This window comes from Peromyscus leucopus, chromosome 13 (assembly GCF_004664715.2).
Source record: "Peromyscus leucopus breed LL Stock chromosome 13, UCI_PerLeu_2.1, whole genome shotgun sequence".
In the NCBI taxonomy this organism is placed as follows: Eukaryota; Metazoa; Chordata; class Mammalia; order Rodentia; family Cricetidae; genus Peromyscus; species Peromyscus leucopus.
Window position 1 is genome coordinate 47,002,464 of NC_051074.1, and position 288,358 is coordinate 47,290,821.

Genomic DNA, 288,358 nt, shown 5'->3' on the forward strand with positions numbered 1-288,358 from the left:
CAATAAACTTCTGCTCACTATATCTTTAAAAAAAAGGGGGGGCTATCTGATGAAGAGCACACATTTACTAGACCACATTTTATTTATATGTACAAAACACATTAAAATAGAATGCGGGCATTTCCATTTAAATTGAGCACGATTCTAAATTAATATGGACAATGAAATTTTCTCTCAGTGTTGCTTGTTTGGTTCCCTTTGTAGTACTTTTGAAAGTTTTGTATCTTTTTTTTTTTTTTAAGATTTATTTATTATGTATACAGTGTTCTGCCTGCATGTATGCCTTCAGGCCAGAAGAGGGCGCCAGATCTCATTACGGATGGTGTGAGCCACCTTGTGGTTGCTGGGAATTGAACTCAGGACCTCTGGAAAGGCAGCCAGTGCTCTTAACTCCTGTAAAGTTTTATATCTTTATGGTTTACATCTTTTAAAAAATTCCTAGGAGAGGTGGAGAGATGGGGGTCAATTACTTATCAGTTAGAGTGCTGGCTGCTCTTCCAAAGGACCTGGGTTCAATTCCCAGCACCCACATGGTGGCTCATACCTGTTTCATACAAGTTTCAGGGGATCCAATTAACTCTTCTGGTCTCAGAGGCAGGCAAACACCTTATACATAAAATAAAGAATTTCAGCCAATATTATTTAACACTATATTATTTTGATAAACTCAATCATTACTGCCTGAAAAACACTAAAACAAAGGCTAAGTTGTAATGGGATGCTGAAGTGCCATGCTGTGACATTCCCCCATGCAGTGCGGAATTACCCATGAAGTATTCATTTATTCCTTTCAGGATTATTAATGACTAATCAGTTTAATAACTATTTAGTCATTAATGACTAACGCATTTTACACACTGTGGAGCAGACTATGCCTCAGATACATAATGGGCATTTATTATTTGGGGGCAGGGAGGGCCTGAAGCCTCTCTGGACTGGAGAATGAAACTCAACTCACTCATGAGAACATGTCATCAGGTATACCATAGAAGTATCAGGCAGGCATATGAGCACCTAGCCACCACTCAGAAGAGGGCTCTCTCTCTCCCTTCTTTATCAAGCTGGCACTTTATAGTACTGATCAATGCTCCCTCTCAGTTTTTTCTCTAGTCTAAGGTCTCAGCTCACATGCACACTGCCTCCTGTTTCTGTCTATGAAAATCACAATAACCAAGAAGTTTACTAGATTCATAACACTGTGGTGGTTTGAATGTAGTTGACCCCCATAATCTCACAGGGAGTGGCACTATTAGGAGGTGTGGCTTTGTTGGAATGGGTGTGGCCTTGTTGGAGAAGTGTGTCACCGTGGGAGCAGACTTTGAGGTTTCCTATTCTCTGGCCAGTGTCATAGCTGACTTCCTATGGCCTGCAACATGTAGCCAGCACCATATCTGCCTGCATACTGCCATGTTCTCCACCATGATGATAATGGACTGAACCTCTGAAACTAAGTGAGCCACCCCAATTAAATGTTTTCTTTGTAAGAGTTGTCATGGTATCTCTCCACAGCAATAAAAACCCTAAGACAGACACCATCTAGTATGAAACCTTTTTATTGGACAGTCCTCAAACAAGTTTACTTTGGTCATAAAGCAGAAATGTGTGCATCAGTAATGGTCATGACATTAAGGAGACTTGACCAAACAACATGGAGGTTATAAGAGAAAAATGGTTGGCTGGCATTTTATTTGAAAACGAAAGCAAGTACATTGAGAGCCTAGAGGTTCATGGCTTTGTATCCAGTTCAACACGAGGTGAAAAGAAATGTTAGTACATACAAAACTGAGTCAGGTAAGGCTCCTGATTAATAGAATGAATGGAAAAAAATAAATAAAAATGAAGGATATGACTGCTCCTAGGGATGATGGAGGGGAAGGTTTATTGAAGATAAAAGGGAGAGGACAAGCCAGAGACAGAAACATCTGGGAGGGTCTAGAGTAAACATGACCCTGAGCCAAGTGAAAAGGAGGAGGGGAAAGAGAAGAGCCAGGTAACCAAAATGGCTGGATTACATAGGGAAGGGCAGCTGGGGAAAGGGCAGCCCAGCTTCTGGGCTGGAGAAGTTGAGGGCAGCAGATGGGGTATGCCAGCCATCCCCAGTAACAGGCAGGGACGGAGGGATGCTGAGAAAACCTGACTGCCAAGTCCACTTTGATGGTAAATGGGTACCTGAGTTGGCCATTTATCCCAGATTTGAGACCTAACATAGAGCAGACAGGATCAAGCTATTAATAAGGAGCCTTGGGTGGAATTGCAATGAGGTGTCTTCCCCAGGGACTTGTCCTTCTACCTTAGTTGGTGACCTTCCTTCTCGGGAGACACACAAGTGCCATGGGAGACCCTTGGAATTAAGCATCCAAGGTTAACCTTTCTCTGCTTAAAGTTCACAGAGAGGAATTAACAGTGACAGATAAATTGATCCAGTTCATACAATAAAATCTTGTGTATTCAAATACTTCACAGATGTAAACAACGTGTACTGTGATGCTATTCTGAGGAGACACAAAGTTTAACCAAACATGGTATTTTTGTCTCTGCCCTGAAAATAACAAAGCTCTTTGTTCATCTATATGCACATGTCTTTCTATAACAATAACTGTCAATTCTCAACCTGTAATATCTAAAAGTAATGAATGTAGCAAATATAATTATCAGAATTAAAACTTAGAAATCTGATGTATAAAAACAGGCATAGAATTTTCAAAATCATCAACTTATTCATATCACTACATAAATTAATATAGTCTTGACCAAAACCAGTTTTATGGTATGCAATTTAGGTGTTCTGTGGTTCACTCAACTTGTATAGATGCAAAACACAGCCCCAAATAATGTATCTTAGAATCACAGCTTTGTGGATGTCTTCCCCAGTGAATTTGCCTACCCCTGAGAACATCAAGCATGGAAAATTGTGGAAACCCACCCAAAATGGAAAGGAAAAACAACTTGAAACTAAAGTGGCATGAAGTAAAATCTTCACCGGTTATTTTGTTCAAAGGGGAAGTTCTATGTAGTAATATAGCTTTTCTGATATTGCCGGACAGGAAAGAGCTGCTCACACAGCACCATGTAGAATACAAGCCATGTTGATGGAAAGTGGCAGACAAACCATGTCCTGTGGCACAGACAAGAATGTGTCATCCACGGGTAGGCCCCAGGTGGAGCGCTGTGAGAAAGAGGAGGGTTTATATGAGCGAGAATTGTTGAAACCAAGGTTGGATAAAGCACAGGGACAAATAACCAAACGAATGGAAACACATGAACTATGAACCAAAGGCTGAGGGGCCCCCAACTGGATCAGGCCCTCTGAATAGGTGAGACAGTCGATTGGCTTGATCTGTTTGGGAGGCATCTAGGCAGTGGTACCAGGTCCTGGGCTCGTTGCATGAGTTAGCTGTTTGAAACCTGGGACTTATGCAGGGACGCTTGGCTCAATCTGGGAGGAGGACCTGCCTGGACTGAGTCTATCAGGTCGATCCCAGTCCTCGGGGGAGACCTTGATCTGGAGGAGGTGGGAATGAGGGGTGGGCTGGGGGGAAGGGAAGGGGGGCAAGAAGAAAGAGAACAAGGGAATCTGTGGCTATTATGTAGAACTGAATAGTATTGTAAAAGAAAAAAAAAAAGGAGGAAAAAAAAATGTGTCACCCAGAAGCTGCCATGCCTGGGTTACATTTCGCCATAGAGCTTGGATTTCTCAGCAGCATCTCACCCAGCTTCTTCAGTGTCCCTTGCAACTGCTCTTGCATCCAAGGGACAAAGAGCAGTCTCTGAAATGTGGCTAACGCTTGAAGTTCCCACATACGGTGCTTGGAGATGAAGCGTGGAAAAGGCACATCTGAGCTCCTACATGTTAACGAGACCCATGCAGAGGGATGCTAGTGGAAGAAGCATTTATGGAGTATGGGGGAGCTCTCTCTTCTGCACCCGGTGATGCCTTCCCAGGGAGCATCACATCTAAATGGTATTCCTGAGGAGGTGACAACCACGGGATTCTGTGGGACTGGAACTGCCAGGTGACTTCCCTGAGACAAAGTGGCAAGTCCATAGCAGAGAAACTGATCAAGTTCTGTGAGGAAAAACTCGAAATATACCTGCCAAGCCTTGCTGCCCATCAGCTAAAGGCCACCTGATTGTGTGTGGACATTCCTGGAAACGCAAATTCAATAGCACATTTTCTCTAATTATGTTGTTGTCAATTCTGACTTGTTGCAGAAAAATGGCACTTCAATTAGAAGAAACTGGATTCTTTAAAAATTGATTTTAAATAGTCACGAATAAAGAGCTATCACCTCACCAGAGGAAAAAAAATCAAATATTCAACACAACATTTAGATATAATCTTTATAAAATCCCACCTCCAAATGGGCATTTGCTTCTGCTCAAGACAGAGTATTAGGAACCAGACTGATCCTTCCACCTCAAAACAACAGGAGACCCCGGCAAACCACAGGAGTGAGCTTATATGATGACAGTGACTGTCACCCAGGAAAGGACAGGATCCTTGGAAGGTGGGAAGTGCAGTCGTGTGTCCCCAGCTACACTTCAGAGAGGAAAGGCATTACAGAGGAACTCTTTGTACTTCCTGGGCACAGAGACAGAGCTGGGCGATCAGACAGCTCAAGTTCACAGGAGAGAGACCTAGAGAGATGGCCAGAGGTCGGCTGGGCACCCGACTTGGCTATTCAGAGCTCAGATCATCTAAGAAGTGCCCAGCTTTAGACCGCTGTGACAAATATCTGAGAAAAACGATTTCGAAAGAGGAAAGGTTTTATGCATCTGAGATCTGCCAACATGTCCTCATTCTCTAGATTGCCTCTGTACTCTTGTCCTCCCTTTTTTCAGTGCCGGGAACCAAACCCACAAACCCAGGCTTTGCCCACGCTAGGTAGGCAAGCGTTCTGCCAGCCAGTCACATCCCCAGCCTGTTTAAAGACGTAACAGTTGAGCGGGGGTCACTGCTTCCTAAGATCCACTAGCTCCATTGCTTTGGGTCTTAGACAACAAGACAGACCCTCATGGCAGCAAGAGTGTGGCAAACGCTGCCCAGGTCATGCTGGCCAGGAAGCAGAATGCAACAGAGGAAGGGCCCAGGGACAAGAGACCCTTCAAAGGCATGCCCCAGGGAACTCCTTCCTCCAGCCAGGCTCTCCACCTCCAAAGTTCCCACCACCTCCCAAAGCAGTACCACCAGCAAGAGACCCACCTTTCAACACATGAACCTATAGGGTCAATCTATATTCAAATCACAGGACTGAAGAAACTAGTCGAAGGCAGATTTTAAAAAATCTGAAATGGCAGCAGGTGCTTCATGTCTGCAGATTCCACATTTGAGTGTTCAACCCATTACAGATCACACATTTTAAAATGTATTTGCACTAAATACACACAGGGTTTTTTTTTTTCCTACCACTGTTTACTACAAGGAAACAACCATTTACACAGCAGTCACTTTGCCTCAGGCAGCCTTAGTCCTCTCCCAGTGAGCACGATTCGGCCCTGCAGGCTGCTACCTGTTCGGGGTAGAGGTCTTGGAAACAACCTCAGAGGTTACCAAGGGACAACTGTAGATGCTCCTTAAATGCACAGGCCTTATTCTGGCTTCATACCAGTCAGTTCTAAGAACGGGAGAAGGGGAGAAAGCATTTTAGTATGGTAACAGCAATAAAGGGCAATAAATGATCCTGCTGCCCACAAATCAACACCTTGAAGGTAGTAGGGCTACTCCCATCACAACACACTCCCTCATTTTCACAGCTTTGGAGCTTCTTTTTCAATGCTATAGAGACAGCAAATACATAAATTATGTAGTACTTTAGAGCTTTAAAAAAAAACTTCAGGACAACTTCCTTGAAAAAGGCTACATTTTTTAAAACAACAGTTAAACTAGCACCTGGAGTTTACACCTCAACATGAACACGGAAATTTGTGAGAACAAAATGTTAAAGAGTAAGGACTGGGCCCAAGTAGATATGGGGAAATGTAGCTAGAGTTTTCCTGCCTTGCCCACAGTCAGGACAAATCTTTGTCACCCGCCAGTCCCACAGCTGCTCAGACCCAACCAAGTAAAAACAGAGACTTATTTTGCTTACAAACTGTATGGCCATGGCAGGCTTCTTGATAACTGTTCTTATAGCTTAAATTAATCCATTTCCATAAATCTATACCTTGCCATGTAGCTCGTGGCTTACCAGCATCTTCACATGCTGCTTGTCATGGTGGCAGCTGGCAGTGACTCCTTCCGCCTTCCTGTTCTTTCTTTTCTCCTCTCTGTTAGTTCCACCTATACTTCCTGCCTAGCCACTGGCCAATCAGTGTTTTATTTATAGACCAATCAGAGCAATTTGGTATACAAACCATCTCACAGCAATGGGGGACTGGGGAACGGGCTCTTTTTGCCCCATGGTCTACTATGGTTTCCTTTGCTCTGAAACTCCAATGTGCAGATCCCAGAATCAAGTGCTTTAGTGCCCTCTAGTGGCCACTGTCCACCCCTGCAACCTCATTTTGTTGCAGATTCCCTCGTCCTCCAGTTCTCTGAGCAGGAACAGCTTTTATAGCAACTCAACTTTGCAGACAAAGCTCTAAAGGTGAGTACTATCAAGTTGAATTTTCCACCATTATGTTGGAAAGCAGCGAAAGGCAATCAGGAAGACAAGACACCACAGTAACATTACTGTCATGTATTTATTTACAGACTAACAAATCAAGAATATTGATTTACATACATAGGGAAAGGTGGGGAGTCTTTCAGTAGGCGACAACTCTGAAGACAGTTCCTGGGAAGTAACAGTTAGCATGAACTAACATTTGGCATGCTTTGGTCTGCGGCTTGTCAGTTCCTTTCACTTGGGTCCCCATCTCACCATGCAGCTTCCATTTTAGCCTAAGGCACCAGCAAAGAACCTTCTCTTCTGTGTATAAGCCTGTGTCTGAGCCTTTCTTTTGTGAATGTACAATGGTCACAGTAATTGGTGACCAAAGGGTCAGTTCTCCCTGAATTTCACTGTTTTGTTTTTGGTTTTGTTTTTAGGTAATAGACCCTAGCTAATATAACCATTTTTTCTATTTGTATTGTTTTTCAAGCAATACATTATTTAAAGTCATAGGCCATTTTCTGTTGCTATAACTGGAATAATACAGACTGAGCATTTTATAAAGAATAAAAGTTTACTCACCTCACAGTTCCTAGGACTAGGAGATTCAGACAGGGGCCGCCTCTGGTGAAGGACTTCATGCTGTTTAGAACTCTGCAGAGTTCTGGGGTGGCACAGGATACCACGTGGTGGAGGAGAGCATAAAAAGGGCAAACCCAAACTGGCATTTATAAGAGTTATTCCAGGATACTTCATTAATCTATTAATGGATCGACCCATTCATGAGACCTAATGTGCCTCTGAGACCTAATGACCTCTTAAATCCTCTCCCATCTCATTTCTTAATATCTCACAGTGGGGACTAAATCCAAAGTGAGTTTTGATGAATCATTCAAACCACAATACTTAACATTTCTTGTTGTTGTACTGGTTCATGTATGGGGGTATGCATGTACATGCACACACGTGTGTGTCTGTGTGTGTGCGTCACAGTGCACATGTGGAAGTGAGAAAACAAGTCCGTTCCCTCCTTCCTTCCACCATGTAAGTCCCAGGATCAACCATCTCATCAGTCCAAGAAATTGACATTTATAAAAATTTGAACATCTTAATTGCTCACTACAAACCTGATTGGATTTAAAGAATATGATTACAAAGTATTCTGAAGAAGATAAATATTCATATGCTCCAGTGTGCACATACATGTCCATTCTATACAATTTGCCTTATCTTTTAAATGAGCATGTCTTATAGCTGTCGGGACTATAAACCATGATCTCCCTCTCGTGATTCTGCAACCTAAGAGGTAAGTCAAAGAGAAAACAAGCAGGGAGAATATGGAGGCAAAGCCCCAGGCTGTTCCCATACCAGGAGGACAGCTGAACAGAGTGAGGGGAAGAAACCTAAACTCTGCAAGCAGAGACAGGTCAGGAAGTCACCAGATTCAAGCCCCCTGATAAATGAAACATAATGCCTGCAAGCTAGTACAAGTTTATACATAAATACAATGTTATATTCGCCACTTCTACAGAAAATGCTTTACAGTTTTTCCCAGATCGACTATCAGCCTGGTCCAGTTACTTTTCCTCTACAAACTTGGGTTTGAATGCTCTGGGATTTGTGAATTGGCATCAGACAGAAGCTCACTGCCTGGGAAGGAGAGAAAGGCTCCTTGAAGAGCCTGGGTGGGGGGTGTTAACATACCAGCTAAGGCCTCAGAAGGCAAGCAAGGACATTTCTGATCAGGTTCATTTGCAAACTCTTTTGAAGCTAACAGCTTTAAATGTCAGTCATTTCCCTGTCTGGAAATCTCCAAGGGGTCTGAGAGCAGAACTTCCACAGCTCTGCTTTGAGTCAGGCAAGGCAAATGACTGTGTCAAACGTTTTCAGTTTAAAACCATTTCATGACTTCCTGGTGGGTGGGTGGCCTCTTCTATTCCAAATATCACATGAAGCTCTTCACAGAGCTTACTATGGAAAGAAGAAATCTACACAAAGGAAGAACATTCAGCACACATAGACAAGCAAAGCCTAAACACACTGTCCCATAATCCCTTGAGCAAGTCCCCCAGTCCTGGCCTCCGTTGGTACAGTACACGACTGTGTCTCATTTCTCTGATGTAGGATAGGAAATGGACACCATGTGCCCTATGTGGTTTACACGGAAGCAGCATGGTATTCAGGAACTGCACAAGCCCCTCCTCATTACAGTGAGCGGTCAGCATTTCTAGGACACAATTCTGAAGTACATGAGAGGTTAGCCTAACTTGCAACTGCCACGCTGCCAAGGCCTGTGAGGTCCTATTTGTTGGGGAATATTATTTTAAGGTGTGTTACTTTTGTTTATGTTGCATTTGTTGAACTCTGTAAAGCTGTGTTACTGTGCCTGTCTAAAGCACCTGATGGTCTAATAAAGTGCTGAATGGCCAATAGCGAGGCAGGAGAAAGGATAGGAGGGGCTGGCAGGCAGAGAGAAGAAATGGAAGGAGAAATCTGGGACCCCAACTGTGAGCAGCACTGATGGGTTCAGCTCCAGCCAGTACAGTATTTGCCTTCAAGTTCATGGGAGAAGGTAATGAATGACAGAGCCCCACCTACCCACACAATGTCAGATCCTGTATAGAAAAGGGATTCCCTTCATTGAGTGCTCTATCAAGAAAACTGAAAAAGGAAGAATGGGAAGGCACATACGGCCATGCGCATTAGTGATCGAAGTGCAAAACTGAAATTCTCCCATTGGAAATAGAAGGGGAACAGAATAAAGAGAAAGAAGAAAAGTAGTAACATAGGCAGGCGAGGATTTCCTCTCACTTTGTTAGCTTCTTCGGACAGATCCAAAACACAGTAGAGTAAGTAAATTCCAGTTTATTGTAGGTCCTCTTTATTTACAGTACAAGTCTCTAAAAGGCTAGGGTAGTTATCTTTAAATAACATGTCAATCATATAAAACAGCTGGAACAAAGTTAGAGAAATATATACATTTCAATACATTAAGTACTTTTAATATTGAGTTTTTCATATTAAATCAGGAGGCTACTGTGATTTACAATGTTATTTCTTCTAGTTTAAAACCTGTTGAAAGACATTATGTACATTTTTTTACAAAACTGACAAAGCAGCATTAACAAAACTGCTCGTGCTTGTAATTTTCATTTTTTTTCTATAATACACTGAACCCATTACAAAAAACAATCCAAAAAAAAAAAAAAAGGCATTGCACTAGATGTTTTGAATACTGCAGAAGTCACATTGAGAGCATGAATGTCCTGGTCAGGCTTCCTCAGGCTCACTGGCAACGGTTTTCACACCGGAAACTCGGCTAACTTTCTGCAGGCTGGTAACTCTCCCTGGCATTTCCAAGAAGCCCACTGCTAGTGGCTAATGTGCCAGGAAACCCCAGCCACAAAGCTGTCGCCCACACCGATGCCGGTATGAATGACCCTATTATTTAGACAGAGGCCAAAGCTAGAAATCCACTGCCCAGACACTCCGTAGGAAAGCTTGAGAAGAGAAAGTACTCAGTAGACTACAAAAGGGCTCACCATGGCTGAGCTCTCCTTTCTCCCCTCAGGCAGATAGGAAAATTAAGTCTTCTGTTTTTTAAACAAAATTTTATGTCATCAAAAAGCTTCATATTTATAAATAGGATTCATAAAGAAAGCAACATGTTGACATAATTCTCTCATGTTACTATCAGTTACTTTGGAATTCATATTCTGAGCATGAGATTTCTTCCTTATTCACAGTTTTTCAACATTAATATTCTTTAGGCCATGAAAGGGAGTTTAAGAGGACAAGAGCCATTCAATTCAAAGCATTGGAAATATTATATATACAAACATATACACGGTAGTGGCTAAATGCAAGCAGCCAGGAGTCACACTTGGACCTTGTAAACAGTTCACTTGTGCGTTTCCCCTTCACTAACACCAGCTTGACATTAATTTTAAAAGGACAAGTTGAGCTTTCAAAGCAATAACTCTTGTTTCAGAAAGTTTAGTTACTAAAATACCAGAGGCAACAATACTTTAAAAAGCAAAATTGCTTTTCAAGTCAGGGGCAAGAGAGAATGGCCATACCATGTTACCGTCAGGGGTTACTGCCCTGGAACTCAGCTATGAGCACTGTTCTGAAACCAACAAGGAAAACAGAAACAACCCACACACAGCAGGGAAAGGCATCACTCTAGTCCCACAGGAAGTGAGGAGGCCATACATGTAAGTTAAGTGCTGTTTGGCACATTACACAGAAGTTTTAAACAAGCTCCTTAAAATGTTCTAAGGAAGGCTTGAAAGCTAATGGTTGTAGGCTCCAATCACCCGCAGAAGAGAGAATGGTAAAGTCTCAAACACAGTTAAAAACTGTAAGGTAAGCTGGAGAATACAGAGTATGACAGGATTCCCAGTTTGAGTCAAATTCCTAATAAAGCAAGCACTAATCTGTTTAACTGGCAATTAACAGAATAAATCAGAATTTTCCTAAATGTTTCAGAAATTATACGAACAAACATAAAGTTACTACACAGGAAACATAAAATGAACTAAGCAAGTCTGTAAGTGCCTTCTCAGGGAAAAAGTGTCAAATGTGATGTCAGGCAGTCACAGTCTACCTGACAGTCACCATCTATTAGATAGTCACAATCCATTAGACAGTCACAGTCTACCAGACAGCCACAGTCTACCAGACAGCCACAGTCTACCAGACAGCCACAGTCTACCAGACAGCCACAGTCTACCAGACAGCCACAGTCTACCAGACAGTCACAGTCTACCAGACAGTCACAGTCTACCAGACAGTCACAGTCTACCAGACAGCCACAGTCTACCAGACAGCCACAGTCTACCAGACAGCCACAGTCTACCAGACAGCCACAGTCTACCAGACAGTCACAGTCTACCAGACAGTCACAGTCTACCAGACAGCCACAATCTACCAGACAGCCACAATCTATTAGATAGTCACAATCCATTAGACAGTCACAGTCTACCAGACAGCCACAATCTACCAGACAGTCACAGTCTACCAGACAGTCACAGTCTACCAGACAGCCACAATCTACCAGACAGCCACAATCTACCAGACAGTCACAGTCTACCAGTCACAGTCTACCAGACAGTCACAGTTTACCAGACAGCCACAATCTACCAGACAGTCACAGTCTACCAGACAGTCACAGTCTACCAGACAGTCACAGTCTACCAGACAGCCACAATCTATCAGACAGCCACAATCTACCAGACAGTCACAGTCTACCAGTCACAGTCTACCAGACAGCCACAATCTATCAGATAGTCACAATCTATTAGTCACAATTTTCCAGACAGTCTACTAGTCACAGTCTACCTGACAGTCACCATCTATTAGATAGTCACAATCCATTAGACAGTCAGTCTACCAGACAGCCACAATCTACCAGACAGCCACAGTCTACCAGACAGCCACAGTCTACCAGACAGCCACAGTCTACCAGATAGTCAGTCTACCAGATAGTCACAGTCTACCAGTCACAGTCTATCAAACAGTCATAGTCTAGCAGACAGAGCTTTACTCTTCAAGCAACTGAGTTAGTAAATATGACAACTCAATTTCTTATCCTATATACTCATCTCTAACCACAGTCCCTTGGAAAGAAGCTGTATTTAGCTTGTACAATTTCCTGGCTTACAGGCAGCCAATTTCAAGTAACAGAAGCAAAGCACAATCCATGGAGCTTTTACCCTGCAGTTATAGATAGTCACAGAACTGAAAGGCTTTTGTGTTCAGTGGTATATCAACATATAGTTTGGGTCTCTTCCTCAGATATGCTTTCCTTCATGGTCTATTTCAAATCATATGCATGATTTCAGCAATTCAGATCCAACCCTGTCCAGTGGTCTGGCACCATCAGGAAATACTTGTCCATTGCTTCACAAAATCTAGTCCTATATAACTCTGGAGAGACCACAGTTGGCATTTTACCTGAGACAATGAAAGACAAAAAGGAGAAATAAAGCTGTTTAAATGTGTATGCATATAAAAGAAAATCAATTGGACAACTGACTTAACCAGCCACAAACTGCTATATGCCGAAGCACTCTGAGGGTAGAGGCAGGGCATATGTTATGATATCTGCCATGGGTGGAGTCTTTTTGAGACATGAATTCTTCTCTTGAGGTAAGAGATATCTAAACTTGGGAATGAACTAGAGAATCTAGAAGATAGCAAATGTTAATTAAAGACAATCTTTTATTCAGAATCACTGGCTTTTTAAAAACTTACTTGGAAAAACTCTGGCATAAACCTATTTCTCTACTTACATACTTCTTCATATTAAAGTCATTTTCAAAAATTAGAGACAACCACATTGTTTTTTGTTTTGTTCTGTGTATAGAGAGTGGGGGTCTTGTGTACCCAAAGCTAGCCTTGAACTCATGATGTTCCTACCTTAGACTCCTAAAAACTGGAATATTTCTATTTCTACGCCCATGATACCTGGCTGCCATGCTTTAATGTCTTAAATATCCAAGGATATATGAGAACAGTTTAAAAAGCAAACAAAGCAACATTTGTCTCACCTTGTCCTCCTAAAATTCCTGTTGACTTCACAACCATCTCGAGCTTTTTGTCCCAAGTAAATGTTCGAATATAATCTAGGGGTGGGAAGAGGGCAACGTGAGCAGAAAAGCCGGAACAGCAGCAATGCCTGCTACTGTCTCTCTGACTCCTTTCCAAGTGCTGTTCAAAGGACATGGCTCCGGTTAATTCTTACAGCCATGACACAGTGCCTCCTTTGAAAGAGATTCTTATTACCTCTTAATTTATATATTTTTAGAAATGAAGAAACTGAATAGAATAGACTAGAATGAAAACTTGTTTGTTAACTTTGAAATCATAAATAAAAGCTTCCAAAAGTATTCAGTAATTATACTACTAAACCAGTTCAACAGACTCTCTGAAATTTTACTCTAGTCTTAATCGTGAGCTATAAACGGGGTACAATTATTGACTTACCTATGATTCCAACTACCAGCTCATTGCTAGTGTCATCTCGACCAACCAGCAAAGAATAGTCTATAATGAGGTGGCTCGAAAGGAAATGGGCGTCACTATGGATGGAGGTTCTCAGCACAGATTTGGAATGGGAACGAATATACAGAGGGTTGTCACGAACCATCTTTAGGAGGTTTTCATCCAGCAGAACTACATCACAACTCTCTTTTCCAGTGTCAGTTTTTACATTTCGATTCCTAAGTGAACCTTTTAAATCAAAAACCTAGCAAGACAAAAATTCTTTATTATTTATGTGCAAAAAAATGGTTAATTAGTGCAACTAAAAGGCAAAAAGATTCCTTGTAGTTACTATCATAATATACACTTCTAAATTTTATTTCAAAATTTAACTTTTCTAACTTAAATCATAAATATACAGTGATGTAATTATATAATACAAAAAGTACATGGTATATGATACATTAAATTTATGATGATACAATTATATCAGATAAAACAATACACTAGTACGCAATTAAGACAGTTCAGAAATATGTCAATTTAACCAATTTTAAAATATATTAACAAGTTTCAGATCGTCCAACAGTATGAAAGAAGACACAAGCCGTCTTAGAAAACTTGTGAAACATTAAAACTTTATACAATCATTTAAGGCAATGTACAAGTGAGAGCATAAATTTCAGACTATCTGGAGGGTAGGAATGTCAAAGAACTCGATGAATGGAACCGGTCCATCCTAGACTGTGTTCCACAGACCAGTGCTAGCCAGTCACTAGTCCTGACTCATGAAGATGTTATAGCTAGTGCCAGAATGTAAAGGCATTAAGCATACAGTGCAGCTCAGCCTCTGTTCTCATACAAAGACATTCTCAGTGAGAAACTATTACACTGAATTACATGTAAGGACGAGGTTTGTGTCTTCACACTAGAAACAGGTCAAGGAGCCGCACTTCAGAAAGCACTAGGAAGGAAGTCTAGTGCCTGGTTAGCCGCAGCACGTAGCAATACCATTCTCACAACATCTAGACCAACAGGAAGTCTAAAAGCAGCCAAGCGACTGACAGGTGCTCAACCTCTCTAGGACTCAGCTAATTTGATTTTAAAGTTAAGAGGTGAGAGAACATTTGCTTTCTTAGTCCACCAGCTACCTGATTCTAAAATATCAGATATATTAAATTTTAGGATAAGTTGCACACCAATTTTTCTTTCTTCAAAAAATAAGTTCAATGTGCACTATTGACTAACATGTTACTCAGATTTTCTATATTCAAGAACCAAAGTACAAAGGGTTGTCAGAGTGGAAAGCTTCACACAGTCCAGTGTCCTCACCTGCGCCATTTTTCTCCCATAGAAAAGATTTTCCATGACAAGGAGATCTAACTTCTTCTCAGTGTTGTTTTGAGAGTTCTTATAACCAATTCTGTAAACTCCAAGAATTTTGGCCAAAGCAGTGGGCCTCTAATCAAAAAGAGATCAAAATAAACTATTACCAAAATAAGATTACTTCTAAGTCATAGAATATCTAATTTGTCTATCGCCAAGGATGACTTTCTACTGCTATACCAGGAATAGGTACTTGAAATTCTTCAATGTCAGAGCTGCAGTTGAATATAACACATGCCAGTAACAAACGTAGATCCTTAAATTGTACAACAGCATACACAGCCCATCACAGCTGCTAAAATTCAAAAGCTTCAGCATCGTATGGACATTAGTTCCCCCTAATAATCTGCAATCAATTATTACTTGACAACAACAACCAAAAAAACCCTCTGCAATTCCTTCATAAAATTCACAATCACTGCTCAATGACAAGTGGGCAAACATGAGCCCCTGGTTTCCTTGCTAGCTAAGGGAAGCACTTCCTCACTTCAACCCAATTGTTATTTTTGTCTCAACAAAAATATGTTATTAAATGGACACCTAATAGTCTCTATTTTACACTAACTTATATATGTATGTAGGTATGTATACACCAGCTGAGGATATAAAAAGCCCAATGACCTGTGACTACAAACCAAGACTTAGGATCTCTACCTTCTGTTGAACAGCATTTGTGATATAATTGAAGTAGTGTGGTGCAAAGTCAAGGAAAGACTGGACTTCCAGACGAGGCATTTGCTTCAAAATGAATCTATCATCTACAAGGAAGAAATTCCACATTTATTCATCACAATACATATTGTCTGCTATAAAAAGAAAGTCAAATCATTCCAGAGAACCCAAATCAACTGTTTATTTTCTGTTTCAAGGCATTTTTTTTTTAACCACCATGAAAATTCTGATCAGAAAGCAATTCTCAAGTAATTAAAATGTTAGGAGACCTGAGAATTATCTGGACAAGAACACCTATTTCTCAAATTTAAATTCACAGCATAAGTTCATTCATTTACTTTTCAGAGCTCTGAAAGAAATTGTTATTAACTCCACTGCTACTTCACTAACTCTTGCAAGTTATTCAAGTTTTTATCAAGCCACAAATGTACACTTTCTGAAATGATTTCATGTTCAGTGGGTATTATGCTATTAGGTAAGCCTGTGTATGAAAGCACTTTGTTATTCCGAACAAACATTTCTCCTGTTACTTTTCTATCCTCAGCTCTGCAGCACCCAATTGAGTTTCCAGCAGTTGTTCTGCTGTGGTTTGAATCTGAAATACTCCCCCGTCAGGCCCGTGTTTTCACGCTTGTTCAGTCTGGTGGTGACACTACTATGGGAGGTGTGACACATTCAGGAAGTGGGTCCTAGCAGGTAAGAGAGAAGGACGAGTTTCACTCCACGCCAGCCTCACTTTCCGCTTCCTGTCTGTGATGATGTGAATGGCTACAGGCCACCACATGCTCCCAACTGCCAACCACTCAGAAGCTGAAACATGAGCCGAAATAAATCTATTAAGCTGTTTCTGTCAGGTATTTTGATCCCGGAGATATAAAAGTAACTAATATAATTTCTATATACATTTGGAAAACGCAGAACTAGAAAGAGTTCAGTAAGCATTTGACCCATGTCTAAGCCTATATAGTCTTTAAAGCTTTTATTTTATTTTTTTGAACAAAGCTCATATGAACTCACGAACTTCAGACCAACAGCCAAGGAACCTACATGGGACCAGACTAGGCCCTCTGCATATGGGAGACAGTTGTGAGGCTTGGTCTGTTTGAGGGGCCCCTGGCAGTGGGATCAGGATCTATCCCTGATCAGGATCTATCCCTGATGCATGAACTGGCTTTCGGGAGCCCATTCCCTATGGTGAGACGCCTTGCTCATTCTTGATGCAGAGGGGAGGGGCTTGGTCCTGCCTCAACTGAATGTACCAGGCTTTGCTGACTCCCCATGGGAGCCCTTATTCTTCTGGAGGAGGGGATGGGGGGAGAGCAGGAGGAGGGATAAGAGGACAATCTGTGATTGGGATGTAAAATGAATTTAAAAAATTTGTCAAATAATAAAAGGGAAAAAAAAAGAAATAAAAAGCCAGGCGTGGTGGTCCACACCTTTAATCCCAGCACTCGGGAGGCAGAGGCAGATGGCTCTCTGTGAAATCAAGGCCAGCCTGGTCTACAAAATGAGTTCCAGGATAGCTCCAAAGCTACACAGAGAAACCCTGTCTTGAAAAACCAAATAAATAAATAAATAAATGGAAAAATAAATTAGTAAGATTTTATTACTCTTCTCAGGAGCAGAAAGAAACTAGAGCACTTTGTTTGCCAACAGCTAAACATAGTGCCCACGTCAAGTGCTCCATGAACTTCTCAAGGGAAAGAACAGCAAGCGTTCTGCACCAGTGAGTAAAAAGAATTACCTTCTGTGGCGTAGAAAGCAGCTCCTGACTTGCCTCCCCGGGCCTGCCAGGGTGACGAGTGAGAGAGCGAGCGGATGAAATCTTCTTCACTGCTGCCCAGAACCACTTCACGCATCTTATGGAACTCTCCCGCGTAGTATAGGCGACAGTAAAACTTGGCATTTGCATCTGAAAATTCTACAACGAGAAGTTGGAAAGGGTGGAGAGAGGGGGAAAATGGTATATAAACGCAAAATCTCTTCCCTCTCCAAGTACCAAATGCAACGATTTAGGTTTCTCCATGATGGAATCTTTCATAATCAAGTAAAAATGTGGTCAATCACAATTGTGCTACGGTGAGCTTCACAGTATCAGGGAACACCATCTGACCACTCTTACTTATCTTCGAATAACTCAAATATAAGACTGCTCTACTTTTACACTGGCTACTGTGTTTTCTTCACTGAACTTCTAAAGCAATTTTAACTATCATCTGTTATGAGCATATGGCCATCTGGCACTGAGGACTGAAGTCAGGGCCAAAACCATGCTGGGTGAGCATGTCATCCCCAGCCCCAAATAAACACCTTAATGTTTGTCAAGCTCTGTGCCTCTCAATTACACAGTAAGGAAATATTTAAATTTTAAAAATTAAAGAATAATTTATAAATACATTATAATTTAACTAAATTAGAAAATAAATAGTACAGATTTTATAAATTGAATTATAGGTTAAATAAAACTCATGCCAATACCTAACGCTCATTTAAAAAAAAAAAAACAGCACTTTTATCTAAAATGAAGTTACACATCTTATGTAACTTAGAGAAAATGTTATTGCATACTTACGAAGTTCCACATGAGGATTTGTGAGTTGTTTCTTCTGAGTATCTCCTCCATCTACCTCATCTAAAAGGTTTAATATCATTAGTCAAAGCAAAGCATTAGTTAGTTCATTTTGTCCTTTTTCCCAATACAGCAACTAAAGTTAGCAAATTAATAATACGAATATCCTAATCAAATCACTATAAAGCATGCATTAGACAGACAAATCGTGTAAATGACTACAAAAAATGCATGCTCTTTTCTGGGATTTCAGTATTTCAGGTCAGATCACTTTTCTTACACGTAAGTGACTTCTGTGACAGCAATACAGTAAGAAGAGATTTCCCATGGCTTTTCTATCCATGCTTATGACACATTTTCTCTAGGTGCATCTATAAAAAATGCTCCTTCAATATATTAAAGTCCTAGTAGAATTTTGTTTGTTTTTTTTTTCTTTTGGCATTTGACTCATCTTTCTGGCCAGCTCCATTGGGTTCACTATAGATGAGGAACATATCCTAATATCTAGAAGAACCAACCATCCCCTGAGTTTCACATTTCAAAACCATTTGTTAGGCATCATATCCCTTCATAGTCTTCCAAGGAACACATTATAGACATCTACAGTCCAGCAGTAACATACAGAATATTAAACAGATTTTTTTATAGACGATTAAACAGCAAAAAAATTTTATTAGTTGCTATTTTTTTGTTTTGTTTTGCGTAGTTTTGAAGTAGGATGACCGAAACTGGCCATGAACTCACAATTCTCTTGCCTTAGCCTCCTGGGTGCTGGGATTATAGCTGTATACCACCGAGCCGATCTGCAGTTCTGATTGTTTTTCTTTGTTTATATACAATATATGTTGATCATAGTCTTCCCCCTCCCAATTCCCCCAAGATTCTCCACTCTTCCCTTCCCACCCAACTTCATGCCCTCATGTTCTTCCCCTCTTTTTCAAAAAGAAAAAAAAAAGGACAAAAACCAAAAACTGAAAGTCAAAACAAAAATCTAGTAAGACAAAAAGTACTAAAACAGAACATGCACATATACAAAAACAAAACACAACAAAATCTGTAATCTGCTTTGTGCTGGTCAATTGCTCCTGGGCATGCGGCCTGCCCTGCAGTGTGGCTGATAAACCCAGTGACACTCCATTGGCAAGAACTGACTTTCCTTCCCCAGCAGGAATCAACTACTAGCAGTTTCTTGATTAGGAGTAGGACTTTTCAAACCAGAGAAGAATCCCTGTATTAAGGAACTTACAAGTCACCAGACAGTTTCTCTAAAGATCCAAACAGTCAATATTTCACTAAGTCACAACTATTCAACTCTCAATTAAATGTGAAGCAATGAGACAACAGGAAGCGGATGCATGTGCCCCTGTTCCAATAAAATGTTACTTTTAAGCAGGTAGCTGAGTCCATCAAATTTGCCATATTCAAACATAATTAGGTAATAGAGTTTTTAACTATCAAAATGAAGGTGCACACAAATAGCCACAATCTAACAGGAACTTGGAAAGAAAGCAAACATCTGGAGGGGGTAATAGGGTAATGAAAAGCTGAGTACATATTATGAATTATGTTTACATGTGTATTTCCATTGAGCCCTTAAAAGACTGCTTTTGCTTCTTTATTGGTATGGACACTAAGGCTTTCTGGTTCTAATACATAAGAAAAAACATTGCAGACATCTGAAGCCAGATGGACTCTTTAAGTATCATGCTGTTTCTGGTCTATTACACTAAAGAGTTAAAATAGAAAGAATGCCCTGGCTTCAGCAAAGAATTGTTTACTTAAACCTATTAAAAAACATAAAAAACTGAAGAAAGTAAATTAAAGCTTAAAATAAGCACATGTGGTCCACTTAACATACCTTGAGGTTCCAGGCCTTGGCCCTCCGTCCCCTCTTTCCCGGTCTGTCCGACCTGGTAGTAAGCACTGTCGGCCCCACGTAAGGTCTCCCTCTTCTGAGAAGAGAGATCAGGGCTCTTCCCTGACGTTCCTCTGAAGAAGGACAACATTCCTGAAGCCTTTTTAGCTTAAAAATAAAAGGTAACATATTAATTTAGGTGCAGATCACTAAAGCTGGAAAACAAGTTTCCAACCTTTGGTTGGCAGTAATCATTGTATGAAGCTAATGGTCTGCGTTATGCAGATCTCTCATGTACAGATTTTAATTTCACATGCTGCTGCTGTTTGTAAGTCAATGAGCACCCTCATCAGAAACAAGACAAACTTCCAGCTAGCTGAAGGTCAAATGTGAGAAATTCTCCAGAAAGATGTGCAAAACTTTTCAAAGCAGTCATATTTTAAGCAGTAGAATGAATTACCACAGCATTCTTAAAATATTGCAGTAGAGTTAAAAAACTTAAAACAATTTCATAAGCTAAAAGAATTCAGAGTTAAAGGTAACACTTTTGTATCTTTTGTGTTCTATATTGTTTTAAGATTTATTTATTCGTGTTTTATGCATATGGGCATTTCTCCAACCAAGTGCATGAATGCCTGCAGAAGCCAGAATCCCCTGGAAATGGAGCAACAGAAGGTCATTAACCATTATGTAGGTGCTGGAAATCAAACCCAGATTCTCTGGAAGATCAGCCTGCACTCAACCCTGGGCCAGCTGCCCAGTCCCTGTACTCTGATTTTTACCGTTTTGTTCACAGCATCTCTCAGAGAAAAAAAAAAATACCATATACCACAGGGGACTTGAAAGACAGCAAAGCAGCTAAGAGCCTCCTACTCTCTAGCGGAGGACCTCGGGTCTGTCCCCGACGTCCACATCAGACAGCTCTAACTGCCTGTAACACAGCTACAGGTCTGACCCCTTCTTCTGACTCAGTGGCCACCTCTACTCAAATGCACACACTGCTATACACACACACACACACACACAATTTAAAAGAAAGCAGGTGCGGAGAGATGACTCAGCACTTAAAAGCACACATGGCTCTTCTAGTAGGACTGTGTTTGATCCTCAGCACCCATGTCGGGCAGCTATAAGCTGCCTATAACTAACTCCAGCTCCAGAGATCTGACAACCTCTTCTGTCCTCCAAGGAGACACACACTGCATACAGATACACAGACATGTGCAAGAAAAAAAAAAAGACAGAAATAAAATATTTTTTTTATTTTATTTTATCTGCATTGGTGTTTTATCAGGTTCCCTCGAAGGGGAATAACAGACAGTTTTAAGCTGCCATGTGGGGGCTGAGAACTGAACCCAGGTCCACTGGAAGAGCATTCTCTGGAAGAACAATCAGTGCTCTCAACCACAAAGCCATTCCTCCAGCCCCGAAAAATAAAATCTTTTTTTTTTTTTTTTTTGGTTTTTCGAGACAGGGTTTCTCTGTGCAGTTTTGCGCCTTTCCTGGAACTCACTTGGTAGCCCAGGCTGGCCTCGAACTCACAGAGATCCACCTGCCTCTGCCTCCCGAGTGCTGGGATTAAAGGCGTGCGCCACCACCGCCCGGCAAAATAAAATCTTAAGAAAACTAACATACATAAATTTTTTAAAAAGTATACTCTTGCTTTTTTGTTTATAGCTTTGAGTTTCATTCATCATATTAATATGTATAATTCTAATAATCTATCACTTACAAAATCCATAGAGTATGAATCATAAAAGTGTGGTGATATATTGTATATGCTCTAACAAATAAAGTTTGTCTGGAGATCAGAGGGCAGAGCCAGCCACAGAGTTAGCCATAGAGGTTAGGCAGTGGTGGCATATACCTTTAATCCTAGCACTCAGGAGGCAGAGGCAGATGAATCTCTGTGACTTCAAGGCCACCCTGGATTATACTGAATTACACACTGGATTAATCCAGTCTAAAAGAGAAACAGAGCCTGCCAGTAATGGCTCACACCTTTAACCCAGTATTGGGAGTCACATGCCTTTAGTCCCAGCACTAGGGAGGTTGAGACAGGACATGATATGGCTGAGCAGAGAAAGGAATATAAGGCTGGTGGAGACAGGACTCAGGGGCTTTCATTCTGAGGATCTATGGGGACAGGATCTTCCTCTTTCAGCTGAGGAGTTGGCGAAGTGAGAAGTGGCTGTGGCTTGTTTCCTCTGATCTTTCAGCATTTACCCCAATATCTGGCTCCGGGTTTTTATAATAAGACCAATTAGGATTCGTGCTACATAAAAGTTCTTAATATCCACTGGTGCGTGTCTTTGCTAACAGAACAGCAATTTTTGTGAGGATAGCCATGTATAGAGAGCCAAAAATGGACGATGACTTGTATAAACACACCAGGACACTGCTGCTCTTACTTCTTCAGTCTTCTGTAGAGTTAGAGGTGGCTGGAACTAAGACTGGGTCCTGAGGAGTAAGACTGAAGGGCACAGACACACTTGTAATAAAGAGAACAGATACGCCCTACATCACTCTTCTCTCTGCCTCAACACAAATTTAGAATACTGTGTCCTTAAAAAAAACGAGAGTTGGAGATTTAGCTCAGTGGTAGAGTGCTTGCCTAGCAAGCGTAAAGCTCTGGGTTCGGTCCTCAGCTCCAGAAAAAAAAAAAAAAGAAAATGAAAAAAATAAAAAATTTCCTCTATTGCCAAAATAACATTGAGCAGATCAACATCAGCAGCTATCTGCTTCCAGGAATGTCAGTCATTTGTTAAGCCTTCACCGTCAGTTGAGTTTTCCAGTTCTACCAACCCAAAGCATCAGCAGACACTGAACATGAGCCACAGCCAAGTCCCAGCTCTACTTCCATCTAGCCCTGAGCAAGTGAATTAGTTTAAACCACAGCTTCCTTCCTAAAAATATGGATGCACCAGATAATTCTTATGGGAGTATGGTTAAGTTTAAAGGAGACAATACCAAAAAAGCTGTCAGTATGCCAATAGTAACATAAAATTTAAAAATGTTGCTATTATTTCATAGGTTGCATATTTTAAGCTGAAAGCTTAAGAAAGACAGATCCTTCTGCACAAAGGGCTTCTACAACTTTTAAATTCAGTAAATTGAATCTGCATTTCAAGTAAGACTCAAAGAAGAAGCAAAACATCTATAAAAGAGGGTATTCTTAAAAATGTTTATTTCTCAAAGACCAATTCTTACTAGATGGCATTTCTTATCAATTTTATTTTCTTCCACAAATCATATATAGAACAATTCTAGAAATGTCTGCATTGGCGGCTGGTGAGATGGCTCAGTGGTAATGGCCCGAGAACCTGAGTAGGATTGCTGAGACTCATAGTGGAAGGATCAGACTGACTCACAAACTGTCCTCTGGTCCCCACACTCATGCTAACACACACACAATAATAATAATAATAATAATAATAATAATAATAATAATAATAATAACAACTATAATAAAAACTTAAGTCTTACTTGGCTGAGGCTCTCCGTCTACTATACGGTTCGTCTGTCCTCCACTGATTTCAGGTAATCTAATTGGGCTGCTACTCTTCGGTCTGTTATCTAAAGCACTACCATGAAAACAAAGAAGAAAAATTTTTGAAGATATTCAGCTAGAAAAAAGCAAGTATCCTAATTCCTAAATTAATATATTTCTTATCTAACACCACCCACAATACCAGAAGTCTGATTTATAATTTTAATAAACACAAGTTACAAAAACTCTTGAAATATCTACTAGGTTTAAAAAAAATAAAATACTAGAACTAGAAAAGTATATAAAAATGTGCAAAACAATAGACTTTTGTAAAATTTTCCCAAACACTGTTAGGACTATAAATCAATTACAGAAAAACATCCATTTCATTTTTCTTACTTTAGTCACAAAGATAATTCAAACTAAATTTGATTAAGTCAGTAAAACAGGAGAATTTATTTCAGTAAGGATAAGCCTATGCCAATCTCCGTCTAAAACACAGAACATGCTAAGTGGATTGATTTGAGTATTTATTTTCTAAATATTAGGTTCTTTAGTACTATGGAAACTTTACAAACACTTAAAATTTTAAAGCCAAGCAGTAGCACAACTAACTTTACAGGTTACAGGTTTTGTTTTGTTTTTAAATAAAACAGCTGCTTCTTTCTATCATTAAAACAAATGCAAGTTTTAATCTGTAACACACAGTGACACATCACAGCAAATGTCAGAAACTACATCCTAAGGGCTATGTAAGGTCTTTACAAGACTTGAATTCTGTTGCTCCAAGGTTAGCTGAAATGAATTATGTAAATCCTAGAAGAGTCTGTGCTAATATCTGCTGTCATAGAACCAAAGTCCAAGGATATAGAAAAGGATGACACAGCTCCATTTAAAAAGATTGTACTCGATCATTAGTCACCTATTTGTTGGAAGCCCTTCTTCAGCACTGTTCCACAGAGTTGCTTTGGACAATTCCTCTAAGGCATTTCGGTATTCTTTACAACTTGGGGCAGAAATAGGTTGAAAAATGTTAAACATTAAGCTCTTCTTTAACAATAAATCCTAAGTTTTCAAATAAGTTTTGCATTAGAAAAGCATAATCATGGTAAGTGTCCATAACTAAACAAATACACTAGGAATAACAAAAGTGATCAAGCCTTATGAAGAAGATTAATGTCTTCACAAAGAATTAACTCACCAACTCATCAACTCCATCCACTAATCTTAACAATGACCCAAAGCATTGTTAAGGGCTAGGATGTAGCACAGCGGGGGAGCTCTTGCTCTAAAGGCCCTGGGTTCAATGGCCATCAGCAATCCCCACACAACCTCCCCCAAAAAAGCCTAGCTACAACTATCTGGATCAAACGAACAGAAGTTAAAAGAAGAAACACTCAGACTTAGTACAACAGAGAGTAACAAAATGTGAAGTGACTTTCTATCTAAAGGAGCTACACTTTTTTTTAAACAACATTCCAAAAGTTTAAAAACCTGATTCTTGGATTAGTAACCTGGTATGCATTACCGTTCTAAAAGATTAAAAAATGAACTCAGAATACTTGCTTCCTAATATGATGAAGAATGGTTATATTTTTGTGCCTTTGATATCTAGTGATAGCCTGTGATTAATCAATAAGGTAAGAAGCAAGTATTATCTTCATAATGCTAAAGCACAAAGAAAAAAATCATTATATAGACTCATATAAAGTGAAAAAAATGCTCATTATTGAAAGTAAACTCTAAATTCCATGAAGGTAGAAGCACATACAACTATAGTTTACTCTGATATATCCAATATCTGTATACCACATTTTGTTTATAACCAAATATTTTTCAATAAATGGGACACTTTGTAATCAATATACAAAAAGAATTTTTTTATTTTTATACTTTAAAAGGAAAATTTTCGTTAAGCACCTCAGATGCTATTTAAATTAAATGCACTCACTGCCAATAAAATTTTATGAATGGAATTCTGAGGTTTTTAGATATTAGATATAAGTATTTTAAAGGTGCAATGCTTCTTTAAGATAAACAGTAACTCTTTAAGTTACACATTCAAACATGTCTTTGGAACAAGGAGCGGGAATAGTATTCTCTAGGCAGAGAGATTTCAGCCAGTATGTGTGTGGAGTAGGATGGAAATAATATTCAGATATTGGAAAATGGGTATGTTTCACTGTTATGTTAACAACTAAACCACAGTAAGAGTTACCAGGGGTATAAATTAGACAGTGTGGTCAGAATATTCAGGGGTTAATAAATACCATGCCAAGTCACATTAGTTACTAAGTACTTGCTTAGAAGCCATGCCATATCCCATTATTTGATTAAAGATTTTCAAATACAAAAAAACCCCATGACTAAAGAACATATATTTTTGTTTGTATTTAATCATTTTTCTTTATTCTATTAGAAAGAGCCCCTAGATAGGGTAATTAATAGACAAGACTTAAAAACACAGAGCTGTAACTACAGGAAAAGCTTATAATACCTGAGTGCAAAAGCAATGATGGAGCTGGGTTCTTTCTCACAGACAGCAATGGGCACCCGTTCATGTTCATACATTAAATAGTGTTTATCTGGATCACTGCTCAATAGGGTAGAATATAATTACAAGTCAAATATAAAATCAATTAACACAGTACAACCAAATCTCAGGACAATTTTAAGGTAACTATAGATTGAGCAATATAAACATAATTCAGAAAGCCAAAATGCATGGAAATGCTGAGAAACTGAATCAACTAAACAACAGAAAGTACATAACAACAAAGTATATAAACCAACTGGAAAGCTGTCAGAACTAGGTTTGGGGCTGGAGAGACGACGCAGCAGTTAAGAGCACTAGGACCAGGGCTTAAGTCCTAGCACCAGCATGGCAGCTTTGCAATTGTCTGTTCCTCCAGTCTTCCAGAGGGAATCCAATGCCCTCCTCTGGCCTCTCCAGGCACCAGGCACACACATGATGCACAGACATACATGCAGGCAAAACACCCATACACATAAAATAAAAAATAAATAGGTTTCAAATAGGGTTCTAGAATAGTTACTCCAAAGCTTTACCTACTGCTGAGATTTTGGTCATACTAGTCTAAAAAAGAATATGCAATACATAATCTAAATACAGTGTTCTATTCTACCCCTCAGAGAAGCCTCCTAAGAGTTATGTAGAAATAGTGCTTTTAGTTCCACAGCAACAACGTAACAAAGTCACTCTACTGTTACCACATGGAAACCAAGTGTTATACTAACTCTACTTCATCCCAAATTCTGCTCCCCTAACTTCTGCTCTAACTCCACTGGGAACCATTAGGTAGAGTGACTGACTTTACTTAGATGCCATTTACCGACTATCCAACGTAGTAGAAAATAATAGTGAGAAAAACTTCCCTTTAAGTGTTTTCCGTGTGTGTGCAGGATTAACAATACACTGGTGAGAACAAAGCAGGCATGCACGTTTGTAGTGGGGGGCGGGTAAAGAAACAATTCTGCAAATACATACAATCACTCTCTGTGGTAAGTGCAGTAAGAGAACTGTTATGAGGAATGTTTAGCTCCTGTTCCCCAAATCCTAGGTTGAAATTCTAGCCCCTGTGTAGTGGTATTAGGAGAAAGTGCCTTTAGATCAGGAGTGAAGACACCATACACATGGTTAGTATCCTTGCCAAGAGGGACAAGTGAGCTCTCTCCACCATGAGAGGGAGGCCTGGACAAGAAACCCTCATCAGAATCTACCCTGTAACACAAGTTCGATCCCCTAGCCTCCAGAACTGTAAGAAATACATTTGTATTATTTCTAAGCACACCAAGATATGGCAATGCATTACAGCAGCCTACATGAAGCCAAGAATCCTGACACACAGAGGCCTCATTTGGTTAGTACTAGGGCACAGAAGGGGCATCCAGTAAAACTGTCTTCAGAAAAGAACGGACTTCCCGACTGAGAAAGAGGGGAAGAACTCAAAGGCTGTAAGAGGCATAGGCCATTGTTCCAAATGGCACTGAAGAAACAGACATTCAGGCCTCAAGGTGACGAGAAAATTAGCCTTTTATACAAGACGATCATGTGATGAATCCTACACTGTCTGAGCCTCTCTACTTGTCTCTTCTCCAAGACCATGAGCTCCTAAGAGCAATGCTCTCCACCTGGGGGCAAGGGAACAGGCACCAAATAAGAATTCAGCTACTACTGAATAAAAGCCAAGTAAATGCTCCTATTTTGAATGAACTTGTACCAGCATATCAAAGTGGCATTTGATGGCCATACAGATCAACCAGTAGAAAAACAAGCTTTTACAGCCATCATGCATTCCTTTCCAGTCTGAGTAAGTACAACATTGAAAAGAAAGAAAGAAAACATACATGCTCATTTTGCTTCTTATCAGTATCCTGTTAAAAAGCCAGATATGACCACACATGCTTGTGACCTCTACTGCTAAGGGAGACAGAGACAAGAGGATCACTAGAGGTGGCTGGCCATCAGCTAGCGCTGGCTTCAATGAAAGATCCTGTATACACACACAGGTATTTACTTGCATATACATGCGCACACACACACACACACACACACACACACACACACACACACACCTCACATACTGCACACATACACACATAAGCGAAAATTTAAAATAAATTCTTAAAAAGATCAATAAAGATCAATAGATGTAACAGTATATCTTTACATAAATGTATATATGCTGTGTGTCCATTTTTATAACTAGTGCCTTTACACACTAAGCAACATTAGTTAACATTTCTTCTTCCACTGTCTACTGTATAATGATAAAACATTATGAAAATTACATGCCAAAAGCCATCTCTTTTACTAGGATGATGTGAAATTTAGAATTAAGAAACACATTTGCAGATAAACTGACCTAAATACATAGGGAATAAGTAGAGAGAGCCAGTTGGTTTTGAAATACTTACAAAGGAAATGGAATGGGATTATAGCTGTTTCCTGGAAGCAAATTAGCAAAGATGGCTTTCATGGTTGACTTTTCCTTCACCTGGCTGTCTGTGGATCCCAGCAAATGCCCATCAAATACATCTAGGATGAAAAATATTCTACTTATACATTAACATTCTGGACGAATAAAAAGTAGAAGTGTCTGTTTTATTTCTTTTTCTCTTGAGAATATAGACAGACATACTGAGCATCACAGATATAAACTATGGTTTTCATTTTCTGGCTTAAGAAAGTGGCTCTTAGAAAATGAAATGGCAACAGTGAAATGTACTCAGCATGACTCCAAGGGACATGTTTGGTTCCTTACATTTGAAACTGAGATCATCCTGTCTGTATCAGGGGTCTCTTACTGCCACAGGACCCATAAGGGAACTACTTACTGTCTGACCATGCCTGAGCTGTCACAGTGCTGTTACTCCAACTCGGGAATACCCACTCTGGCTACGACACCTGAGCTTAGCAGCAATGGTAAAGGTGAGCCAAAGTTTAAAATTAAGCAAATACTGCTTAACAAAAAACAAGAAAAGAGAGATGCAAGGCATGGGTTTTGTTATAATGTAAATATCTGCTGAAAAAAAATGGCAAAAATATCCTTCACCTTTCAAAGCAGTATTTATACACCTCAAGGAAGAGGCCCCCCAAAGGCAGGTAACCATGAGTAGTACTGTTTTCCTAGGACATTTACAAACACCAGGTGACACAAAGGGATGCGTGTCAAGAAGTGCAGCTAATGGAAGGAAGGGCATGATGACAGGCTGTATTTAAAAAGATACTTTAAGATAATGTGTTATTTTTATGTGCATGAGTGTTTTGCCTGCATGTGTATATGTGCACCATATGTTTGACGGGTGTCCAAGGAGGTGTCAGAAGAGGGTGTCAAATTCCCTGAAACTGAAATTACAAACAGTTGTGAGCTGCCATGTGGGTGCTGGGAACTGAACCCGGGTCCTCTGGAAGAGCAGCAGGTACTCTTAATCACTGAGCCATCTCTCCAGCTCCTTAAAAAAGAACTTTAAACATACACAAAATAAAAAATTCTAAAGGATAGGAAAGCTTTATATCAAAGAATTAGCCTTTTCTCTTTCAGAAACACATAAAAGCAGGAAAGCATCTCAGTCTTAGATTCAATGAAGTAGGGTAAAAAGTGGCCCGAACCTTACCTTCAGAGCCACTGGCTGTATCGAGGTCAGAGGGCCCTCCCATTGACTGCTCGGCCAGGGCCTCAGGAGGAGTGGGCAACTGGAGATGGGTAGAGCTTGTGGAGCTCTGGCTGGACAGGGTTGTCAAGAAGCGATCCTCTAAAGAAACACAGAATCTTCAATGAGTTATTTAAAATAAGAAGTCCATTTCACCTAATACTCAACTTAATAATACTTTTTAAATGCCAAATCATATTTCTACTTCTTAAAACATGGAATTTCACCTTTTCAAAAATTATCTGGGTCATGTAATTCATGTCATAAAAATTGACATAAAAATCCAGAAAGACATGATTTGACCACAATCAAATCTTGGTGACAAAACTATATCAATGAATTCTGACCTCTATCTGATACAATATCCTTTCCTTTATGCTACATTATCTACTTACATATTACTTGCTTAACAGAGAATGGAATTAAAACGCTGTGGGGAAAATTACATGCTTATTCTGAGAGAGAGAAAAAAACACTGTTATAATTATTATAGAAAAAGGTAAAAAACAGTAAGTTCTATTCAACAGACAGCCTATGTAAATTTCCCTACAGTGCAAGATGACACTACGTCACTGAAGAAAGAAAAATTTAGAAAACAACTTAAGGACATAATATATAGGTTAATCATGCTAAGAGAATCCTTGTACTAGAATAAGGAGGCTGAGCAACATAAGCATAAGAGAAATCAATGTCAGATTTCATTCTTTTTCTTCTACTGGCAGCCCTCACTACATTGCATACATTTCTACAACCTAATTTATGTATATAACACACTGTATGACACTCAGACCACTAAGAATTATAAATGTTCTATAAGAAGGAGGAAAATGACTATGGACACGTGTATTCGAAAATAATGCTCACATCAGCAGTTAAAAGCAACTTACAGAGTAAAATCTCTTTAAATGCAAGAGCAAGAGGTCACCACACTGAAGACCAACCTTTTTCTCCATTGTGAAGTCCTGGAGAAATATTCCTTGGAGATGTGTCCATTGCACTTATCTAAAGAGAAAAAAATACGCTACTCTTAAGGGTGCATTAAAAAAATTAATTACACTTTAAAAGAAGTCGAGTCCAGTGAATATTGAAAATTTTGAACTCATGATATGTTTCCACTAAAATATTACCTCTTGAGAATTTAAAGTAGCTCTTGCTATTTTAATTAATTAAGCCTGAATATATTCCTAAATGTGCATTTATTGGTTCACTTAGAAATAACACTGTGACAGCAGGGTGGCAGCGGCACACACCTTTAATCCCAGCACTCAGGAGGCAGAGGCAGGCGGATCTCTTTGAGTTCGAGGCCAGCCTGGACTACAGAGTGAGTTCCAGGACAGGCTCCAAATACTACACAGAGAAACCCCGTCTGGGAAAAGAAAAAGAAAAAGAAAAAGAAAAAGAAAAGAGAGAGAGAGAGAGAGAGAGAAAGAACACTATTATATATAAACATAAATATAAAAACTCATTGAAGAATAAAGCTATTTTCCAAAATTTAAAAAAAAAAAAAAACACTAATGAAGAGTATCACTGCTTTACATTTTCAGAAATATCTTAGATGTATGACTAACAAGAAGACAGCTAGATTCTGTATTTGCTATACTGAGATGTATTGATACAACGCCAGTCCCGGCTTTACACAGATTGTGGTTTATAAAGGGAAAACATGCAGGCATGGACCCATTACTTTGAGAATATTGCTCTAAATAGTAGCTCACACCTTGGCATGGACACATCTAGGAATGCTTAGGTTTCTCTAGTAAGCCTACTCATTTCTTACTATCCATCCACTGAATCTTCTTATGTCCTATTACCCATGGACAACATTTAGTAGGACTACAAGCCCCACAGGGAATTTAGCTAAAAGTCATTTCATATATCAGTTATGACTACCATATCAGAGAGATCTTTCTGTGTAATTTACATAAAATAACCCACCACTACTAACTACTCCATCACCAAACTCTATTTTCCTTAGGGTTTTCTACAACTAAATCCTCCTGGGTTCATGTGTTTTCTATCAGTCTCCTTTTAATCAGGCAAATGTTTCATAAGATAGTAACTATGGCCTTTGTTCACACATGAATGTCATACAACCTAGAAAAACATCTAAACAAAAATAAGTACTCAAAACTATTTATCAAAAGGCAGTACAACAGTATTTCAAATCAATTTCCAACTTTCCAAAAGCTGATCACCTCCTGAGTGGTAGTGAATTTCTTTCTTTTTAAGAATTTTGTTGTTGTTGTTTGTTTGTTTTATTTTGTTTTTCAAGAAAGGCTTTCTCTGTATAACAGTTCCGGCTGTCCTGGAACTCGCTTTGTAGACCAGGCTGGCCTCGAACTCACTGAGATTCGCCTGTCTCTGACTCCCAAATGCTGGGATTAAAGGCGTGCACTGCCACCGCCCGGCTCCTTAAGATTTTTATGTGCATAGGTGTTTTTGCCTTCATATATGTTGGTGTGAGGATGTCAGATCCTCTTGAACCAGAGTTACAGACAGCTGTGAGCTGCCATGTGGGTGCTGGGAATTGAACTTGGGTCCTCTGGGAGAGCAGTTAGTGCTCTTAACCACTGAGCCATTATTCTTATCTAAATATTAAGAGGAAATACAATTCCTAAACAACTGTTTAACAGGCAAAAAGAAATAGCCGTTCTATTTTCTAAAATGACTTAAATCACGTGGATCCATCATTCCATGAAAACACTCCTCTACAACAGTCTGCATGATATGAAAAGGGACCCCCACCCCCACCCCTAAGACCCTGTGATGTCAGGAAACAAGGCCATTACACTAGCATCACTTCGTGCGATATCTGAGCAACATGACAGGCAGAATTCTAAAGGGCCCAGAAATGTTCAGCCCTGGTACATACACCCTTATCCCAATTACTCCAACACACAAAAAATCTGAGCACTGCTGTGAAGGGATTTTGCAAATGTAACAGTGCCAAGTCGGGTGATCACAAATGAAGAGAAACCCAGATTTAAGTCCAGTAAGTACATAAATCTTAAAGCTGTAAGTCAGAGATAAAGGAAGTGATCTGAAGCACAAGTGGAACTGGACCAGTGTTGAAGACTCTGAAGATGGAGCAGACCACAGGGCAGAGAATGCAAGCATCAATAGCCACCAACAGAAGGTCAGTCAGTCACTCTAGGAACTGGGTCCTGTCAACAACCTGAAGGAGCTTGGAAGAAGATGCTGGTCCTCAAAAACAAGAGAAACTCTGGCCAGGCCCTTGATTTTAGCTCTGTGGGGTTCTGAATAAAGAACCCAATCATACATGCCACTATAAAATAGTAAGTCCACATTTTTGAACACTAAGTCTGTGGTCCTTGGTTTTCAGCAAAAAAAAGCAATCAGTTGGGAACAGAGTCATCCAGGGCAGACACCTTAAGAGGAGCTTCTCAACCGGGCGGTGGTGGCGCACGCCTTTAATCCCAGCACTCAGCAGGCAGAGCCAGGCGGATCTCTGTGAGTTCGAGGCCAGCCTGGGCTACCAAGTGAGCTCCAGGAAAGGCGCAAAGCTACACAGAGAAACCCTGTCTCGAAAAACCAAAAAAAAAAGGGGGAGCTTCTCCTTCAAGCACAGAGATCAAACACCCAAAACTACACAGTAAGAAAAATGGGGCTTGAGAGAAGGCTCAGCAGTTAAGGGCAACTGCTGCTCTTCCACAAGACTGAAGTCTGCTTAGCAGCACCCACATGGCAGCTCACAACCATCTATAACTCCAATTCCAGGGGATCCGATGCTCTCTTCTTGCTCTGTGGGCTCTAGGCACACATGAGGTGCATACACATACATGCAGGCAAAATACTCAGGCACATAAAGTAAAAGTAAACAATTTTTTTTTTTTTTTTTTTTTTTAAGGAAGGAAAAGGAAAAATGAGAACTCTGTTATACACTCTGAGAACCTACAGGTTTCCTCTGTAATATTCTCAATGGTATATCGGGGCAGTAGCCTTTTGACAAATACTTCAAACAAATTAATCCTAACACATGATTTTAATTGAGGTTAGAATATAAAAGTAATCCAGATCCTTTCCCCTGAAAACATTATGCATTAAACTCCCTCTCCTCGTGTTAGAAATGGAGCTAACCATAGCTTTATCAGTGAGACAGTAAAGACAGTGCTACACTTGCTTACCTTGCTTTCCTCTCCTTGTCTCAGTCTCCCAGGACTAGGAGGAACCGAAGGCCTCTTTCTACCTTTTTCCTGCTGGAAAAGGTCCTGCAACCTAAGGTCATAGGCAAAAAGGACATGGTTTTGTTTCCAGTACCTTAAATTATACTTACACACTTTTTCTTGTAATAGACTGTAAAGCTGTATGTAGCCATTACTGAATTCTTATGATAGCCAATCATGTTTCATGGCACAATGATCCAATTCAATCTCACTCAGCAGCACACACATTTGTAACAGCAAATGGGGCTGTTTCCTCTTTAGTTTTTTGTTTGTTTATTTTTATCTTAACAAACTATGTAAAGTCTACAATATGTTTTAAAGGATGAAGAGAACAAAAGCCAAAAAAGTCTTTATAACTAAGAAAATAAACATCTATAATTAATAAAGATCTTTAGATTTAAACTACTGTGACTGGGAACTTGGCAGAGTGGTAAGGCCAGAGCCAGGAAACGACGTCTGAGAACCCCACAGACACACTTGGCAGCAGTGCCAAGGAGACCCGCCACAGACACACCTGCTGTTCCACGCTTGCAGCACCTCACAGAGACTTTGCTTCTTGGCAATGAGCGACTCAAAGATGGACTGGAGTTGCTGAGGGGTATCCACAGAGGAGGACAGGAGTCTGGCTTGCATCTTCTCAGTCCAGTTCTTGAACTCACCCTCCTCCATCTGGAAGGCAGCAGGTCCAAGTTCAGTAAGCTGAGACACCACAGAGACAAAGGGATTTCTAGGGAGTCAGCAACTTCTGAGTTTCTATAACAGAAACAAATTACCTCTTTTTGTGCAAAGATATCTTCCATTTTTTCTTCTCTTGTTTTGCTAAATGTATCCGTTTTCAAGGATGCAAGTCTTTCATCAACAGCTAGGTATACCTGTGAAACTCTAAAAATGGGGAGAGTATCACATGTTAGAGGCCCTGAAATCAAACCACCTCACAGAAATGAGTGGAAAGGGTATTTTATATAAAACTATAGCTAAAACGAGATATCTTATCAAAAATCACATGGAAATTTGCAAAGTAAAACAAGGCCTCAAAGAGTTTACTTCAAAATTTTAAGTTGTTAGTTATGTTTTGGAGATATTTTCCTGTATTATTTGAACTTTTCCTTCTCACACTGAGCACACACTATATATAATTAGAAAAGCAAAGTTACTCATATTTCAAAGGAGAGTTAAATGAGTAAACCTGATAACTAAATCAGCAATGGGTTACAAACATGACAGTAAGCAAACATGGATGACCAAAGACACTGAACCTACTTCTGAAAAAAGTCCTTGAGGTCCTGGAGAAGGGACACTTTCAATGGGGCTTGACGCTTGATGAATATTTTTGGTAGTGGAACACATACCTCAAGAAGCCGAATAGGAGAGTAGCTGAGGGAAAAAAACAGGAACAGGAGAAAATGAAAAATATTTTAGTAATTTATACAGAGCATATACATAAATATTCACATCATCAATTAAATTCTAATGAGCATAAGAGAAAAATAAAGTTTTCTATAAAACCAAGTTTCATAAAGACAAAAAAAAAAATAATAGTAACTTTCAACCACCAGAAATCTCTTCCCCAATATTGAGAGGATTTTGTTCTATCCTTGCACTATAACGTCATTATTTATCCCCTCTGCTAGGCCATCTGCTCTAAAACCAGCAATGACTTTAACGGGAACTTTCTCTGTAGATCTGAAGAGACTTACTCAAGGTTTATCACCTTCCAGCTCTTAGGGTTCCTCATGAGTCTTCACTTCCTTTCTACCCAAGGCAGTGACTAGTAAATGCTACATCCAACTTATACCCTGTGTTTATGATTCAAAGCCCTTGCTTTAAAAAGGAAATAAATTCTAATTAATAAATATTTCATGAATATATTGTGTCCGAGATGCTGTTATAAGTACCAAGAAAATAGCACCAAAATTCTTGCCCTCTTAACTCTAGAATAATGAGATGTCGGTAACAAACAAAATGTAAATATGTAAGATATTTTTCTCAGAGCACTACAGAAAAAAATAATCTACTAAGAATGAAGGTCAAATGGGACTAGAGAGCTACGGGAAGTAAGGAAACACAGGGGAGTGTCTGAGGAACACAAGCTGAGAGAAGGAAGGGTAAGGACAAGGCTCCCAGGCAGGCTTCTACGTGACAGAGCAGAGGACAGCCCTGAGCCAGTGAGACCTCAGCAGAGCAACTGGGAGCAGCAGGAGCGGAGAACACTTGCTCTGGGCAACCAAAGGATCCTGCCTTCTACTCGGCAAAGCACGCCATGTGCAATGTTAGAGCAGAGCTGTGACCAGCTGATTTTCCTTTAATAGGATCACTTTTGACTGCTGCCCTGAGCTGGGAGCAGGCTACAGGAACAAGACTGAGGGAATCTGCCCAGCACCACTGCAATAACTTCTGCTAAAACAAAAGAGGCTTAGCCACAGTGGCAGTGCTGAGGGTGGCAAAGTGTTTAAAGTCTTAGAAAGTTCTGACAGCAGAGCCTGAAGGCATTCTCACATTTGATACCGCAATGGTTTACTCCTTGAACTTTAGCTTTGCTGGAATTTTAGTTTGGTCAGAAGTATCTTAGGATCTTCATGGTAAATAATATCCTGGTAAAAATTCTCAGACTTTCAGATGCCAAAACAATAGTCAAGAGTGAATCAGGAAACAGAATATCAAGCAGTGTTTAAACTGTGATTCCCACCATTTGTCAGCTCTATGGGTAAAATATACAAGATTATTATCCTTGCTCTTAGAGTACAGCCCTTTCCATTTGCAGGGTTAGAGACAAGGCCAAATTCAATCCAATAGTGGAACTGTTCCATCTATAAGGAATGTGATAATGTAAAGATCCCTCTGCCTTCTCACCTGAAAGATGCCACCATCTGGTTATAAGAGAAATACTGGTGATAATCATGGTGGATAGAGTGACCACACGGCTCAGCATTGGCTCTGCGTGTGTACTGGTGCCCATAAAACCGAAGTTCAAGGTACTTTGCAAATGACATAGACCAGGATTCATTTGAAAGAGCAACAACTGGTGTTACCTGTTCAGAAAAAAAAAATATTATTATTATATAATTAATAATAATAAATTACATAATGAAAATCTCTTTTTTTTTTTTGTTTAAAGATTTATTTATTATGTATACAGCATGTATGACTGCAGGCCAGAAGAGGGCACCAGATCCTATTACAGATGGTTGTGAGCCACCATGTGGTTGCTGGGAATTGAACTCAGGACCTCTGGAAGAGCAGTCAGTGCTCTTAACCTCTGAGCCATCTCTCCAGCCCCGAAAATCTCATTTTTGAAAGATGTATTTTCTATTTTCCAAGACAAACAACATATTCTAAATGAGTGAGGGAGGGGTGAGGGGGGGGAACGACACGACAAAATATTCAAAATAAATTTGAGCTGGGATGATGAGGGAGGATAGCTCTAATAATCCATCAATGGCCATGGGGTATGGCCACACACTTAACTAGCCCCACTGACAGACATTTGAGATAGATAGGTCTTCCTTATTTGCATGATGCTCTGCTGAACATCCTTATAAACACACTCAGAAATAGACATAATTATTCCTTTAGAATAAATCAGTAAAGGTGGGCAATAACGGATCAAAGGGCAATGGTCTTTTTGCCAAACTTCCTTCCAAATCAGGTACATTCATTTACACACTTTGAACAACAGTACTGAGAATACCAATTACCTCACTTTCCTACCAATCCTACAAATTATTCATCTTTGAAATGTCATTTCTTTTTGTTTAAGAAGGCATTTTACTTATTTCATTTATATTTGGCTTCATTTATGCTTCAACTAAGTTAATGAATAAAATTTATTTGCATATTTACTCGCTATTTGTATTAAATTGCTTTGTCATGCTCTTTGCCCATTTTTTCTATTACTGTGGCTTACAAAATGTAACATTAAATTTTTCCTATACTAGAAGCTTTTCTTCTGTGTGTATATTAATAAAAACTTTTCCTTTCTAGCATAACCCCATAAAACTAAAAAAAAAACCACAACAACAAAAACTTAGATGCATTTTACAAGGGTTGCCTAAAACCACCAGAAAATACAGATAGTTATATTACAATTCATAACAGTAGCAAACTGTTATGAAGTAGCAGCAAAAGTAATTTTATGGATGGAAGTCACCACAACATGAGGAACTGTATTAGAGAGTTGCAGCATTAGGAAGGTTAAGAACCACGAATCTACCAGCATTTTAGACCAGGACCTAAAGGTCTATGGATCTGAGATTGAGGCTGGGACCTAGCTTAATGGTAAAGCACTTGCCTAGCATGTATAGCCTGATCTCCACTAATAGATGCAAGAAAGTATGGAAGACTTGATCATTACTAGGAATCACTGCAGGCCAGTAGGCTCCCAGCTCATAAAGTAAACTAATGTCACCATTCTCAAGTGCTACACTAACAGACACACTACTATTTTACCTACAGTTCTCATAAATGTTTTCTAAGCACACTCCAAAATACATCAAGCTAATAATGAAGGCAATTTGGATATATATTTGCTACAATTTCAATGAATAGTATATATTTAAAATGTTATAGGGCCTGAAGAGATGGCTCAGCAGTTAAGAGGACTGGCTGCTCTTCCAGGGAATCCAGGTTTGATCCCACACAGTGTCTCACAACCATTGTAACTACAGTTTTCGATCTTCTTGAGAACTATGCACATATATGATAGACAAACATGCATGCAGGCAAACACGGATGCATATAAAACAAAAGTAAATTAAAACAACAACCAACATACACACACAATTACAACTGGGGCTGGAGAGAACACTTGCAGCTCTTGGAGAGGACCCAGGTTCAACTCCCACATTAGCACATTAGGTGGCTAACAACCATCTATAAGTCCACTTCTAGGGGATCTGAAGCTCTCATTTAGCCTAGTCCGGTACTTGCACACACAGTGCACATACATCAAGTTGTGCACACACATACACACATAAAATTAAAAATAAATCTTAAACCTAAACCTATGCCGCTTCTCCAAAATGGATTGAACCCATTTAATAAAAAACAAGCCAAAAAAAAAAAAAATTACAATACTGACATCAAATAATTCCCCCAGAGTTTGAAAAGACGGTTCAAAGAAATTAAATACACTTCCAAGTCATTTTCTAAGATTATACATAAAGCCAGTATAGGCCATTGTCAACAAAGCCTCATCTAAATTTTTTTAGAAGAGTTGTTAATATAGGCTCAGATTTGCTAGGGAAATAGCCTAATACACTGTAGTTACTGCTTTGCAAGTCTGTCTCCTTCTCTACAAGTCATACCTTATTCTCTTGCTATTCCTAAGGTGCAGCAGTATCTAGAACACAGATGGAATTAAGTATATGCAGAATTAACAAACAACTGAAAATTATTAAAATATAATTACTGGAAAGGCATACATATATCATTATTTAATTATATATATTCTTTTTCTGTTTGTTTTTGTTTGGGAGGTGTTTGTTTGTTTGTTTTTCCGAGACAGGGTTCTCTGTATAGCCCTGGCTATCCTGAAACTAGCTCTGTGTACCAGGCTGGCCTTGAACTCAAAGATCCACCTGCCTCTGTCTCCAAAGTGCTGGGATTAAAGGTGTGTGCCACTACCACCTGGCTAATGACATACATACTTTAAGTGAAGTTTTATAAACTATTAGGTTAAACATACAGCACAAGAAGGGATATAAATCAGATTGTAATGACAAATAACAAAGTTCAAAATACTATTAATTATATATCCCCCAAAGCACTATACAAATGGAAGTGTCACATGAAATATTCCATACTTGTTTGCAGATTCTGCACCAGGAATATGTGAGAATTGTATGTTGATATCCAGGCACTGGAGAATCCAGCTCCTTCAGGATTATCTGCACACAGCCTTGGCCATGAACAAAGCGTCGAATGTGATGCACCATGGGGGTATCACAGAACATGCTAGGACACTGGTAAGACGACCTGCGATAAATGAGAGAATCCTTCACATACTAAGCAGGAAACAGAGAGCCACACATAGCAAGCACTGAATAATCAGAGCCTTGACCAAGGAAGTGACACACTACCTCTAAGTAATGATCAACAGTGGACAATCTGAACAGGACACATGGAGCTCTGACCTGCAGCTGAACATTATGTCTTAGACTGAAGCATAGTACAGTTTCTATTTGTCGAACACCTTCTACTGTCCAATTTCTAACAACAGTCAAATCCAGACATTTCTAAGGACTATACTCCCTATGGGTGAGGCTGGTAACATTAAATTACTTGAGCAGTGCTGTGTACCTTAACTGGCAACAAAACTCAAACTGATGTTGAGCTGGTCCCAAGCCTTCCCTGCTTTTCACTAGACTCACTGTAGAAGTACACATACCAAAAAAGTCTTGGCGTGGCACAGTAGCTGGACAGGCAAAGATACAAAAACTACCTGAGACAAGAGCTCCCAGCTGAGTCACTGTAAGATATGCTCTGGCATGTGGTGTAAAAGTGAGAACCATCAACAACACTTGATTTCAACTCACACGTTTTAGTTTTAAATTATGGGCTTAAAAAATGAGTAATAATTAATCCCAACACTTGGGAGACAGAGGCAGGCAGATCTCAAGGTTTCAGGCCAGCCTAGTCTACATAGTGAGTTCCAGGACAACCAGGACTATAGAGACCTTGTCTCAATTAAACAAACAAGCAAATCAAAGCATAATAAATCATAAGGAATAAATAAGCTTTTACCTGAAACAGTATCTTTCTAAAAATATTCCCAGTGTGAGATCATTCTTTCCATAAAATTCCATTGTTACAATCCTAAAAGAAGAGATCATTTCTTAGAAGAAATATGTCAACATTACCACCAAGACCATATTCTAATTATTAACTATGCTCATAATGAAGTAACAAGGCAAATCACACATGTTGTTGCTATAGAACAGGTTTTACTTTTCATCCTGTCAAACAAGTATAGACAAGCCACACTATAGCATCTTTTCCACTCCCAATCCATTAGTATCTTAAGCAGTCATTTCATGAGAATGCATAAACTGTAAAAATCAACTGAATAAAACTGATTTGCATTAGGAAGGCAAAATCACCTTTCAGTCATAATCCCCGTCAACATGAGGGGGATGGCAGTGTCCATCTGCCCTCTAGTTCCTATCTTCACTGGATATGGAGAAGAACAGCTCTCATTCTTGACAAGAAGCCAACTCCTAACTCACAACTGCCCAAAATTAGACTTTGCATGTATGCTTGTTGAAACCAGTATCCCATTCCAGAATTACCTAAGGAGTCCATTAAATTCTAAGAAAAAAGTCCTATGGGCTTTCAAAAAGTCAGGCTTAAAGCTGTCCTGGAACTATACAAGTTTCTAGAAAAATCTTTCCATTGGAAGTAAGTTTTATCATGAAAGCAGAGCTATCAAAAGCAAAAAAGCTGTGGATGTGCACATACAGAGGAGTGGAGGACAGGCCTCTGGGATGCCTGTGACCATGTCTGCTGCTTTGGGAAGACCCTCCACTGTGTGGCACCATTCCCTGCCCGCATTGCAGAGAAAGGCAGGGAAGCAGAGCACTGACACTTGTCAGCCTTCTCTGCTCTCTTCTCCTGACTTAATTCGATCAGTTACTTCAAGCTGCAGCTGCTATGTCCTTCTCTGCCATGCAGGTCAGTAGCCTTACACTGTGCGCCAAGTAAACCCTTTCTCCTTTAAGTTGCTTTTAACAGAGAATTTTTTAACACAGAAACAACAACAAAAAACAAGTACGTAAAGTTTTTGTGACTATCTGGAAACATTACAACATTATAAAATGTATTTGTCTCTATAAATTTACTTCCAAAAAGAGTGTACTAAAGAGACAAAAGGCTGGTATGCAGTATAGCTCAGTAACAAAACCACAAACAGTAAGATAAAAGGCTGACTGTTTCTATGAAATTTATGCAAAAAGAAAACTCGCCTAAATTGCACATGGTATAATCAAAATGCAGCTTTTCATTTTTTATAAACCAGTTTTTGTGGGTCAACTTTTTAACTTTTGTAATGTAAAAATTCCTCTTTTTCTCTCTCAGACTTTTTTCACTCTGACTTAACATGAACAAAGAAATTTCAGTTACTTCTTAGGTTTAAACATTCTATTGATTCGTATGTGAGCGTCAATGCGCCATGTATCTAAAAGCAGGCGTTGTTTTTACGCTGTGGGAGCCGGGTTCCCGGTACAACAGTGAGGGAGCCGCGTCCTACCAGGGGCTGACACAGGCACTGGGGGCGTTGCTGGATTGGGCAGAGGAGCTGCTGAAGAGTACACAGAGCCTCTGGTGGTTCGCAGGGTTCAGACAGTCCACCTGCAGGACGAGGAACAGAGGAGGAGCACATGAGTCGGAACACAGCGCCTGCCCGTTCACTGACACAGAACACGTCCTACTGTTAGTAAAGCCTCCTGTCACCACTACTGGGTGACTGTGAGGATTTAAAACTACAACAGACTAAATATAACAACAGCTGGGTTTTGACCAAAGACAATTTCAAAACTCTATGGTAAACGTGAAAGCATAAAATAACTGGGCTGGGCTGGAACTGTAACATCAGTGAGGCCTCAATCAATCCCAACACTGTGTTTGAAAGAGGAAGAGGACTAAAAAGCTTGTTTCTTAACCTAAACGCTGCAGTTTTTTTGAAATTGTATTATATTTTAGAAGAACAAATTCACTAAAATATATTTCTATGGAACAATATGACCTGACAGATGGATATGGCATCAATCAAGGGTGCCTAGAACTCAAAATCCTAAGGTATGTGTTTACCTCTGCTTTTTCCTGTCTTTAAATACCGACCTGTTCTCTGTTAAAATTCAAGGAGTAGAGGCCCATAAGTATAGTTCCTCCTTCTTAGATGCCACCTACCAACAAACTAGGTAGTCTGTAAAACTAAACAGTCACTTAGACCATGGTGGCACATGGCAATCCCAGGACCTGGGAGGCAGAGTCAAGAGATCAGAAGTTTAACTAACGTCTTCCTCAACTGGATCTGGGGTTTGTTCACATTTACATACATGCAAATCAACATATACATACACACACATAAATACACACAGTGATTTGTTTTCATTAAAATGAGATATGTTATAAAAATATATTAATATAACTTGCTTTTCTTTGAGGACATGCTAACATATAACCATAGTGCTTTATTCTAATACAGCAAAAGTTTAAAGTTGCATTAAAAAAAATCATTTGTTCAAAACCCATCCTTTGATAAGGGTTGAATATGAATGATGCCCCTGGCCAAGTATCCTGTATTTAAGGTTTGTTCCTCAAGTGGAAAGCTATGTTGGACATGCTAGAAACTAGAAGGTAGGTCCTCCATGGAGGAAATAGGTCACTGGAGGTGTGTCCTTGAAGGCTGTGTATCATCCCAGGTCCTTCTATTTCTCTCTGCTTCCCGTCTGTTGTGAAGTGAATAACCTCTGCCATGTACTCTAGCGATATGAATAAAAGAGTCAAGAGTATGGACCAAAACCTATGAAATCACAAGCTAAAATAAACCCCCTCAAACTGTTTAGTGCCAGGTATTTGTCACATCTGCAAAACATAATGTAATCCTTTTAACTACAAAAAAAAATGGATATATTTACATATATTACAACAAGCAAGCAACCTCACACAGACGTACTTAATTCATTCTGCAGGAATAGAGAAGTTGGAATCCTGAGTCAAGGGTAACAAACTTGCATTTAAAGTAGGAGAGACCTCCTTATCACTTTCTATACATTTAGACAAAGCATTCAAAAGTTCTTGAATCTCATTAGCCATGGTTCTTTTTGTGGGTCTCAAAAACAATTGTTTAGCACCACCACTTAGCACTTCCTTGACTATCAGTGAAACTAGATATCTTTTTATTACAGAATTGCATTACATCTAATGATAGATTTCTTCACTAGTTTCACTGTTAGTAATGTATCTATCCACAAGTAAATCTTCTTTAAATAGCTTTAATTTCTAATTAAACAAAAAAAGAGCATAGTTAAATGACAATATAAAATTTTTACTGTTAAATACACAATACACACACACACTTTCTTAAAACAGGTCTATTTTCAATAATAAATTTCCATCTCTCACAATGACTATCAATCAAAACAACAGTGCTAGCTGTGGTGGTACAGAGCTATAATTATAGCACTACAGAGGTACAGGCGAGAGGGCTGTGAACTCAAAGTCAGCCAGGACCACATAACCAGACCTGTGAATATCAGCTTTAGCTGCCACCTTGACACAATTTACAATCAACTGGGAAGAAGAGTCTCAAGGAAGGATTATATACACTGGGTTGGAATGACGGCACATCTGAGTGATTGTCCTAAGTTAAAATGTGGGAAGACCCAGTCCACTGTGGGTGGCACCATTTCCTAGCAAAAGGTCCTAAACTGTTAAGAATGGAGTAACAGAACTGAGCACAACAAGCAAGCAGCATATATGCATTTCTTTCTCTTTGTTCTTGACTGTGGTTGTGCTATCAGAAGTTGCTTCAAGTCCCTGCTGCCTTGACTTCACCTTACTTATGGGCTGTAACCTGGAATTACAAGCTAAATAAACTCTTCCATAAGCTGCCTTTTTTTTTCGGGTATTTTATCACAGCAACAACAACAAAAAATGAAACTAAAGACCTATCTTAGAACGCTGAAAAGTCAAGAGCTGCATCACACATAAGCAATACAGATAGAATTGCCTACTTTCCCTTAACTCAGGCCCTTCCTACTTTACTACAAGTGCATACTGAAATCAAAAATCCCAGTCTTATTACCTTATGAATCCACTTTTGTACTTCGTACATAAATGTCATCAGACTCAAGAAGAAAAAAAAAACAAACGAGTAAATACTTAATAAACATATGCAATTTATTATACTGATTTTTCAAATCTTGCTTCAGTAATTTTTCAACACATAAAAAATTCTAAACTTACACAAACACTCCAGAGTGACATCTTACCTTCGTTGACCATAAGGCATCACTTGGAATCAACCCCCTCTCTTCATCACATTCCGTTTTGTTTCCCGATTTGCCACTTAAAGTACACGATGCATCTTTTGAATGGACAAAAGGGTCCAAATGTTTTGACTGAATTCTTCCTCCTCTAGCGCGATAATCAGCCAGCATTCTACCCAAGCTCTGGCTGTCACCCAGATGTTCAGCAATCCGGGTGCTCACTAGCTCATGTGAGGGTAAAACTTGAATAGACTTGGCCTGAACACTGCCATTCATGCCCTGAAGTCCAGAGAGATCTCTGAGCAGCTGTTTCTTCCTCCTCATCTCCATTTCCTTCACCTCTTTATTGAGGAGAGGAGACCAGTAAATCTGCTCTGGAAAATAATCCCGAGTTGAGCACCTCATCCCCTTTTCAGTTAAAAGGAAGGGTTCCCGGAACGTAATAACTGGAGAGATGCAGAGGATCACATCTTTTAATTCCTGTTTAAATGTGAGAGAGTAAGTCTTTCGTGTATCTTCTGAGGAGGTGACTTCCTCAGTAACGTACATTCCAGTGTCGTCCTGTAGAGGGTCTCTGAAGGCTCTCATCTGGCTCTTGGGATCCTGCTGCTCCTCTGTTTGCTGCAATGGCTCTGGCTCTTCATTTCCTACAGCATCCTGTTGATCCATATGAAGAGGCAACAACGATTCAGGTACCAACGCAAAGAGAGCACACGGAATACCTGCTGGGCACGTGGGTGTCGTATAATCTTGATGCTTCAAAGAGGCAACCGCCTGGGTAACACTTTTACTGTCCGGCTCACCCTTCTCAAGCACAGTCCTTGATTCCAACAAAGTGCTATCATCAGAAGACAGAGAGTCAGGAGGGCACTCTGGGTCCTGGGGCAGAGAGCTGCCACCGAACTGCTCCTGAGACCCTCCCTCATCCCCACGTCCCTCAGTCAGAGAATGGAATGAAGGGCTTTGCATTAATGTTGGAGGCATAGCAAATTCATCCATGAGAAAGGAGATCTCTAGTTGAGAATGATAAGCTACACAGATCATAAATATCAGGATCTCCTTAACTCGAGCCAGCTCATAATCGGAGCCTCCTCTGAGCTTGATTGTACACCCTAGGTGCTGTGGGCAGCCTTCAAAAAACATCAGTGTTTTGGTTTGTTCTACAAATAAACAAACAAAATTCAGAGACTTAGATGACAGTCTAGAGGACCAGACAGAATTTATTACCAACAAAAAAAGAAAATCCTTACAGGAATTAAGACCACATTGGACTACTCTCTCTTAACCAATGCTAACAGATAATAACACTTGCTGAGTGAACAACACTATATTTAGCTAGGAGTTGATTCATTTCTTGAAATCCCCAAGTGAATGTATGCTTAAGATGACTCACCATTAGGTAACTGAAATATCTGCATATAAAATTTGTGGCAAGTGCCCAGGTGTGGTTTAGTGAGCAGCTGGTCCATGGACACCACTAAATCACCTTGGGTCATTCGACTGATTCGTTCTAAAACTTGCTACAACACAGAAAAAAATTGTATTACAGAATTAGCTATGAGTAAAAACTCTTAATAGATTTAACCTTAAAAAGTACATGAAGTATTAAAACAAAAGAATGCTGACAATCAATTTCCTTAATTTTAACAATTACATGACAATTTTTTTATTCTACATTAGGCCAAATTTACTTGCTAAATAATCAAAAACAAACCATGCTCATGGTAATATCACCAAAAGACGAGCATGGCATGGTGGTACACTTGTATAACCCAGCACTTGGGAGGCAGAGGCAGGAGGACCAGTGCACATTTGAGGTCATTCTGATTTAATTACTGAGTTCCAGACCTGCTAGAGGTACAACCTGAGACCTTACCTTCTCTTTTATTCTTAATTTTATTATCTTTTTTTAAAAGAGCATTTGGACAGCCATATCTTAGTACAAGAGTCTATGGGCAAACAAGCAAATACAAAAATCAGCTTCCATAAAAGCAGCCTCCATTTTGCAGAGGGAAGTGAAGCACCAATAAGCACTTGCTGATGGGCTAACGTCCATTCCACCTTTGGTCTCATAAAGACCTAAGAGATCAGTTACAGGGTCACTTTCTTCCAGTGTGAGTCCACAATCTCAATAATGAAGGAGCTACCACACCTGATTCCCCCTTTCAATGTAAGCAGTACATCAAATAAAAGGATTGCTATATACCTACCATACATGCATATTAACTTAAAAGCCATGATTTTTTTGAGTGAATAAATATGGAAAGCACTCACTGACTTTACATTAATGACCAGAGTAATGCCATGTTCTAGTAACATGTCCTGAGCGATCCGAGACACTGTTTTCTCAACTAGAACCAATGTGGGTCGAACATCAACTATCCGTTGAACATAATTCTTCAAGAATTCTCTTTCCTAAGTAGATAAAACAGAAATACAAAACCTAGTACAATTCAAGATTTAGACATACTAAAATATCATGATAATCTGACTGTTGATATCAATTTCCAATCTATAATTTCTGATTCACAAATAAGTGTGTAACAAATTCAAATACAACAAAGAATTTTAGTCATAATTCTAAACTATTCATTATACTTAAAAGTTTTAGGACAAGCTTCATCCTCCAATAAATTTTATTTTGAAATAAATTTTGATAATCTATAATTTGCTGAAAATGTAGCTCTGTGGGAGAGTACATGCCTAACACACTCAGGGTCCTGGGGTCCAACCCTAGCAACATGTAAAGCACATGTGTATTGTGTGAATAATAAGCACTAAGAACCCAGTAAGATAAATCTCCAAAGATTTTAAACTAGACTTTTAAGCAGCAAAAAGCCTTTTCCTATACCTGTCATGATAAAAGCAATTTCTAACTTGATATGATTATGGACTTTCTTCTTCAGTCTGTAACAGGCAAACATCTCTTTTCTAGATGTCAGAACTAATAACCCTCAGACAAATGCTACCTCACCTATTTCCTAATATCATAGTCTATTTCAAACAAGTACAACTCAAGTTCTAAAACATAATGCTTAATATAATACCACCACAATAGCTGGGCGAGGTAGTGCACACCTTTAATCCCAGCACTGGGGAGGCAGAGGCATGTGGATCTCTGAGTCTGAGGCAGCAAGGACTGTTACACCGAGAAACCCTGTCTGAAAAACCAAAAAAGAAAAAGAAATTTCACCATAATAAAAGTGTCATTTCAAAACAAATAGTCGGAGGTAATATTACAAATCCTTAAGTGTTTCCTAAGGTTCTGGTCCCCACATAGGAGACAACTGAAAGTGAGCATGTTTCCACTTCTACTCCATGTGCCCAAAGCATTTCTTCAGCAATCTGTATAACCATTCCCAGCCACCTCAGCATATGAGATTTCTATCAAAATAAACTCCGCTGTTATGAGGGGCATTTCTTCTCTTTCTCTGTTTTACTTATAGAAAGTATACATTTTTGCTTAGCATGCTGGCATACACCTTAAGCCTAGAACTCCAGACTCTAGAGTCTGAGATGACCCTAGGATATGCAGAAAGACTATTTCAAAACAAACAAAGATACTACAATTGTACATTCTCAAATTCTTCCTTTATTAGTAAAATGTTTATTTTCTGAAATACATTAATTCCCAATCTGCTTACTAAAATTTTTGGGTTTGGTTTTTGGTTTTTGGTTTTTGTTTGTTTGTTTTTTCAAGACAAGGTTTGCGCCTTTCCTGGAACTCACTCGGTAGCCCAGGCTGGCCTCCAACTCAAAAAGATCCGCCTGCCTCTGCCTCCTGAGTACTGGGATTAAAGGTGTGCGCCACCACCACCCGGCTATGCTTATTAAAATTTAATTCAAGAACATTTGAAATAATTTTGTTTGTAAAACTCCAATAAAATCGATAGCATTAAGTGCCTATATAAAAAATTTGGAAAAATCTCATACTAGCAACTTAACAGCACACCTGAAAGCTCTAGAACAAAAAGAAGTAATCACCACACCCAAGAGGAATAGATGGCAAGAAATAATCAAACTGAGAGCTAAAATCAATAAAAGAGAAACAAAGAGTTGCTTCTTTGAGAAAAATCAGTAAGATAGTTATTCAAACTAACTAAAAGATGGAGAGAGAATATCCAAGTTAACAAAATCCAAACCACCCAGGCTGCTGCTAATTCAAAGGGTTGCTCTCCTCAAACTCACAACAGGGCCCCATTGCTAAGGATAACATCCACACACCTCATTGTTCATGAAGAGGTCGAGCTGGTACCTAGATGGAGCCTTCACCCCCTATATTCTAGTCTCTGGTGCGAGAAGGTACTCTGTAGGCTACTGAAAGAGAAACATGGAGACCAACCCAGCCACAAAACCTCTGACCTCTAATCTGTCCTACCTGCAAAATGTGCTAGGGCAATGGTGGCACCAAACTTGTGGGATTGGCAAGCAATGTCAATCCACAGATCCAGAGAGGTCAGTGTCAGGCATGGGTTCCCTCTCGTGGAATGGCCCTTAAGTTATCATCTACTTAATGGCCAATATCCACTTATAAGTTTAAAAGTGAATATATACCATATTTATCTTTTTGGGTCTGGGTTATCTCACAGGGGGACTGGGGAGGGTGGGGATGAGAGGAGAGAGTAAAGGGAGACAGCTAGGAGGCATGGGGGGGAGGGGGTCCTAATGATATTCTGCTATACTCATAGGTAAGTGCCATATCCAGTCATCATTAGAGAGGCTCCTCCAGCAGCCAATGGGAACAGATGCAGAGACCCACAGCTAGACATAATTTGGAGAGAGTCTAAATGGGAGATCTCCATCAAATCCCTCCCCTCAGAACTCAGGGAATCCCTCGGAAGAAGAAGCAGAAAGACTGTAAGAGCCAGAGGGGATGGAGGACACCAGGAGAACAAGGCCCTCTGAATCAACCAAGCAAGGCTCATATGATGAATTCACAGAGACTGAAGCAGCAAGCACAGGGCCTGCACAGGTCTGCACCAGGTCCTCTGAGTATCTATTACAGCTATTAGCTTATTATTTTTATGGGATGCCTGAGTGTGAGAACAAATAGGTCTCTAACTCTTGTGCCTGCTCTTGGGACTCTTTTCCTCTTGTTGGGTTGCCATGTCCAACCTCAATATAATAGGTTTTGCTTCATTTTATTATATTTTATTTTTTGTATTATATTCATGTTTGGTTGATATCTCTTAGAAGACTGTTTCTTTCTAATGAGAGACAGAAAGAGAGCAGATCTGAAAGGGAGGTAGAGAGGAACTGGGAAGAGCAGAGGTATATAATCAGGATATATTGTATGACAAAATAATTTATTTTCATTAAAAGGAAAAAAATTGGTTTCTTAACAGAGAGCTTAGACACCCCAGGGAGATAGTACAGCATGTGCTCCTTTAACACTCTGGAACTTTGGAAATGAGTGAAGGAGATTTGGGTGAGCTACTTCCTAAAGTCTAATAAAAACCTGCCATGTACAACTAACTTTTGAAATGTAACAAGTTTTTTCAAATTAAGGGGTGGCAAGAAACACAAAAGGTAAACATCCATCCCATCAAATGATTTCTTCCAGAAATTCTTACCTGAAGCACAATAGGATCAATGCAAGTAAACTTAGTTTCTTCTCTATAGAGATACTCAATGGAACACTTCAACAGAAGGATTTTGGGGTTTTTAATACAAGAATTCATCTAAAAAAAAAAAAAGTTTGTTAAAGGTTTGCACTTTATAGACTTAATCATAATTTTAAATTCATATTGCTCATAAGTCCTACTAATTAGCATTATCAAACTCTAATTAATTACTTTTGGGTTATTCGCTTAATTTTTTCAAAGCAAGTTCTTCAAAATCAACTTGTTCTTACCTATTCCTCTTTACTCTTATGTTTTTGTTTACTATACACTAAAACATTTAATATCATGTTTTTGTTTTTTAATTTCTCATGCTGTAAGAAGAAATAACATGCCCTAGGTGGTGATGGGTATATAAACAGACTATTTTGCACACTCTAGATCAGCAGCTTTGAAAGTGTATTTCAGTCTTTCTAAACTTCAAAAGTAGAATAGGAAAAAAAGAATTTAATGGCACTTGAACATTATTCTAATAAATTCCTCAGCAATCTTAAATTGGTAAGCTGACCTGGATAATGTGAAGTTAAAAAAGAAAACATTAGATTATTTTCAAAGCAAAATTCATGCCACCACTCCAACCATGCAACTAAAACACAAGCAGAACAGCCTGGGTCCTGCCGTCAAGCTTTCAGTCTCACCAAACTCCACGGGCCACACTGGCAAACGGTTCTGAGGACAGTAACTAACTGGGCAAATAGAGCCAGGCTCTAAAATTAAAGACTGTCTGAATGTGATCGGTGAGGCAAACCAATAATTCATGGATATATTTCTACCTCTCCTACATGATTGTCTTCAACTCCTGAAAGACATCACATATTTAGTCTTTTCTTTCCCCCCTTTTAGTTTTTCAAGACAGGGTTTCTCTGTGTAGTTTTGACAGTTTTGCAACTCGCTCTGTAGATCAGGCTGGCCTCAAACTCAAGAGATCCATCTACCCTTGCCTCCTGACTGTTGGGATTAAAGGCATGTGCCACCACCACCCAGCTAACATGCTTACTCTTAACTCAATAAACATCACTAATTTTGGTTTGACATTCTGTCTTAAAAGAGTAATATACTGATTTATAAGATTATATATGTAAACACCAATGATTTTTGGACCATGTCTAAGAAATAATATTGAATATCAGCATATTATTTATAAGTGATCATTAACAATTTTCTAAAGACTAAATGTCTTCTAGTCAGCACTCCATACCAATAATTTCCACATCCTGGATTTGACCTACTATGGATAGAAAATATCTGCAAGACTGGGGTGGGGGGGAAGCTGACTGTGTGTCCTAAGCATGCACAAAGTATCTTTTTCTATCATTATAATTTATTAGGGACTAAACACTACAGCAGAACAACTATTTACACAACATTTACACTGTAGTAGCCATTGTAAGTCATCTAGAGATGATTTGAAGTCTATAGGAAAAGTATTCAATAGCTTATATAAAGAGCTCAAGCACCACAGATTTCAGCATTCCCTTGAGAGCCTGCACCAACACCCTGCAACAACTCAGAGACAGTGCATTAATCTGTCCTTAGAAAAGAGTAAACACTGGACTGCAGTTCAGCCATCGACGTTCTCAGCCTAGACGGTCGTCTCAACGCTTCCAGAAGTACTCAATGTCTCCTATGATGAGGCCAAGGTAGCCTAGTTTTAGAATGTTTCCTTGATGTTCATGAAGCAGAGCAAGATCTGAGAACGCTGCTATAGTTCCTCAAATTGTAAAGACCAGAGCGGTGAAGACATGGCTCAGCAGTTAAGAGCACTTGGTGTACAATTCCCAGCACCCATGGCTGCTCACAACCATCTGTAATTCCAGTTCCAGGGGGTCCAAAGCCCTCTTCTGACTTCCATGGACACCAGGTACACACATGGTGCACAGGCATACATGGGAGCAAAACACACAGAAAATAAATCAGTAAAAACGTGCTTTAATGTGACGACCAGCGGATGACACTGAAATATCCCTAGTGCCCACTTGCAATGCAAGACTATCCTTCCCCTCACTCATCTACCCTTTCCAACTCCCTCAAACCGACTGAGTGAGAAAGTTTAAGGGTCCACATAGTGGGGAGCCCAGAAAATCCTGATAGACACTGTACTTTGAGACTCAAAGACCCTCAGAAGCTCAAGCCCTTGGTGGAACACACAGAGCCTGCCTGCTTCCTTCAGTCTTGTCTGACATTGCAGCATTTCACACTCCTGCATCTAGAGATTCCCAAATATTCAATATCCAACCTAACCTCCTATCTTGTGCTAGTGCTCGAAAGATGCTTTGGAGCTGAGGGTAGAGGTATAATGGGTGAGAAGCATAAGAAAATAATGATGACAATTCTGCAGGAAGACCAGTTGTAGAAAACTAAACCATTTGAAGGAATGCAGTCTTTCAGAAAAACCCTGCCTGGAGGCAGGGTCTAGGGAGACATGATACCAGTATCCTGCCCTCTGTTGGTCTGGAACCTGACTTTCCCTCTGCAGCCTTCTGTCTTGTGAATTCCCATATTCAAATTCCAACTCATCAGCTCTGGGAGATCTTCCTGAAACCTCCAAACTTTCACCTCTATGAAACATGTGGCTTAGGACCCCTTCAACATCTCCTTGACTTCCATAGTTAAGAAATTCCAACATATGAGCTTAACACATAGCCATGGTCTGCTGAGTTTCACTGTTGAACTGAAGTTCATTACCTTTTTATGTGCAATGTTCTTGGTACAAACAAAGCCATTGACAACCACGGAATCAAATTTCTTTCCACCTGGGATCTAATAAAACAAGAAAACAATAAAAACCAGTGGTGTACCCTCAGACTTCATCAGATGACTATTATTTATTATGTCTTTACATCATTGAACTGTTAACATAATGAACATAATTAAGTATGGGCAAAAAGGTGCAGAATATAGTTCATCGCATGATTAGCTAGCTCATCATGACTGTTTGTTTTCCCACCCTCTACTCTCCAACATCATAGATGCTACTCTAAAGTACTTAATGACTAAATAAGCTGGTATCTACGGCACTAGTTTAACATTAAATATTACAAGTAAAACATATATTCAGAACTTAGTATTATCTAACGAAAGCAATTACCCACTGCTTTTCCTCATGACAGTGACAGTAGTCTATGAGAGCAGACTTTCTCATAAATGACTTTCCGCCGGGCGGTGGTGGCGCATGCCTTTAATCCCAGCACTCGGGAGGCAGAGGCAGGCGGATCTCTGTGAGTTCGAGGCCAACCTGGGCTACCAAGTGAGTTCCAGGAAAGGCGCAAAGCTACACAGAGAAACCTTGTCTCGAAAAAAAAAAAAAAAAAAAAAAAAAAAAAATGACTTTAATCCCAGCACTTGGGAGGCAGAGGCAGGCGGATCTCTGTGAGTTCGAGGCCAGCCTGGGCTACCAAGTGAGTTCCAGGAAAAGCGCAAAGCTACACAGAGAAACCCTGTCTCGAAAAACCAAAAAAAAAAAAAAAAAGAAGCATTAAGAAAGGAAGAAACTGCCGGGCGGTGGTGGCGCACGCCTTTAATCCTAGCACTCGGGAGGCAGAGCCAGGCGGATCTCTGTGAGTTCAAGGCCAGCCTGGGCTACCAAGTGAGCTCCAGGAAAGGCGCAAAGCTACACAGAGAAACCCTGTCTCGGAAAACCAAAAAAAAAAAAACAAACAAACAAACAAGAAAGGAAGAAACTATATTTACTTTGATCCTCACCACACACCCAACTCTCTCTTTCCATGCACCTCTCACTTCCTGGGAGTGGCTACCAAGAGCTCTACTTGTATTGTTAACAGAGCAGACAGCCTCATGGTAATGGCTCCTTTCAGATCACCATTAAGAGATAAATGACTATTAGGCCTGCGCCATCAGTTCCTAGCATCAGCAAACATTAGCAGAGTGTACCTTCTTGATGTGGACAAACTGGCGGATATCCATGTCATCATCCTGGTGCTTGACATCAGGTCGGACTGTCTGAACAACCTGGCAAACCAGTGACACAATGATGTCCCTCCAAGATGATGACAATGACTCATTATGAAGCAACTGCTGGAGTAGTGCCATCATGTGGTTATGATTAGCTGAACTACAAAACGTTACAAAAACAAGTTTGCACAGTTAGTACTAAGGACACAAGAAGCACTCTACAAAGACATAGACATTCCAATTATGGCTCACAGGTAAGATCTTCCATGTCAATTTTATTCTTTCAACATATCTTCACCATAATGATTCTGTACACAAATAAAATCTGTGAATATCTTCCAACTAACAAAGCACCTACAAACTGCTGAATTAAAATTTTAACACATAAATTAAAATGGAAACAATCAGTTTAGGACTCTGTTTTATGAGCTACTTCCTCAGAAGTCAGAATACACTTTATATTAGTATTTTCCACTTTATAGGGAAAAAGAATGAAAAATAGAAATCTAGTGCCTTACAGCAGCCTTTCCATGGCTTGCTTCTCCTCATTCTCCTCCCGCAAGAGCTCCAGGTTGTTATGATGCCAGCCCAAAGGGGTGAAAGGCAACTCTTTGGATTTTTCCTCTACTCGTCGATTAAATAAGGATTCTAAACACAAAATAAGAAGTTAGTACTTCACTGTCATGTTTTACATCATCAACCCATACACTTAGAAAATAAGAGTATCTTAAGTTGGCCAATATAAATTATTGCTATAAAATGGCAAAGACCTGTAATCAACACACACTTAAAATATTAATAAAATATGTGATCATACATACATACATACATACATCAAAACACTAAAATACAGAAACAAGGCTTGAAGTACAGCACTTCTCTAGCACATGGAAGACCCTGCTTGGTAAGCAGAACCCAGACACAACTGGCATCAGCCAAAATCTGAGCACAGCTATGAAAAGCAACTTGAAGGAACAAGGACTCTCAGCCAAGAGTATCAACATAAATTCTGAAAGACAAACAGAATGGTGTTTTTCCATCCTGTTTGTTTTAGAGAGTCAATAAGAATGCAGATTCTGCACATAAAATCATAACCTGAAAACCACATTCAACTGCAATCTGAAGGTGACAATGACAGAGAAAAACTCTCATGGACCCCCCCCCACCCCAGATGACAGTATCCTCCACTGTACTTTACAATACAGGCTATAAAACAAAATTAACTAAAAAAATACATCATGAAGAAATTATACTAAATAAAACACAGTAAATAATTTATATAAGACTTTGAAAAGTCTTTGAATTTTTAAAGAGTGAAATGATTGGGGATGATGGTACACAACTTTAATCCCAGAACTCAGAAAGCAAACAAGGGCAGATCTCTATGATCTTGAGGCCAGCTTCGTCTACATTGCTTTGGGGTCTGGGAAGATGGTTCCTAAGTTAAGAGCATTTGCTGCTCTTCCAGAAGACTAGAGTTCAGTTCCCTGAATCCATATTAGGCAGCTCACAACCATCTGTAACTCCAGCTCTGGGGGTTCTAACACCCCACATTTCCGCAGGTGCCTGCACTCACATGCACATAAACACATGTAGACACACACACTTATATGTGACTTTTTTTTTTTTTGGTTTTTCGAGACAGGGTTTCTCTGTGTAGCTTTGGTGCCTGTCCTGGATCTCACTCTGTAGACCAGGCTGGCCTCTCGAACTCACAGAGATCCACCAGTCTCTGCCTCCCGAGTGCTGGGATTAAAGGTGTGAGCCACCACCGCCCAGCTTTTCAGGAACTTTTTTTTTTTTTTTTGGTTACATGACTTAAAAAAATAAAAATAGTAACTTTTAAAACGACAAAATGGATTACAAAAAGTTTAAAAAAATGTTTTACAAAACATGTGTTCATTAAATAACCATTGAATAGTATGACTGAACAAATAGAAAGACAGACAGGAAATTCTAATGCTTTCTCTTTTAAAGCAAACCAACTTCTATAAAGCATGTGTCATGGAACATGAGGCACAAGGCTGGCACTTTTCACTTACATGAAGAGCCAGTCTATAAATTTCTAGTTGAACCAGATGTGAGGAGGTGCATTTAGACAGACGGTCAAGCCCGATCAGCTGCCACCAGCCTCCCTTGTTCCAAACAGCCCGACTTCTCTCTTTTTCTAAAAGCCCAGGAACTAAGAAGACCAAGACCAGAGAAGGATCCTTTTCTTGCCCCACTTCTCTCTTTTTCTAAAACCCCAGGAACTGAGAAGACAAGACCAGAGAAGGGTCCTTTTCTCCCTTTGTCTTTTCCCCACGGGAGTTACAGGTAAAGGTAGGAGAGGTTTGTATTCATCTACTCTTCTTTAGTCCCAATGAAACTGATCAATAGATTTAGTGCTTTATTCTGTTTGCCTACTTCTCTTCCCAACTCCACAGGGTGAACATGAAATTCAAGTGATAAGCTCACTTGTGAGCTCTTTGGCAAAGAGGCAATCCTTGACAATATGTATATCAATATTTACTATTAAGATAATGCCTTCAAAAATATGAAATGCAAACTCTATTCAAAAATTTAAACAATCGGGCTAGAGAGATGGCTCAGTGGTTAAGAACACTGACTGCTCTTCCAGAGGACCCAGGTTCAATTCCTAGCACCCATATGGCAACTCACAACTGTCATAACTCCTGTTCCAGGGGATCTGATGCCCTCATACAGACATACCTGCAGGCAAAACACCAATGTACATAAAAAAAAAAAAAAAGAAAAGAAAAGAGTTTGGATGCTTCCCTTCCTTTAAAAAAAAAAACTAAACAATCATTTTTAAATTAAAGGTCCCCTTCTCAAACCAAGACCAAATTTATATTCTTGACTTCTAACGTACTCAAAAGTCATTCTACACATTTAAAATCATGTTCCTATGATAGTAATTAAATATATTTTCAGCGCTTTCTGTTAATCAATGTCCTAAATCCTCAAGCACATCATCATGAAACAGACATTGTTTGTAAAATTACCTTTGATGAAGGCATCACTTATTGAGAGCTGCTGTCCTCCAGCGTCAGAAACCAAATACTCTGCAAACCAGGAAGAGAAGAGAGAAGAGGAAGGAACATATGACTTCAATATGCCAGCATAATTATGCAGCAAAACACCCACACAGAAGTGTAAATTACTCCTACGAAACTCATCACTGCCCAGCAAACATAAGAAATATTTTCACTAAAATGCCTCTTTACACATGTTCTATATATTTTATAGTAAACTATTTTCAGTAACTTAAATTGACAACAGAACCATTAAACCATTTGCCTTGGTTCAAACGTCAGACATTTTAACAGATTTTTTCCAAATGATGTTTAGTTGCCAAAACAGAACTAATTTAGAAAACTGCTTCCTTGTTGAAACTTGTAAATTGGGGTAACCTAAATCTGCATTCCTGAGTCACGGTCACTCAAAAGAGCTGCAGAATGAACTCTCCTTCCTTTAGAAAACATAAATAAAAAAGCAAAGACTTAGTGATTAGCATAAGCCTTAAAATATTTTACCACTTTCCTCATGTATTACTGCATTATTTAACAAATAATGATGATCTATATACAAAATACTTTATAAGAAGAAGCCACCGAAGAAAACAGTACAAATTTTTTAAACTTCAGGATATATGCAACAAAATAAATTCATATGGCAGAGAATAAAGACATCATTCAAGGAATTTTTGTTGATGCATTTTAAAATCAGGTTTTTTTTTAAATTTCTAGCTTACTACCAAATGTTTGCCAGAAGATAACTGATGAATACACTCTGAATGCTTTCAAAGCATTATAATTCTAGACACCTTACAAGTGAAACTCTGCAAATGAACTGTCCTTTAAACACACTCAGAGTTCTTTCCACTATGCAAATTAAACCACAATGCTTAACTACTTTAATGTGAATATTCTCCACAAAATGTGTTCTGAGTTCATTTCCATGCTAATACATTCACCCTTTCAGACAGGAAGCAGAGAAAATGTTTTATTTAGAAAACTGAAGTGCAGGGGCTGGAAAGATGGCTCATCGGTTAAGAGCACTAGCTGTTCTTCCAGAGAACCGGGGTTCTGTCCCCATCACCCACATGGTGGCTCACAACTCTCAGTAACTTCCAGTTTCCTGCTGACATACATGCAGGAAAAACATCAATGTACATAAAATAAAAATAAATAATTTTTAAAAAAAAAAGGCCAGGTGGTGGTGGCGCACACCTTTAATCCCAGCACTCAGGAGGCAGAGCCAGGCGGATCTTTGTGAGGCCAGCCTGGTCTACAGAGCGAGATCCAGGAAAGGCGCAAAGCGACACAGAGAAACCCTGTCTCGAAAAACCAAAATAAATAAATAATTTTTAAAAAAGAAAGAAAACTGAAGTGCATCATGCAATACAATCAGGTATGTAGATATGATTTATTTCTATACTTTATTCCTGTCAGAAATAACCAATGCCAAATCCTGTTAGTTCAACTAATGCATTGTTCTTTAAAATCCTACTTCTCATACTAAAACTTAAGATATCAAATTCCAGAAATCATGGTTTACTCCTCACATTGTGGAAATTTTTAAATCCATAAAAAGTCCTGTATACTGTCCACCTGGATTCAGTAATTTTTAAGACTTGTCCTATCTGTTTTCTCTATATATCTGCACATGCTTTAAAGTTACCCTGGGGCCAGAGAAACGGCTCAGGGGTTAAGAACATCTGCTGTTTTTCCAGAGAACCTGGGTTCGATCCCCAGCACCGACATGACGGCTCACAACTGTCTGTAATTCCAGTTTCACAGCACACTACACCCCCACTCACACATACATGTAAATAGAAAATTTTAAATGTAAGTTATCCCAATTAGTTCAAGTAGCACACAACACTTTTCAAATAGCATTATCAGTATGTCTCTCTTTAAACAAGGGCTCTCTTCTCTATAGCCACCCCATCATTTACATACTTACGAAAACATACAATACTGTAACAATCACAGAACTGACCCATACTCAAATTCACCTATTCTCACAGTGTCTTTCATAGATATACCCTTGGAAACTGGATCCTATCAAGTTCACACATGGAATCTGCCTGCCATGCCTCCTCCTTCTCTTCTTATCTAGAAGACATCTCCTACCTTCTTTGCATGATGAGAATAAATTTTGAAAGAACCAGGCAAATGTCCTATATGATGTCCCACATTCTAGATCTGATCCAGTGTTTCTCTGTGGTATGTTTCACTTGCTCCTCAATCCCATGTTTTCTATGCATAGGAAGTCCACTCAAAGGGCTTACAAAGCCATAGCTTTTACCTGTGTCAAGCTCTAGTTACTAATTTTCTAAGAACGGTTCAGAATCCTGCTTACAACACAAAGTAAGATATATTTCAATAATACAAATCTTCAAAAAAATGAAAAATTACTAAACCAGAAATCTGGACACTAAGTGTTGAAGATTTTGAGGCTTTCTTACATGATATAAAATTCAAGAGCAATGTTTTTTAGTATGGATATTTCAGTAGTTTTAAAAATCCAAATTTCTTCAGCCATTAAGAAATAAAGGGCTAGGCTGGAGAGATGGCTCAGTGGTTAAGAGCACTCACTGGCTATTCTTCCTGAGGTCTTGAGTTCAAATCCCCCAACCATACATTGGGTCATAATCATCTAAAATGGGATCTGATGCCCTCTTCTGGCTTGCGGACATACATGCAGATAAAGCATTCATATGCATAAAATACATAAATACATGAATGAATGAATGAATGAAGGAAGGAAGGAAGGAAGGAAAGAAGGAAAGAAAGAAAGAGAGAGAGAGAGAGAGAGAGAGAGGAAGGAAGGAAGGAAGGAAGGAAGGAAGGAAGGAAGGAAGGAAGGAAGGAAGGAAGGAAGAAAGAAAGAAAGAAAGAAAGGTTAATCCACAAGAAAAGAACTAGTAAGGACTGGCTTCCACCTCATGAAAAGATAAAGCCAGCCATCCTTGCCCACATATGCAAAGGAACAGTTCATTCACAAACCTCTAAGTTACTCTGGCAATCTTTACTTGTTAGCAATCAGTGTTCAACTTAAGTACCACAGAGCAAAATGTTTCCTCATATTTCAGCTTTGTAAGACAAACAGGAATTCTCACTAGTACAATAAAGGCTAGAGAGAGGGAACTGTGAAAGCAAGTACAGGTATTAGAAGCTCTTAAGTCCTCAAATTGCAAACTAAGACTACCAAGGTTGCAAACAACCAATCAGATCCACCTAATAATTATCCTCTTTCTGGTGGTAGACCCTCTTCTTTAATAATCTCACTGAATGAGCTAAAGGATAACTCTCACAACTTTAAAATTCTATAGCTACACTTACATTTCAGATTTGGAGCTAAAAGAAAGCCTGAAGGACATTAAATCTACCTAATCTCTCACCAGATGTCAGTATCTGTCTATAACTCTGACAGGTGGACATTCAGACCCAACTTAAACACCTCCAAAGCCATGTGGCAAAAGCTCACTACTCCTGACTATTGAACCTGACTCTTCCACATACATCTTTCCTCTCAGATACTCTTCAGATACATTAGGGACAATGGCATTAAGCCTTCATTTCTCCATTTTAAATAGTTCAACTCCCCTTAGTCTTAACACAACAAAGATTTCAACTACTATAAGACCCTGCCAAGCCAGCTCTATTCATCCATCAGGACAGACCCCAGAACTTACACTGGACCACACCGCCAGTCATTTCAGTGCTGCTAATGAAATACATTGCATTAGGACAGGAAGGGAGAGGACTTTTGCTACATGAATAAATCTTCAGATAATTCAAGTGTATAATCATCTCTTCTCATGCCCATTTCCTGAATAAACCAATCCTGGCCATTTGATGTACACTGTATAAAACCTTGGTCCTGATCACATGAATCACTCAAGTGGCATTCTCCAGAGCATTCACAGTAAACATGTTATGTGTGACTACACTGTTTTATTTGGAATGTACCGCATTTCATCTTAAGGTCAGTCTGCCGCTTCACAAAACTCTACAATTCCAACTCTGCGATTTAGTGTCAGCCATGCCTCTAGATTTGTTTGTTTGTTTGTTTGTTTCTTCAAGACAGGGTTCCTCTATGTAACAGTCCTGGCTGTCTTAGAACTCGCTTTGTAGCCCAGGCTGGCCTCGAACTCACTGAGATCCAGCTGCTTCTGCCTCCCAAGTGCTGGGATTAAAGGTACATACCACTCCCATCTGGCTTCATGCCTTCTATATTTAAAGAAATGTTTATTTTCTCAGGTGGCAGAGGCAGGTGGATCTCTGTGAGTTCGAGGCTAGCCTAGACTACAGAGTGAGATCCAGGAAAGGCACAAAGCTACACAGAGAAACCCTGTCTCAAAAAACAAAACAAAACAAAAAAAAATAAATGTGGATTTGAAATACACAAAAAATGTAGACCCCAAAAAGTTGATCACACTCTGCCCCAATATGATGAATAATTCAATACTTTTACATTTGTGTGTGTGCATGTGCCTGTGCGTGTGTGTGTGTGTGTGTGTGTGTGTGTGTGTGTGTGTGTGTACCTGTCACAGTGCGTATCTCCAGATCAGAGGACAATTTGAGGAAATCGATTGTCTCCATGCACCATGTGGGGCCCAGAGACTGAACTTGAGTCCTCAGGCATGGCAGGAAATGCCTTTACTCACTGAGCTAGCTCACTGGCCCATAACCAACACTTTCTTAGAACTATTTTTAGAAAATACAATCAAAATATGTTATATGCATATATGAAAATATCACAATGAAACTCATTATTCTAGACAGTTACTACACAGTTATAAAAACTACTGAACAGAAGCTGAAGAGTTGGCTCAGTGGTTAAGAGCACTGGCTGCTCTTTCAAAGAACCTAGGTTCAATTCTCAGCACCCACACGGTGGTTCACAAACATCTCTAACTCTAATTCCAGGAAATCCACTAGCTTCTTCTGGCTTCTGTGGGCACCAGGCACACACATGGTGCACATACACGCATGCAGGCAAAACACCAATATACAAAAAAAATGAAAATGAAAAACGTTTATAAAGTATTGAACAGAAACTGAAGAGATAACTCAGTCTGCAAAGTGCTAGCCACACAAGCATGAGAGTGTGACCAAGCTGGGTCTGGATCCCAAGCGCTCGTGTAAAAGTTTGAATGCAGCAGCACATACCTGTAATGCCAGTACTGAGGAAGTAGAGGCAGGAGGATCCCTAGGGCCTATCGGCCAGGCAGTCTAACCAAATCAGTGAGTTCCAGGTTCACCTTGTCTCAGAAACTAAGCTGAAGAGCAATACTGAGGATGACACCTAATGCTGGCATCTGGCCTCCCCCACACATACACATACACATACATACAAGACCTCATATAAACATATGCCCCAAGCCCTCACACACCAAGTGCTGAACAAACTGACTATGGACGTGACAAGCCCTATAACAAAACCTGGGAGCATCTTCTTCCTGCTGGTATCAAATTGACAATGATCATTTCAATATTTTGTGCAATCATTCAAGCAAGCGACACAACTATATGTCAATATTAATAAGAGCACTACTGAACTCCTACACTTACCAAACACACTATGCTTTGCATGTTTCCATACAAAAATAAAGGTCACAGTGGGCAGAACAGTAGGCGTCAGAGGCCACGGAGTAGAGAATGGGGAAGTATTGGTCTAGGGTAGGAAGTTTCAGTTAGGTAGGGGAACTGAAATCTACTTTATAGCAAGATGCCTGCAATTTAATAATGTATAGTAGATGTTTCAAAATTATTAAGAAAGTAAATTTTGAAGGTCCTTGTCATAAAAAAAATGGTTGGTTACTGAGATGTCAGATGTTAACTGGTTTTATTGACTCATTCCTTCATATACATATATCATTGCATCACTTTGTACCATCTAACTAACACAAATATACTTTATGAATATGTGAAAAATCACAATGAAACCTATTATCCTATACTAGTAATCTGCACTAGTGAGTGCTGAACAATCTTGACTATGAGTAAGCAAAGCCCTATAGGATAACTTAGGATATCCTCTAATATTGGTGTCAAATTGATAATAGTCATTTTAGCATTTTAAACAAGCGACAGACTGTTATAAAGCTAATCTGGACTCCATAGCCTGAGTTGTCCTAAATTGGGGGGTGGGGCAGGGAGGGACACATGCCTACGCCATAACAAACATGTGGAAGCCAGAAGGCAACTTCCGTGAATTGGTTCTTGTTTTCCATCATGCGGGTGCCAGGGATGGAACCCAGGTCATCAGGCTTAGTGACAAGCACCTTTACCCGCTGAGCCATCTCCCAGATCACCACAGCACAGCCTATGCTTTTAACAAATACATATGACCATTGACTTCAACTACCTCTTTTACATATTTCATTGTTGTCTAGGTCAATCAAATGCTTTATCAACATCAAAGAAAACATACGATACTCCTCTAACCTACCTCTAGCCTTATCACCATTAAGGTGAAGATAGCTATCCAGGGCAGGTACCAAGTCAACATAAATCCTTTTCAAATACCACAGTATACTTTACTTACTAAACATCTTACAATTTGGTATCTTCCAAAGTCATATCAAGAAACCATTAAAAAAAAAAAAAAAAGTCATGCCATCTAGCAATAGAGTCAGCTAGACACTTACTCTGTAGGAGTCTTCAAAGACAGTAGACTCTAGCTCCATGACCATGGACAACTAAACTGTTACCAAGCGGGCAGTCTGCCTACATCTGGCCAGGACTAACCATGCACGCTCAGTTTCTTTCCTCCCTTATCTATGTATCATTCCTAATAAGATTAATTTTGACAGAGAAATGCAGCTACTTCTCTAACAACTTGGCTGGTTTTTTTACTTTCTATGACAACTGGACTCTGTTCTCAGATATCCTTGACCTTTCCTCCAACTTTTGGTACAATGTGGATTTTTGCAATTCTGTCAATTTTCTTAACAAGTACCTAACCTTCTTTCAGATTTATCACAACAGCTGCTGCTCACAACTTTTACAAGTTTTTAAATGATTTAAAACCAGACAGTTTTTTCAGCTGCAGGTGTTTCTCTTTTTATTCTCCAGAGTTACACTGAGGTTGGCAAAAATGTCACTTTTGAAGCCTCTAATTCTGTTCCTCACCCCATATGCGGAGTCAGATTTCCTAAAGGAAATGTGTGCTGGCTCAGCAGTACACCCTTTGCCAGTAGGAATCCTATGATGAGAGGTTACCTTTTCCAAAATTTTCAAGACATCCTTAAACTCACCAGCAAACAGAAAGTGTACTTTACTTTCAGCAAAGTAAACTCTGCTTTCAGCAAAACGGAACAGCTAACATGCATGTTCAGAGGGCAGATGTCCCGTCATGACACAGTCTACTGCTGACCCACATCTCTATTAAAAGCCTAACCTCGTGTAACTGCAGTGTGCACTGGATTCTCACAAGGGTCAGATCTGTCACCCGCCCTTCACACTCATCCAAATGTTCTCCATCATGTTTGAAACTTCTACACTGAGGATGATCCCCATCACCATGTGGACTTTATATTCACCTACGGTCAAATCTCCTTTCTCTCACTCTCTCAGTACCTTATTTTCTAAATAAGAATCACTTTTAATTATCATAGTTACCTTAATTGACATTTTATCACATCTTTACATTGACAATTATGGAGAAATTTGTTGAGGAAATGTAAATGTTTCAAATTGTGAAATAAACCTTTAGATTCTATATATTCCTTATGTTATTTTTAGGTTCAAAGTAAAGGAGTAGCAAAGAATTAGGCAAGCATTTCAGAAGCAATTCAGTATTAGAGAGTTAAATGTTCAAAATTCAAACACTGGGTAAAACCATGGAATTAAATGCTTTATTTATAATAAAGATGTTTTGGTTATTAGTATAATGAACTCCCATAATTACTTATTTTATTTTCTTTGAAAAATAATGGTCCATTAGTCTTATACTTGAAATAAGCTTCTAGTTGCATCTAATAATATACAGCTCACCCTCCATTTTTTTTTTTTTTTTTTTTTTTTTTTTTTGGTTTTTCAAGACAGGGTTTCTCTGTGTAGCTTTGCGCCTTTCCTGGCGCTCACTTGGTAGCCCAGGCTGGCCTCGAACTCACAGAGATCCGCCTGCCTCTGCCTCCCGAGTGCTGGGATTAAAGGCGTGCGCCACCACCGCCCGGCTACCCTCCATTTTAAAGGAGCAATCCATCCATGCTGCGATGTTACACATTAGAAATGGTTCACTGCATTTTTCCTTTAACACCATGCTTTTGTTTTTTGGATTTTTTATAATGTGGCCATTAGTATCTTTGAGTTCACAAACTAAAGCATCAAGTAAGACAGCTAAAACTACAAAGGAATTCATTTTTTACTAGAGAAGAAACTTTAAAATAAATGTAACAGAAATGAATGAATAACTTCCCCCATCTACGCTCAGGCATCTGAACAGTCTTGAGAAACCGAGGCTGTAGAATAGCACAAGCAAAGAGGCTCGGTGATGTTAAATGAAGAAAAGACAAAAAGAATAGGGCAGAACGTCCATGTTATCAATGCAAAGAATTGCCACCTTGGAAGTTGCACATTACGGGAAGAACAGTCAGATATAGTTCCTTTTAAAGACTACACACTTGAAACTGGGCGTGGTAGTGCAAAGGGAGAAAATAAGAAATAAAAAGAATCAACCAAAAAAGGTGTGGGGAGGGGTAAGGGGTGGGGAGTGGGAGGGTGGGAGATCAGAACAGTGGAACAAAGCCCACTCCAGATCCCCTCAGTCCTGGGGGACAGAGGAAGGCAGAGGACAGGCTGTAAGGAGACCCTAGGGCCCAGCTCTTTGGCCTGCTTGGAATCCAGGTGGTGACTACCTCCTACCTTTTTGGTCAGCAGGGTGAGGGGGCACATGTGGGTACTTGGAGGGCTTCTTGATATGGAAGTTCACGTTGTCCAGCTCCACGTTCAGGCTGATGGAAGCGGCTGAGTCACTGTCCACTGTGGACTGGAAACTGCTGACTGAGGTGCGCTTGCTAGGGCTGGCAGAATCTTTTAGTGTTGGGAAGGGGAAAGAAATATAGGGAGAGGGGAGTAAAAATGGGTTTTATCAGGGCATTGGAGGAAAGGAAAAAACTTTTAATACACAAGCCCAATGTGCAATACCAAAATGGATACAGTATTTTCATGTACTTGTGGGTAGACTTCATAAAATTGAAGCATGTTAAATTTCAAATGAATTTTTAAAAGAGGAAATATATTGGAGGTTCTGCACAGAGAAAGTCTGATACCACAGTGAAGAGACAAGAAAGCTGCCTGCTGCGACATTAGCTCAAGAGTTATTTTAAAGCTGCTGCAACTAGAGACCGTGGCAACATCCAGGAATGTCAGCTGACTCACAGGCTGGCTTACGAAAATACTGTATCTAAGTGAGGATCACTACTGTCAAATGTTGACATCCAGTGGGAACCATAAATCATAAACAGGACAGTCATTTCATCATACCAGCATGGCAATGAGCCATAAAGACTGCAACATTAGAAAGTCAAACTTACTAGCCAAATTGTCGTCACCTTCTTCGGCAATCTGTTCCGTGTCGCTATCATCAAACTTTATGTCTTTAAACCAGGATGGTTCAGAGTGTCCTTCCACAGAGTTCACTGAGTCGCTGTCTGGAGAAGGTGTTTCAGAAAATTCCGTACTCTGAAAGAGCCAAAGCAAACCGAGCAACTGACCCTGAGTGACACTACCAGCATATGGCAGAGAGGTTGGGGCCTATATTTCTATAACTTTAACAATTCAATAAGTTCACATAAAAACAGCTAAGTAACAACAAAGAGGGTGCAAAGCAGTATCATATTGATCATCACACTCTTAAATGATAATTTTCACTAACTGCAAAGCTTAAGTAGCACTTTACAAATGAATATTTCTTTGATATGTATTTGGCAGGGTTTCACTTCATCCTTTAGTTCTGAGTGAAGATAGCATAATGTAGTCTAACCCTGGCAACTCGAGAACCCCCTAGAAAAACAACCCAATTTTAACAAATTATACCACACCACTCTATGGTGCTATTTGTCATTTCTAACTATGGGGCTTCTGGTTTCAGCTTACAAATCTTAGTCCGAAAGCTTCTTAGAGTTTCATCACATGGACAGATGCTTGTGTGTGTGTCTAAGTATATGTATGTTTGTGTGTGTGTGTGTGTGTGTGTGTGTGTATGTGTACTCTTTTACACAAACCAAAAATTAAAGAATTTTACCTTTTTTTTAAAAAGTTTTCTATAGCCAGATGGTGGTGGTACAGGCCTCTGGTCCTAGCACTCAAGAGGTAGAGGCAGGCAAATCTCTGAGTTCGAGGCCTGCTTGGTCTAGAGTGAGTTCCAAGAAAGCCAGGGCTACATAGTAGCCTGTCTTAATAAACAAACAAAGCAACCAAACAAAAAAATTATCTATAAATAATTTTCATTCTTATAAAATAAATTTTAGCATTTGGTCATTAGTGTACAATTTGTATACAAAGAGTCAAGCCGGGCGGTAGTGGAGCAAGCCTTTAATCCCAGCACTCGGGAGGCAGAGGCAGGTGGATCTCTGTGAGTTCGAGGCCAGCCTGGGCTACCAAGTGAGTTCTAAGAAAGGCGCAAAGCTACACAGAGAAACCCTGTCTCAAAAAACAAACAAGCAAAAAAAGTCAAAACCTTTGATATCAAATTTTCAAATCATATTATTATATATACTTAATTCCCTCTTAGTTCTAAAAATACAGAGAGTAAAACTGAAAAACATTAAAATTAAATGACAAGTAACTAGGTAGCAGAAGCCAAGCCTGAGCAAAGCCACAGCACACTAACAGTGCTTGATCCTGGAAGGTGGCTACTCAGTGGTAAGCACCTCCCTAGCACTGAGTCTGACAAGTATTAGTAACAGAGTCTTTAGGCGATTCAACTTTTTATTCCTACTGATAAAAACACAACTTCAAAACAAGCTACTACATTCTTATCAGCAGTAGCACTACCAAATTACCTGCAGTGGTCTATACAGCGCATACTCATCCCTGAAAAGCTGGTCATGATGACTGACACAATCCAACCAACGTCCGTCAACCATTGCTTGTCCAATTGCTATAGCTTGTGCCCTAAATCGAGACCAAGAAAACTGAAATTTTAAAAGGTCATACAGAGTAATGCATGTTGGGCACATGATAAAGCATCTCTCTCTCTCTCTCTCTTTTTCTTCATTTTCATTTCTAATCAAAGAGAAACTGTCAAATGGTCTGTAGATAAGGGGTAAGAAAGAACTAATTGAGACAAATGAAATTCCTCTAGGTACCAAAGCAAAGGAGAGCCTAGGGGTAAGGTAGCCCTAGAAACAAGCTTAAGCATGTGCTGAGTACACAATGCACTCACACCTATCCTTAACAAAGTAAAAAAGACTGAGAATGACATGGTTCCTACACGCAATCAGCTTACAGTCTCTATGAAAAGACAACACAAATATCATAGGTATGAATATATGAATGAAATGGATACAACACATTACAGTATATGACATTGGACACTTACAAAGCACTTAGCCAACACTATTTTGTCAATACCCACAGCTTATATACAACACTAAATCATTCCCCTGCATTGGAATTAAGAGGTCCAAGTCTCAAAGAGACTGAAAATTTTGACTAAAGACACAAGAGTTACAGCCAAATTAGGAAACAGAGGTTCCCAGTTTACAGCTACTTCTTTCTTGTTCCTTCTCAGTGAGAGGAGACTTATCTGAGCAAGTATCAAACACTAAGAGATAGCTTCACTTGAAAGGTGTAGTGGTTTGAATGAGAATGTTCCTGTGGTGATTTGAATAGGTATGGCCCCCACAGACCCATGTGAATGTCTGGCCCGCAGGGAGTGGTACTATTAGGAGGTGTAGCCTTGGTGGAGGAAGTGTGTCACTGTGGAGGCAGGCTTAGAGGGCTCATGTGTTCAAGCTACGGTACACAATCTCCTCCAGCTGCCTGCCAATCAAGATGTAGAACTCTCAGCTCCTTCTCCCTGCATGCTACCATGCTTCTTGCCATGATAATGGACTACACCTTGGAAAGCATAAGCCAGCCCCAATTAAATGTTTTTCTTTATGAGTTGCCATGATCACGGTGTCTCTTCGCAGCAACAGAACAATGACTGAGACAGTCCCATGTTACACTTGGTTCCCAGTTGGTGGTGGTGTTTGGTAAAACTCAGGAGATGAAGCTTTGCTGGAGGAATTACATTAATGGAGGCCACCTTTCAGGGTGAAAACCTCTCATCCTTCTACTGGGGTTCAAGATGTGACTCAGCATGCCACTCCTGTCACCATGCCTGCTGCCTGTTAGAATGCTACTATTGCTGGCCCAGTTGGGGTTTGGTTTTGTTTTGTTTTTGTTTTTGTCAACTGAAACAAGCTAGAGCCATTTGAAAAGAAAGAACCTTAATTGGGGAAATGCCCCCACTAGAGTGGCCTGTAGTCAAGCCTCTGGAGCACTTTTTTGATTAATGACTGATGTGGAAAGCCCCAGCACACTGCAGGTGGTCCCACCCCTTGGAGGTGGTAGTAGATGTGTAATAAAGGAGGCTGAGAAAGCCTCAGGGGCAGGCCAGGAAGCAGCATTCCTCCAAGGCTGCTGCTTTGGTTCCTGCCTCTGCACCCTGCCTTGAGTTCCTGCCCTGACTTCACTCGGTGATGGAGTGTGATCTGAGAGCTGTATGCTGGAAACAATCCCCTTCTCCCCAATTGCTTTTGGTCATGGTGCTATGCTTCGTTTTTAATTATTTCTTTCATTTTCTTGAGATTATATCATTTCTCCCTCCTCTTTCCTCCTCCAAGCCCTCCCATACACCCTCCTTGCTCTCTTCCAAATTCAAGACCGCCTTTTAAATTAATTGTTGTTACATATATGTATGGTGTTTTAACATAACACTAGAAACCCTAACTAAGATATCATCATTATGTACTCTAACCCTCTGTAACTTTAAGCCAAAATAAATTCTTTCTTCTGTAAATTTCCTTGGACTAGTATCATATCACAGCAACAGAAAGGTAGCTAACACAAAAAAAGCAGCAGATCCTGTCTGCCATTTGTTTTACATGTGATCTGTGAGACATATTAAGTCCCTCCAGACATAAGTTGTATGCTCAATTCTCAACCCAGGTTGCAATGTCTAGATTACAGAATAGACTCTAGCTTCATTTTCCCATCTGCATTGCTAGGGATCCACTTGAAGAATTACTGCATGCTCAGGGTGTTTGGTTCTGTGCATTTGTGTGCACAGGGGTGCTCACGTGGTGAAGGGAGTACTTAGAAGACAGAAACCAGCATGGAGTCTCTGTCTCAACTAATCACCTATCTTTTGAGATGGGTCTCTCACAGAACTTGGACTTCATCAATTCCACTTAGACCAGCTCACCAGCTGAACCTCTGGCCTCTGCCTCCCGCAGTGCACTGCTGCACCCAGTTTTTCCCATGGGGCTTTTCACCATGTTAGTCCTCCTTTTATAGCGTGCCTGTTCGGGAAGTCCAACTCAGGTCTTCAGACTTGGGAACAAGTGCCTTTACCCAAAGATTCATCTCACCAGCTGCCAGTCCTTGTTTTTAGTATGGTAAATTGTGACCCCAATCAGGTTGCCTGCAAACATTCTCATCAGATGCAGGAAGTTGAAGAGCTTGTTCCTCAAACCATCAGATCCCTAAAACAACACCCTAACTCACAAAAAGATACCCTTACATCTTCAAATATGCATCCTAATCATTAATAAAAATAAACTAATGAGTAATTTCAAAACATTTTAAAATTATAATACCTCGTAGCGATGTGTCCATTTCTGATTAGCCAGTTGACTAATTCCTTTCCTACGATGCAGTTGGGATGTGTTCTCAACCAGTAACGGTGATCCTGAAATTCCATCCCGCTGCTGTGATGGCAGATTTTTTTCCACAGATCCTTTAACTGAACACTGTCCTGGAATCACATCAAAAGCAATTAGTCATCCCCTAAAAGGGATGCAGGATAACCATTCAGATGCTTTCCTATGGTTCTGAAATCTCAAAAGGAATCTCAGTTTGGATTTCTTCACAGTAGCTAAGTGTGATAAGTTATTCAACATAAATGGCACATACATGGAAACAGCTTGAATTTGACTCATTAATTCCAAGAATAATTTTTTTCTCTTCAAAATGAAATATCCCAAGTGCTCCTTCTTTTTCACTAAGTGGCACATATTGCACGTCTCTTAGTTAAGTCAAGATAGACAAAGATGCTACTCAATTACACTAACCTCCACTCTATAGATTCTAGGAATCCTCCCATTATTCTCAACTGCACAGTAAATGCTTCTCAAGAAGTCTTTGTTGAATAATTTCCTACACAAGAAAACTTTGAATGAAGTTCATCAGCTGCAAGTTCAAAGCTAAACTTGAAAGGACAGATGTTGGAACAAGGTCTAAAAATGGAGTCAGGTGAGAATTCTGAGTGCTTGTGGGAAAATGCCAAGAAAACAAGTCTTGGGACCTTAGTTTTCTTTTTTTTTTTTTTTTTTTTTTTTTGGTTTTTCGAGACAGGGTTTCTCTGCGTAGCTTTGCGCCTTTCCTGGAGCTCACTTGGTAGCCCAGGCTGGCCTCGAACTCACAGAGATCCGCCTGGCTCTGCCTCCCGAGTGCTGGGATTAAAGGCGTGCGCCACCACCGCCCGGCCAACCTTAGTTTTCTTAAAACAGAATTGTTCTTGGAATGTGCTTTCATGCTTCTCCCAGGTGTAGGAGATAGAAGTGAGTTTACTTCAGACTATTCATTACAATTGGCTGTTGTTATTTATTTATATTCCTCTATGGAAAACCATGTTTTTGCCACATGAGGCTTGTCCTCTACATGTGGCTTGTCCTCAACATGAGGCTTGTCCTTCACATGTGGCTTACATTTGCTTGTTTATTTATTTACTTATTGGTTTTTTTTCGAGACAGGGTTTCGCTGTGTAGCTTTGCGCCTTTCCTGGAACTCACTCTGTAGCCCAGGCTGGCCTCAAACTCACAGAGATCCACCTGCCTCTGCCTCCCAAGTGCTGGGATTAAAGGCGTGGGCCACCACCGCCCAGCTGTAGCTTACATTTGTGATTGTACACTTTACTCATGTGACTCCTCTTAACCCTCAGAGTATAAATTGTCTGATGCTCTGGATAAAGTTGGCTATTACATGAGACTTCAGTCTGCCTCATTATCAGCTCCATTCTCCCAGGTCTACCGCCAACTTGAGAGGTAAAGAGGTGGCACTGGGAACAGGGACCTGAACTTGACTATGAGGTAAGAGGTCAGAGACCCTCACAGAGGGAGATGAGTGAGAATAATGGGGCAGAAACCAGGGAAGGTTTCTCTAGAAGGAAAGACAGCACTGGACAGTCCTTGAATATGATCTCGAGAGGCAAGAAAAGAACTGCAGCTATTTGAATCCAGACTAAAAACCATTTGTGCATCATGTAGATCCTTCGCCTTCTTTAAACTTACTCATTTTCCCCACTAAATTATCTCCTACAGGCATTATAGCACAAGAGGCTAAACCTTTGGAATGGATTTATTTATACCATAAGAGTCATAAAATACTAACTGCTTACCTTACTCTTCTTCCTTCCAATAATAAATCAGGGGAGAACCCAATGTCAGCAAGTACATGGATTTGACCCTTGCTGTATTATATTACCCTTAACTAACAATCAGTTTTTAAGAGCATTACAGAACTCCATGGATTTTCAACTTTCACTTGCAGATTACTATGGAGGATAGGAAATCATTATCCAGATGGTAAGCTATGGGATTTTCTTATACAAACTAAATGTGGTTACAAAATATGCCCAACATTCTCCCAGTCCAGAAGCAGATACTTATTTTATTGATGGTTCATCTAAAGGTATAGGAGATTCATGGTACAGATAGTCATTCATCTATTAATACTTTTTTACTTCTTTGACATCAGCCCAACAGGTGGAACTGACTGCTCTGATTCACCTAGCACAGTTAATTCATAAACCTTAAATATCATTTCAGGTTCCTGCTGTGGGATGGTCTGTAGGTCAAACTGCTCTGATTGGTCAACAAGTAAAACACTGATTGGTCAGTGGCCAGGCAGGAAGTAGGTGGGGCAAGGAGAGAGGAGAGTTCTGAGAAGTGGGAGGCTGAGGCAGAGAGACATTGCCAGCCGCCGCCATGACCAGCAGCATGTGAAGACATGGTAAGCCACCAGCCACGTGGCAAGGTATAGATTTATGGAAATGGATTAATTTAAGCTATAAAAACAGTAAGCAAGAAGCCTGCCATTATAAAAAAAGAAAAGGAGAAATGTGGTGGTATTCTAATTGTACTGAAATGTGATTTTAATTGTATGTTAATAAATAAAGTTGCCCAGGGGTCAGAGCTATTAGAGCCATAGACAGAGTGTAGCAGTGGTGGCGCATGCCTTTAATCCCATAGATCTCTGTGTGTTCAGGGATACAGCCAGCATTGGAGACATATGCCTTTAAGACCTGGGGGGCTATACATACAGTGACGAGGCAGTCACGTGTTTGTGTTTATAACCAATGAGAATGCAGAACAAAAGACTATGAAAAGACTTACACACAGGAAATAGCTCTCTTTCGGGAAGCTAGGAGCTCACAGGAGGAAGGGTAAGATTTTAGCTCTGAGCTCTGACCTCTTGGCTTTCTCTTTTACATTGGTTCTGTGTTTCTTATTTAATAAGATGGTTGGTTACATCTACAGATTCCGTTTTTGTTGTAGGATTATTTCCAGCAATAGAAACTGCTTTAACTTTGTGTTCACATTCTGTTATGCTTCCATTTCAATAAGAACTTCAACTTCTGGTTAATACCCATATACATTCATTGTTCATTTCTCATACGCATAATCTAACCTCCCTGCTCTTGCTGCAGAAGGAAATGGGCAGCTGATACATTAACCTGCCCTATTTCTATTTCTCAAGAAGAAAACTGGGAAGGGGTATACATCTGTCATTGCAGATGGATACACTGAAACTTCATGGATTCCTCTCCAGTTCCTCTGCCGGGTCATCAAGGATGCCAGTGGAAGGCAAGGAGCCAGTGGAAGTCACCAGAAAGATACAGCAGACTTGCAGTTAACGGGCAAAAGAAGATCTCGACCATATCATCAGAGGTCAAGTCTGCCCATGTGGGTCCAAATTAAGGCCCTAAGCATCATGGGAGAAGAACACAGAGCCCTATGTCACTTAACAGTCTCCTTCTGGTGAAGGTTTCTGCTTTGACCTGTGTGCATCTGCAGTGAGTGTCTCTGAACACATTACGTTCCTCATCCTCCTTTGCCACAACTCATAGATGAAGTTGATGGATCCAGAGGGATTAGATAGATTCAGCTCCTGTTATCTTTACTAATGACTCCATGCTTATTCTTGGACCTTGGGACCATCATAGACTCCTTCATTCAACTGAAGACAGGATTGCATTTAATTTTTCTTTGGGATTTAAATCACTTCCTATTTGCATAGGACATCATAATATTTGCATTCCTATTAAAAGGCAAATAAGAACTTATGTTCTACAAAGACCCAGAACTACTAATTATATGGGTCTCTTTTCAAGCTATTCTCTAGATTTTTCTGATCAATATAATAATGTAACCAATAGTACTGGACATAGCTTGGATCCCTGTTCTTGGTGGCAGAGTATTACACACATGCTAGATTTATCTACAACATCTCAAATCAGAACCATTCTAAATATCCTACTATTCAAAATTAAAAAGAGGCAGATGTCAGAACACTGACTGGCCAGAGGCTAGGCAGGAAGTATAGGTGGGACTAACAGGAGAAAAGAAAGAACAGGAAGGCAGAAAGAGTCACTGTCAGCCGCTGCCAGGACAAGCAGCATGTGAAGATGCCGGTAAGCCACGAGCCATGTGGCAAGTTTACTTGGTTGAGTCTGAGCAGCTGTGGGACTGGCAGGTGACAAAGATTTGTCCTGACCGTGGGCAAGGCAGGAAAACTCTAGCTACATACCTTTTTTTTTTTAAAGAACATCCCACTTAGCTCAAGTTTGCCTCAAATTCAAGATCCTCCTGCCTTGCCTTCCCAATACAGGTTTACAGGCATGCATTCCAAGCCCAGCTGACTGTATGTGTTTCTTTAAGAGATAAAAAGTCATCAATCTTTATGCTCAAAACTACCAAACAACAGGTTAGATACTGGACTAGTACCAGAAGAATTTTACGTTCATCCTCAGCCGTCTCTGTCCTAACATAGGTTCGGTTAGCCTGGGGACTGACAGATGTCTCATATGAAGGAACCATAGGAGAACCAGATCGATCCAGTGACAGATTAGTAATGCTGGCTGATCTAGAAATAAAACAAAAAGTGAAATCACAATTTTAAGTTCACCTGCAAACAGAGTTAAATGTAGTTCATACTTACATGTTTAGGTGCCGTTCCTAGAGGCACAATAAAAGTAGTTACAACGGCTATGCAGACTATCACTGAAGAAAAGTAGGAAAGGACACCAAAAACTATTGTTTGAATAAAACATTTTGAACGGTTATAAATACTATAGAAAAACAATTATACAGCTAGGATATTAGTATTTCAAAGGAAACACAAACTCTGCTTATAAAAAATACTGCAAATTCATTTTTCTAACTAAGAAAAATAAGAAACAACAACTATACACAATGACTTTGCATAGCTGTGTTAAAAGAACTATGGCCTGCATGCCAAATCCAGCCTGCCCCTGTTTTTATCTAGCCCAGGAATTAGAAGAATCGGTTTTATAGTTGAACATCCTGCAATGAATCTGATGATAGGAACACTAATCATGAACTTGAATGGTATGCCTCAAGAAAGAATTATTTTACTTCTCATTAGTAGGCCTGTATTTAAAATACTGTGTTCAATTAGTATTATATGAGCCAAGTAATGGTGGTGCATGCCTTTAACCCCAGCACTTGGGAGGCAGAAGCAGGAGGATCTCTGACTTCAAGGTCAGCCTGGTCTACAAAGTGTGTTCCATGACAGCCAGGGCTTCTCAGAGAAATCTTGTCCTGAAAACCAAAATACATATATTTATACAGCTATTTCTTCAGAAAAAAAGTAATAGGAAATGTGTTTCCTCTTGTTATGTAAGTATTCTCATATATATCTTTAACTTTGCCTCTGTGCAGTTATCATATGACTTATAAGTAGACTATCAATAACACCAAGCTTTTATTTATTTTTAATTTAATTCAAAGTTTAGTTATCATCTACAAGAAAGAAAATGAACTCTAACTTCAGCTTCCACAGAAAGGATGAAAAGAAACTTGACTTGACACTACATAACTCATTTCTGGGTAATCTAGACATTTCCTCACTTATCCCTCACACATTTTTGAAGTGGGTACTACTAGCTTCATTTTACAGGTTAGGAAGAAAAAAATTCAAGAACCGGGAGCTAGTGGGATGGATCAGTAGGTAGAGGTTTTTGCCACCAAACCTGATGACCCAAATTCAAGCGTTGGAACCCGCCGGGTAGAATGAGAATCTCCGTGTATCCTGTGGCAGGTGCACACACAGGCACGCGCGCATACACACACACACACACACACACACACACACACACACACAGAATAATAAATATATACATGGTAACATTTGGGGGGGGGGGTTGTTTGAGTTTTTCAAGACAGAGTTTCTCTGTTTGCCCTAGCTGTCCTGGAACTTGCTTTGTAAATCAGACTGGTCTCGAACTCAGAGATCTGCCTCCCCAGTGCTAGAATTAAAGGTATGCACCACCACTGCCCAGCTAAATGTAAAGCAATCTTTAATTCAAGAATGAGGTATAAAGAAACTTATCTAAAGTCTATATATATATATATATAAAGAAACTTATCTAAAGAGGTGACATTCAAATCATAGGTCTCAAAAGAAAATTCATCCTCTGTGCAGTATAAACACAAAAATATTTTAAAATAAGAAATCATTCACAGATTTAGCAGCGAGTCAGTTAATAATTATCAATTACTCACTTCCTGACATTTTCTTTCAGGAAAACTGTCACTATATCTTATTCAGTTATTTAAGTCTATTCCTCAGTGTGTGCATTCATCATGCTGCCTGATTCTCTAACGTTGCAGTAATTCCTGAATGTACTCTAATATAGTGGCATCAAGAACAAAAGAAAATTAGTTATTTCTGCTGTCAAAAGCACTAGTAAATATGCTGTGGCAAAGATGCTGACTAACTTTATTGTGACAGCATATACAGACTCAACTCTACCTGTCCTGAAGACCTTCATCAATGTTCGCATCCACCCAGAGCCCAGGGAGACACACAGAGCAGCAATGCTGTGACTGCACTGCCGACGAGGACAGCAACATATCTTACCTTTAAAACCTGCCTCTGCTCTATATTCCTCAGCTGCATTTCCCATCCCCAGTTCTTCCTTTTCTCTCTCTGATGACAAACAACCCACTGTGATGGTCTATTCTGGTCCCCAGGGTTGTTCTCAGTCTGATTCTCAATTTTAACACATCCTACCTAACACACCTGCTGTAGCTCCTCCCTCGCTCAACACCTTTTTTCACTTGCTGGCTTGTCTCTCACCTCACTAGCCTCTCCATCTCAGTCTCTCTTCAGTTCCTCTTCACTTCCACAATCTCAGGACTTGGTTCCATTTCCCCTCCTCTCGCTGTCCCGATGGGCTATATCATTGCTTTAAACCATTCACACGATGACAACACTAAGATTTCTATCTCTAGCCAGCACTTCTCCTCTAAACCCTTCTGTCTATTTGACATCTCTTTGGATAGCTATATCTAGATGGCATATCAAATTAAACAGGTCTAAAATCAAACTGTTAACATGCTCCCACCCTCCACTGAATTTCAATAAATGGCAATACTACACTTAAACTGCTCAGGTAAAAAAAAACCTTAGTCGTCTTAGATGTCCTTTCTGGTTTAGCCTACTACATTCTACTGACCAAAAACTCCTATTATACAGACCACCAAAACACACCTAGAGTGTGTCCTTCTCTCGACTGCTCATGTCCCCTTGCCCCACTTCTCCAGCTTGGACTGCTGATACTGTACCAGCTTCTACTCTTATGCCCTCCAATGGACTCACTAGAGAGAGGCCAGACTCCTTTTAAAACATAATAAATCAGAACATTAACAAGAGAAAAATTTTATAGAGTAAAATGTCACCTAATAATTATAGAAAGAGTGATTGAATTAGGAAAAAAATACCACCATTTTATAACCTTAGAACAATAGTCAGAAAGCTAAAACTACTGACTGAAACAATACAACCTCAAGGTATCCCTACGGATCTCTTCTAAATGACAAAGGAAAACCAGTAACTAAAGACAGAATCTTAGCAAAAACATAAGTCACTGCAACCAATGAGATAAATGAAACCATATCCATTCATTCTAGTAGGACAGAATGAAAGGACACAAAGCTTTATAGGATTCCTATCAAGGAAGGAAGGGAGAGAGAGAGGGAAGGAGAGAGGGAGGAAGGGAGGGAGGAAGGGAGGATAAAAATTACACCCTAAATCCAACCCAAGAAGCATTTGGCAAGTACAGGTCAATGGACATTCTACTAAACAATTGGCTTTCTCTTTACAAATCTAATATCAGGAAAATAAAGGAATTATTACATAGTAAAGCAGATCAAAAGAAATGACAATTAAAAGTAATGAATCAATCTAGACTAGCTCCCATCTTCTTTAATTATATCATGATCTCATATAGGATCATGTAACTGAATGTTGGGGTCCTGAAAAATCTGGCAAACATGAAAGATTTCTGAATGTGCAACAACCAAAAATTAATTCAAAATAAAACCTATAATGAATAAATCTTTTTATTCATCTTTTTAAAAAGAGAGTTCTTTAAAACACATCCAGGGCCGGGCAGTGGCGGCGCACGCCTTTAATCCCAGCACCCAGGAGGCAGAGGCAGGCGGATCTCTGTGAGTTCGAGGCCAGCCTGGGCTACCAAGTGAATCCCAGGAAAGGTGCAAAGCTACACAGAGAAACCCTGTCTCGAAAAAACAAAAACAAAAACAAAAACAAAAACAAAACAAAAAAAAAAAACCACATCCAGAGTCTGTGCAATCTTGATCGAGAGCAAAGCAAGTTATATTGCAGATGCTAACTCTAAAGATTGTAAAGGACAGCAAAACAATTTTTAAAAAAAATAGCAGTGAATACACTGTTATATTAAAGAAAACAAAAAGTGGAGAACTGACACTACCTGAGCTCAAGGCTTCTAACTATAAAACTACATTCATCAAGATTGTAAGACACTGGTAAACAAAAAGACAAACACGTCAATAAAACACAACAGAGTTCAAGAACAGACCCTCAAAATATATATAGTCAAATGACCTCTAACAAAGGAACAAAGGCAAAAAAAAAAAAAAAAAAAAAAAAAAAGCAAAGATGATTTTTTTCATTAGAAGATACTGGATCAAATGGATAAACACATACAAAAAGAAATATAAACAACATTATGCCAGTCACAAATAAATAAATAAAATAAATGAATGAATGAATGAATGAATAAAATGGATCACAAACCGAAATGTAAAATGCAAGACTACAAAACATACAGAAGATAATACAGGAACAAAGCTAGTTGACCTGGGATACAGTGATAGCTACTTAGATATAACACCAAAGGCACACTAGAATTAAAATTAAGTACCTATGCTCCATAACAACGTCAAAAAAATGAAAAGAGAAGCCATCATGAAAGAATATTTGCAAATGACACATTTTATAAAGAGTTTGTTTGTTTTTGTTTTTCGAGACAGGGTTTCTCTATGTCTGGCTGTCCTAGAACTCACTCTGTAGACCAGGCTGGCCTGGAACTCACAGAAACCTGCCTGCCTCTGCCTGGTACTGGTATTAAAAGCATGCACCACCACCACCACCTAACTAATAAAGAATTCTGATTCAAAATATATATAATATTAATTATATATATATAAACTTCTTTATATAAAATTCTATACATATAAACTCAACAGTGAAAGAAATGACCAATGTGATCATGAAATGGACTCCTCTACAAAGAAGATACATGCATGGTAAGTAAACAAATGAAAAGATGTTCAATTCATATCAGGAAATGGCAACTTTAAACAATGAGACACCACTACACACCTATTACAAGACACTGGCAACATCAATGCTGAAAATGGTTTGGAACAAGAGGAACTCTCGTGCACTGTCTGTGGAAATGCAAAATGGCAATACCAGTTTTGGAAGACAATTTGGTGATCCCTTACAAAATTAATCATCTTCTTTCTATATGATCCCACAATCATGCTTCTTGGTATTTACCCAAATCAACTTAAAACTACACAGAGCTGAGTATGGTGGTGTACAACTTTAATCTCAGCACTCAGTATGCATGAACAGGTGGAAATCTGTAAGTCCCAGGGAGAAACATAATGAGGTTCATTTCACAAATAAATAGATAAACAAATAAATAAATAAATGAATAAATAAATAAATAAATATTGCACACAGATGTTCACAGCCTTCTATATAACTGCCAAAACATGGAATCCACCAAGATACCTTTCAGAAGGTGTAGTCATATAAACTACAGCACATCTAGAAACTGGAATATTGCTTAGCAACAAAGAAAACTATGTAGTAAGCCATGAAAAATTACTGAGGAAACTTATATGTGTTTATATAAGTTTACACTTATATGTGTGCTGGGGGATGTCTTCCTGTATACTGTGAATATATATTGTTCCCATTGGTTAATAAATAAGCTGCTTTGGCCTATGGCAAGGCAGCTCAGAGGCAGGCAGGAAATTCAAGGAGAGAGACAGGAAAGAGAAAGGCAGAGTCTGGAGAAATGCCAACCTGCCGCCCAAGGAGCAACATGCCAGCAGACTGGTAAAGCCACAGAACACATGGCAAAACACAGATTAATAGGAATAGGTTAATTTAAGATATAAGAGCTAGCTAGCAAACAGCCTGCCACAGGCCATACAGTTTGTAAATAATATTGAGCCTCTGAATGATTATTTTATAAGCGGCTACGGGACTGTGGGGCTAGGCGGGACAGGAAAAAACTTTCGACTATATAAGTACACATTACTAACTGAAAGAAATCATTATTTGTATATATACATGATGTATGATTCCAAGTTTCTGCTCAATTTTGCTATGAAGCTAGAACTGCTATTAAAAAAAAAAACAAAAAAGAATTCTCAGCTGGGTATAAGCAGTTCATGCCTACAATCCCAGCACTCAGAGAGCTGAGCTAGGACTGTGATTAGGAACCAGCCTGGGCTACACAGGGAATCTGAGGCCAGCAAGATCCTGTCTCAAACATAAAAAACATTTTTCAAACCTATTAACTGAAAAATTAGAAAATGATGGACTACCTCCTGGAAGTCTAATTCCAGACGGGTTCCGTGACCTGGGGTGGATGTGTGAAGTCAGCACAGTGAAGCAAACCAGGACCACCTGTTTCAAAACTACTTGATTCATAGCCCTAATGTGAGAAACATAAGCCGTGTTGCAAGCACCAAAGGAAGTTTTCTAATTAGGCACACCTACAGGTAGAACAATGTACCCAGTTGGAAGATTTTGCGGCTAGTGTCATACAGAGTGAAAGAGAGCTTTGCCTCTAGCAGTTAATATTTAAATCTACGTTCTCACAATGAACTGATCAGTCAAGGCTGAATCAATTTATTCTTCATTCTGTGCTACTCTATCCCCTATGGGGGATATACCAGGTTTTCTCCTATTATCCTGTAAACCGTGCAACTTAAAAGCTTACCCTTAGTAGTTGGCACTGCTTATCTCCTTTTCTCATCTTCTTTTCCTGTCAATTTCCTACAGTACTGGCACAGCTATTAGAAGTGAGGGCACTGTGGATTTCTATGATACTGCTTCACTCCCTGCTCCTAGACTGTTCCCAGTAATTCCTGATAGTATCTATTTATTAGCATTTCTCCTAGACTCTTCTATTAAAATCATTCTCTCCAGAACAGTTATGAAAATTTGTAATACTATCTTAAACTACTTTAACTCTTTCAGGCTAGTCACAGGGTGCTGAGGGATGTCTTTATGTATGCTGTGAATATGTGTTGCTATGATTGGTTAATAAAGAAGCTGCTCTCGCCGGGTGGTGGTGGCACACGCCTTTAATTCCAGCACTCAGGAGGCAGAGCCAGGTGGATCTCTGTGAGTTCGAGGCCAGCCTGGGCTACCAAGTGAGTTCCAGGAAAGGCGCAAAGCTACACAGAGAAACCCTGTCTCGAAAAACAAAAACAAAAACAAAAAGAAGCTGCTCTAACCTATGGCGAATCAGGTTGTAGCCAGGCAGGAAATCCAAGAGAGAGACAGGAAGAAGAAAAGAGAGGCAAGAGAGATGCCAGCCTGCTGCCAAGGAACAACATGCCAGCACACCAGGAAGCCACAGAACACATGACAAAACATAGATGAATAGAAATGGGTTCATTTAAGATAGAAGAGCTGGCTAGCAAAAGGCCTGCCATAGCTCATACAGTTTGTAAATAATATTAAGCCTCTGAGTGAATATTTTATAAGCAGCTGCAGGGCTGCAGGACTGCAGGGCCGGGAGGGACCAGAGAAACCTTCCAACTACAACAGGGTGCATTGGAAAGGCAACATCCTGTTCTAAAAAGCCTGAATTATGGTCATACTTGAAACATCAAAGGCTTTACAGGCTGAATCAAACCCTCTATTTATTTTTAACATCGCCTCTGGCTCACCCAGAGGAGAGTCATCAGGGGGAAGTTTTCCTTTTGTAATAGCTATTTTATCCATAGCTCTGAGAAAGTAAAACTACAAACAGCCATCAATATGATTTGTATAAAGAAAGCAAGGAGAGCAGGTAGCACATATGTTCCTGGGGTCATGCTCAGAATTATGCAGCGAACTATCCATCAGTCTTGCCAATATGGATCAGATTCTCCAGGGCCTTGCCACAAAGAGAATTTGTCAATGCTATTCTCAGGCCTTGTCCTCCAAAAACATCACATGACTCCCAGCAATTACTCTTGGTTTCTTTAAAAGTGTGTATTATATAAAATGTATCAAAATAAATAAAATGTATGTCTTAATGGATATTTTAATGTCTTATGGACATTTGTTTCCCTGTTCTTGAAAGTCTTTTACAATTTTCAAATTTTACAAAGCATTTAAAAATTGTTTTAATTCCCATAGCCCCTCATCTGAGACCAGATCAAAAGGCCCTGGCCAATCATTCGTCCTGACACACTCTACTGCAGCACACAGCCCTCCTACACTCCTACCAGCTGTGCTCCCTCTTGAGCATCTGTCACTCCGCTTTCTTGACGCACCCCTGCACAGAAGGTCTACATGCCTCACTTTCTCATCCTTCAGGCCATCATAGTAAACGAGAAGACAGAAAACAGGTTCCACTATCTGAACTCACCAGAGAATAGCTGGAAGAGGAACTACCAAGCAAAGAAAGGGTTGCCTAACAGAGCTCTGATGCCATCTTTACATTTGTTCTCATTACTAGGGACAAAAACAGAAACCAGAGTAGCTTTTATTGGCGATTTACCTGTTTCGAGCAGGAGATTTCCCTGCATCCTCTTGAACAGATACAAGTCTCGTTGAAAGAGCACTATTTGAGGAGTCTGGATGAATCAAACTATAAAGAAAATGAAAATACTGGGATCATTTGGGGCTGCAATCAGGTGCTTCAAATTTTAAAGCAAATTAAGTATTTTTCCCTACAACAATGAGATTATACACAGTTCATTTTTGTCCTTACTTTATTTGAGGCAAAAAAAAAAAAGTGCAGTTTTGCTGGACAGTGGTGGCACACACCATTAACCCAGCACTCAGGATGCAGAGGCGGCCGTTCTGGTCTACAGAGCGAGTTCCAGGAAAGCCAGGGCTACACAGAGAAGTCCTGTCTCAAAAAACAAACAAACAAACAAAAGTACACAGTTTCACCTCTAGTATCAAAAATTGATAATGTTTTAAATGTACTGAATGTCAATAAAACCCCAAATCTGGTTGAACAGGGGATTTATAAAACTCATTTACACACCATACATAGAAGACGAAAAGTGATTTGTGTAAAAAATCTGTGTTCCAAAATTCTATTCTCAGTCCCCACAACTCCTAAGAAGAGCAGCAAAGAGTCAGACGAACCAAGGTCCAAGTACAGGGCCTATCTTAACTAGGTGTGTGGGCTCAGATTCACTCCTCAACCTTTCAGAACTTCAGCACCCACATCCGTCAAAAAAAGAAAGTCTTTCCTATGATGTGATGACAAAAGGAGAATGGAGCACAAAATTGTTAACAAAGAGTCGAAAACTCAAGTAGTACTACTCCATTTCTGAAGTCCAACTTCTGTCTCTCACGATGTGTTACTAAATCATACTTGCCAATTCTGAGATCACATAACTGGACCACACACAAATAATAAGTATTGCTAACCATAAATAATATAAAGAATACATAGCTTTTTTATTGTTTTAATAAATATAATCAATTAAGTTTATAAAATGTATATTAAGATATAGTATGACCCATCAAACAACTTACAGAGAAGACTCAATTACCGCTATTTTGAAGAGTCTGTGTTCCCCTACCCAGTACCCATCTTTCCCTAATCCTAGTGAAACCATTATTAAAAATTATATGATTATCGCTGTTATGATTAGTCTTAACTGTCACCACTGAAACGCTCCCCAGACATGTCTGTGAAGGATTATCTAGACTCGGTTAATTGAGGTGGAAAGACCCACTGTAAATGTGGGCAGTAGCACCTCATACACTGGGGTCCCATTCTGAATAACGGGAAATGGAACTGAGCACAGGCATTCACAGCTGTCTCTTGACTGTGGACACGAGGTGACTAGCCACCTTCCCCTCTTGCTGCCATACCTCCTCTGCCGTGGTGGACCGTATTCCCTGAAATTGTAAGCCAAAATAAGCCCTTTCTTCTAGAAGTTGCTTCTGTTAGGGATTTTGTTACAGTCATGAGACAAGTAACTAATAATTACAGCATTTGTATCCTGGGCATTTATCTTCATTTACATATTTCTGAACAATATATAATTAGAATCTTAGTGCTTATATGATTTGTGACTTTCTTTTCTACTATGTCCCTGGGCTCACATATGCTGAATGTAGTTGTAATTCATTTCTTTTTAAATATGCAATAGACTAATTCTTCTCTTTGTTAAGAAGTAACTAAGAAAATTACTCATCAGAACAATGTTAGTTAAACTGGGTGTGGTGGCACATGCCTTTTATCCCAGCACTTGGGAGACAGAGGCAGGTGTGGATCTCTGAGTTGGAGGCCAGCCTAGTCTAGAGAGTGAGTTACAGGACAGCCAGGGCTACACAGAGAAACCCTGTCTTAGTCTCAAAAACCAGAACAAAACAAAAAAAGAAAAAAGTTAGTTAAAACTCTAAGCTCGTTGACATGGAAAAACTGGGACTCGTGTGTAAAAAGATTATTCTCCTAAAGAAAGTAAGTGATGAACCTTGGATTCCAGTGTGAATAATTCTAGGTAACTTCCAAGGAAGTTTGTTTATCTACAATCAGCCAACAAAGCATTTCCAGATATAAACACGGCAAATATTCCTTCAGAAGAAGAAAAAAAAAAAACTAGCTGAATTTGAAAACAAATTCAGATCTTAGGAGTGCTCTCCTTTCTCTAAGAAGACTACATTAGGAATTATTAGTATCAATGACTTCTGTTGCCTAATCAACAAATACTGCAAAGATCATGCACGTCATGCATTCTGTTCTTGGTTTTAATAGTAAAACAGTAAATATGACCAGGTATAAAAATTCTCCTCTCGTGAACTTATATTTGAATGTTAATATAATCACTATCCATAAGTAAACATCTATGATCCTTCTGTACATGAACTGGAAAAAATAGCAAATTTGGAGATAACAAAAAGAAATAAATGTTAATGAAAAATACAAAGGACTAAGCTTTTCTCAAGTTTAAATCAAATTATATTCAAGTGACAGTACCTTTGCCAGGCTAAATCATCCTCTAAAAATATGTTACGACTGGCTTTTCTACTCCCAACAGGTGTCCGAGGTTCACTTGGATCGAGTATAGACACAGAGCAAGTTGAATCTGAAAGAGCATTCAAGTCTTCCCCAATGGAATTACTGTCTGTAGAATGAGCATAACTTAAGGCTATTTTTCTACAGTATGTGCATGCTCGGAGGTCGCCTAGGAGGAAAAGTAATAAGGAAAGGTAATATTTTACTTAATAAAATATTTTAAATCTTTGTGTTAATAGGTACTTTAATAAAAGGAAGTGTCTTCAAGTAAAGACTACCAAAAAGACATTTCAAATAAGTGAAACACTTGGCTGGGTCTGCTATATATGTTACATTTATTATTACAGTAAATTTATCCAAGCATCCCAATTACTTCAAGTATCTATAACAGGTAAGAAAATTTGACCCAATAATAATAACAGAAAATCATGGCTATTAGAATATTTTTTCAAAATTGTATTCATACAATGAGGAATCTATCAGAGGTAGGACTTTCAAAGAGAAACGATTTCAATATAGTAAATAACAAGAACAACAGAAACAACTTATTGTCTCTAGGCTCCTTATCATGAAGCCCTGAAGACTAGTCTCCACAATAGAGCACACCTTTTTAACTAAAAAAACTCTTGAGAATCTCATAGGTGAGTACTGCAGTTATATCATTTCCACTCTTCCCTCTCTTCACTTCAGCTCATCCTATTTCCCCCAACCCCTTCTCCAATTCATGAGCTCTTCTGTAATTATTGTTATACACACAAGCATGCAAGCACACACCCGCACACACAAAAATACAGCCTGATGTATTGGTATGTGTTAAGGGTTGACTGCTTGGGGCTGGATAACCTATCAGGGGCCAGTCCCTAAGAAGACTGATTGTCCCTCTCAGCAGCCATGTAGCTCTTCATCTAGGCAGAGAGTCTTGGAAGACTTCCTCCATCTACTAGTGCACACTTTTTAAAACTAATGGAAAATGGTCTTACATACAATGTGATATTTAGGATTAAAACTAGAAGAAATATTCATAGTGAGACAGAACTGAAATGTTCTAGCTAAGAGTATGGTTTGGTGATAAGAGTGCTTGCCTAGAATGCATGAGGCCCTGAGTTCAATCCATAGCACTATAGAAATAGTTCCTAGGAGGACAAACAGCGTTTCTTAATACTTTTAAACCTTTTTAGGATATAGTCCTGTCCCAAAATACTTCACTTCTTCTGTTTTTATAAAACACTGTTTGGTGTGATCCCATAACAATTTGGTGTACTAAGAGGCAAAATACACCAAGTACCACATGATATTTCAGTTAACAACAGACCACACCATACAACAGTGGTTTTGTAAGATTGCCTGGTCCAACAGTGATTATAATGTTATAGGGTAGCATATTATTCACATTTTTGCTGAGGCCGATTTAAATAAACTTACTGATCTGTAAGTCATGATACTCTAAAGCACATAATCTAAATAGCATTTGATGGTAAACAACCAGGTCACTGGTTTCTATCTTTTTTTTTTAACTCAATCAGAAAAATCGTTTTAATATAAGTACCACCTCACACGCAAGCTGGTTGATGGAGAGATGGATGAGGCTGGGGACGCCTCCTTTGTAATGTGATGCTGTAAAGTCCCATCACCTTCCCACCAAGCCAACGCATCATAATACCCACGAGTGGCAGAACAGCTTGAATTTAATATACAGAAAGTCCAATCAAACAATAAGTGGATGGAACTATATAAAGAAACCATTTTCTGGGAGGCTGGCTCCATTCTCTGGGATTCAGCTCTCTGACACATGAAATACGCATCAATTTTCACCAACTAATGCAGCTGCCGAATCGCCACATGAAATATTTGTTTGCTTCAGAAGTGGCGAAAGGGACCTTTCCCTCCTACATTAACTGGCTATCAATGCAAAATTGCAAATCTCATTTTCTTAGATTTGCATCCAGTGGCTCCCAGTGGCCCAGCAAGGTGCCTTGCAATGGCTGCCAAGCGGAAGCGTGGTCCAGCCTCCATCCGGGACCTTACCACTCTCAGTAGCACCTCATCATCTTCTTTGAACAACTAGATGGTCACAAGGATTAGCATTGTAGGAGGCTAAGAATCTCTACTTTTAGCAGTCATTGTAGAGAAATGGTCATATCTTGGGGCGTGCTGACTCACTCTGAGTGTCCGTGACATTGGTGGTCCAAGTCCTTCCTTTGAAGTTGTACAGAGCAAATGCTTCATTCATTGGATTCCTCCCACCAGCATAGCTCTCTGCACACTGCCTTCCACCCCTATCTTCCAGACAGTTATGGAGTGATTATAAACACAAATATCAATAGTGGTTTCTATCTTTACTATGTTATATTTTTGATCACTTTTTTCTACTTACCAAAGTAAGAGTTTACTGTGTTTTGGGGAGCCATGTTGGTGTTTGGAAGACTAAGTTGGGAGGACTACACAAACACAGCCTGGCAACACGGTGGCACCATCTTAACCAAAAGGAAAGCTGCACAGAGTGGCACAAACCTTGTGTCCAGAGGCAGGGTAATAAGGCCTTCTGGTAGGTGGAGACAAGAGGATAAGACTTTCAGAACTACCAGGGCTCTATGGTACTGGGGCTCAAAAACCAGAAGGAAGGGGCACATCTGGTGGACATTCTTTAGTGAATGAAGTCATTTGTGGTCTGGCTTGGCTCTGTTTCTTGACTTGATAATTTTAGTTCCAATAATGAGGAGACCATTCTCTACCATTACAGAATTTATAGTTCACTGGAGGCAACTTACTATCTAGCTAATCCTAAGTATAATCTATGATGTTCACACAAGAACAAAAATTCCTAAGGATACATGTCTCAGACATTAGCTACACTAAGTAGCAAGACAAACAGCTGTTCACTAAATAGCATGTTATTTAATAATTATACTTCAATCATATTTTATCATTAATATTAAAAATCTGAAGTGACACAAAAAATATTTCTAATAGTTCAATGTACTATGTTTTACCATAAATCACTACCAAGTTTACTAAACTACTTTTATTGTCTCATTTTAAAATAACTATTATAATTCTATTTTATCAGTCGGGTGGTGGTGGCGCAAGCCTTTAATCACAGCACTCGGGAGGCAAAGGCAGACAGATCTCTGTGAGTTCGAGGCCAGCCTGGGCTACAGAGTAAGTTCCGGGAAAGGCTCCAAAGCTACACCCTGTCTCAAAAAATAAAAAGATAATAATAATAATTATTATTATTATTATTTTATTAAATTATGTATGTATAGTAATCAAAATAAAATGTCACTAGTTTACTAATTTCTAAAATTACACTTTAGCGGATGAAATTTATATAAAACTCAATAAAGACAAATATACCTACTTCAAACAGGACTCAGTAAACAGTAACAAAATAAAGTGTACTTCAGTCTAGGATAACTAAGAGTGCTATGATAATCACTACTACTGACCAAAACTTAACTGCATTAAGGAAGTGAAATTATTCTTTGCAGAAAGACCTTCAATTTTTACCACATCAAAGACTAGGTTAGACTATAAATGATAAACTACCTTAGCCAGTCAACCATTGAAACTAAAATTATCAAATCAAGAACAGAGCCAAGCCTCAAGCCTAACCACAAAAGCTTTCACTCTGTGAAGAATGTTCATTAATCAGCAAAGGATGAACACATGCCTAGAATTGTTTAATGGCAAAGATTGATGAGATATATCCCTGCCATTACAGTTCACTGAAGACAACTGACATATATGTAATTTAAAAACTGCATGATAAATGCAGGTATTACTGCTATTGCCACCAATAATTGCAGCTTAATTCTCACTGATTCTGTATAAAATTCACTGATTTTCCTGTGGTGATATTTTGTTTTACTCATTAACAAATAAATTTGCCTGAAGATCAGAGGACAGAGCCAGCCACTAGAAACATAGAAGCCAGGCAGTGGTGGCACACACCTTTAATCCTAGTACTTCCAGAGGCAGAGGCAGAGATCCATCTGGATCTCTGTGAGTTCAAGGCTACACTGGGTACATGAGATTGATTTAGTCTAGGAGAGAAACAGAACCAGGCAGTGGTGGCACACACCTTTAATCCCAGTATTTGAGAAGCATTCAATTTGAGGATTCTGTGGAGACAGAATCTCACCTCCCTTTTGGCCTAAGGATTCGGCAGTGGTAAGAAGTTTCTCTTGAGACTTGTTTCCTCTAATTTCAGCTTTCATCCTCATATCTAGCTCTGTGTTTTTATTATAAGACCATTTAGGATTTGTGCAATATTTTCCTTCTATTTTTTTGAGACAATGTCTCACTGTATAGACAGGTTGGCTTTGATTTATTTATTTATTTATTTATTATGTATATAGTATTCTGTCTGCATGTATCCCTATCCACCAGAAGAGGGCATCGGATCTCATTATAGATGGTTATGAGCTACCATGTAGTTCCTAAGAATTGAACTCAGGACCTCTGGAAGAGCAACCAGTGCTCTTAACTTCTGAGCCATCTCTCCAGCCCCACCAGGTTGGCTTTGAACTCAGAGAGATCCACCTATCTCTGCCTCTTGAGTGCTGGGCTTAAAGACATGTACCACCACCAGGCCAATTCATTGATTTTTCTATCAATATTCTAGGTATTTTACATTTATTCAGAGTCTTAGCCTATAATTGTGTACAACATATATTTTTTACTTATAAGGACTAATCTTAAGGTTCAATTTGAATAAACAAACTTTTGTTCAAACACTAGTAGCTCATGTGGTTTTGTTGTTTTTCCGGTGTTATTGACACTTACAGTTGACTTTAATCTGATAGCAGACAACCATGTATAGTATGAATCTCATCCTAATCAACTGAGGCTTCAAGTACAAAGACTGAAGTTTCCAACAGCAAAAGGAATTCTGTCTCAGCACTGGAAGATGGAAATCCTAGTTTCCACCCTGCTGACTAACCCAGTTAACTTCAGACTTACCAGCTGCACAAGGACTTGAGCCAATTCCTTGAGTCACCACACCCATTGGTTCCACTTCTCCAGAGAAACCTAACTATACTGATTCAGTGCAAGAATAGACACAGGATCTTAGGGATAAGTTTTATGAATTGGCTCTAAAGTTTCTGAAATTGGTTCTCTAATTAGATTCAATTTAAAAGCATTAATAGGGCTGGAGAGATGACTTGGTGGTTAAGAGCTTTTGTTGCTCTTGAGGAGGACCCAGGTTCAATTCCCAGCACCATTTATGGCTCCAATTCCAGGAGATCCAATGCCCACTTCTGACTTCTGTGAACACTAGACATACCCATAGTGCACATATATCATACTTACAGGCAAAACACTCATGCACATAAATAAATAAATAAATAAATAAATAAATAAATAAATAAATAAATAAATAAGCAAATAAATAAATCTTTAACAATTAAAGAAAAATAAAAACATTAGTGAGTATTTCCAATAGTAAAACGAACACTGAGGGAAATGTTAGAGCAATAAAGACTTGCAAGACAGTAACTCTAGATCTTCTTAATTGAATACTGACAGTGCCCAGGTTAATACTCGACAAAACTCCTGTTAAAATAACAAGTATAAGATTCATTGCTCCTAAATGTACAACACAAAGTAGGAAAAGGGGTGAGCCTAAGGATTCAAATTCCCAGCTCATGAACTGTACAAATTGGCAGTAAGAACAGAGTTAAGAGAAGAGAACTGCTTATGAAGACAGACATAAAAAATAAGGAAGATTGGGCTGGACAGTGGTTAAAGAGTACTGACTGCTCCTCCAGAGAACCAGGGTTTGTTTCCTACCACCCACATGGCAGCTCTCAACTGTCCATGACTCCAGTTCCAGGAGATCCAACATCCTCACACAGACATACATGAAGGCAAAATACCAATCCATATAAAATTTTTAAAAAATAAGAAAAATAAGGAAGATCTTTACAGGAACTGGTATAACCTGAGAAACATATTAAGAGTGTTCTTTTGAGTTGGGGATACAACTCAGTAGCACAGTGATTATTTAACATGCAAAAGACTCTGGGTTTGATAGCACCATAAACAAACAAACAAATAAGTAAATAAAATTTTAAACTGCCAGGGTGGCGATGCTTCTCTGTATACCCAGCACTTGAACAGCTAACAAAGGAAGACTGTAAGGTTAAGACTAGTAAAACAAAACCAACAGTCCTACCTTCCATTCCCAAATCACTACATAAATCCACTCATCGTGGTTCAATGTCCTTGATCTTTCTCCATTACTACAATTTCACTACATTCCAATTAAATAATATGACTAAAATACAATCTGCCAAAGTACACTATGATGTAAGTCAAGGGCAACCTTTACTTTGTGAATAAAAACTCTATAAAAATATAAATTTAAAATCGATTTATCTTATCTAAAAATCTCTAATGCTGCTATAGATTTTTATGTATCTATGTTTTTACTAGTTACTTATGAATACTCTCACCTCTTCCACTATTCAAATATAATTCTTAAAATCAAAGCTCTTTCTTTGTCTCTCTTTCTCACTATTATACCCTGCTACCATAGATATAAAACCCAAAAACTAAAAATGGCTTAACATTGGCCTTTTCATAATTTGACTTTTAACTAGGATACTGCTGAGGAAATACACTTACCTGTATAGCCCATAAACTTGCCCGGGATTTCCTGGTTACAACAACGACTGCAGAAAATCTGCCCACACAATCTGCAGTGGTGTCTGCGCCTAAAGGTGGTAAACTTCTCACTGCAATCGTAGCACTCTTTACACTGGCTATCTGGCATCCAGTACTGCTTCAGGTCACTGTCCTACAACAAGAATGTGTGACAGCTTCTTGAAAATAATGAGTATGGAGTTGTAATGACAAAGGAAATCTTAGAAGGTGTCTTTTGCAGATGACAAGCTAGTTCTAAAATTCAGATGGAATGCAAAAGGGTTAAAATGACCAAGACAATCTCGAAGAAAAAAATTGACGTACTTGGCCGGGCAGTGGTGGCGCACGCCTTTAATCCCAGCACTTGGGAGGCAGAGACAGGCGGATCTCTGTGAGTTCGAGGCCAGCCTGGGCTACCAAGTGAGTTCCAGGAAAGGTGCAAAGCTACAGAGAAACCCTGTCTTGAAAACCAAAAAAAAAAAAAAAAAAAAAAAATGACGTACTTATATCACCTGCTATCAGAACTTATTCTAAAGCTACAATAACTCTAGACAGAGTATTAGTACAAGACATGAAAAAAAAAAAATGGAACCATAGTACAGGAAAAAGTGGCAAGCTTGCCCAGTGTATGAATTGTGTGAGTTATAATAACCACTGAAGGAAGGAAGGAAGGGTTTTCTGAAAACAATGTACTAGGTCCAACCAGACATCTAGGGGGACAAAAGGAAACTTGAACCCTATTTCTGAACAAAAATAATAAAGCTTGCTGACAAAACCACAGGTGAGCATATGTACTAACCTTGGTCTAAAAAGCAAACACTGAAAATATAAAAAGGACAAAAAAGAAGAAACAGACGACACTAAAAAAATTAAGAATTCATGTGTAGAACTCTGGTGTTCAGAATCAGAAGTAATGACCCTCATTTAAGTGACATGATGCCATTGTCAGTGAGTATGGTATGATCTCCATAAGTGCTTAATAAAATTCTCCCAAGGCCGCTACAGTACCTGGCTTTTCCCTTCCATGATTTCTTTGAGGCGCTTCAATACTGTGCTGAGGCTTCGAAGCTGAACAGCTGTACGTGGGTCATGACCTCCAAAGGCTGGTTCTGCTTTCCTTCTTGAGTCTGATTCAGATTTTTTAAAAAAATAATAATTTATCTAAGTTTCTAGTAACCATAGCAAACATTGTGTCTGTGTATGTTTGTGTGTGATATAATACAAATCATCCCCTATTGTTAGCAAGCATGTGTTGTCCCAGCCAATAATACTGATTGAGAATTAAAACTGATATTTATCGAGAGTAATAAGTCGTTTCAAATATGTCTTATTATACACAAACCACTATTTTACATGTAGTTAAGTACTAAGAACTATCTGAAATGATTAATGGTTTTGAAGGTTGAAATGGAAGCATCACTTACATGCCCAGAATTCATTAATGATTTCTTGCACACTTTTTTCCCAACCAAATATGTAACAAACACCTGGCAGACATTGAGCAGAAGGAAAAGTAATCCCAGAGAGTTAATTTAACTTGGTCTAAAAGTCAAAAAGGTAAGCAATAGGACCAAACTGATCTGTTCCATAGCAGATCATCACAAAGTTTTATAGACCAGTCCTCCAAAGATCCCAGCAGGCTTTATAGGACAACAAAATATGACCAATGTCCAAGCAAATTAAAACTGCCAAAGCTTCAACCCAACTCTCCCCCAACTCACACCAACATCTGCACCCACCACCTTCTCAACCTTGCAATTCCACACTCCAAGGGATCACTTACATTTGAAATAATAATATGAAACCAAATCTACTGATAATAAAAGAAGCTCAAATTCTAGCTTTGTGACCAGAATGGAGTATAATTACCGTAGCTGCACCTATTATTTTCTTATTTTAGACAAAAAAAAGTCACAAATGAAGTTTCTATCTATTCTACAAGAGTTTCAAACTCTCGGGAAAATGAAAGTGGCTTGACAAAAAAGATGAACTTCCTTATTAGCTTAAGCACACTAACCTAACAACCTGTGGAGTCCCCCCAACTTACATAATTCCTCCCTATCTCAGTTTTATTTCCCAAGGTTTCAGTTACCCTCAATCATATAGTCTGAAAATATTAACATGTCTTAGCTCAGCAGAAACAGATTACATTCAGATGACTTTACTATATTGTTACAATTGTGCTAGTTTACATTACTATTATTAATCTCTCGGTCTAATTTATAGTTTCAATGCATAGTGAAAAAAAGTCATATATTATGGCTTTGAAAGTGCCTATGGCCCTAAGCATCTACTTGGGGATCTAAAAGGTATGCCCTACAGGGAAGGTAAATTACTATAAAATGGACAATATCCCATCCTGAATCTATCTTATCATTTGCTAGTTTTCTACTAGATTTTTTGGGGGGAGCAGGAGAGGGAGATAGGGATTGCAAAGAACAAGAGGTTGCTGTATAAATCCAAATGCACCAAGAATTTAAGGCAGTTTAATCACTAAAATAACACCTCATCTAAACTGTATCTACCTTAATTGCAGCATAGATCTCAGATGTACTGTTTACAAACATGTATTACAACAACTAAATGTGTTTTGGGTCTCAAACAACAATTAAAAACCTCTCCATGATTATAAATTCTAAAAGGAGACACAAAGCTGTAAGAATCATAATGGTGGTGCTCCCTGGCACAGCCAGTGAGGTGTGAAGTCCTTTGCATTTAGCTGCTTGGAAGAGAAAAGACTATCAATATCCTCATCTGGGAAAGAGTAAGCAGGGAGACCCTGCTTGACCTCGGAGAAAGAAAAGATCCTTGCCCTTAGACAAACACCAATAGCTGCTGCATCTGTAAAATGGATTCTAGCAAATCAAGTAACTTCCCTAAGACAGGAGAACTACCAAACTGTAGAATTAGACATGGAGTGAGGGAAAAGCATATTGGACTAAGCAGTCCCAAGCTTCTGAAGTTCAAGGGCCTCCAAGGTAAAATGCAAGAAGCAAGTGGACTTGATGGACACTAAGGAATGTGAAAACCACAGTGAAGGAGGCCATCCAAGCTCTGCCTATGGACAAACAGTTCAAATTTATCATAACAGAAGCAAATTGTGGTAAGCTACAACTCTACAACCCCTGCAAGACTACAAGAATTCTAGTCCAACTCCTCAATTTCACAAGTGAAGAAATTCAGAGACTGTTCCTTGGCCCATTTTGGCTTGGCATTATGTGAAAACTAAATGCTGAGTTCAACAAGAAGGAAATAAATGAAAGCTTTCAGACAATAATGTTTCAATTCAGCATAGAATCTGATCAGAAAAGCGTCCTCAAATAGAGCACAGTGTTGCCATGGGTCAGCAGGTTTTGTTGCTGTAACTTGTTTCTGCTTCTTCCCCTAAGATAGGGTCTCACCATGGAGCCTGCGCTGGCTGGCTGGCTGGCTGGCTTTGAATTTCCAATCCTCCTGCCTCATCCTCCTAAGCCATGGGTCAGATTTAAGGGGATTTTAATAAGGTTAAGGGTAAACTTGGGTGATCTGGAATGAAAAGAAAACCCTCTGCCTCCATCTCCCAACCCTTCCTTTCAAAATGATGTAAGTTGGGCAGCGGTGGCTGCCCTAGGAAACCTGTGGACGTGACACAGCCAGCTTTGTTCTAGCCCTTCAGCAAAAGCTCCTCTTCTATTTCTGCTTCCCCCACCTTCCAGTCTCAACAGGAAATAAAACATCCTTCTGCCAACCACTACTACACAACTATTGTTTGCCCAAGCACCTCATGGAAGTCAGTGCCCGACAGGACAGACAGGGGTTTAGGGACACTTGATTCCCAATACTACAGCCTCTCCTCTCCAGGGAATCACTGCCATTGCCCTTCTTCCATCACCTCCAATTAAGCCAACTACTTCACTGAGCTTAACAATCTAACAGAAATAAAGCATAAACCACCGCTAGCCCCAACAGAGACAGATTCCCAGCCCACACCCATCAGAAGAGCATGAAAATGAATGAGGTGACTACATGGTGGAACAAGATGGAAAACAGGCAGGCAAGAGAAGCAGTGTATCCACACTGACAGTGTGCACCCCGACAAAGACAGGCCAAGAGCAATCGGCAGCCCACCAGTGGGGTTTGACAGTGTTCTGCGGCCAGTGGCATGCACGTTACATCCCAAGAATAGGTGCAGAATCCACCTGTAAAGCTGGAACTAACCTGTGTTCTCCTGGGGATGTGGCAAAGTGTTCTCCGCTGAAACCCAAGCAAGCAATTAATCAAAATTCAGTCAGGACATCAGTGCTTGCATAATCAAAGTTTAATGACATGATGAAGAATGTTTCAGGTTGCAAACTTCTTTTATTACCTAAGTAAGTTTTAGTTATTCTAAAGAATACTTGACTACTCCAAGTAACAGGAAAACTGTCAGTATCTGACCTAGAAACACATGATGAAAATACACACACAGAGGATAAGACAGCTAGCTGCTTTACCTAACACTGAAGAGCGCCGCTGAAGCTCCTCATTGAGCTGCTTTTTATAAGGGACAGGCGACCTCACAGACTGTGTCCTTGAAGGGATCTGAGGGCTGGACCAACTTGCACTCGGAGACTGCTGCTCTCCTTGGCCCCCTTCTCCTCTCTCTGTGACAAAGGAAATTTGGTATTACTTGAAAAGCTAAGGCTCAGAGTTCAACAAGGAGAAGATGACAGATAGCTGAGGGCATACTGCTCTTGAAACCTTTGTTCAGTTCCCAACTCCCGTCAGGCAGCTCATCACCACAGTCCCCTTCTTACCTCCTCAGGCTCTCAGATGTATACACAAAACCCAAGCATAAAAATAAAAATAAATCTTTTTAATTTTTAAATAAAGGTCAAAAACCAGAATGAAATTACATTCCAATCATACCTTTCATACACATGAACTATATGGTCTGCTTTACATTTGATATTTTGTGAACATACTAAAAGAAACAGAATACAAGCCTCACACAAAACCTTGGCCTTTTTGATAAGTTTATGGGAGAGATCATTCTGTATTGCTCAAACAGTGCCCAGCTTAGTAGCTGTTTCTTAAACCTTCCTAAATAAATAAAGACTATTTATTGTCTTACAACAACTAAATGTAAAATGTTATCTTGGATGGAATCTATTACACAGAATCTAAAGAAATCTGAATACATGCAGTAGCTAACAAAATATACCAACAGCGCTTCATTAATTATAACAAATTACCATGCTAATGTTAAGTATCAATACTAGAAGAAACAGTATGGGGCATATAGAAACACAAATATCTTCTCAATTTTTCCATAAATCTAAACCTATTCCTAAAAAGTAAAGTTTACTTTTTAAAATAGAAACATCACTATCTTTAAAAATGTGTTAAAAGATTTTACAGCCCGTTAAATAAAACTGTTAATAAAATTCAGGTCGTACTACTAAAATTTCTACTGAAGACCAGGTGTGGTAGCACATACCTTTACTCTTAGCACTCGGGAAGTAGAGGCAGGCAGATCTCTGTGAGTTTGAGGCCAGCCTGGTCTAGAGACGTATCTCAAAAAAAAAGTTAAGTGGGAAAAAAAAAAATTCTACTGAGTGAAACTATCAAACCCCACCAAATTCCTTAAAATGGGGATTGTCTTCAAACACAGTGGTCTTCAACCTTCACTGCTTAATACAGTTCCTCTTGTTGTGGTGACCACCTATCATAAAATTATTTTGTTGCTACTTCATTACTGTAATTGTGCTAATGTCATGAATCATAACATAAATATTTGATATGTAGGATATCTGATATTAGAACCCAAAAAGGGGTTGCAACCCACAGATTAAGAACTGCTGTCTAAGACACTTAAACAAAGACAAATGAATCAGGCATGATAACTCAGGCCTGTAATCCTAGCTCTCAGGACCAAGGCTAGCCAGAGCTACATAGTGAGTTTCAGCTAGCATGAGCTAAAAACTGGACCCTTGTCGCAACAGAAAAAAAAAAAAAAAAATGGGGGCAAATTAAGGGCAATATATGGCTATTTTTTTTTTTTATTCTTCCTGGTATAAAATAAATAATATACTATTCAAGAACTCATTTTTAAATTAATTGTTCATTTGCCATCATTTACAACTTAATCCAATGAGTGTTAAATCTCAACAGGCTTACTGACAGCTTCTAATTTGTTAAACATATAAACCATGCACTGCTTCTTAATAGTATTGCCTTAATTAAAATCTTTTTGTTATTAACACCTTCCTCAAAATAAGTTTCATTCTGTAAAGTTATAACGCTAAAGCATATTAACAGAAAAAAAAAATGTGGAAAAACTGTTTTCCCTTTAAAAAGGACCTCCTTCAGCCAGGTGGCGGTGGCGCATACCTTTAGTCCCAGCACTTGGGAGACAAGAGGCAGGTGGATCTCTGTGAGTTCGAGGCCAGCCTGATCTACAGAGAGAGTTCCAGGACAGGTTCCAAAGCTACACAGAGAAACTCTGTCTCAAAAAACCAAAAAGAAGCCTTCACCATTTTAAATTCAATTCACACAAATAATTAATCAGATGACAATGAAATGCCACCTTTTCCTTCTGGAGCCTTAGTGACCTGTAGTTCAAGCTACCACCTTGTTAATATTTCACTTCTTGTAACAGCACAACACTGAAAGCAGAGAATCAAAACCACATTTTCTGATTTGTAGAACTAAACCTTACCTTTGTTAAAACGGAAAAGATTTACAAAAGAGCTATATGCTGACTTGAAGGGGGGCTCATCCTGGTCCGGAGTCAAAGGTTTAAAGTGAGTGAGGTGAGAAGGACTAGTGGGGGAGCGAGGCAAATCATTAGCAGAGTCCAGTGTCGGGGACCTCTTATCATCTGTGGCCATTTCATGAGTCTAGAACGAAGGAGGGAAAAACATGAGAGAAGGTCCTTAGACGCCGTCCGAAGAACGAATATCCACATAGCCCAACGGTGTTAAAATTCATGTCAACAAACACCAAAGAGTAATAAAATCTATTTCCACATATCCAAACTCAGGCTTAAAAACACTGCAGTCTAGATGAAAACAGACTCCACACTTAAAACTATGGCTATACGGCCAACCTAATTTCAAAGATTACCATTCTAATTATTTTTACAATTAAAGTTAATTAAAACTTTGCAGGTAAGGCATAAATGTAAGCAGACAAAAAATTTTCCCATCATTTATATCATACGTGTGTATGTGTGTATATAAGGTTTGTTGGGGAAAAAACAATACTTAATAGCCTTTTAAAGTTATAGGGGAAACTGACTTTATATAACATAAACTACTCAGCCTTATTTTACTTACGTATCTCAAGAAAAAAAAATCAGTCATCATTTATGACATCTCTACGGAAATCTGAGCAATTAGTTCTGGCGGTGCCTGTGACAAGTATTCGATCAAAAAGCTGTCCGTTCCGCCCTCTTAGGCACATGAACTTGGGATTCCCACATCTCCCCCACTTTAGGCCTAAACTCCAAAGATAGTAAGGTAATGACCTTCCTAAAGGTATTTTTGTCTCTAAATAACCAAAAAACCATAATTGGCCAAAGCAGTTAAGATTAGATTAATCACCAAATGAAAGTCACAGAAAGGCACTGAGCTGGTCCGTCCCCCGTGTCCCGCCCGCCCGCCCCACCCCCACCCCACCCCACCCACCCACCCCACCCCACCACCCACCCCCCACCCTCCCACCCCCCACCCTCCCCACCCCCCCACCCCCGCTTTTAGATTTAAAGACAAGTATCCTCTGGTGCGTTAGCCATTGGGATGCTACAGTTTGTAATCTATACCGTACAAAGACAGACATCACACACCACACTTCTAAAAAGGTTTTCCCCTTCAAAATCCTATCTATCAGTTCATTTTATTTTCTCAATACTCTGGAAGTCACATAAGTTAGCCTTATTACTGTGTTTAACAGCTGCAGCAACTAAGGTACACCAAACCTAAAGCAATTTTCTTTGGGTGGATCAGAGACGGTTAGTAATAGACCTGTGACTATACGCCAAGTCCTGCCACAAAATTCTCAACAGTCTGCTATTGATCAAAAGTATTTTTGTAGCTCTTCACACTTCCAATTCTAGCTGTGTCCTCTTAACATTCAAGATTTCCCCAGATTATTAATATTACTGATTAGTAAATTAAAGCAGAAATGAAACCACTAGTTTGGCTGAGACTGTGGTAACAAGCACTTATTGGAAGGGATGGGGGAGAAAGGAGTAGAGAATCGCAATGGAGTAGGGAAAAGAAGAGGAAGGGAAAAGAGGGAGGCCAGGGAAGGAGGACCTCCAATATCATGTTCCACTGGGGAGATGACACGAGGTACTGTCTTAGTTAGGGTTAGTATTGCTATGATGACACCATGACCAAAGTAACTTGGGGCAGAAAAGTTCCACACCATTGTTCACCATCAAAGGTGGTCAGCAGGGCAGAGACCAGGAGGCAGGAACTGATGCAGAGGCCATGAGGAAGAACTGTTTACTTGTGAGCGCACCAAGGCTTGCTCAGGCTGCTTTCTTATAGAAATCAGGACCACCAGCCCAGGAATGGCACCACCCACAATGGGCTGGCCCTTCCCCATCAATCACTAAAAAATGCCCAAAGGTCCATCTTATGGAAACATTTTCTCAACTGAGGTTCTCTCCTTTCAGAAGACTCTAGCCAGTGTCAAGCTGACATAAGAGCAGCCAATACAACTATCATAACAATTGATGCTCCACCATAAAGGGTTAAGATGGTGACTGATCAAATAAAAACTCAAGGTTTGGTTTGGTTTTGTCTTAAAGACCACCAGAGAGAAGGATGTGATGGCACTAAAAACCCTCGTGTTTCTAAACACAGCCTATTCCAATTCCTCTAAAGTACCAACACAAGCACGTCGAGCAATCTGCCGAAGGAGTCTTAGAATTACTTCTAAAAGTTGTCTATAGCCACAACTTTCATTAAGCCTTGGAAATAGGAAGGTAAAAATTAGCATGAAAGCACAGGGCCAAGAGCCATCTCTAAAACATAAATACAATCACATAGGATTAATCTTAATAATTACATGCCACTAGCATGCAAAAAAATTACAACTCTGATTTTTAGCAGCATAATAACTGTTTTATATGCTGTAGAGAATGGCTTTCTGCATACATAATTAGAAATATTAACCTACTTATCCAACGACTTCTGCAGTGTCACCCACTACTCGCCTCTTTTTTTTAACTGCAAGGAGACCATGGAATATGCAGACTTGCTACACAGAATCTTGGAGAAGCAAATCAGTAAACGCATCCACTATTGAAGTGTAGGAAATAACTTGATGCACCAGCTCATACGAAAGCTTCAGGTGAAAATCCAAGTGTCAGCCTAGTCAAACGTTACCCATTAACGCAGGACAGCTGAATACGAATGATGGTCGCTCCCATCAAGAAAAGGTTTTTGTTCATTTTTGACCCGTGCACAACAGAAACACTAAAGGAAAACCACTGCGTGATCCCTGTAACTTTTCCAGAAAAGGAAGAAAGAGGGAGAGAGAGGGAAAAAAAAAAAAAAAAAAGACTCAGGAAATTGTTTTTCAAAAAAAGGCCTGAACTTTGTCTTTGTCACAAGTCTGAACCTAAGAGGAAAAAAAAAAAACAACTGAGTCCCTCCCTCCTTCCCTCCCTCCCTCTTCCTGAGGAGTGAGAGGAAAAGTAGGAGTACAGGAGAGGCAGAAAGATTCAAATAAAAGGGAAACAAGACGGGGTGATTTGCTAGGCGCCGACCTCTTCTGTCAATATCGTACCAACACAAGATGCACCGAATGAATCGACCTTTATCATTCACCACATAACACACGAGAGACACAGCAATAACCTGCTTTGTACAGAATCTGCACCTTCCCTGGATGTCTTAAGAACCTGAATAGGACAGACGACCCTAAATTCCTAAGGGCATCTATGAAAAGTTTCATTTCCATCCTTCCTTGGGAAAGGGGGATCGACTGCTGGGCTGGGAAACCAAGTCTCTTCCTCAAAAAAACACAAAGTTGAAGCGAAAGAACCTCAAAGGTCAGAAACGAGCGTTCAAGCTGATGGACACACGCCAAGTTTGGAATGGTTTCTGTGGGTCAGAACTTTCTTTTCCCAGCCTGGGGCTGCACCCCCCGGAGACTGAGCTCAGCGGCTCCGAGGGAAAAGAAGACGGTCCACCTCCGAAACAAGTTCGGGCACTAGGGAAACAGAGGAGCAAGAGAACTCCCGGTGTGCCAAGGAAGCCTCTGCAGGAGGTGGCCCGGCCAGCTCCCACCCTGCCCCACCACCCAGGGCCAGCAGGCATTCAGGAGCCAGCCGGTTCCCTGTCAGGTCTCCCGCGCTCCCTGGGCGAGCCTCGGCCGCGGAGCCTCGCTCGGGCCCTCGCCATCCCTCCCGCCCTGCTCGGCGACCCACGCCGGCCTTCCTCCCACTGCGGGGGCCCCGCCGGCCCACGCCACGCTCCCTCCCTTACCTTCGCCTCCCGCCCGGGCCCCGCCGGCCTCCCGCCACCCCGGCCTCCGCTTCACCCCGCTCGGCCCGAAGCCGCCGCCAGGAGCAGCGCCCGCGTTCCCGGGCGGCGGGCGGTTGCTCCAAGACGCCAAGGGCTTTGCGCGGTAGCTGCGGCTTCTCGCTTCCGCCCACCGCCGCCAGGCTCCGCCCGATTCCCCCCTCCCAGCCAATCAGAAACCTGCTCGGAGGTCCGGCTCCGCCCACTTCTCCCCGCCCTCCGGGCCTTCCGATCAGATGTTCAGGCAGAAGGAATCCAACCCGGAGAGTATCGTCCTAGACGCCCTCCCCAGCCTCGGTGGACTTAAGGCTGCTTCAGCCTTCCCGAAGGAAGCGCGAGGACGACGGTGCACGTGAGCATCACGCGTGCGGGTCACAGGGTGACGCGCGGGGCACCCGACGTCAGCCGGACCGCCGTTACCGTAAGTGTTCAACACTGTGAGCACTCGCAATGAGGGACCGTTCCCCCCACCCGCGAGTTCCCTTGGACCAGCGCTCACCTGAGCAGCCCAGAGCGAAGAGCGGGATGGATGCATGGCTTTCAGGATGCTTTTTCGGGACTCCGCTAAAAGCAGCCCTGTGACTTCGGACAAATTGCTTTTTTCTCTAGGCCTCAGATCTCTGGTGGGCAAAGGCCGGTTAAATTAAAGGCAGCATTCACTCCATGGTTTTTTGTTTGTTTGTGTGTTGTTGTTGTTGTTGTTGTTTTGAAGGTTAGGTAAAAACAGTGCATGTAAAGTAGTCGGCACAGAGCCTGACCCAAGTCATGTTGACGCTATAGTTTTTTGTTAATTCGGGTTTGTGTGGCAGATAAAGTTATCAAGCCCCGACTTGCTCAGCGTGGTATGAACATGACCCGTTATTTTTGTCCTGCCCCCAAAGGGCTGTGCAATTAAAAGTAGAAAACAAGCTAAAACCTGCTCATGTTTTCAGTGAGGGATTAGCAGGGGAGCTTTGAAAGGACTCTGGAGGGTGGTGTCATTTGACTTGGATTCTGTGGATCCTGTTCCTCAAGAATTGTGGCACATCCCACCCAGCTTTCCCCAGTTGTTCTTTTCAGCGCTGGAAAGTACCACCAACCCCTGAAGCTAGGGGCTGCTGCAACTCCGGGTCCCTAGCCTTCTTCACTGGGCCCCAGATTGTTGTCCTCAGCGCCCTCCCGCCGCGTTTGACATTCCTTACAGCTTTGCCTAGCCACTCCCGGGCTGTCATTTTCCCCTGAGAGTTTCATCTATACCATGAGCTACCATGGGTGCATCCCTTAACCTAATCAACTCCACCACACATCTACCTGCAACCACACCTGTCTGGGCCTGCCTCCTCCCTTCATAGATCATGTCTTTTTCTTTCTCAGCTTAATCTGTCCAGCCTTGTATCCCTGGGGGCTTGCAGTGTCTCATCAACCAAATCTTTTCCAATAACTTCCACCTTGGCCCGTGAACATGCTCACGCATTTTCCTTTAATAAAAAAAATTTTTTTTAAACTTTTTTAAATGAGTCCACCAGATGCTTATATCTCACAAACCTACAATAAATTATAAAATAGACCAAAAGAACACCATAGATAATCCAGCTGGCAGGATAGCAAGATATAAAAGAAACTCCAAGTCTCCTAAACAAACACTGTTTCAAGGTGTGTGTGTGTGTGTGTGTGTGTGTGTGTGTGTGTGTGTGTGTGTGTTCATTCTGTACAGGTGACCAGGAAGGCCAGAGGAGTCAGGTTCCTCTGAAGTTGGAGTTATAGGAGGTAGTGAGCCCCCAAATGTGGGTGCTAGGAATCAAACTTGGGTCCTTTGTAAAAAGCAGTAACATCAAGCCATCTCTCCAGCTCATCAACTAACATTTTCTGAGTCATTAATTGGACCAGCAATTCATATGCTGGGTAGGTACTCCACCAAAAATAAAGCTGTGACCATAATACAGTCTGTGTTCCCCATTAACATGCACTTTAATTTCTGTGGAAATTTTGATTTCTCTTTTGGGAAAGAAGCCAGTTGGGTTCTTGCCTCATACTAGACATCAAAAAAAAAATTCTTGCTGAGCTGGAATATAGTATATACCCACATGCTTCTATATGTTGTAATTACTTACACTTTACTGAAAATTCCTAGCTTTTCCTTCTCTTTATATCAATTATTATCGATATTGACTTTTCTTTTTCTTCCAGTAGTGCCCTAATTCAGCACTGTCACTGTTCAGTTTAATCAAGTTGCCCCTGATTTGGCCAGTGGGAGCCCCTCATGAAAACTCCTGGGTATATTTGACATGACTCTGAGTATTTGCTTTCCATTTTGTATTTTCCCCTCTTACCTCGACTGCCCACCCCCAGCCACCACCTTTCCGCTCTCTTTTTCTTTCTAAGATTAACCTTTTTAAAACTCTACACATGAGATCTTGCGCGGGGGGGGGGGGGGGGGGGGGGGGGGGGGGGGGGGGGGGGGGGGGGTTCTGATGTGTTTCACTTAATATAGTGTCCTCCAGGTTAGGTTTGCTGCCACAAATGACATTTCCTTCTTTTTTAATTTGTATTTATTGTATGTTCAAAGTCGTGTGGGCAGGGTACATACACTCATGGAGGCCACAGCCACAGCTCAGTCTCAGACGTTGTTTCTCAGTTGCCATATGCTTTGTTTTTGAGACAGGGTCTCCCAGTGGCCTGGAGCTCCCCAAGTTGATGATGATAGCTGGCTAGAAAGCCCCAGGGACCTGCCTGTCTTCATGTCCCAGCACTGGGACTGTGAGCATGCACTACCACACCTGTGTTTGGGGGTTTCTTTTTGTTTGTTTGGTTGTTTGGTTGGTTGGTTGGTTGGTTGGTTGGTTGGTTGGTTGGTTGGTTGGTTTGGGTTTGGTTTTTTTGAGACAGGGTTTCTCTGTGTAGTTTTGGTACCTGTCCTGGAACTAGCTCTGTAGACCAGGCTGGCCTCGAACTCACAGAGATCCACCTGCCTCTGCCTTCCAAGTGCTGAGATTAAAGGCATGTGCCACTACCGCCCAGCTACACACCTGTGTTCTTTATGTGTGTTCTGGGAATCAACTCAGGGCCTAAACTATCACTCCAACCTATTCTCTCTCTCTCTCCCTCTCTCTCTCTCTCTCAAGATGAATAGTAGTATGTTATACAAATATGCCACATTTTTCTTTACCCATTCTTTCAGTGATGAGTACTTGGGTTAGTTATGCCTCCTGACTGCCATGGGTCATTTTAAAATGAAAATAGGGGTACATGTGCCTGTCTCTCCAACACGCTCATCTCATTTCTTTTGTATGTATACACTAAAGTGAAATCACTGAATCATGTGGCATTTCTATTTTTTGAGGAACTTGAATATTGTTTTCCATAATGGCTGCCCCAATGTCTATTCTCACCAACAATATGCATGAATGGCCTTTTCTCCATTCCCTGTCAAAACTTGTTATGATAATAGCCGCTCAGATAGATGTTAGGCTATGATATCTCTGTGTGGTTTTAATTTACATTTTTTCTGATTGCTAGTGATTTTTATCTTTTTTTATATGTCTGTCTTAGTTACAGTTCTTATTGCTGTGAAGAGACACGATGCCTACAATAACTCATAAATAAAAACATTTAATTGAGGTGGCTTGCTTACCATTTCAGAGGTTCAGTTTATTATCATCAGGATGGGGAGCATGGCAGCATGCAAGCAGATGTGGTGCTGGAGCTGAGAGTGCTACATCTTGACTCAGAGGCAACAGGAAGTTTACTGGCTCACTGAGCAGTATTCCAAGCATAGGAGACCTCAAAGCCCACCCCCACAGTGACACACTTCCTCCAACAAGGCCACGCCTCCTCATAGTGCCACTGCCTTTGGGGGCCATTTTACTTCAAACCACCACAATGTCTCGGGAGTGCTTGCTTTTTCCTGCCCTTTTTCCAGTTTATAACTTTGTTAGGGTTTTTCACTATTGAGTTCCTTGAACACATTGGATAATGGCAGCTTACCAGATGTATGGTTTGTAAATATTCTCTGCCATTCCATAGGTGTCTCTTCAGTGTTGTTTTTCTAGCTTTTCAGAGCATTTTATTTTTATATAATCCTATTTGTCTGTTTTGCTTTTCTTGCCTAAATTTCTGGGTTATACACAATAAAAATAAAAACCACTGCCCAGACCAATGTCATGAGGCTTTCTGCTTGGGTTTTCTTCTACGAATTTGCATTTTCAGGTCTTACATTTAGATATTGTCTTAGGGGTTTTGTTTGTTTGTTTTGGTTTTTTTGGAGTTTTTTGCTTTTGTTTTTTATTGCTGTGAGGAAAACTTAACCACAGCAACTCTTATAAAGAAAACATTTAGTTGGGGTGGCTCACTTGCAGTTTCAGAGGTTCAGTCCATTATCATCATGATGGGGAGCATGGCAACTTGCAGGTGGATGTGGTGATGGAGTAGTAGCTGAGACTGCTACATCTTGCAGGCAACACTGAGCAAAGCTTAAGCAAAATACTTCAAAGCCTGCCTCCACAGTGACACACTTCCTCCAAAAAGGCCATCCCTACTTCAACAAAGCCACACCTCCAATAGTGCCACCCTCTTTGGGGGCCATTTTCTTTAAAACTGCCACAAATATTTAATCCAGTTGATTTTTAATACAGTGTGAAATATGGATTCATTCTTGTACAAGTGGGTATTCAGTTTTTCCCATAAGATTCATAGAACAGACTATCCTTTCCCTAGAGTTTTCCAAATAATAAGTTTATCACAAGTGGATTTATTTCTGCTCCCCTTGTTCCATGGGTCTACATGTCTGTTTTTAATACTGAGATCATGCTGTTTTGATTACCATAGCTTTGCACTATGCTTTGAAGTCAGTGGTGTGTGATGTGTACAGCTTCTTTTTACTCAAGATTACTTTGGCAATTTAGGGTCTTTTGGGTTTTGTATTTTATTTATTTATTGTTTGTTTGTTTTTAGTTTTGGGGGGTTTTGTTGTTGTTGTTGTTTTGAGACAGAGTTTCACTGTGTAGCCTTGGCTGTTTTGGAACTCACTCTGTAGCCCAGGCTGCCCTGGAACTGACAGAGATCCTCCTGACTCTGCCTCCAGAGCATTGGGATTAAAGGAGTGTGCCAGCACCACCCAGCAAGAATTTTTCAAGAGACAGCGTTGGATCTGCTGGTTGTTTTACATAATACATATTTACTGCATCACCTTTTCCAATGCACACACAGAGAATGCCCTTCTAGATGAAGTCAAACACTGTCTCTGTTTATTTCTTCAGTTTTTTAATCTGTTTTATAATTTACAGTATCACCTTTGTAAAGTTAATTTGTATCTAAGCATTTTAATTTTTTTTTCTTTTTGTTTTTTTTGAGACAGGGTTTCTCTGTGTAGTCTTTGCTGTCCTGGAACTTGATTTGTAGACCAGGCTGGACTTGAACTCATGTAGATAGATCCTCCTGCCTTTGCCTCTAAGTGCTGAGCTAAAGGTGTGTGCCACACCACACCCGGCTAGCATGTTAACTTAGCTATTACAAATAAGATTGTTCTCTTGATCTCTTTTGAGGAGTTTATCATTGGTGAATAAAAATGCTATTGACTTTTGTCGTTGGTTGTAGGCATCCAAGGCTACTGAATTTCACTGCTCCTAACAAGCTTTTGATCCCATCTTTAAGATTTTCCATATCTAAAATAATATCACCTACCAACAGGGCATTTTGATTTCTCCCTCCCTCAGCTGGATACCTATTTGCTTATGCCTTTCCTGATTGCTGTACTCTAAGTGTGTTGAGAAGGGACAAGAGTAGCCATCCTTGTCTGATTGTGCACAAGGCTTTCAATTTCCACATTTAACTGTGATGTTAGCCACTGACCTGTGGGGTACAGTCCTTCTTGACATGCTGAAGGCACACATTTATTTTCTGGCTCAGCGGACTCATTTCCAACATTACCTGTCCAGTGCCTATGTTAATATTCTGATCCCACCCCTTGGCACCACCCTGTGTCCTGACAAAAGGAAAAATTCTGCTCTCGCTCTCTCTCTCTTTCTCTCTCTCTCTCTCTCTCTCTCTCTCTCTCTCTCTCTCTCTCTCTCCTCTTCCATTTCCCTTCCACGAGGTGTGCACCCTCGAACCCCCTCTCTCTCTTTCTCTTTCTCCCTCTCCTGTCTTTTCCTATCTTTTGCTATTATAATAAACTCTCCACGTGGATGTGGTGTCTGGGTTGCGAATGTCCACCCGCTGCCCTGGCACCATGCCCACATGAAGTGGGTCGCCCGCCAGTCCGTCGCTGCATCTGCCCAGCATGCTAGCCTGGTTTCCCGGCACACTCGGGATACCCCCAGGGCCCCCCCTCCACCCCCTATGTAATAAATCATAACACCTATAACCAATCAATTGTCTAAGAAATTCTGCTTCCCTTTAGTAGATAATGCAAAGACTATTTGGATTTTTGGTTTTGTTTGTTTGGTTTTGTTTTTGTCTTATTGTAAGACTCACTTCTAGATAGAATATAATGAAATTACCACTCTTTGATACTGTATGTGAAAATATAAATAGGTATATGCTTCCAGAAAAATGATTTGATGCATCTAACAAGCACCTTAAAAATGTTTATAGTCCTTGATCCAATACTTCCAGTTCCACTAATCTAGCATAAAGAAATGATACAAGCATTTTTAACAAGCAAGATAAAGATGTGCTTTAAACTGTTATTGATACAATAAGGAAATTAAACATTAAACCCACACGAGTGACTCCAAAGTAACAGAATCATCCACTCTGCTCGGGACAAATGACCTGCAAGTGTGCCAAATGATGGAAAAGTGTGGAGTCACGAAAGGTGTGTTCTAGCCAGGTATAGTAGGTCACACCTGTACCCCAACACTTGGGGTGTGGAGACAAGAAGGTCAGGAGTTCTAGGCCAGCCTCAGCTACATAGCAAATTCAATGTTAGCCTGGACTACATGAGACGATCTTTATTAAAAGTGTTTTCTTCACAATCATCTTTCTTGTCTCCCTTCCAATATCTCTCGTTCATAATTCAGTCTCCTGCATCATGGCTCCTATCATAATCCATTTGGAGTCATCCTACTAAAGCTGTATCCATGAGGTCCTCCTAGTTGTCAAGTTATTTCCAGGCTCTATCTTTTTCTTATCTTTCTTAGTTCTTCTTTTTTGAAAACTTTCTGGGCTATTGGCTACCATCATATTAGACTCTGAGATCTCCTACCCTAGTTCCCCTTCCTCTGTGTGGTGGGAGGTTCTTATCTTCCACCTGACCCTTAAAGATTTAAGTATGCCTCAGGGTTCTTTGGAGGCTTTTCTTCTGACTGAACTGCTGGATGAGCTCATACATTGTCTTCTGTGCTGGTAACACAGGTTCAGATCCCCTGCCCAGCCGGCTGTCTCTTCTGAGCTCCAGATGGCCTGTGGCTAGCTGCCTCCTGCACATCCCCATTTTCCTGTCCCACAGCCTTTCACATTCAATAATCCTGGAGCTTCACTCATTCTCTTGGCTATCCAATCCATGACCATATCCCTTCCTTGTTGAAGTGTTCTGTCACCCAAACCCCAAGTACAACAGTAGTCACCTTTGCTGTTCTCTTGCCCATAACCTTCATGGATAAGTAGTTGTGGTCATTTGAATGTCATTGGCCCCCATAATCTCATATGGAGGGGCACTATTAGGAGGTGTGGCTTTGTTGGAGTGGGTGTGGCCTTGTTGGAGGAAGTGTGTCATGGTGGGGGCAAGCTTTGAGATGTCCTATGCTCGGGATACCGCCCAGTGTGTCAATCAGTTTCCTGTTCCCTGCAAGCCAAGTTGTAGCCAGCACACCGCTAAGCTCCCTGCCATGATGATAATGGCCTGAACCTCTGAAACTCTAAGCGAGTCACCCACCCCAATTAAATGTTTTCCTTATAAGAGTTGCTGTGGTCTCTTCACAGATGTAAAAACCCTAAGACAGAAGTGATCAAGTCCTGTTACTGTAAGGATTTTGTCCTTAATTATGTCACCAGCCTGTGACGGCGTCCCAGCCTAAAAAGCGGGCATGCCCTCTCTGTGTCCTCTCTTTCCACACTCTCTCCTTCTATATTCCCCCCTCTGCACGTCTCTCTCCCCCTCTCTCTCTCTTTCTCTCTCTCTGTCTCTCTCTCCCCCCCAATAAAGCTCTAGAAAGGTAACTATGGCTCATGACTCTTTTCCTCACTGATACATCCAGCATTCTCTTCCATCAGCATTACCGCTGTGGCCAGCCATGAGCACCATGGCTTAACCCACATTTGGTGCCGTTCAGACTCCGATAGACCACCGAGGACCTGCTGTGACCGCTGCTGCCTGCCGCCTCCTCCCCCATCCAGTGAGACTGTGAGACCGTGCACGCACATCCCTCGCCTCCGCCTCTCCTGGACCCCCACACAGCTACCACTACTGCTACCACCATGATTCTTCCCCACAGTGAGTCCGCCGTTCTCGCGGCTGTAGTCTGAGCCATATTGTTTGCGACAGACACCCCGGGGGTTGTCCTCGGGCTGTGCTGGCAACAGCAGGCACATTTTCGCTCCTGACGAGGGGGTCAATGCCGTCTCGGGTCCATCGTGGACCAACTGCAGCACAGCTGCAGCCCTCACCATCCCTTGATGAAGAGGATCGGTGACTTGAGCTGATTCATAGATCCTTCTTCACTCTCGGGGACGCCCGAGATTGGAGTCTGATCCTGGTTTGTTATTTTAATTTTTTATTTTTCTCTCGGCTACAGCCATGGGACAAAGGGGAGGATACATTTACCACCTACATTGGCGGATAGGGGTGGGTACCCATAAATCTGGCCACATAACAGTGTCCTGGGAACTTCTGCCAACAAATAGGCAAAAGCCATAGAACAAAGAGGCGGGTACCGGTAAATCTGACCGCATAACAGCTTCGTGGTACTGATAATTCTGGGCGCATAACAGTGTCTGGGGAACTTCTGCCAGCTAACGGGCAAATAAAAGAGTTACTTTATCCCCAAGTTTTCTGCTAAAGCTCTAAACCCTTCTCCCTCCCAACTTCTGAATCTGCCACGTGCAAACCTTTTCTGTCTGACCTCCACCCGCAGCGGGCAGGCTCAAATGGGCAGGATTGGGCAGCTTCTACTGCTGCTCGTCCTAACTCACCTTAACTCCACCCACTCATTCTCAAACTGCCTTGAGAGACACAGACAGGTCTGGTAGCGGCTAAGATCCATACAAATACGTTTACAGTAGTCAGGATGGCTCTTAAGCTAAAAATCAGCTTATAGCCTCAGACAAGTCTTCCAAAGGATCCGTTATAGTCTGCCCCCTGGCAGATCTTCTAAAAGCTGTCCTTAAGCCAACAATCATCAGGAAAAAAAAAATCTCAGGACACGGAGTAAAATCCGTCTCTTGTTCCCCATACCTCCCCGACTAAAACTTAAGCATCTGGAGAGCAAGGCTCCTGACCCCACAGGCAAAAGAGTCATCTGTGGCATTTAAGGTGTGCCAGGGAGGAGATAAAAGCCCGAAAACAAAATTGTCAAGTGCTGGCACTCGCTGACTCCGGAAAGCCGTTGGATCCCTGTTTTAAGCGAGGAAAAGGCCCCAGGCCAGCGAATGCCCTGCCAGGCCATCAACAGCCTTGTTAAAAGTGCCACCTACAAAGACAACTGACTGCCCCCAGGCGCCAAGATGCATGGGTACATCAAGCTAAGACCTCCAGCAGACCTAGGCTTGGCTACAGACATGGCAGGGAACCCAGAACACAGCAGGGAAGTGATCCATTTCTTTCCTTCTGAACACCAAAACCACTGACTCAGTCCTGGGAGTTTTGGGATGTCACCTCTCCTTTCTCTATTGTCGGGTACAGAGGACAGCCTTACCCACCTCACAAGATTTAACTGCACTTTTAGAGTTACTTAATGAAAAAGATTTCCAGCTAAGATAAGAGCTCATTGTCTCACTCCAGATCCACTGCCTGTGTTTCTCACATGCATATAGACAGGGCCCTGATCTTTGCCTTGTCCCTAATTCCAAAAAAAAAAAAAGTTCTCATGCACCACAAGCTTTTCTCTTCCTAGTTCCCTGTTCTAACTCACTGTTCAGCTAATGGTACAGGACCACCACAGAACCGGAGTCCAGAGATCATCAAGTAAGAAACTGTAACAGCTAAAGTTATTTACATCCCCAGACCCAAAAGCATCTGGGTGCTACAAAAAGACTGTAATGTAAACATCTATTACTGTGAGATGCTTTTAACAATTGATCACTGGTCTCCTGGATGCTGAACTAGTAAAGGAAACAGGTGCTTTAAAATAATCTGTCTCTGATAAAACTTAACATGTTTCAAAATCCATCTGGACAGGCCAGATCTACCTCAGATAAATGCCAACATAAAATAATAATGATTCTTTTCTCTTTAAGCTTTTTTCTGTGTCACCAGCATCTTGTCAGACAGAAGGTTCCCAGCCACAGCCAAGAGGGATGCATATCTCCAGAGCAAATGGATGACAGACAGCATCCCACAAGGCCTGTCTACCTCGGAAGACTCCCCTTCTCCATTCCCCTAAGAGCCAACCGACGTCCAAAAATCAGCTGGAAGCAGTTTTTGAGAGGAATGACGCCCCTATTCCCATCTATCTGCTTTCTTTTATAATAAGCGCAAGTCTGGGACGTCCCAGCCTAAAAAGCGGGCGTGCCCTCTATGCGTTCTCTCCTTTTTCGCACTCTCTCCTTCCATATTCCCCACTCCGCGTGGTCTTCTCTCTCTCTCTCTCTCTCTCTCTCTCTCTCTCTCTCTCTCTCACCCAATAAAGCTCTAGAAAGGTAACTATGGCTCATGACTCTTCCGTCACTGATACATCCAGCACTCTCCTCCATCGGCATGGCCGCCATGGGTGGAGGCCAGCCACGAGCGACACCACTTAACCAAACGTTACTTCCCTTCATTTTGTTTATTTGCACTTGCTTATTTTGCATATGTACGTATGAATATCTACTTTGGAAGGAAAGGCCTTCTGAACCATCTTGCCAGCCCATTACCTTGTTTTTGTTTGTTTGTTTTCAGATGACCAAAATGAAAATATAGTAGCCTTGGAATTTTATGGGAATCCCATCATCTGGATGAGTGTCTCATAGCCAAACAGATGCTAAGAGACATTTTTGACCCAGGTTTCCATTGATGTTTACAGCAGTGTTTTTGCACCAGACAGCATATAAATATTTAGATTTTTTTAATTGAGTAAATGAAAACAAACAATAGCAAGTCACGCTAATGGAAATGCAGTGAGCTAAGTGAATATAAGCAGTGAACTTCATATTCACATTTTGAGCGGTAATGTAATTTCAGCCAAACATCAGTTGTTAAATCTAATTGTCACTGATAATGGTGAGGTCCTGTTTTGTGATGTCAGAGCAAGGCAGTAGGGTCAGAGCACTTGTCCTGTGAGCCTTTTGAACTGTTCCATCTCCAGAACCTACAGCTTTCAAAAAAATTGTCCTCTGACTTCCACATCCCTGTTGTGGCTTGGACATTCCCACATTCACATATTACACACAAATAATTATCGTTAAAAATGTTTTGTAATTTTCTTCCCGTCATTTTTGCCTATAAGCTTATTATTTTATGATTCTATAAGGGCTTCAGCATGAGAAAATGTATGGTTTTACACATATATTTATTTGTGGGTAGGGTATTGTTTGTTCTTGATTTTGAAATGGGGTCTGACTGACTTGGACCTCATTAGGTAGACAAGGCTTTCCTGGACCTTGTGGCAATCCTGTTTCTGTTTCCTGAGTTAGGGAATACAAATATGCACCACTGAATCTGGTTATTTTGTAATACTTTACTGGAAGTCCATTCTAGGCATCTACAAATATTCTCCTTCAGTGATATATCAGTTCATGCACTGTAGCCCTTGGAAACATGCTTTCAGATGGTGACATGTTCATAAGTGCCATATTTCCTATCTCAGTGTCTTAGAGACTGACGTTCAGCCCATGCCTAGCAAATATTTAGAACTTGATGGAAGATGTTTATGTTTAAATTCACCTTCACTCTGATATCCTATGCACTCTTTTTACCTTTTCCATCACATATAATCAATACTTCTTATTGTGTTATATTCTATGTTTCCTGAATTTATTCTAGAATGCTTTCTAGAACAATAATGGATATGAATACTTATTTCTAGTAATAAACAAAAGAATAACCAATATGAGCCTGATGCGTAGAAAGTAACATTTACAATCTCATGTGATTTCGGATATGAGATTAGAGGTTAAAGTATAAATAAACACACCTTCTAATCATTTCATAAAAATAAATGGAAGTGGCCACTAGTATCCGGTTAATCCATTCAAACAGGATATTAAAATAATCCATGTACTTTATTCCTTTTCCACCTGAAGAAATACTAGCGCCCTCTAGCGTCCAAAATGCATCTTGCTCACTGTCCTGTATTCATAACTTGACAATGTTGACGTTTTAAAGGTGAATTTGGGAACGTTGACCTTGAGCAATCAAAGATCTTTTGTTCTACAAGTCTACAAATATTCTTGTTTTCAAGACTAAGGAACACAGACAGAAAAGAAATATCTGAAGAGATAGGAATATTTTTAATCCACTCTTAGAATTCTAAGATCCTGTATCTCCGGTGCAGCTAGAAAATAAACTTTATTGTCTTCCATGGCAATTGGTGAGTGGGGCTTATTCGTAAGTAGTAACAGTTGAGAATACAGATCTTTGGTAGTGGAGGGAATTGCTGATGTGGTATGGCGGCCTGTTCAGCCTTTGCATTCTAGCAGCGTCTATAGTCGCCCCCCACCTTTGAGACCCCCCCCCCCCCCCCCAAGCGCATCGTCTTCAAAAGGTCCTTTTCCAGCTTTAAGAGGCATCCGGAAACGCCAGGAAGGGAACCTGCCAAAATCCAGTCTAAGGATCCCTCCCGGGGTGACAACCAGGACACTGACTCCGGGAGCCGGCCAGTAGGTGGCATTCTCGTTCCTCAGCGGCAGGGTGTTCCCGAGGAACCCCGGCGGCGTGGCAGCCCCACCATCCCCCTCCTGGAACCCCCGGGAGGCTGGATTGCATCCTAGCCGGGGCTCTCACCCTGCGGCCCGCCCACCCCAGAAAGGCAGCGCGCGCGGCCAATGGCGTCGCAGAGGGGGCGGGGCGGCGGGAGGTGGGCTGAGGGGGTGGGGCCTGGGAGGAGACAAAGCCGGGAAGAGTTAAAAAGCCTTGACCCTGCCCCCCGGTCGTCGGTACCGAAGATTGGTGGCGGATGCTGAGCCAGCAGCGGCTGGGTTGGGACAGTCTGTGTGCGCACCGGGTGTGAGCCGGTGAGTAGCTGGGGCGCCCCGGGCTGCCAGCGGGCGCTCCTTCCCCTCCCTGCTTGGTGCTCCCAGGCTAGGAGCGGCAGCCGACGCCCCTCCCTGTTAGGCTATTCCGTAGTAGCCTTGGAGTGAGAAGAAAAGGAAGAAAACTCAGATCTTGGCTGTGCAGAGATGAACTCAGGTGGAAAGGCCCTGGTGCACCGAGGGGGCACTTCCAGAGTTTGGGTTTAGAGGAGGGAAGTGGGGGTAGCGGAGTTCTGTGTAGAAGGGAGCTCCCGAGGGTGGGATCGTAAGATCTGGGCGGCGAGGACGTTACATGCAGTGACAAGTGCCAAAGCAGATCTGCAGCCGCGGAGGAGAATCTAGCTGAGGGGTGGACGCACAGAACTCGTGAGCCTTGGGTGTAAGAGGAAGAAAATATGCGACCGCAGGGAACCGGTTGCAGAAAGGGTGTGAGCCGGGAACTATAGGCGTGTACTGAGCACTCCTTCAAGGTTCGGTGGGGTGGGACCTGCCTTGAGGCCGGAGTCGTGAGAGTTCAAGAGGGTAGGTGAGGGAGGGGGTGAAGGGGGGTGGGCGGGCCTCCAGCTTCAATCTGGAGCCACTTGGGGGCGCCGTGAGGATTGGGAGAGGGACCCTTCCCACCTTCTTGCCTGCTCCTTCTAGATTCGAGTTCTGGAGGAGTTATTCTGCAGCCAGCTGGGTGGACCTGGTATTAAAGGTCCTGGCACCGCTGAGGGATGGGACAGGCGTGGGGATCTGGAAGGAGGAACAGAGTCAATTTCAGTTTTAGACCTCTTGCACAATGCCCACAAGGATATCTGCTGGCTCACAGTGTCACCGAGATCTCGGTCGAACAAACCAGAGATCCGCAAAAAGCCAAGAGCAGGGACTCGCCCTGGGCCTCACCCTCCTTCGTGTGCACGCACGGATATTTGTAGTCTTTCGACCTTTATTTGGAAGGCTCCTGTGCAAATAAACTGCCCTTTGCCCCTCCAGATACACTCAGCACTGTACTTTAAACCAGATAAACTGGGCTGTCAGGCTGGTATTAAAACCAACTAAATCCTCCTGGCAGGGGTGTTTGTATGTTAAGACTTTCTATTCCCGACTTTGTTTTGTTTTAGGAGATAAATTGAAACTACAGTTGTTTGAGTCAGCAAAATTGAGAGGCCTTGTTATAACTGGAAGTCCATTCACCATCAAGGTGAGAATTAGCAATTGGGCCGTTCATCCCGCTCTCCTTCGTGTGGCCACACTGTACAGTTCATTGGGCGTGGGTACAAGTGTAGGTTCTGCAAAAGAGGGAGGCAGGGATTTTCCAACAGTATACTGCAACTGCTTCCTGAGTGTCCTCGAGTGTTTTGCAACTTGAACTCAGCTGGAAAAAAAAAAAAATGGCTCAAGATAGAAGTTTGATGGCCGGGCGTTGGTGGCGCACGCCTTTAATCCCAGCACTCGGGAGGCAGAGCCAGGCAGATCTCTGTGAGTTCGAGGCCAGCCTGGGCTACCAAGTGAGCTCCAGGAAAGGCACAAAGCTACACAGAGAAACCCTGTCTCGAAAAACCAAAAAAAAAAAAAAAAAAGATAGAAGCTTGAGATTTATGGAAATAAAATTAGGTATGGCAAAGGGCTCCTGTTGCTTCAACTAGTCTGTTGTTGTTATTATGTTTATTCTTTTGGGGACTGCACGAGATGAATTGGAATTCATCTATCTTCAGACTATGTAAATGAGCTGGTGGCTGATGGGCTTTGGATCACACTCTTCTCTGAAAGTTGGGGTTGGGTGAATTCAGAAAATGTGAGACCCAAGGATGCAGGGAATCCAGGGATACCTAAAGCCCATGTCCCATGGAAAGCAAATCCCAAAGTGCATGGTACAGCTTCACTTTTTTAGTTAACAGGTGCAACAACAACAAAAAAAAAATGAACAAAGGCAGGGAAATCTGAAATATATCATTAGTGTCTTCTGAGATACAGGAAGATTATGGCAGAGTGCACATTCACCAAGAAGGAAATAACAAACCAAAACAAAAATTACAGACATTCCAGGCATTGTGATCTTTTATTAGCTGTATTTGCCATCACGGGAAAATAGCCCAGTCATAACTGTTGTGTAATGCTGTGCTAGGAACATGGCCATGAAAAGGTGGTATCAAAACTGAGATAAGTGTGCTATCTCATCTTGACTTTGGCTTTAAAGCACGGTCGTGGAGAAAATGGAGTTAATTATGGGCTTTGCGCTCTACTGTAAGTTAATCTTTACGTTATATCCGATGGGTAGTATTGGTTCTCCCACACTAGTTTGTTGATTGCTTCTAATTGCCTTCCAGAAACTTCTCTGGTAATGGACTAAGCGTGTCATCTCAATACTAGAAATAGGATTCCAGAATTGCAGACCTAAGAAGTAAAAATGGGACTGGAGAATTGGGAAAATATTCCTGGCTTCTTGTGAGGAGCTGAGACCCACTGTCTAGTAATCATTACTTTTTTTTTTTTTAATCTTAAGGGTCCAATTAGTTAAGCTATACTTTTAAAGACAGTTTTAGGTTGTTATCTAGCAATTGCTTTAAAGTCTTCTGACTTTCCTGGTTCTTAGCTATAAATGAGAAAAATCTACAATTGTATTTCTGGAAAGAAAGACCCCATTATAGTGTCTGTTGTGTGACAAAACTTTTTCCTGGGGAGATGCGACACATGTCCACATACCTCAGATAGAGACCCCACAACAGACCGAACAGGGATACCCCAAAGCCCAGCTTGGTGAACCAGTGGGGTTACAGGAATATGTGTGAGGGGTTACATACAGGACCAGAAATGACCCAAGGACAGCTGCATCACCAAAGCCCACCCTAGTATGGGTGACTGCTCACAAAAGCTGGGAACCTGGAGCACACTGCACAGCCGGCAGGCAGCTCAACTGGTTGGAGAGTGTCCTTTCCAAGTGGCTCAGTTGGTCTAAACCTCTTCCCAGGAAACTGTTCTGGTCGAGAGTCTTCTTTAAAGCCTGGCTTCCCTTGTTTGAGAGTCTCATCTTTTACTGTTTACCCTGATTGAGAGGGTCGTAGTGAGTCTTGTCAGTTTCAGGGAAGGAGTGAGTCTTGTCAGTTTCAGGGACATCTCGGAGCTAGTTTGAGTTGTTTACCTGCCTGTTTAAAGAGCTTGGTGTAGGATGGAATGTTTCAATCTGAGAGGAAACTGTTACACAACAGTGTCTTTAGAAGGAACAGATACTTTCAGAGGGCTCTGGACCCCTTTGCCTCCTGAGCAGCAAGAGCAGTGTTCTCTAAAGCCTCGAAGTTTCTCTTTTTCCAAACAGTCCACTTTTGCCCTTTATTGGAACCAGATACTTTTTGAAGTGATATGTCTTCTAAGAGCAATATGGTGTCCCATCCTACAGACAGCTGCTCTTGTCCCTGAGGAGCAGTACAGGATTTGAGATACCAAGGAACATGACTCAGATAAGCCTGAGTGCTCGGCAGGGACCTTTCTGTATCCTGATGTTTCTATATGAGAAATCACTTTTGTAATATAGCCCCACATTGCCAATATCTGCACTATCAATAGGAAAGCCTAATTCTATAAAGAATTCTTCATTATTCACTATTGGAGTTCCTCCTGAATATGGGTCCTAAGAACCAGTTGGATATACAATAACAGATCTGCTCTTGTGGGACAACCAATGGTTGAGAATAATGATTACATTATTAAGGGCATATTTCAGGGTCAGGTTCCCCCACACTCTAGCCAGATGGCCTTGGCAAAGCTATTTGTCCCTCAAGTTAGAAAATAATTTCTTAACAGTGTTGTCTTACAGTGCTGAGTCAGAAGCCACACATAAGCATTGTAGCATGGTGTCCTACACAGAGAAGCTCTCAGTTTTACCACTGCCAAATGTAATTGTTAGCTGTAGAACTGTGCTATTATAAATTGTTCTTTTTAAATAGTCACCAAATCATTGATACTTCATTTCTACTTTATGACGTGACAATGCACATATCTTTTTTTTTAAGAGTTATTGAAATAAAAATGTCCAAAAAAATCCATGGTGGTTCTGTGGTGGAGATGCAAGGAGATGAAATGACACGCATCATTTGGGAGTTGATTAAAGAGAAACTCATTCTTCCCTATGTGGAACTGGACCTGCACAGGTAAATGAATTGCTCATCTGTGTAGCTAGCAAACTCAGAAACATAATTCTTTGAGAGTGTACCTGACATTTTTTTACATGCATAATAGCTGTGCTTCATGATTAAAGCTTTTAAGATTTTTGTTGTTGTTGGTTGGTTTGGATGTTTTGGTTTTCTTTACGACATAGAGACTTGCTACAGAGCCCAGATTGAACTCAACAGCAGTCCTCCTGCCTCTGTTTGCCAGATGCTAGGGGAAAAGTCATATACCACAATACCTCGCCCATGCTTACATTTTAGCTTAAATATATACAAGTGAATCTTACTTTGAGGGATCTTTGTTTACAATTTTGTGTGTGCGTGTCACAGCATGCATGTGTTACAGCATGCATGTGCACACAGCGTGCATGTGGAGGTCAGGACAGAATGGATTCTCTCCTACCATGTGCACTCCCAAGTATCAAACTTGTCAGACTTAGAAGCGAGAACCTTTACCAATGAGCCGGCTCTCGCCAGCCCTCAGGGAATCCTCTGTTTCAACATGCCGTTAGAAAACGTGGGCTTGCCGTGAGTTCACAGTTAAGAATGATAAAGGAAAAGTGGTGAGTTTTGAGGCATTTCTAACTCTTTTTCCTGTTGAACGTCTTATTAAATCGGCAGTTTAGAGTAGCACAAATATTATTTGTGGAAAGAAAAAAAAAGAGAACAATAAGAAAGAGTGAGCTAAATGTAGAGAACTCACTTTTGTCCTTTCCAGCTGGGTCTTCCGTCAGTCTACCGAGTCAGTGGCTGGGGCTTTCTTCCCGTCTGCTTCTTCTGTCTTCTCCATGCAGGTACTCACCATAGTGCCCACCCCGCTTCCAGAGCGTCCCTAAGTCTCAGTGACCGTCCGCCCTGTGTTTGTTGTGTTGAGAGACAGATAGATTTGGAAATTAGGAAGCATGTTATTTATGCTCTTCTTTTTTCCTGGTGTTTTCTCTCTCCCACTTGTTGGTTGGTTGGTGTTTGTTTTTGTTGAGACAGGGTTTCTCCATGTAGCCCTGGCTGTCCTGGATCTCGCTCTGTAGACCAGGCTGGCTTCAATCTCAGAGATCCACCTGCCTCTGCCTCAGAGCGCTGGGGTTAAAGGCGTGCGCTACCAACTCCTGCTCCACTTGCTCTTTGCCCTTTTGTACATTTGGACTACATAGAGACAATTTTTTAAAAGGGTGAAGTGGTCAAAGGCTGGCGTGGTATAATATTGAGCAATACATCCAAAGCAAACTATTGGTGTCTGTCTTTGCCTTGACCCAGAATTACTCAGTACATGTCCTGTTGCTTAGTTGGGTGCAGATGTTTAGTTCACATTATGTCATTAGCTACCTTTTGATTGTGTAAGCCAAAGCTGCTGGTACTGTCTGTATTGCAACCAAAATAAGATCAGCACTGCAGTTGTTGAAGGTCCCCAAACATATAGAAAAGGATACACACACACACACACACACACACTCAGAAAGAGAGAGAGAGAGAGCTTCCAAATAAATTAAAAGAAACATTTTAGAAACTTTCCCATTCAGAACTTTGCGTGGCAGTAGGTAAACTTATGGGCTTTTTTTTTCTTTTGTTTGTGTGAGTGGGGGGTTGTTGTTGTTTTCAAATTTTAGGTATATGACTATTTGGCCTGCATGTGTGTATGTGTACCATGTGCATGCCTGGTGCCTGCAGAGGCCAGAAGGCATCAGCTCGCTTGAACTGGAGCCCTAGGTTCTGACACCAAACCCACTCAGGTCCTCTGGAAGAGCAGCAAGTGCCCTTACCTGTTGAGCCATCTCCCCAGACCTTCTTTTTGTTTTTGTTTTGTTTTGCTAGTTATTGTTGTTTTGAGACGGAGTCTCACCGTGTAACCCTGGTTAGCCTAGAAATTACTATGTAGACCAAGCTGACCTGGAGCCCATGAGCCAACACAACACACCCAGCTAAATGCTTAGAGACTTAGTCTGGGGCAAAATTTACTTATGCATCTCTGTCTCTGTCTCTGTCTCTCTCTCTCTTTCTGTGTGTGTGTGTGTGTGTGTGTGTGTGTGTGTGTGTGTGTGTGTGTTGTGTGTGTACATGCACACACATATGCACATAGCTGTGCATATAGGCCAAAGGACAACCTTGGGTTTTTTTGTTTTTTGGTTTTTTTTGTTTTTTGTTTTTTGTTTTTTGTTTTTTTTTGAGGCAAGCCTTTTACTGGCTTGGAACCCACCTCGTAAACTCAAGCCAGCAAGCCCCAGGGAATACCCCTTGCTCTGAGATTACACATGCATGCTCGAGTCTTGGCTTTTTTCATGCCTATCCCTTTTTTGTCTTTGAAGGTGGGTTCCAGGGATTGAACCTGGGTCCTCATGCTTGCAAGACAGGCACTTTAGTGACTGAACTCTCCCCAGCCTGCATCCGGCATGTTAAAGAGGAGTCCTGTGGCTCATGCCTGTAACCCCAGCTCCTGGAAGGCTGACGCCAAAGGGCTGCTGTGAGTTCCAAGTTAGCCTAGACTACAGTGTGAGAGCTTGTCTCAAGAAAAGTAGTGGGGGAGCAGGGCACTTGTGCCTAGAAAGAAAGGAGTCCATGACTACAGGCTCTTAAAGACTCCAACAGATTTTAAATAGTTCCCCAGTTATTATGATCAACTGGTTATTATGGTGGGTAAGAGGTATGGGGTAATTAGGGTTTTATTGTTGTTTTTCATTTTTTAATAGAGACAACACAGTGGTCTGGATCATTTATTTCTTTTCTCCTGGAAATATTAAAACAAGGCAGAAAAAGGAAAAAAACCTACCCCTTTGTGGATAGATTCTCCTGAAAAATGGCTCCTATAATATGAAAAATACTGTCCACATTTTCTGTGATTTGGGGTTGGGTATTTATAGATATTCAGCATTTCCTAGGCAAAAAAAAAAAAAAAAAAAAAGATAAGAAAGTGCATGGTTGTGTTATGTGTATATGAATTGGCTAAGGCCTAAGCAGAAAATATTTTTGTTTGGAAGCATATCAAATAACTATCTGTGTTTGTATCAGCAGTTGGACTAGCTCAAGAAAGGAAAATACAAGCATGGAGAAGAGAAAAACAGCTTGCTTACTAGCTAGTTTTCAGAAATGAAACTTTTTCTGTAAGGCCATAGAGAACAAAATAAATCACTTAATGATTTTGTTTATTTACTTTTGTTTTGGTTTTTTTTTTTTTTTTGGCTTTTTCAAGACAGGCTTTTCTCCATGTAACAGCCCTGCCTGTCCTGGAGCTGATTCTGTAGACCAGGCTGTCCTCAAACCCAGAGATCCCCCAACTCTGCTTCCCAAGTGCTGGGATTAAAGGCGTGCGCCACCACTGCCCAGCTTGTGTTACTTTCAACAAACCATTACATACTTAAGCTTTATGATTATTTTCTGTGCCCCGTGGACAGGCAGCATTCATTCCTCTGTGAATGGTCTGCACTGTAGGAGCTAGTACTAAATACAGTGTAGACAAGCTGGTTGGTGGATTCCGTTGCTTATCCAATAAACCACAGGCTTGTTTCCAGAACAAAGAGACTTTCTCAAGAAGTAGGGGAAGGTTCACCTATGATTAACTGGCTTCAACAAAAAGAGTTCTCAGCTCTTTTGGCACTGATCGACAGAGCTAACCTTCCCACCACTTCAACGCCAAAAATACAGCAACAACAAAAATCCTTTTACCTCGCCACCTCTTTATTGATAAAGTATAAAGCTTACTATGGGAAAATAAGGTTGTACTTGGGTTTAGCTTGTATAATAATTGTATGGAGAGAAACCAGGCCAAGGGTTGCCTGTGTGCTGTTGCTGCCCTTATATGGTGAAAAGCAGGAGGCAGAGTTTGTTGCTTTCCTGACAGACAACTTCCCACTGCAGTTCCGGGAAGCAGGGCCCAGCCTCTTCGTGTGTCTTCACCCCTTTTTTTTATACAGGCACCCGTCTTTTGTTTAGGCTGTATTGATGCTAAAACTTGACCTATGTAGATGTGTTTGGGGGCAGGGGGGTGTGTCTTCACTTTGGCCCAGCGAGCTCTGCGGGCAGGTTACAGCCTATCAGTTTACCTCCGAGGCTAAGCTGACATCTCTCCCTCTCCAAGCTATGACCTAGGCATAGAGAATCGCGACGCCACCAATGACCAGGTCACCAAGGATGCTGCAGAAGCCATCAAGAAGTACAATGTTGGTGTCAAGTGTGCCACCATCACCCCTGATGAGAAGAGGGTTGAGGAGTTCAAGTTGAAACAAATGTGGAAATCGCCGAACGGCACTATCCGGAACATTCTTGGTGGCACTGTCTTCAGGGAAGCCATTATCTGCAAAAACATCCCCCGGCTGGTGACAGGCTGGGTAAAACCCATCATCATCGGTCGCCATGCTTATGGAGACCAAGTAAGTCGTTTGAGCACAGTTGGATGTTTTTCTTTTCATGTTTATTTTTTGTGGATCTGCAGCTCCGATTTCTCTGCTTTGTTCTTTGGGTTTCTCTGCCCTGAGGAGGGGTCAAACATACATTATGCATAAGCTGTGTATTTACATATAACTGGTTAGGAAAGGGTAAAAATACAGATAAACTTTCAAATAAGCACTCATCTTAACACTTTTTTCCCCAAACATATCTTTATCCTTTTGTTATGTTATTCCATATGACACTATTGGTTTTTTGGTTTTTTTTTTTTTTTTTTTTTGCATTGGTAATACCATGCGCTCAGACCAGTGCTTTTCAATGCTGGCTGCACAGTGGGATCCCTCCATGAGATTTTGCTGTTGATGGTGGTGCCGCCGATGGTTTTATTTCATTGCTTCTTTGTTTTGTTTTTTTGGGCTTTTTTGTTTTGTTTTGTTTTGTTTTTTGTTTTGTTTTATTTCACTTCCAGTATCCGAGTCCCATCCTAGAGCAGTTGAAATCTGAATTTTGTGAGGATCAGGGTTTTTTTTAAAAAAAACCCAGCTGACCCTAATGAGCAGCCACATTAGGAACTACCAAACAGTGCTGGGTAGTGATGTCCAGCACCTCTAATACAGCATGTGGGAGGCAGAGGCAGGCAGAGCTCCATGTTCGAGGCCAGCCTGGTCTACATAGTGAGTTCCAGGATAGCCAGGGCTACCACAGAGAAACCCTGTCTTGGAAAACCAAAGGTTTAAAAAAAAAAAAAAAAGAACTACCAAACATTAAAACTGATCACTTGTGGATAAAGGGAAATTCACCCAATAGTTGAAATCAGTCTCATCAGGGTGTTCTGGACTGCTTGGAAAACAGATGTCATTTCTGTACTTGTATAAAGAGTTTTATTGGGGAATTAAGCAGAAAAGTTGGCAATGACACCAATTCCAAAGTCGGTTGAAATTGAAGTTTTGGGTTTGAATAGAAATATCTATCGAAATGCACCTTAACAAATGGAAATCTGTAATGCCGGCTTCTGGAGGTTTCCATGGAGTCAATCCTGAAAATAGTGTGGCCACAGCTGTCCCTGTGCTCCTGGGACAGGGTCACCAGCTTGGTCCTTGACGCGTCATGTGGCTTTTGTTTCACACTGTGGCTCCTGATATTTCTTCATCCTGGCCAGCCCTTCACAGATGTCTCCCGGAGGCCTGAGCGAGGGAATCTAAATGGCAGAAGTACAGATTCCCTTGTTTAGCATACTGCCTAGTCAGTAATTTTCTTTTGTTTGGTCTTTTGGTTGCTTAATATTTGTGGTATCCGGTTATTTTGAAGAATAGATTATCTTTTTTTCTTTTTGGAAACAGCGTGCTGACTCACTGTTAAATGTTTATAGATCTGAACAAAGTATTTTAGGGCACATCAATGCCTCAATTACCATAGTAAAGTACTTTCTACGACAGAAGTGTTTAATCTTTTCTGTTATCTGACTGCTCTTTACACACTGTGGCTAAGATTACTGTAAAGCAACAGGTGTGGCTGGCACCCGCTGGTGCCGGATGGTAGTCACTGGATAAAACAGATCACTGAAAAAGACCCCACGCAGCAATGACTTGTGGGTGTCTGGTACGTGCTAGGTACCCGTCTGGGAAGTACCTGGCCTTTGAACAGCCTTCACCTGGGGCCTTCAGTCTGCCATGGCTGCTTCCAGAATGAATGCTTTTTGTGGCTGTAGGGCTGTTAGTATAACAATCACCTCAGCGACAAAGCCCTGAAAATCTGACAGCGGGTCACCTGCCGGGCCATTTGACCTGGTGTTCTCTTTCCCCAGTCCCTTCTGGAAAAACCGTTGTCAGAATGAGATTTGCTCAGCACTGGACTTCTAGCTTAGAATCAGGACACAGCACAGACTCTGTTGACATCACCAGCACCAGAGCTGGTGGTGTTGGTGTCTCCCCCCTCCAGCCTTCCCTTCAGACCATGGCCAAGATCATCTTTCTCCATGGTCTCATTTTCCCCCACTTCTGACGCTCAAAACGTCTTCAGTAGCTCTCTCCTGTATTTGTCTTTACGTGGCTGTGAGCTCCGTGAACGAAAATGTCTGTGAGGGATAGTGTGATAGTCAGTTTAACACAGTCTAGAATCGCCTGAGAAAGGAGTTGCAATAAGGAAATGTCTAGATTCCATTGAGCTTGGCAGTGAGGGATTTTTTTTTTTTAACCCAGATAGGTTTTTTTTGTTTTTTTGTTTTTTTGGTTTTTTTGAGACAGGGTTTCTCTGTGTAGCTTTGCGCCCTTCCTGGAACTCACTTGGTAGCCCAGGCTGGCCTCGAACTCACAGAGATCCGCCTGGCTCTGCCTCCCAAGTGCTGGGATTAAAGGCGTGCGCCACCACCGCCCGGCTTAACCCAGTTAGTTTAAGTGGGAAGGTCCTCCCTGAATGTGGGTGGCACCATTTTCCCACACTGGGCCTTGGACTGAATGAGAGAGCAGGCTAAGTATAAGCATGCATGCATTCATTACTCCCCCTTCCAGATTATGTGTGATATGGCCGGCTTCTGTTGTGTGACTTCCCTACTGTGGGGGACTAGACCCTGGGACTGAGCTGAAATAAACCCTTTCTCCCTAAATTGCTTTTATCGGGGTATTTGATCGCAGCAACAGGCGCAAAGCTAAGACAGAACTTTACGTTAGTCTCTGGCCTCTCTGAATTGATGCTCGTAAAATCACTGTGTATGTGGTGGGCTCCTGGTGAAGATTCGCTGCTCTTCGACATGCACTATCACTAACTGGTGGGACTCCCTGGACCCCTGGTAACCCTATCTCTTGAAACCAAAGCGCGTCGAGTTACACTGCTGTGTTGGGCTATCTAATCTATTTTTCCAACTCCTTAACAATTCCTGATGGGGCGCTTTTCCTCATACGTGTTTTTCCCTCTTCACACAGTACAGAGCAACTGATTTTGTTGTCCCCGGGCCTGGAAAAGTAGAGATGACCTACACACCAAAAGATGGAACTCAGAAGGTGACGTACATGGTGCATAACTTCGAAGGTATGTGCAGTCCCTCCAAGCTGCATTCCATCTTAACAGGGGGCCTTCAGCGGCCTCGTTACTGTTTTGCAAAAACTGCCTTAAAAGGCCACCCGAGTCTACAGCGTTTCTGAGGACCATCGAAGTCCACAATAGAAAAGTGGTTGGTTACTTCCATGTTTTCCCATGGCACATCTAGACACGGAGGGGGGGGGGGGCCTGACCGCTTAGGTGAAAATGCAGAGACAACGCCCAGGGTATAAGTATGCATTTTCCTTAGAGGGAACTGGGTCAGTCATCACAGTGTTGGTGAATTGTTGAAGTTGAGCGCTCAGATCTCCTGCCCGGTGGTACCCTTGTGCCTGCCCTGTCAGGCTCAGAATTCTGCTTAGAATTGCTTTCGTTATTTGCTAAATTATTTTCTTTTTTGCCTTTTTGGGAATCCGTAATGACAACAAAAAAATAGCTTTGTAAACACTTCAAGTCTCTTTTGAAATTGAGAGCTGAGTGTAAAGCCAAAAAAAAAGTGCATTGGGGGGGTGGGGTGGGATACGGTTTTTTGGGTAAAGCACCGGCCACACAAATGTTAGGACCTGAGTTTGAATCCCCAGAACGCCCATCAAAGCCAAGGACAGGTGTATGTCTGTAACCCCAGTGCTCTGGGACAAGAAGTGAGACAGGACAGGAGAAAGAACCCCTGCAAGTTCACAGGCTGCCTCCCCGTGCTCTGCAGCAGTTAGCAACAAGAGACCCCACCTTAAACAAGGTGGAAGACCAACACCCTGAGTTGTCCTGACCTCCACACATAGTGGTGTGCACGGACATGAACACACATGTGCACACAGTCTAGCGCACGCGCACACACTCACCACACCCACACACACACAGAGATTTATCTCAAAGGCTCATTAGGGGAAACTGTCCACAAATGAAAGCATCCACATGGCGCTCCCATGCCTTCTCTTTGCCTTGCCTTCTCTAGGCAATATTGTTTTGATAGAATCGAGTTCTGCGGGTTTTAGTGTTTTTCACGTTCTCAGCCAAGTCAGCCTGGGGTCTTGGCATGGATTCAGGTTCTGACTTTCAGTAATAACAGAGGTCAGTTAATAAGAGCCGTGAGGCACTGCTGATGACACATAGCCTCAGTGTTTCCACCAGTTACTGTAGGTGTGTTCAGTGTCCCCCAGGAAATGAGAAGATTTTTTACCCCGCAGTCCAAATGCAGATCTTTCTCTGTATCTGAAGATCGAGTATACCTAAGTTTAAAATGCACCCTGGGAACTGGCAGGGTGACTGACTCACGGGGTAAAGGACTTGCTGCACACACCTGAGTTCAAATCTTCAGAAGGCACATAGAAAGCCAGTCACAGGAGCAAACGTCTGTAACCCCAGTGCCCCTCCAGGGAGATGAGAAGCAGAGACCAGGGACTCTGGAAGCTCATGAGCTAGTTAATCTGACGTATACAGCAATGAGCAACAGAAGAGGTCCAGCCTGCAGCAACAGAAGAGGTCCAGCCTGCAGCAGCAGAAGACAAAGACTTCCACCAGAATTTGTCTTCTGGCCTCCATGGCACACAAGCACCACATTCACACACACAGACACACACAGACACACAGACACACACACACACACCACATTCACATACACACACACCACATTCACATACGCACACACAAAAACATAGATATCATATATGCACAGTTAAAAAATAAAATACATGTTGGAAATTGTTAAAATGTGTAAAGAGTTCCAATTTACTTGCCCTCTCCCCCGCCCCCCCCACCCCCTTTTTTTTTTTTTTTTTGAGTCAGAGTCTCACTGTGTAGCCCTGTCTATCCTGGAATTTACTCTGTAGCCCACGCTGGCCTCAAACTCACAGAGATCTGCCTGCCTCTGACTCCCAAGAGCTGGGATTAAAGATGTGCGCCTCCATGCCTACCATCTTCAGGGTCTTAAAGACCATATGATTTTCTTACTGCTGTTGCCCTTCCCAGAATACCAGCACAAATGCTTCCCCTCTGTGCCTGTGCCATAGCCTGCCTGTTCAGGTTGGAAGTTCACCGGGAATTTCGCAGTGCTGGCCCAGTCATGGCTGCTGAGAGATTGGTCCTTGGGTATTGTGCGTCATTTTAGCCCTGCTACAGATAGCACCACCCTTACCTTTCTTCGCTGTGTTCTTGGTGGTTTCCTCTCCACAGAAGGCGGCGGTGTTGCCATGGGCATGTACAACCAGGACAAGTCAATTGAAGACTTTGCACACAGTTCCTTCCAAATGGCTCTGTCCAAGGGCTGGCCTTTGTATCTAAGCACCAAAAACACTATTCTGAAGAAGTATGATGGACGCTTCAAAGACATCTTTCAGGAGATCTATGACAAGTAACTACAGCTCTTCTGTTCCTCCTTCTGTTTTTCAAGTAGGCTGGCATCTAGGGTGTGGCCCCTGGGACAAACCGAGAGAGCACCGTCACCGATCCTTACCTTAGGCAATGGCAAATCTGAGTTTAGCGGGACTGGAAGGAAACCCCTCTGAGGTGCCCTTAGAAGATAAATGTGCTCTTAAATCAGGGGCACACATTTCTTTTTTGGTAAGGGAAAGGTTGTTTAATGTTAGAACGGAAGTAGCCCACTTATGTTATAAAGTACTGATGTTTCAAAAGTGTGAGTTTCTGAGGCAGACCCAGTTTGTTTCTTTTCTAAAGACCTTTGCTACGATTGAAAGGTCTGCTTTAATTAAGCTGTCATTGTCTTAGGATATAACAGTTTTCATCTCATCCACACAAAAGGCATGCATGTGTCAACTCATAACATGGCATAACTCCCTGTTAGAGCAAGTGTTGGGAGGGGCGGGGTTTAGAAGCATTGAGGTGACTCTTCCTACTGCCCGTCTATTCCAGACCTGGGCACTATCCAGAGTGTGTCCTAGTCCTGAAATATATCAAGCAGTGAAACAGTCTATTCCCCCTTTATTATATTTTTAAAATATAATAAAGTTATAAAATTATATAAAAAAGTTAAATCTCAGAATCTGATCATTATATTAAAAATGGTAGGGCATAAAGAAGTACTTGGGAGAATCAGTTTTTCTCACCTAATTCTTAGACCTTCATTCATAAGACAGAGTATTGTTTTTAGAGATGACCAGTTTGAGGCTTCACCATCAGAAGGTGATTGGTAGGAATCGAAGCACATGTCTATCAGTCCCAAGTTTGTGTATCTACACAGTCCCAGGGCTACAGTCCTGAGGCTATGTCTACAATAATATTTCCTGTCCCTTTTGGGAGTTGCAAATGGCATCCCTAATAAAACTAATTCTGTTTTATGTTTGCTTTCTTTTGTTTGTTTGTTTGTTTGTTTGTTTTAGGCAGTACAAATCCCAGTTTGAAGCTCAGAAGATCTGGTATGAGCATAGGCTCATTGATGATATGGTAGCCCAAGCTATGAAGTCGGAGGGAGGCTTCATCTGGGCCTGTAAAAACTATGACGGCGACGTGCAGTCGGACTCAGTAGCCCAAGGTAAACAGCCAGAGACCCCGGTAGAGGAAGCGCCCTCGTGGCTGCTGGCAGTGAGGTCATTCCACAGAGTTCTCAGGTGTGGTAAGGGAATTTCTTAATCCTCCATTGGCAAGTGATGAAATGTTAGCACTTTGGGGTGCCTGGAGGCACTCTTCTCAGGTAAGGGAATCCAGCTCCTCCTGGGAAAGTGGCTTTGTTCAAGGTCACACAGGAAGTTCCAAAGTGGTTTGACATTCCTGGCTCCAGCCTTACACTGGTAACGCACCGCAGCCTTTTACCCTACTTGAAGTTTCGAAGCTTCCAGTCAGTCTGAATTTCCCTATCTCCTCACGGTGAGAAAGTGAAAAGAGGCCAGGCATGGTGGTGCATACCCCTAATCTCAGGAGGCAGAGGCAAGTGGATTTCTTTTGAGTTCCAAAGCCAGAATGGTCTACACGGCGAGTTCAAGGATGGCCAGAAATACAGAGAGAAGCTCTGTCTCAAACAACCAGAAGAATGTAGAGAGAAAACCAAGAAGGAGGAGTAAAGTGAGGGACCCCGGCACCAAGGATGGGGTCTCCAAGAGCTTATTCATCTGGCAGCGGGTCCTGAGCATGCCCCTGCTGCCAGCCTTGAAGGCTGTTCTGATGCTCTGTAAAACAGTTGTGTGGCGTTTCGCTTCTAACACAGAGGAAGTGAGCGAAGCCCATGCTGTTCACAGAAATTCCAAGAACCAGGGTGGTTGTGCCAGGCGTGAGGGCCAAATCAGTCCACATCAGTTCCCTGACTTCCTCGGTACCAGATTTGCTCTTTGGTGTGAGGTTTGCACAAGAGAACTCCATGAACCTGAGTCTCCTCAGAGGAATGTTTGTGTTAGCGTCAATTATGTTTGCTTTTGCTCTTGTGAAAGCTCAGTCTCTCTCATCGGTTTGACAACCAGTAGACCAGCCCAACGGAACAGAGCTTTAGTATCAGATATGTGGGTTATACAACTTTCTGTACCCTCCATCTGGCTCTCTAAAATCTCAAACATTTATACTGAGTGAACAGAGGAAAGAGCAGTCTTTGCCGTGACTCCATGGTAGATAGGGAAAACTATTCCTTGTCATAAGAGGTCTGGGAAAGGTGCACAAAGTCCATACCAAGACCTTGTCTGTGCTAGCCAAGTACAGTACTGTGAGCTAAGTCCCTACAATCATTGTTTTGTCTTAGGAAGAAGCATCTAGAGCAAGCGTGACAAGCCCTGATAACAACAATACCCTGTGTTTGCCTAGAGCAGTAGTTTTCAACATGTGGGTCTCCACCCCAAAGGAGTCACACATCAGATATTTACAATACGATCCATAACAGTAGCAAAATTACAGTTATGAAATAACAAAAAAAGATAATTTTATGCTTGGGGGTCAGCACAACATGAAGAACTGCATTCAAGTGTCAAGCTCTGGGAAGGCTGAGAACCCCACTGCCTCGAGCCTATAAATCAGGGGGATCTCAGAGAGCCAGTCAGATTACAAGGCAACAGAGCAGACTTCCCTTTTGTTCTTGAGAGGTACAGCTGCTGATGTGCTCGGTGTGACAGTGGCGCCAGCTGGTGTCTGAGTAGACAGACAGGGTAGGAGCCGTGAGGCCACAGTTGGGTGGAACGCAGGTCGGTGAGTCCTGTGCATCTGAAGCCCCAGGGCAGCACAGGGACTGGACACAGCTACTGATCCCACACAGAGGCATCTTTCTTTCCATTTACCCTTGCTTGCCAATTTCAAAATAAAGATTGCTTATTAGATCAGCGTGAATAGATTTAGATTGGTACAGACAGGCGGTGGGAAGAGAAATGGCAATTCCTCAGGAGCATGCTTAGGACCTGTTGACAGATAATCAGCTGTTGGGGATCCGTCCTTTGGTGGTTAGGGGTACCTTGTCTCACCATGAGATATGACGATAGAGAAATTGAGTGACTCTCAAATTTGGTTTGAGTTTTGGGTGTTTTTTTGTTTGTTTGTTTTGTATCATCAAATGCATGAGATAACAAGTTAAAAAGAGAAAAGATTGATTTCACTGAAGTCAAAGATGACCAAAACAATATGGGCTGGTAACTGTGGCTCAGCTTGCTAAGGCATCTACCACCAAGCCTGGTGATGCGGTTCAGTTCCCAGGATCCACACGGTAGAAGGCGACTCTAAAAAGTTGTCCTCTGACCTCCACATGTACATGTGTGAGCATGCATGCACAAACCCACACCCCAAGTAAATAAAAAAAAATTAGTATGACCAAAGAGTAAAATAAAAAAAAGACATCTTGGTGTCAGACCAAAAAAAAAAAAAAGTGGCCTGCTTGTAACCTGTTTATTATGTTTGTATCATCAGCTTCATTAGGTGCTCATGGGAGAACAGAGAAATGACAGAGGTACTTTGTAAGCAGGTAAAGAATGCATGAAAAGAAAAGGCATTTGCATGGACTTGAAAGTTGGAGTCAGGTTCTCTGAGTAGGACACTATAGAAATGTCAAGAGAACTGAACAGAGAAAGCAAGTGGGATGTCCCTGCATCCAACCCATCCTCTTCTTAATCTGCCTTTTCTTCCCCGCCCCAGCAAGGGTGAGCCATGTGGGGGCAGCAGATAACTCACTTTCATTCTCCAGAAAAGAATGTGCTCTCCACATAAGAACAATGGAGTGAGCTCTTACTTGATAGGAAGTTCTGTTCTAAGGAATATAGGTATGCAACCACATAGTCACGATTATGTGCATATTCCTCTAATCCCACAACAGCTCAGTGAGGTAGGTGTTTTTATTCTCCAATTTTATAGGCAGGAAAAGTGTGAAGCCACAGAAGTATAGGTCATCCCCTATCACAGAGCAGATGCTCCTAAGAGGATAGAGTTGCTTTTCCAGACAGGTTGACTCACACTTGAAGCTGGGATCCTGTTTTCTGAGGGGCAGAAACATTCTTGATGGTCGTACATACCTGTGCCAGGTTTATTATAATCTGTCATCGTCAAGCCCCTTACTCTAGATCAATGCTGTTCATGTAGTTGGATCCAACACTTCATGCTCTACCACTCACAGGTTATGGTTCCCTTGGCATGATGACCAGTGTGCTGATTTGCCCGGATGGTAAGACGGTAGAAGCAGAGGCCGCCCACGGCACGGTCACACGTCACTACCGCATGTACCAGAAGGGACAGGAGACGTCCACCAACCCCATTGGTAAGATGCTCTACTTGACTGATTTCTAGCCAGGGAAGTCTTCAAAGGCAATCTCACAGGAACTGAGACACGTACCTTTGATACTTGAGTCTCCTGTGTGAAATCGTCACCAAGTTGCTGATTCATTAGTGCTGGGGGTTGTGGTTTGTTTCACTTTGTTTTATTTGGGTGGTGGGTGATGAGACAAGGTCTCACTATGTACCCCAGGCTAGCCTAGAACTTCTCTATACAGCACAGGCTAGCCTAGAACTTTTAGCAATCCTCCTGCCTCTACTTCACAAAGGCTGAGATTATGGGTGTGTGCCACCATGGCCAGCTATGAGGAGCTATTTTAATGTCCTTTAAAATGCATAAGGTTGATCTTCTATTTTGTTGGAGAGTAGACATTACAGAGAGGAGTTTTCAAAAGCATTTTCCTTTACCCCTGGAACAGTGAAGTGTCACTTAAGGCCAAAGGGATAAATCTCTCTAACAGGGCTTCAGATAAAATATTTCCAACTGTCCTAAAACTCGTCTCTAGTTGATAGCATCTAATGATGCCTGTCATCTAGACAAAAACCTGCGCCATCTCTGGAAAGAGTGAAATACTTGGAATCCCCGTAACTGGAATGATAAAAATATAGACGTCTCCTTTTCTTTTTGTAGCTTCCATTTTTGCCTGGTCCCGGGGGTTAGCCCACAGAGCAAAGCTTGATAACAACACCGAGCTCAGCCTCTTTGCGAAGGCTTTGGAAGAAGTCTGCATTGAGACCATCGAGGCTGGCTTTATGACTAAGGACTTGGCTGCTTGCATTAAAGGCTTACCCAAGTAAGTGTGAGATGCCTTGAGCTCTGTGGTCACATCACCCCTCTTTGGAATTATGTGAGTTGTTCCTCTTTTCTGGGATCAGCACGATACCTGTGTGTTTTCGGATAGCAGGTAGAGAACCTACTGAGCTTTGCGAGATGTCCAGTGTTTCTACAGCCACCCACTTCACATTTGCCCCTGTAGCAGGAGAGTGGCCATAGATCACAGAGAAATACATAGGCACAGTGGCATGCCAGTCAAACTCCTGTGTATAAAACTAATTTTTTTTTTTAAAGAAAATGAGGAGGCTGGAGTGATGGCTCAGTGCTTAAGAACACGTACTGCTCTTGCAGAGAACGTGAGTCAGGTCCCCAGCGCCCAGGTGAGGTGGCTCACAACTGCCTGTAAGTGCAACTCCAGGGGTTCCAACATAGGCACCTCACTGACATGTGCGCACGCGCGCGCGCGCGCGCGCACACACACACAGCTTATAAATAACAGAAAAAAAATCTTTAGGGAAAGGGTAGACAATGAAGGGAACTTGCTGACTAGGTTATTCCACTCTTTCGTTTTCTTTAACTTACCAATGAGTAAAGGAAACAGCATAAATATAAAGATGAGCGACCCGGACTGCATAGTCCATTCTTGAAGTATCTGCACCAATAGTCCAGTGTTCCTGTGGCACCAGGGTTTTTCTGAGGACCTGGGAGCCAGTGTCCTAGCTAAATTAGCTGTTTTAGTCAGAATCTTCTCTCAGAGTCAAAGCTAGTTACTACATCTCATCTCAAATTCTGGAGTCAGCCCTAAAACCATATACACACAACAAAAATGGACCCTGAAACCATATACCCACAAACAACAAAAATGGACTCATCGGGTTGTATTTATATATTTGTGCATACATATGCACATTATGTAACAATAATAATTGGGGACAAAGAACCCATCAGTTAGAGAGTGGGGGGACTTGGGAGTGTCTGAAGGGAGGAAAGGGAAGGAGGAAATTGATACAATTATATTTCACCTAAAAGTGTATAAAAATAAAATTTTAAATAAAAAGGAAATTCTACTATAAACTAATACCACATCCTGCCAGTGTAGCCTCAGAGATCTGTCACCATGTGGTGTAGCCCAGGAAAGGGATAGACTCCTTCAGTCCATGTTTCTGTACTTAAATCTCAAAGGTTCATTGGAAACTCTCTTAGCAGTGTAGAGGTCTTACAACCTGTTCTGTAGGCATTTATTAGCAATCTTCTCCCAGACAATCCATTGCCTTCTGTTTTATTAAGACACAGATGGAAGGAAATAAGAGCATTAAAGCCTGTTTTAAGAACACAAAACTGTATGGGAATGTAGGTAAAAACACATGACTGTGCCCTGGATGGGCTCTGTGGTTTCTAAGAATAAAAAAATAAGAAGTGGGATGGTTTCGGTCACATTGACATTATCTGGAATTGAAGCCCTGTGGATGTATACACCTGTGGCTTGCTGCAGGCTGCCCTGAGCATGGTCAGCCCAGGAACCTCAATCATTGCCCACAGATTTGTAGCTGGTTAACATTAATCACTCTTCTTCTAGAAGTGTGAGTAGCGTGGCTAGGATTTGGTTTTAATTACCTCCTATCAGACCAGAGGGAAAAAAAAAACTAAATTTCCTTCTTTTTTTGTTTCTCCCACCAGCGTACAACGTTCTGACTACTTGAATACATTTGAGTTCATGGACAAACTTGGAGAAAACTTGAAGGCCAAACTAGCTCAGGCCAAACTTTAAGGTCAAACCTGGGCTTGGGGGGGCAAGTCCTTGTGGTAATTAAGTCCACAGGTTTACATTTTTTTTTTTAAATAACACTCAAGGATAAAAACAATCATTTTGTAATTTGTTTAGAAGACAGAGTTGAACTTTTCTATGTGTTTACAGGCTTTTTCCTTTTCATACAGTTACTGCTGCCTCAATGGAACATGGCGGGGACTTTTTTTTTTAAACTGTGTTTTATTGATTAGTAGCAGTCTAGGAATTATGTCAGTACCTTTCACAACAAGTATCACTTTCTCTCTCGCTCTAATGTAAATGACCAAAATCAGAAGTACTCCAAAAGGTGACGATAGCTACAGTGTGGTTCCCTATAAAGGTGAAAAAAGAAACACGCTCACTTCCCCTGTTGTGTCTGTGAGTGTGAGCACTGGGGGCTTTTGTGTGCACATGTTGCACTGTGTGGGGGGGGAGAGCTGTACGGTGAGCTCCCCCAAGACTGAAACAAATAGAATGTGTGTAGCTCAAAATGCATGGCAGCCACGTTTGCAAAGAGAAGAGCATCTACATGTCCGATATACTAAATACATCTTAAGGCCACTGGGGCATTCCAACTCTAGAATAAATGCAGACTGGGGGTCTGCCCTCTTTGCTTTCTCCTCTGGCCTAGCCTAAGTATTATCCTACCCCAAGTAGCACATTTCATCCACGTGCAATAACGGAAGCTGCGCCTTTTTTTTTGGATTTCTGCTGGCCTGTTTCATTTCTTTTATATAAATGTGATTTTTCAGAAGTTGATGTTAGACACTATTCCAGTCCTTCTAAACTGTTAATTTTAATTAAAATTAAGTACTAATGACCCTTCTCCATGTTTGTTCATTGTGTGTACTTAGATGCCGCCTTCATTTCTTCTTTCCCTATGACTGTAATAAAATACCTTGACAAAGGCCACTTAGAGGAGAAAAGGTTAGTGTCGCGTTGCCGTTCAGGGTACAGTCCCATCATGGCAGGGAGATGAAGGGAGCAGAAGCTTGAAGCAGCTGATCGCGTGTCTACAGTCACAAAGCAGAGAGCATTTGAATGCCTGCTAGTATTTAGCAAGCTTCCTGTGTTTCACGTAGTCCAAGACCCCCTGCCCCGGAAGTGAAGCCATCTACAGCCAAGGTGTGTGTCTTCCTATACCATTTAACAGAAGTCAAGGTAATCCCTTGCGTGCATGCCCAGAAGCCATATCCCGGTGAGTCTAGACTCTGTCAAGTTGAAAAGTCACACTTAACCGGCACAAACACTAGATTATATCCTTGCCCTGGGAGTTGGATTTGAAGATTTTTTTTTTTCTCTTAAATAGTTTACTGTGGTGGGGGAAGTTAACAGACAATGAGAGGGGAATCTCCATTGTGAGGAAAGAGGACTATTAATGAACTATCAGAGCAGACACTGCATAAACTGAAGATTGTAGGCACTGCCTTGTAAGTCACTAGTGAAGAATCCTCAGAAGGAAGAGACATGATCATATTTTCAGTCTTAAAAATAGCACTCTCGTAAAGAATCTGTGGTGGAGGGTAAGATCGCAGACACTGAGGGAGGAAGAGCACTTTAGAGGCAACTGTAATCCATTAATTGGAAAGCATTAAAGGATGGCCCTGAGAAGAGCCTGGGGTGGGATTCTGAGATCTCGGAAAGGGTGCTCAGGGCTGGAAAAGATGGCTCGTTTGCGAAGTGCTTTGAAGACCTGGCGTCAATCCCCACATACACCTAAAAATACAGAAGTGAGTGTGCTAGTCTGTGTTTGTAATCCCAGCACTGGGGAGGTAAGAGCAGGTGCCAGGCCAGCTAGTCTAGCCTGCTTGGCAAGTTACAGGCCAGTGAGAGAACCTTTCTCAAAAAAAATACGGTGAATGGTGCCTGAGGAATAGCAGTCATTCAAGATTATTGTCTGGCTATGCATGCATGCATGCATGCGCGCACACACACACACACACACACACACACACACACGCACAAAGAAATTGGATGAGTGGATTTCACTATAACCAGATATGTGGAGATTAAGAGAAAAGTCAAAAATTTCAACACCAAGGAAGGCTATGCACACCCCCGTGTTTTTGATTCAGGAGGCTCTGTGAATCTGCACTCTTCCCACTCAGTCCGTGAGGACCAATGAGATGACAGCCAAAAAGCATCAGCCACCAAGCTTGAGATTGCTCTCTGGTACCCACATGGTGGAAGGGGAGATCAAAATCATTAAAGCTGTCCTCTGTAACACATGCCTGTGTGCCCCACCCCACCCCGCAACCCAAAAAACAAAAAACAACAAAAAAAAAAGGGTTAAAATTGAAAAAAAAAAAAGTTCATGAGTAGGATGGCCATCTCTTGGTTATTTTCCAGTCTGCCCTCCTGGCAAGCTTGAGCTCAGGCTATAGATACTGCCTATACACGGAGCCTTTCAGATTCCAAGCAGGTGGGGACAAAACACACACATTTGGCCCAGTTCCCCAGTACCACCCTCATGGTGAACCCCAATCATCTTGCAAGGAAAGCCTCACAAAGTGGAAGAGGCCCATGTGGCATCTCATCCCAGACAAAACAAGTTATAAACACACCACATGAACTCTTCTGAAGAGTGGGAAGATTCTAGTATTCATCAACTTTCCCAAATTTCAATCAGGTCTCTAGAGCAATAAGAAAAAAAAAATTGTTTCTAGCTAAAACTACTAGGAAAACATGGAGACAAAAGGAATAAATACTTTTATCTACATAAAAACTTAAGATATCTGGGGGGAAGGGGATAATGTTTCAAGATATGGTTTCCGACTGACCTCGAATTCACAGAGATCCGCCTGCCTCTGCCTCCCAAGTGCTGGGATTGAAGGTGTGCACCACCACTGCCCAGCAAATTTAAGATACTTCCAACCAAAGATCATAGAACTCATAACCTACACTTGAGGATGACTTCAAACTTGTTATCCCCCTGCCTCAGTCTCACAAATAGCTGAGATTAGAGACGCATGTAACCATATCTGCTCTCAAATGTTTTAGAATTAAAATTTACATTCACAGAATATGTGTCATCTTGGGTGATAGTGGTCTCAGCTACTTGGAAATCTGAAGTTTGGGCGACTGCCTGAGACTCAAAGTTGAAGATCAGCCCAGGCAACATTAACAAGTGGAACTCCTAACATACAATTGTCGAGGTGTTTGTATTCACCTTGCCTTATCTAAACTTACCTACTGCTCTTTAGACTTCGGCCTGGTAATACTCCCATAATTATGATATCACCCACTTCCCCCTTTATTGATTGACAAGGTGATAATTTATGAAGCATTGCATCTAGGGTAGAACTCGGGTGGTAGAGTATTTGCCTAACAGGCACTAAGCCCAGTTCAGTGCTCAGCACTGCAGAAACTCACATAGTGGGATAGCCTGTGCTCCCAGCACAGGGGAAGATGGAGGCAGGAGCAGCCAAAGATTAAGGTTATCCTCTGCCACAGAGCAAGTTCAAGGCTAGGTGCTACATGAGAACCTGTTTCGAAGGGAGGACAGACCATGTATGTGTCCACCCTCCATTAGTTCCGTAGACCCTTCAGGGCAGGTGGTAATTATCACGATGTGTTGTCAGGAAGGAAATGAGAGGACCGGCGGGAGCTTTGGCTGAGATGACAGAAATGTCAATGGCCATTTGCGACTGGACGTCAGGAGTCCTAAAACTGAACAAGGCCTTGTTCCGCTCTACCTGAGCGCTTCAGGTTTGGGAGTTTGGGAGGAAGAAAGCATGGCATGGAACAGACAGACAATGACTTTGGACTGGGTGATCTCTCATGCCCTCCTGCTCTCAGGGATTCTGGGAGTTGCTCAAATAAGGGCCACTCCAATGCCTGGGCACAGCATCCAGCCAAGAACCAGTTAATGTCTAACGCAACCAGCAGATGGGCAGCTGCTGACTAATGTGTCCACAGGCTAATGGTTGAGTTTGTAACCACTAGAGGGTCAGCGCTGCTGACCTGGAAAATGGTTCCTCAGCAAAACCTTGACGGCAGCAGGATTCAGGGACGTGGAAGGAGAATTCCAAACTTTGGAATTCTTATGTTTCCACAGATACTCTTTCCTAGGGGAATTTTAAACTGAAAATATTCAAGTTTTAACTTAACAACTAGAATCATATTTCTCCTATTCTTAATATAGAAAATCCATTAAGAAACGTTTATGTAATACAGATTTTCCCACAGATGAAGGCTCTTGCTCTCCCAGAGAATCAGGAGATGAGCTCAAAACCTAATATAACAAAAAAATGAAGTCTTGGAACACTTATGTCAACACTACCAAAAGTGTTCTACTAATATCTCATCCATGATCCCTTATTTTATATTGGGGGGCATGGAATTTTCAAACTGCTAATCTACATAGCTGTAAGTCAGGGGTGCACATAAGACAGAAAAATTGGGAGCTTCTGTGGCCAAGCAATGCTGTTTTATTGCAAAATGGTAAAAATTCTCTTTTGGGGGTGGGGAGGGTGGTTAAGACAAGGTTTTCCTGTGTAGCCCTGGCTGTCCTAGAACTCACTATGTAGACCAGGCTGTCCATGAACCCAGAGATCCACCTGCCTCTGCCTCCCAAGTGCTGGGATTAAAAGGGCTAAAAATTCTTACATGGGAAATTTCTTTTGAATATTGGTGCAGCATCATGAATAGAAAAAAAGTTTATACAAGAGACTAACAACCTTGTGATATCTTAAGTCTGTGGACTTTCTAGATTGCTGGATTCCAAGGATAAAAGTGACTAACGTTCACATTCCCAAATTCCCAGTGTGGGGCAAAGGAGTATTTCTCCTATACCCTCTGAAGCAGGGTCACAGTAATAAACTGACAAAGATTGACTAAACAAACAAAAAGCATGGAAATGTATTAATGTGTAAAAGGGAAAATCACAGCCCAGTGTGATTCAGAAACTCGACTGTCCCTCTACTCCAGCCTAGGAGGGAGTGTCGGATAGTGGACGATTTAAGGAGAACTTCATGGGTTTCCAAAACAAACACTAGCCCAGGACAAAGTCCATAGAGCCCAACAGACAATGGACTGTGGGTGATTCTCTAGGAGACCTAAATAACAGACAATAGTGTGGGGCAGACCATAAAAAAAAGAAAAAAAAAATGATCCTTTGAGTTTGGTTTTCTTTGATTAAAGAAATTTTGGGCATAGGGGGAGACTAAAGGTAATTTATTGTGTTCCTTTCTTAGAGGATCAGGTCAGGTTGATAGAGGAAAAATTTGCAGGGTGTTTCTCTTCACTCTGGAGGGAGAGGAGCAAGAGGAGAGTAGGGGGACCTCATTCAGGTATGTTCTGTGATCCCTCAGCATCGAAGAGACAGTATTTGAGATCCCACTTTCTGAGCCACAGCACTAGTTATTTTATAGAAAGTTCCCAACTAGGGTTTGCCTGATGTTTCCTTGCAATCTAATTCAAATTAAACACTTCGGGCAAAACAAAAGACTACAGAAGTGACAAAGTACCCACCTAAGTAAGGCTTCCTCCGAGAGCTGCTTTCTACATGGGCTCCTTTTCCCACCAGCCGGCATTTTGATCTTTACCCACCTTCTAGACCTCGCGCCACCCTGTCCATGTGCTCCCACTAGCTCAACAGTAAGTATTCATGGAGGACTATGCTTTTCAAGACAGGACCTTTAGAGATCATAGACGGACATAAAACCTGAATGCCACCACAAAAAGACAGGTGTGGGCAAAAAGAAAAGGAGGAATGTAGGACTCCTGACCCATTGGAGACAAGTGGATACCTACATTTTTACATTTGAAATTATAAAGTTAATAGGGTGTGTATTCAGATGATAATCAGTGGGTGTAGTGGGTAACTGTTCCAGCTTTGACCTGGAAGTACTACCCCTAGTGAGGCTTCTGGTAACTGCCAAGCCTACCTATGACCTGCCGCTGGGTTAGGGCCGAGACAAGAGCCCTTAAGACCTGATATCTGGATGTGTCTGGTCTCTTGGTTCCTCGTGATCCTGGATGCTGGATGGCAGACCAAGTCAGAGTTCTCCAGAGAACCCTGCTGGACTGTACCTCACCTCTCACAGATCCCATAACCAACCCCTTTACTGGCTGTAAGTTACCCCAAAATTAACCTCCTTTTTTAACTACATGAAGTTGCCTTGTTAAATCCCCACATTAAGTGGGGGTGAGAATTATTGGAAGAGGCAGTGGAGGGCTTCAAGGAGGTTGACAGTGTTCAATCCCTTGAGAAGGGTCATGAGTAGAGTGCCTTGTAATAATTTGTTAAGCCATATCTTGGTTGTGTATGTTTGCTATATCGATCTTTTTAACAATAAAAAGTTCCTAAATGCACTGGGAAATGTGGAGCACTGTTCTTCCACCATGGCAAGCCTTTGCCATGCTTGAAATCAGAGCATCTGCGATAACCTGCATGAATCCTTCACAAGATCAGGGGTATTGATGTTCCCTCATGGAAAGAGTGGGAAGAGGGGGTTGTCAGGCCCTCACCTGAGACTCCAGCCTCCCTTGTACCTTCTGCCTCTCTCCCAAAGCTACCTGTGTCCTCAGGAAGATGCTAGGATAAATGGGTATATATCCTATATATAGTGTGGAGTGTTCACTGAAACAGGATTATTTCTGTCTTAGTTAGGGTTCCCGTGAAGAGATACCATGACCATGGCAACTGTTATAAAGGAAAACATTTAATGGACTGGTTTATGGTTTCAGAGGTTTAGATCATTATTGTGATGGTGGGAAACAAGGCAGCATTCAGGCAGCCATGATGCTGGAGCTGCGAGTTCTTACATCTCGATCCTACAGGCAACAGGAAGTGGTCCGAGACACTGGGCTGGCTTGAGCACATATGAGACCTCAAAACCCACCTCCAGAATGACACACTTCCTCCATCAAGGCCATACCTCCTAATAGTGCCAGTCCCTGTGAGTTTATGGGGGCCAATTACATTCAGACTACCATACCATCTATTAACTTTTGGGAGGTCATCATCCATGCTGTGGTGAGACATTTTGGTAGTGCAGATGTTTTGGGGTCATCCATAATCCTGTAAGTAGCCCTTCGCTCACACTTCTGTAACTAGGCCCAACAAACTCATATTGGTTCACCAAGTTGGTTTTGGGTGGAATTCTTTCTTTGGTCTGTCCTTGGTGCTCTGTCTAGAGTGAAGAGACTATTGCTCACATTTCTCCAGAAAAAGTCACACAACAGGAAACCTATCCTAAATCTCCCAGGGTAGACAGTACAGACCCACATTCTCCTGGTCCAAGAACTTTCTCTGCAGCATTGGTTTTGCTTTACCTTGCCTGATAGAATGACACAATTCCAGTCACATCATCTTTCACCTTTTCAAACATACACTAGAACGTTTCTCTTAGGAGATGTCTTTATCTGAAATCTGCCAGTAACTTCAGGGGGACGAGACAGTAAGTGTTACATGAAAGACTCAGGAGTCCTTAGCTGGATTTTTGGAGTTCCAGTCTCTTGCCTTGATGAAGTCATGACACCTCCCTGTCACTAATATTTGGGGTTAAAGCTTTGCTTTGAGTTCTATGTTGTGGTGGTTTGAAAGAAAATGGCCCCCCAAAGGGAATGATACTATTAGGGGGTGTGGCCTTGTTGGAGGAAATGTGTCACTGTGGGGGCGGGCTTTGAGGTTTCATATGTTCAGGATACCACCCAGTGAGTCAGTCAACTTCCTGTTGCCTGCAAGATGAAGGACTCTCGGCTCCAGCACCACATCTACCTGCACGTTGTCATGCTCCCCTTCATGTTCATAATGGACTGAACCTCTGAAACTGTAAGCGAGCCTCCTCAATTCAATGTTTTCGTTATGAGTTGCCATGGTCACGGTGTCACTTTACAGCAATGAAAACCCTGAGATGTGTGTGAGAATGATGTCCTACACATAGTTTAGCTCTTCAGGGAACTAAGCTTCAATGTAACAACCAAATCACATTTTCCTATTTTGGGGGTCACTAAATCTGGGTCAATTTCAAATTTTCTCCTACATGTTTCCTCGTTCAAGAATTATTTCATTTCTTAAATAATATTTGGGCACTATGAATTTCCCAGATAACCTCCCAAATGTTTAAATAACACAATGGAAACCTAACTTTGACTCTGTGTTCTGATTCAAATATTTTGAAGCTAGCCTCACCTATTTAGAGGTTCACGGAGTCTCTATTTGCAGTTACTGTTTTGGCTGGGACTGCTCAGTGAGTTTCCACCCCTCCGATCCTGCTCTTAGTTTTAATTTTTGAGATAAGCCAGGATGTCGGTCACTTGTTTATTTGTGCAAAAGCTGCCACACCCTGTAGTATTCCATGAAGACTTACAGCTTGGATCGCAGCCAGAACTGTGAGCCTGGTTTTTCCATCTTTGAAGAAGAACTATTTTTTTTCCTCCCTTGCTTGTATCTTTGAACCCAGTTCATGCAACAAATAGATTTGAGCATGTCCTTTACCCCTGATGCACTCTGAAAAGCAGTGTTGCACAGAACCCACAACCTCTGAGAAGGGACTTCTTCTGGGTCAGACTATTCCAATGACTCCATCTGCACAGCCGGGGTTTGAGTCACTGTTTGTCCCAGTGCTTTCTTGTGGCTTATTACGACAGGAATGCCTTTCAGATTTTATCTGGAGTTCACGTGGGCCTTGGTTTTTTTAAAAGAACATATTATTTAATGTCCTAAAGCTGTGTCAAGATAAGCACCGTCCTTATCTGTGCAATTGGTAGCTTTGTGTTTAACCTTTCCCACAGTTGTGATGAATCCTTGGGATTTGGTGGCACCGACACCACATGGTTAATGCAATCCATTTCCTCAGATGGTTCCAGGGAAAGTATCAGGCTTTGCAGTGTCTGCCTCACAAACTCATAGTTCAGAGCCCAGGATAAGGAGGTAAGGCCCACAGCATCTTTGGACTGGTAGTATTATCTATTCCACAATCAGATTATGTTGTTTATAAATAAAAAGAAGAAAACAACCACCCCATGTAACCAGTATAGGCGGCCAGCTCTATGGTAACCCTGTGGCCAAAAGGCCATGAGCAAAACTGTGAACATTTTGGAAGAGACACATCAGAGCACGGTGTAGCATTGGAGGCATACATAGCAAAAATGTCCATGTCATTTCGACAAGAAGTTGGACAAGCAGAGCAATCCACCTAGTCCTCCAGAAGTGATGCAACACCAGCAACCAAGCACTCCATCTACCTCTACCTGGACTAACTGGTCATGTTTCTCAAATTTGCTTAAGAGCATGGACTGTGCTATATGTTGAGGAATCTACCAGAAACAAGGGCTGCAGCCTAAATTCCAAATGCCGGAGAAGGACACCTTCAGAAATATCCAAAGAACACCTAACATCATTGCAATTTTAACATGTTTCATACAAGGTGTCTTAGTTAGAGTTTCTATTGCTGGATAAAACACCATGACCAAAGCAACTTGGGCAGGAAAGGGTTTAGTTCCGCCTATGTCACAGTCCGTCACTGAGAGAAGTCAGGTCAGGAACTCAAACAGGGCAGAAACCTGGAAGAAGGAGCTGATGCAGAGGCCGTGGAGGGGTGCTGCTTACTTGCTTGCTCCTCATGGCTTGCTCAACCTGTTTTCTTATAGCACCAGGACTGCCAGCCTAGGGATGGCACCCCCTACCATATGGTGGGCCTGCCTACGTCAACATAAATCAAAAAACTGCAGCCCAGCCTCCCCACAGACTAACTTGGTGGGGGCATTTTCTCAATTTATGTTGTTCTTCTCAGATAACTCTAACTTATGTCAATTTGACCAAAATAAACAAAACAACAAAAAAACAAAACAAAACAAAACAAAAAAACTAATCAAAACACAAAGCTTTCTCTGTACTACTTTGCTGTGGTTATAAAAATATTAGCCAGTTTGCAGAGCTTCTTCTCCATTACCTTAACTGCAGAGGATTCACCCAAGACAGCCTGGAGATGTCTAAAAGCACATATGCACTAAGCCTCATATAAATTATCTTTATTCCTATACACAAATATTTCTATGAGTGAAGCTAAATTTATAGATTAGACACCCAAAGATGTTAAGAATAACTAATAATAAGAAGGAAAAATTATAACAGCCTACTATAAAAAAAATTGCCATTTAAAACTCTTAGGTTGAAAAAAAAATAAAACCTTCCAAGTTGTTCATTTTGGGAATTCTCTATTTACTATTTTCAGATTGAAATTGACCACAGATGACTGATGGGCCTGTGGAAAGAGGAACTACTGTGCAAAACATCTGTACTCACTTCTCTTGTTATTGTTTTCAAGACGGGCTTTCTTCTGTGTATCCCTGGCTGTCCTGGAACTCACTCTGTAGACCAGGCTGGCCTCGAACTCACAGAGATCTACCTGCCTCTGCCTCCCGAGTGCTGGGATGAAAGTCCTTTGCCACCCCCCCCCCCACCCCACCCCATTCTACCCCCAGCTTTTGTACTCACTTTATATCCATAATTCTTTGACAAATGTCTTTTTCTTTCTTTCTCTCTTTCTTTCTCTCTTTCTTTCTTGGACTTTTTTTTACTTAAAATATGTTTCTTTAAAAAGTCAATCTTTGGCACTAAGAGTTGACTCAGCAATTAGAGCATTTGCTGCTGCTCTTCCAGAGGACCTGGGTTTGGTCCCCAGCACCCACATCAGGTGGCTCACAACTGCCTGATTACTGTTTCTGATGCACACAATTCAAGGCCGACTGGTGAATTCTCTCACTTAATTGACTTAAGGGACTAAGCAGTCTTTGGTTTCTGGAAGACCTCCTCTGAGGCCCACCATTCCAAGCTGCTGCTTTCAACTTCCTGTTCCTCACCTCTGAACCCAAAGTGGTTAGGCTGGGTTTGGTGTGGGGCATTCATCTGAGCTCCCACTAGTGAGGTCAGGAGGCTGGCAGGGCTTGTGTGGTGCCCTTCAAGCAGGGTCATTTGTTATGCCAGGAGTTCCTGATTCTGCAGCTGTCAGGGATATGTGCCCTAGTTTGCAAGCAGATATGCGATATTTTCCCCAGAATCTCTCAGGCAAAATACACATGGGCATCAAAAGCCTCATTGCACACGAAAACCTTAACCACAAAGCCGCTAATCACAGATGAATCAGGAATCATCTGTCACATGTCAGAGCTGTGGTAGAAAGACCTGTGAGCCCAAATTGCCATCTAATGCCGTTTTATGGACTCAGATAAATACTTCAAACTGATGTTCTATTGTGTGGAGAACTCTGCTTTCCCAAGAATTTTTCTCCAGCTCCTGTATGCGTGCACACACACACACACACACACACACACACAGAGAGAGAGAGAGAGAGAGAGAGAGAGAGAGAGAGAGAGAGAGAGAGAGAAATACATACACACCAATCTTTTTTCTCTTGTTTCTTCCCATCTAAAGATTAAGTATCACAGACCAGATTGACTTGGCTGAGTCAGCCATGATCAACCCAGACTTCAAGGTAACCTCCATAAAACATAACAGATCAGGGTCAAGGACCAGACCCTGCGGGCAAATGATCTGGCATCTTCCAAAGTCTGAAATTCTAGGTAGTATTCCAAATGCTGCCCGAGGGTTGCTATTGCTACAGTGTGTACCTGCCATGCCGGAGAGTTATTGTCAGCGTCTGTGGGTGGAATGGACAGCTCTAAGCAGGCCTTCAGGGAAATTCAGACTCCCTGAGGGTGTTCTCAGGTCCCTGAGCATGTTCTAATCAGTTCTATCATTTGTCTGCTATTCTTGCAAAAGTTATTAGCTGGCTTGACCCATAGAAACTTGGAAGGCAATAAGGTTTTTAAGAGGAAAGTGTATGGTTGGAATTATGGGGTAATTATTCATTAATGTGCATATATATATATATATATGAAGTAGTAAAGAGGGAACCTTAAAATAACTTGATTTTAGTCTTCCTATGGAAGACTGTCCTTTGACACCAAGAGGCCAGTTAGTACCCACAAATACCTTTGGCAGTGAAGGATTTTAGGCATGAAGAAGAAAATGGTTCAAACTATGGAGCTAGGAGGGACACTTACTAGAACCATAATTTACATTTAGACTGTACATTCACAAGTGGAGGAGAGTGAAGTGGGCCCTAGTGGGGTGGGAAGTTCTCTCTCTCTCTCTGTCTCTCTCTGTCTCTCTCTGTCTCTCTCTGTCTCTGTCTCTCTCTCTCTCTCTCTCTCTCTCTCTCTCTCTCTCTCTCGCTCTCGCTCTCTCTCTCGCTCTCTCTCTCTCTCTCTCACACACACACACACACACATTCTCATTCTCTGAAATGTAAGCTCTTAGACACACACATTCCCTCCATAACTTGCTGTCACCTCGCACACATACTAAAGGCTAAACCCATGGTCTCTCCTTGCCCAATCCTTGGCTTTAAGCCTCCAAAGCTGTGAACTAAATAAACCTCATTTTCTTTTAAGTATCTCACGTCAGCTATTTCATCATCACGAGGCAAAGCTGACTAATGATTAACAACAAGAATATCTGAAGGAGGACGTTGCAGTGAGCAAGTCACCTGGAGAGGCCGTGAGTTTTCCTGTTGCCACTGTTAGGCACAAGTTGATGCAAATCCTTATACAACTTCCTTTGGAGCTGGCAGATGAAACTCTCCTACATTTTCAGGGTGAAAACTAATTTAATGCCGAATTTATTTCCACCTTTGACTGTTTCCTGAACTAATGATAGGGGTAGGAGGGATGGCCAGCCATACAGTTTTCTGGCTGCTGGCAGGCTCACCACATCTGTTCAGTGTTCACTCCTGCATTAACCCCAATAGTCAAGATACAGAAACAAACTAAATGTCCATCAATAAATAAAGAAATAAAATGTGATTCTGTATATAAGTGAAATGTATTATAAACATATATATATAATTTATTCAGCCCTGAAAGAGAAGGGAATTCTGTCATTTGTCACAATATAGACAACTATAAATCCATAATAAATAGTAATAATCTGGGCATAGAAAGACAAATACGACATCATCACACTTAAACATTAATCCTTCTGATGAGGAATTCTGAGAAACAGAGGGGAGAACAGTAGTTACCAGAGACGGAGAGTAAGAGAAGAGTCTTAGTCAAAAGGCCAAGAGTGGTGGCCCAAGCATCAAATTCCAGAGACAGTGGCTCTCTGTATATCTAAACAATTTTGAAAGGACATACATTTTTTTTTTTTTTGAGACAGGGTTTCTCTGTGTAGCTTTGCGCCTTTCCTGGATCTCACTCTGTAGACCAGGCTGGCCTCAAACTCACAGAGATCCGCCTGCCTCTGCCTCCCAAGTGCTGGGATTAAAGGCGTGCGCCACCACCGCCCGGCAAGGATAAACATTTTATATTCAGATTTGTAAAATGTTATATGGAAAACATGCAGGTAAGTGACACACAACAGTCCTAACACCAGCCCGAATGATGACCATTGTAGATCACACCTATGACCCTTCTGTGTTAGAACAAATCCAAAGGTCCCAGAACACTCACAAAAACAGAATAGTCATGTGGGGAATTATCTTATTAATGACTCAAATATATTCAAAATTTCACAGCAGAAACAAAAGCACCGTAGTGTGCCATTGCCTGCTGTCATTATCGAAACATCGTTCTAAACTCTGCCCCAGCCTCGTATGGCTGGGACACGAGGCCAGCCTTACTGCCTTTCTGGAATCTTTGATCTGGTCCACTTTGATCTGGTAATGATTAAACTAGATCTTGAGCAGGGAGGAAGGAGAGAAGAGATTGATGACCGGTGCCCTAACTAATGTGAGAAGAAAAATGTAAATTCTTTCCCCTGCCCTGCTTAATTTCATTAAAGTTTCCTGATGCTGGAGGAGCTGAGCCTTCTGTTTGCAGGGTCTAATATACAACTAGTAATTGGGTCTGTGTCTTGAAATCTAAGGCTACAGGAGGAAGAGAGCAGCAGCAGGGAGGGAGGGGGAAATTGGCTATAAAACTGTCGTAGTCATGGGGAGAGTTGACTGTAGCCAGCCTGGTGAGGACCTTCCTGTTTGCAGAACATAAACACTTGAGGAAGACGGTTTAATTTACCAGAATATGGGGTGAGCCAAAACACTAGAACAAAGGTCAATTTTACTGATTTAATTTCTCAGGGTGTTTGAAGCCTTTGCTGGGAACAGTGTGCTAAGGCTCATTATTTACTTTTGTCTGGATTGAGGGACTCGAGAAGAAAATCTAATTTCTCCTTGCCCAATTTGGGAATCATTGAGAGATAGAAACAGAATCCAGGCAAACGATGTTAATTTGATGACCAATGACACTGACATTGAAGGGATAGCGTGGACTCCTGAGCCTCAGGGATGCCAACATCATGGCGCTGTTCTGTGAACTGGGTTCAGTTGTGTGTGCAAATGGACACAAAAGTAGCGTCAGGCACCCTAAAAGTGCCCATTTAATGTTGACTGTGATACGTATTTTAGCCAAATATATCATGCTACTATGTGGTACCCTCGCAGAGGCCAATTTACTATCTAAATTTAGCATTACTCCGTGCCACAGGACTCCCTGGCAGGACCTGATCCTGTCGTGGAGGAGCTAGAAGGCATGGCCTAATGTACCAGCCAGCTAAACCAGGGGCTGTGTTCTCCAGCACGCACACACCGGTGTGAAAAGGAGACTGTCAACAAGAGATTTATTTAGTGTGATGTTGCCTAAGAAAATGGCTCCTTTGGAAAGAGAAAATGACCGTAATCAAAGCATGAGCTGAAACGGGTGCTTCACTGTTTCTCAGACAGTTGTCACTGAGAATATACCTGTTGGGTCCATTTCCCCTGATTGGAATTGACACAGAAGACTTCCCTGCAGAGATTCAAACCTGTGTTTACTTCCCGTTTCTCCTTCTCTTCATGCCTCTCCTTTGCAGACCATCACATGTGACAAAGCAAAGCATTTGGGGGACAGTAAGATCAATAAGAATTTTTCCATGGGCTGGAGGGATGGCTCAGTGGTTAAGAGCACCGACCGCTCTTCCAGAGGTCCTGAGTTCAATTTCCAGCAACCACACACATTGTGGCTCACAACCACTTGTAATGAGATCTGGTACCCTCTTCTGGCCTGCAGGGACACATGCAGGCAAAATACTGTATACATAATAAATAAATAAATAAATAAATCTTTTTTTAAAAAAAAGAATTTTTTCCTCTCTCTCTCCATGGGCTACAGGAAGGATTTCTTTTCCAAAAGTGGCACCAAACAAATATTTAAAACAAACCAATCCTTGTTTAGTAGCTCACTATGGAGCTAGCTTCATGTTTCTAAATGTAGCTATACCAATGAGGTCTCTAAAAGTAGAGATACTAATAGCCATGCTCTTAAGTGCTATTTCCCCAGCCCTCAGTCAAGAAGCCTCTGGCATCTGCCTCACTTGTGGACTTGTGGACTTGTGGACTTCTCTTATCTGTCTGAGTCAAGGGAAATACAGTCCAAATCCCTTCTGATGCTCACAACCTATGATTCCATGATTCCAACTCAGGTGCCATGAATACTTGTCTCCCTGAATAGCCCAAGTTCCCCTCCCTGCCCTGTGTTCCACCTACAGCCAGACCAGCTGATAGAGAAAGAAAAGCCCCAGTCTTCAGAGGTGATAAGATGAGGCTAAATTTCATTTGCTTTATCAGCAAGTGCATTTGTATTCAAATGCAGTAGGTGATATTTTGGAGCATGCTGTTTCTACAACATCACATTTCTAAAACTGGTGATTTAACTGCTGGTACATCTAATAAGCTAAATCTATCTTGCAGTGGAGAGGAGGGAAAAGGAACAGGGAAGTGGGCCCACTGGCCCCACTTACATTCACCCTACACTTGACATCCTTTCTATCTGTACCAGAGCTGAAACAAGCAATCAGTCAAGCCAATAATCCCAGATCATATTTTTTTCCTTTCCCTATTTTGTAAACAGACTATTTATATGAAATTAAGACTTAAACACTTTCTGCATTAACTTCAAGGCTTAAAACAGTCTCTAACTTTCATAAACCAATTTTGGCTTTATGATCTTTTTCCTCCCTCTTCCCACCATAGATCAAGTCTATAAGGCAGAGATGGCACCATCAGGAAGCCAGGGGACTAGTCGACAGTTGTCACGAAGGATGGGGCTGATGGGAAAGGTGCAGTGCTGCTCAGTGGGAGAGCACCTGACTGTCATGGGTCAGACTCTGAGTGTGACTTACAGAACTGGAGGAAAAGAAGTAAGACAAAGGGTGTGTCTTCAAGAGGCATGCAGAGAAGAGAAGATGGCTAACACGTCTCTGCTATGGGATGTCTTTTGGTATGCCGTGAATATGTGTTGATAAATAAAGCTGCATTGGCCTATGGCAAGGCAGCTTAGAGGCAGACAGGAAATCCAAACAGATATACAGAGAGAAGAAAGGAGAGCAGGGAGAGATTCGAGCCGCCACAGAAGGAGCAGTAAGATGCCAGCAGACCGGTAATGCCATGGCCACATGGCAACTTATAGATTAATAGAAATGGGTTAAGGTATAAGAGCTAGCTAGCAAGAAGTCTGCCATAGGCCATACAATTTGTAGTTAATATTAAGCCTCTGAATGATTATTTTATAAGCGACTGGGGGACCATGGGGCTGGGTAGGACCTAAAAAACATTCCGGCTGCATGTCTCCTTATGGTCATTGATGTTCTGGAAACAGCCAAAGCAGGAACAAGTCAGATCTCATTTCTCAGCCAGCCTAAGAGGACAGCCATCCATTGTAAATACCTTCCCTAAAGAAACAACAAAAAGAGAAAAGGACTTTAGAAAACCATTTGCTAATCCTGATGGAGGAGTTGAAAGACCCTGACTCAACAGTTATCGTTGTTTTCTTGTCTAAAGAGCAAATTGTTTTATTTATTTGTGTGTCTGTGAATGTGATCATGTATGTACACACATGTGTGGATGAGTGTGAGTCCAGAGGGTGGCCTCAATTGAAGTTTTTTTTTATTTCCCCTCAATTGCTCTCCATCTTATTTTAAAATATTTATTTATTATATTTTTGTGTGTGCACCACACACACACAAATACAAGTGTGGACAGGTGCCACAGTGTGAGTGTGGAACCCAGAGGACAACTTTTGAGAGTTAATTCTCTCCTCTTGTGGAATGTAGGGATTGAACTCATGACATCAGGATCAGTGGCAAACTCTCTTTCTTACTAAGTCATCTTACCATCCCCCACCTTATTTTTTGACACAGGGTCTCCCAAGGAACGCAGATTTCACCAATTTGGCTAGACTGGCTACCAGGCAAGCCGCAGAGGGACCTTGTCTCTGCCTCCCCAGTGCCGGGATTACCGGCTGGCACACTCAGTGTTCTGTGCAGATGCTGGAGATCAAACTCACATGTTTGAACAACGAACACTTAACTGACTGAGACATCTCTGTAGCCTGAAGTTTTTTACTTTAAAAATAAAATGAAAATCCTACTTTTAAGAACTTGGTATGTGAGCTGCCAGGACTTGGGAGGCAGAGGCAGATGGATCTCTGTGAGTTCAAGGCCAGCCTGGTCTACAGAGTGAGTTCCAAGAGAGCCAGGGCTACACGGAGAAACCCTGTCTTGAAAAAAACAAAACAAAACAAACAAACAGAACTTAGTATATAGGGGGAAATGAGAAAAAAAAGGGGGATAGCTTTAATTGTGGAAGAAAAGGGGAAATTTTGCAGAAGGAAAGGGAGGGAAGAGAGAAAAATAATACCAAGGTTGTCTGAAAAGAAAGACATAAGGAATTATATTATTTTTTATTTGTCTAAAGTTACATATAACACATACCAGTGTGTGTGTGTGTGTGTGTGTGTGTGTGTGTATACATGTACAGTTTAAATGAAGTTATCCCACTTAGATTGACAATGCTCCCCTCCAAGAACCATAGACTATCTAACAGAAACCCCAGTATCGGGCATGAGACACCCCCTTTCAAGTTGTAGGTCAGGGTTGTCCAGGAGACCCCAGAACAACATAGACTACTGCTGCTGCCCTTGGTTTTCTGCCAGAGGTTGAAAGTAAACCCCTGTTGATGAAGACACCATCATTTTAGCACAGGACTCAGGATTCTACCTGGATCCAGCCTAAAAGCTTCTTCCCTGAGAACCAGCTTTCACATTACCAGACGGTTCTGTGCAAGATGCCGATGGAGGGAGGCAGCCAATAGTCCTACCCAGCTGTATCACCTATGACCCACAACGATAGCTAGCATGGCAAGATACTCTAAGGGTGTAATAGTGACGCTCATATCTTGATGGCAATCAACAATTGTCTAATTGGAGTTAAGGCTCACTTAACAGGAGAGAAATCATGCCTGGTACTAGGAATCTAGCCAATTACCTGGGACAAGTGTAGTTGATGGTTTTTTGTTTTTGTTTTGTTTTTTCTCTTTTGGGAGCCCGCCACCCAGATCCCAAATAAATACACGGAAACTTACTCTTTCTTATAAATGCCTGTCTACCTCTTGCCTCTGGGCTTTTGCATTTCTCTGTTCTATATACCTTTCTTTACTTCTTACTGTGCGGCTGGCAGTGTAACTGGGTGGCTGGCCCCTGATGTCCACCTCTCCTCTTTCTTGCTCCTTTCTTCTCTCGATATATGTTCTCTCTGACTGGAAGCTCCTCCTATCCTTTCTCCTGCCTAGCTATTGGCCGTTCAGCTCTTTATTAGACCAATCAGGTGTTTTAGGCAGACAAAGTAACACAGCTTCACAGAGTTAAACAAATGCAACATAAAATAATGCAACACAGGAAAAAGGCTTTGCATGTACAGAGAAGCTCCTTTGAGGTACCGAGGCACTAACAATGGACACCCAGAAAGACGTTCAACTCCCAAAGCAGCAGCCAATGATATATATTTGTGGGGAGTGTCACACTGAAAATGAAATAAAGTCCAGGAATCCAGTCAGATACAGAGAATGTGGATACAGAATACTGTGCAAGAAAAGGACTAAAATATTGGTAGTTTTTGATGCTCGATGCAAAGTGGGAATTCAAGAGTGTCTTCATTCATACTTTTGCCCCATTGATGTTTTTTTCTCTCTCTTTTTTTAAATTTTTATTTATTTATCATAGTACAATGTTCTGTCTGCATTTACAACTGCATGCCAAAAGAGGGCACCAGATCTCACTACAGATGGTTTTGAGCCACCATGCAGTTGCTGGGAATTGAACTCAGGACCTCTGGAAGAGCAGCCAGTGCTCATAACCTCTGGGCTATCTCTCCAGCTCCTGATGTTTCTCTTTATAGCTTTTGAGTTAACTTACTTATGAGTACAACTGTATACCTATGGTTTCATTTTAGAAATGTGATTGTATTTTAATACTTTGTATAAAGGAAATGTTGGTTTAACATATAACTTTTAATTTATTGTGCCTGTAACCTCTCACACAATGAAGATGAAAATTGTTTCCCCAAACTACACTTTTGTTCAGTTAAAAAGTCAAGTTTCAGGCCATCAAGCTGGTGTTCGCCACCTCAAGAGGTGACCTGAGTTCAGGACTTGGAACCCACATGATGTAAAGAGAACTAACTTTTGGAACTTGTCTGTCTTCTGACCTCCACATGCACACCAAGACTTGAGCATGTGTGTATGTGCCTACACAGATAGAAAATAAATAAAATACATTCAAAAATTAAAAAAAGAATGCAACACATCTTTGCACCATTAAACAAATGCTCCACAGCATAAATGAATTCAACACATCTTCAGCTAATATTCCACAACAGACTAGTGAGTTCGTGTATCTTAGAAGAGAACTTACTACCAATACTAAACCCACATAATTCCTAGGTGCATTCTAAATACTTATTCTTATACTCACAGATAAGTGTAGCGCTCTCTCTCTCTCTCTCTCTCTCTCTCTCTCTCTCTCTCTCTCTCTCTCTCTCACACACACACACACACACACACACACTTGTGCATGCATATGTGCATTCTCCAATGCAAAAACAAACAGAAAAACCTTCTCTTTGCAACAGAGGGGGACCATTACAGGAAACCAAAACTGGTGAAAACGCAGAGAAGAATCAATCATAGAGTGCCCAGCTCCAGTGAAAACATCTACAACACAACTCCTGCACATTAAGGCTCAGGGAACACCGGGGAAAAGGAGGCAGAAAGACTATCTAAGAGCCAGAGGACCAGAGGACCAGATACTATGCCGTGGGATTGTGTCTCCTAGAAATGACAAGGTAGCTTCAGCCATGACACCTCAATAATATGGCTGCAGAAATGAAGCAGTACAACATCAGTAGACATGCCAACGTGGAAGCGGGGAGACCTCACAGGGCCCCAGCCCTAAATGAAGAATGACAGGCAACTGAGGAATACAGAGAGCAGTGGAAATACGACAGGCAACTGAGGAATACAGAGAGCAGTGGAAATAGCCTTCCCTCAGGAGGAGCCCTCTCACTGGTAAATTGGTTATCCAATACCAAATGGTCAGCTCTGAAATCAGATACATACAAGTAACACTAAACAGAGCGTGTGTGTGTGTGTGTGTGTGTGTGTGTGTGTGTGTGTGTGTGTGTGTTTGTGTAAAACAAAAAAAGGGGACCATGAATTTATGAGGGAGGGGGCCATGGGAGAGGTAGGAAGGGGAGGAATGATACAATTATATTTTAATTTTTAAAAAAGGAACTTAGTATAAGCATGGGGGAAGGGTCACCTCTAAGATGTTTTTCACTGACAGCCTTGTTTCCCATCATTCATCATCTTTTTTTTTTGAAACGAAGAGAACTTTCCCTCAGCTAAAGTATGGTGCAGCTGTGTGGTGATGAAGCACTTCCCACCCAGATGTTCCTCCGTCTCCGACAGGCATCCGTGACCACCAACCTACCTTGTGTATCAGAGCCCTTGTGGAAATGTAAGGAAAACGATGTCTTGATCTCACTCTCAGGAGATTCAAAGGTGATGGTTCTGGGAGTTTTAAAAGTTCCTCAGGTGGAACACACAGCCAAAGTTAGAAGAAGCACTGATCCAAACGGAAGCTGGAGGCTCCCATAGTCACTAATCCTCCAGACCTGTCCGGATATGCCCAGACATGTCTTATTTCTCCTCGTCACCCTAAAATGTTTGGTCTTTTCTTTCCACAGAGAAGTTTATACAATTGCATCCCTTTATGAAGAAAATACTCCATTCATATATAATGGTTTGTTATATGCTGTGGGCATGTACACATGGGTGTGTGTGGTGCCCCATCACCACACACCCCAAATCCGAATGCTAAAAACACAACCATCTGGTTATAGGAGAGATGATCTATTCTCTACCAATCCTAGGCTCCTCTCATAACATGTAAAGAAGAAAGCAAACAGTTTTGTGACATGAGACCCTTCAGAGAAATGGGGACCCTGGCAGGTTGGCTTTGAGGAAGCAATCGCAACAGGAAGGTCACTGTTACCTTCTCCCCAAGGCCAGCAATAGCTGCCAGTTCTCACTTGAAGCGGATCCTAACTTCTCAGGTGACAGGTGGCTTCCTGATCTGGAGGGGAGCCAACGACACAGGAGCAGAGAAGCACCTGAGCAAGCCGGCTTGGTTTAAGTCTCCCAGGGTATCACCGCGAGATCACAGAATCTCTGTCACTCCTATTTCACGGTGACTGTCTGATATAAAATGGCAGGAGGCACAGACAGACACACCATGCATGCGACAGGGCTCACGTGGAGGATTTTATTAAGGGGAAGGGAGAGAAGGGGAGAGAAAGGAGGCACAGGGTGGCCTCTGGAGACGAGAAGCCGCAGGAAGAGAAGAGAGAGGAAGAGAAAGAGAGATGGGACCGGATGGAGCGAGAGAAGAGGGTGCAGAAGCAGATAAAGAAACTGTGGAAAAGAGAGAGATGGGGATGGGTTTGCCTTTAAGGAGGGAATTTAGCGCATGTGCATAGAGACTACACGGCCACTCAGCACATGCGCACACTGGACTAAGCATTTGCCTGAATACTGACAGCGCATGTGCGGCCGCAGGGCCCTGGGACTGGCTAGGTGATGCCGGAAATGCTAACACTGTCCACTCTTCCAAAACTCAATATGTAAACACTCAGACTACCTGTTTCTTTTGTGTCTTCGTTTGATTATGAAATATCTTATGTCATATAAAACATATTAGCTGTATTAATGCCTTTCTCTTATTGTTATTTCTCAGTCTATTATTAGGAAGTCCTCAGCCAGGAAATTTGGTATTGAGGAAAGATCTTTTTCCTTCGCAACATAACCAAGAGAAAGGAAAGCGATGATTAATAGAAGTGTTTATAGTCTGTGGCTATAATGCTCATGGGTAGAGTGTTTACCTAGAATGAACAGGCCCTAGGTTCCATCCTTAGTACCAGAAACACAAAGAAAGGAGTGTTGATAATGTGTCCCCAGCCTAGGGGCAGAATATCCAACTAGACATTTAGATGTTATCATAAGAGCAAAGAGAAGTCTTCTACTTGGACAAGGAGAGTGTGTAATCAGGGGTACAATTCATCAGGAGAGCGGTGGTAATAGGTCCTAGTTTGGTTTTCTGTTGCTGTGATAAAATAATGATCACCAATGATCCTGGGGAGGAAAGGGTTTTTCACATCTTATAGACTCGAGTCCATTATAGAGGGAAGCCGGGAAAGAAGCTCAAGGCTGGAAACTGGAGGCAAAAACTGAAGCAGAAACCATGAGGGATACTGCTTATTGGTTTCCTCCTCATGGCTTGCTCAACCTACTTACTTAGACAACCCAGGACCACTTGACCAGGGGTGGCACCGCCCACAGTGAGCTGGACCCTCCTCCATTAATCATTAATCAAGAAAATGCCCTTACTCGCTTGCCTCAGGCCATCTGATGAAGGCAACCCCTCAACTAGAACCAAAGAAAGGTTCCTTCTTTCCAAATGACTCTCGTTGGTGTTAAGTTGGCCCAAAACGAACCAGCCATGATGGTTTGTTCCCAGGAGGCCGTTTCCCAGGATTTTCATTGCTCTGTATTCATACTCATTGAGCAGAATCACCCCCAAGAGATTTCTTGGGGTGCTCTAAGTGTAAAGGAGATGGAGTTCCACTGACTTCTCTAGCAAGGTCCTCTGACCCCTCCATCTGTAGCCAAATGCTATTTTAGAAAAGAAGAAAGGAAAGAAGCAAGCAAGAAAACAAGGAAGGAAGCAAGGAAGCAAGGGAGGAAGGGAGGAAGGGAGGAAGGGAGGAAGGGAGGAAGTGAGCAAGGGAGGAAGGAAGGGAGAAAGTGAGGAAGGGAGGAAGGAAGGAAGGACATAAAGAAGGGAGGAAGGAAGGAAGGAAGGAAGGAAGCAAGGGAGGAAGTGAGGAAGGGAGGAAGGAAGGAAGGAAGGACGTGAGGAAGGGAGGAAGGAAGGAAGGAAGGAAGAAAGGAAGGAAGGAAGGAAAGAGAGAAAAAAAAGAAAACCTGGGGAAGTGGCCTCCTCTTCTCATCTCGCTCTCCTGATTAATCATTTAGCTGGTACACCTGTGCCTACTCAGGTGAAAAGATATGTGAACTAGAGGCCAGGGTCACAATCTGTCTCAAATATACGACACCCCCCTCATATGTGTGTGGGAGGAGACAGGAGGATGTTTATAAAACTATTTTCATCCAGTCACCGTTTCCTAGCAACCAGGCAAAAGCATCTGCGTTCAGGATGACTTTGAGCAGCAGCTCAAGCCTTCCAATGCTCAAGCCGGCCTGCAGGTACCAGGAAGAACAGAAGGGCCACAATTAGCCTCCAGTTGGTGAGACGTTCTGGGGAGCGGGGGAGGAGGTTGGTAAGAGCCTGCAACTAGTCTAATGTAGTAGACATCTATATATCACTGAGACAGGATTGTGCAGAGGGGATCTGCTTGGAATGTGCGGATAGTCTACAGTGCCCAGGGTTCCTTAAACTACGGGGATTGTGACATGGAGTGGGGGGACTTGATGTCTATAAAGAAGCTAGAGCTTGAGGCAGCTGGCATCTTAGCAGTGTCCCTTTTGGGCGTATTTCAAGGTAATGATCTTGGTTCCTTTAGAGCTCTATAGACAGAAAAGAGTGGCCGGCAAAAATCAAGCCTAACTGAATAGTCTATGCAAATGGCTGACAACCGTAGGAGAATTTCCAGTTAACCTCACCAGACAAGAAGAAAGGCAAAAAAACCAGAAAGTTAATTTGCATAAGGTGACACAGCTAATTGGTGTTCTTTCAAGGTCTCCTGACCCCCTGCCTAGTGATCTAGAGGTGGTAGGCACTCGTATTGTTGATATTTAAAATTTTATTTATATATATATATATATATATATATATATATATATATATATATATATATATATATAAATAATACCACTTCAGATATTATACCATGTTGGGATGGGGGTGCTAAGAGAAAGCTGTGGCAGCAATCAAAAGACGCGAATCTGTAATTCGTAAGTATGAAAATCAAAGGGCTTGCTCAGAGCTATAAGACAAGAATTGGTTAAAGAAAATGCTAAGACCTTCATTATGCAGGCTTCAAAGCTAATGCTCCTGCTTTCTGCCAAGGTATTGAGCCCACTTCCTGCTAAGAGACTGAGCCCACTTCCTGCCAAGAAATTGAGCCCACTTTCTATTGAGGAATGTGTGGGAGCCCACAAAAGCTTCCTAGTGAGATCTGAGCTTGCTTTACCCAGCAGGGCTGCATTAGAAGATGGCTTGACCACATGCACGGTCACCAGGCATTTGGGATGGTCTGCACTTGGCTGTGCTGGCAGGGGGAGGTTTTTGCTCCACCCCTTCGCTTTCCTTTAAAAAGCCTTTTAGTAGAGACAGAAGGGGCCCGTGGGTTTTGACCCAGGCTCTCCCAAGGCTGTCCCGTGTTTCTGTCTCTTTCCTCAATATTTCCATCTATGTATTCCTCATTTCTCCCTGCTCAAGCGTACCCTGGGGGGGGGGGGAGTGAGGACAGGCTCCCCACAGGAATGAAATAGGAATAAAATCCTATGAGCTTATGCTTTTATAAATTGTTGAATTAAAAGAATCCTAACACATTTCAGCCATAATGGAATGATAGAATGTCAGGGTGAAGTCTGGCAAGAAGTTAACTACACCCGTTTTTTTTGTTTATTTGTTGTTGGTTGTTTGTTTTGTTTTGTTGCTTTTTGTTTCTGTTTCTTGTAACATCAGAGGGCCAAGCAGCTTGACCATGGTCACATCAGTCACTTGTAGAGGGGGTGCCCCATCCTGGGGCATCCTGGCTTCTCCTAGACCGTGAGGCCTCCTTTCTAACTTGCGGCATATTCTCTCCCGTCCTCTCCGGATCAGAGCAATAGCTGTATCCTCTCTGCGAGGCTCCTTCACCTCTTCATAGCCACGTGCTCCTTCCCACAAGCGGAAGCAGAGGCAGCAGCAGGAAGAGCAAGTTATCGCTTCAATTATTTTTAAAGGAGGGACTTTAAATCACACGCACGATTTAAATAGTCTGTCGACGTTTTTGTTGCATCTATAATCAGTTGTCTTCTCCAGAGAAACAAAATCAGGAGGGGTGTGTGTGTGTGTGTGTGTGTGTGTGTGTGTGTGTGTGTGTGTGTGATTTCAGAGCGCCTTTGATCCCATTACCCTTCCAGTTCAAAGTCAAGGTAGGCACTGAAGACACATCTCCCACTATTGTGTAGACTGTCAAATGACAGCCGATGACAGCTCTGGGAAGTCACGGACGGTTCCACTAGCTGTCACTCCAGCATGAACACACTGAGAGTCACAGTGTTGACTGTGCACAGGACACTTCCCATATATCCAGACCACAAGTCAGCCTGTATGAGTGATTCTGCCCAAAGAACCTTCTCAGCTGCTACCTGAACCATCTCTATCTCAGAACCTAGATGGGTGTGAGAATGAGCAGTCAGTGAATGTGAGAAAAACTTGAAAGAGGGCAAGCAAGATGCCTCAGCAGGTCAAAATGCTTAAACACACTTCAGCAAAATACCTGACCTCAGGTCTGAGGACCTGAGTTCCCTCCCTGGGTGACATCACAAGAGAACCAATTCCTGAGCGTTACGCTCTGACCTCCACCCTTGTGCCGTGGCACATGGGCACCTGCACTCACAGGCACACACAAATTAAGTGACTTAATAAATGTATTTCTTCGAATTAGAACTTAAGGAATAAGCTGTCAGATGGGCACAAGGTCCAGGGCTAGCCTCCAGGTCACTTTCTGACTTGGCACTTGCTGGATAGGAGAAGGCCTGAATTCTGGATGCTCTCGGATCCCTTCCACAGCCTCGGATTCCATGACTGGTATTTGTAGCAACAGCATCCCTAATTCATATTCTCTCTGATTTGCTGCTGTAGTTTCTAGGCTTTGCAGAAATTGCTCTTCCTAAAGCCTATCAGGTGGAGCGCAAGCTACCGGTACCCGCTCAGCCCCGGCCTCCCGTCATGGAAAAGAGGCTTGTAAAGCAGGAGGTGAAAAGGCTGCTGTGAGTATCGCTGAAATAACTTTCGTTTCTGACCATCACGTTTGAAACGCTGTCACAGATGGTCTGGATATTGGCAGGTGGACAAAAAGCTAAGGAGGGATCTCTCTGCTCTGTGGGAGAAAGCCGGTAGATGCTCTGGCCTCTATCTCTACCAGGCGGGCAAATGTGGTGCAGGGCAGGAAGCAGAGTCTCTTGGGAAAATGCTTCTGCAACAGCATGCCTGAGCAAGGCACCCCCAAAGCCTAGGGGGACAGGATGCACCACTGAAAGCGGGAGCACTTGCTGGCAAAAGCTATAGATGCTTAGATGTGCCCTAGGGCCCAGCATTCAAACCAGGGTCTCTGACACTTCTGTTGCCAAGCTTAACAACCAAATCACCCATCTTCTTTTTCTTGACTTCTGAACTTTCTTGACTGATAAAGATCAAGTTTCCCATACATTTCCCCCATCCCATTCAGTCTTTCTTCAACCTGGTACTTCAAAAACGTTGATTAAAAAAAATCACAGATCATACAACGAGAAGTCATATTTTATTTTGTATGTATTGTTGGCACAACACTAATAAGTTTCTTTTTTCATCAAAGAGTTTATCATAGATTCCATCAAATGTCATCTGTCTGCCTGTAAAGATGATTGTCTTCTACTAAACTTTTAAGAGATGCTGGAATAAGCATGGGTGGAATTCACTCGTGTTTACACATACGTGTTTGGAAGCCAATATAACAAGAAAAAACAAACGGTAGTTAAGAATGCCACCTCTGAGCCGGGCGGCCACCTCTGACAGGTGTGGTGGTGCACGCCTTTAATCCTAGCACTCGGGAGGCAGAGCCAGGCGGATCTCTGTGAGTTCGAGGCCAGCCTGGGCTACCAAGTGAGCTCCAGGAAAGGCGCAAAGCTACACAGAGAAACCCTGTCTCGGAAAACCAAAAAAAAAAAAAAAAAAAAAAAGAATGCCACCTCTGACAGGTGTGGTGGTGCACGCCTTTAATCCTAGCACTATGGGAGGCAGAGGCAAGTGGATCTCTGAGTTCGGAGGCAGAGGCAAGTGGATCTCTGAGTTCAAGGCTGGCTTTCTCTACAGAGTTCTGGCACAGCCATGATTACACAGGGACCCTGTCTCAGATAAATAAATAAATACATAGATAGATAGATACATAGATAGATAGATACATAGATAGATAGATACATAGATAGATAGATACATAGATAGATAGATACATAGATAGATAGATACATAGATAGATAGATACATAGATAGATAGATAGATAGATAGATAGATAGATAGATAGATAGATAGATAGATATTTCCTTGCTGGCCATGCTAACTCCAGGCAGAATGTCCAATACTAGCGTGTTCTGTGGGAAATATTTTTATTTTATTTTATTTTATTTTATTTTATTTTATTTTATTTTATTTTACAATACCATTCAGTTCTACATATCAGCCACGGGTTCCCCTATTCTCCCCCCTCCCACACCCTCCCCTTACCCCCAGCCTACCCCCCATTCCCACCTCCTCCAGGGCAAATCGTCCCCCGAGGACTGCGATCAACCTGGTAGACTCAGTCCAGGCAGGTCCAGTCCCTTCCTCCCAGACTGAGTCAAGTGAGGAAATATTTTTAAAAACATTCTTTTATGTTATAGCCTCTCTTTGAGTATAAACACCCATAGGAGGTATGTCTGTTTCTATATCCTGCTGGGATTAAAGGCATGTAATACCATGCCGGGCAGAAAATCTTTATTTTTTTACAGTGGAGCTTAGCCCTCCTCTTACAAAAAAAAAAAATTCTGTGTGTTGACATTTTGCATTTTTCCTGCTTTCCAACAATGAATTTAATATTAAGATAAATGTATTTTAAGTTCATTGTGATTAGATGTTTCAAACCAGTAGCCTTTGGAGATCACTATGCAAGCCAAAATTGAATATTAGCAGCTACTAAACCATCAATCAATGACTTCTGTGACATTTTTGTCAGGGTGGGGGGAGGGATTGAGGGAAAAAAGCCTCTTTCTGATGACGGAACCCTATATTGTTCCCCATAGTTCAATGCTGCTCTCTTGCTTTTAAGGGGAGAGTACATTGGCATCAGACTTCGGGAAAATGAATTTGATCCAAAAGGAAGAGGCCACCTCACCTTTCTAGATGAGATGGTAAAGAATGTCATGCTGGTACAACTCCCATTGCCTTCTGTATGTAATAAGGGGACAGGACAGGGATCAAATGTACATGTGACACACCACACACACACACACACACACACACACACACACACACATACTCACACACTCACATCCGCATGCACACAGGCACCCCATCCTCGTCCTTAAGTTTTCCTCATCCTGAGGTTGTCTCTGTGATCGTCTTCATCCACTAAGTAGAAAGCAGAAAGAGACTATGAAAATGAACATAGGTGAGAAAAGATTAAAAAACAAATGACTACAAGCTAAAACGTTAACCCACAATGTTAAAGACCTCGACAAAATTAGCAATAGCGCGCAGTTCTCAACTCTAATCACCTGTCATCATTTTGCATTAGTGCAGTAAAGACAAAGTGATACATGACCCTAGAATCCTTTCCGTTACTTGTACTGAGTCCGGACTCCTGTGAAGCTCTCCTAGCTCTCTCCACCGAAGTTAGAGAAGAAACTATAGAAAGATTTAATCCCAAAGAAATCAGTAAACTCAGTTTACCCCCTGCCCACGAGCTATCTTTGCGCTAAGAGGGATGTGTCTCTTTTCCTCAGTTTCCCTCTGTGTAAAGCCAGGGTTTATAGTTAAACACACCACACAGGAAGTTAATCCGACCAGAGCTGTACTTCTCAAACTTTAATGAGGTATTATTACAGAGCTATTTTGATTCTGGAGGTTGTGGGTAGGGCTGGGTGCTTATATTTCTAATGAGCATGACCATGGTGACTCATCCAGATATCAGACTCCAGATGAGGTTTCAACAAATGACCGTGGTCCAAACCCCTTATTTATTATTTAGGTCGACATTTTACTTTAGTCGGGTCCCTGGAGGGCATCATTACATTATTTAGAAATTCTTAGAACCTTAACCAAACCCAGGCCGACCTTCGCTTTCCTGGAGATAAGGATGAGAAGGAAATATTGATAGTAAGTGGTAAACATGTTTATTAAGTAAGAGCTTACAGATGACCTGGGGAAGGGTCACCATCGTGATAAGCATCAGCACAAAAATTGACCCTGTTTTGTACTGGGTGTGAGGCTGTCCACCTGTCACTCAGTCAGGTCTGTCTGGCCCGTTGTTCATGCAATGTCCCCCTGGAATGACCTTCTCCATCTGCAGAAATCCCCCTTTCCTACAAGCCCTAGCTCTGAGGATGCCTCCTCAGTGAAGTCTTCCAGGATTGTTTCTATCTCCCCAGGTGAGCGCCGCAGTACCTCCCTCCACATTCCCACACCCCCCCTGTCCCCTGGGAGTGCATTTCTAACACCAAACAGAATTCGAAAATGTTCTCTGTAGCCTTCTTTCTCCAAGGGAGGCCCAATGCTCATCCTCACCCAAGAATAAACCCTTGACAATCCCAATGTGAGGCCACATTCCCTCATTCCCAGTTGAGGGTTCTTTCTTTCCTGGACCACACACAGCAAGTGGCTATTTAGTGGGAGATAAAGTAAATGCCCAAAGATCCTGAAATAGCTGAGCATCAGGCTATTTATAAATAAGAATCCTCCCCAGTTGGAACATGGCTTAGTGATGCCATTGTCCGGGGGAAGTGCTTTGCCGGGATCTGAACCCACGCCCTCTGCTCTCTATTTCCTGCTTCCAGGCCCACTATGACTTGGCCGCCAGTGTCGCTTGTCAATGGCTAGATCCCTCAGAAGATTTAACTTGGCTGCAGTGGGAGAAACTGTAAGCTGAAATATGTTCGCTGTTTTTCTTTGTAATCTCTCTATTTATTTAATGTGGGTCGGGAGATAAGCATGTACGGGTACTCCTGTGTAGGGATGTGGGTGTATGCAGAGGTCGGAGGTCAATGTCAGTGTCTTCCTCTGTCACTCTTCATCTTAGTTTTTGAGAGAGCTCCCACTGGATCTGGAGCTCGCTATGAGCAAGCCTAGCCGGTCAGCAAACTCCAGGGAGCCTCCTGTCCCCACGGCCATCTCCCCAGCACTAGGATTATAGGATGTGCCACCATGCCCAGATTTTGACATGGCATGAGGAGGACTCCAATCTCAGGTCCTCATGATTGCGCAGGACAAGCACTTTACCTACGGAGACAGCTCCTCAGCCCTTGCGGGTTTTCCCTTGTAAAACACGACTCTCGTTGACGGAGGATGTTCCAGCCCTATCTGGCCTCTTCTTATGAGGCACTCTGATGTGCAAACACAAGGCAAACTTCTCCTCCAGCCAGAAGCTGAAGACACAGTTCAGCTGCAGCTTGAGGACATCATAGGTATGCTCACACAGTCTTTCTAATCACTGGTTTCTGTCAAGTACATATATATATATATATATATATATATATCATGGGCAGCTCTTCCTGAGAAGCATGACTTCAAGCTATTGTTCTTAGTCCGTTCTGTAGGTAAAGCCTGAAATTGCTTCCCAAGGACGATCTTACAGTTTCTGGAGCCTGTAAGCAGTGAAGTGCTGGAGTCTGTCCGATCATTTCCTCCCCAGGGTTATCAGCATTTTCCTTCAAGTGTAGTGACTCAGCAGGTGCATTCGGCTGGTCAGACAGGGCATTGAGAGGCCACGAGGAATAGCTCATTCCAAAGTCCAGACACTGTTTCTACCCCATGGTCCTGGCTCAAGGTCACGGTTAGGAACCAACAGCAACAAGCAGAAAATCCGGTTTGAACAAGCTTAGGGAAGGAACCAGAGAGAGGGGGAGGAGGAAGACGAGACATTGAGAGGATGGGAGAAGGTGGGGGAGGCGAGTTGAATTGCCCCTAGAGCTGGACTGTTAGGCACAGTAATTCTGAGCGCAGACTGACGAGATGTCTCGGTGGGCTTGCCAACAAGCCTGACTATCGGAATTCAACCACTAGAGCTCACGGGGTGGAAAGAGAGAGCAAGTTCCCTCAAAGTGTCTTCTAACCTTCACAGGTGTTCCACAGGGAGGCAAGCTCACTCGCTCTCTCTTCTCTCTCCCTCTCTTTTCTGTCTCTCCTCTCCCTCTCCCCATCCCTCCCCCTCTCCTCTCTCTCCCTCTCTCCCTCTCTGTCTCTCTCTGTCTCTGTCTCTCTGTCTCTCTGTCTCTCTGTCTCTCTGTCTCTCTCTCTCTCTCTCTCTCACACACACACACACACACACACACACAATGTGATCTCTCTCCCCCTCTCCCTCTCTTCTCTCCTTCTCTGTCTTCTCCCCATCACCACCACACTAAATAAATGTGATATATTTTTTTAAACTTCCCCTAATGCTGCCAGCTCCTACCTCCAGTCTCTTTCTCCCAAATGGACACCGTTAGGGTCAGCTCACTTCATAACAAGGTTCAGTCCAAACCAGGACCAATTTAAACAAACAACAAGCAGACCTGGCATGTGTCTCAATGTCTCTGTTTCCTGACTCGTCTGGACATGGAACACACCGGCCGGACCCATTCTCAGAATCTAGGGGTATTTCCAGCCTCCCTAAAGGTGTGCAAGCTTACAGTAAAGTCAGGCAGGTTCCTCCAAGCAGATGACGGGAGGTGGAATGGATACCTGCTAGCAAGGCTGTAACCAGCCACCATGGGGCCAGTCAGCACTTGTGACAGCTATAGTAAAAAAACAGACAAAAAAGAAAAATTTGTCACTTTGTTGGAAGATTAAAAATTCAAAGCAGGTGTTTCAAAGACAGAAAATCAATCAGATTAAGCCTATTTAAAAAGTGGATAATATGCAGCCATTGCTGGCTACTTACGGATCAGCATCACAACCTTAGCAGGTATCAAAAAGAACAAGTGTAGTAGGTGCCTGGAAGACAGACGGCTCAGCCAGTGCTTACCATGTGAGCAAGGGGACCGGAGTGTGAGCCCCAGAACCCTCGTAAAATACCGGGCATGGTGGCATACATTTATAACCACAGCACCGAAGAGGCAAAGATGTGGACCCCTAGTGTTAGACGCCAGCCTAGTCTACTTGCTGAGCCCCAGGTCCAGTGGGAGACCCTGAGTCAAAAACCAAGGTGGGTGGCTCCAGAGGAGTGACATCTGAGGGTGGCCTCTCTGTCCTCTGTACACACAAGCGCCACCCCCAACCCCCAACTCTTCTCTATCCATATTTCCCCTCAGGAAAACGCCGCTTCATGGCAGACCTCTGTATCCAAACCGAAAAGAGCGAGAAGCGGTGATCTTATCATCTTACGCTGGAGTCTTAATGGTGAGGGGAAGAACGCTGTGTATGCAGACATCCCATGCGTCTTTCTTTTATTTTTTTATTTTTCATTTTTATTTTTTGCCCTTTTAGGACAAGGTTTCTCTGTGTAGCCCTCCCCGACTATCCTGGAACTGACTCTGTAGCTCAGGCTGGCCTCGAACTCACAGAGCTCTACCTGCCTCTGCCTCCTGAGGGCTCAGATCAAAGGCGTGTGTGTCCCCCACACCCAGCTTCATTATATGACTTCTAAGCCCATTTTGATACTAATGCATAGTTACGTGTTTTCAATATTGCTTCTAAATGCCTAGGGTTTATTAATAGTAAAATTTATGATTTTAATTGCATAATAGAAAAACTGGCTTCCATTCTGTATTGCAAAAAAAATATTTGTGGGAGACAAGAAGAAAAGATGAGAGATGTTAGTGTCTAGAAAACTTGTTCACCCATTCATCTAGAAATTATTATCTAATTGCTGTGCTACTTTGCACTGTATTAGACTCATTGGAGCGGCAGGAATTCTGTTTTTTAATCAAGAAAAAAACCACAATATGACAACACATTGTTTTTATTTCACAGAACAGTATCCCAGTTGAGGAAGTCCTTAGAATCTACGGGGCTCATTCTTCTGCCAGTCCTGATTCTACCAAGGTAAGGGTGATAAGGGACTATTAATACCAGGCATATATACATGCTAGGGATTGAACTTGGGGCCTGTTTATGGGTATATGCTAAGCAAATGCTCTACCGCTGACATACATTTCCAGCACTTAGCTCATAGCTCTTTGTGTGTGTGTGTGTGTGTGTGTGTGTGTGTGTGTGTGTGTGTGTGTGTTGCTGGGGACTCTACCTGGAGACTTCTACATGCTAGGCATCCACTCCACCATGGAGCTACATTCCCAGCCCCTCAATGAGATTATTTAGCATATACCTTCACAATGATATATTTTCAGGCATCAGATTAAATAACGATTTTAGGTCCAAAAGTAAAAACTGAGATATTCCGATTGCTCAGCAAATAAAGGCTCCTGCAGTCAATCCCAACCCCCTGGTTCAGTTTCCAAAATCTGTGTAGTAGAAGGAGAGAACACACTCCTGCAAGCTGACCTCTGACCTCTGGCCTCTGACCTCCACATGAACAATTATGGCACACAAGTGTCTATCCCCTACAAATAAATAATGGTATTGTTTCTGGTTTTGGAGACAGGGTTCCTCTGTGCAGCCCTGGCTGTCCTGGAACTGGCTCTGAAGCTCAGGCTGGCCTCGAACTCAGAGATCCGCCTGCCTCTGCCTCCTGAGTGCTGGGATTAAAGGCATGCGCCACCACTGCCCGACAATAATTCTAATTTTAATAAAGGTAAAAATCAGGAGCAGCCACATCTTGAGTCACACGTGCTTGTAAAAACACCCCCCTTTACGTGGAGCGGCATGTAGTAACTGCCGGTGAGTTTTGTGGGTGGCTGAGTCCGGCAGCGGGGAGAGCACTGGGCTAGGAGTCCAGCTCATTGTTTCTGCCCACTGTAACTTCTCCCGCGCGCGCTCTCAGTCACGTGCACCGAGCAAGCCACACTCTGCCGTTTGTTGGATGCATTCGACCGTCCAGAATGAGGGGCAGGTCCATGAGGCTTCTGCTCAAGATTAAAAAACCCAGCTAATGGCGGCCACCTGCCCCTCTCTCACCAGCTTCTTGGGCGACGTCAGGAGAGCTCTGCTTTTTCCCTCTCCAGAGCCCTCCATGGGTCCTTTTTCCTTCTTGGGGCCTCTATATTTTATTACCTTATTTTAAAAAGTGCTCTGTTGCCGGATGTGGTGGCACATACCTGAAATCCCAGCACTTAGGTGGTGGAGGCAGGAGAGCAGGAGTTTAAGGTCATCCTTGGCTACCTAGGGAATTCGGGCCAGCCTGGGCTACATGGGGTCCTGCATCTGAGAAACAAAAGTATTCTGAATGACTTTCAAGCCGGTTCCACTCTCACTGTTTATGAATGTGTAGGTACTCAGTAAGAATTTAAATACTAGCTATGATCCCTTTACCACGGGAAATGTCTTTTGGGGGGCGGGGCTGAACCAGCGTGCTTGCCCCTGATCTTCCACTCACTGTCCTTTGTCTCATTGTCCCAGATGTTTCCCATTTGAACTTGCGAGGGAGTCAGGTGCTGACCCAGGGCCAGGAACACAACTGCAGGACAGGTGCCCACCCTGTTTCCTTGCCTGTAGATGACAGTGGGTAAACAATGGGTCACAAACACAGGGCAGTCTGGAAGGATACAGAAGGAGGTCAGGGCATGGCCATGGTCATAGACACAGGACAGTTATTTATCCCCTGTCCTTGTACCTCCAGACTATACTGTGTAAGCGATGGGTCACAGAAGTTCAAGCGCCCACCTCAGCACATGATGGGTGCTGAGTCCCAAGTTCCCTGGGTCCCTGCAGGCATCACAGCTCTTTCCCTGACCACAGGACTGCTTACTTGCTCCTTCTTTTCCTCTTGGTTGAATGTCAGGGATGCACCAGTGAGCAAGTTGGGCAAGGTACCTTTTGGTAGGCAGATTTTTCTTTGGGCCACCAGCTCACAAAAAAAAACAACACGGAGACTTCTTATTAATTATGAAAGCTCAGCCTATAGCTTAGGCTTGTTCCTAACTAGCTCTTATAACTTAAATTAACCCATTTATATTAATCTGCGTTCTATCATGTAGCATTACCTCTTTTCATCTTGCACCTCCTGTTTCTTCCTCCGTGTCTCTTAGCATCTCCTGTGTACCTAGATTCTCCTCCTCTTCCTTTCTCTCCCCTGAAATCCTGCCTATACCTCTTGCCTAGCTATTGGTTATTTAGCTTTTTTATTACCGCAATCACATCAAATATATCTTCACCCAATGGACAAATATCCCACAACACCTTTTCTTATAAATCTCATATTCTGTATTGAGGCTTACCTTGACTGGTGCTCCTAAGAGACTGAGTGGTTTTTTAAATAGAAGAGAAGCCAGCTTTTGTGGCGTTCTGGCTAAGCACACTAGTTCCCTGCAGCCTTTTTTTTTTTTACAGCCCTGTCTTCTCCCTCCCTCACCAAATATGCCCCAAACCTTGAGCCCTGCTCACTGTTTTCACTTAGGACTTTCTCTCCTTCGTCCTCTAGCTTTGGCGAGGTGTCGGCCACATTGGTTGATGGATTAAGTTTCCATTCCCATGCTTCATTCTGAAGGGGACAGCGCTGTGACCTTCCGGTGTGGTGGGGTTATCTGTCAGGGTTTGCAAGTGTCTGTGTCTGAGCAGCTGGGCTCAAACAGGAGGCCATGTTGCTCATGGGCGGGCCTGTCCATGCCATCATTTATTCAGTCGTGAAAGAGTCTCTGCTCAGTGACACGTAGTCATTATCCTCATAATCGGACCAACAGTGAGAAGTGGGGATGTGTGCATGGGCTACAAAGTGACCAGTGTGGGAGAGACAGGTCATATTGCACCAGAAGACCACTTTCCTCAGAAACCTGCATTGCCTAGTGGCCATGGGCTGGGATCATTTATTCATTCACATATGAAAGGAAGTTGCCTGCTGCTCAATTGTCTGTCCCATTGACAAAATCAAGGCTAGAAAGTGGGGTTGTTGTGGCCATTGAGTCAGTCCCATGAAGCCCTAGCTAGTGTTTGGCACATGAAAAACCTCAAAACAATAGCTAGAATTAAGGTATTGGAACTCAAGACTGGGCAATTAAGTTAGTTCTTCTACATCAGGGTTTAATTTATTTTTTTCTCTTCTTTCCCCCTCCCCCGAGACAGGGTTTCTCTGTGTATCCCTGGCTGTCTTGGAATTCATTCTGTAGACCAGGCTGGTCTCAAACTCAGAGATCTACTTGCCTCTGCCTCCCTAGTGCTAGGGCTAAAGGTGTGCGCCACCATGCCGGGTTTATTTTTCCTTTCCTTTCCTTTCCTTTCCTTTCCTTTCCTTTCCTTTCCTTTCCTTTCCTTTCCTTTCCTTTCCTTTCCTTTCCTTTCCTTTCCTTTCCTTTCCTTTCCTTTCCTCTCCTCTTTCCTTCCCTTCCCTTCCCTTCCCTTCCCTTTCCTTTTCCTTTTCCTGTCTTGTGTAGTAGTCCAGGCTGACTTTGACCTTGTTGAGTAGCCCAGTCGGCCCTGAACTGGAAGCAATCCCCATCTCAGTATCTGTCGCACTGGCATATACCACCATACCTAGCTTTGTATCAGGATTTCTTAACATCTCGAGCTGGACAATTCTGTATTGTATGTGTTGGAAGTTGGGTCTGGGAACTGCCATGTGCAGTGAGGTATTTAGCTAGCTAGCCAGCAGAGGCAAGAAGCTTCTCTCCATTTGTGACTGTTAAAAATGCTTTTTGACTGTCAAATGTGTCCTAGGGACAAAATCACATCTGACTGAGACTCACAGCTCTAAGTATCCAAACATTAAACAGCTAATCAAATGTGTGTGTTATTAACACAATGCAAACTTGGCCTGTCTGAGGTAACTAATTCCCCAGATGATTGCGGTTTGAGGAAGCAACATTAGCAGCCCCTCTCCTCCGGCCAGGAGCTCCCACCTACCCCTTGCAGAATTTCAGGCTCAACTCCACCCAGGGAACTTTCCTTCAGCTTGGATGGGGAACCGGCAGGATCTCTCAGTGGCAATGTAGCATTTCAAAAATTAAACTGCAGGGCGACCTTAAAATAGTCTTTGGGGGGTTAACAAAACTTCAAACGTAATGGTCTTAATTAGAAGCCAGAGTGGTTTAAAAACAGTAGGTGTGGTCAAAGGTTCTTTAATTACCGCTGATATCGGAATGACCTTTGACTCCTTTGGATAAAATGTCTCCTATGCAACAGCTGAAATAGTTTCTAAACCAGAGTTTAAAACCCAGTAGGATACAAATCAGATTAGGATGAATTTCCGGCAACTGGAAAGGATTTATGGGACTGTGGGACTGTGCGCCGCCTAGTGGCTTTCTCTGGGACTCTCTGCTTCCCCCTGGTGATAGAAAGGCGGAACAGGCAAGTCCTGTTCACTATCAGCCACAGGCTCCTGCCTAATGGCGTTTTTTGTTAATAAGGGATTTGGTTTTCTGGTTTTTTGTTTTGTTTTGTTTTGTTTTATGAGGAGTCTGGACCCAGAAAAGGTTCTATTAAGGGCTTTCCATAAGTGTGGGACATTTACAACTGTCTCCAGATAAATATAAAATGCCCAACTTGAATTAAACTGAAGAAAAAACATACCTCTTCCATAAGCCTATAAAGCAACTAGATAAAACATTCTTCAGCCTCCTTCGATGGAAGAAAAGAGGACAAAGGAAGGAAGACAGAGAGAACAAAAGTGATGGGTACTGAACAAAGAACCCCGGGGCCTCAGCATTCCTCTGTCTTCCCAAAGATCGTCCCATCTGAGCCAGCATTCAAACCCATCCTAAGCAACACTCGAACATCAAAACTCAGACGGGACCCAGACCCAGACCCATCCCTTCCTAGCTGCGTGCCTCACACAAGTTATTTTTCCCTGACCTCAAGTTTTCTATGTGTAAGTAGGTCTGGGGTCACGTCCCCAACCACACCAGGCTGTTCTGAGGATTAAGTGGGACCTTGCGTATCAATTACATGATGGCCCAAGGGGAGCCTTCCACAGGACTGCCTTTACTACAAAGTCCACCCTGCTGGGGACACCAGCCTCCTCCTCCTGGCCAGCAACGCTGCTTCTCTCGGTACCAAGCTTCCTCTACCCTCTCTCATTTACTTCATGTACCTCCTTGAAGGATTTTCCCTCAAACTAATTTGTACAGACATGAAGATGTGGCCCTGTTGTAAACAGAGGAACCTACATTTTCTTTTTCTTTCTTTTCTTCCTCCCTCCCTCCCTCCCTCCCTCCCTTTCTCTCTCTCTCTCTCTTTTTCTTCCAAGACAGTGTTTCTCTGTGTAACCACCCTGGCTGTCCAGGAACTCTCTCTGCAGACCAGGCTGGCCTTGAACTCATAGAGATCCGCCTGTGAACCTACATTTTCAACAAAAGCTGGAGATTAACATATTGGGGTAACCGGGGAATCCAAAAACATGCCTTTGATAATAGTTATGTCCACCCAGACTCCAGGTCCTGGAGGGCTTAGTATACCATCAATGTTAATTATGTCCCAGTTGACACCATATATGATAAAGTATAATGACTAAGCAGACGAGCCTAAGGAGTGCGTGAGACGTGCGGGTCTCCAGAGCTTACCGTTCTCGCCTGCCAATCATGCTTTCACCACCTACGCGACTTTAAGTACATGGCATTTCATCTCACACAGTGGTGGGTTCTGTTTATGTTTCTGCAGTGCTGGGATTGAAGACAGTGCCTTGTGCCTCCTGCACCTCGTAGACAAGCACTCTGTCTCGGAGCCACATCTTGAGTCTTGTGAGCGTGTGTGTGTGTGTGTGTGTGTGTGTATGCACACCTGTTTTTGGAGGCCCAAGATCGACATCATGTGTCCTCCTCAATCACACAACACCTTCAATTTTACTTTGCATGTTTGTGTGTGTATAGTGTGCATTCTGTGTATATGCATAGTTGCGTGTGTATGCATGCCCAAGTGTGCAAATGCACATGGAAGCCAGAGGCTGGTGTCAGGTCCTTGATCACTCTCCTATTGGTTTATCGAGGTATGGTATCTCTCTTGCTGAGTATGAGGGAGTTTAGACTTCTGAGTTGTTTCTTCTGTGTGTTTCTGTTAAGCAGCCGGAGTTCCTGGATGGTGTGTGCCTAGGAAGTTTTGCTAAACTATGGAGTATGAGGTTGCTCAACACTTCCATGAAGCTTGTTGTTTTCCAAAGGGACAATACTGTTCTATCAGCAGTGTATGCTATCTACACTGCTATTTCCAAAGTAGAGAGAATGTGTAAATTAGGAATTCACCCTGGACTTTGTTGGTAGCGGTTGTTATGGATGTGTGTTTGTTTGTTTGTTTGAGAGGAAGTCTCGTAGCACAGGCTGACCTTAAACTCACCACATAGGAAAGGACGACTTTGAACTTGTAATCTTCCTGCCTCCGTCATCTGTGGCTTTAAATCATATTCTAATCACCAATCAACAACTATAAATATATATATATATCCTCTCTGGGAAAGTGCACATTAAGGTTGTTTGTCCATCTTTCTGATGAATTGTTCTGTCTCTTTCCATCTCCCCATTTCTGCCTCTGCCTCCCCCTCCCCCCAAGACTGAGTCATAACTTTTGGAAAAACTACTATAGGATAGCATCAGCCAAGGCATAGGCTTTCCCAATAATTTGTCAGTTTTTTTCACCAACATTAAAATGTTCTAAAATATATTCTTGCAATATCCCAGCTACATTTTCAGAACTCCCTGGGCACGTGCGAGCTATCTTTCCAAACAATATGCCTGGTTTCATCTCTGATAAGCCTGATAGCTGTAAGAGTCTGTCCAGTTGTTTTGACACCAAGGGTCAGAGCCCACCCACCCCCACTTCCTGTCTTGATGAGGTCATAACAATATTTTTATTTATCTATTTAAAATATATTTATATCATTTCACCTCTCCCTTGCCTCCTTTTTGCCCCCCTCCCCCCACTCCTCCTCCCCTTTACTGTTGCCATAGCGATAATTTAATAAATTACCACTTCAGTTTGATTGGCGGGAGATAAAGACATGACCCTTACCTCCTCCCTTGTGTCTCCCCATGCCTTCTTTGGATCAGTTCCTGCATGCCTTAACACATCCTCATCTCGAAGAAACTTCTGCTGACTGTGCTGTGGCGTTTACCAGGCTCCTGGGCTAAGATGTGACTAATACAATCCTTTAACACGGAGATGATGAAAACAGGTCCAGAGTTAGAGAAAACACCATTAACTCCAGATTAGGATCCAAGCGTCACCCCGCTTGTATAATAATCCTTCATATAAACCACACAGGAAGCTAAGTGAATGGCTGGTGTGAGTCATAGAGTGTCAGGACTCGGGAAACACCATCAGATAGACAGGTTGGCAGTGACCTCTGCAAATCTCAGGTTTACCTCCTCCTCAGGCAAGAACGCCGGAGCCCAATAAATAACCTGCTTTTTTGGTTTTGTTTTTATCAAGGATGGCACATGAGCCAGCTTCCCTTTCCTTATGCCTGGCACACAGCAGCCGTAGCCACCCATTCTGACCTAAAGCCTCTTTTCCCATAGCTCTTGTGCCGTAAGGTCACCTTCCTAAACAGGCATTTCAGTTTGTTTCCTGATGCCATCCTAAAGAACCTGACACTTTGAAGGATAAAGGGTTCGTGTGACTCACAGTTCCAGGGTCTAGTCCATCACGGTGGGGAGGTCAAGGGGGCAGGAACTTGGAGCGCTCGAAGGTCACACAGTACATCCACAGTCAAGGCAGAGCGCAGTGAGTCGGTGCATGCTCGCTAGTGTTTGACTTGCTTCTTCACTGTTAACACAATCCACTGTCCCCCGCTAGGGAATAGTGCCACCCACAATGGGGGAGGATCTTCCCACCTCTATTAATGCCAGGAGAATAACACCCCATGGCCGTACCCACAGGCCAACCTAATCTAAACAATTGCTGATTGAGATTCCCCCTCCCAGGTGTGAAGCTGACGTTCAAAACACATCACAATGAGAGCAAGGTGTATTTGCAGTGTACAAAGATCGTTCCACACATGATACAGGATGTAAAGGTAGCCTTACCATCCCACGTGTCCTGCTGCAAGGCCACATATGCTATAACAATGCAGCTCACATTCAAACACGGCCAATTTGGAAATAACATCCATGTTGTTAACTGCCAGTGCCTCGACTAAAACCGTAGTTATTCGGCTACTTAAGAACTTGGGGGAGGGGCTATTATTTGTTAGGTTCGCTCCAAGGCTCTGAAATTAAATGGCCTCTCTGCTTCCACCTTCCCATGTATTCCTCACAAAGAAGCCAAGGGGATCTTTTTGTTCGATTTATTTTTTTTTTCTTTGCTGAGAGTGAATCAAGGGCCTTTGCATGGCAGACGAGCATTCTTCCACTGAGCCCCCAGATGATCTTAAAAATGTACATCAGACTCTGTTGTTCTGGTGTCTTAAAACATTCCAGGGGGAAATAAGCCTCCCCCAGGCCGAATCTCTTGATTGGTTATCTAATACAAAGTAGTCAGTCCTGGATCATATACACACAGCCTCACTAAATGGACCCATCAGGTTGCATTGGTATATTTATGCATTTATATACACGTGACAATAATAAATTAGGCCACCAGTTAGAGATGGAAGGGCATGGGAGGAGTTGGGGAGAAGAGAGAATGGAGGAAGTTATGTAATTTTATATATATATATATTTTTTAAAGATTACTAATAAAGTTAAGAGCACGCTAAAAACATTCCAGGGGCATAAGTAGCAGTGTCCAGCCTATACTGTGTATCGGTTTGTGGGGGCGGGAGGCAGCAGATGAGGGCATGATGTCAGGGCAAGGTCCTCACTCAGACAAGGAAATAATACTTGAGCACCACAGCAAAGGAAAGGCGGGACCCTGGGGCAGAAAAGGGAGTCTCGCCCGGAGAGGGAACCATGAGGAATGTCCGGTGCAAACGGGACTTCTGTGTTACGGGAACAAGCACAGGGCAGAGGCTGTAGACAAAGACCGTGGTCACCCTCCTTTCAGGTGCCTCGGCGACACGGTTCACCAGGACTCGGGGTGCTGTAAGTAGCAGGTGCTCCCCAGATGAAGCTCACACGGCTGTGAGACAGAACTGTCTTCTTTCAGGTCTCCCGGGCTCTGTTACCCCGCCGCTCTCTGCACCCATTTGCCATGTTGACAGCACCCAACGCAGCCGAGTGCAACCGCAGACAGAGTAAGTTTGCCTCCTTCCTTCCGGCAGTAGAGAGAGTTAAGTAGGGGGCAGGCCCACGGAGTGAGGTTAAATGATGACACTGATTAGATTTCTATCTGGTGAGATTAAAAAAAAAAACAAAAAGTCCCTTCAGAACTTGAGTTCCCCTCTCCTACATTATCCTAACCAGAAAGGTTTATTTCTTAGATCCTTTGGGGGGGGCGGGGGGGGGGCGGGACAATGCAATCCAAAAAGGCAAGATCTAAGACGGTGGTGGACACATTTTTCTACAGGCTTATACTCTGACGTGGGTACTCTCCATGTCTGCAGGTGTCAAGTTGAGGAGAGGAGCAATGGCTAAAAAAACCTCCAGCAGCAATACAAAGAGAGCACTGGTACCAAATGGGAATCCCGGAAAAGGTGCTCGTACACACAGAGCTCAAGAACAGAGTATGTCTAAACATGGGTGTTGTTTGTAGGATGACTTTGTCTATATTGTAATGAATGTCGGTGCTCATACACACAGCTCAAGAACAGAGTCTGTCTAAACATGAGTGTTGTGGGATGACTTTGTCTATGCTGTGATGAACGTTGAGTATTTGGAGTTTCTGGATGTTCTGGTATTTCGAGGTTCTGGATGTGAATATAGAGCCATTACTTATCAGCTGTATGGTTCTGAACAGACTGTTTAACCATTTCATGCCTACATTCCTTTCCCATGATTTATAACTAACAACTGTTAACATGTCTTATGATATTCCAATATTTGCTTCATATATATATGCATATGTAACAGTGGTTTGTTACAATTCTTGTTATAATTAAATAAGTAAATGTTTCATAAAATATAGAAAATATGATTTTATCTTTTCTCGAGACAGGGTTTCCCTGTGTAGCTTTGCGCCTTTCCTGGAGCTCACTTGGTAGCCCAGGCTGGCCTCGAACTCATAGAGATCCGCCTGGCTCTGCCTCCCTAGTGCTAGATTTAAAGGTGTGCGCCACCACTGCCCGGCTTTTTTTTGAGGAATTTTTTTTTTAATCTTACATATTTGGTATTCACTGTTTTCTCTTATAACTTATGGATATAATGTTGTATCTTTGAGCTGAAAAAAAAGACCCACTTTTTAAACCTCAGTGTAAAACAATTCTTTCTTCATCATTTTATTTTCATTTCCAGCCACTAAATTTCTTCATAAACTAAAAGAAAGGTGAAAACTGTTTTTACAACTCCCAGCTATTCTGGGAAACTTCTAAGGATTTCTTTTTATTGCATTGGTAGCTTGTTTTAATCAAAATGGACATGAGCAACATTTCCCGGGAAAGCTAATCTCTCTGTTCCTTACTTTCTTTGCTATAAAAGAAAGTATATTATGATCTCACCGGGTTATTTCAAGACCTAAATGAGTTAATGTATGTATAAAAGCTCAGAGACTCACCAAGACCATACCAAGCAGAAAGACACCTGTTCCTTCTCTTCCCATTCCCAGAGAACCCACGGCATTGTGGAAGGAAGCCAAACAGAGGAAGGAGAATTTAAACTTAAATCCAAAGCAATATATGCAAAACTTAAAATAATACGCTACCAGTACAGAGCTGGAAAATGACTGATGTTGGGTAATGCTAGTCCAAAGAAGTTTGACTTTTATGATTTTTAAGTTTAATAATTCCAAGCCGAGAGAAATGTTGCCTTAGTACAAAGGACACAGATTCACCATCTATCATTGCTTTTGTGACACCAGCTTTATGCCTCTCTCTTTGTCTCTTCTCCCTTCTGTCTTTCTGTTTGTGTGTATGGATATTGATAATCTTTTCTGAACTATTAAAACTTGCACATACCTATTAACTTACCCTGTGTATTTTACTTTGTAGATCCCAAAAGCAAAGTCATTCTCTCATTCTCTTAAGTAACCAATTATTAACTTCAGAATCTAAAACATTGCTACTTTTATCTAATCTATTACTCACATAGCATTCTTTGTTTCACTTGCCCGAATAAGGAGCCAGCGTGAGATCACATACTGCTGTCAGTTGAGAAATATAATTCATTTTCAGGTATTTCAGAAATGTTCCGTAGAAATTCTTTTACATCTGCATGGATCTAATGCATCTCTGTTGGTACCCGATGTTTGACTTTAACCCCCTGTTGATGGAAAGCTGGTGTATGTGTCTGTGTTATACTGATGTGCTTGGTGCCATAACCATCCTTTCACTCTGCAGGTCACTTAGAAATGAGAAATAGTACCATGGATGCATAGCACAGCCTCCGGAAGCAGACAGGAAGCTTCGCCTTAAAGCTGCGGTTGTCAACCACACACTCTCTGAGCACTTCGCTGTTGCTGTCCGCTGCATTGGCTCTCAGGCTTGCTCTTGAGTTTTCTTCTCTTGGAAGCACAGCGCACACCTCTATTTTGGTAAAAGGAAAAAAAAATGTGTATATCCCATGCTACTTCATTGTATGCTTGGAAGACTGAGGGAGCATTCAGAGGGCGTTCACCGTTTCTGGATGGGTTTAGACAATCTGGTTTTGATACACGTTTTAGCAAATGTGTAGCTTATTGCATAGAATGCTGGAGAAGGAGGCGGTTTTCCAAAGTTTCAACCCCACATAAAATTAATTTCTCTTTAGCATACTTTCCGATAGAGAAAATGTAAACTCATTCAATTTCAATAAAGTTTGAAAAGAGAAATGGATGCTGGCTTTCTCTGGGTAGAAGCCAATGACTGCCAGGGAAAGAAAATGGCCTGCTCTTTTGGGGCCCCTCCAGTTTGCAGTAACAACTTCATCAGATGAATGTCAGCACATTATACCTCTCCTTTCTTAAGGACCGGGCCAGCCATCTTTCTGTGGCATGGTCTTAGTGCCACATGCAAAGTCAGGTGAGTTTGTTGACCTCTTCTGAAAACAGTAGTGTACTCCCACGTGAGGTTGTGGCTGGGGAGGTCAATGTGGGCCTTTCTACGAGGTGCTTGACCACAGCTGTACTTGAGGCTTACCAGGATCCTTGGAACACCAGGATGGATGCAGAGGAGGATATCAGCGGCCTGTGATACTCGCCAAGCCTCCAGCTGCCGGGGACTTGGCCCGGTTTGCTTCTGTACAGCCTTGCTAGCTGTGAGAAGATGCCTCTTGCAGTCTGCGCTTTTACCATCCATACAGGTCACGTGAGTGATGGCTGAGGATTTTTCATGTGGGCATTGTGCCTGCACTACTAACTCTAGTTGGGTGTCTTTTGAGAGACTCCTCATGGGCAGGAAGCCAAAATAGGTATGACTTCACCTCCTCCATAGGCATGGACTGGGATAACAGAAGATAATCTGAGGTTGAGTGATCCTCCACCCCTGCCGTGGAGAAGCACTCTGCATCAGCTGGCAACAAATAAGGAAGTTCGCATGGTGGCCATCCTGGCTCAGGGAAACTGATATTTTCGTGAGGGAAAATGCAGACAAACCATAGCACTAAAAATAATGCTGGGAAAAGGGTAGTGGCTGAGAGAATGGAAAAGCCCTTTGCTTGTATATATATATGTGTGTGAGAGTGTGTGTGTCTGTGTGTGTGTGTGTGTGTGTGTTTAAGCATTAACTCAAAAAATCATGCATTTAAAATTTGATTTTACTGCTTTCACCCACTGAATTTGCAATATATATTTATAGTAGAAAGTTAAAGAAATTTTAACATCAAAATAAAAAAAAATATAGGAGGACCTATATATAAGCGTACCATTCCTTGATGACCAAGGTCGATCGACATTTTAGTCTCTGCACAGTTCTAATCTTTTCATCTTATACACGGGCAAGTTTGAAAATCAAATCTGTATTATACAGATAAAAATGTGCAACTGTTTTTCAATTAGAGATTTGTTGTTTGTTTGTTTTTCTGCTGCCTCTTGGTGCCTCAGAGTGCTGCTGGAACTCATGATTCTCCTGAGCTCCTCACCAGTGGAGGCACCGACCTCCACCTCAGCACTTTCTATAGGCAAACATTGCAAAATGCTGGGTACGTCATGGATTTCTAGAGAGCTGCATAGGATGAGAAGCGCGCCCTTTGTCTCCAAGGCCATAATGGCTCTGCTGACTTCAATGCCTTTCACTGGAGTTAGTGAGGACAACTCGAAAATGCCAGAGAGAATGAGAGCCCCCTACCCCATGATCCCCAATGAAAAAGCGAGAGAACACAGAAATCCCCTCACGCATTCCCCCCAGGTCCCTTTTGTGTGGTTCCTGCCAGCACAGCAGCCATCCTGCTATATATACCAGCAGCCACCCCTGTCCCCATCACGCTCAACACTGATCACTTGCTGTCAACAACGATGGGAAAGGTGAGCCGAGAGAGAACCTGCCAGGTTTGCCGAGGGTTTCCTCCGCGTCGGGAACGTGCCTTCCAGTTGACCATGTTCTGTCTCCCGTTCTTCCTTCACAGATCACCTTCTACGAGGACCGCGGCTTCCAGGGCCGCTGCTATGAGTGCAGCAGCGACTGCCCCAACCTGCAGACCTACTTCAGCCGCTGCAACTCCATCAGAGTGGACAGTGGCTGCTGGATGCTCTATGAGCGCCCCAACTACCAGGGCTACCAGTACTTCCTGAGGCGTGGGGACTACCCTGACTACCAGCAGTGGATGGGTTTCAGCGACTCCATCCGCTCCTGCCGCTCCATCCCTTACGTGAGTATTGCTTCAGCCTGGCTGACGTGAGAACATAGGGTGTTCCTATTTGTCAGTTTGTTTCCACTGTGTTCTAGTGTTCTCAGCAGGGGTAGGAATGCTGGACAAGTGCTCACACTAAGTATATCAAAACTCGACTCGCAAACCTAAATAGAAGGAAAATATATATGTATATGCTATATATACTTATATTTACAGCAATATATTATTTCTTACTTAAGGACATCAATGTTGTTTTAGGACATAAAAGCCCTAGCACAACCTTTAAAATTAAACCCGACTGACTAATCACATACCCTTCAGCCATAAAAGAAGGAAAGCCGGTCGTTTCCAATGCCATGGATGAACCTAGAGGGCACTGTGCTAGAAGAAATAAGCCAGGCAGGTCTCCATGAAGGTCATCTGTTCTGTAAAGCAGCAGGTTTACGGAGGAGAGAAGATCGGGGTTGGAGACTTGGCTCAGTGGTTGGCCATGCACTTGCCTAGCAAGCATGCAGCCCTGACTTCTGTCCCAAGCAGCAGTTCTGTCCTTAACAGAGAACAGTGCTTACTAGAGGCTAGAGCAACAGAGCAGGGGAGCAGAGGTTTGGAGTGGTGATCGTTCTAGAGATCTATTGTATAGCACATGGATGACAGTTCATGCTATGTGTTAGAGCCATTGAAAATGCTAGAGATGAGGCTGAAAAGATGGCTCAGTGGTTAGGAGCACTGGCTACCTTTCTAGGGGAGCTGGGTTCAGATCCCAGCACCCACAAATGGCTCACAACTGTCTGTAACTCCAGTTCCAGGGAATCCCATGCCCTGTTTTAGTCTCCATGAGCACCAAGTACAACTCATGTAGTATACTTACATACACACAGGCAAACACTCATCCACATAAAATAAAAATAGATACATCTTAAACACACGGTAAAAATGCTGAAAGAATAGATTCTATGTGTTCTCACCAGAAACTGATAATGATGTAAGGTAAATATATATATATATATATATATATATATATATATATATATATAAAATAAAAAATATATATTTACCCCTATATATAATCAGGTAGATTTAACCATGGTGCTTACTTTAAAAGCACCATAATATACCTAATAAATACACACATACTATTTGTCAATTTTAAAATATCTAAGTACATTTGAAACTCAATTAAGTTTGGTTAGTTCTAGTGTATTCTGACTGTATTGGTAAGATTTCTCTTTACTATACTCTCCCACACCCACCAAGAACCATGGGTCTCACCTTGTATGGCTTTATATTTTTCAGGAGGTATTACTGACTATTTTCTTTCTTTCTTTCTTTCTTTCTTTCTTTCTTTCTTTCTTTCTTTCTTTCTAATGCTCAGCTATTGTCTAGTTTCTTATGAGACAGGTAACTAGGATTTCATGAGATACAGTCCGCATTTCCTGTCTTTTTTTTTTCTTTTAAGAAATAAAAGAAAAAGAAAGGTATGTGGACTCAAAGCAAATCCGAATCATTGCACATCATGTGTACACAAGGCGGCTTCAAAGCGAGCTCGGTAGGATTCGGTTACATGGGCCGTAAATGCTTTCACTCCCTGCCTTTTCAGTGTTAGTCTCCTCCACATGGGCTCCAGTTCACTGGTCAGGTCGCTTTATGTGGGTGCATTTCCTAATTTGCTAGAACAACAGCACAAGGAGCGGGATTAGGGAAGAAGCGTACTTGACAGATTCACCCGAAACCCGTGTTTTGCGAAGGAGCAAGCAGGCTGCAACACCAAGCGTATAAATCGTCGCTTTTCCTCTTTTGTTTACCGTCACAACAGACCAGCTCTCACAGGATAAGGCTGTACGAGAGAGATGACTACCGGGGCCTTGTGTCTGAGCTCACAGAAGACTGCTCCTGCATCCATGATCGCTTCCGCCTCAATGAGATCTACTCTATGCACGTGCTGGAGGGCTGCTGGGTCCTCTACGAGATGCCCAACTACCGAGGCCGGCAGTACCTGCTCAGACCCGGAGACTACAGGCGCTACCATGACTGGGGCGCCATGGATGCCAAAGTCGGCTCCCTGAGACGGGTCATGGATTTGTACTGAGCCTCATTTTGCTTGTTAAAATCCACACACATGCAATAAATACTTGTGTTCCTGGCATTAAGTGGCTCTTGTTTCTCTTTCATGTCTAAATTCTATTAAAAGGCACCGTAGGGAACTTTCCCAACCCTGAAAGTGTTTTGAATGCTCGCCTACTTTCTTCCCGTCAGGAAACAGTGCCTATTGGAAGGTCCACACCTTGGTGACCTCTGAGTCTGCAGGAGAGAGGAAAGATGAACATAAGCAACCATCAGAACCCAGAGAAAGGAGAAAATGTAAAGCCTGCCTGGGGCTACACCACGAAAGACAAGGGATTCCTAAGGGATGGGGTAGCTGATATCTAACAAGGCAGTACTCAAGAGAATATGCTGGAGGGGCTGGGGACATGCTCAATGAATAAAGCCCTTGCTGCACAAACTTGAGGACCAGAGTTCTGACACCCGAAACATACACAAAGCCAGAAGCGGTGGTGCACAAAAGAGAAGCCTGATTGGTCAACCACAGTAGGGAAATATAAACTGTAATCCTGATGTGCCTACAGAGGATGGAGACAGGCAGGAGAATCCCCAGAAGCCATGGTGCACATCTGTAATCCTGATGTGCCTACATAGGATGAGAGACAGGCAAGAGAATCCCCAGAAGCTTCCAGGCCAGATAACCTTGTATGAGCAACAGTGAACATGAGAATTCAAACGAGGAAGGCAAACAGCTATGCCCAAAGCTGCCTTCTGGCCTCTGCACATACCTATACTCACAGACACGCAGACATACACATGCAGACATGCACACACCTCAGATACACGTAGACACATATTTTTGAAAAGTACAGAAAAGATGTACAAAGAAAGAGGTTTAAGCAGAATTTTCCAAAGGAGAATCCTGATTGGTCAACCTCAGTAGTGAAAATGCTAAGAGTTAAACAGCTGGATCGCTTGCCCTGCCTCTGTTACTCAGTACAGTGACCAGCTCAGTTCCCTCAAGACATCTACAGTTCTAGCACTAACAGTTTTCCACGCAGGGAAACCAGGACAGTTGCTATACTCTCTGCCTTATCTTTCTGAACAAGTCACTTTTTAATCTCCTCTGTGTCTAAATTATTTTATTGAAAACTACATACGACAAGAAATCCATGCCTCTCTAAATCCCAGAGAAGTTATGATGAAAAGGTGAGAAAAATTATGAACACATTTTGATATCTTCAAGTGATCATACAAGCATGGAGGAAGAAATGCACATACCCTCAGCCCCTTTACACACACACACACACACACACACACACACACACACACACACAAAACAGGGTCATTTTTATTTTGGACTCTGGTGTGAATTGATCTTAAGACTCAAATGCACAGAGTAAGATATTAGTATTTTCTATTGAGCATGTCTCTTTGCAAGAGAACAGCTCCCTAGGACTGTTGTATCTTCCTCCACGTTCATAGAAGCAGAAAATGATACGCTTGTGACAAGCTAATACCAAAGTCCTTATAGAATTTCAAGGGATCCAAAAAAGCCAAGCAATCCTGAGAAAGGACAAAAGGAGAACTATTTGTTACTTATTTATGTATATGAGTGCTTTATCTGCATGTACAACTTTATGCTAGAAGAGGGCATCAGATCCCACTAGAGATGGTTGTGAGCCACCATGTGGTTGCTGGGAGTTGAACTCAGGACCTCTGGAAGAGCAGGCTGTGCCCTTAACCACTGAGCCATCTCTCCAGCCCAAAGGAGGAATATTTGTATTTCACTATTTCGAAACTGATCATAACACAGTGGAATTAACACAGACTGAGGACAGGCTGTAGATAAACAAAGTAACATAATAGTTCAGAAATAAACCCGTGTGTCTATTTTCAACTGATTATTGGCAGAGATGAGAAGAGCATTTACAGAGAAATAATAGTCTTTTTAACAAATGGTCCTGAGACAACTTGATGTGCGCGCGCATGCGTGCGCACACACAAACACACGACTGGACCCTCACTTATATTACATATAAAAGTGCACTCAAAATTATATAAAGACCTAAAGTTAAGAAGTGGAGCTATAAAACTTTTAAGAATAATTATATTTACAAGCATTTATGACCTTTTATGAAACAATGATTTTAAAAATATATATATAGCGTTAAAATCACATGGAATGTGGGCTGTTGAGATGGCTCAGCGGTAAAAGCACCTGCTGCTAAGCCTAAAGACCCGAGTTCAATCCCTAGAACCCACCTGGAAGAAGGAGAGAGCCTAAATTAAATTTAAAAAAATTAAAATCATGAAGCTAAAGAAAGATTAGTGAACTGAACTTTAACCCAGGCAGTGGTGGCGCATGTCTTTAATCCCAGCACTGGGGAGGCAGAGCCAGGCAGATCTCTGTGAGTTCGAGGCCAGCCTGGGCTACAGAGAGAGTTCCAGGACATCCACATCTACACAGAGAAATCCTGTCTTGAAATACAAAAGCAAGACAAAACTAAAAGTTGAACTTTATAAAATTAAATATTTAACACACCCAAAAAGCTTAATAAAATAAAATGATAGCTCACAGAATTGGGAAGAAATGTTTTAAAACCATGGATCTGTTAAGGTCTTAGAATCTAGAATATATAAAGAACTTTCCAATTGAACAATAGCAACAACAACAACAAAAAGATCCAAAGGGACAAGGATTGAAATGCATGTTTTTCAAAAGAAGACATATAAATAACCAGCAAACAATTGGGGGAAAAAATCTCAGCACCATTAGAGATTAGAAAAATTCAAATTATACTCAAGACAGGATGGCACTAATGTCTATTCTCATGGACACAATAATATTTTTAAATCAAATTAAAATTTAATTTTAATTAAATCCCACTAAACAGAAAATAATTTGTGTTGGTAAGGATGTGGAAAGGTTGGAACTCTCTTAACTTTTTATGGGAATGTAAAATGATACCCCTTCTGTAGGAAATGACTTGGCAGTTCCTCAAAAACAGAGTCATCTTATGACCCAGCAACTCCACTCATAGGTAAATAATCAAAGGAACTGAAAAAAAATGTTTAAACAGAAACTTATATATTAATTTTCATAGCAATACACTTTATGGTGGCTAAAAGTGGACCCAGCTCAGTGTCCAGATGTCAGTGGATTACTGGATAAACCCAGTGCAACCTGTCAATATAATGGCATGATGTCTGGCCATAAAAAGGAGTGATACATGCTATGACAGTATGTAAAGTTAAAGAAGCCAGTCACACAGGCTACAGACCACACACTAGTGCAGCCAGTTATATGAAATACCCAGGACAGGGCTGGAGGGATGGCTCAGCGGTTAAGAGCACTACTTGTTCTTCCAGAGGTCCTGAGTTCAATTCCCAGCAACCACATGATGGCTCACAACTACCTGTAATGAGATCTGTTGCCCTCTTCTGGTCTGCAGGTGTACATGCAGATAGAGCACAGTATACGTAATAAATAAATAAATAAATATTAAAAAAGAAAAAGAAATACCCAGGACAGACAAAACTGTAGGGTCAGCAAGTATATTAGTGGCTGCTTAAGGCTGAGGGGGTGGCTAAGTAAGGATGCAATCGGTAGACTATGGCTTCTCGTTGTGATGAGGAGCTTATCTGTAAACACACTAAAAACACTGAGTTACGAACATGAAATGGTATGATCAAAGCTTCCTTAAGAAACACTCGCCATCTAATTCACAAAGTTTCTTTATTAAGAATATTCTGCCAGGCAGTGATGGCACATGCCTTTAATCCCAGCACTCCGGAGGCAGAGCCAGGCAGATCTCTGTGAGTTCGAGGCCAGCCTGGGCTACCAAGTGAGTTCCAGGAAAGGCACAAAGCTATACAGAGAAACCCTGTCTGGGGGCGGGGGGGAATATTCTTTGCGGGCTGGAGAGATGGCTCAGAGGTTAAGAGCACTGACTGCTCTTTCAGAGGTCCCAAGTTCAATTCCCCAGCACCCACTTGGTGACTCACAACCATCTGTAATGAGATCTTGCACCCTCTTCTGTGTACATAGTAAATAAAAAAAAAAAAATTCTTTGCTACTGAAAGAACACCCGGGGCAAATTAGAAAGAGGAAGTTCATATATCAAAAAACTGCAACTCTTACCAATATAGAATGTGGTTTGCTGGTGGCTCAGCTAGTTCCCTGGGTTATCCCACTGTCTTAGGTGACTGATGACGTACAAGCTAGTGTCTTTCTGTTCGTTTTCTAACAAAAAAGAAAAGGTATGTGTCATGTCTCACAATGGAAGACAGTTTTGATAACTTGAAATCTCACTTTAGTCTAGATGAACTGAACAACACAGAAAACTGCATTTTAACTGATAAAACTTAATGCTAAAACACAATTTTCCTTTTCCAAAATAAGGGGTGCAGGCAAGGTGAGGCCCATGTTTCTTCAAGCTCAGACATGTTAAGACTCTGTTGGGTTTCTGGGTGAGGTACGGCTGTGGTTCAGTGCAGAGTCTGGAGCCCATGGACGTGGTTTCTGGCTGTGTGAACTTGAGCAAGGTCTCTAGTCTCTCTAGTTCCAGTTCTGCAATGTCATGCTCTCATGAGGAATACATGGAACTCTTCCTGGTGGTGCTAGCAGACAGTAGAGGCTCAATAAACAGGGGTCATCACTCTTTTGATTTGTTATCATTACACATTCATACAGTCGTGTGCTGTCTCCAGGCATGTTATAGGAGAAAAGAACAGAGAGGATGAGCTATTTTCGAGAAAGTTCCTCTAATTCAAGTGAATGTGAATGGCCTCTTTTAGTTTTCCCAATTTGCCTCAAAATCACAATCATCCTGATTCAACCTCCCAGGTAGCTGAAATTACAGGCGTGTGCTACCTTGCCTGAATCTCTATGTTGTTTTAAGCATCACTTATTACTGATATGTCATGTGTACCAATACTTAGAGAGCCTCTTATGGTTAGCTAGATACTGAGATATTACAAAGATAATGAAGAAACCAATTGATCAACCCACCAGTACACACCAGAACTTCTTTTATGGCCAAAGATCCCCAGGGTTGGCAGAGGTTGAACAGACTACTTGGGTGACAGGGTTTGTGGCTTTGTTATTGAAGTGAGACCTTGGACCTCTTATAGGAAGTGTATAATTTAGAGAAGTGTAAGATCTGCACACCTGAAAAGATGACATCGAAAATAAGTCACTGGCATAAGGAAAGGCCATTAGCTTAAGTCTTGGGGGTAAACAGACGGGTTCAACTCCCACTTCCTCTACTTACCAGCTAAGTATGCCTCTCTATAGCATAAGCGAACATGTAGACAATATGATACCAAAAACTGGAATTAGATTATCAACATATCAAAGATGTTAATAATATTATCTTTGACGAGTATTAAGATGTTGACAGCCTGTCCCTCTGGGAAACCTTGAGCTGGGTTCTTCTGATTGCTCAGGTTGGCTCTGACCTCAGACTCCTCTCTATGCTCTTGTCCAATCAGATTTGAGCAACAATCCTGCACTATCAGTTTACTGACTCTCATCCACCCATGACCACCCTGGACTACCTTGCTCATTTATCTTACCAGTTTAGCTGGAAACTCCTCATCTTTGATACTGCCTTTTAGTAATTTTCCATCTACTGACACCAGGCCCCATCCTGCTCATTGGTTACAAACCTCTACTCATCTATTTCATTTTGTATTGCTGCTTGAGTCAAACTACTCTGCTCATTACAAACTCCCACATAATTATTCCTCTACCTACTTTTATATCTTGTTCTGAATAAAATCAGCTTTGCTACCTCTAGTAAACACTATGACTCATTTTTCTTTCATAGTAATTCTTTCTTTCAAAATGATGCAACTCTTTGCCACCAGTATTGTTTTTTGAAAGTACTTTTAAATTAATTATATCTTTGATTTTCATTGTTATTTTTACCTTATAAATGGAGAAATGAGGATTGGGCAGTTAAGTGATTTTCCAGGGATTAGAAATTGCGAGCATGAGCCACTGATTCATGACTTAGATGTTGCTATAACTCGTTTACCTAAAGAGGCCAACTTTCATCATTGAGCCAACATTTTATTTTTAGGTATCTTATTTGATCTTCAACATGCCATAATACAGTTGTTTGCTTCATGGATCCATTGGGACTGTCATTGTTTGGGCAAGATGTTGGAGCAAATTCTACAGTATCACATTGTATAAGCTAAGGACTTGGCAGGAGGCAGAACTAGAACCATCCCATACTTTTTCATCTGTGATGAATTACCTGATAGAAACACCCAAAGGAAGGAAGTATTCATTTTGGCTCACAGTCATAACCAGAGATTATAATCTGTCATGGTGAGGAAAGCATACTGACTAGAGAGAGCAAGCCATGACTGCTGATTCTCATACGGTAGCCCACCAGGAGGCAGAGAAGTGAGAATGGAGAGAGATGGAGATGTTACATCCCCCACTGGCATACTTCCTTCCATTAGGTCCCATTTGCTAGAGGTTCCACAGCCTAATAAACAAAACACCACTTGAGAACAAAGTTCTCAAAACAGGAGGCCGTGGAGAACATGTCACAATCAGTAAGTCCATAACCCCACAGAGAGTGATGACAGGACCAGGGGGTAAACTTCCTGCTTATTAAGACCTACTATCAACTTCCCTTTTTATTAGGGTGGCATGAGTCACCACACAAGCTGCTTGGATCAGGGGCTGACAGCTGTGACAGAGGTTTTATCTGGAGACGCCCTGCACCTGGGAACTTTGGAGCAGCCTGGATCCTTGGGGCCCACCGGATATTAGATTCCCAAACCCCTGCCAGGAACACAAACTTTCAATCACCTATGAAGTGGAGAGCAAACAGCCACTTTTTCTCGATCATGATGAAAACCCAGGATTATTACAGGAAATCCTACTTCTTCCATTAGAAGGGGCAGCCATGTGCCTATTCCAAGATCGGCTCTTTGACTTGTGTGCTCTGGTCCCCCAACAAATACGACCTTCGTTTTTCTTTACAGATTGTTAGAGATCCTCTAATGCCATAGAACCAAGAGATGACATTACTTTCTTCCTGTTCTAATCTTCATCACAGCTGGCCAGCTCCAGGGATGAAACTGTACCAGATAGCTTCATCCATGTTGGAGCTCTCTGAAGACTGCTTCTTCATTCAGGATCACGCCTCCTCTTAAGGACATCGTCTTCCTATCCCCAGACCACAAAAGTCTTGGACCTGCTATGAGATGCCCATCTGCAGGGGAGAAAATAGATCCCAATGCTCAAAAGGAAACAGCATCTATTACTAGGAGAAGGCAAATGCCAAATCCAGTCCTTCACAAGTACAGTTGATGCTGAGACATGTTCAAGGCTTGAATTCTATTAGAGCTGATCACATTCTAAACTTCTGTTCCTTAGTCTTGATTCATTTTTCTTTTTGAGATTTTATACCACATTTATTCATTATTTATATGTGTGTGTTTGTATGTACAAGTGCAAGCCTGAAAATCTGAGTTTGATCCCTGGGGCCCATGTATTGGAAAGAGAGCACTGACTCCCTAAAATTGTCCTCTGACCAGCTGCAGCATTCGGGAGAGCAGGCCCTGCACCTCGTGTGGGAAGCACAACAGAGCCAACCCTATTGGAGGAGGTGTGGGTGAGCCAGCCCCGAAGTTGTGAACACAGAAGAGCTATTCCTATTACTCATCTGTCATATGGCAGCATGGGTGGGGGAGAGATGTCCTCCCCCACACACATGCCCATCAACGCCTGAAGGCAGGTGGGAAAGCTGGATCTGAGGTCCTAAGAGTCTGAGAGCTGATCCTGCCCCTCATCACCTGCAGGACTTGGGAGAGTGGCCCCTATGTCACACCTGAGCAACACAGCACAGCTGGCCCTGAAGGTGTGGGTGTGGGAGAACTGACCCTGAGGGTGTGAAAACAGGAGAACTGGCCCCACCCCTTGCTAATCCAGGCAAGGGGTGAACTCTCCAAGGCAATGCAGGAGAACTCACCCTAGTGGTGAGGCAAGAGAGAGCTGGCAGGCTGACTAATCCTGAAACCACCCAGGCCCAGAACCAGGGTTATGGGTTGGCCCACCCCTGCATCCACCCCATGTTATCCTCTGGAGCATGTGAAGGGACCTGTCCTGCAGACCCAAAGCTGCAGGATCTCCAGGATACAGGGCAACGGCAGGATATCCAAGAGGAGTCCCAGCGAGGGCCCAGCATTGCTAGTGCAGAAGTCAGAGGCCTCGAACCAGACCAATGACTCTTTGCAATGCACACTTACAAGTAAAGATATATGAATAAAAGGGTTTACCACGTCATACTACAGCTTCAATGATGAGACTGGTTTTTCCTTCTTTTTTCTCTTAAATTTTATTTTATTTTGGAGGGGGGAGGTTGCAAGGGCAGAGGGTGGATACGAAGGGACAGGAAAGTGAATGGCGTGAAGATACACCATGCAAAAGACACAAAGAATAAATTTAAAAAAGGAAAAAAAAATATTTTGTAATAATGTTAGTTTTACAGAGAAGCGGCAAAGGGTAGAAAAAATTCTGGTGCTCTCTTCACTTAGTGTCCCCTAATCTTACTTTACTGTGACACATTTGCAGAGTTAGAAATCCAACACTCATACATTATTACCGTACTGGCTGATTGACACAAGCTGGAGTCATGAGAAAGGAAGGAGCCTCAGTTGAGAAAATGCCTCCATAGGATCCAGCTGCAAGGCATTTTCTCACTTAGTGACCAGTGGGGGAGGGCTCAGCCCATTGTGGGATGGTGGTCCAGGGTTCTGTAAGAAAGCAAGCTGAGCAAGCCATGGAGAACAAGTCAGCAAGCAGCTCCCCTCCTTGGCCTCTGCATCAGTTCCTGACTCCAGGTTCCTGCCCTGCTTGAGTTTATGGTCCCGATTTCCTTTGGTGTGGAAGTATAAGCCATATAAACCCTTTCTCCACATCCCCCACCCCACAAAAGAGTCCAGTGTGATCGTCAGCTTTTCTTTACCAAAAAATAACCTTCCATTAAGAGGCTAAATATTATTGATCACCTCAGTTGATGTTACTATTCACTTTATTTAAAAGAGGGACCAGGAGAAAAGAGAGGTGTGCTCCATAGTATAAATATTACAACCATAATACAATAATATGAAATGGACTTTACATGCCTTAAAAGCTAGATGCCACTGTGTTACCTATGGTTACCTTAGCTAATGGGATCAAGATAAATTCTTACTTTCTTCTTGGAGTGAGCACTGTGGTACACATCACTCAGGCCAAGGCACTGCTTCCCACAGACATAAACGGCCCAAAGCTGAATGTACCTCCAGGACTTTCTCCAGCTTCAGGAAGCTGCTGAGCCTAAGTTATCTGACATTATACCCCTCCATGGTGGCAGCCTACATCAATTTACTGAGCAATAAAGGGGCACAAAGTCCCAGCCCCTTGTTCAGTTCATGGTGGCTCTAGAGTTCCTTGTGGGATTGGCTAAGCCAGTGCCATTGTGTTATCTCGCGATTCTAACTGCATACAGGAAACCCCAGAAGAAAGGGGACAGGTGGACTCAGTTCACCAATGACTTGGCTTTATGTAGGGGTTCAAACCAAAAATCATGCCGTTGCATGATGACAACTCACTCAGGTGGTCTCCAAACAATGAGGGAAACCTTCCCAAAGGACAATCTTAAAGAAGGGAGCCTTGGGTTAGAAAAGTGGCTCAGCAGTTAGAAGTGCTTGCTGCTCTTGCAGAGGACTTGGATTTGACTCCCAGCACTCACATGGCAGCTCACAGCCATCTATAACTGCAGTCCCAGAGGATCACAGCCCTCTTCTGACCTCTGTGGACACCGGGCATGCATACAGTGTGTACACATCGCTGCAGGCAAACAATTTATTATTTATTAATAATTTATTTATTATGTTATTATATTTACATCAATTTATTATTTATTAATAAAATAAATAATGAAAACTTTTTAAATTTTTCTTAAAACAAACAGACGACAAAACAGCTAGCCTGGTCATCCACCCGCTTTGTGTGTGGAGGAAAGTAGCCTGAGGTCATGGTCTTCACGGAATCATTGAGCAGTGGGGAGTCACTTGCTAGTTGATTCAGGGTCAAGAAAGGGAGAGGCTGGAGTAAGAAGGTCTAGGATACAGATATGTGCATGGAGATACAGCTACACAGTATGAGGATGATCCTATCATATACCGATGTCTATTATAGGGCACCCACCATGAAAGCATGTGACAGACTGATTGGAACAATGGCTTTACAAATATCATGTCCATGGTAGCTAAGGGGAAGGCTGTGCCTAACTGCTCCTGGCCAACATTCATTCAGCCGTTACCGCTGTGCAGTGTCCAGTCTGAACGACAGAACAACCATAGGCCGTACTATGTTCTCAGCCTTTGAGGAAGTCCATCAGTCACTTGATGGGAATCAGATCCTTTCCAATCATCCTTGTTGGAACCCACACATATTCCAGGTTTTCATGGCCCTGAAGGGTCTTGAACAGTGAACTTCTTCTGTGTTACATAAATATTATGTGTCTATGAATAACCACCCTATTTCCCCACACAAAGACAATGAAAAGATGCATTGCTTTATAGTTTTGCAAATCCTTAATGCCATGCAGTAGGGAAATGTCAGTACTCATTTGTGAAAAAAGAATATTAGGAGGGAAAAAAAAGCAAACATATTCTAAGTATCTGAAAACCGCCCTGACAGGACATCACTTTGAAGTCATCTAGGAGACCCCAGGGTTCCCATAATACATGTATGATGCACATGGTGTCCAGTATCTCTAGTCTGAGAAAGTTGGTGATGGGATGCTAGGACCATTTCTGCCTGGCTGCTTATACCACTTTGATGAGATCACCTCATCAACGAAGTGAAGGCTTTGTGAAAAAAGAAAGAAAAAGCCTTTGGGCATTTGAAGGAGGGACAGATACTGGCTAGCCATCAGCAGACAGAAGACTTAGATTCTCTAAGGAGATGAGAAATGTGGGAAGCACAGAGTACCTGCTCTCCTCCTTCTAGTCAGAGTCACAGTGAGGACCTAGTCTGCATCAAACCTCTGTTCTAGGTTGCGAGGATGGAGACCACGAACTGGAGTTACCCATTCTAGTCAAGACAGTGCCCCAACTAACCATAATGATCACAGAGTCTTGAATTTGAACTAAGCTTTATGCTTTTCAGAATGCTTCCTCAGATCATATCGCTTAGATCTCTCTTACTCAAGATGCCTTATTGTTCAAATTCTTGTCTTTAAAAAGTGTAAAGCAAACAAACAAAAATCCGAAGCACGCGCCTTGCTAAGTTGGATTCGCTTTGAGAAGTCGTTTAAGCCGAGTAAGCTATAAAATAAACGCATAGAGTTACAGCTTCGCTCAGTCTTTTGAAAAACAAGAGCAAAGACTTTTCTCGTTGGTGGCGGCAACAGGACAGCTTTAGTGAATCAGAGCAACCCGAACCTACCAGAAAGAATGAGAATAAACCATTCAGCCAACCCCAATGAGCAGGGGGAGGGAGGGAGCTCTCGGAGCTTGCAAATCCCCTTACTCACCGGAATGGGCCCTTTTGTGTGATTTCCTGTGGAGACAGCAATCGGGATAGCTATATATACCAGGGGCACTCCCCTGGAGCCTCACAGCATCGGGGGCATCTCTGACCTACTCTCAGCGAGATGGGAAAGGTAAGTCCCGGCACCCTGACCTTTACCCTCACGAAGCATTCCTGCCTGGGAGAAATCACTATTTTTGCCTGGTCCCTTCACAGATCACCTTCTACGAGGACCGCGGCTTCCAGGGCCGCTGCTATGAGTGCAGCAGCGACTGCCCCAACCTGCAGACCTACTTCAGCCGCTGCAACTCCATCAGAGTGGACAGTGGCTGCTGGATGCTCTATGAGCGCCCCAACTACCAGGGCCACCAGTACTTCCTGAGGCGTGGGGACTACCCTGACTACCAGCAGTGGATGGGTTTCAGCGACTCCATCCGCTCCTGCCGCCTCATCCCCCACGTGAGTGTAGCTCTGTCTTTATAACTGGCCCCCGGAAACACAAGTTATCTTAAACTCAGCCATCACAACTAGAGAACAGAGTGGGTGTGACACCTAGTGTGTGTGTGTGTGTGTGTGTGTGTGTGTGTGTGTGTGTGTGTGTGTGTGTGTGTGTGTGTGACCTAGGAGGGTACCTGAGAGAGGAATCTCATTTCTCAGGAACTTGGTGGTGAGTTTTTAAAAAAACTAATGTCCCCATTTTTACATTGTGTATGCTGTTGAGAATTCAAACACTAGAGAGCAATTAAGAAAAATAGAATTGGAAGACAATGCATTTACTACTTGTTCAATTCCCCTCCATATAAGTTCTTAGTCCATTCCAAACCACTTCAAATAAAAAATCGAGGGCTTCTTACTCTATAAATACAGTGTACTACTGTTTGGGTAACTAAAAGTGTGTTGGGTAGGTAGGATATGCTGACGAGGCAGTGGCAAGAGTTCAAGGCCAGCCTGGGCTGCACCTTTGTCTAGGACCATACCACCCTGAATGTCCCCGGTCTCATCTAAACATGTTTCGGCTTGCTTGGCCTTCGATTTCTACTTGATTATTTTCCCCATCTTCTGGTTTTTATTCATGTGGAATGAGCCGTGTGTATTAACTTGTCTTGGGGAAGACACCAGCAAAAAGGCCAAATTTATAACTAAAGCTCAAGGTTCATGCTTTCTGGAGAATGACCACAGCATTCCCAGGGCAGGTGGGGTGTAAGAGATATGAGACATGGTGCCTCAGAAAGGCAGCTTCACCAAGGCCGGGAGGATTCCTTTGCAAGCAGGAGGCTGGAGAGTCGGGCTCTGCTTTGGGCTTGAAACTGAGGCTTGGAAAGGGAAACAAGGGAAAGACAGGGCCTTGTCTCTGGAGCTCGCTCTTCTGATCTACAGATGCGTGAACACGAATACACAAGTTTTGCAGAGAGTAGCTGAAGGTTAATACCTTCCCAACAAGAGAAATATACCAAAATGCAACCTTTCCAGTAACTCGATTTCCTCCCTTGCAAAGGGCTGTCTCACCAACAGGCACTGAGATAACATGATAAGTTTTATTTTCAACCATTTTTTTAAATTAAGTGTGATAAGCTTTATTTTAAGCAACTTTTAATTGCCAGGGACCACAGACTGGTAGACAAGCATGGGGAAGCTTGGGCTTTGTTTCTCGATTGGCCACCGAAGCCCTGGATTCTCCAGTGACAGGCTTTCGGAGTAGAGGCTTCCGATCTCTGCAACAAGCTTCTGAATGCGAACTTGGACTCGGGGTTTTGAGGCGGGAGATGGTGGGCCTGGAAATTTAGCTTCTGTCCATGTTCATTCGCTTTTCCTCTTCTGTCTGTCGTCCCCAGCACTCTGGCACTTACAGAATGAGGATCTACGAGAGAGATGAGTTCAGAGGACAAATGTCAGAGATCACAGATGACTGTCTGTCTCTTCAGGACCGATTCCACCTCAGTGAAATCCACTCCCTCAATGTAATGGAAGGCTGCTGGGTCCTCTACGAGATGCCTAGCTACAGGGGACGACAGTACCTGTTGAGGCCCGGGGAATACAGGAGATATCTTGACTGGGGGGCTACAAATGCCAAAGTTGGCTCTTTTAGACGAGTCATGGATTTTTACTGAAGCATATTTATTCTCCATTTTTCTTCTTTAGAACCTAATAAAATATGTAGCTTGTGATTCTGGCACTACAGGAGTCCTGCCTTTCTTTCAATTTCATAAGCATTCCTAAGCAAAAATGGCACTAAACCAAATATGATAGTCTTTTCAAGATGGGAAGCAACCTCCTATAAGGGGGAAGAACTTGATATAACTACATTCTCTAGTGATCACATATGCAGGATTAAATAAAACTTTAAATTATCAAGAAAAGTCATACTGGGCTGGTGCCATGGTTTGGCAGGTAAAGATGTCTGCTCCCAAACCTAGTATCCTGGTTTTGATCCCCAAGATCCATTTATCAGAAGGAGAGTGTCGGTTTTCCCAAGAGTTGTTTTTGACCCACATGCCCCCCCACATACACAAAATAAATAAATAAAAATGTAATAGAGGAGAGGTGGCTCCGTGGTTAAAAGCATTTGTTGTTCCAGAGGACCCGAGTTTGAATCCCAGGGCCTTCGTGGAGACTCACAGGAGTCTGTTACTCCAGTTCCAAGAGACCTGATGCCCTCTTCTGGCCTCTACCGGTACCACACACGCATGGTGCTCTGACAAACACGCGGGCAAAACACCCGAACATACAAAAAATATAAAATAAAACTAATGTAATGGAAAAATTTTAAATATAAGTTAATTATTCCCAGTACTAAAACTTGGTTTTTCTTTTTTTGTGTGTGTGTGTGAGAGGGTGTTTTTGTTTTTGTTTTTGTTTTTCAAGGCAGAGTTTTTTTTGTATAACAGCTCTGGCTGTCCTATAACTTGCTTTGTAGACCAGGCTGGCCTCAAACAGAGATCCACCCTCCCGAGTGCTGGGATTAAAGGTATGTGCCACCACCGCCCAGCTAAAACTTGGTTTTTCTTATGGGTCCTAGAAAAGAGTTTACTGAGTAAAACTCATTTAAAAACAAAATAGCCTCCAGTTATTAAATGAGGTTATAAGGCTGTTTCTTGTAAAGTTCATAAATAAATCTGATGAGTTCATGTAAAAGTTCATCAGATTATCCCGTCTTTTGAGAGGCTAGTAAATTGGCTCAAATGTTGCCTTGCCTGGGGTGGAACTATGTATCCACATCTCCCCACACAGACAATGTCTCCTGGGGAAGGGATGAGTGGGCTACGGCTTTCCCAGGAGCCCCCAGTCTGTACTCCATCACTGGTGGGTTACCACACTCTCCCAGTGAGCCCTGATTTTCCCATGTGCCACACTGACCCCGATGGAGAACTCAGTTTCCACTAATCCCTGACCTATCTCTCACATACGGCTTTAATGCATACAGCTGTCTTTGTTGTAGAGGTTCTGGGGGCATGGGTGTAAGTTTATTTCAGAGCAGAACAATTGTAGGCATTTAACACTGGGTGACCCCTGGTTTTGCGGGTGTAGCTCAATGTGGAGAATTTGTCTAACATGTAAGGCCATGGATTTAATCCCCGAGATCAGAAAAAAAAAAAAAAAAGCATTAGATGACACTATTTTAGGTAGTCTGTACACATCAGCAGACATGCCTCATGGCCCTTCCTTGCTCCCCTCTTCTTGGTAGTTATCCGTATACACATGGCTATTTATCTCTTTGGGGTCTCCTTTAGGGACATGGTGATGTCTGGGCCAGACTGCTGCCAAGGGCCATGTCTGGATTTGTAGTAGAATATTATTTTAAGGGGTATTACTTTTGTTTATGTTGCATTTGTTGAACTCTGTGAAGCTGTGTTACTGTGCCTGTCTAAAACACCTGATGGTCTAGGGGCCACACTGCTGCTGGACCGTGCCGATCTGGGTGACCTTTGCTGCCACCTGGAGCCATGGTGACAACCAGACCCGGACTGCTGCTGAGGACCATGCCTGGTTCCATGGTCCTATTGCAGCCGAGATCTGTGCTGATGTCCATGGCCCAGGTTGCCACCAAGGGCCAGATGAAGCCTTGGGTCTGGTCCTCAACCTGTGGCCTTGTTGGTGTCTGGGGGCCATGATACATGCAGATCTGAGTGGCCTGCACTGCTACCCAATGCCATAGTGACATCCAGGCCAGAGCTGCAGCTGAGGTGGGCCATGTCTGGGTCCATGGCCTTACTGCAGCCAGGATCTGTGCTGATATCCGAGGCTCCTGTTACCATCAAAGGCCATGCAGACACCCAAGGTCTGGGGCCATGTTGGTATCTGAGTGGCCTGCACTGCCACCTGGGGCAATGGTGACATCCAGATCTGGCTGCTGAGGAGGACGATGTCTGGGTCCGTGGTCCTACCGTGGCTGGGGCCTGTGCTGAAGTCCAAGTCCTGTATTGCCACCAAAAATCACATAGAAGCCCAGGGTTGGGGCTGCAACCTGAGGCCTTGGTGGTGTCCAGGGGCCATGCTGCCGCTAGAACCATCCCTGCCTGAGTGGCGAGTGTTTCTACCCAGAGCCAGGATGTCGTCCAGGCCCAAGCTGTTGCCGAGGGCCATGTCTGGGTCCACGGTCCAGCAGTAGCTGGGGTCTGTGTTGATGTCTATGGCCCGTGTCACCTCAGGGGGCTTAGGACCCATGAGAGATGGAATCAGAGGGCCATGCTGAGCTGGCCCCAACCTTCACTGGCCCAGAGAGGGCTGGTCTTGCCTTTTGCTGGACTCAGCAGCAAGAGAGTTGGCTCCGACCCTCGCGAGAGAGCTGCTCCCGCCGCATTGTTCTTGTTCTTGAAAATTCTCGGTTCTCATCTGAGAAACGCAGAAGACGAAGGTGCTGTCCCCCAGCATAAAGTCCCCAATGGAGAGTGGCTTGGGAAAGGTCCTATACCCAAGCCAGCTTCTAATACCACGTTACTCACTCCCTCCTTCCTGTGCTTAAAATGAAGACCTCAGGAGTCCCCCCCCCCTTTTTTTTTTATTAAGATGAAGCAGACATCTTGAGACAATCCTGGTGCCAACCCATGTATTCTATACTCTAGATGCCTGACATACACCAGTATTTCCTGAATGCCAACACCAAGTCCTACTTCTAATCCTTTATTTGGGGGGCGGGGGATGTGGGGGTTCGAGACAGGGTTTCTCTGTGTAACAGTCAATCCTGTCTCTCCTGGAACTAGCTCTGTAGACCAGGCTGGCCTTGAACTCAGAGATCTGCCTGCCTCTGCCTCCCGAGCGCTGGGATTAAAGGCGTGCACCACCACCGCCCCGATCTACTTTAAATCTTTTTCTTCCTGCCAGGTGGCGGCGGCGGCGGCGGCGGCGGCGGCGGCGGCGGCGGCGGCGGCGGCGGCGGCGCACGCCTTTAATCCCAGCACTCGGGAGGCAGAGGCAGGCAGATCTTTGTGAGTTCGAGGCTAGCCCGGTCTATAGAGCAAGATCCAGGAAAGGCACAAAGCTAGACAGATAAACCCTGTCTCGAAAAAAAAAAAACCAAAAACCCACCTTTTTCTTCCCTCTTTGACTCTAAGCTTTCTTGGATTAATAATCTTCTAAAAAGGGCCCACCAAATAATGAAACAGCAGTATCAGCAGCTGTTGTATCGGAAAGCATTCTCACAAGATGTCTCCCCAGTTTGCCTGCCCTGCCACCATGGGGTTAGATCCTGATGTAAGCACATGTCCTTTTCTCTCCCCTCCAGACTTGAGTCAAAGCAAAAGTAACAGCCATGATCAGCTGTGATGAATAACCAAGAGGAGATTAATTGCTGTTGTGTGACGAGAGGAATGCTGTTGGAGACTGGTCCCCTCTTCAGTCTCTTTGTTTGGGGTGGTTTCGTCTATGTGGTCACCACACACGTAACTCCTGCTCATCGCACCAAGCACACGTGTCATACAAATGCTACATTACTGGCTAAGAAACAGGAAGGCAGCCGGTAGAACCAACTTCCGGCTGGACTTCAGACACCAGCAAAACTCAGCTTTGGATTGCTTGATGCTGCTGAAACATTAACTTGCCATTTCAGATGGCATTAAAAATAGACAATTAAAATTACTAAGGAACAGAGGGCGGGGCTTGGGGCGGCATGCAACAATCTTGCTTTCTCCCCTTGGATTATTCATCTGTACTGTTCTACTAGCCCATTAATTATATGAAGCCCAAGGTGTGGTGAGCCCACAGCCTGAGGTTCACACACAATGGACTTTGATGTGAGTACACGTACCTGTGCAGCCTGAGTATTTGAAGTAGGTCCTGAAAATGATCACCACACTGAATTCTAGAATGAATGGCCATCCTTCATTTATTGCCATTTATGTTCCAATCCATTCAGCCAATTAATGAGAATAAGGTGAGAAAAAAAAATGGAAGAGTCCTGATCCTGTAAGACCCTCCGTATCTGCTTTTGAGGAACTAGGGTCTAAATAACACAATGGAAACATGATCATTGCTGTTGAACATGACACTTGGGTAGCCAAGGAACAATGTTCAGTTCAGTCCAGGCCAGGTGTGGTAGTACCTGTAATCCCAATACTTGGGGAGCAGAGGCAGGCAGATCTTTATGAGTTTTAGGCCAGCCTGATCTACACAGCAAGTTCCATCTCAAAACAAAAGCAAGTAAAAGAACATGGCAAGCCAGAAAATTAGGGAAAACTCTAGAAAGTTTTTTTACAGAGAAATTATTTAAGCTGAGCCTTGAAGAAGAGAAAACTTGTTTGGATGAACAATAAGAGAACGGGTGTCTAGTGAGAAATATTAAGTCAATGTGAAAATGGGAATAACAGGTGCTCAGTGTGATTAGACAGGCAATGTGGCAAAAGAGAGGAGGTCAGGCCTGGCGTGCCACAGTGAGGAGCCAGTGGAGTGTCTCCAGGGCGTGAGCACACGGCTTGCTATGTGTCCAATATCATTAGCCTAGCATGCTGGCATGTGACAGGGCAGAGTGGAGAAGGGCAAGACTGGGCAGAATCAGGAGACAACCAAGGCCTAGCTAGAGCATGGTAAGACCTCCCAGCAAGGCAGTGAAGGGCCTGTAGGGGCAGGAGAGAGAAAGTGTACATATTGATTATTGCTATCTGCTTTGGTCAGAGAAGTGGTTTTCGTTTTTTTCAGCAGGCTGTGGAGATGGTAGCGATTCACTACTCGCCAGTGGGATGAGATTAAGAGATAGTCTAATGTTCAGCCACTAGCTGAACAGCTACATCGCCCCCATTCACTCAAGGCTCAGGAAAGGGGCAGAGAGAAAGTAAAAGCTAGAGGAACTTAGACCTTGGTAATGGGTGCTGGATGGGGGGACAGGCAATTTCTTGAGTGGTATAGCTTCTGGTAAGTGCCCATGCGCCTGTAAACACCCAAATGCAACTCACTGAGTCATCAAAAATGACACCAAAAAAAGAACATGAAAGCATTAGGGAGATGAGGAAGAGGAAGGGGAGGATGCTGTGGATATCACTCTGTATAAATAAAATTCTGATTGGCCAGTAGCCAGGCAGGAAGTATAGGTGGGACAAGCAGAGAAGAGAATTCTGGGAACAGGAAGGCTGAGTGAAGAGACAGCAGCCCGCTGTCCAGGGAGCAGCATGTAACAGGCACACAGGTAAAGCCACAGAACATGTGGCGACATAAAGATTAAGAGAAATGGGCTGAGTTTAAGTGTGAGAGCTAGTCAGTGGTAGGCCTGAGCTAACGGCCAAGCAGTTTTAAATAATATTAGGCTGTGTGTATTTATTTGGGTCTGAGTGGCTGCAGGCCCGGGTGTGACTGGAGATAACTCCAGTTACAGGAGGAAGAGGATTAGGAGTGGGAGGGAGATAAGAGAGGGTAATGGGGGTAAATATGATCAAAATACAATATACACATATATGAAAAGTCATAATGAAACCCGTGATGTATGATTGGCATATACTAGTAAAAACAGTAAAAGGAATATTAGTAAGTTACTAGTAAGACCTTATCTGGTTATTTTCTTAAGGAAAAAAAAAATAGAGGGATGGTCCAGGCTGGGTGGTGCAGCCTATAACTCCAATACTTTGGAGGGTGACATAGGAAGATCATGGGTCCAAGGCCAGTTCACACTACATACAGAGTGTAAGTTCAGCCTGGGCTGTATACAAAGACTATGCATTAAAAGAATTTTTTAGTCAAAAAAAATTTTTTTTTTTTTTTTTTTTTTTTTGGTTTTTCAAGACAGGGTTTCTCTGTGGAGCATTGTGCCTTTCCTGGGACTCACTTGGTAGCCCAGGCTGGCCTCGAACTCACAGAGATCCTCCTCCTTCTGCCTTCCGAGTGCTGGGATTAAAGGCATGCGCCACCACCGCCCGGCTTAGTCAAAAAATTTTAAGTAAAAAATTTAAGCAGAAAGAAGGCTTAAGAAAAACGAATGATTTTTATTACTATTTATTGCCTTATTAATTACTTATTGTTAATACTTTTAGTTAGCATACCACAGAATGAACTTCATTGTGACATTTTTTCACACCTGTATATCATTGTACCATTGTACTTAGTTCATATTTATCCCTTACCTTTCCCATATCCCTCCTGCCCACCCCCACTGATCCCAAGCCATCTCTCTCTCTCTCTTTTTTTTTTTTTAATAAAGTTTCTACATTTGAGAGAAAAGTATGTGATTTTCATTTTTGTGAGTCTGGCTGATTTTACTTCATACGATGATATCTGGTTCCATCCATTTCTTTGCAAGCAACATCATTTCATTCTTCCTTCCTTCTGAATAAATTCCCTTGAAGTAGATGTACTGTGTTTTCTTCATCCACTCATCTGCTGAAGGGCATTTAAGTTGCTTCCATACCTTGCATACTCCAAATAGTGATAAAATATACATTTATGTATAAGATCTTTCTTCTCTTCACATAGCCCTGGTGTCCTGGAACTCACTCTGTAGACCAGGCTGGCCTTGAACTCACAGAGATCTACCTGCCTCTGCCAAGTTCTGGGATTAAAGGCGTGCACCACTACTCTCAGACCCACTGACAAAGTTCCTTTTCTTTTCTTTTATGATTGTGGTGATTTGAAAGAAAATGGTCCTCAAAGGGAGTGACACTATTAGGAGGTGTGGCCTTGTTGGAGAAAGGGTGTCACTGTGGGGGCGGGCTTTGAGATTTTTTTGCTCAAGCTTCCCTCAGTGTAACAGTCAGTTGACTTCCTGTTGCCCCGAGTCAAGATGTAAGGACTCTCAGCTCCAGCACCATATCTACCTCCACGCCACCATGCTCCCTACCATGATGATAAATGGACTGAACCTCTGAAACTGGAAGCGAGCCCCCTCAAGGAAATGTTTTTATTTATAAGAGTTGTCGTGGTCATGACGTCCCTTCACAGCAAAAAGAAAAAAACAAAACAAAACAAAACAAAAAACACGCTAACTAAGACAACCATGATTCCTTTTGATTTTTTGCATTAGCATTTTGCTTGCATGTACGTCTGTGTACTGGTGTCGGATCCCCTGGAACTGGAGTTACAGACAGTTGTGAGCTGCCATATAAGTGCTGGGAATTAAACCTGGGTCCTCTGGAAGAGCGGCCCTGCTCTTAACAGCTGAGCCATCTCTCCAGCCCCTCCCCCCGCCCGCCCCCCACCACATCCAAGCGCACATGAGATTTCTAATGCCTTTTCCAAGTCTCATCTTTTTCAGCCACAAAATGGTTCTCTGGAAGTAAAGATTTCAGGAACCTTTGAGAACACGGAATATCTGATCAAAGAACAGGCTGACATCCTTAATGATGTCACTCCAGCACTGTTGTCCATGTCACTAGTATTACCAAGTCGTGTCCCCAAAAACGCTATGCACACAATCTCCTTTACAAAAGCTAATGTCCGTTAGCTAAACATCTCAACTGCCTGCCTGGAAACCAGTTAAGCTTATGACTTGTTGCTTCCAGAGAGAGCACATACCCTGGAGAAACAGGGTAGTTTTCAGAGAGCTAACACTAGAAAAGCTGTGTTGAAGAGGTGTACCTTGGGTGCGTGGTTTGAGGAAGGTCTGGGTGGAGAATCTCAGTGGGACAGCACTTGCCTGGCCTGAATAAGGCCTTGGGTTCAATCTCCACCACTGTCACACACAGAAAGAGATGGAGTGGAGTGGAGGGGAAAGGAATGGGCAAGGAGGGAGGAAAGGGGGAAAAAGAAAAAAGCTCAGAAATTTGCCAGGTTTGGCAGGGCACACCTATAATCACAGTACCGAAGTGGCTGGGGCAGGAGGATTGCAGTAAGTTCAAGGCTTGCTTAGGCTACATAGTGAGACCCTGTCAGAGAGAGAAAGAGAGAGAAAGAGAGAAAGAGAGAGAGAGTTCATTAGCAGAACTCTGCCTAGCATCTATGAGATATTATATTTAATTCACAAAATTGCTAGAAAGTCTTTTAAAGTAGTGGTTAGTCATTTGGACTGAGAAGGGTGATGTTCAGCATGCTGTGGGTGGTATGTTGGCTTTGGATTTGTTTAGACAAAATCACTCTGAGTAACCATGTCTGAGGGTACTTATTAAGACTGTTTCGATCTAGTAGGTGAATCACATGTCCTGGGTAGAAGTGCCCCATCACCTGCCAAATGGCAGAGGGTGCCCTTTCTTCCTCCTTTGTTTTCTTGTCTTCATTCTTTTCTTTCCTACTCATTGTTCAATTTCCCACAAGATAATTCCTGCTCTGAGAGGTCATTTATGGTGTCCCTGCAGCCTGGGTTCAAATCTCACTCTTACACAGGAAATTCTCCGGCTTTCCCTGGCCTTGGAAATTAGGACACAATTCATACAAACCTGCCAGTCTTGAATCTCGTGACTATAGGAACCTCTCCCTTTGTTCTTAACACAAGCTGATTCCCAGAGGTTGATTTGGGGTCACCTAGTGTGCCCCCACCAAAGGGGAGGCTAGTGGTTAGTTAGGTCCTGAGCATCGGTTCAGCACAGTCGAGAAGAACCAAGATCAGAATCTAGATTGGTGTCCTGTACGAACCAGCAAATCCTGTAAAGAAAATAAGTGGGAAGAAGGGATAACATCAACCAGCCTCTGTCCTACAGGAGACTAGTCAACATTTGCAGTACTCACAGAATTCCATCCCTCTCAACTCAGACAGGGGTGGGGGGTGGGGTGAGGCACTTCTACAAATGCACAGATTTCTCCCAGACTTACCAAGTATAATGGAATCAAAATGTAGGGACATGCATGGACTTCAGGTCAAAAGTTCAGGCTGATGTGCTGATAAATTTAAAAAACAGTAAGAATCCAAATAAAACAACACCGAGCAGCTCATCCAGGGCAGCATTGGAACACACCAGAGAACCAGGCGAATCTGCAATCACCGCCACTGAATGCAGCATGTAAAAGCGATCCATAAAATCCCCCTCAGCCCCGAGGGCCCCTTTTGTGCAGGTTCCGCTAACGCAGCAGCCCTCCTGCTATATAGACCCGCCGCTCTCCGGCTGGACACTGAACTCACCACGGTCAGCCAGCCATGGGGAAGGTGAGCAGAACGCAAAGCAAACACAAAGTCCGAGGGACCGGCCTTCACACACGGAGAAAATGATCTCATCCAGAATTGCTCTTCCCTTACAGATCACCTTCTACGAGGACCGCGGCTTCCAGGGCCGCTGCTATGAGTGCAGCAGCGACTGCCCCAACCTGCAGACCTACTTCAGCCGCTGCAACTCCATCCGAGTGGACAGTGGCTGCTGGATGCTCTATGAGCGCCCCAACTACCAGGGCCACCAGTACTTCCTGAGGCGTGGGGACTACCCTGACTACCAGCAGTGGATGGGTTTCAGCGACTCCATCCGCTCCTGCCGCCTCATCCCCCACGTGAGTCCTGTTTGGCTTCATTTCTTGTTACCCAAGGGCCCTCACTGTTTTACTGATGTGGGGTCCAGAGAGTAAGGTTTTTTTGTTTTTGTTTTTGTTTTGTACGAGTACCTAAGGGTTAAGTGGGCTTTAAATGCTTGCCTAAGTTCACAGGGGGAAAGGCAGGAAGATAGAATTATAAGGAAGAATCTACTTAGAAAAAAATCCACTTTATCGTTGCTACCATTAGGTTAATCCAAAGCTGTCTCAGTGAATGCACTGTTATGCTGGGATAAACAACAAAATTTAAAAATGGGAAGCTGGTTGGTCATGAGAAGGCATTATGCCTATCGGATTGATTTTTATCTATAAAGGAATTTCTGATAAGAGAGTTAATTATACCTTACAGTGGAGTAGGAAACATGGAAAAGTATGGAGGTCAAAAACTGTGTAAAGGCAGAGACCAGTTTTGGATATGATAATTTTCCTTAATTTTGAAAATCAGCTAAATTCTAGTTTAACTGGTTGTTTAAGTTAACTTTCCACAGAAGTCTATGATTTTTCTGAACTCTATTTTAGCCAGGCGTAGGGATACCCTATAATCCTAGCATCCAGGAAGCTGAGGCAGAAGGGTCTTGGGTTTGAAGCCAGTCTAGGGAATTACAAAATAAGGAGAATGGGACTATTGGGAACGATGTCAATTCAGTACTAGTGTATGAAATTCTCAAAAGTCAAAAAATGTAAGTAAAAAAATCCTATTTTAATGATGGACTTACAAGTAGATAAAACATATATAAAACTAAAAAATGCTAATCAACGTACATTATTTATATTTCCTCCAATATACAGCTTAGAATTAGCACAGGGAATTGGGAATTAAAATATTTAATTTTTTTGGCTCAAATTCGGTTTTTAACACCTTAAAAATTCAACCTCCTAGATGAAAAACAGAAACTAGGCATGTAGGAGTTTGTAATGCTAGCAGGGATCCATCTCAGAGGCTCCGATTTTTACACCAACGGCCTCTGTCCCAGCCAGCCACACTCACCCGTTGTTTGCTCGGCTGAGTTCTGGAAGAGACTCAATGGCCTTTTCTGATCTTTCTGTGACCCAAGCAGACAGGTTCCCACAGGATGCGGCTGTATGAGAGAGAAGACCACAAAGGCCTCATGATGGAGCTGAGTGAAGACTGCTCCTGCATCCAGGACCGCTTCCACCTCAGTGAGGTGCGCTCTCTGCACGTGCTGGAGGGCTGCTGGGTCCTCTACGAGATGCCCAACTACCGAGGCCGGCAGTACCTGCTGAGGCCTCAGGAGTACCGGCGCTACCACGACTGGGGTGCCGTGGACGCTAAGGCGGGCTCTTTGCGGAGGGTGGTGGATTTATACTAAAATAGGTTAACACTACCATTTTCTCATTTTGGAACCTAATAAAGTATTTAGTCTGTATTGTTGGCAAATCCTGACTTCTGCTCTTCTTTCATTGTGTGCGAATCCACACACCTGTACATGCTCCCTGTTTAAAGATTGGGATGAGAATGGGGAAGTTAGGGTGTTCAAGAACTTTTAAATTGTGTAAGTTTGAACAAGTCTTGGATGGCTGAGGATGTAGGTATATACCTCAGTGACAGAACTTTATATCTACCTGGTGGGGGGAGGGTATACCTGGTGGTGGTGGTTGGTGGTGGTGGTGGTGGTGGTTGGTGGTGGTGGTGGTGGTGGGTGGTGGTGGTGGTGGTGATGGTGGTGGTGGTGGTGGTATTATGCCTGCCTCATAAAGAAAATGCAGGTCAAGCCAAAGAAACACAACAGGGTGACTACTAGAGAGGGGGCAGTTAGCTGACGCCCTTGAAGAACAATATGGTCAAAGTTTTCTTCTAATCTCGGAAGTGATTGGAGTCCAATTGGACAAACAGCCTTTCCAGGCTCTTTAGGGAATTTTGTTTACTGGAGAGCGCAGTATTACCTAACTAAGGCTAGGGCTAGTTAGCAATGTTAAAACCTCCTTCCTCCTGAAACCACCCCCAGTAAGAAAGATTCTTAGCCAGCGTCACCCAAGCTAAACAACCCTCCATTAAGACTGTCTTCCCTGCAGGGTGGTGGTGATGTATTCTTTTAATCCAGCAGGCAGAGGCAGGTGGATCTTGGAGTTCCAGGCCAGCCTGGTCTACAGAGTGAGTTCTAGAACAGTCAGGGCTACACAGAAAAACCCTGTTTTGTGTGTGAGAGAGAGAGACTCTTCACAAATCATTCTAGGTCAAGCTGTTGGCTGTATTAGTTACTTTGCTATTGCTGTGATAAGACAGCATGACCAAAAGCAATTTATGAAAGAAAGAACTTATTTAAGCGTCTAGTTCCAGAGGGGTCCATAACAACAGTGGAGGCATGGCAGCAGACCGGAGCAGAACACTGAGAGATCATATCTTCAACTGCAAGCTATTGTTTAAAATATTAAGGCCACTCCACGAGGTTAAAAGGGAGCCGGGCGGTGGTGGCACACGCCTTTAATTCCAGCACTCAGAAGGCAGAGCCAGGCGGATCTCTGTGAGTTCGAGGCCAGCCTGGGCTACCAAGTGAGTTCCAGGAAAGGCGCAAAGCTACACAGAGAAACCCTGTCTCGAAAAACTAAAAAAAAAAAAAAAAAAAAAAGAGCTTTATTTTGTGGGGTAACTTACAAGTGAAGGGATAGGTTACAGGGTCTGGGAAAGTGTAGCACAGTCCGGCGGTGTCTCCAGGAACCGAGAGAGCTCCCCCATCCGGATCTCGGGTCTTCAGGGGTCCTCTCTCAGCTCTGCCTTGTAGGCGTGACAGTTACCGAAGCCTCAACGGGGGTGGTATTTCCAGTGGAACGGCTACCCACTACAGCAAACACATGCAATGGGAGCGAACTGGAAGTGGGCCAAGTCTGTAAACTCTCAAAGCCCAGCCCAGTCAGTGACAGACGTCCTCCAGCAGGGCCACACCTCCCAACCCCTTCCCTAAGCTGTTCTACCAACTAGAGACCACTTGTTCACACCCATGAGACTATGGAGATTTCTCATCCAAACCTCAACAATTAGAGCTAACCATCACGGCCACTCACAAACTTACCACTTCATAAACTCTATCAATAGAGAAGTAGAAACATCCTTCTAACATACCTTTCACCCATGATTCCTGTTTGTACTTGGTGGGCACCCTTCTGGGGAATTCTTCCCTTGATTACAGAGCTGAAATGAAATAATGCATATTAATGGGTGATGTTTGTTTGTTTACAAGATAGGGTCTCACGATGTTGCTCATGCTAGCCTTGAACTCTGAATCTTTCTATTTCAGCTTCATGAGTGATGGGATTGCAGGTGTGTATCACTGTGTAGGGCTGGATGTTGTATTGAAAATACAACACAATGTGGAGTTGTATTTAGGTCAATATCTTATTCTGTTTCACAGAGTAGTGTTGCGCACTGTTTGGTGGCCCCCTACATCACTACATCTTTTCTCTGTTGGTTTTTGGTCTTTTATACACAAAGGTACAAACAGCATCATACGTCAATTCTGACATTGACATGCCATAACTTCAGGAGAGTCCAGATCCAGAAGGAAGACTCACTGCTCATGGTGAAAGTTGTTTGATTGCTTTTTAATTTTATTCCTATGGACTGCCCAGTGGTTAACTATTCTTTACTGTTTATTGATCACCTGTCATGGGATTTCTATATGTAGTGCTGGGGGTGAAAAACCCCTAAAAAGCCTCTCTACTACCAGAGTTAGATATAGAAATACTGCTAAATACTGATTCAAATGATATGATCACTGTTTTAAGTCTATTACTAGATCTGGGTATGGTGGCACAATTATACTCTGCAATCTGAGACAGGAAGATCACAGCAAGCTTGAAGCCAGCCTGGGCTACATAGAGAGTTCCAGGCAAGCCTAGGCTATACCTTGAGACCCTCACAACAAACAAACAAATAAATATAAAATACTAAGTAATACAGACTTTTGTTTGGGTACCTTTAATTCCAGTGTACTTTCAGAATCGTCCCATGACAAACTTCTGGGGGAAACAGAGTCATAGTTATTTGCATATTTCTCCTGCTATATGTTTTTATTATCCTTGACATTTTGGAGGTGGAAAGTGTTTGCTGAGCACAAAATACTCATGTGTAACACTTCTTTATCCATTTCTTTGGCACTTTTTTGTTTTCCAGTCGGGAGATACATCCTAAATGAGTACAGTTTCCAGAGAGTATGAAACTCTGTCCTGGCTACAGGGACGGGACAGAAACTGGAAGATCACACTGTAGACACACCACTTCCTGCTTTCAGCCTCTGGCTGGAGGACGGGGACAAGAAGGCAGAGTCATTCTCTCTCCCACTGCTTCCTCCCTGCTCTTCCCTGCTCCTTCACCGTCCCTCCAATCCCTACACCCCTCCCTTCCCATCTCCAACCACCGGGGCGTGGCAAAAGGAATCGTCCAGTATCCCCTTCTTGTTCAGGAATAAATTTTATCAATGACTCGGCATAGCCTGGGCTCCTTCTGCTAATGGTGTTTAAGGTTCACATATCACTCTCTAAGGAATGAACGTCAGAAGCGATCCAAGAGCTTTTTAAACGTCCCATTTGCTGCCTTTCCCTCACACCTCGTTACAGTGAGCTTGCTACTGCTTTCAAATCCCCCCTCTCATAAACAGCTTATAAACAGCTGGTTTTCTGGCTTTGCATGCCATTTCACCTTAAAGGCTCCTAAAGAAACACCGTGTGTGTGTGTGTGTGTGTGTGTGTGTGTGTGTGTGTGTGTGTGTGTCTGTGTCCCTTAGCCCTGCATGGCTTTAAATTCATCAATCCCCATTGTCTCTACTTCCCAAGTGCTGGGATTATTGGCATAAGGAAGAACATAATTTTGAAAGCATGTTTTTTTAGACTGCATCCTATAAGAAGCCTCTATCCTAGACAAATTAAGTCTGTAGGGGAAAATAAAACACTGCTTTTGTTAAATTAAGTAACACATCCGGGTCTCTCAGCTAGTCAAAAGAAACAATAACACCCCAGTTCAGGCGAGACAAAGATCCATAACTTTGTATTATTCCTAACGCAGAGGAATGAATTTCTGAAATGATTCTAGTGTTGGATTTGGAAACATTACAAGCAGATGAACTACCCCAAATGTTCACCCTATTTTAATTTACATTCTTGAAACTAAGCAGTTCTCAATATTTTAGGTTTACCAAACCAATTTTCTTCAAACGGAGCCAACATAATAGTGCCATTTTGTTTTGTTTTGTTTGTCTTTGGCTAAGCAAAGACATTTAAAACAAAAGCAAAATTAGAATAATCACTCTCTATTCTTACACTGTTTTCTGAAACATTTACAAAGGGACATTTGAAACTCCATAAATATAAAAATCCCTAATAAAGCATGCTTCTGTCCATGTGCCCATAATGGCAGCTGTACTTGATTTATAGTTTCCTCAATGAGTCAAAGCAACAGAGTTTGAGACAGGATCTCTCTATGTAGTCCTGATTGGTCTGGAACTCACTTTGTAGGCCAGGCTGGCTTCAAATTCACAGAGATCTGCCTGTCTCTGCCTTCCAAGTGCTCAGATACCATTATGACAAGAGTTTGAAAACTCTTGTATGGAGTTGCAAGTTGGTGACTTCAGGTGCCAAGCAGATGACATAATATTTGAGGGGAAAAAAGTTTTTAGAACAACAGGGAATGATTGAAAATAAATATTAAAAAAAAAAACTATAAAAATATTAAATGAGCCTGCTCAACTGCAGGCCATTCCAGCCCAAAGAAGAAATCCGTGCCTCACCCAGTCGATGTCAGAGGCTTTATCTAGCAACTGATGGAAGCAGATGCAAAGACCCACAGCCAAACATTAGGCGGAAGCCCGTAAATGAGGGGGAGGAAGGACTGTAGGAGCCAGAGGGGTGGAGGACACCAGGAGAACACGGACCACAGAATCAACTAGGTTCACAGGGTCTCACAGACACTGAAGTGACAACCACGGAGCCTGAACGGGTCTGACCTAGGTCCTCTGCATATACGTTATTGTTTTGTAGCTTGGTGTTTTTGTGGGATTCTTAACAGGTGGAGTGGGGGTGTCTCTGACTCTTTTGCCTGCTTGTGGGACCCTTTTCCTCCTACTGGATTGCCTCCTCCAGCCTTGCTGTGATGGTTTGCCTAGTTTTATTGTAACTTGTTATGCTGTGTTTGGTTGGTATCCCTAGGAGGCCTGCTCTTTTCTGAAGGGAAATGGAGGATGAGTGGATGGGGGGGTGGGGTAGTGGGGGGGACTGGGAGGAGTGAAGGGAGGGAAAACTACTGTCAGGATGTATTGTATGAGAGAAGAATAAATTAAAATAAATAAATAAGAGAAACTCCTGACTCAAAACAAAACAACAACAACGACAAAAAGAATGAGCAAAAAAAAAAAAATTAAAATATACAAAAAGTATAAGCTGAGTGGTGGTGGTGCACAGGTCCATAATCCCAGCACTCGGGAGGCAGAAGCAGGCAAATCTCTGTGAGTTCGAGGCCAGCCTGGACTACAGAGTGAGTTCCAGGACAGCCAGGGCTACACAGAGAAAACCTGTCTTGAAAAACAAAAGAAAACGTCCGGACCAATCCAAAACATTGTAACATTCCTCCAAAAGCCACACCAAAGTACATCGGCTTCCACAGGCCTCAAGGTACTAGTTCTCACCTCCAGGCTAATGTGAACACTGGGGAGACACCCAATCCACAGACTCCACTGTAATCCTCTATGTGTCCCCTCTCTCCTCAGGAAAATACCTTAGCATCATGGAGCCTGGAAAAATGAGACAAGTAAACCCTCAAAAGGATGGACATCACATTTTTCTCTCCACCCCAGAATATGTTAAGCTCCCAGAAATCAGAAAAACTGTTTTCACATACTTCATTTTGCTTGTGGACTGGCATTTTCATGAACTACATGGATTATTGACAGCACCTATAGTAAAGCCCTAGCTTGAGATGGTCACTTATGACATAATTTTTTTAAGTCACTTAAATGACTAGGGGCTGACCATGGGTCACTTCCTGGACTAGACAACACCTGAGGCAATGATACATGTTCACCTCCAGTTCCCCTTCAGTGACAGGCCCAGTCACCCCAGACAGCTTGTGAAGAGCTCTGTGTTTTAAGGATCTCACACCTGACACACATTCACCTCAAATTCTATGTTCCACATGTGGGCACTGAGTCTTATGCAACCTTGTCACTCATGGAACTTCCTGCCAGCATTTCAAACAGAGCCACATTTTGGCCCAACCTTTAGCTTTTCTGCTCTATAAGAAGTCTGGGGTGTTATCCTTGTTTGTTCAGCCCCAGGCTGAAATAAAGCCTTCTTTTTTTTTCCCCCCTCCTTGAGACAGGGTTTCTCTGTGTACCTTTGTGCCTTTCCTGGAACTCACTCTGTAGCCCATGTTGGCCTCGAACTCACAGAGATCCGCCTTGCTCTGCCTCCTGAGTGCTGGGATTCAAGGCACCACTGTCCTGCAAGCCTTCTCATTGATCAAGAAAATCCCCTTGTTTGGGCTCTGCAGATGCATTCTCAATATAATTTTATATCAACAAAGGCAGTGATTCCCCCTTCCCCCTCCCCCATGTACACATGTCTCCTTATGCTCTTTCCTCTCTGATCCATCCCATCCGAACTTTTTGGTACTCTGATGAATAGTTTTCTCTTACTTTACAGTTTTTGCCAATCAACATCTCCCCCCCGGAACCCTGGACTCAGAAACAACTCTGACTAATGTAATGTTGCTCTCAACTTACATTTTGTTCTGGAAAATGTTCCGATTGTAATGGCTATCTGTGTGAGATATCCTGTCTGCTGGCTCTCCACTTTCATAAGTGAATTTGTAACATGCGTCTCTACGTGGTCAGAGAGCCAGAAACCAGGGAATAATAACTGAAAGCATCATAATGTACATAGTCGGGGCTTCAGTTCGTAAGTACCAACTTAGAAAGACGGCTGAGTCAAAGGCAAGGCCCTTCTGTGGGGTGAAAGAAGTGTGAGTAATTCTTTGAACATGAAAGGAGCTAGGCTCGCCGGTCATCTTCCACTCTGGTGCTCTTTCCGCCCCGTCAAATTTCTCCAACCAATAAATCCCTGTGAAGTCTTCCTAGAGCCTGGCTTCTAGAGATGTGTCTCTTCCTTTCCCGCAGCATCCCAGCCCCGGCTCCTCTAAGCCATTTCCTCTGTGTCAAAAAAGCTCTGTTTACCCTTGTCCACCACAGAACAAAGGCGTGGCGCAGACCCCATCAGAGCAGTGCACCTCGGGAGTTGGTTTTCTTTTGTAGTCTAAGGCCTGTGGGCTGGGTTTTCTCACTTCCTCGGATTCAGACTTTCCCTTTTAGTTCTAAGGGTCTTAAAACTATTTTTCCCTCTTAGCTGCAGAGCCACACATTGCTAAGAGGAAGTCTACTTTGCCTCCAGCATGCAACAAAGTCACAAACGATGCTGAAGTTTGTGTTTGCTTGTTTGGAATTTTGCTTTCTTTTGGTTTTTTCACAGTGGAGGTGCGAAATTCTGGCAGCTCCCGTGGTAAAATACTCCCAATTTCTTACAACCTTTAATTCTAAAAGTCTCCAAAGGATTTGAAATTTTCAACATTCAGTTGAGTCTGTTCCTTTCCTGTTAATCCATGTTCATGGGTGGGGCATCCACAAGAAATGTAGCCGGGCTTACCGTCAACTTATATTTACTACATCAAGACTCTCTCTGCTCCCCACTTGCATGTTTTTGTTTTGTCCAACTGTGCAAAGACGAGTGTGGTTTATCTATGAAATGGCTGAAACCTTGCTTCTATTATTAAATAAACAATGCGCCAAATTACTTTTTTTTTTCAAACAATCTCAGTAGCATCCGCTAGTGATAGCAACCTGAATGCTCCAGAGTGAATAGGACCGAAACCCACAATGAGTCCCGTGGGCTATGACAGCAAAGAGAAAAGAGGAGAACATGAACGCGCCCTGCCCCCCGCGGGGCCCTTTTGTGCTGTTCCTGCAAACGCAGCAGACCTCCTGCTATATAGACCCGCGCGCCCAGCCCTACACACCCAACAGCACCATCCCATCCGAACCGCCAACACCAGCCATGGGGAAGGTGAGCCCCGGGCACCCAGGGCCTGGGGGAGGGAGCTGCCCTCGGGTCCAGGCCCCATCAGGCCTCTCCCTGAGCCTTGCCTTCCCTCACAGATCACCTTCTATGAGGACCGCGGCTTCCAGGGCCGCCACTATGAGTGCAGCAGCGACCACTCCAACCTGCAGCCCTACTTCAGCCGCTGCAACTCTGTGCGCGTGGACAGTGGCTGCTGGATGCTCTATGAGCAGCCCAACTTCGGAGGCTGCCAGTACTTCCTGAGGCGTGGGGACTACCCTGACTACCAGCAGTGGATGGGTTTCAGCGACTCCATCCGCTCCTGCCGCCTCATCCCCCACGTGAGTCCGTATTCTGATCGAGACTGAGGACCCTGACGGCAGTTGCCAGTAAAGGGTTAAACGCTGGACACAGGGCTGAGCCTGTTGGTTAAAAAAAAATCCATAAAAGCTAGAATTGATTAGTTCATAGCCACACACCCCCAACACACACACACACACACACACACACACACACACACACACACACACACACCAAAAAGCAAAGTGTTACCCTGTTACAAATTGGCAGGTAAGTATTTGTAGAGTAGGAACATGCATTGGCAGCATGGGGGATGTATGAAATCTCTGTCCTGTCTTGCAATCATTGCAATCATTTAGCATGGTACAGTAGAAAGATTAAATGTGCTATAGTATATGGTGGCCACTGAACACAGAAGGGGTATGCTTACGCCCTCTTGTCCTCTTCATCCCCTCCTCGCTTATCTGGGATTTCCTCCATCTAGTCTAGACAAAGCACTGTCCCTCAACCCGGAGCAATACAGATGTTTTTCACAGCTGTGCCGCTTCTATTCCACAAGTGTGCTTTAAAATGCCAGCGTTTGTGGAAAAAAAAATGGGCCCTTGGGCTTACTGATTTTATCTCCCCGTCTTTTCCTCGTTGTATTTATAAATGATAAACTGAGCAGCCCTTGTTGTCTGAGACTCTCGCTATTTAATACCTTAATGTATTTTAAAGGGCAAACCTCAACCACAAGCTGTTACAGGCCAGGATTCCGCTGTGATGCTCGCTTCACAGTGTGCCGCACGGAAGGCGGTTCCACCCTGGTGGCATCTGAACGCCTTCGCGCGCGCATCTTTTTCCTTCCCTTTGCTCGTACTTTCCGATTTTAGAAAAGCGCTGAATCTGCCCGCAGTGTGACGCATTAATTAATGTGTTTATCATCTCTTCCAAACGGCTTGAAGCAAGGGGGGTGGGGGTGGGGAGGGCATCCTATGGCTTTCGAGTCCGTTCATCCCTGCTTTTCTCTGTTCCCTGGCCTGCTAGGCTGGTTCCCACAGGATCAGACTGTACGAGAGGGAAGACTACAGAGGCCAGATGGTAGAGTTCACTGAGGACTGCCCCTCTCTCCAGGACCGATTCCACTTCAACGAGATCTACTCCCTCAATGTGCTGGAGGGCTGCTGGGTCCTCTACGAGATGCCCAACTACCGGGGGCGGCAGTACCTGCTGAGGCCGGGAGAGTACAGGCGCTACCATGACTGGGGCGCCATGAACGCCAGGGTGGGCTCTCTGAGGAGAGTCATGGATTTCTATTGAATTGGTTTTTTACTCTACCCTTTCTCCATCTGGAAGCTAATAAAATATTTTCTGTGTGTTCCCGCACTGATTCGCTTCTGGTATTTCTTTTTCTTTCCTGTTTATAATTATTGGTTCAAAACAGGCTCTCAGAGCTATATAGCCCATGCTGGCCTCAAAACTTGTGATCCTGTGTGTGTGTGTGTGTGTGTGTGTGTGTGTGTGTGTGTGTATGCATGTGTGTGTACATGCATGTGTGTGTGAGGTGTGTATGCATGTGTGTGTACATGCATGTGTGTGTGAGGTGTGTATGCAAGTGTGTGCATGCGTATGTTTGTGTGATGTATGTGCATGTGTCCAGTCCATATATATATATAAAACCTGGAGGCTAACCTGGTTGTTATTTGGGAGCCATCTACTTTGGGTCCCTTTGAAACAGGCCTCTTGCTGACCTGGCCTAATGAATAGGCCAGAATGATTGGCCAGAAGGGCTCAGAGAGATTCCTCTCTGACATCATGATGCTTAGATTACAAGCGTCAGCTACCAGGCCAGGATTTTCACATGGGTCTGGGCATCAAGCTCAGATCCTCATGATCTCGAAGCAAGTACTATATGGACTGATCCATCTCTCTAGTTCAAACTTAAGATGCTTTTGACTCAGCCTCCCTGCTATGGGATTACAGATTTGCACCACCCTGCCCAGCTCATTATTTTGCTTAAATGTGAATGCACACATGCAAACACACACACACACACACACACACACACACACACACACACACACACACACAGTGCAAGTGGCAACTAAAATGTGTGTTCCATGAGTAACAAAGAAAATTCTCACAATAGAAGTACACCTTCATAAGAAGACAACTTTATAGTTTATAAAACATCTTTATGGGTTAGAGAGCTGCCTCAGAGGTTAAGGGCACTTCTGAGGATCCAGGTCAAGTTCCCAGCACCAATATGGTGGCTCACAGCTCTCTGTAACTCCAGTTCCAGAGGATGCAACACCCTTATATGACATAGGCAGGCACATGTTATACACACGCATGCAGGCGAAACACTCATATTAAAGAAAGGCGTTTAAAATCTTTTAAAAAGTAAAAACAAAATACTTTTATACCATCGTTTCATGAGTCTTCAGCCTCTGAAAAACATGGTGCTTCACTGATGGGAGCAGAAGAAGATGCCCAGACAACCCTTAGGAAGTGCTCAGGAGTCCTGCAGAGGAGGGGGAGGAAGGATTGCAGGAACCAGAGGGGCCAGGGACACCAATAGAACACAACTCAGAGAATCAACCGATCAGGACTCATGGGGGCTTGCAGAGATCAGGGAGTCTGTAGTGATTTGACCTAGGTGCTCTGCATATAAGTTATGGCTGACTAGCTTGATGTTCTTATGGGATTCCTAACAGTGGGAGCAGGCGCTGTCTCTGATTCTTTTTGCCTGCTTTTGGGACCCTTTCCATACTACTGGGCTACCTTGTCCAGTTCTGATGTGATGGTATGTGCCTGGTCTCACTGTAGCTTTTTATGCCGTGTTTGGTTGATGTTGCCCCTGGGAGGCCTGCTCTTGTCTGAGGGGAGGTGGAGTTGAGGTGGATCTGGAGGAGAGGGGAAAATGGGCGTGGCGGGGGCGGGGGGGGGGGGACTGGGTGGAGGGAAGGAAGGGAAAACTTCGGTGAAGATGTAATATATGAGAGAAGAAATAAAAACAAAATATAACAAAAAAAACTTGTTGCTTCAAACCAGATGGTTAGAAATCTTCTCTATATTCAGTTTTTTTGAACAGTGACCACCTGGAAGCCAAGATTCAAAGAGGGTGTTCCGATTTTGAAATCAGGTTTCTAAGACTGGGTCCATACGGGACTTCAGAGTCTCTCTCTCTCTCTCTCTCTCTCTCTCTCTCTCTCTCTCTCTCTCTCTCTCTCTCTCTCTCTCTCTCTTTCGTGGTGGATATTTTGCCTGTATGTACGTCTGTGCACCACTTGCAAGGCTGGTGCCCACAGAGGCTGCGGGGGGCCCCTGGAACTTGAGTTACAGATGGTTGTGAGCCGTCATGTGGGTACCGGAAATAGAACCGGACTCCTAGGAGAAGAGCACCGGAGGAGCTCTTGACCACTCAGTACTCTTAACCCCTGAGCCGGTTCTCCAGTCCTTTCAGAGCACTTCCGATTCCCCAAAAGTTGTATGAGAAGGATGCGCTTGCAAATCTTTGCCATACTCCCTGTGTCTGCTGTGGCAGTCACCTGATCCCAATGTGGCCATTGACGCATAAGTAGAGGAACACACAGAGGAGAGAGGGGAAACGTCCCCTTGCCCATCTGGAAGGGCAGATGCTCTAGCAGTACATCCCCTTTACTTCAGTCATCTTAAATCAAGAAGGCGACACTCAGGAAGGAAAGGACATAAACATTTCAGAGATGCTGACCTTGATGTCCTCAAAGCTCTGAATCAACACTAACCACCGTTACCTTAAGACTTCTTGTAATACCTGGCAGGGGAGATACCACGGTCACGGTCACGGAGGTGGTTTTTCCCAGGATGAGGTTTATGCATTGCACTCCAGATGTGTTGACCCGCTGCGATTTCCCCAAATGTGGGAAACTCGACTGCATAATTTGTGGTAGTGGGGGACTGTGTTCTCGCTCTTTCCTGGGGGGGGGGGAAGATTTCTTGTAATAGGGGTAAAACAGACCTGTGTGTACATAAACCCTGAAGTGGGCGTTCCATTGTTGTTAGTCCGATGTACATGTGTAGCTGAGAGAGAACAAGAACAAGCTATTTTTCAGGAATTAATGGTTTTCATTATGGAATCAGGGACACTCATGTCAAAGTAATGACAGCACAGACTTCAGATGCTTACCACGGGATCAATGCAAACAATTAATCAAGAATTGAATTTAAGCACATGGACAACCAATAGCTTCATCCCCCTTGTGTACACACGCACAAAGTTATATATGTTTACACAATCTTGTACATACAGAACACGTGCTAGCACACTGTGCATAAGGTTCTAGGACACGAAGACCTGCAATGGATACGTTGGTTATCTCCTTGCCTCTTGTTTTTACTACCTTCTCTTCCGCTGTACGGCTGCTGCCATTGCTAGATATTTTTAGAAAGAAACTTCTTCAGAAGGCTGCTTAAACACTGATCTGGTTGTACCATTTCTCTCCTCCACAGGATGGAACTAAGGTCTGGTACCATGAACTTGGTCAAAAGCCCTTGGCTAAGGAGGTCATAGGCCCTAGTTGGAAAGCTCCTACTGTTATTTTTGCTAAATAGATATGATGTACCTGTTGGATGACCTTCTAAATAGTTATCTTTATCCCCTGGATTAGTATTACTACCAGCTTTGGTCAGTGGGGGTTTCTTTTTTGCAGTGGGCAGCAATAGCTACAGAGAGAGATGCATGACTAGTCAAAGCCCTGACAATGAGTGACTACTGAATGCTCAGCCATAAATGGGACCTCTATACAGCACTGTCCAAGGCTCAGGGAGCATTGTGGAAAAGAGAACAGAGAAAGTGTAAGAGCCTGGGGACGAGGTAATGTATGGTGGAATGCTGTCTTTCCATCACAGCCATGTGTCTTAGTTAAATTTCTATCACTATGATCAAACACCCAGGAGCAAGGCAACTTATAAAAGAACGTTGTTAATTTGGCTTATGGTTTCAGGGGGCTGGAGTCCATGAGGGCAGACTGAGGGGACAGTGGAGAGCTCTCATCTGGATATGCAACCATAAGCCAGAGAGAGAGAGAGAGAGACAGACAGACAGACAGACACAGAGACAGAGAGATAGACAGAGAGACAGACAGATACACACACACAAACAGAGAGAGAGAGAGAGAGAGAGAGAGAGAGAGAGAGAGAGAGAGAGAGAGAGAAGCAGTGGGTATCATATGAGTCTTTTGAAACCTCAAAGTCAACACCCAGTGACATACTTTCTCCAACAAGGCCACACCTCCTAGTCCTTCCCATACAGTTCTGCCAACTGGAGACCAAGTATTCAAACATACAAGCCTATGAGAGCCATTCTCATTCAGACCACCACACATGGCACTTTTGAACTCATAGTAACTGTAAATTCCCTGGATGAGACCTGCATGAGATCAATATCCTGTCCAGGAACTGGGAGGGGTCCAGGAGGGTCACTAATGGCTGCCGGGAGTTAGAGAAATTTCTTCAGTGGTGTAGCCACTAGTAAGGTGTACATGTTCCTTTAGAAAGCCTTTCACTCAACCTTAATGAAACCTTAATGACTCACTGGTTTGTTAAGAGAGAGAGATATGAAAATAGAAGGACTAGTTTAGAAGAAGAAGCATTATATACATCTACAAAAATGTCATAATGAATCCATTATTATGTATAATTCATATGCACTTATTAAAAAGACAAATACTTTAAGTGTCAAAAAAGGCCCAAGAAACCTAAAAACAACAACAAAAATCTTATGTTGTTTCTCCACTACCCATAAGAAAAATTCTTATTTCTTTGAGAAACTAGCCTCAACCCATCAGTTTATCCTTTCTTATCTAACTGCTGTCACCCTTTGCTCTCACCTCCATACACAAGAGATGATGATTCCACGACTCTTTGCCCTTCCCCAATTCTTGCCCTCCCCTGGATTACTCTTCCTCATGTGCCTGATGAGCTGCTGACCCTCTACCTAGTCTTCAAACAAGCTCAAAATACCCTAACCCCACAGCCAGAATGAGATCGGAGTTGACTGGGCTGTTGTAGACTCAAGAGTAACAGAAAGTCCATGTTAAATAGACAAGCAAGGTGGAAGCCTGTTTCTTCAGAGACTAGGAGTCCTGAGGTAGCACCAGAATTAGGGGTAGTTGATCCATCAGGCTGACAATAACAGCAAGGCCTTGGGTGTTGTGTCCTGCGTTACCCAGCATCTGTATCATCGTGAAGCTGGTATTCCTAGTAACTAAGGGTAGTTGTAAGATGCAACCGAGTTAATATGCTAAAAAGGATGAGTGAAGGAAAACACCAAGACAGTCTTTATCCGCAGTTACAGCTGTGCCTAGAGCACTCATTCCCAAGTTTAAAGAGGACCTTGAAATAGTTATCAGATTCTTGAGAGTAGTATAAAGAAACCAGAAGAGAGTGAATAAATGGAGATTGAGGGAGGAAATGCAAGATGAGAAAGATACTAACAGAAAAGAAAATTTTAAGTACTGATATTATCATTTTATATGATATTAAACACATAGAGGAAATTTAATTCCTAACACCTTTTAATTCCCTTATAACCCTTGGAATTCACAACCTACTAAGGGAGAACAATGGAGATGGGATCTACAGTTGGCACTTTCACACTTCCTTACTTGCGCTAATAAAGAATGTCCTGAGGGGCTGGAGACATAGCTCACCAGTTAAGAACACTTCCTCCTCCAGCCTGGTCTACAGAGTGAGTTCCAGGACAGCCAAAAGCTACACAGAAAAACCCTGTCTTGAAAACAAAACAAAACAACAACAACAATAATGAAAAGAACACCTACTGCTCTTCTAGAGGACATGGGTTCAGTTCCCAGCACCCATATGGTGGTTCACAACTCTCTGTAACTCCCGTTCCAGGGGATCCAATGCCCTCTTCTGACATCCACTGGCACTGAACATGAATGTTGCATGTACATGCACTCAGACACATACATACACAAGAAATAAATATTTTTCAAAACAGAATATACATGGGTACACTACAAGCATGTAGTCCCAGCATTAAGGGGGCCAGCATCCTCCAGGCCAGCCAGGGCAACCTAACAAAAGGATGTCTCAAAAACAAAGCAACCACAAAAATACAGCAGGAGAGAAAAAAAATGAGAACTAACTTTAGATCCAGTGAGTCTTCTACTAGGATTCTGTCCTAAGGAGAAAATTCTAAAAATGGAAAGGGTTATATGCAAGCAGCTTATTTGGGCAATAGCCATAGTAATAAAGAGGTAAAAATGGGCATTCTTCCGCAGCATAGAATAGTAAACTATGGCACTTTTATAATGAACACGAGTGTTTTTCAGAGGATACTTAGGAAATCATAGTTTGGAAGGTGTTTGATACAGTTGTAGCTAACAGTTAAAATTTCAAAATTATATTTGTGATATAATTGCCACCTAAACATTTTATATATTTTTGCTAAAATGCAACAGTGTTTTTCTTTTTTTGTTAGTGTGCACTGTATAAAGTAACTGGTTTCATTATAACATTTTCTTGCATGCATGCATGCATACGATGTATTTAGATCACATTCACACACACTCCCTTTATCTACTCTTGTTCCTATATTTCCCTCCAACTGGTCCCCTTCCTCTATCCAAATACTCTCCCTGTGCTTTTATATCTTTTTTTTTTAAAAAAAAAAAAAAGAAAGAAAAGAAAGTAGACTCTGCACATGAGGAAAAACATGCAACATTTGTCTTTCTGAGCCTAGATGGTTTTGCTTACCATGATGACTGTCAGTTCTATCCATTTCCCTGGAGGTGACATGATATCATTCTTCCTTATAGCTGGATTAAACTTCCTTTGACACTTTATTTAGCCATTCATCCATTAATGGGCACTAGGCTGATTTCATAGATGGACTACAATAATAGTTCCATGATAAACAAGGATATGAAACGCAACAAAATTTTAATATAATTTATGGCGTGTGTGAGTGTGGTATATGTGCATGTGTGTGAGAGCATATTTAAAGGCCAGAGGAGGGCATTGGGGTTCTCCTTATCACTCTCTGCCTTATTCCTTTGAGGCAGGGTCCCTCCCGGAACCTGGAGCTCTTGTTTTTTCAGCAAGGCTACCAGCCAGCCCCCACAATCATCCTGCCTCCTCCCACACACACAGCACTGGGTTTACAGGTTCACATGAGACCACAGCTTATTATCATATAATAAGACCACACCTTACTATCATATAATAAGACCACAGTTTATTATCATATAAGACCACAGCTTATTATCATATAAAAAAACACACCTTATTATCATATAAGACCACAGTTTATTATCATATAATAAGACTACACCTTATTATCATATAATAAGACCACACCTTATTATCATATAATAAGACCACAGCTTATTATCATATAATAAGACCACAGCTTATTATCATATTATAAGACCACAGCTTATTATCATATAAGACCACAGCTTATTATCATATAAGACCACAGCTTATTATCATATAAGACCACAGCTTATTATCATATAATAAGACTACACCTTATTATCATATAATAAGACCACAGCTTAATATCATGTAATAAGACCACAGCCTATTATACAGGTGCTGGTATCTGAAATCAGATCCTCAGGCTTTGCAGCAAGCACTCTTACCCACTGAACCATCTCTCTAGTCCTCTAGTGACAGTCGTTTTCAAATGAAGCACCTCTTACTCTGTTTTGATTTTGAAGTAAAATAATTCCATCACCCAAAATGTTGGTACATAAAGAAAAGAGTTAAAAATAAACAATAAGTTACTCTTAATTGGACTTCCCATGGAAGTTAGTGCTCTGTAAGCATGGTTGACATTTTGATTCATATGATTTTAAGTGTATCTTATCCATCATCATGTTGGATATCACCACTGTGTACCTCTAGAAATTTGCATCATTCCAGACTGCAATTCAGCCCTCATTAAACATCAGCTCCCCATTCCCCACACCCCAATACCTGAAAAGCACCATTCACATTAATTTTTCTCTGTGTATCCAACCATCCTAGGTGTCTCAAATAAGTGGAATCATAGCGTACTTGTTCTGTCTTGTGTGGCTTCTTCCATTTAGTTTAATGTATTTTCTCTGCTGAGTGACCTTAACATTCTTGCTAAAGTCCTTTTGAAGACACATACAAGGCCCTTTTTTTCTTCTTCAGAATTCCTGACTCCATTCCATCATTCTACATGTCTGGGTTTACTCTGGTACCACACTGTTTTTATTACCATCACTTTATAATGAATTTTAGAATCAGGATCTATGAGCTTTCCAAATTTGTTCTTTTCCATGTTTGTTTTGGCTGTTCAGGTCCTTTGAGATGTCAGGTGAATCTCAGGGTACAGTTTTCTATTTCTGGATAAAAGGGTGCTGGGATCTTGATAGAGCTGCATTGACTCTGTGGATTGCTTTGAGTAGTTGTGACATCTAAATGATATTAAATATTCCAATCCCCAAGTACAAGATTCCTTTCCACATGTTTATAACTTCTTTACTTTTATCTACAGAAGTGTGTTTGCAGTTTTATCTTTGATAGATTTACTTCCCTTCCCCCTTAATATATGATGAACATTTTCTATGTCATTACATAAATCCTCAGGTTTTAGAGATGATTTTGATGGCCACAGAGCAACTCAACAAACAGATGTTTCATAATTCACTTAGTTAACATACTATGTCTCTTGTATTTAATTTTTAGATAACTACCACTGTCTTTGTGTACACCTTTAACTATTTCCTTCAGACAGATTCTAGAGATGTACATATTAGTTCAAAAGAATAAATATTGAATATATATATATATATATATATATATATATATATATATATCAACAGCCAGGCAGGGGTGGAGCACTCCTTTAATCCCAACACTCAGGAGGCAGAGGCAGGTAGATCTCTGTGATTTCAAGCCAAGCCTGGTCTACAGAGTGAGTTCCAGGACAGCCAGGGCTACACAGAGAAACCCTGTCTCAAAAAACAAACAAATACACAAACATGTGCACACACACACACACACACACACACACACACACACACACACACCAGCAGGGGCTGGAGAAATAGAGTAATTATGAACCCTGGCTGCTCTTCCAAAAGACTCAAGACCCAGTACATGCAGAGTGATTCACAACCATTCGTGACTCCAGTTTCAGGGGATACAACCTCATTTTCTGACTACTGTAAGCATTGGGGGTGCATGTGGTGCATATTCATACATGCAGGCAAAATGCTCATACACATAAAATAAATCTTTTTAAAATTATAAATAAATAAGAAGAATGTACATCAGCAGTGCCTTGTTTTGGTACAAGGCTGTGGTTTTTAATTTTCTTCTCCTTCTGCTTATTTATAGTTCCCAAATTAATAATTTTTAAAAGAGAAATATGTGACCAGGCTTATTAAATGTCTGTGAATTAATCCAGTGAATTTTGTTCAGGGAAAAACAACTTTGAGTATGGAACCCAGGTACTCAGAGAGCAGCTTCCTCAGAGGCAATGGGTCCCAAGAACAAGGGCAAAGGAGATTTTTGTTTTCCAGTAACAGTAGGAAGAGTAATCTTGGCTGTCACAATTAGATGAGTGGGTCATCTAACACCCTCTGGTAGAGGCAGGATGCTGAGAAGCATCTTTCGTTACTCAGGTCAACCCCCCACAACAGAATGTTTCAGCCCCAAATGTCAGCATTGCACCAAGGTTGAGAAGCCTTGCTTTAAAGAGAGTGAGGTACCCGTTGCTGTTGGGAGTCTTGGGGACAGGAGTGGAGAGTCCAGTCCCTTATAGTCAGTGCGTTCACTACAGGGCCGTCAGGGTTTGCTCCAGGGTGATGAAGACAGAATCTTTGCAAGGCTGTGTGATTCCAAACGTCCTCCTTACAAATTCCCTTGCATTTACCGGCAGCTGGAACGAACTGGGTTGACTTCCCAGCAAAACATTAAATAGGAACTAACCAGTGAAATAATGATGAGTCACTCTGTGTGCCCCAAGGCTGAGAGTCTCACGGACTGTGCTGTGAGAAGCATGTGATGAGACCCAAGAAGATGGAGCTGGTCACACTCACACTCCAAGGAACAGAACTGAGGTGTCTAAACAGCGTTTCTTTAGGCACACCTTCCTGTAACTTTTATCGTTAGTTTTCTGGTTCCTAGCTGATCAGCACAGAGCTTATAAGAAAACTTGTTTGTTTGGTTGGTTTTGCTTTTCAATAGAAGGTTTCTCTAATAGCCCTGGCTGTCCTGGAACTCTCTTTGTAGACCAGACTGGCCCCGAACTCACGAACTCACGTAGATCCTTCTGGCTCTGCCTCCAGAGTGCTCCATCGTGCCCTGCTGTAAGAAAGTTCTTAAGGACACAGCAGAACTCCATTCGACCCCCCACCATCCTGTGGAGAAGATACATTCACACTCACTTTCCACTTTTTCTTAGGAAGTATTAGCAGGCCGGGTAACTATCCTGCATTGTTATTCAAATACACATTGTTTGAATTTGTAAAAGGTAGCTAAAACAATTCGTTACAAATGTTAACGAGTTAAGCACCTTTGCTCCCTTTCAGTTTCCCAAATCAGCTTCACGTGAAGGCCGGAGCGGCATCAAGTGACCCTTTTAACGAGGTCAATGATTCGTCAACCATTCGAAAGCTCTGGAGAGACCAAGAGAAAACATACAATAACCCACACCTCCCCCACAGTCATTATATAGAAAAGAGAGAAAGTGCCCGGTCCCACCGCGTGGCCCTTTTGTGCTGTTCCTGCAAACGCAGCAGACCTCCTGCTATATAGACCCGCGCGCCCAGCCCTACACACCCAACAGCACCATCCCATCCGAACCGCCAACACCAGCCATGGGGAAGGTGAGCCCCGGGCACCCAGGGCCTGGGGGAGGGAGCTGCCCTCGGGTCCAGGCCCCATCAGGCCTCTCCCTGAGCCTTGCCTTCCCTCACAGATCACCTTCTATGAGGACCGCGGCTTCCGGGGCCGCCACTATGAGTGCAGCAGCGACCACTCCAACCTGCAGCCCTACTTCAGCCGCTGCAACTCTGTGCGCGTGGACAGTGGCTGCTGGATGCTCTATGAGCAGCCCAACTTCGGAGGCTGCCAGTACTTCCTGAGGCGTGGGGACTACCCTGACTACCAGCAGTGGATGGGTTTCAGCGACTCCATCCGCTCCTGCCGCCTCATCCCCCACGTGAGTCCCATTCCTAAGCTAGGAGCTAAAACTGGGGGCGGGGCGGAGGTCACCTTCCTTCTGGCTCTGTGTGTGCCCTCTATGCTCAGTAAGGTCACCAAGGTTCCCTTGAAAACACATCTGAAGTCAAGTTTTCCACTGGTCAGTTTCATTTACTCGGCTGAAATGGAATTCGCCAGGGTTGGGGATAAGCAGAGCACGGTTTGGTTCTGAGCCTCCCGTCCTTGGGCATGAATATAGACAGAAACAGGCTGCCTGATGGATTGAGGCTGTTCCCCCGTTTCTGACTTCATGTGTTCATCAGGCCTGGTCAAACAGGGCTGAGCTGACAGACATAGCTGAGTGACAGACACTTGCCGAGGGATGGGGGAATGGGATTTCAAGGCTTCGGGTACATCTCCCTGTTACCCAAAGGAAGCGCCAACCGTTTGGATCCCATCTATTGTCTAATAGGGGGGCCACGCCACCTCTGTGAGGTTGATACCTCCTTCAGATGTTAGCCACTGCCTCCCCCTCCCTCCCTCCCTTCCTCCCTCCCTCCCTCCCTCCCTCCCTCTCCTCTACCTAGGCACCCCTCCCCCTTCCTCCTGCTCCTTTGGGCATACTCAAAGCACCGGCCTTTAGTTTTCTCATAAGAGAACATCTTGTCATAAGGGCTGCTCTGTGTGTGACAGGCTATCCTGGGGATCAAATTTGTCTGCACACATGCGAGTCCTTTGCGAAGAGCCGAACAAGGGCACAGCAGAAGGTGCCTCGTGAGCAGCTGCTCACGAGGAGACTCCTTCCTAGGAGACTCCTTCCTAGGAGATCTCCTTCGAGGATGGGAGGAGAAAGACCCTGAGACAAGAGCTCTTTCTGGGAAGAAACAGAGACAGCAAAAGAGAAGAGAGGGTTTGGCCAGGACAAGCTGCCCCGACCTTCCATTGTTGTGAAGGATTACTCTCTTGATCCACGTGGGCTTCTTCCTTGTTGGTGTTCCCCAAAACTGATATACCAGAGCCTAGGGCAGAGCTGAGAGTCGAACCTCAATCTAAGACGTCCTTCCTTTTCAGCCTTTGAGGGAGCCAGTGCCTGGGGTGATGGAAAGATGGAGGGATATCTGGGTTGAGCTTTCTTCCTGAATTGTTCCATCCTCTTCATGTGGAAGAGGCAGCTTAACTTCCTCTCCCTCCATTTCTCCTAATGCTACTGGGGTTCAAGATGGTGGCTTTTGCTAAGGATACATTTGGTTTATCATTGTAATACCAAATTTTTTTTTTTTTTTTTTTTTTTTTTTTTGGTTTTTTCGAGACAGGGTTTCTCTGTGTAGCTTTGCGTCTTTCCTGGAACTCACTTGGTAGCCCAGGCCGGCCTCGAACTCACAAAGATCCTCCTGCTCTGCCTCCCGAGTGCTGGGATTAAAGGCGTGCGCCACCACCGCCCAGCTCCAAATTATTTTTATACCTTCCAAAGACAGCCTCAGACCACCATGAATCTAGGGGGCAGATTTAGGAGACTAAAACAGAAAAAATAGTTGCTTAAAAAGGGCACTGAGTAGAGCCGGTTTATGTGTGGTAAGTGGTGGTGACCTCTCCGGGTTTCACTGTGCACAACCTCCTGAACTATATGCACAGTGGTCTGAGTATTAGTGGTCTTTCTTCCAACTCAGTCATCCTTGGGATAGCAAAGGTAAGGAGCCCCAGGCAGCACGTGCTGGATTACCAGGCTCAGGTCCGGTTTTCTCACACACCCCTTGTCTACTCTGCGTGCCCCACAGTCCAGCTCTCACAGGATCAGGATCTACGAGCGAGAGGACTACAGAGGCCAGATGGTGGAGATCACCGACGACTGCTCCCACCTCCAGGACCGCTTCCACTTCAGTGACTTCCACTCCTTCCACGTTCTGGAGGGCTACTGGGTCCTCTATGAGATGCCCAACTACCGGGGGCGGCAGTACCTGCTGAGGCCCGGGGAATACAGGCGCTACCACGACTGGGGTGCCATGAACGCCAGGGTGGGCTCCCTGAGGAGAATCATGGATTTCTATTGAAATATTTTTACTCTACCATTTTCTCCATCTGGACATTAATAAAATATTTCCTGTGTGTTCCATGCAATAATGGAGTCCCTCTGTTCCTTTCAGCCTCTGGGGGCCGGGGCAGGGGCCAGCAAAACTACAGCCAGAAATGATGTAGATGGTCTCATGCATATCCGTGGGTGGGGAAGGAAAGGCAGATAAGGAAACATGCATCTTCAGTCTGCACAGATCTTTCGGGGAAACCGGAAGTGGAGGATCTATAAGCATCAGATCCTACCTTCTGTTTCCCAGCCGGGGTGGTTTTTAGGGTCAGGGAGAGGGGCGTGAAAGGTTTCTCTTTGAGGCCCACTGTTGGCCAATACTAAAGCGACCGGTGAGGAGTCAGTTCCAGAGCATTCGGAGACCCATGCCCATCTTTCCCTCCTGGCCATTACTGGGGGTCCACAGGGTAGGGCAGTCAAGAATTTAGAGGAAAAAGTGACTCTATATCTAGAAGCCAAATCACTGCGGTTACAGAAATGGTCATCCAGAATGGAGGAGGTTTCACAAAACGCCGCAGTCCTGGCTTACACCTGGGTCCTGCTCACTCACTAGCTGCAAGTGGGTGGTGGGGTTATGTCCCTTGGCATTTCTGTGCCTTAGTCTCCCAGTCTGTGAAGACCAGGGGCAATGATCCTGGCCTGATGAAGATCGAGTGTGGATTTTGTGATGATTCTTTTGTAGTGGGTCCAGGTACAAAGTGACTGCTGCCTGCACATCAGGATTTGTAACATAAAGCTATAACAAAATACCTATGGAGTATTTGGACCAAAGTCGGTGCTTATCCAAGTATCGATAATGAATTGAAGGTCGGCCATGTCACAGTCTCTTGGAAGACTTAACTAAAACGTTTAGACCTTAGACTCCTCTCCCTGGTAGCTAATTGTTTTGCACATCAGATTAAAGAGCCACAAGTCTAAGTCTGGTTTTGTATCTCAGGGTCATATCCAAAAAGATTCACATCTTCATTTTAGATACTGTGCTCTGCACTGGAAAATGATGGTGAATAGAACGGGATCCTTCACACACACACACACACACACACACACACACACACACACACACACACGTCTACAGTCTAAGAAGGAAGCAGAGGAACCCACAGAATTTGTGAATAACTGCTCCAGCGGCCGAGCAGCAATAGATGTGTGTAATGGCTAGGGGGCAGGACTGGGGGCGGGGCATGGAGACCCACGGCATGTGTCCAGGTCTTCTGATGTGCTCCTGAAGACAACTTCATCAACCTCAAGCAAGGACTGCAATGACCCCAGGACCACATAGCAAACTGTGTACAACAGTTAAAGATGCTACTTTAGGGATGAGCAAGCATCTCCTAGGATCCTGAGAGCAGTATAACCAAGAATCACATTGGAGCCACCCTGCCAGGCCGTACATCTTCACCATACCTTGTTTTAACTCCCCAGATGAGAGTCTTGGGTCAGTTACCCAGACGTTTCAGGGGGAGGGGCAAAGGAATTGGGAAACAAAACAGAAGGCTGGAACTCAGGCTGTCTTGCTGTCTTCTGAGAGCCCTGGAGCGTGAATCACAGTGAATTTCTCCTGTCTGGAGGCAACGGGTCATGGGGCCTATACCCCACAGCAATCTTCATCACTGGCTACGGGGAGGGACACAGTACTGTTAGGGCCTTTCTGCTCTCCTTCCTGGTGACAGCTCTCCACAGAGACTACAGGGCAGGCATTAGCACCAAAGGCTGGAGAAGAGGTGTGGGCACCCAGAGCTACTGAGGACCTGGGAGAGTCTGGGAAGACATAGCTCTCCAGTAATAGGGATGATAAAAAAAAAAAAAAAAAGTCTGCCTAAGATGTACAGTGTAAAAAATGTGACAGGGATCATTCTCACCCAGCCCGGTGCCTTGGAGAAAAACATGACGTATACAAGGGAAACAGTAAGACAAAATTTGCAGAATTATTTGGGCACCAGGGAGGAAAAGAGAGAGGGGGGGGGGAAGTGGTCAGATAGCTCACATTCGATCAGGAGGAGCATGGCATCATTGATCAGATCTTACCTAAGCAGAGTGGCTCCATTAGATGGTTTACCACGGGCACCTAAGACTCCAGGATTAAAACCACACAGAAGCCAGGAGAGACCTATGGAGCAAGCAAAAACTATTTCGAACCCATGCAAGCAAGAAGCATGAAAGGAGGAGCTTCTGTACCAAATATCAACCCTGATGCCTTCACCCACGAAGCGCACACGCCTTCTCTCCCGGGAGGCTGCAGTGAGTGACCACAAAGAGCAGCAGTACGAAAACGTTGTACAAGAATTGACTCAGGCTACGTGAAACCCTTCCATTCTGTGGCTCTTCTCATTCATTTCCGTCAGAACTAGCCCTCAAACAAACTCCTTATCTACACCCTGGCCCTGCCAGTTTTTTGTTTGTTTGTTTTTGGTTTTGTGGTTTGTTTGTTTGTTTGTTTGTTTTTTGAAAACTATCTTTTCTTTTCTCAAAAAAAAATTGAAATATTGAATGCAGTATTTTGTGATTTGGCTTGTCTTCACTACTGTGAACTGTTAAAGTTATTTGAAGATGTTTTAGGGCTTAGAAAGATGGCTTAAGAGTGAGCACAGACCCCGGGAGAACTCGCATTAAGAAACAGAGCATTTTGCTCCTCTCTCAGAATCAATGGGAACCAGAAACTGGATGCTCGTAACCAAAAAGGGCAGGATTTCACCCAGCACTTCTTCCAGATCGTCATGGTGCTGACTGAGGATGAGCTAGGCCACCCAGAGACAAGTGATGCCATTACCCGGCTCAAGGAGGTGGTAGAGCACAATGCAGTGGGAGGCAAGTATAATCGGGGGTAGACTGTGCTCCAAGCATTCCGGGAGCCGGTAGGGCCGAGGAAACAGGATGCGGAGAGTCTTCGGCAGGCCCTGACCATGAGCTGGTGTGTAGAACTGCTCCAGGCTTTTTTACTTATGTCAGATGACATCGTGATTCTTCCCTTACTCGCCGTGAACAGATCTGCTGGTATCAGAAGCCAGGCATAGACTTGGATGCCATCAACGATGCTCTGCTTCTGGAAGCCTGCATCTATCGCCTACTGAAATTCTACTGCAGGGAGCAGCCCTACACCCTGAACCTGCTGGAGCTCTTTCTGAAGAGTTCCGATCAGACTCTCGACCTCATCACAGCACCCCAGGGCCACGTGGATCTTGGTGGACCCACTGAAAAGAGGTACAAATCTATTGTCGAGTACAACACGGCTTTCTATTCTTTCTACCTGCCTGCCTGCCGCAGCTGCCATGTACATGGATGGAGATGGGCGAGTTCTACCCTGGTCTCTTTGGTGACCCCAGTGCGACTGGAAAGATCGGCACTGACATCCAGGGCAGCAAATGCAGCTGGATGGTGGCTCAGTGTCTGCAACGCGCCACTCGGCGACAGTGCCAGATCTTAGAGGAGAATTATGGGCAGAAGGATCCAGAGAGGGTGGCGCAGGTGAAAGCACTATATAAAGCGCTGGATCCACCAGCTGTGCGCTTCAGGTACGAGGAAGGCAGTTACAGCTGCCTCAAGAGCCTCCTAGAACAGTACTCTGCGCCCCTGCCCCCAGCCATCTTCTTGGAACTAGCAAAAAAGATCTACAAGCAGAGAAAACCACCTTGAGATTGCAAAGGCTTGAAGGGGGGGGGTCTCAATTAAAAAAAAAGAAGAAGAGTGAGCATGGCTCTTACAGAGGACTTGAGCTTGATTCCCACACCTGTATGAAGCAGCTAAAAACTGCCTGTAACTCCAGCTCCAGGGAGATCTCCTGCCTCTGGGCTCAGAAGATACCTGTACTCATATGCACACACACACACACACACACACACACACAGAGAGAGAGAGAGAGAGAGAGAGAGAGAGACAGAGACAGAGACAGAGACAGAGATAGAGAGACAGAAGACAGAGACAGGCGACAGAGAGGGAATTCAGAGACTCGTGTACTGTTTTATCTATTTAGGCATCCATGTATTCCCCACGCCTCCTTTTCCCCTAGTATTGCCTGATATCAAATTAAAGGTCTCACCTACGCTGGACAACTCCTACCACTTCATGTGGATAAAGCCTGGCTGGAAAATGAGATCTGGTACCAAGGTGAAGATGGGCACCCTACCCCACCCCTTCTCCTTTTCACATGGTTCTAACCATCAGGTTCAGGCAGAACAGCTGTAGGAACCCTTCCTCCCTAGGGCAAGGCCTGGCTGATGTCTGAGCGGCTGATTTTGGTAGACGTCAGGAAAAGGCCAGTGGCGAGTAGACCATGGACATATCCCACTTGCACATTTGATTGAGTACAGTGAAACTACCCGAGAATCAGGAGGACATTGCCAGCTTAGGAGAAAATCTGTTTGAATACAAAGACTTAGAGCTGAAGTATGATTAAATCCACTGTTAGTGGAGCTCGTTGTGACAATCTAATGTCCTCCTTCATATCATGAGCATGCTCCGGGCACCGGGCTTCTCACATGGCACTGTGGTTTATGGCTTTCTTTGTTTCTTTCTCTCTTTTTCTAAAAATTCATTCCGTGTGTGTGTGTGTGTGTGTGTGTGTGTGTGTGTGTGTGTGTGTGTGTATGAGATAGTGAATACAGCGTTTTGTAATATGGGTTTAGGGGGTGGCTCATGCTACAGTGTATATGTGGAAGCCACCTTTACATGACTTCTGGAGCTTGAACTCAGGTCACCAGGTAAGGGCTTTTACACACTGAGCCATGTTGGTGGTTCCCTCCCTCCATCCCTCCTCCCCTCCCTTCTTTCTTCCTTCTTTAAAACTAAAATCTGGAAGCCTTTGTGGCATACAGAGATTAAATGGATGAAAATTCCTTTGACATCAACTTTTTCAAGCGTTGGCCTTGTCTTCGGCCATTGAGGAAGCCTTTAGTCTAGAGAAGAGCGCCACCTCGTGCTCACTAGAAGAAAGGCAACTGCCGCGAAGCCCTTTTCAGAATCGGGAAGGCGGAGCTTTATTTTGCACCTTTTGAATATGCTGTAAAAGCAGTGTCTCTGTGCAGGGGAAACACAACTTAATTTATTAAATGAATACAAATTGTATTTAAAAATAGCTTTGAACATGGTGGTTCATGAGAGGCCCGGCAATTGCAGGGGAAGGCTCTCTAAGGGAGCAGCCAGCATTTGCATAGTGTTCAGTCAGTATCACCGCTCCCACCTCTCAGTGTCCAGCAGATACCCAGCTGACGGGTGAAACTTCAAGTTCATGAGGAAAGAGATCCCATGTTCTCCAAATAGTCCCTTCTTTCACCATCAAGCCCAATCTCTACTTTTCTTACAGTTTCTCACAACTGCTTTTATAGTCTTCCTATTCTTAACCACTGCAGGCGATATTCTATATCTTGTTGCCTGACTTCCTCTGTTTTTCTGTCCCTCCATCACTTGTACTTGGAAATCCTTATCCCGCACGTCGGGAGCCACCTCAAATGGACCAGAGCGCCCTTCCAAGGGCGGGGCATAGCACTCTTCCCCTTCCGATGCTTCTCACCTCGGAAAGCCGGAGAGCCTTGCTGCTCACCTTTAAGAACCATGCTCCTGCGCCTGAGCTCTGAATCCCTAGGCCGCCCCGAGAGCGTCTTCCCAGCGCTGGTCATCTTCTGCTGGGATCCTGCACCCATTCATTGTCACGCGCGCCAAGAAGGACTGATGCAGCTCCCAAGCCCGTCCCAGATGCTCACACCTTTGGGCTTTCGTCCGTACTCCGGAAACCTCTAGATGTGGAACTGTGCCACAAAACCCGGATCCCAGAGCCCTTCGTGGAACAACCAGATTCTAGCTTTGAAGTTCCCCCTCTCCACTTACCTTCTATTTTTTTTTTAAATCACAAGTATTTGTTTGTTTGTTTGTTTGTTTATATGTGTTGTGGAGGGCGGGGGGGAGCAGGTAGGCACATGTATGCCCCGGTACTTGTGTGGAGGCTGAAGGAAGGACAGACAAATCGTAGAAGCTGGTCAGGGACCAAACTCAAGCTGCCAAACTTGGCAGCTAGGGCCCTCACCTACTGAGCCATCCTACCAGCCCTCCTTTGTGCCTCTTTAGGCCACCTGCCCCCGACTCTACTTGGTCATCTTCTCTCCCCATGAACTTCAGCCAGTTCCTTCCTCAGCTAAGTCTCCCCTTCAGACTTTTCGTGGACACCCCACTGCTCCCCACCTTTCAGGGTTTTCGCCCTGACTTCTTGGCCTTTCATTCGCTTTTCCCACTGACTTTGTGGTGGCCCTGTTCTTTACAGATCTTTTGTTTTGTTTTGCTTTGTTTGTTTGTTTTTGAGACAGGATCTCTTTATATGTAGCCCTGGCTGAACTGGAACTTGCTCTGTAGATTAGACTGGCCTCGAACTCACAGAGATCCGCCTGGCTCGGCCTCCCGAGTGCTGGGATTAAAGGTGTGCGCCACCACCGTCCGGGTGACAGCTCTTTCGTATTAGCTGTAGGCGTTATTTGTTTTCCATCCCCTATTCCTTTTCACTCCCATTTAATATTCACCGTTCATGCTTCTTCATCTAAAGAGCAGCAGTCAAACCAGGCTTTCCATCCCTGCCTGGTAGCCAAGGTGTATGATCACAAAGTGAAGATCTGCCAGGTCCACAAAGAGAGTTCAAAGCCAGCCCTGAGCAACTTGGTGAAAGCCTGTCTCATATGAACAACTGTGACAAAAACATGTAAAGGTTAACACACATGAGTAAGGGCCCTAGCTTCAGTCCTTAGCACCAGGTAGCAGGGGTGGGGGATATAAACAGCCGCAAAAGCAAACCGTCTGCACTTGTGATATCACAGCCTTTAAGACGTCGTTTACCATGGTTACAATTCCCCATAATCATGACTGATGGTTTTCTGATGGAAATGTTAGTCATGTATTTTTTGCTTTCTTCATTTATATTTTTATTTGTTTTTTTTTGTTTGTTTTTGTTTTTTTTTTTAGTTGAAGTCTTTCTACATAGCCATAGCTGGCATCAAACTCAAAGAGATCCACCTGCCTCTGCCTTCTGAGTGCTGGGGTTCCAGGCATGCACCACCACGCCTGGCTATGTGTATTCTTAAGAGCTTCATGAATAAGAGAACTACATCGGGCAGTCAAACTTGGGTTCTTGCTTTACCACCAGCATAGGGGTCAGTGTTTCATCTGCCCAGCCTGATCAATGATTGGAGCTCCCCCAAAAAGGTTCTATGAGATGCAAATAATGGTGTTGAGTACTGTGTGATACCCATCAATGTAAACCATTGATGTTACACATGGTTATCTTCTTATTATACTAACTATTGTGTTTTGTGCTTGTGGGCTGAAAAAAAAAATATCACCAAGCATGGTGATATACATTTGTAATCTCAGCACTTGGGTTGCATAAAACTCTGCCCCAAACAGCAAAGCCAAGCATATATCATGAAGTCTAAAGCTCAGTTAATAGGGTCTGACACATGAAGCAATATAGCTTTATGTGTGTTTGTAGGTACAGAGCACTTGGAATGCAGAAAGACAGTCTGCTGTTTTCCAATCGGCAAGCAAATGACTTGGCTTGTTTTTTTGTTTTTTCAAGACAAGGTTTCTCTGTGTAGCCCTGGCTGTCCTGGAAGTCGATCTGTAGATCAAGTAGGTTGGCCTCAAACTCAGAGTTCTGCCTGCCTCTACCTCCAGAGTGCTGAGATTAAAGGCGGGAACCGCCGCCGCCGCCGCCGCCGCCGCCGCCGCCGCCGCCGCCGCCGCCGCCGCCGCCGCCGCCGCCACCACCACCACCCCACTCTAGGCTACTAATTTTAAAGGATTTATTCCTAAATTACCCTGCTTGCTAAAGAAGCCCCCCCCCATCAGAATTGCGTAAGACCTAAAAACCACCCCATTATATTAAAGACACCCGAATCGTCAGACTGGAGAAGAAATTGGTGTTTTCCTGAACTTAAAAGTCTCCCGTGTGGAAAGGAGTCAAGGGTGCCTCCTCTGTGAGCCCAGGACAGGACTGATATCAAGGAGCATAACATATGGGAAGGATGATACGTGGACACCATTTAAAACAAAACAAAACAAAAGCAAAACAACCTTTCAAAGAACTTGAGGCATTCCCCAGCCGTGACCCCCTCTTGTAGTGAGAAACTCACACAGGCAGGAATATCGGAGAGGCTTCTGTTCAGGTGGAGACTGAGCTCAGCTCTGAGACATCACCTCACCCACAGATGTCTCTCTGTATGATTCTAGGGAGTTATATTAGCTTCCTTTGTTTACAAGGGATATATGCTCAACTTAAAAAAAAAAAAAAAGTTCAAACTAAACCAGGCATGATGATGCACACCTGTAATCCCAGCATTTTCAAAGTGGAGGCAGGAGGATCAGGAGTTCAGGGCCAGCGGGGCTACGGGAGAACTTCCCTCCCACCCTCTTTTTTAAAGATTCATTTACAGCTGTTTTCACTCGGAGATGGATTCAAGGGTCGTATGGGTGGAATGCTCTCCCCGTGGGCCTTATTCTGAAACAGGTATGTCCGTTAAATAGTTCACGGGAAGTGCAGGCTTGCCCACTTCCAATCGTCTCTTAGAAGGACTGCTGTTAATCTTGCTAAGAAGCAGAGAGGCCTCCCCTGGACCAGAGCAGCCTTGAGGATGATGCACTCTAATTGGCCAGTTTTGGTCACGTGGCCACCCACCACTGTGTTGGGGAACTAGCCTTTGCGGTGACAAGAACCACCAGAAGGAGGTGTTCTCAGAGATGAGATTCGGAGACAGAAACAGAGGCAGATGACACAGATGCCTTCAGGGCCGGGGTACCTCCCCTAAGACGTCCTCTCTCTCTTTGTCACTGCTCCTTTGTGAATCCAGACCACGCCCAGTTCCCTTCTACAAACCTTCTCCTTTGGAGGGCCATCGTTCTCTCCCATTAGAAGTTTCAAAGGGTACACAGCTCTACAGCAGCGGGCAGTTAAGATCATTTCTAGGATGGGAACTTTTAGAACACAGAAACAAGTCAACTCACACGGATTTCATGTGTAGAGTATGAGGGATCTGTGACCCCTACCTCTGCAGGGCACCCCCTTTCTTAAACGAAGTAAGTAGTTTCCCAAGGTTTTAAAAAAGGAAACTTGGAAGGCCTTAGACGCCCAGCTGTCTCAGTCTGCACAGCGCGAGGCTTTTAGACAGGAGTGTACAAATCACTGCCCGTCACAACAGTGTTTGCTGACAATATCTCTAAGGACCCGTACTTCATTCCAATTTAACTTGGGCTCAATCTAAACAGTCGTGTCTGCTCTGCCTGAGCCATCTCCGCGGGCGTTAGCTGATATTTACCACAGACTCACAGTATCGATGACAGCAGGTTTGTGGACTTTTTTGAGGCTCCATGATTTTTGAGAAATTCTTATGTTTTAAAACATCCATAATTAGCCGGGCGGTGGTGGCACACACCTTTAATCCCAGCACTCGGGAGGCAGAGGCAGGAGGATCTCTGTGAGTTCGAGACCAGCCTGGTCTAAATTAAGATGCTTCTAAATGAATAAGCCATATGTTGGGTCACGAAACAGATCTCAGGAAGCTTAAGGAGACTGAAACTACACCATGTCTGTTCTCTCGCACATAGAATTAAAACTCCACACTAGGAAAAGGGCTGGAGACCCCTAAAATGTTTGGAAACTAAGGAGTGCCCTTCTAAATTACTCCCGGGGTAAAGGAGTAATCACAAGGGAAATTTTTGAAGTGTTTTTAAGTGAATGAAAATGAAATATGTGTACATGGAATTGTAGCAGGAATCTCAAAAGTTCTTATTAATAAAATCAAACCCGAGGCGAGTTATTGGGGTCCATGCTGGTAGATCAGAGAGACAGAACAAGCCACAGCTATCTCACCTCACCGGATCCTCAGCTGGTCTTGTCTCCTCAGACTGGAGGCCTCTGAGTCCTCATCCAGAATGGGTCTCAGCTGAATTACTGCTCAAAAGCCTGAATGTTTAACCAGCCAAAATCTAGTTTCTGGTCCTCACGCCTTATATATCTTTCTGCTTTCTACTACCACTCCCTGGGATTAAAGGCTGGCTTTCTGGGATTAAAGGCATGTGTCACCTTGCTTGGCTATTTCCAATGTGGCCTTGAACTCACAGAGATCCAGAGGGATTTCTATCTCTGGAATGCTAGGATTAAAGGTGTGAGTGCCACCATTTTCTAGCCTTTGTATCTAGTGGCTGTCTGTTCTCTGACCCCAGATAAATTTATTAGAGTACACAATATTTTGGGGAACACAATACCACCACATGGAATGAATATGTAAAAATATTCCTTTTTTATTAAATAATATTTTTGAATAAAGAAATGCTAGGCCGCCGGGTGGTGGTGGCGGTGGTGGCGGCGGCGGCGGCGGCGGCGGCGGCGGCGGCGGCGGCGGCGGCGCACGCCTTTAATCCCAGCACTTGGGAGGGAGAGCCAGGCGGATCTCCGTGAGTTTGAGGCCAGCCTGGGCTACCAAGTGAGTTCCAGGAAAGGCTCCAAAGCTACACAGAGAAACCCTGTCTCACAAAACAAAAAAAACAAACAAACAAAAAAAAGAACAAACCCCAAAGAAACAAACAAACAAAAAATAGTCACTGTTTAATACTCATTTGCCTGTTAGTACTGAAGGTGCAGGCCTATACAGATGATATGGAAATCTCTTTGTATTTTAAATAAAACGATAAATTTCATAAGATCATGTAAAATATAATCCTCCCCTTCCCCGAGTGTACATGAAATGCCTTGGAGAAAAGTCTACACTAAGATGCTTGTGGTAGCTATTTCTAAGCTATGGGGCCCAGCTAAGGCTCAGATCCAAGAGTTTATTTATATACTGTTATGGTCTGAATACGATTTGAGTGTGTAAAAGCTTGTTTTCCTCTTGACAGTGTTAAGAGGTGGGCCCTGCCTGGTGCAAAGTTCTTTTGTCGTTGAGGGCACCATGGCTGGGGGGCGGGGATTAAGGAACGTCGATCTTAGGCGACCCTAGATGGTTTCCTCACAACCAAGTTCTTAGCCTGTTTTTCTGGCTAACACGACTTCAAGAACTGCCAGTGGGATCTACAGGTTGTGTTTCAGGAGCAACGGCCCACCGGAGCCGCTTAGAGGTTATAGCTTTGCCAAAGGAGGCTGTGCAGGGAGGGGCAGGAGCTGTTGACGACCTGGCTGGGCAGCATCACCGGGTGACCGGAAGTGGCTACAGCACTGATGACCAGGGAATTTCCATCCTCACCATCTTCATGTCTACAGTGGATACTAGGAAGTGTTTGCCTAAGATATTTCGTTATCACGGACATTCCACATCAGAGAGGGATGGGGGGGGGGCAGGCACACCTTTGCTGAGAGGCAGAAGCAGGTGGATCTCTGTGAGTTCTGAGGCCAGCCTGATCTACAGATAGAGTTCCAGGGCAGCCAAGGCTACATGAAGAAACCCTGCCTAGAAAAAAAGTAAATAAATAGAAGATGAGATTGTGATTCCCGTTACTGATGTAATGAATTACACATATGAGAACTCAGGTTGTTGAATGTAGGAGAAGAGATACTTATTACATAGCTGTTCAGATAAAGAAAAAGAAGAAAGTTACTGTAGGAAATATGAGGTATTGTTTCTATGGAAAAAACATCTTAGTGGTTTGATAATGTGCAATACTTAGATCTCATGTTAGAGTAAAGTTAAAATAATGAAACTTAATTGTTACAGGTGAAACAGAAGAAAGTCAACCAGAACTATTTGGGAAAATACCTTTTGGAAACTACACCAGGCAATTGGTTGAGGGTGGAGGTAGGGGGGTGTGAAGGGGTGAATTTTCTTCAAATGAATCAATTCTTGGAGAGAATGAGACTCCGCTCTAATATTTGGTTCTGTTCAAGCAGGATCAAAGCCCAGGATGGTGGAAGAAGAAGAAAAATTCAGCAAGTTTGGGGGAAGCTAAATTTAGCATTTCATTTAGATTTGAAAATAAATTTGGGAGTTCTTTTTTTTTTTTTTTTTTTCCTGCCTTATTTGGAAAGATTTGGGATTAAGGAATCTTTTGTGATGTGAATCAGGGTGAGAAAGGAATGGGAAAGGATGGGGGAGAGAAGGGGAGAGGCGGGGAGAAAGGGGAGAGGAGGAGAGAAGGGGAGAGGAGGGGAAGAGAAGGCGAGAGAAGGGGGGAGAAGAGGAAAGAAATAGTAAAGTCGGGGTTGCAATACTCAGCCAAATCGTCTCAGACCCAGGCCACGTGGAAGCCAATGGTGACAGAAATGCTTCTCTTAAAGCCACTCTTGTTGCTGACCCCCCCCCCGCGCCCCCATATTCCCAGGTAGAAGGCAGCTTCGGTGGCTTATTTATTTATTTTTACTTTCTTGTGATTCTGTCTTTCTTTCTAGGTGTTTGAATTGATTCTAGAGGACATGAAAGCAATGGACAGCCTCAGCAGAAATTGTTGATGTGTTAAAAAACCATTAATGGTAAGCAACGCCTCTGGACGGCTTCATAGGATGTTTGCTTTTTGTAACATGCTAGTGAACCCTGAAGGTGTTCTGTAAGATCTAGGGAATAATCAATGTAGCTAAACCTTTGGTTTTGAATGGGTGAATTTATTACATATATAGCAAGCCCAAGTAAAACAATTAGTGATAGATGATATAGCTAGCTAGATGATAGATACATAGATAGATAGATAGATAGATAGATAGATAGATAGATAGATGATAGATAAATAGATGATAGATAGATAGATAGATAGATAGATAGATAGATAGATAGACAGACAGATAGAAGATAGCAAACATGATTAAATTGTGTGCTCAAAACATCCAGAAGTTGGCTGAGAAAGCACCTTTAAAGTAACCAGCCTGAGTTCTCAATGGAGAGGGTCCTGAGCAGAGCACAGGGTCTACCCAGGTGAGGCTTCTGGGTAAAAGGACAAATAACAACAGAAAGGTCACGCTATTAAACTGGAGGCTTACAAGCATCCAGCAAAAACCACCTAGGGAAGTTGAGGCAGTAAGCTAGAGTTCCTCGCAGACAGCCCTGAGCAGAAAAAAAGTGGCCCCCTTGGGTGAGGATTCCAACTAGAACAAACAGCCGAAGACAGAGATAGCATCACCAAAATGGGTGCTTACATCACCCAGCAGAAACCAACTGGGGAATATCAAGATCGGCCGGTGACTGGTGGTGAAGAACTGGAGTCAAAATCAAGACTCGACAGAACCAGGGGACTCCAGGCTCTGCCGCTCAGGAGTGCCTTTCCCAGCACCCTGCTTAGCTTTCTTTATTCTGGATAGCTCCGAGTTTAAAGCAGGGAGAGAGAAAGAATGAAAAATATTCAGATGATTTCTCATCACTATCACTAGACGTGCTCAAGAGACAGAGGATCCCTTGGCAGCACGGGGGGTTGTTTGCACAATGTCCTTGAGCACATTAAACTGCACAGCTGAGCAGGGAGGGGACATCGCGCCCTTGGCATTCCTTGGCAGGTGGAGAGATTCTTCCCAGGGGAGTAAACCAAGTGCTATGAGAACAGAGTTCACACGTATGACAGCATCTGAAAGCCTGTTATAGGCAGGCCACAGGGGAAGCTGAGACAGTTCCCATGGCTGAACTGGTTTCTCTTTCCCACTGCGGGCACTTTTATATTATGGAAGCCTCTAGGTGTTCCCAAAGGCATGATGTTTTCACTCTTGGCTTGTTTTACTTCTTTCTTCCTTCTCTGTCAGAGTTTGCTGCTGGGGGCGGGGCCAGGGCGGGGCGGGGGCATCCCAACCCTAGACAAAGAGCCTTGGAGGATACTTGGAGACAAAAATACTTTGAGTCTAAAATGAGGCAAGTGCCAGCTCTGCTTCTAGACCCAGCTTCTAAATGAGCTCAAACAACACGTGCTAACATGCAATTTCATTAGAGAAGACATACCTGATTTTCAGAATACCTGTGCCACAACTGCATCCCTATAGACCTCGGAAGAGAGAGGTTCCTTCTGATGTTCATGGCATGTATGAGACTCAGAACTAACCTCATTTCAAAACTGTACGAGTTGAGGCTGTAGCTCAGCTGGTGCAGGGCTTCCCAAGCATGCACAAAGCCCTTGGTCTAGCCTTATCACCACGGAAAACCAGGCATGGCCTTCGATGCCATTATTTCCAGCACCCAGAACGTGGAGACAGGAGGATCGGAAGTTTAAGGTCATTCTTTCTACACAGTGAGTTCAAGGTAAACACAGACCTTGTTCCCCAAAAGTCCAAGTTGCATCAGTGTGAACTAACTTTTTTAAAAATGCCCTCATGACCCGTGGCCAGAGTAAATATGTTCAGGGTTCACCTGCCCATTAGACACAGAGAGCAGACTACCTATAGCTCCTGATACATTAAGAGGCCCATGAAAATATTTTCTCATTAATGTGTATTAAAATAAAAAGAAATAAAGGAGAATCCAATAATAATGAACATATAGGAATACAGCAAGCCTATTCTAACTTTGTCCACACCAAAGCAGTGTAACATGTACTTCAAGTAAGCTTTGTGGAAGATGGACTCTCAACGGGGATGTGCTTAAGTCCTAGGGAAATCATAATTCTCTTTCAGCTTCCTCCATTCTGTGTCCAATGGCATTTGCCCTGTGGCAGTCCTTTACCAAGAGACATCATTCTTCCCAGACGTATTTATTCCTTGGCTTTTCCCCCTTATCACGGTGCCTATTCCCTTAGCTGCAGACTCTTACTAACTTGACATATAGGAAATCATGGAACGGGGCTAGCAAGATGCTCAGTGGGTGCAGAAGCTTGCCAGGCAAGCTCAGAAACCTGAGTTCAATCCCTGCACCCACCTAGAGGGAGGAGAGCACTGACTTTACAAAGCTATCGTTTGACCTCCCCTGCATGTCTTGGCACACACAGTAATAATAAAATTTTAGAAGAATATCGTGAAGTCAGCTGACCCACAACCTTAGTCGCTAATGTGTCCCATTGCATTTAGCAAGGCAGGGTCCACTGGAGTTTCTCTGGGTCCTCCATCACGACTGTCCCTCCCTTTGTCTATCAGAAGTGTGACTAGTGAACAAACACTTCTCCTTCTCCTTCAGTGCGGCGGATCACCCTTACTATCCGTATTTGGAAGAATCTTGATCATGAGTTACTAAACATCATGGAGACTCTCCTCCTTCCAGACAACATGTATCTGTACTCAGTGGGGTAGTAAAAAAGCAGGATTCCTGCCTCCAGGGGCTTGTCTAATGTCACAAAGCTGCACATCACAAGTGAGGAGGATGTTTGTTTCTCCTGATGATTAAAAATGGCAGACAAATTACAGATTCTATAAAATAAAGGGAGATATTCGATGTAGTTTCCTTGATTTTTTTCATGCAATTTCATGTATGGATTTTTATTTACAAAATTTAAATTATTTCAACACATGGATTATATACTTTTGAAATATATATTGTTCAAGCTATTGAAGATTATTCAAGAACTCTAGAGCACTTTTCTGATTGTAAAGAAATGGTGATGCACATCTTCAATCCAAGCACTCAGGAGGCAGAGACAGGTGGAACTCTGTGAGTTCAAGGCCAGCCTGGTCTACAAAGCAAGTTCTAGGATAGACAGGGCTACACAGAGAAACCCTGTCTTGAAATTAAAAAAAAAAAAAAAAAAAAAAAAAAAAAAAAAAGGATCTTATTAACTTATTTGATTTATTTTGTTTTATTTTATTTTGTTTTTCAAGAAAGGGTTTCTCTGTATAGTTTTGGTCCCTGTCTAGATCTCACTCTGTAGACCAGACTGGCCTAGAACTCACACAGACCCACCTGACTCTGCCTCCCAAGTGCTGGGACTAAAGGTGTGCGCCACCACCACCCAGCCTTATTTGATTTCTTAATTATCAAATTAGGTTTGGATAATTTTATTAGTTGACACTGGCATGCATTCTCCTATTTTTTTTTTCTAGTAAAACTTTATTGAATATCTTCTGTTTTCCTGGCATTATTTACAATAAACTAGAAAAACACTGAGCTAAGTTTACATGTAAATGCTTTGAGTATGTAAGTCTGCTGTAAGAAACAGGCTACAAACAAAACCAGAAGCATTCAATGAGAAATGTGTGTGTTGGGCATTCAATGAGAAATGTGTGTGTTGGGGGCGGGGGTTGCTGCACAGGGACTCAGGGGTTAAGAGCGCATGCTGCTCTCGCAGCTTGGTTCCCAGCAGCCATGTTGGCACCTCACAGGTGCCTGCAGCTCCAGCTCCGGGACATCTGACTCTCTCTTTTGACCTCTGTGGGCACCTGCATTCACATTTTATTTATTTTGTTTTTCTTCTTTTTGTGATATCTTTTCCCCCCTATTTACTTATTTATTTTGTTCTTTGTATTTCTTTTTTTTAAAAAAAAAAAAAAAAAAAAATCTGTTCTTTGAGAATTTTGTTTGTGTTGTGCTCATACTTATCAATCCCCACAGCCCTTCCCAGATGCATCCTCCATTCCCTACCCATCCAGCATTGTGTCAAAAACCAAACCAAACAAAACAAAACCAAAAAAAAAAAACCTCTCTAGGTTGAACAACTTTGATTCCATTGGAACCTGAAGCGTAGCATTGATTCTATTCACTAGACTATTCCACGCCAGCAAGAGGAGTGGCTGGACCAGTGTTAGCTCTGAGGGTGCTCTGCTCAGATGCATGTATCACCACTCACAGGAGAAACAATGCAAACTCACCTCTGTCTGCTTTATTAAAATGCTGTGTTGCTATTTTAGTTTGTTTTCTCTTTTCTGAGTGGAAAAGATGAAGAAACCTTGAAGAGAAGGCTCGTTACTAAGAAGATCCTCACATAAAATAGAAGAGATCTCCTTCTCAACTGCTGTGCAAATCTCAGCAAAGAATGTAGGAAATATGGAAAAATATAGCAATAGATGGTGTCTAGGTTCTGAAAAAAAGACATAAAATGGGAGAAAAGGGCAGTGGGAGAGGCAAGTATAGTCAAGATACATTGTGTCTGTTTGTGGAAGTGTCATGATGAGAATCTTACTGTGAAGAAAATGAAGGAGAAGAGATGATCTTTCCAAGTAAAAAACCAGAGCCTGTTTCTTCCTTTGTTACTGTCTGTACATCCTCTTATTTATCTAAACTTCATGGAGCAGGGGGCACTGATTGCATCTCTGCTTAGGAAAGTCTTTGTGGAGAAGATCAGGGGGACCACAGTGCTGCTGTGCAAGGAAGAATTTAGAAGGGTAAAAGCAATCAAGGAGAGCTGCACTCACTAATTATGAAGACTGACTAAAGACTGCAAGAATGAAGTAGTCATGGAGGGGAGGGAGAGATGGCTCAGTGGTTAAGAACACTGGGTCCTCTGGAAGAGGCGGTTCAGCCCCCAGTACCGACATGGCAGCTCACAACTCCGTCTCCAGGGGATCTGACTTTCTCTTCTGGCTTCCTCTGTATGACGTTAATTCTAACTTTGTAGGATGAATTGTATAATGTCCCTTCCCTTTCTATTTTACAGAACAGTTTGAGGAGCATTGCTGTTAGTGCCTTGTCTTAGTTGCTTTCTATTGCTGTGATAAAGACCATGACCTAAAGAAACTTGGGAAGGAAAGTACTTATTTCATCTTACAACTTAGAGTCCATTGCTAAGGGAATTCAGGGCAGGAGCTCAAACAGAAACCCAGATGTAATCGGATGTTTTCCTATCCCAACTACTTGCTCCCAAATAACCGACACAGAGGTTTAATATTATTTATAAATGTTTGGACGATAGCTCAGGCTTGTTACTAACTCTTACACTTAAATTAATCCATAATTCTTATCTGTGCTTCACCAGGTGGCTTGGTACCTTTTCTCAGTACAACATTTGCATCTTGTTTCTCTTCATTTGCCAGTGACTCTCTGACTCCACCCTTCTCTTTCCCATCATCCTTAGTTTGGTCACCCCACCTATACTTCCTGCCTGGCTACTGGCCAATCAGCATTTTAATAAACCAAGTCAAGTGACAAATCTTTACAGTGTACAAGAGGATTATTCCATAGCACCTGAAGGCAGGGACTGTAGCAGAGACCATAAAGGAAGAGCATTCACTGGCTTGCTCCCATGGCTTTCACAGCCTGCTTCCTTATACACTCCAGGACCACTGTCCAGTGGTGATATCTCCCAGTGGACTGAGACAGCCCACATCAATTATTAATCAAGAACATGGCCTACAGATTTGCCGAACAGGCAATCTGATACAGGCATTTTCTCAACTGAGACCCCTCTTCTTAGTTAACTCTAGCTTGTGAAAAGTTGACAAAAAGCTAGCCTGGACACTTATCTTTAAAGGTGTGATAGAATTCCGTAGTGAATCCTTCTGGGCCCAGGTTTCCACTTGTTTGTTTGAGTTGGATGACTATAATTGCTTCTGTCAAGTTGTTTACATGTTGTGATTGAATTTTGGTAAGATACATATGCCTAGGGATTTGCCTACTTCAAGACTTTCTAGTTTTTTAGGATGTAATTTTTCAAAGTATGCTGAAACAATCCTTTGGATTTCATTGAATCTGTTTTTGTACCTCCATATCATCTATAATTTTTAATAATTTGGTCACTCTCTCATCTTCTCTCCTCTCTTTTAATTAGTCAGATCAGTTTTTTTTTAAACAGATGTTTTCTTTTGCTTCAATTATTAATAGTCTGTCAGGAGATAATTGTCTATAAGGGGGTCATGTTTTAAGACAAATTTTCTCATATTTGAAATCTATTTTAAATATCTATTAGTACTATTTTGCCAGAATTAGCTATTTTACTGGGGTTTTTCAGAAATTAATTTTTTTTTATTTTAAGGTACTTGTTTGATCTTTTTCTGTGTAGAATTCTACTGTAAAAATTTCAATTAAGAAGTATAGATAACTATAACTATTTCTATGTAGCAGGATAAACCTTGTTGCTTTTCCCTAGTTATCAATGACCTGAGAGAGGGTTTACTATGATAGTCAGCACACTAAGGACAGGTACTTGTGTTCTCTGTCCATGTGTTTGCTATCTGTTACTATGCAATTATTACATGTGTATATACGTATATATTCCTGAATACGTAAGTAAAACCTGCTCAGTCTGTATAACGTTACTTGTATCTATGTTTTCAGGGTTGACCATTTGGCATTCTCTAACCAATTGGTGTGGACTTCCCTGGGGGATTTTTAAAAAATAATTTAAAATTTGTTTTGTGTGTGTATGTGTATGAATGATCTCTGTCGCTCTGTCTTTGTCTCTGTGTATGTGTGTGTATATGTATGTGCACACGCGTGCTTGTGCACATGCACACGCACATGTGTAGGCAGGCATGCTGTGGTGCGTGTGTGGACTTCAGAGGACAGCCTTGCAGAGCTGTCTTTCTCCTTTAACTTCTATGTAGGTTCTGCAGATTGAACTCAGGTCACCGGACATGCATGGCAAGCTCTTTTATCCCCTTGCCTACTCCTCATTGCTTTGAGGCCCAAATGTACCCAAATGTCACAGCAGAGTTCCCTACCAAATTTACTCTTTTGTCCTTCGTATCTGCTCTCGTGAATCTTCAGCCAAACCCTTGCTTTATGCTACAGTTCAAAATCCGAGACTCAGTGAGCTTCTTCCCCATGTAATTGCTGTAGTCCATCTTTCCTCAGTGAGTTTGCATTCAGTGGTCCAGGATTAGTTCACCTCAGGGATGTTTTTACTTCTTAAAAAAGGGCCGTTATTTGAAGTTGAGATTTTCTATTCAGATTTCGAATAGCATACACTTTTAAGTTCACTTTTTTAAATTCACTTTTAAATTCACTTTCATAGTCACAGGAGATTTTTCTGTAATCCAATATCTTTCTATCTTGTTCACCTACAGTAGACAGGTAGACTACTGCCATCCTTATCTCAACCAGAGCAAGTCAAAGGACATTGTTATGGCTGCCTATGGTGCTCTGGGCACCCAATGATATAAGAACTGGTAATAAGGATTGTAACTAAATCATACCTAAGACACATATAAAATAATTTCAGTCTTGCAGTCCTGAGTTTTCTGGAATTAACTAAACAGGATCAAGGAGGAGAGGGGGGATCTACAGTTCTAAAAATATTCCAGATGATACTAGTATAAAGTAATTGAAGGGTCATATTTAAGAGTCCTGGGTCTAGCGTGGACACATCCATGTGTTTTGTAAGCCTCCTAACACTTCAAATCTTAACCTCAAGCAAACAACATTTGTTTCTTTTCAGGATAGATGAGAATGCCCCGTATCTCTTGGGAGATCCGATTCTTTGCGCCATGGCAGAAAAGCACAAACAAACTCCAGCCCTAATTTCCCTCCAGTATCTGCTGCAGTGTGGGATTGTGATTGTCGTCAAAAGTTTCAATGAGAAGCAGATCAAGGAGACTATGAAGGTGAAGAGCAGGCTATGGGCATCGGGGCTCCTTCACAGTGTCTGTCCCGTGAAGACATCTTTGCAAGCTCCCAGTTCCCTTGTGTTGAGTGACTGTCCCTGCTGGCCCCTAGGCACGTGTGCTCCAAGTGCATACATGAGCATTTTCCTCTCTACACTAGCACTCTGGGTTCACAGCTGTAAAGGATTAGGATTGACTGGGTTTCAGCTTTAAGTCTGCAATGTTCCTTCTAGTCTTGTGCAAGCAGACATCTTTCGTTCACTCCCTGAAATGAGGCAAGCGGACTATGTGATTTCCAGCCTACGTTAAACATTTATTTTCTGTGTCCTTGATGCGCTCAAGGAGTAGTATCCATATATTGATCCACTCTGTGTGTTGATTATCTTTATTTTCAAGTAGAAAAATACTGTTACCTGTAATAGTTGTCCAGTCAGCCAGTTTCAATATGCAAGTTTAAAACAAGTAAATTAATGCTTTTGTGCCCTGTCTTGGTCAGGCAGAGCCTCTCTCTGCATCCCAGGCCAGCCTCAGACTCCTGTCCTCTGCCCTTAGCCTCCTGAGAGCTGGGACTCCAGGTGTGCTGGACACTCAGTTTAGGACTGGACACTTGGAAACCCTTTTCATGTCTGGCTTCAGACTGCCACATTACCATTGTTTTCATGCTCTGTGGGTCACTGTAAGTCACAGGGCAGGCAAAACTCAAGGGATGGGGAGAGAGACACCACCCCAAACTGAGAAAACTTGCAAGTTCGTATTTCAACCAATGTGCTTGCTTTTCTCTATGGTGATGATTATATTAGAACATCCATATTTGATTTGTTGCTTTCAATTCTAGTACTGGAATTGAACCTGGGACCTCATACATACCAGGCAAGTTCTCTACCTCTAAGCCATGTCACCAAGCTTGTTTTATTACTGGTTTTTTGGTACTTTTTTGTTTGTTTGTTTTTGTTTGTTTTTTGTTTTTTGTTTTTCGAGACAGGGTTTCTCTGTGTAGCTTTGCACCTTTCCTGGAACTCACTCTGTAGCCCAGGCTGGCCTCGAACTCACAGAGATCCGCCTGGCTCTGCCTCCCAAGTGCTGGGATTAAAGGCGTGCGCCACCACCGCCCCGGCTTTTTTCGGTACTTTTTAATTAACTGTATTGGTTATTCTTGACTGCCTCTGGTTAGATAAAACTTGGAATCACTCCTCCCAATACTGCCTCACTGCACTGAAACATGATCTATTTTTTTACGATGTTAAGCTTTTTAATATGATTTTGGTATACATTTCTAATTTTTAGATTATCTTTTAATATTATTAAATACATTTACTTTGTTCATTAAAACATTTGTGTATATTCTGTCAGACTGAGCTTAATAATTTTTATCAATTTTTGATGACATTCATTTTGCTTTCATAATGTTCAATTTGACAGAAAAGTTAGTTTAAAAATAATAAATGGATACCTAATACCTAGATTCATCAGCTAACAAATTATAATACTTTTTTTTACTGTTTCTCTTTCTTTATTTTAAAGAATTATGTATTTAAGAGTTCACTTGTTTTGATGGTTTAGTAATTAGTGAAAATCATTTCAATACTTAGAGTATTACAGATTTAAACAGAAACACCCCTTTTCAGCCAGCTCCTGACTCCTTTAAACAAAGTATCATTGATAATTGAGGAATTTCTGATTACATAAGAAGGGTATTTTTCACATTCTAATCACTCATTGATTGGATACTCAAAGCCAGTTGTATCCATTAAAAAGTACTGCTATCTCATATATTTTAAAAAGTAGCCATCTGATTCCTCTGGATCTTGCATGAAGTCCACACTGTGATCTTTGCCAATTAAAGTTTGATTTCTCCTCCAACCTCTTTGGAGACCTGATTTTGCCTATAGTGTTGTGAGGTCTGAATATATTATACATAGAAATATATTTGCATTTAAATTTCATTTGGTATTAATTAATAGTTTCATTTGATCCTAGCCAAAAAGCTGAGAAACACTTCATGAATAATTTGAACGCTTTTTGTTGCTATTATCTTAACATTTCTCAGAAGCTTTTATCTCCACACCTTTTAGTCTGATTAGCTTATGGCTTTTAGATTGGCAAATAGGTGGTCATAGTATAATCTGTCTATTTACATGGTAGGTCTTTTAGTTCCAGTTGCTGCAAGTGGAGGACATGGCAGCTATAGATAGTCTGAACAAAAATTACCGATATGTTACTGCTGATGTGTAAGTAACCTTGGAAAGTCCATTGCTCAATTTATTTTCTGATGACGAATTTAATATGTTTGTTGAGAGTTGCCTTAATACTGGGCAGTGAGGTCAGCATGAGATAGGAGCTTTTGGGAGCTCTGGTTCCACATTCTCCTCAGAGGTCTGTTACATTAACAGGATGTGTGCAATCAGGGTGAGATCACCACACGTGAGCTTCTGTATTTATTATCGTACAGTCTGCAGGTCAGTCAGCATTGCTGACTTATACCAACGTGTAAACCACTATATTTGACAACTGTATAGTGGATTTGCTTTGTGGAGTTTACTATGGCCTATTTAGAAGGGTCCAAAAATTAAGGAAATACTTTAAAAATAAATTATTTTCACTTTGTAATTTAAAATAGATAATTTTATAAAATTATTATTTTATATTTGTGTTGTCTTTCAAGTGTAGAGACATACAAACTACATAAAAAGTTTCTTGAATTTGGAAGTGTAGCTCATAATTCTGTCCTTCCCATTTCTAAATTAAACATAGTGTGTGGTGGGCAGTAAATTAAAGCTTAATGAATTATGAATTTGGAATTACGAGCACTAAACTGTACATACATACTTACATACGTATATATGCGTGTGTGTGTGTGTGTGTGTGTGTCTACTAATACTGGGCAGTGGAGTCAGTGTGAGACAGGAGTTTTTGGTAATTCTGGTCCCAAGTTCTCCACAAGGGTCTGTTACATTAACAGGGTGGGTACAATCAAGGTTAGCTTGATTGTACACACACAGATGTGTGTGTGTATACATATATGTATATGCATATATACACATATGTATATATTTGGATCAATAGCTGTAGAAATATTGTATACAAGTCATAATCAGATTCTGTTTGCACTGAAAGTCTGGAATGAGAAAGGATGAGATATTGCTTTGGTAGACTGAGGTTGTAGTTGATGGCAAAGAATATGTTTGCACATTTGAATGTCTAAGTTCTGTTTCCTTCCAGACTTGGGAGTGAAAGTGAAGAAATTTTGTTATGACTAAGGAGTCTTTACTATGCAGTCATTTTGGGACGGATTATATAGCCAGTAAATAAAAACTTTCTGCTGTGATAGCTGTCTGAGGAAGAGTCAGTCACCATAGACTGATCCTGAACTATGTCATTTCTTTCTCATTTCAGGACATCTGTCCACCCTAATTCTCCATATTCGGATGAATGTTAACTTGGAAGTCCTTGTCATGACTGAAGGTAGCAATATGGGAGATGCCATAGATGTTACCTGGACATCTGCTCTGGTCAGTGTTGTGTGTCAGCCCACACTCAGCTGCTCCAGGAGGGGTGGCCATGGTGTTCTGTGCTACTCTGAAGACAACAGAGTTTTGGTCTGTGAGGGACATGTGAAGTACCCTCACTACTGTGCTTTATTTGTATGATCTGTTTCTGTCTGACTCACTAAGATCTGAGCTCAAGTAAACCAGAATTGGAGTGTTGACAGGGAAGAGTGTGGATAACCAGCTTGGAAGGATTAGTAGTTGGATGCATGGAATTGAGGTGAGGGGAACTGAACAATCTTCTCTTCAAGATATACGGATATTTGATAGGTTTATCATATAGATAAAAGAGAACTTTCCTCCCAAGAGTCGGAGTTGAAGGTTAAACCTAATGTCTTTCTTCGAATAATGGGACTAGCACCAACCCTGCTGGGTATTGATTGAGAGGCTGGGAACCAAATTAACTGATGGGTGAAAAACTGCTGAATACTTGTTCTGTGCCCAATGTCCTCAGTTTTAAAAAGAAACTTGAATTTGATATGCATCGTCTTTTCAAATATTTTTATTAATTGTTACTGTTGCATGTGATGTATGCGATTGTGGGGACATGCACACAGCAGTGCATGTGGCAGCCAGAGGACAACTTTTCAGCACTGGGTGCTCTCCTCCCATCGTGTGTCCTGGGGATTGAGCCCTGGTCGTTAGGCTTGCATGGTCAACGTTTCCAGGCTGAGCCATCTTGCCAGCTCCCTTTCAAACATATTAAAAATAAAACAAGTGTATGTATACATATAAAACACAAAATGATCTCAAAGTCATGTTAACATTTAAATGGTAAACAATACATTTAAGATACATTCTCCAAACCTAAAGTCTTTTGGAAACAGTGAACCGGGCGTACATAGCAGGACACTTTGAAAAGCCATTAGCCTGATGCAATCTCTTTTACAAAAATGCACAATAATTTTTGAATAAATTTATGAGTATAAAGTTTACCAGCGAGTTTTGAGGCTCTGAACCTTCATTTCATATGACTCTTGTGCAAAGATTGAGACAGTGTCAGGAGTCCTGGTCAAAGAGTCATTAAGGACATGGGTACTTTTTTAAAAATTTATTTATTCTTCTCTCATACATTACATCCCAACTGCAGTTTCCCCTCCCTCCACTCCTTCCAGGCTCTCCCTTCCCCTCCCCAGATTCCCTCCTCCTCAGTTTTCCTTCAGAAAAGAGTGTGTGTGCGCGCGCACACACACACACACACACACACACACACACACACACACACACACACATCAACCAAACACAGCATAACAAGTTACAGTAAGACTAGGCACACACCCTCTTGTCAAGGCTGGAGGAGGCAACACAGTAGGAGGAAAAGGGTCCCAAGAACAGGAGAAAGAGTCAGAGACACCCCCACTCCCACTGTTAGGAGTCCCACGAGAACACTAAGTTATACACAGCCATAACACATATGCAGAGGATCTAGCTCAGACCCATACATGCTCCATGATTGTCACTTCAGTCTCTGTGAGCCCCTGTGAGCTTAGTTGATTCTGTGGGCAGTGCTCTCATGGTGTCCTCGACCTCTCCAGCTCCTACAATTCTTCCTCCTAAGCTCTGCCTAAGGTTTGGCTGTGGGTCTCTGCATCCGCTCCCATCGGTTGCTGAATGGAGCCTCTCATGACAACTCGGCAAGGCTCCAATCTATGAGTATACCGGAATATCATTAGGAATCATTTCATTAGCTTTTTGTTCCCCAGTCACATTTGGTTTTATCCTAGGTCTCTGGACTGTACAGCCTTTGGTTCCTGCAGTGGGCTCCCTCAAGCTGGACCAGTCATTGCTTGGCCATTCCCACAAGTTTTTCACCACCATTACCCCAGCACATCTTGCAGGCAGGTTAAACTGTAAGTTGAAGGTTTTGTGGTTGGGTTGATGTCCCAGTCCCACCATTAGAAGCCTGGTGACAGATGATGGCCAGTTTAGGCTCCATATCCCCCATTACTAGGGGTCTTTGCTGGGGTCACCTTGTTCCAGGGAGTTTCCATTGTACTAGGTTTCCACATTGCCCCCAAAGTGCCCCGGAATACATAGGTACTTTTAACACAAAGCTTCCAACTACACTTCTTCTTCTTCTTTTTTTTTTTTTTTAAGATTTATTTATTTATTATGTATACAGCATATGTGACTGCAGGCCAGAAGAGGGCATCAGATCTCGTTACAGATGGTTGTGAGCCACCATGTGGTTGCTGGGAATTGAACTCAGGACCTCTGGAAGAGCAGTCAGTGCTCTTAACCTCTGAGCCATCTCTCCAGCCCTCCAATTACACTTCTTGTGGCTACTTTTGTCACATCCTAGAGCAGGGGTTCTCTTGCTATGGGTCTTGACCCCTTTGGGGGTCACATATCAGATATCCTGCTTATCAGATATCTACATCATGATTCATAACAGAAGCAGCACTACAGTTAGAAGTAGAAACAAAATTATTTTATGGTTGGGGGTCACCACAGCATGAGAAACTGTATTATAGGATCTCAGCTTAGGAAAGTCGAGAACCACAGTCTCCGAGGCTTTCTGAAGCCATGGCCTTCAGTAGACACGTAACTACTCAACACATGTATCCCACATTACATCCACTTCCTTGAAGAGATCTCTTCCTTAAATTAGAGGAGGGCTAATTTCCCCTGCCCTAGAGTGATTTCTTGATTGTCTTTCAAAGTCACTCACTGCCCCAGTGACCTTGGATGTATTCATTGGTTTAAATGCCATCTATAGACTAAGAACCCTAAATCAGTATTCATAGCACATTAAGTTTCCCTTTAAATACTCTAGCTAGCCAGGCAGTGATGGCGCACACCTTTAATCCCAGCACTTGGGAGGCAGAGCCAGGTGGATCTCTGTGAGTTTGAGGCCAGCTTGGTCTACAGAGCGACATCCAGGACAGGCACCAAAACTACACAGAGAAACCTTGTCTTGGGGGGAAAAATCTAGCTAGGAAGCCAGATAACATACGCCACAGCTCTGTTCTCACCCAAGCTAAAACTTTATGTTTTTCCAGCCAAGCTTCCTCGGATTTCCTACTAACTGATGAATTCTTCCAGTCACAGTATTTGTAGACTACATTCTGGCATTCTTAAAGTCCACATTTTTTTTTGAGCTTTTAATTCTGTTTTCTCATACCTCATGCATAAACTCTGAGAAAGTCTTGTTATCTTCCCCTTCAAAATGTGTTCAGAACCTGTACTTAGGTTCTCAAGACAGAATCTTTGAGATGATTGGATTCAGCCATTCTGGAGCAAGAAGTTAAGCATCTGAAAACTTCTTTGAGGAGAATTAAGAATTAGTATTTAGTATTCTTGTGCGGCTACTCCTGGAGAGAGTATCCCATTTATCGCAAATAGAAAGAGCAGTAACAGAAGGAAGAATTCTGTCCAAGTCTATCCTGGTGAGTCAGTGAGGTAGTTTTGGGGGTCACTTACATAAATGTGGGGGTGATATACAAGTGCATGGGTGACCTGGGCAATGACATCACTGCCCTCTAACTGTGTGACCTCTCATGAAAGTTGTGTCTCTGGGTTTCCCTGGGAAGCTTTAGGTAGCGACACCAGTGAAGTCCCTTGCCTCTACATTCTAGTTTTCTGGGTACTCTCCATATTCTCCCACCTGGACTATATCCCAGAAGTTCTGGTAGCTTGTGTTTCCATTTTCAAGTGTCTCCAGGACTTTTTAATGTCCTCTCTGGTTTCTTCAATGATATATTATTGCTTGTTCGTTTTTTATTATTTTGGAAACAGGATCTCTGCTAAGCCCAAACTCACTGTGTTGTTTGGGATTCCCTTGTACTTCTGTTTCTTCCTGGATTCTTCCCTGATTCCCTGATCCTCCTGTTTCCGCTTCCCTGTGCAAGGGTTGCAGCTGTATGCAACCACAGCCAGGTTATTTTTGGAAAAAAATTCAGAATGGACTAAGTTCAGTAAAGCTGCCTTGGAGTCTGAAACACAGAAAGAAAAACCAGAAAAATCTCAAGAGATCTGAGTAAAGACCCGATCCTAGAATTCACCAGAGTTCTTTGTCGTTGACTTAGATACAACACAAACACACAAAATTTGAGCCAAGGAGCCTACAGTTGGAATGGGGAAATAGCACTTTCATTTTTATAACAACTCAATAAAATAATTTATTCTCTTTTAATGTAATCCATTAGTAAGATGACATACTGAAATATTAATTTACATAAAATAATACATTCATACAATACATTTTATATTCTAGCAATCTTTAATCAGGTACATTCTTCATCAAATGTATATAAAGCATGAATGATTGGCAGAAAGTTCACAAAAATATAAGGAAAGCTTTCTTCACTGGACTTTAGAGTTTATTACAAAGCTAACAAAATGTGTTGGTGGTGAACATTCTCAGTTCAGGGGACTTGCCTGAGTTGAAATCAGGGGGTTTAAGCTGCTTCTTGGATATGTCTGTTGTACCTACAGCATGCGTGACTTTAAGAGATTAAAGGACCCAAAGCCTGCCCACAAGTCAGAATGGTTGAGAACATTAGTTTTATTATATGGACACAAGTTCCCCAAGAACAGCACCATTGTAGAAAGCAGGGCCAGCCACTAGGTGGCGCTAGAAATCCCACATTATAGGCAAGTGTCAATGCTGCAGTTTCCTCCAACAGTAAAGCTCCACGAACTTAAAAGCCTGGCTAGCTATGGGTGAATATGGCACATCTGGAAAAATCCATACTCACTCTGCTTCTTACAGGGTGTGGTCTGAAGATGTCCAAAGTTTCCAGATATTTCTGGGCAAATCAGAGTTTGTGAGAAAAAGTCTTGTAAATGTTACTGCTTTGTTACATAAAGATTAAGATCATAGTTAATACAATCCACCCTGGGGAGGTCGGCACCGTTATTGGCAATGAGTATACCTGGGAAATGAATACAAATCAAGGGGAACTGACAGCTGAAACCTGGGGGGGGGGGTGGATACTTGTTGCACATAGAGTGAGATCAAGTTCAACACATATCCATCACATTTAAATGAAGCATAGTACAGGTATGTTGTAAAGATAGTAACAATGATGCCTTGAATCAGAGAGTACATCAGACTACCCTAGTTTGATGGGCAGGAACCATGGAGCAAATCCATCACACATGGGAAAGTGTCCAGGTTCTGGATAACGTGACATTACGACTGCAGCTTAAGGTACAGATAAATGAAGGCTTCCTTGAGAGTCCTTGATTAGGTAGTGCTATTATTTGTGCCCTTTGTGGTATGCATTAGGTTCTGGAAATGGCAAGAGGAGTAAGGTAGGGCCTTTCCTCAGAGGCTAACCGGAGTCTGATCCATAACCGAGGCCAGACGCAGTCCATGTGAGGGTTGCAGGGACACGGGGGAGGAAATGTGTGGGTTCACTCCGGTTAGGTAAGAATTCTGGAAGGAGATTTTCCATTTCGCTGTAAGATTTGAGTTGAACTATAAAATATGCATGAGAAGCTAACAATAGAACAGAAGGACATTGCTGGCACCATGGCAACACCAGGCCGGGTGTGGTGTAGAGAGGGAGTCAGCATAAAGGGGTAAGTGGAGGCAAAGAGGGGAGAAGACAATAGGAAAGTAGATGGGAGCTGAGAACCAAGAACTCTCAGATAATGGGGACCCCTGGAAGGCTTCCAGCAATCTTGGTACACTCGGACCCATGTCTCCTCAAAGACAACGGATTGACAAGGAGGAGGAAGGGCCGAAGCTGGAGATCCAAGGGGCTGGAGAGCATTTGCAGAGAATCGGGCCAACTTCAGTAGCACTTGCTTTGATAAAAAGGGCAGCTGGCTCCAACTTCTGTTTCACCTTCTCAGGTGTAAGTGAGGTGTAAGGCGGCCAGTCTTAACTAAAACTGTACACTCAGATGCTGACTGTCCATTTCCACTCTCATTTTTTGCTCTTCCCTAAATGTTTTTAAACCACCACACAGGGCAAGCAAAACCTCGTCAGCTAAATCTCTGCATGATTAGAAATAAAAGAAGCAGCCAGGTGGTGATGGCGCACACCTTTAATCCCAGCACTCGGGAAGTAGAGGCAGGAGGATCTCTGTGAGTTCGAAGATAGCCTGGGCTACAGGGCAAGTTCCAGGAGAGCCAAGGCTACACAGAGAAACCCTGTTTCAAAAAAGAAAATAAATAAAAGAGGCATTTAAAATCCATACCGGGACTGAAGAAATGGCTCAGTGGTTAAAAGATTGGTTGCTCTTCCAGGAACTCAGGTTTAATTCCCAGCATCCACACAGAGGCACACAAACATCTGTAACTCTAGTCCCAGAGTATCTAATGTCCTCTTCTAACCTCCACAGCCATCAAGCACACATGTGGTACGCAAACAATATATGCAGGCAGAACACCCATACCCATCCAAATTTTAAAAATTATTAACTAAAATAAAATAAAATCCACAACATATAGTTTGGTAATTATTAATTTCCCACTCATCAACCAGCAAGCTGAAAGCAAGTTAGATAAGTTCTCGGGGGTCCTTTATACAAGATGGCTGACATGGTTGCTATGCGTGTTTACCATAGAGCACAGACCTCAGAGACGGTAAGTATTTAAAACACGTAGCCTTCTTTTGCTGTTGTTATATCTAGTGTAGTATCATGTATATTGTGTGCTGTCTAGTCAAAGTGGTAGTCTCCATTTTGCAAATCAGAATTGGACTTCTCTTTAGTTTCAACACACTACAAGTAACCACTTTGATGTTCTAAAGAACTTACTCAAATCCTTAGTTTTTGCTTCCACCATACGAAGAAAAAACTGGTCAGCATGAATTGGTCTTCTTCCCTGGAAACAAACAGAGAATGAAGGCTTGATAGGACTTAGGTCTGAAGTGGTCCCCAAATGGCTTCACTATGGGATGGTTGGCCACCAGATGGTGATGCTGTCTGGGGACAGTCGGAGAAATATAGAAGGTGGTAGGGTTTGCACATCTTTATTAATCTAATTCCATTTATGTAGCCATAATAAAACACCTTGGCATAACCAGCTTAAGGGAGAAGGGGCTTATTTCAGCTCACGATTGCAGGTTACCGTCCATCACACCTGAGAAGTCACGTGACCGGGGCTGGCATCCAGAGTAAAGAGCAGAGAGAAATAAATGAATGCCTGCTGCTTGATTCCTTGTGTCTTTTTTCAGCTCCGTTTCTCCACTAGTCTATAGTTCTGGAACCCCTGCCTAGAGAATGGTGCCACTCACACCGGACCGAGTCTCCCTGAGTCAATGAATTTAAGACAACCCCCCACGGACATTCACACCAGCTCACCCAGTGTAGACAATCCCTCCTTAAGACACTCTTCCCAAGTATTCCAGGGCGTGTCAAGTTAACAAAACTATCACATGTCAACATCAAGACACTTAAAATGTATTTCTATTTCAAATTTGCCATGAAAAAAAAAAAGTCACAAAATAATTCCCAGGTCACATGGCCTCCACCAGTTGTATTGATTTTTATTCCTTCTTTCATATGTCAACACATTCATCTTCACATTCCCTATCCCAATTTGAGAAATGGCAAGTGTAATATGGACAGATGAGAACACACACACACACACACACACACACACACCATGAGGAAGAAGGGGCCATGAAGTCACAGATAGGAGAAATAACGGCAAGGTAGCAAGGGGACCTCAGGAGAGGACACTGGGCCAGAATGCCGAGTGTGTGGATTAAGAATTGTCAAGCAGGTTGGGATGGAATCAGCTGAAGAAGGAGGCTTGGTGACTCTGGGGCTCTGCCTAAAAGCCTCAGCCCGTCTTTGTGGAGGTTTAATTGACTTATCAAGCAACTGGAAGGAAACCCAATTTAGCTCCAAGCCCACCGCTTAGAATAATTTAAAAGCTAAAGCAATAAGACAACAAAAGGCGATCAAAGGGATACAAATCGGAAAGGAAGAAGTCAAACTTTCACTATTTGCAGATGATGCGATAGTATACATAAGTGACCCCAAAAACTCTACCAGGGAATTCTTACAGCTGATAAACTCCTTCAGTAAAGTGGCAGGATACAAGATCAACTCAAAAAAATCAGCAGCTCTCCTATACACAAATGATAAAAGGGCTGAGAAGGAAGTCAGAGAAACATCACCCTTTACAATAGCCACAAATAATATAAAATACCTTGGGATAAAAATAACTAAACATGTGACGCACCTTTTTGATAAGAACTTTAAATTTCTAAAGAAAGAAATTAAATAAGAAATCAGAAAATGGGCCGGGCGTTGGTGGCACATGCCTTTAATCCCAGCACTCAGGAGGCAGAGCCAGGCGGATCTCTGTGAGTTCGAGGCCAGCCTGGGCTACCAAGTGAGCTCCAGGAAAGGCGCAAAGCTACACACAGAAACCCTGTCTCAAAAAACCAAAAAAAAAAAAAAAAAAGAAAGAAAAAAGAAAAAAAGAAAAAGAAATCAGAAAATGGAAGGATCTCCCATGCTCATGGATAGGTAGGATTAACATAGTAAAAATGACAATCTTACCAAAAGCAATCTACAGATTCAATGCAATCCCCATCAAAATCCCAACACAATTCTTCACAGACTTGGAAAGAAAAATACTCAACTTCATATGGAAAAACAAAAGACCCAGGATAGCTGAAAGAATCCTGTATGATAAAGTAACCTCTGGAGGCATCACCAACCCTGACCTCAAGCTCTGCTATAGAGCTATAGTAATAAAAACAGCTTGGTACTGGTATAAAAACTGACATATGGACCAATGGAATCCAACTGAAGACCCTGACATTAATCCATGCACATATGAACACCTGGTTTTTGACAAAGAAGCCAAAACTATACAATGGAAAAAAGAAAGCATCTTCAACAAATGGTGCTGGCATAACTGGATCTCAATATGTAAAAGATTACAAATAGATTCATATCTGTCACCATGCACAAAACTCAAGTCCAAGTGGATCAAGGACCTCAACATAAATCCAGTTACACTAAACTTAATAGAAAAGAAAGTAGGAAGTACTCTTAAACACATTGGCACCCGAGACCATTTCCTAAATAAAACACCAACAGCACAGACCCTGAGCACAACAATTAATAAATGGGACCTCTCAAAATTGAGAAGCTTTTGCAGGGCAAAAGACACAGTCAATAAGACAAAAAGACAGCCAACAGAATGGGAAAAATTCTTCACCAACCCCACATCTGACAGAGGATTGATCTCCACAGTATATAAAGAACTCAAGAAACTAGACATCAAAATACTAAACAATCCAATTAAAAAATTGGCTAAAGAGCTAAACAGAGAATTCACAAAACAAGAATCACAAATGGCTGAAAGACATTTAAAGAAATGCTCAACATCTTTAGTCATCAGAGAAATGCAAATCAAAACAACTCTGAGATACCACCTTACACCTGTCAGAATGGCTACGATCAAAAACACCAATGACAGTCAATGTTGGAGAGGATGTGGAGCAAAGGGAACACTCCTCCACTGTTGGTGGGAATGTAAACTTGTACAACCACTGTGGAAATCAGTATGGCAGTTTCTCAGAAAATTAGGAATCGAACTACCTCAAGACTCAGCCATACCACTCTTGGGCATATACTCAAGGAATGCTGATTCATACCATAAAGATACATGCTCAACTATGTTCATAGCAGCACTATTTGTAATAGCCAGAACCTGGAAACAACCTAGATGTTCATCAACTGAAGAATGGATGAAGAAAATGTGGTACATATACACAATGGAGTACTACTCAGCAGAGAAAAACAACGAAAGCATGAAATTTGCAGGCAAATGGATGGAACTAGAAAATATCATCCTGAGTGAGGTAACCCAAACCCAGAAAGACAAACATGGTATGTACTCACTCATAAGTAGATTCTAGATATAAAATAAAGAACAATCGGACCACAACCCACAGAACCATGGAGGCTATATATACAGCATGGAGGTCCCTAGGACGACTGTGGCTTATAATAAATTTCGGTTTTACTCAATTACTGAGCAAGCCTCAATGAAACATCTCACTATTAAGATAAGAATACATACTGTATCAAGCTGATAATAGAAAAATAAATTAATTAATTTTAAACAATAAAAAATAAAAAGAAAAATTTGAAATATTAAACAAACAAACATTTTACTAAAGTAAAAAAAGGAAGAACTAGGGACTCATCATTCCTCTCCACATTCTATTCTTTCCCTTGTTTTATATATTCAAATTTTTTTTTAATCAGTGTATTCTGCTGGAATACCCGATGCAGATAAGCACTGGAGGGCTCCTGTTGCAAATCACCCTCTGGAGCGATGGAAGGATCTTTCTACTAGCATGTGGAGGAGATCCAATCTAGTGTTGGTGTGGCTCTGGGGATCTGTTTATGTCTTTCCTCAGGACAATGAGGTTCCTCTTTGGATTCCTGAGCACTGAACACGCCCTGTGACTGCTGCTGAAGCCCAACATGACAGAGACCTAATGGGTCTTCATGAAAAAGATCTACCCTTCTGATGCCATGGAGATTGAGAGCCCAATATTGCCAGCTTTGGCAAGCATTAATGTAAGCCTAGGAACTGTAGCCATGAGAGTGGATTCTCCAGAAGAGCTGCCAGCTAAAGTTGTGCTGGGATCAAGAAAAATGGGCCTTGGCAGTTCGTGTTACTGGAGTTGTAATCATGCTAGTGGATGTCCACACAATCCAGAAGAGAATTTGACATTGTTGCTGCCACCGATGTTGCTGTTATAACAATGGCGCACACCACTGCTACTGTCTCTGGGATTACCATTTCATAATTGCTTACTACAGCTAGCACAGTGGAGACCCTGGCAACAAAAGTAACTACCACAGTTAGTTAATCTTTCATTCTATTGGGCATGATAAATTTAATTCAGTAGTTATATACATCTCGATCGGCTTTGAAAATTATAAATTTATAAACTCAAGTTCCAGTTACTTTTGGGATATCATCTTACAATTTTCAGTAAGGCTTGTTAAGGAAGGGAATGGCTCAGTTGCCTTTAGCCTCCTGGCTATGGGTGAGATAGGACCTCTGTTGGTCTTTTCTGTATCAAACACACAGATTGCAAGCCCGGTGCCACTTTGAGATCTTTGGCAGCAGTTAACTCTGCAGCTCACACACGATTGAGCCTGTAAGATAATGAGTATTCAGAGATGGGTAATGCCTGGGGTACACTCATCAACCTAAGGCAGAGCACCTGTGCGGCCTGGGCAGGAGTTTCCATGACGGGTAAGGTGACCTGCTGACGTCCCATGCAACCCAAGTCAGAAGCTCATTTTTTAATAAAAGGGGGACCTGTAGGTACCTGGCCCCCATTTTGGGTACCTGTTGCCTTGCTTGCAGACCTTGACCTTGATATCCTCCCTATGCTAATTCCCTGCCAAGTTCCACCCTCCTGAATGCTTAAGGAAAGTTCCTTGTCTGTGTATCCTGAATAATGGGTGTTAACAGCTTAGATGCAAGATTGTAAAACATCAGTAGCAAACTTCTGCCCTCCGGGGTTCTCCCATTGTGCTGTAAGGCTGTATTTAAGACCTCTTCCCTCCTTCAATAAATGACATTCAGCATTATATATATATATATATATATATATATATATATATATATATATATATATATATTTGAATGAATACTGTGAATGTAATCTATGAATACCACAAATGTGATTAATATCATGAGTGTAATTTAAAAAATAAAAATTAAAAAAAAAAGAATTGTCAAGCAGGTTGGGATGGAATCAGCTGAAGAAGGAGGCTCGGTGACTCTGGGGCTCTGCCTAAAAGCCTCAGCCCGTCTTTGTGGAGGTTTAATTGACTTATCAAGCAACTGGAAGGAAACCCAATTTAGCTCCAAGCCCACCGCTTAGAATACTTCAAAAGTCCTTTTGCAGTTTTTTACAGGGAATTCAGTGTAGCAGACCAGCCCCCACACTTATTTACCCCAGGAACTCTTGAGGAATGAGGAATAAGAGACTTAGTTAAAAATAGTGAGAAGAGAGACAGAGAGAAAACACAGGATAGACTCGGGTGAGCCTGGATCCTTATCCAAACGGGCCCAGAACTTTATTCCAAAGGTCTATTTATAACAAGGCCAAGGGGTGGAGCAAAAGACCTCCCCCTTGCTAGTTAGACCCTTACAAACACCTGGTACCCAGGCTTGTGGTCCAATCAACCTCCCATGCAGTCCTGCTGGGTACAGCCACTAGGAAACCTAGTGGGCTCCAACAATTCAGTTTGGCGCCTTTGGACTCAGTTTTCTTTTTCTTTTCTTTCTTTCTTTCTTTCTTTCTTTCTTTCTTTCTTTCTTTCTTTCTTTCTTTCTTTCTTTCTTTCTTTTTTGTTTGTTTGCTTTTATTTTGAGACAGGGTTTCTCTGTGTAGCTTTGCGCCTTTCCTGGAACTCACTTGGTAGCCCAGGCTGGCCTTGAACTCACAGAGATCCTCCTGGCTCTGCCTCCTGAGTGCTGGGATTAAAGGCTTACACCACCACCACCCTGGCTGGACTCAGTTTTCAAAACTTAACACACAGCCACATGACTGAGAATCACAAGTGTCATATTGAACCAAAAGAGACATATGCAAAAACAGTACATTCTCTTTGAGTCTGTGTTTATAGAGCCCAAAGCAAATGAAAGAGTCTACACCATTCAAGTTACCACTGTGGTCAGCCTAGAGTAGGACAGAGACCAGAAAGGGCATCGTTATGATTCTGGGATTCTAGAATCGTCTGTTTCTTGGCGTGATCACTTTGGAAGGTCCAGTGAGCTCTAAGCACTCTAAAATGTGTGTACTTTCCTGTATATATGTTATATTTTTCAAAAGGGGTTTTAAAATTAAGTAGCATAAACTGGCGTAAAGCATCGCAGGCATGCCTTGAACTTGCATTTTCTCCTCTCCCCGCAGTCCATCAAGAGAACACCCAACCTCCCTTCCCTTCATTCACTAGCACTCGTCTTTATTAAAGAACGGTATCAAGCAAATGAAAACAGAGAGCCCTTGCCTCGTGCAGTGCGCAGCACAGAACGGGGGAAGGAGGCAGCTGTCAATCAAACAGCCACACAAATCAGTGTCGGAGATGGCAAGAAGAGATGAGAGAATACCAAGAAATAGACCCACAGCCACAGCCAGGTAGATTTTTCGATGTTAAGCTCAACTAGTTCGCTAGAGGGCGACGAGAGACAGGTATTTGCGGTGATTGCTTCCCGCAGACTCAGGATAAGCGCTCCTTGATCGTCCTCCTTGGATGAGCAAAAGCCCAAACTGACCTACTCTGGTGATGGGATGGCCAAACACCCTAATAGTTGTGCCAGAAACCCCATCCAAGGACTGAGGAATCTGGATGCAGACATCCACAGCTAGGCCCCCGGGTGGAGCTCTGGGAGTCTAATTAGTGAGAAAGAGGAGGGTTTATATGAGCGAGAATTGTTGAAACCAAGGTTGGATAAAGCACAAGGACAAATAGCCAAACGAATGGAAACATATGAACTATGAACCAAAGGCTGAGGGGCCCCCAACTGGATCAGGCCCTCTGAAGAGGTGAGACAGTTGATTGGCTTGATCTGTTTGGGAGGCATCTAGGCAGTGGGACCAGGTCCTGGGCTCGCTGCATGAGATAGCTGTTTGAAACCCAGGACTTATGCAGGGACGCTTGGCTCAATCTGGGAGGAGGGGACTGGATCTGCCTGGACTGAGTCTATCAGGTGGATCTCAGTCCTCAGGTGGATCTGGAGGTGGTGGGAATGGGGAGTGGGCTGGGGGGAAGGGGAGAGGGGCAGGAAGGGGGAGAACAAGGGAATCTGTGGCTGTTATGTAGAACTGAATAGTATTGTAAAATAAAAGAAAAAAGAAAAAAAAAGAATTCAAGGACTGTTCTCGCCTCACCAGCACTGGATATGGCTATGTGTCTGGATGCAAATGGAAACACCCATTGGAGTTTCCTAGAGGCGTCTTTGCAAGGACACAGACAACATTCCTTACGTTTTCTTTTCTCCTGCCTCAGAATGCAGCTGGAGCTGCTGGAGGACCTGGGGCCCTGACAGAGCTGCAAGAACCGGAAGAAGGGAAATGGGCGCCCGGGAAGCGTCATAATAGTTCTGTGTGGTGGCAGACAGTGTGGACAGTGCCCTCCTCTAGATGTCTTTGATGTGACAGAGAAATAGACTTGTAACTCACTTGAGTCACTGCTAGCCGCCGCCACTACTTTTTCAGTTACATGCCACCAAGCTTCATTGCTGCTAAACTGTGCCACCCCCACCCCCAGACACACCATTTTATGTCCCTTGACCACTCGTGCTGACACAGGAGCCCCGATCTGGTTGATATGGGTTCCACACATCTGCTAGTGTGGCATCTCCATGTGGGAATGCTTTCCTGTAATTTCTCGAGAAGTTAATATTTTTCTGAACCTTTTTTTTGGGGGGGCAGGGAGCTAAAATCAGTTAAAACCCAAGGGAAAGTGTTATCATTCTTCCTACAGTGAAGTTTAAATGTCTTCGTGGATGTGGCTTATTTCGAATTCCATCAGTAGCAACAGGTAGTTGGGGAGAGGCAGAAGTAGAGAGTCTTGGGCTGTTCCGGGCATGCGCACCATATCACTCCACTGTAGCAAAAGTGTTCAAGCCCTTGGAATATCAAAAACAAGTAACAGATGAAGCAGATACTGTGTAGATGTCAACCGAGAGAGAGAGAGAGAGAGAGAGAGAGAGAGAGAGAGAGAGAGAGAGAGAGAGAGAGAGAGAGAAGCCCTGAGGGTAGCTCGGGAGACGACAGTGGACACCATCAGTATACCCTGTCATATATTTTCTGGTAAATGGTAGAAGAAGAAAAATGGTAGAAATGATTAAATTTTCTCCATCGAGAAACTGTCTTTCACAATAAAAAAAAAAAAAAGAAAGAAAGAAAGAAAGAAGTTACCCGTCATTTCCAATTGCAAAACACTCAAGTGATGTACACAGAGATGAAGGGGGGGGGGAAATCACAGTATAATTATTTTATAAACACTGAAGCGGTGATATCAGTGGCGAGAGGGAGATGAAATTAGGAAAGGACACTCGAGGGCTTCCAGCAGATTGGATTAGCGCTCGGGGTCGGAGTAGAAGGGCTTGCTCGTGCTGTAAACATTGTAATTGTAAGGAGAATTTGCTCTGAGAAGGACGAGTTTGGGAGAAGCAGGAAATAAACTAAAAAGCCAGAGAGAAAAGGAATTGTCTCCATCCCTATGTAGAACAGGTCCGTGTGCAATGGGCAGTGGTACCTCACACTAAGCTTTAAGGTGCTGCACACAGTCTCCTAATAACTCGGAGAGCATCAGCAGGCAGTGAGGGAGTCAGGAGTGTCTGTCTCGAAGCCAAGATCAAACCAAGGTTGGAATCCTGCCTGAAGTACTTTCAGTTGTGGTTGGCCAGCTTTTCCTTGTAGTTCAGTGAGAAGGATGGGAAGGCTGTTCCTCGCCGTGTCAATCTTGGTTTGGAGATCTCAATTTTTTTTTTCTTGTCTTTCAAATTAAATTTAGTTTTAACTGGTACATTTAAAACAAAACCACTGTGGGTCAGAAAGATGGGTCGGTGGATAGAGGCACCTGCAGCCAAGCCTGAAGACCCAAATTCACTCCCACAGAGGAAAGAGGGAAACTGATTGAAGCAAGTTGTACTCTGACTTATGGATGCATTCTGTGGCATGCAAACACCGACGCGTGTCCACATAAATTTAAAAAAAAAATAGAATTTTAAATACAGTAGTTTTTTTTTTTTTTAATGTAGCAGCGTACCTGTTGATGGATTGGTGCAATGTTTCCGTGTGCATTTATCATGATATGTTTACACCGAGTTAAACATCTGCATCTCCTCAAACATTTACCATTGCTTTATGGAAAACCTTCGGACTCTTCCTTCCAGCTTTTTGGAATCCAGAGGAGATTGCTGTTCTCTGTGGTCCACCTAGCTCAGCAGGGATGCTCGCTCCTCCAGTAACTGCTCACATCTGGCAACTGTTCCACATCTCTCCCTGTCTCCTAGACTATGACGACCACCACCTTCCTTTCAACTTCTATGAGATCTACATTTCTAGATTCCACAGTAGGTGAGATTGTGTGGCGCTCGTCTTCCTGGCTTACTCAACCCGAGGATCTCCAGTCCGTCCGTCTGGTAGCCACTGACAGAACCCCATTCTCTTTTGTGCCCCCCGGGGGCTTCCTGTTGGTGTTTGTACCACACTTTTACAAAGCCATCCATCACTTGGTAGACACCAAGCTTGCCTCTGCCTGGTGGCAGTGAATGGGGACTGAAAATGACGCTTCAAATTTTGTTTTTATAAAGATAAACTTCAGGGCTGGAGAAGTGGCTCAGGGGTTAAGAGTGCTTGGTGTTCTTCCAGAGACCAGAGTTCAGTTCCTAGCATCCATGTGCCTGTAACCAACTGCCTGTAACTCAAGCTCCAGGGCATCTGACACCCTCCTCTGGCCTCCCATATTTGTACGTGTGTGTGAATGCACATGCGCGCGCGCGCACTCATAAATAAATAAAAATAAATCTAAAAAAAAAAGACAGTTACTACGTAGAGGCATGTACCTTCACTCTCGGCACCTGGGAGGTAGAGTCAGGAGAATCAAGATGTTCAGAGTCATCCTCGGCTACAGTCTGCAGCCAGCCTGGGCTGCATGAGACCCAGTCCCAAACCAAAGCCTTTAGCATTTACATGTCTGTCCTACTATCATTTCATTTTATTTGGCAATTATTTCGCGTTGTTTCTTTGTTTTAACATTCTCTGTCACCAAGCACCCGTGTCAGGAAAAGACCATCTTTCTGCCTCATTGAAATGCAGGATAATTTTGACCTATATATGCCAATAACAAAAATAAATCCCAAACCCATGCAGTTCTCGCCACTGTTTTACCTTGGGTTTGGGTTTTTGCTTATCTGGGCTTTTGTTTTCCAGAACACCTTAGAAGCTTTTAGCATATTTTTATCCCAGAAGAAAGAACTGACTATTTCTCAAAATGGGCAGCTCTTGTCCGTTAAAAGCATCTGAATAGGTTTGCTTTCTGTTGCTGTGGTCTGATACTTGATCACACGCAATTTAGGGGAAGAAAAGGTTTATTTCATCTTACAGTTGTAGCGCATCCCTGAGGGAACTCAGAGCAGGAACCTGGAGGCAGGAGGTGAAGCAGAGGCCATGGAGGATGCTGCTTACTGGGTTGCTCTCCCGGCTTGCTCAGTCTGCTTTCTTAAGGAACCCAGGACCACCAGTCCAGTGCTAGCACCGCCTAGAGTGGGTGGGACTTTCAACGTCAATCATCAACCAGGAAAATGGCTCCTCAGACTTACCTCATAGGCTTTCGGAAGGAGACAATTCTTCAGCTGGCATTCCCTCTTCCCAGATGATTCTAGCTTGTGTCAAGCTGGGAAAAAAAAAAAAAAAAAAAAAAAAAAAAATCCCCATCACAGCATAATTTAAGAGATTTGGGGAATCTCTTCAGAATTCTAATTTCTCGGTCAAGAATCCTGAAGGTCAATGTCTCAAGATTTAGCCAGCACTGGTACGGGCCTGAGACAATCTGCATACAGGTAGGGTAAGGGACTGTTACTGTGTGATCTATTTCCGCCGCTGTGACAAAACACCTTGACGAAAAGCAACTTAGAAGCCAGGCACAGTGGTACGCGCTGTGAATCCCAGCACTCAGAGGCAGAGGCAGGAAGATCTCTCGGAGTTGAAGGTCATCCTGCTTCACACAGCAAGGGGCAGGACAGCCAGGACGAGGTCTGCTTCAAAACAAAACAAAAAACTTAGGGAAGAAAGGGTCTGTTAAAGCTTGCAATTCCGCCGGGCGGTGGTGGCGCACGCCTTTAATCCCAGCACTCGGGAGGCAGAGCCAGGCGGATCTCTGTGAGTTCGAGGCCAGCCTGGGCTACCAAGTGAGCTCCAGGAAAGGCGCAAAGCTACGCAGAGAAACCCTGTCTCGAAAAACCAAAAAAAAAAAAAAAAAAAAAAAAGCTTGCAATTCCAGGTACCGTCTAACGTGGAGGGTAAATCAAAGCAGCGGGAACTTCAAACAGATAGCCAAGGGACAGCCACAGTCAAGAGCAGAGATTAACAGCCACACACGTCTCATGTGCCTGCTTGCACCCAACTGGATTTGACCAAGTCTTACACAGTTCAGGGACTCCTGAGTAGGGAGTGAGGCCACCTACCCCGGTCTGGGTTTTCTGAGATCATTTAAATGTATGATGACAGTCCCCTGCAGACATGATCACAGGCCAAAAGTGGTTGTAGACAGTCTTCTGGACCAATCTATTGCTCAAAACAGCCAGACATGAAGAACGATAGCATAGGTTCTGTGTCCTCACCCCCCGGGGCTAGCTTGAAAAGATCATGTGGGTGTCTCTGCTCTGCCATTGTTCTATTCCTATGGTTATAATATTATAGTAAATTCCAGTAATGATAAAGATTTAGTTAGCATTTAACTTCTGTCCAGACCTGTTATTTTTCCTTTTTTTTTTTTCAAGACATTGTTTCTCTGTGTAGCCCTGGCTACTCACTCTGTAGACCAGGCTGGCCCTGAACTCAAAGATCCACCTGCCTCTGCCTCCTGAATGCTGGGATTAAAGGTGTGCATCACCACATCAGGCCAGGTCTGTTCTTAAAAGAGAGATAGCCTCAGGTCCTCATCTTCTACACTATGATATCTCACGGTCATTTGGATACTGTGCTTGAAATAATCAATGTGCTGGGTAGCTCTTTTCTGTCTCCCCAGATGATGCTTCTCTCTTATACCCCTGGTCTACATCCCAGGATCAGGCCTTTCCTTTATTGACTTGTGGTTGAATTCAGCCACTGGGTGATCCTGGCAGGAGGTGGGTGAGGTGAGGTCTATTCCTACAGCTCTCTCAACTGAAGCACTGTGGTGTGACTTCATGACTCTGACCTCTCTCCACTTGCCTACCCCATGTTCTTTGGGTGGCATGGTGGTTTGAACAGTGATGGCCCCCACAGACTCACGTGTTTGAATGCTTGGCCCATAGGGAGTGGCACTATTAGGAGACATGGCCTTGTTGGAGGAAGTGTGTCATTGAGGGGGCCAGGCTTTGAGGTCTCATATACTCAAGCTACACCCAAGTATGGTACACAGTCTCCTTCCACTGCCTGCAGATCAAGATGTAGAACTCTCAGCTCCTTCTCCAGCTGCATATCTATCTGCACACCATCATACTTCTCACCATGATGATAATGGACTAAACCTTGAAAACTGTAAACCAGCCCCAGTTAAATGTTTTCCTTTATAAGAGTTGCTGATGTCTCTTCCCAACAATAGAACCCTAACTAAGACAGGTGCCAATGGCTACTGATTCTTGCCAGCTCTGGGTCCTGCACAACTCTGTGTTCCTTTCCCTCACTCCCAACCTTTTATTAAATGCCCCTCATATAATATTTCCTTCTCTTTGCTAGTGAGCACGACGCAGGTAACTGAGTTCTTATTTGACAAAGAAACTAACACTACCTCCTCCCTTTCTTGCCAGAAGTATCTGTTAGTGTAGGCTTCCATTTTTCTATTAGATTTTGTGTTCTTTGCCCCTATAATATTAAAAAATTTTTAGATATTAGAGATATTATCCTTCTTGTTTTATTTTTTATTTTATTTATTTATTTCTGGTTCTTTGAGGCAAGGGTCTTTCTATGTAGTTCTGGCTATCCTAGAACTCACTCACTAGACCAGGCTGACCTTGAACTTACAGAGATCTGCCTGCCTCTGTCTCTTGAGTGCTGGGATTAAAGGCATATGCTACCATAAGCTGTGCTGTATCTTATAAATATATTTGCTATTTATTTTTTAAGTTTGTTTATGGTAACATTTTAGTCACACCATTTTTTTTAAATTGTACATGTCAGTCCTTCCCATTATTGCCTCCAAAGTTTGAGATTTTTCCCGGACTAAAGTTAAAATTGAGGTCTGTGTTTTCTTTTCATACTTGTATTATCAACTATTTGCTACTTAGCTCTATGACTAGGAGAAAATTTAGTATGAGGTATGGATTTGATTTTATCTCATGTCCAAATATATCATTTAAACAACACTCTTTTGTTTATTTGTTTGTTTTGAGGCAGGGTCTCAAGCAGTCCGGGCTTCCCCGGACTTCACTATCTGCCTGAGGGTGACTTTGAACTCCCTGCTCTCCCATCTCCCTCTCCTCTTGGTTACAACGTTCAGCTTCGCCCGAGGGTCTGAGCTCTCACTTCTTCATGTGGGCTTTTCCATCTGCATTTCTGTTTGTGGGCTTTTCTCCAATTCCCTTGGTCTGCTTGTCTATCACTGGCTGGAGACACTCCATCTCTGTCATGAAAGCTCATGGTATGTTTCAGCCTCTGACAGGGCCTCCGTGCCTCACAGTCACACTTTCTGAAGGCCTCCAGGATGATTTTGGAACACCGGTCTTCCTGGGAAATTTTTAGCATCAACTTCCATTGGAAATTTGTTTTTATTATAATTGGGATTTAAATGTTGAGTTAGAGAAATCTGACAAGCTTTCAATGCTGAATCATCCTATCCAAGAATGGGAATGTTCTAAATATAGGAGCTTTACAGCAGATCTTAGCATCTAGCAAGGTCAGGCCCCACCAAGATTTCCCTTTATTTAAAAATCATTCTCTCAACTATTCTTTCCATTGTTTCTTATCTTTTCATATAAGGCTTAATAACAACTAGTTTGTGGGCTGGAGCTCTCCCAGAAGACCCTGGTTTTGTTCCCAGCACCCACATCAGACAGCTCACCACCACCACCACTCCCATTCTGGTGACGTCCAATGCCTCTGGCCTCCACAGGTATCTGAACTCATGTTCATATACTCAACACAGAGACACACATCCATATACATAGTTAAAAATAAAAATAAATTATCTAGGCATGGTGGCACACACCTTTAATCACAGCCCTTGGGAGGCAGAAGCAGATAGGTATCTGTGAATTCCAAGCCAGCTGGGGCTAAATGGTGAGACCCTGTCTCGAAATGAAAGTAATAAAATAATAATAAAAGTGTGTTGTATATTTTCACTGGATTTGCAATAAGTTAACTTGGAGAGAGTTGGCATCCCTCAAGGCTAATAACTCCAAACTAGATATTTCAAATGTACACATATTGAGATTTAAAGACATAATCTAAGTATTAAATTGAAAATCATGAACTTTGTTCCATTTCAGCAGTTATTTTACAGGTGATATATATGCAAATCACTTGCAGAATATAGGGCAAGTCTCTGGCTTCAACAAGGGAACCACCCACAGGGGGCAGTACACATTTTTGTTAAGTGATTACAGGGATGAGTCATAGCATTTCATATGGCATTTTTCAGGTGGCCCGCTCTCTGAGCCACAGAAATTACAGCCTAAATATCCACAGGTACCCCTGAAATATCCACACTGATTCATGTCAGACATGGAGCAGGTCACTTCAGCACAGGCTGCTTACCGACTTACATCCATAGGCATCCCGACAGCCTTCCTGTGGGCCCTCACTCCTAGAATCATTCGCAGGAGAAGAAAGGATTGAAGTGAAACCATTCATTCATTCTACAGATATGTGTTGGGTGACGTCTCTGCGTGGATAACTACTCTCAGAGTGGGTAACAAGAAAGATCACATTCCTCCTTGTGGAGTTTGCCTTCCAGAGGCAGAGACAAAAGACAAATGCATTAAATGGCATAATATAATTGCAGCTCATGATAAAGACCACAAAAAAATAGGAAAGAGAGGATGCTCAAGATACCATTTTGGATGGGGGGGGTGGATAAAATCCTCCTACAATAGTTCACTGGGCACACTTGCATGCTGTGGATGATTAAAACCCTTAGTGGTGGGTGCAAAAAGAAAATAGCAAAAACCCAGGGATGTTCTTATGAAAGGCCCATGTGTGCACAGAGAACATCTGGAGAGTAAGAAATATCAGTGGGGACAGATGGTAGTGGTGCATGCTCTTAATCCCAACACTTGGGAGGCAGAGGCAGGTGGAGCTCTGTGAGTTCTAGGCCAGACTGGTCTACAGAGCAAATTCCAGGACAGCCGGGACTGTTATACAGAGAAATCTTGCCTCAGAACCACCACCACCACCCCCCAAAAAAAGTAAGAAAGAAAAGGAAAAAGAAAAAGAAATATCACAGAGATCTATGGAGATGGAGAAGAAAAGGAGGAAGACACCAGTCCGACGGCCGTGCCTGCATCAAGTAGGCGCTCTAGGTGAAAGGTGCTCGGACTTTTAGCAGGGAGGTAGCATGCATGACCTGATTGATGCTCTACATCTGGCTGACATGGCAAAAACATTCAGGAGTGAGGGTCAGAGGGGGAGATGCATTAGGAGTCTTTGTGCTGTTCATACAAGCGATGTTGGGACTGAGTCCCAAGGGTCTGTGGTGGCAGAGAGCTGGGGAGTCGAGGAAGGGCCGTGCTTGGGAAGGACAGATGTGAACGCTTGCTCATAGGCTGAATTCTGGACTGAAGGGATGAGAAGAGCCGGAGACCAATCTGCGGATTTCGGTTTGAAGCACAACAGAAGGAAGAAGTTTGGAGCAAAGACCGGGAGATGTCTTTGGACCCCTAATTCAAGATAGCCACTTCCCGGAGGCAGAGCCAGGCGGATCTCTGTGAGTTCGAGGCCAGCCTGGGCTACCAAGTGAGTTCCAGGAAAGGCGCAAAGCTACACAAGAGAAACCCTGTCTCGAAAAACCAAAAAAAAAAAAAAAAAAAAAAAGATAGCCACTTCCCACTGAGTGTTAATGTCCCAGCATATTTTCTGTTACTATTTTCCTCTCATTTCAATTAGACTTGTTTCCAGGAAAATCCTTAAGCAAGAGGTATAAGAAGTTGTAGTAAGTGCTCATTTCATCTTTTCTCAAAGTTCCAAATACTAGCTTTCTATAACAATGATTAAAGCTGTATTAGCATTGAAATTAAACGACTGTTGAGCCGGGCGGTGGTGGCTCACGCCTTTAATCTCAGCACTCGGGAGGCAGAGGCAGGTGGATCTTTGTGAGTTTGAGGTCAGCCTGGTCTAGAGAGCGAGATCCAGGAAAGGCGCAAAGCTACACAGAGAAACCCTGTCTCGGAAAAAAAAAAAAAAAAAAGAAAAAAAAAAAAGGCTGTTGGTTCTAGTTGATCTGAACTGTAATCAATTAGAGAGAACAATGCCAGAGAACTGAGCCATTTGTGGACTGCTGGGTAGAGGTTACCTTCTAACTAGCAGCAGGTTCTGCTCTGGGTACCTGGTTGACTGAATCCCATCTACACCCAAGCCCGGGTGGCATCTCTCAATAGGATCCCAGTACATTTCTCAGCATCTGTCCCCCACGATGCACAGCTCCAGGGACCCTCCCCAAGTGTCATGTCTGCTGCTGTTTTTCTAACCTATCAATTATTCCCAGAAGGTGCCCCATGCTTTCTTAGGTGCAATCAATCTTTTGTTTGTTTAAAGACCTCTGAAAAGTCTTTAAAACCAACCAAGTGTCTTACTGAGTCAGGCCTTCAGCGAGTTAAGGGCTAGGAAATGCTTTCCAAGGTTTAGGTTAAAAAGTACATCTTTATCTAGTGTACAGGTAAAGTCAGTCAGTGTGTTCCTGGCTGAGCAAGACTCACCACCATTCTGTGAAAGAAAAAACAACTGTCGCAGTCCCAGTACCCAGTCATAGTAGACAGAACAGGGCTGTACGCCCCTAGCGGTTTTGAATCATAGACTCTTTCATATTTTGTAGGGAAAGAATGGTAAGATTGGGCCAGGTGGGAATGATCTAAATTTTTGAGCATGTTTATTTATTTCATGTGGAGATGTGAGCGTGCTGTGGTGTCATATGAACCAGAAGACAACTTTACGAGGACTCAGGTCTCTCCTTCCACCATCTGGCTCCCTGGTCCCAACTCAGGTCTTCAGGCTTGGTGGCGTGTAGCCAGGGGCTTTTCTGTGTCCTGCCCGCCAGTTCCCTGTCCCGGGGCCACTTGTAAATAATCACGCAGAGGTTTAATATTAACTACAAGCTGTTTGGTTTATTGCTCAGGCTTATTAGCAACTAGCTCTTACACCTTAAATTAACGCATTTCTATTCATCTATGTATTGCCACGTGGCTATGGTGTTACCGGTCTGCTGGCATGCTGCTCCTTGGGCAGCTGGACGGCATCTCTCTCGACTCCACCCTTCTTTCTCCCTGTATTCTTGTCTTTCCCACCTAGCTATCTTCTGCCCTGCCATAGGCCAAAGCAGCTTTATTCATCAACCTCCGCGGTGACAAGCACCTTTACTGGCCGAGCCATTTTACCAGACCTGTGATTGACATTTTTAAGCATCAAATACCTAAGTATTTTCCCCTAAAAATAAAATTCTTTTTTCGTAAGTGAAAAATAATGCAAGTTTTATACTAAAAAAATATTTAAACACAAAAAAACACATTTTCCCCCTCGAGGCAGGGTCTCTTGTATCTCAGCTGGTCTCCAACTTACTACACAGCCAAGGATTACCCTGGAATTTCTTCCTCCTACCTCTCCCTCCAGAGTACTGGGACTATAAACTTGCACACCACACCTCATGTTCTGAAACACTGGAGATTGAACCTAAGCTAGCACTCAACATTGAACTACATTCTCAGCACCCCCCAAAAAAAAACTATGTAAAAAAGAACATTTAAGTTAACTACAACCACCCAAAGACTATCACTGTTATTATCTTTATTTACATTCTACAAAATATATACATTTGTGTAGATGTGTGTGTTTGTATAAATATCATCTTTATACTAGTAAGTTAGTTCTATGTGTTTTTTTTCTTCAAAATGACTTAATTTTAAAGTCACAAGATTAATTTTTTTTTAAATGGTCAGTTTAAAAACCAAATGTGGTAGGGGATCTGTGAAATTGAGGCCAGTCAAGGCTACATAGTGTGACCCTGTCTCAAACTACAGCAAAACACCTTTGAATCATGGTAAAAAGTGGTTCGGCATGAACATAACAGTTACTGTCATTTTTCAGTCTATATTAAATTTGTTATTTGTCTATATAGTTATATTTACTATAGGTAGGAGCGATAACTACTGTCACTCACATCATGGCTGGAATTATTGCAATACTAAGAACAGAGGACAGGCTATCTCACTGGGAGGCTTAAATCCTGGCTCCAAGTTATGCCTGAATACAAGACAATCAATTATTTTGGGCCTCAGTTTCCTCCAGTATCTGCATCTTGGACCACATGAAACCTGAGCCTTTTCCAGTTTTAAAATCCTGTCCAAGTCTTATGGTGGAATATGAATACTTACTGAGATGTATTTGTTGAGATGCAAATTTTTTACTTTCAAATATTTTATCTGCAGTATTCCTATTTCCAAGCTCAGGTTAAAAAAAAAAAATGGATCACATTCTGAAGAAAATTCAAAGGCTTTGAAGATAGGGCCTATTTACAGAGACCAATTTGTTTCTCTGCATTATTTTAGCGTGCAACTCTCCTCGACTCGCGAAGCCTCGGAAGGCCTGGAGTAGTGGGGGTGGAGGAAGCCTATTACCATGGAGATGGATGAGAGCAAATGGTCACATCATCAAAAGCAAACTAGAAATGTACAAAGCTTTTGTGATGCTGATCCTTTTTCTTTTTTTAAGTAAGAAGAAGAAGAAGGGAAAAGGCACAAATAAAAGGACAGATCTCTCTCATTAAATCCAACACTAATTTAGTAATCAGCGTAATAAAGGTGCCCTTGAAAGCCTGCCTTGGGGGGAAAAACACAGTACAACAAAGAGGCACAAAAGGTTGCTGGCTGCCAGGTGTAATTTCCAGGTACTCTAAGGACATTTGGACTCTGTTCTCTCGGCTTTTCTTTACTGACCCGGCGGTCTTCGCGGTGGATCCGAACTAGCCATTTAGTCTCCCATGTGTATTATCCAAATATTTTGAAGGAGAGAAATTGCAGGAAAATAGCTCTTTATTTTATGATTCTGAAAAGGCAACTTCAGAATTAAGAGGTATGAGGGGTCAAGAGTGAGCGCGACTGTGTTTTTCTCTTTATTTCCTATCACTTTGGATAATCCAGAAACGGTTTTGATCGCGGGGTAAGAATCGAAGTCGGGGAAAAGTCTAAATATGCAGTCAGTTATCTCCAAATAAAGCCATCAATTGAACTGCTTGTAAACAGTATCTCTATTTATCAATTATCTATCTATCCATTTGTCTGTCTACCTACCTACCTATCTATTCTTTTTCTACCTACCTACACCTGGAATTTCTGTTACACCAGGACATTACTTCCTCTGGTGAAGGCTGCCAAACTGGAAGGGTTTACCCTCTGGTCTTCACAAGGGTCCCAGAAAAAATACATGATTTAAGAGTGATTACATCAAAGTTAAGAATATGGCCAATATTCTGCCTTGAACTTCCAATTTATCCACCAGAAACAGTAACTGCGATCTTTCGGGACACCTTAGAGGTTCAGTAATGTTTTAAGAGCATTTTGTATAAATTGGGGGTGGGGGTGCAGAACCAGGACTAGAGATGTGAGGGGTCTGAGGAGGGACTGCAAAGGGCTACAGAGATGTTTTGGGAGTCATGAAATTGTTTGTGGGGATGGTTCCAGAACCGTGATGTGATAACACACCTGGTATGCTGTACAGTATATGGGTCAGCTGTCTGATGTGTGACTTATAATACAATTATATCACAAGAAGGCTGGGGGTTGTTATGGCTTAAAATCCGGTGAGGTACTTTGGATGGACTCATCATTAAAGCTGAATAATTATAAACATGGCTGAGTATGCAGGACACAGGCATTCTCATACTTTTGCTAAGAAGTGTAAATTTGTACACTTTAAGAAGAATTTAGTAGTATCTTTCAAATTTTAATTGTACTGCACATCCGAGTCTGCAATTTCGATTTAAAAATTACTATGTGGATATGCTGGTAAAAAGTTAACAAGATGTAGCTAACGGTATGTTGTTTGCAAATAGCAAAATCTGAAAATGACAACTCAGGGGAGTCTTATGTAGTCTTTAAAAATATTACAGATGGGGAAATGTGGCTCCATGGTGTAACTCAGAGTACATGTAGCACATGTGAGGACCCAAGTTTCCACAGACCTGCTCATGCTCGAGGGCACACACACACACACACACACACACACACACACACACACGCACGCACGCATGCACACACATGAACACATACATATATACCCATGTACACATGCAGATACACACAAATATATACATGTGTACACACATACATACACACACATATATATACACGTGTGTGAACACAGAAACATATGCACACATACATACACATACTGACATGCACACACACATACACACAAAATAGGTATATACTATATTAGTTACTTTTCTCTTTTTTTCGGGGGGTGGGGGGGTGGGGGTGGGGGCTGGTTTTCTCAAGACAGGGTTTCTCTGTGCAGTTTTGGTACCTGTCCTGAATCTGGCTCTGTAGACCAGGCTGGCCTTGAACTCACAGAGATCCCCCTGCCTCCACCTCCCGAGTGCTGGGATTAAAGGTATGCGCCACTGCCCTGCTGTTACTTTTCTCTTGCTATGACAAGAATAAAATAGTAGTTTATTTTGGCTCATAGTTGGGTGAGGAAGGCAAGATGGCAGAAACATGAGGCAGCTGGTCATGTTTGATCCACAGCCAGGAAACAGAAAGTGATAACGTATATCTAACTAAGGTCTGATGTCTGCATTACTGATGTGAAGCAAATTACTGAATCTGTAATCCATTGAAACACAAGCAGGATTTTTCTGACATTCTTGGGTAAAAAAAAAAAAAAAATCAAAGTTCAAACAACTTGTCCAATACTGAGCATTGGTCTTCAGTTGGTCCCTCCTTGAAAGAATTAGTTTACAGACATAATTTGTCCTTAGTGTGTCTGAACCTGGCACTTCCTTTCTGGTCCATATTCTACCTGGATCACTCATACCTGATGCCCAGTGGGGTCCATCTTGAAACATCATGGATGGCTCAGGAGGCATTGGTTTCTTCAGATCATTCCTTGCTCAAGAGCCTCTCAACTTCTCCCAGGGAACAAGACTCAGTCAGGTCTCCCCTTACCTGGACATTTTTTTTTTTTTCTGGCATCATCTCCCTCCGCATCAGCATTATCATCTCCCCAAAATGTATCATCCCTAAGCCAGCCCGCCCCTTCTTTTTTCATCTCTGTCACAATCTCACTTCAAGGTCTAATTTTAATTCAACTTTTCCCCAGAGCCTCCCCTACCCCATTATTTGGTTACTGGATGCCCCTCCAAAGGTCATGTGTTTGCCTCCGGCCTTTGACAATATTCGGAAAAGGTGGAAACTTCAGTGAAAGAAAGTGAGGTCCATGAAGGCACCACTGGAGCCAGCCCCTCTCTTTCACCCCCTTGGCTTCCTGGCTGTACGCAATGGGCAGCTCTGTTCTACTCCTTTCCCCACCTTGATGAGCCTAGCTAAAGCCATAGTCTCGAGGAAGCATGATCATAAGCCAAAAGAAACCCTTCTTCCTTAAAGATTGTTTACCTCAGGCATTTTGTCGTAGTCACAAAAAGCTGACTAACATACCACTCCAAGCTACTAAAGCAGTTTTAAGCACAAAGTACTTCCATAGGCACTCATCCAGAAATTCGTGTCTTTGTGTTAAGATGTTACTTCACAATGGGAAAAAAGTGGCATGTCCTCCACTAAGGCCCCAGGGCTCTTCTTTAACCTTCCTAAGAACCTCACTCTTCAGGAGTCTTCAGCTCTCTCTCCCTCTCTCTTCCCTCCTCCTCCTCCTCCTCCTCCTCCTCCTCCTCCTCCTCCTCCTATTCTTCTTCTTCTTCTTCTTCTTCTTCTTCTTCTTCTTCTTCTTCTTCTTCTTCTTCTTCTTCTTCTTCTTCTCTCTCTCTCTCTCTCTCTCTCTCTCTCTCTCTCTCTCTCTCTCTCTCTTCTCTCTCCTGTCTCTTTCTCGTCTCCATCTTAAACTTCTCTGAAGTCTCTAATTATAAATAAACCAGAAAATATATAACATAGTGAAAATTCTAGTCTCCCTGAGTGCTAAGAAGGGAGGAAAGAGGAAGAAGCCTGTGCCTCAAAACTCTGAGACCGAGATATAGCATGTGATCCACGTGGTCCCTTCCAGGGATATGTCCCAACGGAATGAACTCAGCGTGCCCAACAGATGCATTTTGCATGCCCACATTTACCATGCATTATTCTCAATAGCTAGGGCATAGAATAATTCTAGGCTGGCATGAAGGAATTAGTGGATAAAGAATACATACATATGTATACATAATGGAACTGTGTAAAAGAATGAAATCCTGAGATTTGTAGCAAAATGGTTAGAATCAGAGAGCACTATGTTAAGGGAAATTAACCAGACATAAAAAGACAAATATGAGGATAATGAACACTGGGAGCTTGAAAGGAATAGACATCAGGAACCAGCTTAACAGAAAGGGTACATTCTGGAGCTCCAGAGCACAGTGGGATGACTGTACCTCACCACAACTTACTTCGTCCCTTATGAGTGCCTCCCAGCTTCCAGTCACAAGTGAGAGAGGGAAATTCTAGTCACCTCAATGCAATCGGTGTGCTCTGTACCCATGGATTAGAGAGCAGAGCAAGTCAGGAAAATAGGGCTAAATCCTAACAGGCACAAACGAGGGAGAAGGAATGCTTGAGAGTTCGACCGAATTGCTGATGTTAAAAATTAATAGACCATAGCTACGCTGCATTCGACAATACGGATAAATCACATCAACATTTACAAAAGAGAAAAGTGCCCCTGAGACCTAACTGATGCTTGGTCTTGACTGATGACCACTCACAGTGACTTGGGGACACAACAGACCAAGACTATTCTGCTGACCATGATAGACAAGACAAATCAAAAGCACTCTGTAGTCACATCTGACCACAAGACATGCGAAAATGTCCAAATGGCCTCTCTTCACAGCTATGAATGATTGTTGCTGCTTTCTTCTCTTCTGGGTAATATGATTCCCAGGTAATTAGGAGGTAAGAATTACTCCCTACTTATTGTTTTTTTAAATGTATTTACTTGTGAGTTGTGAGCTACCATGTAGCGCTGAGAATTGAACCTGGGTCCTGTGGAAGAGCACCCAGTGTTCTTAATCACTGAGCCACTGCTCCAGGCCCATATCCCTGCTTCATGACAGTATCCAGTTCACAGGAAAACTTACCTTCCTTAAACCTTTCTCCAGCTCCTTCCCTCCCTCTCTCCTTCCCTCCCTCCCTGTCTCTGTCTCTGTCTCTGTCTCTCTCTCTCCAGGATTTCTCTGAGTAGCCCTGGCTGTCCTGGAACTCACTCTGTAGACCAGGCTGGCCTCAAACTCAGAGATCCATTGCCCCTACCTCCCAAGTGCTGGGATTAAAGGCATGCGACATCACCACCACCACCACCACCACCACCACCACCACCACCACCAGGCTTTCCCCAGGTCTCTTAACAGAAGCCTGACTCCCTTTTGCAAAGATGCCCCATGTTTCCCGGTGGTGCACTTCTGTCCTCCTACAATGAAAAATGAACTCAACTTGCTCAGCTTCAGGGTGTACACAGTG

The 288,358-nt window shown here is 42.6% G+C and overlaps 9 protein-coding genes, 1 non-coding gene and 1 pseudogene across 18 annotated transcripts; 10 read left to right on the plus strand and 1 right to left on the minus strand.

The window, feature by feature from the left end:
- Nucleotides 1-9,442: 9,442 nt before the first annotated feature.
- On the minus strand, nt 9,443-103,787 carry Pikfyve (phosphoinositide kinase, FYVE-type zinc finger containing). 5 transcript variants are annotated; one of them, XR_005092661.1, is made up of 44 exons: nt 103,625-103,785; nt 99,841-100,021; nt 97,634-97,783; nt 97,359-97,394; nt 94,170-94,288; nt 93,144-93,315; nt 86,475-86,682; nt 84,030-84,119; nt 75,664-75,802; nt 71,257-71,414; nt 68,452-68,563; nt 66,982-67,129; nt 66,311-66,478; nt 57,434-57,493; nt 54,947-55,076; nt 54,408-54,588; nt 53,202-53,276; nt 50,469-50,576; nt 47,170-47,310; nt 46,289-46,415; nt 44,899-46,055; nt 42,153-42,253; nt 40,652-40,723; nt 39,712-39,883; nt 36,761-36,939; nt 35,171-35,284; nt 34,684-34,792; nt 34,425-34,579; nt 33,872-33,962; nt 30,668-30,728; nt 29,691-29,828; nt 28,491-28,611; nt 26,050-26,145; nt 24,475-24,558; nt 23,549-23,646; nt 20,066-20,230; nt 18,211-18,270; nt 17,383-17,559; nt 15,621-15,724; nt 14,913-15,041; nt 13,584-13,845; nt 13,148-13,222; nt 11,937-12,551; nt 9,443-11,202 (listed from the first exon to the last, which is right to left on the minus strand). XR_005092661.1 is itself a non-coding variant. In XM_028886712.2 (42 exons), the coding sequence occupies exons 2-42, from the start codon at nt 100,010-100,012 to the stop codon at nt 12,436-12,438; spliced, it is 6,246 nt and encodes a 2,081-aa protein (XP_028742545.1). In that variant the 5' UTR covers nt 100,013-100,021; nt 103,625-103,785; the 3' UTR covers nt 9,443-12,435. The 5 variants fall into 5 exon arrangements, 4 of the variants coding, with proteins under 4 accessions (XP_028742545.1, XP_028742544.1, XP_028742546.1 ...); XM_028886712.2 differs by lacking the exon at nt 24,475-24,558 and having other exon boundaries at nt 9,443-12,551; XM_028886711.2 differs by lacking the exons at nt 9,443-11,202; nt 97,359-97,394 and having other exon boundaries at nt 12,290-12,551.
- Nucleotides 103,788-116,792: 13,005 nt separating this feature from the next.
- Idh1 (isocitrate dehydrogenase (NADP(+)) 1) lies at nt 116,793-138,581 on the plus strand. Of its 2 annotated transcripts, XM_028886708.2 has the most exons (10): nt 116,824-116,947; nt 118,069-118,148; nt 120,955-121,092; nt 125,177-125,468; nt 128,403-128,508; nt 130,687-130,864; nt 131,850-132,001; nt 135,041-135,181; nt 135,827-135,989; nt 137,648-138,581. In XM_028886708.2, the coding sequence occupies exons 3-10, from the start codon at nt 120,971-120,973 to the stop codon at nt 137,736-137,738; spliced, it is 1,245 nt and encodes a 414-aa protein (XP_028742541.1). In that variant the 5' UTR covers nt 116,824-116,947; nt 118,069-118,148; nt 120,955-120,970; the 3' UTR covers nt 137,739-138,581. The 2 variants fall into 2 exon arrangements, with proteins under 2 accessions (XP_028742540.1, XP_028742541.1); XM_028886707.1 differs by lacking the exon at nt 118,069-118,148 and having other exon boundaries at nt 116,793-116,947; nt 137,648-138,576.
- A 17,946-nt stretch (nt 138,582-156,527) lies between these two features.
- On the plus strand, nt 156,528-159,327 carry LOC114705048 (DNA-directed RNA polymerases I, II, and III subunit RPABC4-like). Its single transcript, XM_037210451.1, has 2 exons — nt 156,528-156,707; nt 159,190-159,327. Exons 1-2 carry the CDS (start codon nt 156,528-156,530, stop codon nt 159,325-159,327), a joined length of 318 nt encoding a protein of 105 aa, XP_037066346.1.
- A 1,981-nt stretch (nt 159,328-161,308) lies between these two features.
- C13H2orf80 (chromosome 13 C2orf80 homolog) lies at nt 161,309-183,948 on the plus strand. Of its 3 annotated transcripts, XM_037210331.1 has the most exons (10): nt 161,309-161,439; nt 164,007-164,134; nt 166,205-166,286; nt 167,931-168,013; nt 170,385-170,472; nt 171,046-171,117; nt 180,193-180,280; nt 180,590-180,709; nt 182,257-182,311; nt 182,477-183,948. In XM_037210331.1, the coding sequence occupies exons 2-9, from the start codon at nt 164,094-164,096 to the stop codon at nt 182,289-182,291; spliced, it is 609 nt and encodes a 202-aa protein (XP_037066226.1). In that variant the 5' UTR covers nt 161,309-161,439; nt 164,007-164,093; the 3' UTR covers nt 182,292-182,311; nt 182,477-183,948. The 3 variants fall into 3 exon arrangements, with proteins under 3 accessions (XP_037066226.1, XP_028742539.2, XP_037066227.1); XM_028886706.2 differs by lacking the exon at nt 182,257-182,311 and having other exon boundaries at nt 161,312-161,439; XM_037210332.1 differs by lacking the exons at nt 164,007-164,134; nt 182,257-182,311 and having other exon boundaries at nt 161,316-161,439.
- A 520-nt stretch (nt 183,949-184,468) lies between these two features.
- Nucleotides 184,469-187,048, plus strand: LOC114705061 (gamma-crystallin A). Its single transcript, XM_028886704.2, has 3 exons — nt 184,469-184,575; nt 184,677-184,919; nt 186,715-187,048. Exons 1-3 carry the CDS (start codon nt 184,567-184,569, stop codon nt 186,985-186,987), a joined length of 525 nt encoding a protein of 174 aa, XP_028742537.1. The 5' UTR covers nt 184,469-184,566; the 3' UTR covers nt 186,988-187,048.
- Nucleotides 187,049-198,537: 11,489 nt separating this feature from the next.
- Nucleotides 198,538-200,665, plus strand: LOC114705062 (gamma-crystallin B). Its single transcript, XM_037210469.1, has 3 exons — nt 198,538-198,625; nt 198,709-198,951; nt 200,325-200,665. Exons 1-3 carry the CDS (start codon nt 198,617-198,619, stop codon nt 200,598-200,600), a joined length of 528 nt encoding a protein of 175 aa, XP_037066364.1. The 5' UTR covers nt 198,538-198,616; the 3' UTR covers nt 200,601-200,665.
- A 9,269-nt stretch (nt 200,666-209,934) lies between these two features.
- LOC114705053 (gamma-crystallin C) lies at nt 209,935-211,759 on the plus strand. Of its 2 annotated transcripts, none has more exons than XM_037210333.1 (3): nt 209,935-209,980; nt 210,073-210,315; nt 211,410-211,759. In XM_037210333.1, exons 1-3 carry the CDS (start codon nt 209,972-209,974, stop codon nt 211,683-211,685), a joined length of 528 nt encoding a protein of 175 aa, XP_037066228.1. In that variant the 5' UTR covers nt 209,935-209,971; the 3' UTR covers nt 211,686-211,759. The 2 variants fall into 2 exon arrangements, with proteins under 2 accessions (XP_037066228.1, XP_028742512.1); XM_028886679.2 differs by having other exon boundaries at nt 211,413-211,759.
- Nucleotides 211,760-219,305: 7,546 nt separating this feature from the next.
- LOC114705052 (gamma-crystallin D) lies at nt 219,306-221,083 on the plus strand. The gene is made up of 3 exons (XM_028886677.2): nt 219,306-219,414; nt 219,507-219,749; nt 220,735-221,083. Exons 1-3 carry the CDS (start codon nt 219,406-219,408, stop codon nt 221,005-221,007), a joined length of 525 nt encoding a protein of 174 aa, XP_028742510.1. The 5' UTR covers nt 219,306-219,405; the 3' UTR covers nt 221,008-221,083.
- A 2,396-nt stretch (nt 221,084-223,479) lies between these two features.
- LOC114705072 lies at nt 223,480-223,647 on the plus strand. The gene has a single exon (XR_003736347.1). It is a non-coding gene; the product is annotated as a U1 spliceosomal RNA (small nuclear RNA).
- Nucleotides 223,648-231,451: 7,804 nt separating this feature from the next.
- On the plus strand, nt 231,452-233,994 carry LOC114705067 (gamma-crystallin E). Its single transcript, XM_028886715.2, has 3 exons — nt 231,452-231,560; nt 231,653-231,895; nt 233,652-233,994. Exons 1-3 carry the CDS (start codon nt 231,552-231,554, stop codon nt 233,922-233,924), a joined length of 525 nt encoding a protein of 174 aa, XP_028742548.1. The 5' UTR covers nt 231,452-231,551; the 3' UTR covers nt 233,925-233,994.
- A 2,149-nt stretch (nt 233,995-236,143) lies between these two features.
- Nucleotides 236,144-237,583, plus strand: LOC114705047 (annotated as a pseudogene).
- The last annotated feature ends 50,775 nt before the right edge of the window (nt 237,584-288,358 follow it).

Excerpts from the sequence above, each read along its gene's own strand:
- C13H2orf80 (XM_028886706.2), top strand. The coding sequence starts at position 164,094 with ATGGAAAAGAGGCTTGTAAAGCAGGAGGTGAAAAGGCTGCT. Across the intron at positions 164,135-166,204 it reads CAGGAGGTGAAAAGGCTGCT|GGGAGAGTACATTGGCATCA; the intron begins GTGAGTATCGCT and ends CTTGCTTTTAAG. Across the intron at positions 180,710-182,476 it reads ACACAGAGCTCAAGAACAGA|GTCACTTAGAAATGAGAAAT; the intron begins GTATGTCTAAAC and ends TTCACTCTGCAG.
- LOC114705062 (XM_037210469.1), top strand. Across the intron at positions 198,952-200,324 it reads CCTGCCGCCTCATCCCCCAC|CACTCTGGCACTTACAGAAT; the intron begins GTGAGTGTAGCT and ends TGTCGTCCCCAG.
- LOC114705048 (XM_037210451.1), top strand. The coding sequence starts at position 156,528 with ATGGACACCCAGAAAGACGTTCAACTCCCAAAGCAGCAGCCAATGATA. Across the intron at positions 156,708-159,189 it reads TTTTTGATGCTCGATGCAAA|GTGACAGGTGGCTTCCTGAT; the intron begins GTGGGAATTCAA and ends CTAACTTCTCAG.
- LOC114705067 (XM_028886715.2), top strand. Across the intron at positions 231,896-233,651 it reads CCTGCCGCCTCATCCCCCAC|TCCAGCTCTCACAGGATCAG; the intron begins GTGAGTCCCATT and ends CGTGCCCCACAG.
- LOC114705052 (XM_028886677.2), top strand. Across the intron at positions 219,750-220,734 it reads CCTGCCGCCTCATCCCCCAC|GCTGGTTCCCACAGGATCAG; the intron begins GTGAGTCCGTAT and ends CTGGCCTGCTAG.
- LOC114705061 (XM_028886704.2), top strand. Across the intron at positions 184,920-186,714 it reads CCTGCCGCTCCATCCCTTAC|ACCAGCTCTCACAGGATAAG; the intron begins GTGAGTATTGCT and ends CCGTCACAACAG.
- Idh1 (XM_028886707.1), top strand. The coding sequence starts at position 120,971 with ATGTCCAAAAAAATCCATGGTGGTTCTGTGGTGGAGATGCAAGGAGAT. Across the intron at positions 125,469-128,402 it reads GCCATGCTTATGGAGACCAA|TACAGAGCAACTGATTTTGT; the intron begins GTAAGTCGTTTG and ends CTCTTCACACAG. Across the intron at positions 128,509-130,686 it reads CATGGTGCATAACTTCGAAG|AAGGCGGCGGTGTTGCCATG; the intron begins GTATGTGCAGTC and ends TCCTCTCCACAG.
- LOC114705053 (XM_037210333.1), top strand. Across the intron at positions 210,316-211,409 it reads CCTGCCGCCTCATCCCCCAC|CAGACAGGTTCCCACAGGAT; the intron begins GTGAGTCCTGTT and ends CTGTGACCCAAG.
- Pikfyve (XM_028886711.2), bottom strand. The coding sequence starts at position 100,012 with ATGGCCACAGATGATAAGAGGTCCCCGACACTGGACTCTGCTAATGAT. Across the intron at positions 23,647-24,474 it reads GAAGGGCTTCCAACAAATAG|TGCTTTAGATAACAGACCGA; the intron begins GTGACTAATGAT and ends TTTTCATGGTAG. Across the intron at positions 17,560-18,210 it reads AAATCCTCATGTGGAACTTC|AATTTTCAGATGCAAATGCC; the intron begins GTAAGTATGCAA and ends TTCTCGTTGTAG.